Here is a 279,773-nt window from a genome sequence, read left to right as displayed (position 1 = left end):
TGGTTAGCAGGGGGTGGAAGCAGGGGACGTAGGGGAATTAGATGAAGGTGGGGGTTAAAAGGTACAAACTAAGATAGATACGTACAGGGGATGTACAACATTACTATAGTTGATACTGCTGCATAGTATATTTGAAAGTTGCTAAGACAATAGACTCCAAGAGCTCTCATCACAAGGAAAAAATATTTTTTCTTTTCTTTTTTTTGCATCTATACAAGATGATGGATTTTAACTAAACTTTTTGGAGTAATAATTTCACAATATATAGAAGTCATTATGCTGCACACCTTAGTGCTGTATGTCAATTACATCTCAATAAAACTTAAAGAAAAAAGAATTGATAAGAAAAGGAAATAATTAAGTGTTAATTATATGAAAACTCTTCTCAAAACTGAAGGGTGAATAAATCAGTGAATGTTTGCCCAAGTTAAACAGTAACAGAGCATCTTAGTGAAAACATCTTGCTCTCAATAATGGGTTTAAGAGAGAAGACAATCCAAAGATGAGATACAGGCAATCATATGATGAATAATATTTGAATTTAATAGTATAATGGCAAGTCAGATATTTTAAATAGGCTAAAGATATTCAGCAGATAAAGAATGCCATAATCTATATGACTTTTATCAATACAGCAAAAACAATCCCATTTTTATTAGGTGACATACTCTATGAATATAAATCAGCCTGAAGGGCTCCCTCTCACTGGTCAAACCTGGGATAATTTGAGCATCAAATAACTAATGATGGCAATGGATTTTAACCACAGAATGAAAGAATCCATGAGTCCCTAACAATAGAAATAAATTAAAAAGAAGGGAAAGTTCTTCTTAAAATAGAATTCCAATTAGTAACTGTGATAGATTTGATAGAATTAGAAAAAAAAAATCATAATTTGTCATGAAATAAAGAGAAAGACTAAGGAATTACCTCAGAGTGGAGGAGACTAACAAAGACATGATAACTAAATGCAATAAGGGATCCTGGACCAAAGTAAGAGCAATAGGATATTTAGCAAAATTTGGAACAACTCTTTTTCTTTTGCTTTAGGCATCAGTGGAACAACTGGCACGATTAGAATCTCTAGACCATTACTGTCTAATAAAACTTTATGTGATGATTAAAATGGTCTATATCCATGCTTTCCAATACAACAGCCACTGAACTGCTAAATGCTTGAAATATTAAGTAGGTGACTGAGGAACTAAATTTCTAATTAATTTAAGTAGCCACATGTGGCTAGTGGTTATCATATTGGACAGCACAGGTATATAGATTAGACAATGATACTATATCAATATTAATTTACTGATTTTGATAATTGTATTGAGTCTGTCATACTGTCCTTCATTTTAGGAAATACATAGAGAAATTTTTAGAGGTTAAGGGACATTATGTGTGCAGCTTAAATACTTCAAGAAGTTTCAGAGAAACGTGAGAGAGAACTAAATCAAATGTGGTAAAATGTTAATATTTGGAGTATTTGGGTAAAGGGTATAGAATTCATTGTATTATTTTTGCAACTTTTTTGTAAGTCTAACATTACTTCAAATTAAAAGTTAAAAAGAGAAAAGAATAAAATAACCGTATAAAACCAATGTTATTCTCAGAACTTATCATACATATAAAATTATTGAGTTCCTATTCATCTCTGTATTTTTCACTTATTTTTGAAATTTAAGTATTCAGCTAATTTGATTTTCATTAAAAAAAAAAAACCAAACTCCTCCGACACTCTAAAACTAAATATTCACTCTTGGCCCCCAGTGTGTGTGTTTAGTTATTCTAAACTTTTATAGTTAGCAGAGAAGGAAAGAGAAGAAAGCTCAGGTTTTGGGCTGAGTATTGAATGTTAAAAGCAGCAAAGGCATTTAAAAGTTAAGGTCATTCAGAAGAGCACAAATTACATTTTGAGCATCTGAGGATGTGGAACATATATAGTCATCCCTACAGAATAAAATGGAGAGGCCTGCAAAGAGTAAGATTTAGTGGGTTGATTCTTGGGAAGATAATCAAGAAAAAATGGCTATATGTCTCACCTATATGTGATCAATCATATGTCAATGACAAATAATGCAAAAGTTGCTAATGGAAAAATCTGGAAAATAAGCAAGAAAATTATCTAATTTTAAATAAGATTTCTTTTTTTCCTACATACTACTTAATCCAGTATAATCAAGTTTTCACCATTACTTCATTAAAACTATTCTCAGCAAGATCATTTATGTACTTTTCACTAAATCCATGGTTCTTAATATCTGGATAATGTTTGATAATACAGACTATGTCTTTTTTCTTGAAACATTCTTTTCTCCTGACTTTAACGATACATATTTTCCTGATTTTCTTATCTCTCTACATCCTGCTTCCAATATCCTTTGCATGCTCCTCTTCCTTTACTGTTTTCTTAACTATTGATATTTCTCCAGATTCTGTTCTAGACCATCATCTTTTCTCATTATACACACTGTCCCTGGGTAATTTCATCCCATATTCCTGGCTTAGAAAACTATATACTGCACATTTAGGAATGAATTCAAAGAGCATCCTGTCCTAAACCATTCCAAAGGTCCATGCCCATAGATGGACTCATGAGCATATCCAGTTGAATGTCCTTCAGGAACCTATAACTCAACATATCAAAAACTAAACGTATTACCTCGGACTCCTACGGCTACTGCCTCCCCATAAACTGTTCTTTCTTCACTCCTGCTCTTTAAAAATGGCACCATCATTTATTTGCTCATGATAGACCTGGGAGTTATTTTTTATTTTTCCCTCTCCATTACTTCTACTTAAAGGATCATCAAGTTTTGTACATTCCACCATTTAGAGCAGATTCTCATTATCTGCAGTCGTTATGCTCTACTCAAAGTATAAAGTAAATGCTATTTAGGATCTTTCTTTTTTATAATGTAGCATTTATAGCTCCCAGTAGTTTCTAATACTTAAGAAAATGAAAGCCAAAGCAGCAGCAAGGCCTGAACTAAACAGAGTTTTTACGTATAAAACCTATGTCTAGTTGCGATTTTTGGCTATGATTACTTATACATGAGACAAACTGGAATCAGCTAAACTAGGAGCCTAAGATCTAATTTTTTTTTTTAAAGTCACATACAGCACTTACAAAAGTGTCTATTTAACCCCTAAAGAAAATAATGGGCTCCCAAAAATGCAACAGCAGGAAGTGGTTCTTAAGTTTCACATTCCACAAGAGAGCATATTCTTTAATGTACACTTTAAATATAGCTATAAACAAGAACCTTCTAACAGAAAAGCCAGGGATCACAGAAGACAATGGAAAAAAAGATTCCTACCAACAAACAGAACTGGGGAGAGACGAGGAGATAGGTGATGTTATACTGCATGTGGGAAGTAGTTATGGCTATTTAGGTGATCTTTTAGTTATCTATTTAAGTGTAATAAATTACCACAAATTTAGCAACTTAAAACAATGTACATTTATTATCTCACAGTTTCTGAGGACAAGGAGTCCAAACATTGCTTAGGTGTGTCCCTTGCAAGGCTACAATCCACATGTTGGCTAGGCCTGGGTTTCATCTGAAGGCAGCAATTCCTTAAGATTATAGTCCTGAGCATTATATACCACAGAAAACATCACAGAAAAGCTGTGGGCATACCCCCACCCCAAAGCCTGATAGATTTCCACTATGACCAGGTTATAACAAAGCAACCCTCAAACTCTGCAGAGCTGGAGTGAAAGAAGACCAATAGAGAACCAGGACTTTCCTCCCCACTGGCTAATGAAAGGCCCTACTCCTGGGATGTCAGTGGAGGCCTTGTGAGGAGATGGAAATTGCACACCTACCCAGCTGTCATGAGAAGCTCCTCTCCACAATCCCCCTTGGGAACCAGGAGAGGACAATTGGGAAACCTAACATTTCTATCTCCACATGGCAGTAATGAGGCTCCTTCTCCTGCTGGACAGGAGTCAGAGAAAACCAGCTAAAGTAATAGGTTTAAATAATATTTGGAGTCTCATACTGTAATTCTGGACAAAATAAAAATGAGGTTTTAACTGAAAGTTACTCATCACACAAAGAACCAGGAAGATCTTAAACTGAATGAAGAAGACATTCAACAGATGTCAAAGCCCAGATAACAGAGATGTTAGAATTCTCTGACAAAGATTTTGAAGTGGCCATCCCTTCTTCAGGGAGCAACTAAGAACGCACTTTAAACAAATAAAAATTAGAAAACTCAGCAAAGAAATAAAAGATATAAATAACTAAATGGAAATTTTAGAAATAAAAAATAAATAACCTGACTAAAAAACTCAATGGATAGGATCAACAGCAGAATGAAGGAATCAGAGGAAATAATTAGTATACCAGAAGCTACAACAACAGAAATTTCACAGTAATAGACAATGGAAAATAGGCTTAAAAAATGAACAGAACATAGTGAACCTGTGTACCTATAACAAAATATTTAACACTCATGTCATCAGAGTCCTGAAAGAAGAGGAGAAAGAGCGTGGGGCTGAAAAAGTACTCAAACAAATAAAGGCTAAAAACTCCCCAAATCTGGAAAAGACATAAATTTACAGATTCAAGAAAGTAAGCCCCCCAAGCAGAAACCCAAATAAGTTTGTACCAATACGTATTATAGTCAGACTTCTGAAACTAATGACAAAGAAAAAAATTTGAAAGCAGCAAGAAACAATCTGGATGACAGATTTTTCATCAGAAACCACAGAAGCTAAAAGGAAGAGGGATAACATTTTCAAGAGCTAAAAGAAAAGAGCTGTTAACCCAGAATCCTATATCCATTAAAATTCCATCAGGAATGACAGATTAATCAAGACATTCCTTGATGAAGAAAAACTAACAGAACTTGTTACCAGCAGACACAGTGTATAAAAAAGCTATAGGAAATCCTCTAAACAGAAAAGGAATAATAAAAGAAGAAAAAAATATGGGTAAATACAGTACACTTTACTTGAGTTTTCTAAATTATATTTGAAAATATAATTTAAAATTATATTTAAAGTAAAAATTATAACGTTAACTACTATGTCCCTAAATGTATGTAGAGCAATACTTAACGCAATTATATTATAAATGGGAAAAGATAAAAGAACATCAAGGGAAGCAAGGTTTCTACACTTGGACTGGTAAAATGACAACAGCAATAGACAATAAGGGGTGTGTGTGTGTGTATTTATATATAGTAATACCTGGAGCAACCTCTAAAAAAGCTATACAGAGATATTCAGAAACACTAAAGATAAATCAAAATTCTAAAAAATGTTCAACTGACCCATAGAAAAGTGGAAAAAATAAAACAAAAATGAAAAAATACATTAAACAGAAAAAAAGAGGCAGACTTAAGTCCAATATAGCCACAATTACATTAAATGTAAATGGTCTTGCTACACTAATTAAAAGACAGAGACTGGCAGAGTGGATGAAAAACATGACCCAAGTATATGCTGTCTACAAGAAATTCAACTACAAAAATAATAATATAATCAGGTTGAAAATAAAGGGATAGAAAAAGATGTATCATGCAAACACAGATCAAGAGAAAGCAGGTGTGGCTGTATTTAGTAGACTTGAGAAAATTACTAAATACAGACAGTAACATTATATGATGATAAAAAGTCAGTCCATTAAGAGAATATAGCAATCTGAAATGTGTACACACCAAAGAGCAGAGCTGCAATATTTGAGATAAAAACTGGTAGAACTAAAAGAGGAAATAGACAATCCACAATTACAGCTGGAGACTTCAATACCACTCTCTCAACAACTGACAGAACTAGACAGAAAATCAGGAAGGATGCAATATCTGAACAACACAGCAACAAACAGGATCTAATAAACATTTATAGAATACTCCATTCCTAACAACACAATCCACACTCTATTCAAATGCCCACAGAACATATACCAAGATAGACCATATCTTGCGCTGTAAAACAAACCTCAAAAAATTTAAAAGAATTGAAATATAATAGAGTATGTTCTCTGACCACTATGGAGTCTAACTAGAAATCAAATTTCAGAAGGATAATGGGAATATTTTCAAACACCTAGAAATTTTGTCAAAGACGAAGTCTCAACAAAAATTTTAAAAAATATACTGAATTGAATGAAGTAAGAATGAAACATATCAAAATATGCATGACTCAAATAAAACAGAACAAAAAATTATACCCATTAAGTGTATTCATATGAAAAGTCTCTTATCAATAATCTGTTCTCACCTCAAGATCCCAGAAAAAGATCAAAATAAATCCAAAGCAAGTAGAAGGAAGGATATAATAAACATAAGAGAAAAAAAAATCAAAGATATTAAAAGCTGAAAAACCTATAGAGAAAAATAAAAGAAATTACAAGTTGGCTCTTCAGAAAGATCAAGAAAACTGACCTCTCACAAAAGTGACAAAGTAAAAAACAGGCAAGACACATATTACCAATATCAAAAATGAAATACTGATACCATAATAGACTTGCAGGCATCAAAAGGATAATAAGAAAATATTTCAAAGAACCCTGCACACATAATATGATATCTTGGATAAAATGGTGCAATGTCTCAAAAAACACAAACTACCATAACTCATCCATTATGAAACAGATAATATCCAACATAATTATAATTACCTTAGATTGAATAACCCATCATCTAAAAAAACTCCCAATGTACTAAATCTTCAGGCCCAGGAGTCTACCAAATGTTTAAAGAAGAACTGACAGAAATTCTGCAATCTTTTCCAGAAAACAGAAGAGGAGGGAACACTTTGCAATTCATTTTATGAAGTTAGTAATACCCTGACTCCAAAACAAAAAACAGTATATAAAAAGAAAACTACAGACCAATACCCCTCAAAGTATAGATGCAAACATCCTTAACAAAATATTAACAAATAGAATTCATCAGTATACAAAAAGGTTTTTTCACTATGATCAATGGGGTTTATTCCAGGGATACAAGGCTGGTTCAATATTTGAAAATCAATGTATGCCTTCACTATTAACAAGATAAAGAAAAATCACATGATCATAATGATCAATGCATAAAAACATTTGAGAGAATTCAACACCTCTTTCATAATTTTAAAAAATAACTCAGAAACTGAGAATAGAGGGAGCTTCTTTAACTTGACAGCGTATCTACAAAAACCTACAGCCAACATTATAGTTAATGGTAAAACTGAAGGGAGAAACTTAGAAAGAAATCCCAAGATAGGGAACCAGTAAATGGAAGTCCTCTCTAAACTACTTCTATTTAACATGATGCTGGAAGTTATAGCCAGGAGAATGGTAGAAAAAAGAAATGCACAGAAACTGAAAAGAAAGAAAACTATTCCTATTTGCAGATAACATGATTGTCTACATAGAAAATTCCAAGGAGGGATGCCTGGGTGGCTCATTTAGTTAAGCATCTGCCTTTGGCTCAGGTCATGGTCCCAGGGTCCTGGGATGGAGTCCCATGTTGGGCTCCTTGCTCAGCGGCGAACCTGCTTCTCCCTCTGCCTGCCGCTCCCCCTGCTTGTTCTCTCTCACTCTGACAAATAAATAAATAAAATCTTTAAAAAAAGAGAAAATCCCAAGGAATCCATAAAACACTCCTAGAACTAATGAGTTCAGCAAGGTTGCAGGATACAAGATAAACATATACTAGCAATGACCACATAGACACAAAATGTGAAAATACAATACCGTTTATAACCACTCAAAAAAATGAATTACTTAGGTATAAATCTAACAAGACCTATAGTACTTGGATGCTGGAAAGTACTAAATAGTGATAAAAGAGATAAAAATCCTAAATAAATGGAGAAATATACTGTATTCATGGATTAGAAACTCAATATAGTTAAGATTTCAACAGTCTCCACATTGATATTCGAACTTCATTCAATTCCTATCAAAATCACAGCAAGAATTTTTGTAGATATAGGTGAGAATATTCTAAAATTTATATGAAGGATAAAGAAGCTAGAAAATCTAAAACAATTTTGAAAAAAAAACAAAGTGACAGGAATAGAGCCCATTTTTAAGGCATGGCATAGATGTAGCAATCAAGACTTCATGATGTTAGTATAGGGATACACACATAGATCAATGGAACACAAATAAGAATCAAGAAACACACTTATAGAAATGTGGCTAACTGATTTTTGACTAAAGTACAAAAACAATTCAATGAAGCAAAGATAGCTCTTTCAACAATGGTACTGGACGAATTTGGTGTCCATTATCTCCCCCTGACTCCCACCAAAAAAGAATTACCAAAGACTTAAGTGTAAAATATAAAACTTCAGTACCAATGAAAAAAACAGATTTTGCATTGTTTTGGAAACAACCCAGATGTCCTTCAATGGGTGAATGGTTAAACACAGTGGCACATCCATACTATGGAATAAAACTAGTCAGCCATAAAAAATAAAAAACTACTGATACATTCAACAACTCTCTGGATGAATCTCTAGAGAGTTATGCTGAGTGGGAAAAAAAAAAGCCATTCCCAAATGTTTACATACTGTATGATTCCATTTATATAACATTCTTAAATTACAAAACTATAGAAATGGAGAACACATTAGTTGTTGTCAGGGTTAAGGGAAAGCAGTGGGAAAGGAAGCAGATGTGGCTTTGTAAGGTTAACACAAGGGATCCCTGTAGTGCTGGAAATGTTCTGTATCTTGACTGTTTCAACATCAATGTCCTAGCTGGGATACTGCACTATATAGTTTTGCAATATGCCATCATTAAGGGGAACTGGGTAAAGGGTACATCGTCTGTAGTAGTATTACTACTTAAAATTGCATGTAAATCTTCAATTATCTTCAAAAAAGTCTTCAAAAAGTATGGAAAAAAAGACTACAAAATACTTCTGCCTAAGAAATCTCTATATTATATAAAATGATAATATTATTGTTTATCTTATATTCTTTGTGTTGGGTAATTAATTTTGATGGAGACACAAATAAATAATTTGAATAAAATAGCAATGTTGAATATAGCACAGTGGATTAAATTTAGCAAAATATGTAATATCTTTATTCATTTAAAATGGATAACATGAAATATGACATTTCATACTCTTGTATGCAAAAAGATATGTCTATTTTTCTTCCGATATTTCAGACAACTTTCATGCAAGAACATTTTGCCCCTAAAAAACCACCTTATAATGGGCTTCTACTATATTAAGTTTCTTCTAGCAATACCTCATAACGTTGTTGATCCTAGTTAATCTTATAAGCATTCTCATCAGTGTCAGGGGAAACTACATTGAAGTAACCATCTGTTAGAGATGGAAATCTTAAAGCTCTCTACAAAAATAATTAGCTGGACACTTTTAGACTTCTAGAGCTTTTTTTTAAAATAAAATGCATACAAACATCATTTGCTAGCTGTGATCTTGACCAATTTAATACCTCTGAGACTCCATTTCTTCGTATATAAAATTGCATACTTCCTACAGCAAATGACAAAATAAACTACAAGTATGGAAGTAGTAATGATATCTGGCAGTGAACAGTCATTTAATAAATTTCAATAATAACTGATACTTCTAGGTTAAGGCATAAATAATATAACATAGGTATAAATTATATCATGCTGCTCTTTAAAATCTCTTGAACCAAAGAAAGTTTCCTCTTTGGGAAGGGGAACAGATTGCTGGAGTGGTCTCCATAAAGCAGCACAAATAGAGTAAAATCATAAGGGGGGATTTCAAAATCTTTTCTAGTGTAGACTATGTCACAATACCTGTGACACCTCTGATGATGCTGAAGAACACTGACACAGTTATGTGGTGAGATAACAAGAACTGAAACTCGTCATCTTTCTCTGCATGTTTTAGTTGTGTTCTTTATTTAGGCAAAAAGACTAAATGAGGTAATTGTCACTTGGGATGCACACAGTGGCTTCAAAAGAAGGACACAAAGTTCACTTTGCACATAATTTCTCTTCTATATAATGTTAGTATTAGATGCTAAAGGAAGGCAAAATGCAAAGTTGTTAAGAACAGGTGGCTTGGGGTGCGCGTGGGTGGCTCAGTCAGTTAAGAATCTGCCTTGGGTTCAGGTCATGATCTCAGAGTCCTGGGATCGAGGCCCTGGACTCTCTTCTCATCGAGGAGTCTGCTTCTCCCTCTCCCTCTGCCCCTCCCCCTGCTCATACTCTCTCTCTCCCTCAAATAAATAAATAAATAAAATCTTAAAAAAAAAAAAGAACTTGAGGGTGAAAATGCCTGGGTTTAAATTCACACTTCCCAGCTGTAGACCTTGGTCCATTTACATTCCATCTCTAAAGCTGAACTTCCTCATCTACAAAAAGGGGCAAGAACATTATAATACATGTAAAGTTCTTTGCATAAATCCTTTCAGATATTAAGAGCACAATAAATGCTAGCTATTAATACCAATAATCTTACCTAATACAGTTGCTCAAGTATAAAAGTGATAATTATTGACATAGCATATAAAATATCTTTTCTGACAAGGTGAGATGTAAGGATTAAAACATAATTAAACTGCAAAAGGGCCACTAGAACTGAAATAATTCACAGGGTGATTTTGCCTGAATGTGTTCATTATTCTAAGAAAATATTATGCACTCTGCTCCATAAATATTTGATGAAAGAACCATAATTTCCTTTTTAGCTCATTGATGGCACTTTTCAAGCATAAAATTAAACAAAATTGTTACATTTAATAATCATCTTCATATTCATGAACAAATATATTTTTTAAAATACTTTTAAAAATTATTTATGCCAATTAGAATATGTTTAATAAATTAGTCAATTCAGAGAAACGATAGTTTTATAAACATATGAATCTGTCTCCTTAACAGTCAAATAAATTATCTTTAGAAATCAAATTGTAATATACAAACTACATTAATGAACACTTTAAGATTAGAAATTAGATCTCATTTGGGCCTGGGAAGGGGAAATTAACTAAGAAATTCTATAATTGTAAGTAACAGCTGCACAGTCAATATTTAATCACTATATTGTGAGACAGTTCAGTAGTGGAAGACAGGATTAACATATTGCTTTAAAACATTCCATTACTTTCTGCATCTGTTTACTGATAATAAAAGACACAGCTGTTCTAAACGAAACACACTGACAGGTGTAAAGTGCCAATTTGGCATTTTACATAAAAGTTACTCCTCATTTCCTTTTGGAATACTCTAAAATTATACTCTAAGCACAGCTACCAATAACTTAAAGAATTTTTTATACTAACTTGGATTATTCTAGTCATTGAGGAAAAGATATGCTTCTTTCTCCATGAATTCAGGATTATTTTTAAACAGTATACATCCTGAACTAATTATAATTACCCCAGATGTTTTCCATAAAAATGGTCACACATTTGAACAGGGTTTCTTTAGCAACTGTTCTATATCAAATTTACTGCAAAGAGCATCAAAATTATGAAGTAACACTGTATCAGATTTGTTATGTTTAAACTACAAATGATGATGAAGCTTGAGCTTATAATTTATTTTGACAAGTATCCCAGCTAATCTGTAGCTGTATGTATTTAATCCAAGGCCGCCACAAGGAAATTCAATATTTTTATAATAAATTCTCAATAATCATTCACCTAAAGCAAGTCAAAGTAACCAAAATTTGTGAATTCCATAAATATAACTATATAATTTTGGCTTTTTATGTTTGCTTGTTTTTAAAACATAATATACCACAATCAACTTAAAATATCCCAGGTAAAAGAACTCCATTCTAGTAATTTAATAAATGTGGATAACTACTTTTTAAATTTTATAAAATACATTATGAGACAATTACAAAATCAATGTCAATGAAAATATTAATGTATTGGTGATAAGAAAGAACACTGAAATATTTTAATTTGGCCATTATATTTACTTTAATATATAAAACTTGGAGAGGAAACGTTAAGGTAGAATATCAAAGGAGTCCAAAGCGTTCCAGTCTCTTTCTTTTCCTAAAATAAAGACAATTTGTCAAATTAGCTTTAGAAAAAGAGGTTCACTAACATTTAAAAATACTTAGAGTCCTTGAGAATATGTCTATATTTTGAGATATACCACCTGAGGAAAAACACATAAAATATACACATTTTAATTATTTAAGATTATATAAAGCATTTAGATCTTCCCCTCAGTAGTTCCTTTTCCTTGTTAGCTCAGGTACAAATTCAAATAAAATACAGCTTTACAGTAAAGTGTCCTCAGCCAGGTCATTTAGTTACAACAGTTTTTCTGGTCCTTCTGGAAACATGTTATTATCAATGAAAACTCTATTAGTTTGCTGCTTAAGCTTTGAAAAGAAACACAGGAAGCAAATTTTTACAACAAAAGAATAAAGAAAAACACCAATTTTACTGTGGAATCCTAATCAAGCTTAACTCAGCCTATAATGTGGTAAAATTATGTTACCTAGAAACAACCCATGGGATTTATTGATTTGTAAAATAAGTCTAAGTATATAGTCAGTAATCTAAATATGATAATGAAATCTGTGAGTTGTTTATGTAGATTTCATGAGGCTTTCAGTCTTTCTAAATTTAATTACTACATGCAATGATTTATCCAAGCTATCTTAATCTTTATCATATTTATCAAGAAAGGGGCTTTTTACTTGGAATTGCATGGAAGTACATGCTGTGGTGTATCAACTAAAAAAGTTCAATGCATTTTAAATTCCTTTTCCATACAAGATTATACTTAATTGTTTAATTTTTACTGTAACTGGATATACATACCTTCTAGTAATTACATATTTATTTTACATTCTTTTGTGTTCATAAGGAAAGGTGGACCACCAATTTGTATTATTAAAAGAAACAGTTGAGGTAGATATAAAAGAAAAACTAGGAGTAGAAAGAAAAATAGAGCCTCCCTTAGAAAACTGAGATTTTGGGCGCCTGGGTGGCTCAGTTGGTTAAGCGACTGCCTTCGGCTCAGGTCATGATCCCAGGGTCCTGGGATCGAGTCCCGCATCGGGCTCTCTGCTCTGCGGGGAGCCTGCTTCTCCCTCTCCCACTCCCCCTGCTTGTGTTCCCTCTCTCGCTGTGTCTCTCTCTGTCAAATAAATAAATAAAATCTTTAAAAAAAAAAAAAAGAAAAGAAAACTGAGATTTTAAAACCCTTGCTAGAGAAGTTAATTCCATTAATTCAGGGAAAAATAAGGCAAAATGGCAACCTAGAGACAAAATGACTTGTCAATTCATTAAAGATGGTAGGAATGACAGTTTAATGTCTTAAAAAGAATTAGTCTTCAAAGGAATTACAGGATGAGTGTTTCTAACAATGAAAAACTACTGAATTTTAAAAACGCACATTGTATAAATGTAGTCAAATTTCTATATTAAACTCTTGACTCTTCTTCTAGTATATATAAGTACGGTTAGAATCATGAGATACTGGCATAGGGTTTTACATTACACAGCACTTGAGTAGCCACTGTGCTTCATCTAACAGTCAAGTAATGAGTTACAGCTGTGGTTTGAAGTATTTTAGGATGGTAAGAAATCAATAAATTCTCTAAATCTCTTTCATAATTCAGTAATCTTACTGCATGTATCTCCTAGATCAATCTTAAAAACCAATATATTTCCTCCAAAACTAGTAACAAATACATAATTGAACCCTATGTTCAAATGGGTTTTAATAAGATGGTATGTTAAGACTAGCAAAGCTCAGCTTCTTTGTTCTATAAAATTTCATTTAAAAATCTTTGAATATTGATTCTAATTCCTACAACCATAATGTAGCTATCCATCTGGTAAATTCTGAGGGCATTAATTATTAAGTCTAACTAGTGTGCTTTCCTTCCACCTTCTACTATGCAATTTTTCTTCAGATGAAGTAAAATTCTTCTTCCCACTCAGTTTTTCAAAAATTCAAATAAAAGTTTGCATCAGTATGTAAATCCATGTAGAGTAAATACATAGGAGACTTCATTTAGAAAGGTTATATTAGAAGCTTAACTTAAATCCATGGAATAAATTCTGCCTTTCCTTTGCTTGAGATGTGAACAGTGCTTAAAAAGGAAAGAGATTGAAACATGTATAGTTTATATCAGATTACCTCCAATCTCTAGTGAAAAAAGTAAGTTATAAAATTGTGTTTATAAATACCTTTTATAAATACCTTTTAAAAAGTTACATGTTACATATCACCATTTTGTAAGCCCAAAACAAAAGCTGTGTCTTTGTTTTCACTGAAAACTTAGTTTTATTGCTACCATATTAGCAATTTAGTTTCTGATTTCAATACTGATTAACTTAAATACTGGTTAACAGTAAAGGAAATTTGATTATGCTTCAATTGTTACAACTGAATAAAACAAGACACTCATAAATATAATAGACTACAAATGCATATTAATCCATACTACTAATGCATATTAATTAAGCATAGAAAACTATTTTAAGAGGTAAATAAATAAGAGGTGAATTTTAAAGAACTGGAATTTCATTGTTAAGTGTATAGTATCAGAACAGGTCAAACTACTACTACTACCTGTTAAAAATCAAAACGGATTTTCAAATTGTTCTATGATTGTGTGTGGTTTGAATATTTCCAGGTTTTAAAAAATCAATTAAAAATACAAACTCAGATCTTATATATGACATGTTTACACAAACTGGAAGATCATCAATGTATTAGTTTGGGTGTCAATGGAGAAAGATCAGGAGAGAGATTGAGAGAGATTGGGAGAGAGAACAGACATAGACCTTGGAGTAAACTTTTTTGTTTGGTCATTTCTGCATACATTCCAAATTCGTATGATAGTACAATTTAGGAAAGTATAGTTTGGTATGTAGCTGCTGGCTTAAATTCAGATTGGCCAGCCCAGGTCCACTTTCAGGAGAGTATTCAGATGAGTATAACAATACTGTGAATCAAGGCTTTTGTGATATGATGAAGCCAAAACAAAAAACAATAAAAAATACACTGCAACCAGTGCTGATATAAGGCTGCAACTGTTACCTTTAACCTTGTTAAATTAGTTCCTAAAAACACTCTCTTGTTCTCAGACATTTTTATATAAAAAGTAGATATTATAAATTAACATGACTTTTATGCAAACAGTGCTTTTAATATTTGTTCTAAAGTCATTAAAATATCTTTCATTTGTATATTAATTTACTTAGCAAAATTTCATAATTCAGAGGTAAATGTCCTATCCATTACAAATGATAAATTCTTAAACAAATAGAATTTGGATCATAGAGCTAAATTCAGAATATGTCCATTTTCAGAATAATATATTCATAGGGGGCTGATTCAAGCATAGAGCTAAAGCAAAACATATTTATTCTATACACTGAACCTGTGTTATAGAGACCATTTTTATACTTGAAAAAACACCTTTAACACAATTCTAAAAGCAAAATTTTTGTAACTATCACTACTGAACTCAGTAGTTATTCATAAAGCATTTGAGGTACATAGAAAACAGTAATAACCATTAATATTAATAATTTTTTTGTTCATAAATATTATAGCTTACCATGTCGGTATTGACTTCTTTGCCTAAGAATAAAAGATAATTCAGATATCAAATGATATTAAGTATTGTCAGATAATAGGTTCAATTTTAAAAACTGAAAGAAAAACATCAATATTTACATAAGCAATCTAAGCTGTTCCTATGGTAGCTACCATTACTGAACACCTACTACATGTGCTAAGTACTGTGAATATAACTCTACATGGATTATTTGTAACCTTTAAATCATCTCTACAAGACTGGCATTTTCCAAATTTTATAAATAAGATGACCATGTGATTTACTGATAAAATTGGTACATTTCTGAGAATAAAGGCAGAAGACATTATTAATAATTATGCTAGGAGGACAGGTACAAATCATAACTATTCTAGGAAAACGACAATACATGGCCACCTTACCAATGAGGAAATTGCCTCAGACAGACTAATTCAAAATGTATTCAATTAACATTTATTGAACAAATTTTGCACTATATATTAGTTAATGGGGATGGCACTCTGATTTTGCAGAATAGGTAACTGTCATATTTGCTTTCAAAGCTTTATCTCTTACTACTATGTATACTACCTACGACTCATAAATAATCTAAATCTCTAAAGCTTTATGTTTTTAAAAACATTTTCACATTCATATACCCTTTGATTTTAAAGGTATACTTATATATTACCTATCCATTTCAACCATTAACTCCTATACTTAAAAAAATGCTTGTAGAAGTTTGATATGCATTTTTATTTTCTACTAGTTTTGTTCTAGTTTGACATTATATATACAAAATTTAATACACCTCTAACTTACTTTGAAACATATTATGAGATAGGATTCTAAGTTTTTTTGGTCCAAATTAATAATGTAATGCGTGAATATGGTTCTGAATAATCCATTACCTGACCAATGATTTATAGCACTTGCTTTTTCACTCTCACAGGTTAAATCTGAGTCTCTAATTTCATTCCACTGATCTCTGCTTAATCCCTTGTTATTAATATACTATCTTATTTACTGAAACTATATAATTATTACTTGGCCCCACCACTCCTTCTCTACTTGCTATTGTTGCCTGTTTATTTTTGCAGATTCAAGTTTGAATCAAGATAATTAAATTCCAAGAAAAAAACAAAAATTGAGAAAAAAGAATTCAGAGAGAAAAAGACAGTATGAGAACCAATGGTAAACACAGAAACTGCTAAGATTTTGCTTAACAACTGACATAACAATTCTATGTTTTGTGTTAAAATACTGAAACAAATTCTAGGTAATTTTAACAAGAAATTGCCTTGGGAGCTCTATGGGTAAAGTTAAATTTGTCTTATTCAGGGGTAGAGAGATGCTAACTAATTTTGTTAAAAAATATTAACAGTCAAGGATATATTTTAGGAGGACTTTCCAAGATGGTGGAGTAGGAGACCGTAGTTCTGTCTGGTCCAAGGAATTCAGCTAGATAGCTATCAGATCAGTCTGAACACATATGAACTCAACTGGATATCTAAGAAAAGAATTGCTGCAATTCTACAAATAGAAAAGCAATCACTTTCTGCAAGGTAGGATGTGCAGAGAAGTGAATCCGAGGTGATATATTGGAAGATAACTGCAGGGGCAGGGAATAAGCCAGCTACTGGAAAGTGATATAGCAGTGGAGTGCAAAATCAAAACTTTTAGAAGTCTGCTCCAGTGAGGGACATCCCTGCCTGAAAGGCACTCATGTGGCAAAGGAGGGTGGAATACTAAGTGGGACAGTGTGGTCTCAGGATTCCGGGGGTCACAGAAAGAATGGGGGTGGCTAAGTGTGGCAGAGTTCCCAGGCATCAGAGTGGGGAAGCCAGCTGCAATCATTGAGCCCAGGAGTGGGCTTTCAGCTTGGTGTTCCCATAAAGTGCAAACCATAGAACAGCTGGGCAACTACTCTCCAAGCAGGGGCAAGAAGCCCTTAACCTACAAAATTATATATATATATATATATATAAGTTTTTCTATCTTTACACTTTTGGGTTGTAGTTTCCTCTAACAAACAGACCAAAATACACCCAGAATCTAGTGTATTGCTCTGTTCTCTTCACCTATCTGATTATATTCTCTCTTTTTAAAGTCTTTTTTGATTTTCATCTTTACAGTTACATTCTATCTTTTTATTGTATTTAATTTTATTTTTGTACACATATAAGTTTTTCTTTCTTTACAATCTTGGGATATAGTTTTCTAGCGAAATGACCAAAATACACACAGTATCCAGTATATTACTCTGTTCACCTAATTATATCTGCCCCCCTCTTTTTTTTTTCAGTTTTGGGTCTCTTCTGATTTGTTTAGTGTATATTTCTCTAGGTCGTTGTTGCTATTTTAGTATTTTGTTCTCACGTTCATCTATTCCACTCTGGAAGAATGACAAGACAGAAAATCTCACCTCAAAAAAGAGGACAAAAGGCAGTACTGACTGCCAGGGACCTAATCAGTATGGATATAAGTAAGATGTCAGAACTAGAGATCAAAATACCAGTTATAAAGATACTAGCTGGGCTTGAAAAAAAGCATACAGGACACTAGAGAATCCCATTCTGAAGAAATAAAAGAACTAAAATCTAATCAAATCGAAATAAAAAGGCTAATAATGAGATGCAATAAAAAACAGAGGCTCTGCTAAGATAAATAAGGCAGAAGAGAGAAATAGTGATATAGAAGACAAAATGATGGAGAATAAAGAAGCTGAGAAAAAGAGAGATAAAAACTACTGGATCACAAGGGCAGAATTTGAGAGATAAGTGATACCATAAAATGTAACAATATTAGAATAATTGGGATCCCAGAAGAAGAGGAGAGGAGCAGAAGGTATATTGGAACAAATTATAATGGAAAACTTCCCTAATCTGGGGAAGGAAACAGGCATTATAGTCCAGGAGTCACAGAGAACCTCCCTCAAAATCAATAAAAATAGGTCAACAGCTCAACATATAATGGTGAAACTTGCAAATCTCAGAGACAAAGAGAAAATCCTGAAAGCAGCTTGGGGCAAGAAGCCCTTAACCTACAAGGGTAGAAACATTAGACTGGCAGCAGATCTATCGACAGAGACCTGGCAGGCCAGGAAAGAATGACATAATACATTCAGGGTGTTAAATGAGAAAAATATGCAGCCAAGAATACTTTATTCAGCAAGGGCATCATTCAAAATAGGACAAATGGAAAACTTCCAGGACAAACAGAAACTAAAAGAATTTGTGATCATTAAACCAGCCCTTCAAAAAATATTAAAAGGGATCCTTTAAGTGAAGAGCCCAAAAGTGGCAAAGACCAGAAAGGAACAGAGACAATACACAGAAACATTGACTTTACAGGTAATACAATGGCACTAAATTTGTATCTTTCAATAGTTACTCTGAATGTAATTGGGCTAAATGACCCAATCAAAAGACAAAGGGTACCAGATTGGATAAAAAAGCGAGACCCATCAATATGCTGTCTGCAAGAGACTCATTTTAGGTCCCAAGACACCTCCAGATTTAACGTGAGGGGCTGGAAAACCATTTATCATGCTAAGGGACATCAAAAGAAATCTGGGGTAGCAATCCTTACACCAGACAAAGTAGATTTTAAACCAAAGACTGTAGTAAGGGAATAAAAGGAACACTGTATCATACTGAAAGGGTCTATCCAAAAAGAAGATCTAACAATTATAAATATTTATGCTCCTAACTTGGGAGCAGCCAATTATATAAACCAATTAACAAAATTACAGAAACACATTGATTATAATACATTACTAGTAGGTGACGTTAACATCCCACTCACAGCAATGGGCAGATCATCTAAGCAAAAGATTAACAAGGAAACAAGGGCTTTGAATGACACATTGGACCAAATGGACTTCACAGATATATACAGAGAATTCCATCCTAAAGCAACAGAATACACATTCTTCTAGAGTGCACATGGAACATTCTCTAGAATAGATCACATACTGGGTCACAAATCAGGTCTTAACCAGACTGGGATTATTCCCTGCATATTTTCAGACCACAGTGCTTTGAAACATTAACTCAATCATAAGAGGAAATTCGGAAGGAACTCAAATACATGGAGGCTAAAGAGCATCCTAATAAAGAATGAATGGGTCAGTCAGGAAATTAAAGCATTTTAAAAATTCATGGAAACAAATGAAAATGAAAACACAACTGTTCAAAACCTTTGGGATGCAGCAAAGGTGGTCCTAAAAGGGAAGTACTTAGCAATACAAGCCTTTTTCAAGAAATAGAAAACTCTCAAATACAGAAGCTCACCTTATACCTAAAAGAGCTGGCGAAAGAACAGCAAATGAAGTCTAACCCAGCAGGAGAAGAGAAATAATAAATATTAGAGCAGAGATCAATGAAATAGAAACCAAAAGAACAGTAGAACAGAACAATGAAACTAGGAGCTGGTTCTTTGAAAGAATTAATAAGATTGATAAACCCCTAGTCTGACTTATCAAAAAGAAAAGAGAAAGGACCCAAATAAATAAAATCATGAAAAAGGAGAGATCACAACCAACACCAAAGAAATACAAACAATTATAAGAACATATTATGAGCAACTATATGCCAACAAATTAGGCAATCTGGAAGAAATGGATGCATTCCCAGAGAATTATAAACTACCAAAACTGAACCAGGAAGAAATAGAAAACCTGAACAGACCCATGACTAGCAAGGAAATTGAAGCAGTAATCAAATATCTCCCAAAAAACAAGAGTTCAGGGCTGGATGGCTTCCCAGGGGGAATTTAAAGAATTAATACCTATTCTTCTGAAGCTTTTTCAAAAAATAGAAATGGAAGGAAATTCTCCAAACTCTTTCTGTGAGGCCAGCATTACCTTGATCCCAAAACCAGACCAAGACCCCACCAAAAAGGAGAATTACAAACCAATATTCCTGATGAACATGGATGGAAAAATTGTCAACAAGATACTAGCCAAAAGGATCCAAACAGTACATTAAAAGAATTACTGAGCATGAACAAGTGGGATTTATTCCTGGGCTGCAAGGGTGGTTCCATATCTGCAAATCAAATACAAAATACACTACATTAATAAAAGAAAGGACAAGAACCATATGATCCTCTCAATAGATGCAGAAAAAGCATTTGACAAAGTACAGCATCCTTTCTTGATTAAAACTCTTCACAGTTTAGGGATAGAGGAAACATACCTCAATAACATAACAGCCATCTCTGAAACGCCCACAGCGAATATCATCCTCAAAGGGGAAAAACTGAGAGCTTTTCCCCTAAGGTCAGGAACATGGCAGGGATGTCCACTATCATCACTGCTATTCCACATAGTACTAGAAGTCCTAGCCTCAGCAATCAGACAACAAAAAGAAATAAAAAGCATCCAAATCAGCAAAGAAGAAGTCAAACTCTCACTCTCTGCAGATGATGATACTCTATGTGGAAAACCCAAAAGACTCTACCCCCAAATTGTTAGAACTCACACAGGAATTTAGCAATGTGGCAGGATATAAAATCAATGCACAGAAATCAGTTGCATTTCTATACACTTAACGAGACAGAAGAAAACGAAATTAAGGAGTTGATCCCATTTACAATTGTGCCCCAAACCATAAGATACCTAGGAATAAACCTAACCAAAGAAGCAAAGGATCTGTACTGAGAAAATTATAGAACACTCATGAAAGAAACTGAGGAAGACACAAAGAAATGGAAAAATGTTCCATGCTCATAGATTAGAAGAACAAATATTGTTAAAATGTCCATGCTACCTAGAGCAATCTATACATTCAATACAATCCCTTTGAAAATACCATCAACTTTTTTCACAGAGCTGGAACAAATAATCCTAAAATTTGTATAGAAACAGAAAATACCCCAAATAGCCACAGGAATGTTGCAAAAGAAAACCAAAGCTGGTGGCATCACAATTCTGGACGTCAAGCTGTATTACCCATTAGCTAACAATATCATATTGTCAAGGAGATGAACAAAACTATATCCCCAATTCTGTTAAAGGACTGGAGGTAGAGAGAAGACATGCTGCCATATGGTTTCAATCTTCTATACAAAACAGGCTGACAATTTAAATCTAGGGTGGTACAGACTCTCTTCTAAAATATTATTTTCCCTTCTCTCCCCATCAAAACACTGATCACCCATATTTAATACAAAGATCTCCCAGCCTCACTGGGTTTCCAAAATCCTGGTAGCCAGGATTACCCTTTAAGAAGGAAATTGAAATATTTTTCCCTTGGGAATAGGACCAGCCCAAAGAAAATATCTGAAATCTGGCCTGGTTCCCCAAAGAAGCAGTCCTCAGATAACCATTTAAGGAAGCCTTCAATAAACAAGCCCTACCCAACTATCTATTTAACGTCTCTTATTCTTAGTGTAAACAGGCAGTCAAGGATCAGAAGACATCTGAGGAAAGCAACTAACATAAAAGACTGAACTGAAAAATTGAAAGAGCAACTTGGAAGGAACAAAGGGATATGAAACCTTCAAAAGAACTCACATTGCCTACTGAGAAAGAAGCACACTCATATATTATTAATGGAAGTGCAAAATGGTACAACCCCTATTGATAAGAGTTTGGCTATATCTAACAAAATTTTAAATGTATTTATCCTTTGACCCAGAGTTCCTATTTCAAGGATCCATCCTGAATATACATCTCTACCAGTAAGAAACAACATATTCACAGTTATTCATTGAGGCATTATTTATAATAACAAAGACCAGAACAACACACATAACCATATTAGGGTACTAGTTGAATAAACTGTAAAATATCCATATAATATTATGCAGCCATAAAAAAGAGTGAGGAAGCTCTCTATGTACTGATTTGGAATGATCTCCAAGATATACTGTTAAATGAAAAAAAAAACAAGATGCAACAACACAAGCTATCTCAAGAAACAAGAAAAAGCTCAAATAAACAACCTAATCTTATACCTAACAGAGCTAGAAAAACAAACAAAAAACAAACAAACAAAGCCCAGAGCTAGTAGAAGGAAGGAAATAATATTAGAACAGAAATAAATAAAACTGGGGTGCCTGGGTGGTTCAGTTGGTTAAGTGTTGACTTGTGATTTTGGTTCAGGTCATGATCTCATGGGTTGTGAGATCAAGCTCCATGGTGGCAGGCTCCACGCCCAGTGGGGAGTCTGCTTGAGAGTCTCTCCCTTTGCCCCCTGCCTTGCATGTGCATGCTTTCTCTCTAAAATAAATAAATAAATACTTTTCAAAAAAAGAAATAAATGAAACAAGACTAAAAAAATAGAAAAGATCAATGAAACCAGAAGTTGGTTCTTTCAAAAGACAAAATTGATAAACCTTTAGCCTGACTCATCAAGAAAAAAGAAAGAGAACTCAAATAAAGAAAATCAGAAATGAAGAAGTAACAACAGACACCACAGAAATAAAGGATTGTAAGAGAATACTACAGAAAATTGCCAACAAATTGGACAATCTGAAATAAATGGATGAATTCCTAGAAACAGAGAATCTTCCAAAACTGAAACAGGAAGAAATAGGAAATTTGAACAGATTTAATACAAGAAATGAAATTGAATTGGTAAAAAACAAAAACAAAAACAAAACCTCTACACAAACAAAAATCCAGGACCAGATGGCTTCACAGGTGAATTCCACTAAAGAGTTAATACCTACTCTTCTCAAACTATTCCAAAAATAGAGGAGGAAGAAAAACTTCCAAATTCATTCTACAAGGCCAGCATTACCTTAATACCAAGACCAGATAAAGTGAATATGAAAAACGAACACTACAGGCTGATATCTCTGATGAACATAGATGCAAAAATCCCCAACAAAATACTAGCAAACTAAATTCAACAATACATTAAAAAAATCATTCACCATAATCAAATTAGATTTATTCCAGGGATGCAAAGGTGGTTCAATATTCACAAATCAATAAATGTGATATGTCACATTAAAGGAAAGGATAAAAACCATATGATCATCTAAATAGAGGCAGAAAAAACATCTGACAAAATACAATATCCATTCATGATAAAAACCCTCAATAAAGTGGGTTTAGAGGGAAACATACCTCAACATAATAAAGGTCATATATGAAAAACCCACAGCTAACATCATACTCAATGGGGAAAAACTGAAAGCATTTCCTCTAAGATCAAAAACAAAATATGAATGTCCACTCTCACAACTTTTATTCAACTTAGTACTGGAAGTTGTAGCTGCAGCAATCAGACAAGAAAAAGAAATGAAAAGAATCCATATTGATAGTGAATAAATAAAACAGTTATTATTTGCAGATGACATGATATTATACATAGAAAATCCTAACGACCATCAAGAAACTATTAGAACTAATCAATGAATTCAATAAATTCATAGGATACAAAATTAATATACAGAATTTTGTTGCATTTCTATACACTAATAATGAAGTAGCAGAAAGAGAAATTAAGAAAACAATCCCATCTGCAACTGCACCAAAAAGAAAAAAATATCTAGGAGTAACTTAACCAAGCCAGGACTTTGAAAACTATAACACATTAATGAAAGAAATTAGAGATGACACAAATTGAACAATAATCGACACTCATAGATTGGAAGAATATTGTTAAAATGTTCACACTACCCAAAGCAATCTATAGTCAATGCAATGCCCATCAAAATACCAACATTTTTCATGGAATTAGTACAAATAACACTAATATTTGTATGGAACCACAAAAGACCGTGAATACCCAAAGCAATCTTGAGAAAGAGCAAAACTGAAGGTATCACAATCCCAGATTTCAAGATATACTACAAAGCTGTAGTAATCAAAACAATATAGTACTGTAATAAAAACAGACACATAGATCAAAGGAACAGAATAGAGAGCCCAGAAATAAATACATAAATATATGGTCAATTAGTCTATGACAAAGGAGGCAAGACTACACAATGGAGAAAAGGCAATCTCTTCAATAAATGGTGTTGGGAAAACTGGACAGCTACATACAAAAGAATGAAACCGGACCATTTTCTTAAACCACACAGGGAAATAAACTCAAAATGGATCTAAATGTGAGACTTGAAGCCATAAAACTCCTAGAAGAAAACACAAGCATTAGTAGTCTCTTCGACATAGGCCTTTGCAACATTTTCTAGATATATCTCCTCAGGCAAGGGAAACAAGAGCAAGAATAAACCATTGGGACTACACCAAAATGAAAAGCTTTTGCATAGCAAAAGAAACTATCAACAAATGAAAAGGCAATTTACTAAATGGGAGAAGATACTTACAAATGATATATCTGATAAAAGGTTAATATCAAAAAATACAAAGAACTTTTATAACTTAATATCAAAAATACAAATAATCCAATTGAAATGGGCAGAGGACCTAAATAGATATTTTTCCAAAGAAGACATACAGATGGCCAATAGACACATGAAAAGATGCTCAATATCACTAATCATCAGGGAAATGCAAATCAGGACCACAATGACATTATTACCTTATACCTGTCAGAATGACTCGAATCAAAAAGACAAGCAGTAAGTGTTGGTGAGGAACCCTTGTATGCCATCAGTGGGAATGTAAATTGGTGGAGCCACTGTAGAAAACAGTATGGAGGTTCCTCAAAAAATTAAAAATTGAAGTACCATATAATCTAGTAATTCCACTATTAAGTATTTACCCAAAGAAAACAAAAAGACTAATTCAAAAAGATATATACATCCCTATGTTTACTGCAGCATTATTTACAATAGCCAAGGACGCAAGCAACCCAAGTATCCACTGATAGATGAATGGATAATGAAGATGTGGTATACACACACACACACACACACACACACACACACTGGAATATTACTCAGCCATAAAAAAATGAGATCTTACTATTTATGACAATGTGGATGAACCTAGAGAGTATTATACTAGGTGAAATAAGTAAAATAAAGACAGACAAATACCATATGATTTTACTTATATGAGGAATCTAAAAAACAAAACAAATGGACAAAAAAACAAACAAATAACAACAAAAACACTCTTTTAAAGACAGAGAACAAACTAGTGGTTGCCAGAGGGGAGCTGGGTAGGGGAATGGGTGAAATGGATAAAGGGGATTAAGAGGTATGAACTTCCAGTTATAAGTCATGGAGACGAAAAATACAGCATGCAAAATATAGTCAAAATTATTATAATAACATCGTATTGGTAACAGCTGATGACTACCCTTACCATGGTAAGCAATGAATTATTGAGTCAATAAGTTGTACAATGGGGTATCTGGGTGGTTCCAGTCAGTTAAGTGTCTCACTCTTGATCTCAGTTCAGGTCTTTAGATCAGGGTCATGAGTTCAAGCCCCACATTTGGCTCCACACTGGGCATATATTTTATGTTAATTATACTTCAATAAAAAAAAGCAAGGTACAGAACAGTGAATAAAACATGCTACCTTTTATCTCAGAGAATAGAGATAAATTACATATATGTATCTATACTGAATGTATAGATGCCTTCGGCTCAGGTCATGATCCTAGGGTCCTGGGATCGAGTCCCTCATCGGGCTCCCTGCTTGGTAGGAGGCCTGCTTCTCCCTCTCCCACTCCCCCCGCTTGTGTTTCTGCTCTTGCTATCTCTCTCTCTGTCAAATAAATAAATAAAATCTTAAAAAAAATTAAATACAAGTAAATCCTGAAAATGAAAACAAACTGAAGCAAAAAAAACAAATCAAAACAAACAAAAAAAACATAACCTATATTACAAAACCATTAGTAAGAGGCTTATCAAACATTCTTAGAATACGGACTTCGAGATATAGCTAAAACATGTGAAAAAAAATCTTAAATTTCCATCAGTACTTTCACAGTTAGCAATTAACTTTGCTATCGAATTTTAAAAGCTGTTTTACATATATTGTAAAATAAAATAAAATAACATTTTAATGTCATAAGAACCCAGATTGTTAGGATAAGAAAAACAATTTTAAGTATAAAAACAAAGCAGGAAAGGAAAAAACCTGAAATATTTTAGTTGAGTTAGAAATATATATTTGAATTCAGTTTTTTAAAAAATGGCATGTGTGGTGCATGTATATGTGTGTGTGTATCTCCATCCATCCTAGCTGCAGGCACTGAGAAAGCCCAGGATTATTAATACCATCCCAAGAAAGAGTGAGTACACCTAAAATACCTGCCATTGATTTCTATATGCTATTCTGACAAAAAGGAGCCAGGAAAAATGGCTGATTTTCAGGGACGAGGAAAGTACAAGATGAGCCTGGGGCATCATATAAGTGAAAAGACAGTGATATGCTCAAAGACTATAAAAGGATAAGTCAAAAGGACACAAAATCAGCTTGAAAGAACTCTTAATGGACAGATTTGGAACAATTTTAGTGTTAAAAGAGTATATGTAGTTGACTGTAAGATACTGAATTAATAAACATTCAAGAATCCATAGTAACAGTCAAAAGGAAAGGAAAAAAAATCTTTTGCCACCATATCACATCACTTACACAGTGAAAATTGGTAAATGTTCAAGAATTAGACATTCAACCTTTTTTTTTACTCTAGTTGATGAGGGAGAGCTCTACTTCATAGAAGAAACAAGTGAGCTCATAAATATAAAAAGAACAATCCAATTAGAAATTGCCATTCTGTAACCGCCAGTGTAATAACTGACTTAGGAATATTTGCACAATTAGCAGGGCACCTGGGTGGCTCAGTTGGTTGAGCGTCAGGCTCCTGATGTTGGATCAGGCCGTGATCTCAAGGTCGTGGGATCGAGCCCCAGGTTGGACTCTGAACTCAGTCCAAGTCTTACTTGAAATTCTCTCTCACACTCCCTCTGCCCCTCCCCCACTCATGGGCTCTCTCTAAAAATAAATAAGTAAGTAAGTAAGTAAGTAAGTAAGTAAATTCTTAAAAAAAAAAGGGAATATTTGCACAATACCAAAGTATGTTCCCACAGATTACTTGCTAATTGCAAAGGGAAAGCACATCTTTACAATGAAGAGGTCAAGTAGTCACCACCTTCACCAAATGATCAAACTTAGCATCATGGATAGTGGAACAACCTGATATTACACCCTTCCATTATTATGTAAGATGAAATACCCAGTTATCACCTATGAAGTATTCTTGCCAAAATGATTTAACCTGAATCTAATACAAATTGAGTTTAGAAATACAAAGCATAGCACAAGTAAAAAAACCAAGAGAAAACAATCAGACAAATCCTTCTTCAAGACAACTTTCTTGGTCTCTTCAAAAGGACAGAGCTATTTAAAAAAATGAGAGAAGTGTTCAATATGAAATGAGACTAATAGATACAATAGCCAAATGCAATGATTAAATCTGGTTGTATCTGAATTTTATTTATTTTTAAAAGATATATTCATCTATTTGAGAGAGAGCATGTATGATCAGAGACAGGGGCAGAGGGAGAGAATCTTCAAGCAGACTCCCTGCTGAGCATGGAGCCGGATGTAGGGCTTGTTCCTATGACCCATGAGATCATGACCTGAGCCGAAATAAAAAACCAGATGCTCAACCGACTGAGCCACCCAGGTACCCCTGTATTTGAATTAAAAACAAAAAACAAAAAACAAAAAAACCAAAAAAACAGCTCTAGAAGACATTTTTGGACTGGGAAAATCTGAGTATGGATAGATATTGGGTGATTTAAGGGATTAAAAATTTCTTACATATGATACTTGTTGGGGTTAATTAGAGCAATAAGTCATCCATAATACCTGGCTTGTTAAAATGTAACACAGAGGCCATTGGGGGCAATGGAAGGTTTCAGAGAAGGGTGTGGGTCCCTGGAATGCCAAGGCCTGCTGATCACTCTGCTGTAGGAATGCCGCAGGGAGTTGCCTTCCCTGAAGCTTTCTTAGCCCAAACAGCCGCCCTGTGATCTAAGAGATGTATGCACTGTCCCTTAGGCTATGTTTAGCAGATTAGCATATCATGTCTTTCCCATAAACAGACCATCCTAGTTCCAGTAAGACCTCTTGTCACACATCACGTGCTTGAGAAACAGTGATGATAAGGCTTTGTAGTTATCCTGAAGGACCAATAAAAGCAGAGAGCAGGGGCGCCTGGGTGGCTCAGTTGGTTAAGCGACTGCCTTCGGCTCAGGTCATGATCCTGGAGTCCCGGGATCGAGTCCCGCATCGGGCTCCCTGCTCAGAGGGGAGTCTGCTTCTCCCTCTGACCCTCCCCCCTCTCATGTGCTCTCTCTCATTCTCTCTCTTTCAAATAAATAAATAAATCTTTAAAAAAAAAAAAGCAGAGAGCAAAGAAGGGCTAAGGATCTTTGTCTCTGAGCTATGACTCCCTTGCCTTCTCCTCTCTTTCACAGAAAAGTCTGCAGTAATCTTTCATCCGGCAGTACAGGATTGGTGGCCATTCCCGGCAGACACTAGTTTTATTTTTGAAGAAGAGTATTTCTATGAAATGCATTCTTTCAGGAGATATATCCTGAAGTACTTAGAGGTCAAATATCATGATGATTACATCTTTCAAATAGTTAAGAAAAAAATACAAATGTGAATAAATATGGCAAATGTTAACTGTAAATCTAGAAGGTGAGTATAGGTAATCACAGTACTGTTCTTTCAGCTTTTCTGTATGTTTAAAAATGTTCATAATAAATTATTTGAAAAAATACAGAATATGAGCAGTTGATATTAATGGATTAGCACAAATGTTTTTAAAAGTTGGAAAATGAAGTTGAGGAAATTTAGAAAATAGAGCATAAAGGCAAAAAGATAGAAATTATTCATATATATGTATATATATATACATGTATATGTAGGTGTGTGCATATCTATCTATATATACATAAATCTAAGAAGAGTTTCATAAAACAAATTTAAGAGAACACACACAGGAAGAAACCAACTAAAAAATAACACAAGAAAATATCTCAGAACTAAAGAACATAAATTTAAAATTAAAAAGGCTCATGGAGTGCTCAGCACAGTGATAAAATCAAATCCTCACCAAGACACATTATCATGAAATTCCAGAATAGTTAGGATAAAAAGGTCCTACAAGTTTCAAGAGAGAATGAACTAGTCAGATTAAAACAAAAAAAAATCAAATGGCTTTATACAGCACTACCAGAAGCTAAGACAAAAAAAGAGTAGTGCCTTTAAAGTTCTCTAAGAAATTTCTTCCACACTAGAATTTTATATCCTGCTGAGTATAAGCAATCAGATATAAGTGATTTCAGGCACTCGAGGTCTCCAAAACTCTAATTCTCATGTACCATTTCTTTTTTTTAAAAAAAGATTTTATTTATTTATTTGAGAGAAAGAGTGAAAGAGCATGAGAGGGGAGAGGGTCAGAGGGAGAAGCAGACTCCCCGCTGAGCAGGAAGCCCGATGTGGGGACTCGATCCCGGACTCCAGGATCATAACCTGAGCCGAAGGCAGTCGCTTAACCAACTGAGCCACCCAGGTGCCCCTTCATGTACCATTTCTCAAGAAAGTACTGGAGCATGTGCCTCACTAAAATAAGGTAAAAAACAGAAAAGAGAGACACTGGTATTCAGGAGACTGGATTCAACTCAAGAGAGATGTAAAATGAATCCCCAGATGATGGTAGATCCCTGTATGGCTGTGTATGAGGCAGGAGAATGACCAATTCAGAGTAGAGCAGGTCAGAAGCCTCCAGTGAAGTCACTTTAAGAAAACAAAAATGATAGACTACATAATGTGTGTAAATGTACGCAGATGCAATTTAGACAACTGGGCAGGTTTCGTGGATAAACGAATGACAGATGTAAAACCCCCAAAGGAAAAAACCACATAGAGAATATATTCATATTTGATCTTGGAATACGAAAAGGTTCTTTACAAAAACCTGTTATTCATTAAAGTTAAATTCTACAAGTAATAATATTTGCTCTATATAGAAAAAAAAAAAAAAAAACTATAGAAAAGTATACGGGAGAAAATTAAACCCACCTAAAATTCTATTACTTAGAGAAAATACTCATTCATTAAACAAATAATTATTCAACGCTTACTCTATGTCCTGCCCTATTTTAGTATCTGGGATTCAGCAATGACTAAAATAAATTCTTGTTTTCATAAAGTTTACATTTTAGTGAGTAGAGACAAACCATTAAACATAGATTAGGTCAGTGGTAAAAAGGAAAAAAAGTAGGATAAGTAGGACAGAGTAATAAATAAAAAGGGAGGGATGGGCTACGTTTTATAGAGTGACTAGGGAAGTCATTGCTGATAAAAGAATATTCCGGAAGAAAGTTTAGTGGAGTCAATAAACAATGTAAATACCTGGAGAAAGCATTCTAGGGAAAAAAAAAAAAAAGCAACTGGAAAGACCCTGAGAAGAAGATCATGACTGACACTTTAAAGGAACATCCAAGGAGCCAGTGTGGCTAGAGGAATGAAACATGGAATCAGATATAGAATGTTAAAGCCAGAGAGAAATGGAAGTTGGGGGATGGGAGGCATTCATAATGTAAAACTTTGTAGGGCATAGTAAGGACTCTGGATTTTACTCTGACAAAGCTGTTGGAAATTATACATAGAGAAATGAATTAATTGGTGTAGTTAAAGGATTGCTCTGGCTCCTATGTGGAGAAGAGATTATAAGCAAGCAAAACTGGAATTAAGAGATCAGTTAATCAGTTTTGTTTTTTTTAAAAAATAATTCCAGTTAGCTAACATACAGTGTTACATTAGTTTCAGGTATACAAGTAATTCAACAATTCCATATATCACCCAGGGCTCATCACAACAAGAGCACTCCTTAATCCCCATCAACTATTTAAACCCATCCTCATGGCCTCCTGCCCTCTGGTAACCATCAGAGGTTACCATAATTAAGAGTCTGTTTCTTGTCTTTTTTTCCCTTTGCTTGTTTTGTTTCTTAAATTCCACATGAGTGAAATCATATGGTATTTGTCTTTCTTTGACTGACTTATTTTGCCTAGCATTATACTCTCTAGCTCCATCCATGTCTTTGCAAATGGAAAGATTTCATTCTTTTTTAAGGCTGAGTAATATTCCATTGTATATACACACCACTTCTTTAGCCGTTCATCAACTGATGGATACCTGGGCTGCTTCCTTATCTTGGCTATTGTAAATAATAATGCTATAAACATAGGGGTGCATTGTATCCCTTTGAATTAGTGTTTTTGTATTCTTTGGGTAAATACCTAGTAGTGGAATTATTGGATTATATGGTATTTCTATTTTTAATTTTTTGAGGAACCACCATACTATTTTCCACAGTGGCTGTACCAGTTTGCATTCCCAAACAGTGTGGGAATGTTCCTTTTTCTCCATATCCTTACCAACACCTGTTGTTTCTTGTGTTGATTTCAGCCATTCTGACAAGTGTCAGGTGAAATCTGATGGTTGTTTTTACATTTCCCTGATGGTAAGTGATGATGAATATCTTTTCATTTGTCAGTTGGCCATCTGTATGTCTTCTTTGGAGAAGTGTCTATTAATGTATTCTGCCCATTTTTTATGGGATTATTGGGGGTTTTTTGGTGTTGGGTCATATAAGTTCTTTATATATTTTGGATACTAACTTCTTATAGGATATGTCTTCTCCCATACAGTAGGTTCTCTTTTAGGTTTGTTGTTTCCTTTGCTGTGCAGAAAGATTTTTACTGTGTTGTAGTCTAAATAGTTTATTTTTGCTTTTGTTTCCCTTGCCTCAGGAGACATACCTAGAAAGATGTTGTTATAGCTGATGTCAGACAAATTACAGCCTGTTTCTAGGACTTTTACGGTTTCAGGTCTCACATTTAGGTCCTTAATCCATTGTAAGTTTATTTTTGTGTGTGGTGTAACAAAATGGTCCAGTTTCATTCTTTTGCATGTAGCTGTCCAGTTTTCCCGACACCATTTGTTGGAGACTGTCTTTTTCCCATTGGATAGTCTTGCCTCCTTGTCAAAGATTAATTGACCATGTAATCATGGGTTTCTTTCTGGGCTTCATATTCTGTTCCATTAACGTATGTGACTATTTTTGTGCAATTACCATTTTGATTACTACAGCTTTGTAATATAACCTGAAGTCCAGAATTGTGATTGCCTCCAGCTTTGCTTTTCTTTTTCAAGATTGTTTTGGCTATTCGGGGAGTTCTGTGGTTCCATACAAATTTTAGAATTGTTTGTTCTAGTTCTGTGAAAAATGCCGTTGGTATTTTGATAGGGATTGTATTAAATGTGTGCATTGCTTTGGGTATAGAATAGACATTTTAACAATATTTGTTCTTCCAATCCATGAGCATGGAATGTCTTTCCATTTCTTTGTGCCATCTTCAGTTTTTTTCATCAATGCTTTATAGTCTTCAGTTGGTTAGGTTTATTCCTAGGTATCTTATTATTTTTGGTGCAACTATAAATGTGATTGTTTTCTTAATTTCTCTTTCTGCTGCTTCATTATTGGTGCATAGAAATGTAACAGATGGGGCACCTGGGTGGCTCAGTCAACTGAGTGTCTGACTCTTGGTTTTGGCTCAGGTCATGATCTCAGGGTTGTGAGACTGAGCCCAGTGTTGAGTCTGCTTGAGATTCTTTCCCCCTCTGCTCCTGCCCTTGCCCATGCTCTAAAAATAAATAAATAGAAATCTTAAAAGAAAATGCAACAGATTTCTATACATTGATTTTGTATCCTGTGACTTTACTGAATTTGTTTTTCAGCTCTAGTAGTTTTTTTTGGTGGTCTTTTGGTTAAAGACCAAAAGTTAAAATTTTACTTCTTTAACAACCTGGATGGCTTTTATTTCTTTTTGTTGTCTGATTGCTGTGGCTAGGACTTCTAGTACTATGTTGAATAAAAGTGGTGAGAATGGACATCCTTATCTTGTTCCTGACATTAGGGGAAAAGCTGTTTTTCCCCATTAAGGATGTTAGCAGTAAGTTTTTCATATATGGCCTTATATTGAGGTATATTTCCTCTAAACCTACTTTATTGAGGGTTTTTATCATGAATTGATGTTGTACTTTGTCAAATGCATCTACTGAAATGATCATATGGTTCTCATCCTTTCTCTTATTGATGTGATGTATCACACGGATTGATTTGAGAATACTGAACCACCCTTACTACCCCGGAATAAATCCCATTTGATCCTGGTGAATGATTTTTTTAATGTATCATTGGATCTGGTTTGCTAGCATTTTGTTGAGGATTTTTACATCAATATTCATCAGGGATACTGGCCTGTAATTTTTTTGTGTGTGTGTAGTGTCTTTATCTGGTTTGGTATCAGGTAATGCTGGCCTCATAGAATGAATTTGGAAATTATCTTTCCTTTTCTATTTTTTTTCCAATAGCTTGAGAAGAATAAATATTAACTCTTCCTTAAATGTTTCGTAGAATTTGCCCATGAAGTCATCTGGTGCTGGACTTTACGTGTGTTGGGAGTTTTTCAGTACTGATTCATTTTCTTTGCTGGTTATGTCTGTTCAAATTTTCTATTTTTGCCTGTTTCAGTTTTTCATAGTTTATATGTTTCTAGAAATTTATCCATTTCTTCTAGGTTGTCCAGTTTGTTGGCATATAGTTTTTCATAATATTCTCTTATAATTGTATTTGTTATTTAGGCATTATTTCCCCTCTCTCATTTGTGATTTTATTTATTTGGGTCCTTTCTCTTCTTTTCTTGATAAGTCTGGGTAGAACTGACCAATTTTATTGAATTTTTCAAAGAATCAGCCAGTGGTTTCATTGATCTGTTCTATTGTTTTTGTAGTTTCTATGTCATTTATTTCTGCTCTAATCTTTATTATTTCCTTCCTCCTGCTGGTTTGGGTTCTGTTTTTTTCTTTTCCTGGCTCCTTTAGGTGGAAGGTTAGGTTGTTTGAGATTTTTCTTGCTTTTAGGTTTGTATTGATATAAACTTCCCTCTTAGAACCACTTTTGCTGCATCCCAATGGTTTTGGCCCATTGTGTTTTCATTTTCATTTGTTTCCATGTACTTTTTTTTCCTGGTTGACCCATTCACTGTTTACTAGAATATTATTTAACCTCCATGTATTTGAGGTCTTCCCATATTTTGGTTGTAGTTGACTTCTAGTTTCAGTGTTGTGGTCAGAAAAGATGTGTGATATGACTTCGAACTTCTTGAATTTGTTGAGGCTTGTTTTGTGGGCTAATATGAGATCTATTCTGGAGACTATTCCATGTACACTTGGAAAATAATGTAAATTCTGCTGTTTTAGGATGGAATGTTCTGAATCTATTTGTTAAATCCATCTGTTCCTGTATGTCATTCAAAGCCATTCTTTCCTTGTTGATTTTCTGTTTAGACGATCTCTCCATTGATGTAAGTGGGGTGTTAAAATCCCCTACAATTATTGCATTATTATCGATTAGTTCCTTTATATTTGTTATTATTTTTTGTATTTGGGTGCTCTTATAGGAAGCTTTTTTAATAACCTTGGTGAAAGATCACAGCAGCTATTAAGACTTTAGTGTAATTCCTTCTAGTCTTTTCCTGTGCATTTTTAGTGTATGTATAATTAATGTAATTGGGATTAAAATATGTGTACAGTTCAGTACCATGCTTATATGTAAAGTTAAAATCTTTCATGTAATTTAAAATTCTCATAAAAGGTAACAATTCTGTATCTAACAAATATTTTTCTTGGTTTCTTATATCCTTAAATTTAAGTGTTAAATGATATATAGAAACTTTGAATAAAAAATTTGAGAAAATTATAATTGAAATAATCAAAAATAAAGAAATGTTTAAACAAATCATCTTTATATGCTGAAATACTGTGCAGCTATTAAAAACAATACCTAAAAATTATTTTTAACATATGAAATAATGCTTATATAATGGAAAGTACAAAAAACGGTAAGATTATATATACCAAATATTCTCATCTATATAAAATATATATCTAAAGCACTGGAAGGAAATATATACAAATATTATTTCTGGATGGTGAGATTATGGGTATTTTTCTGTTGTATTTTGCATTCTTCAAATTTTCTATAGTGAATTGGAATTAATTTCATAATTTAAAAAAGTTTTATGTTGTCAAAAATTAAGAAACACATAGAATTGACAGATATAAATTCAAACGTCTTATATGATACTAATCAGCTGTTTCTCAGATTAAATTCTCTCTTAAATATCCATTTTCTCACTTTGAAAATGAGGATAATAGTTTCATCCTCAAAGAATGACTCTGAAGAATATATATGTGAGTGCTCTCAACTCAGCATAATTCCTAACATATTCAATGCTTGATAAATGTTTAAACAAATAGGAAAATCTGATGGTCTGAGAATTCATATTTCAAGTAAAATGCAAACTCTCTCATGAAGACCTGATTTAAAACAAGTGAAAAATGTCATTTTTTCTTTCACTCTGTTAACTCTTACCTGCAATCCAATTCAAACTGAAGAAAAATAGATCACTCTAAAATTAATATAAAAGGCAAACCAAATTTCTACCTTCCCTCTTTGGGGCATCTGTCTGCCTAAAGTCCTCCCTAATATTGGAAAGAAATTTTCAAATTTTGCTGCAAAAAACTCTCTTCCTAAAGTTGAATGTAAATGCTGGAGAGGAATTATTTAAGCACTCATTTGTTCAAGCAGATGCTGACTGAAAAGAGATTAAAGCTCAATTTCCCACAGCTGATGAGAGCTTGGAAATTCATATATGGTACTGACTCAATTTAACAGATAATTATCAACTGATCATAGATTGGGATGGAAACATTTTTAACATAATAAATATGTAAAATTTTTTAAAATTATTTTTTAATTTTTTAAAAAAGATTTTATTTATTTATTTGACAGAGAGAGACACAGCGAGAGAGGGAACACAAGCAGGGGGAGTGGGAGAGGGAGAAGCAGGCTTCCCGTGGAGCAGGGAGCCCAATGTGGGGCTCGATCCCAGGACCCTGGGATCATGACCTGAGCCGAAGGTAGACACTTAACGACTGAGCCACCCAGGTGCCCCAATATATAAAATTTTAATAGTGGCCAAGGATTCAAGGTAACTGTAGACATTGAAGACAAAAGATAAGAATTTCCTTTCACTAGAGGAATCTAAAATTACCTTATCTGCTACAGATTTTTTCCCATAATGATGAGTTTCAGATTTTATTATGAGTGGGCAGGCAGGGGAGTTATGAATGTCACTCTTGTGCCAACTCCGTAATCATTGCTATATACTTTAATCATTCAGCCCCTGACTGAGGTAAATGTCATTTTCACGCTTTTAAAATAAAATAATAAAGTTCAAAATATTTCTCTAAGCAGCTTCATACAAATGGAAACCTGAGACACCATGTACTTGCAACTAAACCATTGGCTTTTTAGGAAATACAACTGCAGGTGTCCCTAGCTTCAAAAGACTAAAACTCCAGATTTAGAGGCCAAATAAATTATGAAATTACTGTATTACACAGTGTATCTTACTCTTATCAAACACTATCAAATTTTCTTTTAGGTGGAAACTTCACTCCTGAGTTTAAGTTATTATCTCTTAAGAGATAATTAACAAAGAATCCTTTTTATTTAAGGTATTTGAACAAGGAAAAGGAAAGAAAATACATGTTGCCAAGATGTGCAGGAAAACTGAATCTTCCCTTCCCTATTGACTAAATTCAAACAAAAATTGGGGGTCATGAAAAAAAGATAGCAAAAGTTGAACACTGAAGTAGGAGTTTTTCATGGTTGACCAAAAAAGGATAATTCTGATACCTATTACTCATAGATAGTGTTTATGTCCTATACATGTTTACCTTAATAGCATATTTATAAGCACTCATGCAATACTTTTAATAGTGACAGTACATACCAGTTGACATATTGAATCCAAAGCTTTAAGGAAAAAATAAAAAAGAAAAGCTCTATGAGAAATTTCTAACTATGCAACTATCATATAGAAAATATTTCAGATTTTGCATTTTTTAAAAAAGACTTTTTAGAAGAGAAAAGCAGGAATTACCAAGAATTTCCTGGTGATTTTCTGAATTCTTCATTTGTAATTATACCAAACTTCTTAATTCTCATATTAAGCCTCTGAAAATGAATAAAATATTTTATAAGCTTAAGAAACTGTAGTAACATTGGAAATAAAACATAACTAAAGATTACAACATACCTAGTAATAATTCTCAGGAAAAAACAACAGATAAAGTAATTAAGAACAATTTTTAGAACCTCAGATATCTATATAATCTGTGGAGAATAAATAGTAAAGAAAGATAAGATTTTGGGCGCCTGGGTGGCTCAGTCATTAAGCGTCTGCCTTCGGCTCAGGTCATGATCCCAGAGTCCTGGGATCCAGCTGCGCATCGGGCTCCCTGCTCCGTGGGAAGCCTGCTTCTCCCTCCCCCACTCCCCCTGCTTGTGTTCCCTCTCTCGCTGTGTCTCTGTCAAATAAATAAAAATCTTTAAAAAAAAATTAAAAAAAAAAGAAAAAGATTTTAAGAGACGAAGATAAATATAATCTCCTAGGCTTCAAAGAAACATGAAAGATGGAAATTTGCCTTACCAGATATTAAAATTTCTTACATATCAATAATTATAAAAAGTTTGGTTCTGATCACAAAATAGAATCAACAATGCTAATAACAAAACTTAACAATAATAATTCATTTATTGGGCATATACTATGAATCAATGTGTTAAGTGGTATATATGTTTTACTTATGTTTATATTTGATTTAATGACTCCTATTTAGCTCTTGCAAAAAATTTATCATCTCCATTTTAGAGAAAAAGAAAAGTGCAGAGGTTAAGGGCACAGAGCTAATATACTTGAATGCATAATAGTTTAGCATATGATCAAGGCACCATTTCAAGGTAAACATGAATTATTTATTAAGTTCGAGAGACAACTGGCTAACATTTTAGAAAGAAAAGATAGATATTCATGTCACTTCTCATACCAAATGAATTTCCATAGTTAAAGATTTTCATTAAAAATTTAAAAGGACCAATTTGAGAAACAAGACAGATGATCATAGGGGAAGGGAGGGAAAAATGAAACAAGATGAAACCAGAGAGGGAGACAAACAATAAGAGACTCTTAATCTCAGGAAACAAACTGAGGGTTGCTGAAGTGGAGGGGGTTGGGAGGGATAGGGTGGCTGGGTGATGGGACATTGGGGAGGGTATGTGCTATGGTGAGTGCTGTGAATTGTGTAAGACTGATGAACCACAGACCTGTACCCCTGAAACAAATAATACATTATATGTTAATTAAAAAAAACAAACAAACTTAAAAGGACCAAGGGGCGCTTGGGTGGCTCAGTTGGTTAAGTGTCTAACTTCGGCTCAGGTGATGATCTCAAAAGTCCTAGGATCTAGCCCCACATCCATCAGGCTCCCTGCTCAGCGGGGAATCTGCTTGTCCCTCTCCCTCTGCCCTCCCCCTGCTCATGTTCTCTCTCTCAAGTAACTAAAATCTTAAAAAAATTTTTTTAAAGTACCAGAAGAAAACAATAACATACATTTATATAATTTTGAATTGTGATTATTTGCATTAGGATACCAAGAAAAAAACCACTAAAAAGGCCTCTAATATATTTGATTACATAAAACCCAAAACATCCATGTGGTAAAATACACTACCACCAAGGTAAATACACATAATAAAAACTGATAATATTTTTTTCAACATACAGAACAAAGTTTTACTCTCTCCAACATAGGAATTGTACAAATAATAAAACTACTGATACTCTAAATAGAAAAAGAAACTGGTAAAAAAACACAACAGGGCATTCACAAGAGAAGAAACAGAATGCTCAATTAACATATGAAAATATTTTAATCTTCACTAGTAATCAATAAAATGTACACTAAAATAATATCAAAGTATATTGCTTGCCTGATGAGCAAAAATAACTGGTATTGGCAAAAGTGTGGTAAAATCTCCACTGACAATTATTGCTGATGTGAGAGTTAACTACCACCATCTTTTCTGCGGGTAAATGTGGTGACGTGTAAAACATCTTTATTTTAAAAAAGTTATATTCTTAGATGTAAAAATTTCACATCTTATGAATTTATCCTAAGCAAATAAACAGGCATATATTTTTGTAAAAATGTTTGTGGGCTGCATTGTTTATAATGGAGCGAAATAACTAGAAGCAAACAAAAATCCAACAATTCAATACTGTTTAAGTAAGTTCAAGCAAATCTATATGATATACTAGGCTATGATTAAAATGGTGACACAAATCTATAGATACTGATATGAAAAGATGTTCATGATTACTGATAAGGAAAGCAAGGTGTAGACCACCATGTTTAGTACTATCCTAATTTCATGAATACTGTATATGTAGACTAAAAGACTAAAAGACCAGAAATTAGGTCTGGATAGGAATTTAGATAACCTTTTTCCTTGTTTTGAATTTTCCACTTTTTCTAAAATAAATAGCAACCCTTACACAAATAAATTAATTGAAAAAACAAATAGGAGGTAAAAAGTAGAGAAGCAAATATAGATAATGCGTTTATGATAACAAGTTATAAAGGAGAGAGAATGAAGGTGATAGCCAAGGGGCTAATATATGAATAAAAAAGAGAGATAGTAGACTCACAGATACCAGGGATGAGAAGGGCAATAGCCAAAGGAAAAAACATACAGCTTGGAAAATAGAAAAAATATTTCAAAATTATTATAGAAACAGGTTTGAATCCATGGTCAAAGACCCCTGAACAAATTATGGATCAAAAAAAAGTGGAAGCAAAAAAACATGTATTATCCCATATTTGACAATACAGTCACCAGTGATCTCAATGAAAATAAGAATGTGGTAGCTTAGGAAACATATGAGTTAATATTTTCCAAGAATCTATATGAAGGACAGCAGTGAACTATAAAACAGAATGATTAAGCTAATACATGTGAAAGTACTTTGTAAACTGCTCAGATTTACAGCAATGATATTACTAATCTTAAAAACTGAGTCAATGAATTTAGCTCAGAATGAAAACTGGCTTACGAAAACTGTTGAGGCAATGTAAGAAGCTTTTTAGCTATTTTTAGAACAAGAAGATGAACCAAAAAGGTGTTTGTTTCAAATGATATGTAACTCTGAGGAAAATGACATAGACAAAATAACACAGATCAGCTTCTACTCTGCTTCCTTTTCCTTGCCATATTAAAAAAAAAATTAACTTGGAAAAGGTGTAACAAATATGCAAAACTGACATGGCAGATATGATGTAGATACATTATAGATTCCTACAAATTCTTTGAATTAAAGGTCTCTAAGTAAAACTCAGATCATTCTGACATGAAATATATGTGATAATAAAACACTGGCAGCTCAGCCAGATCTTTAAACCTTCAGAAGCAGGGTTTTATATATACATAAGCACCAGTTCTCGACAAAGAAAAATCAATAAATGCGATCATCTAGAACTAATGTAGCTTTCATGTTCATGGGTACATGGGCACACTGAATCATGACCTAACTGAGAAGAATATCCAAATTTCTTGGAACACTACATGACTTAGGTCTAAAGGGAAGTCTCCATTCCTTGCAGCTAGAAATAAAGTACTCTAAAGAAGCTAGATAGACATGAAGAAAATGAGGAAAAGCAGCTGAAATCTGTTCTTCCTCTACCAGCAGTTAAAATGTTTCCCAAAAGTAAAAGTACTATATGATGCACATCACTCTGCAGTTAAACAAAGCTAAGGTACGTACCTGACCTCAGTTAGAAAGTGGTCCTCAATACTCCATTCCCATCAGCTCCTATTTTTATTTCCTCCTATCCTGTTTAATCCCATGTCTATCTCATTCTATTAATGATTCTCTTCTGCACCTTTACCCATTCCTCTCTATGCCTCTTTCCTAATATATAAACATATTTATTTAATTTTTTTTTACAACTTTAAAACAAAAATTCTCACTTGGCTTCATATCCCACTTTGGCTAACACTCTCTCATTATATTATGCTTTATGTTTACACTCTTCTTTCTTTCTCATGAACTTCTCAACCCACTATAAGATAGCTATTCTTTTTGCTCTACTTAAAGTGCTCTTGCTAAGTTCCCCAATGATCTCTAAACTACTAAAACTAAAGGATATTTTGCAATCCTTGTCTTATTTGACCTCTCTTAAGCATTTAATACTGACTTTCTCCCCTCCTTCCTGAAATTAATCATTTCCCTTGGCTTCTAAGACCACTGCTGCTTATCTCCCCTGCCTCTGCAACATCTCTTTGGCTGCCTCTTCTCAATCTTTTGGGCTGATCCTGTTCCTTAAAATATTAGTACTGGTCAGGATTCCATTCTTATTTTCCAAGTAAATATATAAATATATGCAATTCTAAATTTTCTTCCTCTTTGAATAACTTATCTACACTAGAGACTTCATTTCTATAACTATTACTTCTAGTCTGCATTTTCAGCTCTATCCTCTGTTCCAAGCCCTAAATATTTCAGTGCAGATGTCTCTAGGTGCTTCAGGGGGATAAAACCAAAACAAAAACAGAGGATAACTTTCAAATTAGTAAAAAACAAACAAAAACCTTCCACTGGAACCAGAAGTAAAAACATCCATAATCACAGTGAAAGATTTTAACATCCTCTTTCAGTATTCAATAACAAAGAAACAAAAAAAAGTTCATGCATGTTTGTGTTAACAACACAATTAATGAGCTTGATCTGATCTAATAAAAGGGTGTGTTTATGTGTGTGTAAATCTGCACTCAACAAATGGATACTCTTCAAGCACATTTACAACAGATTTATTTTATAAAGCTGTAATAATTAAAAACAGTGTATTAACTCTGAGACAAAGAAACCAATGAAACAGAATAGGGAAATAAAAAATCAGTGGAGGAAGGATGCACTTCAATAACAATAAATATCATTAGGATAACTGAAAACTGATAATTTATATGATAAAAAATGTGAATATATGCAAAATAAATTCTAGATGAATTAAGTTCTTGAGTGTAACAATGTTGAACTTTATCTGAGCCCTGTGTTCCCTGAAAGGAGTGGTAGTTGAAAAATCCCACCACTTTTTGTGTTCCCAGAACTGAGTAACTACAAAAGACTACTCTGCTCTAATGAGCTCTATCTATTCCTAGATATGACCCACTTCTACCCTTCCCCAGTGATTATTACTTCCTTGTTTACCTGCCTTTATAAAATTCAAGTCCCCTTCTTTTGAGATGTTCCTAATGATTGCTGTCACTATTGCAATACCCTCAATAAAATCATCTTAATTGTGGGTGCCTCTGACAAGTATGAAAAGCAAAGTGAAAACACTGTTAAAAGAAAATGTGAGAGAAAATCTTGGTAACACTGGGGCAGGTAAGAATTTCTTGACAAAGATGGATAAACTTCAATAACACTGTTCAAGTGAAAAAAAGCTGCAGAAAAAACCTTCATTTATATATTGATATAAAACTTAAAAAATGTATGTGCATGTGTGTGTAATTAAGGATCCAAACCTATGTGATAAAAATTTAAACTATGGACAAAAAGGATACATATCAACTTTAGTTGTTATCTATTGTGAGAGAGGGAGGTGAATAGCATGGGAGAGGGCGAAAGTTTTGTTGGATATACATCTTCTTTTTAAAAATGATTTACAACAAAGTTTCAGATAACTTGGGAATTTTGTTAAAATACAGATTGCGATTCAATAGGATTGGGACTGGCGATGGTGCTGAGATTCTGCATTTCTAATAAACTCCCAGATGCTGTTAATGCTGCTGGGCCATGGACCACACTTTAGATCCTTGAATTTAAAGAAAATATGGCTAAATTTATTAAACCTAGATGGTGAGTATAAAAGAGTCTATTATTTTCTGGTATGTTTGAATTAGTTCATAAATAAATATAAAGTTGAAGAGAATTCCTACCAGCCTCATTGAGGTGCCACCACGCAATAGTAAATAAACCCTCTCTCAACTGTATATACATATAGCTTAAGGCTGTTCTCATTTTGTGATACATACAATATTATTTACAAATATACAAACACATATGAAAATAAGGAAATCACTTGGGATTCTAAAAAAATGTCAGGACAGTAGCATAAATTCTTATTAAATAATTTTACTAATCTAATCAAATTATTAATAAAATCAATAAATTATTAATAATTAATTAGTGGTAAGGTTTTACTTTTTTGTCATTTAGTCCCTAAAAGTTGACAAATTTCTTAGTTAATTTAATCCTAACCTCTTCATCTGTCATTGATGAAATACTCCTGAGGGACACTTTTTGAGGTGTTCTTACACTATAAAAAAATGGAATATAATAGCATTAATTCAGATTAACATTTAGAATATAATAATTCAGATTAATATGTAAAGTAACATAAGTAAAGTAATTCACAAAAAAGAGAAAAAACTCTGCTTCATGAATGGGTATTTTCTGTATTTGAAGAAACGGATTTAGGAAGTTTACATCAATTGATTAAGACAATCATTAAGCATAGAATAAAAGGTCTCTAAAGGCCAGAGCTTTGGTGTGGCTAGTTCTCTGCTATTTCGTCAGCATCTAAAACACTCCTGGTATATAAAAGCCCTTGACAAATAACTGTCAAATAAATAAATAAATTTCATTTAGTGTTCCAATGTATCAGGATATTGTAAAGGCTATGAAGATAAAAACAAAAGACAGCCTTGCCCTTTAGGTGTCAAAATCTAGTGGGGATGACAGACAGAATTAATTTATATCTTATATATTATAAAATCATATATGTAATAAATAATATTGACATATTTAGAAATCTATATATTTTTATACAGTAGAAAAAAGTATGGTCATGTAGAAAAGGAGGAAAGATATGTATTCAGAGAGAGGAACTATATATAAAGATGTGTATAATGTGAAATAGGTGAGGTGGCAAGGATGGTAAAATATGTACAAGATGCTATGAAAAAACATTAAGAAGAAAATGCTCAATTTGCTCAGGGAGATCAAGAGTTAATTCTCAAGAATTAAATTATTTTTGAATCTTGCAGGATAAATCAAAGTCTGATGGGTGGTCATGGACTGACTTGGGGTAGAGCAGGAGGGATTAGGTTATTGGGAGACAGATATTTGAGAAAGAGGAATGTATAGAAAAGCAGGAAAATCAAGGTTTATTTTAGAAAACTTCAAGCAATTTAGCATGTCAGGATTTGGGGTAGAAGAGAAAAAATGATTGGAAATGATGCTGAAAAAGTATATTGAGGTCAGACTATGAAGTGCTTGATACATCATGCTAAGAAATTTGATTTATAAGAATGATTATAAGCAAGAAGAGTGATTTGGTTAGATTTGTATTTGAGAAAGATTCTTTGGTAGCAACACGAAATATGAAGTGGGTAGGACTAGAGAAAAAGAAAGGTTTTTCAATATGGTTGAGGCCAAAAGTGATTAGAGTTCGTGCTAAGGAAATAGTTTTGATGAGTGAGAAGAGATTCAAGAGCTTTCAGGAAGTGAACTGACAAGATGATCAGGGAGATGTTGAAATGGCTCCCATATTCCTGCCTTGGGAGACTGGGTGCAGTGTGCAACAGTGATTATAAGTATACAGATGCATGTGTGCTAAAAGCATATGCATAAGACAGAAAGATGGGAACAGAGAAGCACATCAGCACACAGGAAAGATGGGGAAGGCAACATATAAAATGTAATATATATAATGTGTATGTGAGAGAAAAGATGGAAGCAGATGGAAAAATATGTTTGTGGGGAATGCTTTTTTTTTTTAAAGCAGTCCTCATTTTCATTTCAAGTCACCTAAAACCTATACTTAAAATTCAGTCAATGTCTAGTTCTTTAAATGAGTTAACATATATAAAGGGCTTAGAATAGTGTCTAGTAAATAGTAAGTTTTGAATGAATTTTAACTATTTTATTATTACCCTGAACCACTGGAGACCTTTAGTCCCTACTCTCGCTTTTCTACTCCATTCTGAGTTCCAAAGAAGATCTGGTAAAATCTCTGGGATAAATATAACTTTCAAATTCTTCAAAACTGTCACCCAATTAAAGCATTTTGTTGAAATAAAGATGGTCTGTTTATTCAAAACAAGGAGAAGCTGGAATAAGAGCTTTCATTAATTGTCCAGATTTGCCCCAGGAAATATATAAAACTTACCCACCCCAAGTAGATATTACAGTGACAGCGGTTTCAGATCTGCCTTAGAAAGATACTTTATGTCTTTGAGAGTTGATGCAATCTGTTTCTAAAATGGAGTTACGAGTAAGAGAAGAATTTGAGAAGAGGATAAAGAAATTCAATAAATTTCCAGAATTACTTGAGTTGGACCTTCAAAATGTTCTTATTCTTTTCCTTGAAGAATTAGAAATAATCAGACCAAAATGTACATATACTACAGCAAATTTCAAAGAAAATATAAATTATTTTAACTACATAGGAGCTTTCATTAGCTTAGTAGGAAATTAACTGTAAATTCATAGTATCAAATTATTGTCAGCATCGAATTACTCTAAGATACTGTCATGATGAGTAACTTACCAAAAATGATATACATTTGTTATACTTAGATGTACAGTAACAAACTAAGCATTTTTAAAATACTTTGTTTAAAAAAAAAAAAACAGAGAAAGGAAGGAAGGAAGGAAGCAAAGCAAGCAAGCAGGTAGGGGCAGGGCACGTGGGCAAAAAAATAAAATGCTTTGTTTTTTAACTGTAATATCTCTTAAGAAATAGGTGAAAAAAGATAAGAGATGTGAACTAATATTCACTGAGTATCTACTATGTCCTAGGTATTGTACTAGTTGCTTTAAATTTTCCCTCATTTTGTCTTTACAAAACTTGGCAAAGTAAATATTATCCCCATACAGCATAGAGGTGGCACATAGAAGTTAACAGTCTATCATAACAGAGCTAGTAATGGATAAAGCTGGAATTTAATCCTGAAGCTTTCCAACTCCAACGCCTATAGTCTTACAGCATACTGTACTACTGACTCTTAAATATAGGACATATATGTCTTATATTTGAATAAAAGTTATAAATTTTAAAGAAATTTGTGTCTTTCACTGACATATCATGTGCTTCTTTTGAACTACCATCTTCACTTATTGTTTCTGTTTCTTCCTCCTTTGGGGAAAAGAAAAATGTAATATTAGGACCAGTCTTAACATGTATATGAGAGTAGGTTGTTTCCCCCAAAATGTATATCCCTAAATTGCCTGAAATTCAATAATTAAGATATGAATTTCAGAGCAACTAAATTCAAATATCCTAGTCATTCACAACACAGTTTTCCCCCCTTTATGATAGAATGTATCTTTTTATCATTCACATTGATATAAAATCCTTTCAATCTAATTCCTTTTAACACTTGGCCAAGATCAACCAAATTAAGAAAAAAGGAGTATAATCTGTGGTTGGGAAAGAAAGAACAACCAAGAGGTTATCTGGAAATATTTAGGCCCCTATGGAATGCAGGAGAAAGTATAGAGACAGCAGTAAGGACATGGAACCCACAAAGTCTATAGAGAAGGATAACAAAATACACATTTTCTCCCAAGGCTAAACGTCAAAATATTTGCTGTTATGAAAATTAAGACAAATTAAATACATTTAAAGCATCTTTTTGTCCATGTGCACCATAAAGTCAACATTCTTGTTAAGCATGGTTTGATCATCATCCAAAGTCACTAATGAACACATTTTACTGGCAAATATTAGAATGGAAAAATGGAAAATAGAAATATATGCTTTAAAATTTACTTCGACTGAATTTAAGTTTAGAATATATTTTTTTATACCTCAAGAATGTCAAATTCTTCTTCAAGCTCTTCTAAAGAAACTTCTTCTTCTTCTATGTTGAATGAACACAATGAAAATGAGATGACTAAAACACTTAGCCATAACATAAATGGAATTTTAACAGTGTGATTTTTTTCAACTAACCTTCCTTACTCCTTCCAATTCATTTTCAACATGTTTTAAACTAATATTCTTAACGCACAGTTCTGATTATGTTACTTTCCTGCTTAAAAACTTTTAGCTGCTCTTACTAAAGTTGAAAATCTTTAGCCTGATATTCAGGGCCCTTCAAAATTTGTTTCCAAAAGAATTTCTAATCTTATTTCCTGTGACTCTCCTTTGGATGAGGAGTAAGAGTACTGGTTAGTCAATATTTGCAGATTTGGAATTAAAGGGAAAGAGTGCTAAATAAAATGCTATCATTCAAATATACAGATAATTATAGATTGCCTTCTGGGTTAGGCACCATGATAGGTGATAAAGATAAGCAGAGGTAAAACTATATATAAGAAAGATTACAATACTTAGTGACTTTAATACTAAGTATACTAAGCACTGAATGAATGACAAACATAAGAACTAGACTTTACGGCTTACTTAACTGTTTTGAAAAAAAAAAAAAAAAAATAGAAAGATGCCAGGCAGAGGTAAGAGTCCTATGAGCTATGAGTGAGAAGGAGAAAATGAGGGAAGAACTTTTGTGGTGACCAAACACAGGTTCCCTCCAAACCTAGGGCTTCTACCTTTCTTCCTATTGACTCTGGCTGTTGCTCTCCACCCAGAGAGCATTTTCATCTTGTCTTTTCTGTATTCTTTCACATTCTTTTACTATTTAATTTGAATGTCTTCTATGTTAATGGTTTTGATCTCATTTCATTTGTTTTTTAATTGTAATCCACTGCAAATCCTTTTTGGAAATAAACAGTGATCAAGTCACATTTTCTTTACTGTTTCAATTTTTTTTCCTTCAAAAAGCAAATAAACCAATTAAAAATGTATCTGAACAGACATTTTTCCAAAGAAGACATACATATGCTCACATGTACATGAAAAGATGCTCAACATCATTAATCATCAGGGAAATGCATATAAAAACCACAATGAGATATCACCTCACACCTGTTAGAATGGCTGTTGTCAAAAGGACAAGAAATAACAAGCATAGGCAAGGATGTGGAGAAAAGGGAATCCTTGTGCACTGTTCATGGGAATGTAAATTGGTAAAACCACTATGTAAAACAGTACAGAAGTTCCTCAAGAAATTAAAAATAGAACTACCATATGACTACCATATGGCCCAGCAATCCCTATTCTGGGTATTTATAAAAAAAAAACAACACAACAAAACAGTAATTTGAAAAGATATATGCACCCCCATGTTCACTGTAGCATTATTTACAATAGCCAAAATACGGAAACAATCTAAGTGTCTATTGATGAATGGATAAAAAAAATTTGTGGTATATGCACACACACACACATATACACACATATACACATACATATATACACATACATATACACACACACACAATGGAATATTATTTAACCATAAAAAACATTTGTGACATTTGCCATTTGTGACATGGGTGGATGGCGCGAGCCAAGCTACTCATGCTGTTTGACAAAGTCCAAGTATGGGGGACGATCCTGAAAACAGGAGACTCCACAGCTGGCTCCTGCTATTCTCTTTCATTTTGTTTATGGCAATCTTTATAATTGTGGGAGTATTTCTGGGGTTTCATGATAAAGTGACTACTCATCTTAGTTACACCTATCTAAGCAATCATAATGAAACTAATTCCACGGAGAATTAGTTTCTATAGAACAAAATAACAAAACGGTCACGCTCTGTCTAGCACCTTTCTCTTCGTGTACTGTTTTTTAGTTTTAGCGAAAGCCAATAAGCAGAAATCAATAAAGGTCATGTTAATCATTACAAAGGAAAAATGAAAGAAGGCTATGGCTGTAATCCAGAAAATGATCTAAGATTTGGAAAAACAAAAATATCCTAACATATAAATAAAGTTCCTCCGAGGCTGTCAAGAGGAGATGCTTGCAACCTGATCCTATGTCTGTGTCTCCTCATTCGCCAACGCCGTCCTTTCCTACGAGAGACCCACCCCGGCTGGAGCTGGGCTCCGGCAGGTGGACCAGAGGGTATGATGTGAAATAAGTCATTCTCTGATCTCTTAAATGTGGAATCTAAAACACAAACTGATAGATACGAATTGCAAACTGGTGGTTGTAGAGGCTGGAGGTGGGAGGAGGGGGAATGGGTGTACTGTGCTTTTTAAGTTTAAATAAGTTGAATAAAAATTATTTTTAAAAGTACACTCAACATTATATAACCTATGATGAAAGAATGTGAAAATATTTTGTTAAAACTGGTGTGAAAAAAAGCGAACAAAAACATGCAAGAAACTTTAGAAACAAAACAACGAAAGAAAAATTCCCAGCCCCCACAGCCCAGCTGTGCAATATTCCTCATGAAGCTGATCACCCTTGCTGATGTGATTTGCATTTATTCTGAACCTCCCTGCATTTTTCTTCCTCTCATTCAACATTGACTCTAACAGGGTTATTTGTAGACTATTCTCTTTTAATAGACAAAATCTTCCTGAAGGCAGAAATTATGTTTTATTAAATTTTGAATCCCTCTGTGTCTTGAATTCCCCAAGGTTTTGATAGATGTCTGGTAAAAACAGAGTGAATGAATAAATTTGAGTAAGTTTTAAAATGTCACTAATATCATTCTTTATGAAAGAGGTCACTAAAATCATTCTTTATGAAATGGTAAATCATTCCCAGAGGAGAATGCTCTTAAGAAACTATTATGGACAGGGCGCCTGGGTGGCTCAGTTGGTTAAGCGACTGCCTTCGGCTCAGGTCATGATCCTGGAGTCCCTGGATCAAGTCTGCTTCTCCCTCTGACCCTCCCCCTTCTCATGTGCTCTCTCTCATTCTCTCTCTCTCAAATAAATAAATAAAATCTTTAAAAAAAAAAGAAAAAAGAAACTATTATGGACAACAATATCTAGACAAATCATAGCATGAATCAAAGATAAAAGAAAAGTTAATATTCAGTAAAAATTATTAATGGGCAGGTAAGAATGGAAAATTCTAGTGATTATGTGGAGGAGCTGAAAATCAGATCTTCAAATAATCCTCAAAAGTAATATTATCTCCAACCTCAAAGGCATAATCATAAAACAACTTAAATATAAATTATTTTTAAAAATATAAATTATTTAATGCTAGAACATTTTCATGAGAAGAAAATAAAATGTGGGGCGCCTGGGTGGCTTAGTGGTTAGGTGTCCAACTCTTGATTTTGGCTCAGGTCATCATCTCAGCTCGGGTCATGATCTCAGGATCATGGGTTTGAGCCCCAGATTGGGCTCCTCACTCAGTGGAGAGTCTGCTTCTCTCCCTCTTCTTTTGCCCCCTCCCTGCTCATGCACACTCTCTCTAAAATAAATAAATCTTTAAAAAATGGAAAAAAGAGAGAAAGAAAAGGAAAATGCTTGACATTTCATAAATAAATTTATATTCAAAAAAGACTACAACATTTTTGTATGAAAATTTCAGATGAATTTGCAACTCCTATACTGATCATTTTCTCAACGATCAACATGACATTTTAGTAATAAACCTTCTCAAATTGGCATAATGTAAGTGTTCTGTTTGTCTATCTCTCTATAATAAACCACATCAAAACTTAGTGGTTTAACAATTTATCTTTCATGGTCCTGGGGGTTGATGAGCTCAGCTGGGCGGTTCTCACTGGAAGTATTTCATCTAATTGTAACAGATGGCAACTGAGGCTAGAGTCATCTGAAGGCATCTTCCCTTATTACCTGGCACCTGAGCTTAGGATGGCTGAACAACTAGAAATAGGTAGTCAAGCATCTCTCTCCACCTGGCTAGCTTGTGCTTTCTTACAACAGACTCAAGGTAGAATGACTTCTTATGAGGTGACGACTTCCTCAGAGAAACTGTTTGAAGACAGCCAGGAGGAAAGCTTCAAAGCTTCTAGGATTTCATCTTGGAAGGCATGTAGTGTCACTTCTGTTATAATCTAATGGTCGAAGTAATCCTAAACTAGCCCAGATTTAAGGAAGTAGAGGAATAGTCTCCACCTCTTAATGGGGGAATGGCTTGTGGGTACAAGAAGGTAAGAATTGATGGTGGCCAGTTCAGAGCCAGTTACCTCAGTAACATTCTTGAGAATATATAAATTCAACTTTTTTTTTTTTTTTTTTAAGATTTACTTATTTATTTTTAGAGAGAGAGAGAGAGAGTGCATGTAGGGGGAGGGGCCTGAGGAGAGGGAGAAAAACCGACTTCCTGATGAGCAGAGCCTAAGGCAGGGCTTCAGGGCTCCATCTCAGGACCCTGAGATCATGACCTGAGCAGAAATCAAGAGCCAGAGGTTCAACTGACTGAGCCACACAGGCACCTCTAAATCCAACTTCTTAAATAAAGAATGGTTGTCCCATAAGAAAACCTAAATCTAACTTCCCAACGAAAATTGAGAATAGAGAACCATAAACAGATTCATAGTTCTGATTATTTGATTTTCAGTATACGTTTTTATTAAAAATGTATCTGTATTCTGTTTCAAGAACCTAGCATTTGGCCAAAGGATTGTGCGTACTCTTCCTGAACCAGTAGAAATGTTGGAAATGCAGAATATCAGATCTTGCCCCAGAACTATTGAATCAGACATGTATTTTAGCAAGATGCCCAACAGATTCATATGCACATTAAAGTTTTGGGAAGTGCTGACTTGGACCATATTCATACACTAGTATACACAGGGTATCCTTACATTTCTCATCTGAAGAAACCTAGAAAACATGAAGTATCCTTCTTCCAACTTTGGAGAAGTATTGTACATTTAACTCTGGTTTTAAGTGGAAAAAATAGCTAAAACTTGACTGCCCCTATAAAACCTTTGACAAGTTAGAAACTACATGTGTGGAGTGGAAATCTTGTTTTTATCTGGGACATCAAGGATTATCACTATGTATGTGGGAAAATGTTTGACCTATGACAGTTTTTTTTTTATGTAAGTAGGGAAGTTAAGGAGACAGACCCAAAAAGGTGCAAAGAACTTCAAAATAGATAGTAAGTACCTTATGTACATTTAACTAGTTATATATAAAGTCACATGGAAATGTTTTTTGCTATTATTAGTGAATTACTTAAAATATATTTTTGGGCAGGACAACATCACTGTCTTGCAAGTTAACTTGCTGTTATTTACCAATGTCTTTAGATTAAATGAAAGCAAATTTAAAACCAAAAATGTCCTTTTTAAATAAATAAAATTAACTTCTGAGAACATACCATTTTCTTCCAAAAATATGTTCAATCCATTCACAATGTTTTGCTTGTTTCTTCTTAACTCATCACTCACTTCTATGATCTAAATTATAAAACATAAAACACCTACAAGAAAGTTCTTAAAAAATCAGTTCAACATTAAAGATAATTTTTAATTTGCCAGCCATTATTTTGTCTTGCTAGGAAATATATTTGAATACTGAAGTCCTTTATAAATAAAACTATTTCATTTAAGGAACAGCTAGAAACTTTAGGTTGGTTTCCAAAAGGCCCCAGATACAAGCCTAGATTATAATTTAAACACCTGATTTAATAATTTTCTAAAAAGAGATTGAATGATTTTCCTAGTCTGTGAGAAACTCAAAAGAATTAGCTGCAATTACATTGACTTCTTAGTAAAGAAAGGAAAGGCAAATGAGCCTCCATTCTTCTAGTAATCTGGTATCACCATAAATTAGCCAAATGAGGAGACACTTCTTTTCCACTTTAATTCTATTATGGCATCATCTCAGAGATGAGGGCCTCAATACCTGTCAAATAGACTCTTCCTTACTACAGAGCTTTCATCTCTTTCCATTTGGATCACTTACACTGTCTTAATTCTTAAGTAGCCTGCTAACTTGTTCTGCTTTTAACTTGGCTACAGTCTTCTGAACCTTACTGTGAACTTCCCTGCTTAAAAATTTAATGAAGGGGGCGGAAATCTGAGGGGGAGACGAACCATGAGAGACTATGGACTCTGAGAAACAAACTGAGGGTTCTAGAGGGGAGAGGGGTGGGGGGATGGGTTAGCCTGGTGATGGGTATTAAAGAGGGCACGTTCTGCATGGAGCACTGGGTGTTATACACAAACAATGAATCATGGAACACTACATCAAAAACTAATGATGTAATGTATGGTGATTAACATAATTTTAAAAAAAAGAAAAAAAAATTTAATGCCTTCCCACAGTCCTTATGATAAAATTTTCCAAATCCTTTGAGCGCCTAGATGGCTCAGTTGGTTAAGCATCTGCCTTCAGCTCGGGGCATGATCCCAGGGTCCTGGGACTGAGCCCCGCGTCCTCAGGTTCCCTGCTCAGCAGGGAATCTGCTTCTCCCTCTCCTTCTGCCCCTCCCCCTGCTTGTGGTCTCTCTCACTCTCTCAAATAAATAAAATCTTTAAAAAAATTTTTCCAAATCCTTAGAGGCCCGAGACCCTTTATGAACAATGTACTGCCTATTATTCTAATCCAATCTCCATTTACTCCTCAAGATCCAATGATGTAGAATTCCCTGCATTCATCCATGTACTGACACATGCTATTCCGTCTGCCTGAAATACCCTTCTTTTCTTTCTTCTCCCAGATAATTCCTTATCGAGGTTCAGCTTACTAGTTTCTTCCATAGGTTTCTCCAAGTTGGAGTGGGTACTCCTTTATGCTTCCATAGTACATACTACATATCCTAATATTCATATTGTACTGCAATAGTTTTCTCCTCTAGAGGGCAAAGAATGTCTTTGTAGTCTGTTTTCAGCACTGAGTGTGACACTCAGTAAACGTTACTGAATAAACGAAGAAATGAATATACAACTAAAGTTGTATAACAAACCTCTCAGGTTTGTTTTAGTGATTTCTAGTCCAGTTTGAGTAGGGTGGAAGAAATCTATCCCCACCCTCACCCCCCCCGATTAGTTTAAAAGAATTTATGGAAAAAGTGGCCTAGTTCAGAGGCAGTTAAATATGGTCAACAGTAATGTAGTAACAATTAACTGAAAAGAGGTTATTCCAGGTCCTGCTAATGAATGTTCAAGACAAAACAGGAAGAAACAAAATTATGGAATGTTAGAAATGATTGTGCACTTGGGGGTCAAGTTCAGCATCTTCATTGCAGAGATGAAAAATGAGCTAAAAGAAATGGATTTGAGATTGTTGGGGGAACTTTGATATAGGATAGGGCAATGGTTCAAATTTGTGTGGCTCAAATTTGATAACCACTGGGACAGCATTTTAAAAACTAGAGAAAGGATTGTTACATTAATTTGTAGTGGTTTAAGGAGGAATAAAAAGTGTAATAAAAAATAAGCAGAGAAAACAATCTCAAGGCAGCAGTGGTGAGAATTAAGTGGTGTGTTGCTACTATTACTGGAAACAATAAAGGATTTGAAGATTAAAAATTCTTTAAGTTTAGGTGAGACTAACCAAAAGATCTAGACTAAGGTAACAGATAGCTCTTAATTATTCATGCTTATAAAGTAATTGACAAATCAAGTCATTTTTTAAATTTGGCTTTGCAGTAAAATTTATTCTTTCAGTACTTTGTTTTGTTTATGGTAATAACATTTGAAGTAGAACTAGTAGAGTAACTAGATCATCTGTGGGTACTGAGGCAAATCATTTAATTATTCATCGGTAAAACTGTTTCGATTAGACCACCTCAAAGACTCTTTTTATTAACTATGAATCCACCAACACTGGTTTGCCATAATCAATCTACAATGCTCCAAGAACAAGTCTAATTCATTTAAATACCTTAATATCATTATTGGTATTTTAGTTTGCTTGGCAACTTTGGTTTTTAGGTTAGTGGGTCAACATTTGGGTGCCCGATAAATCGGTCATATTTATATTTTTAGTTAAGAAACGCAGGCTGCTGGTGAGATAGACTGCAATTCCTACAATCCCAGCCCCCAAATCTGGGTAAGATCACAGAGAATCAAATAGCCAGTGTAAATAACGACAAAAACCTGTCCATCGGAATTAAGGCCTAACATTACCAGTCGGTTAAATAAACGTAACTTTGTAGGCACTGCTGGGCCATGCATGGCTATCTTCGAGGCAAAAGGTCCAACATCGGGAGGCCTCCAGGCCTCGCCTCTGCATGGCTTTGGCACCGCTTCTGTGCTATAGCTATGGCTGGGATGCTAAGTTAGGCCCTTGGGTCTCAAGAGCTCTTTGGAAAATCCACACCCTGAGAGTTCTCCCCCTCCCCAGGCAAACCCCAGCCTCGTGAGAACAAGGGGAGTTTAGGGTAGGCTTTTCTTTCTCTCCAGATGTCCTCCCCTCGCCAGCCTCCCAAACTGCAGCGGCCGTTACCTCCATCCTGGGAGACAGGGCTTCGCCGTCGCAGCCGCCCGCTCCAGCCATTTTGTCCTGCGGGGCCACGGCTGCTGCAAGGGCTTGTGGGGGAATGGGGAGGGCAGTCAGGGCCGCGCGCGGGGGCGGGGCTTCCGTGGCCACCTAGGGAGCCAGGAGGCGGGGCCCCAGCTGACGGAGCCCGGATCCCACCCACCAAACTCCCTTAGAGAAAATGCTGCAGCCCGAGGTTGAGCTAGCATTCCTTACGGTGGTGCCAGGGAGTGCTTTGTGCGCTTTCCCCCCAAATACTTTGTTGACTTAACAACTCTATAGGGCCTATTTCTCAGGGCAGGCAGTGTAACAGTGGTAAAGAACATGAGTTCTAGGGATAGAGTCTCAATAGTACCTACAATCCTAAATTTGTTGTGAAGATTAAACGGAGATCATACAAGCTAAGTAAGTGCATCGTGTATCCAGCAGATAGGTAGTAAATACCTGCCGTTATTACTAGCCTGAAGGCTGCAAAGAAAAAGCAAAGTAAGTTTATTCATCTTAGAGGCTGTCATTGGATCTCTTCCAACAATTGGCTGTTACCAGCTAGAAAATGAGTCCTAAATTTTGCTTAGCGCTGGTACAAATGTGTGATGCAAATTTCGTCATCTTCTGTATCTCTGTGGGCTTCTCCTTCCTCAGTTTACCCAGTAATTTAAAAAGGATTACTCTCAGAAATGTCTCCCAGAGGACGACCCTAAGCTTTCAAAGGGGATAATGGAAAAAATATAGTATTTAGGTTATGGGTAAGAGGATCATGTTGGCAGGGAAAAAAGGCTTGGCTACAGGTAGAATTCCACGTATCACAATTTGTACCTCTTAACACAAGGTTCTTGGGAATTGAAAACTTCTTGAGAATTATGGGAGATGACACTGAGTATGGAGATAGTGTAACCAGTATAACACATCTTACTTTATAAAACAAATATATCCATTAAAAAATGTTTCAACTTTTTGTAAATCAAGTGTTTTGGTACACTATGTGTGGGACCTAGTTTTTTAAAGGACATAATGAATAATCTTAACCTAAATTTTCTATTAAATCTCTGGATCTTCCCATTCCTGACAAATGTTGACCCCAAAGCCCAATAATTTCCATATAAGAGAGAGCAATTTCTAAACTGTTACCCCAAAAGAGAAATGGCAGGATTTTGAAAGCTAAACTTTCTTCCTCTAAACTTCATTTTCTCACTTTCTCCCACTCCATCTCTCCCTCCTACTTTAAACAACATGGACAACTTCTGTCAGATATGCCAGCTCAGTCTTTGATTTCTCTCTGCACAGGACTGACCAAGTGTATTAGTCCACTCAGGATGCCATCATATAATATCACATACTGGGTGGCTTAAAAGAACAACATTTATTTTCTCACGGTTCTGGAGACTAGAAGTCCAAGATTAAGGTGCCAGCATGCTTGGTTTCTGGTGAGAGCTCTATTCCTGGATTATAAAGGGCCACCTTCTCTCTGTATCCTCACATGGGAGTTGGTGGGGAAAAAAGGAGAGAGCGTGAGCAAAAGCTCTGACGTCTTACAAGGGCACTAATCGCACCATGAGGGCCCTTACCCTCATGACTTCATCTAAACCTAATTACCTCTGAAAAGGCCCCATCTCCAAATTCCATCACAATGGGGTTAGGACTTCAACCTACGAATTTTGGTGACACAATTCAACCCACAGCCCTTAGTAAATCAACCACCCAAGAATACTAGGTATTTTCAGTTTGGAGTTTACAACCAATTAATTATTATGAAGGCTGGTTCTTGAGAATAAATTGAATAGTTGTTAGTTTAAGTTTTTGAAATTTTTTTATATATAGAAATCAGTGAAGCTTCACTTATAAAATAACACATGATAGTACAAAGATGGTTTAAAAACTGACTCATATTATTTTATTACCAAATCAATTTCAATAGTAACAAATTTTCTTAAACATATTTAATCAGGTAGTTTCTGGAAGATAGGTTAAATGATGAAAAAATGGGCGACCATGAACACACCCTTTAATTTCATTTCCAAATTGGTCCTTCATTCTGTAGATAATGTCTTGGACGTCCTCTTTGGATAAGTACATGGGCAACTGTCTAGATAGACGCACTGCTTCTCCCTGTGAAGAGAAAGCCTTATGTTTTACCATGATACACCCTGAAGCAGAAAACATTTTATTCCTGGCAAGAAAGAAGACAGAAAATAGATTATATTCTTATTATTCATTCACTCACATATTAAACACAAATTATGTGTTAGTCACTATTGTAGGTTTTACACACAGTAGAGAGTAAGACAAACATCCTTGCTCATGTGAAATTTATATTCTAGTGTAGAGAAACAAAACAGATAAAAAGACAAAGAAAATTTTGGGGCATCTGGGTGGCTCAGCCAGTTAGGCGTCCAACTTTTGATTTCAACGCAGGTCATGATCTCAAGGTCATGGGATCGAGCCCCTTGATGGGCTCCACAATGGGCATCGAGCCTGCTTGGGATTTTCTCTCTCCTTCTTCCTCTCCTCACACCCCCCTCTCCCTCTCTTAAGAAAAAAAAAAAAAAAAAAAAAGTCCTGACATGAATGGGAGGTAGAGTCAAAACCTGTTGATGAACTGGTTATGAAGGATACAGAATCAAGGATAATGTCCACATTTTTGGTATGGTGATGCTGTTTTCTGATAGGAAAAACTGAGCATTTAGGGGTAAATGGTATTAGCAAACTGGTTTCTTTGAAGATTTATTTTAAAAAAATTGTACTTCAAAGAGCTTGAGCCTAATATTATTCTAACTACATACCCTCTCCCATTATCTTTCCAACCATCCTCCTCCTTTCCAACTAAACCTATTCTTGTCTTCACTTTGACCTTTGATCTCCTCAGCCCCCTTCTTGTCATCTTTCCCTATTTAAGGCACAGACAGTTAGACATTAAGGATACTATTTCTAGCTTCCTGTATTCCTTTTTGATTCCTACTAGAACATAATTCAACTTTATATTCCTCTAGGACCTAACAGTTTCTCATATACATTACAGGTTCAAATGTTCTTGTTCTACCATATTCATCTTGTAATCCTTATACTTGGATAAACTGTACCATGTACTGTTGGAAAATCACCAAACTATCCTGGCTGGATCCAATATCAATGTCAGCTCTTATGAGTGCTCAATGCCATTTGAACATCTTAGTCTTCTCTAATCAATCTTCTCTTACAGTACCTACAGCTCTTATTTTCAGATCTTTTCTACTATACTCAAAAATCCCCAATGCCTCCCCAGCCTCCTCACTCGCAGTAGATAACTTCTACACCTTCATCACATGTATCATACATGACTTCTCTCAAGTTTACCTCCAAATAGTTTTACTTCCACTTTCCCTCTCTTCTGCTCTTGACTGAGAGAAGTTTCTCCTTTCTAAAACTTCTATCGTTGTTCCATCTTCCTTCTTGCCTCTTTTGGAACATCTGCTCTCCAATCTTTTATGTCAGTCTTTTCCACCAACAACATAGACAAGCTAATCTCTCTTCTTCTTTTTACCACCATATGACTTGCTGCCTACACTTTTTCACTAACTTCCCCACTCTTTAGCCATTGGTAAGTCTTCCATCTGGACTACTTTTCTATTACCATTGCCATCTAGCAGCCATACCAGATGGTCTTCAAGCAACTATTACTCTATAAAAGAATCTGATACTACTTTCTCATTTTTAAATTTCTTTCCTCCCTTGACCTTTATATCTACCCCTCTACTGGTTTTTCTTTTACTCTCCTATCTTTATTTCTGATTCATCTTATTCAGCTTGACCTTAAATGCAAGTATTCCTGTAGATCTTACAGAGGTTCTTTTTTCCCTAAACTCTCTTCCATAACAATCAATCCACAACTGACTTAATGTAATGAGAGATATAATATTAGTAAAAATATTTATATGTAATCCCAACCACTCTTTTTATTTTTGAAATCATATTTTTTCCTACATGGCTTTTCAATACACAAAACACTACCTCAACTCCTTCAACCTTCATTTAAGTTTATAATACCTCTTCCACAAGAAGATTCCTTTTGAAGTCATTAGAAACTATCAGTGTTAAATCAGAGGGGGAGATGAACCATGAGAGATGATGGACTCTGAAAAACAAACTGAGGGTTCTAGAGGGGAGGGGGTGGGAGGATGGGTTAGCCTGGTGATGGGTATTAAAGAGGGCACATTCTGCATGGAGCACTGGGTGTTATACACAAACAATGAATCATGGAACACTACATCAAAAACAAATGATGTAATGTATGGTGATTAACATTACAATAAAATATTAAAAAAGAAAAAAAGAACTATCAGTGCTAAACTGCTCACACAATAGGCTAGGAAGTTCCACAAGTCAAAGCTCTTGAAGGACTTACAGAATGCTACTGAATACAATCTTCGGAAAGGGTAAAAAGTGGACTTTCCTGAAGCCTGACCCTCAGAATACAGTGGGTACATCATTATTATAGTCTAAACAAAAGTGGCCCATTTTTTTTAAAGGGAGAAAAATATTATTTACGTTTGGTTTGTTTTTGAAATAATACCAAACTTGAGGGATAGAACTTCAAACATAGAGACATTCACTATTGTTTTCCAACCACTATCCTATACTTGGGACATCTAAAACCTTATAATCTTCCTCCATCCCCTATTACTTCAGAACTTATTTTTTAACCCACTGTTACATTTCTCATTTGTGGTAGATATTCCTAGGTAACTGAAATTTCCTTTTTTTCAATAATACATCTTTCACTTTCCTTCCCTTTTTGCTCTTGAAGACATCAGGGATTGAAATCCCATCGTAGTTCTTTATAGACAGGTATTTGGTATAACAAGAGAAATTTTGAACCCCTTCTTAAAAATCAGAAAGAACTTCACTATAAAGGGTCTCATGCATTAAGGCTCTTCCTCAATATGCACTCAAGAAATAATGTTAGAGTAAGGATCCATTATAGAGTTTACTACAACCAATCTATGATATGAAATTTTTAATGGAATTTTCTTTTTTTTAGTAGTATTTCTTCTTTGAAACAGATAATAAACCTTATAGAAACTTTAATATTTTAAAAATTTACTTTTTTATTAAGAAATAGTTAAGTATGTTAAAACCTAACCAACCTACATAATCTAATGCATACCTCTAAATAACTTATCACTTTGCGAGGTCTACACTCATAAACTTCCTTTGCATTTTTGTTTAATATAGAATTAAGAATTTCTTTTAAGTCCATCACTCCATAGAATGGGAGACAATTAGCCATTTCTTCTATTTCCAAGTAGTCTTCGGCAATGGAAACACCTAAAAGAAAAATAAAACCACATGGAGATAGTTTTGTTTAAATTATATTCCAGAAAATGTCTATTAAAAACAAAATCACTGTTAAAACATTTAGTGAACCTTCCTTAGAATTTAATATAGTCAGGATAAAGTTTTGTTCCTTATTTGGAAAACAAATAATAATTTCCCATAGGATTTCACATTAAGTCATAAGTGCTCATAGACACCACATGTGCTTTATATCACTTAATTTAATCTTAGTTATTGCACTTCTGTTCCCTACATTTGTTTAGAACATTTCTTACTTTGGAGAGAAAATGGAGTCCCATGATATTTATTAAAATAAAACTGGTTTAAGTGTTTTAACAACTGCTGCTGTTCAAATTCTATTCTACTAGTTTAGTACTAACTTAAAGGCCTGAATTATTTCTATGATTATTTTAACTTACAAATTATAAAAATACTCACATAGTAATTTATTTTTTCCAGTTTTATTGAGATATAATTGATAAACACTAAGTTTATGGTGTACATCGTATTGATTTGACACACTTATATACTGCAAAATGATTACCACTATAGTAACTTAATATATTACTAATTTGAGAATGAAATACTGTTTACTCAGTAATGTTGACTCAAAATATTTTAGTAAAACAATATTTAAAACTGACATTTATTAAACTACTTTAAATAATTTAGTGACTAAAATAAAACTAAAAACCACCTACATGATTAGATATATAATGGGGTAAAATACCCGTAACAGCATAAATTCCAAAGGATCAAATTTGGCTTTGGAATGCATTTTAAGATGTTGCAAAATAGCAGATATTTGACTTCTTTGGCTCTGTGTAACAGTGTTCTTAATATTTAAGTCCACCATGTTACCCAGAATTAAGAAAATGAGACAGTTCAATGTTGGGTAAGTGGTAGTTATCAACAGATGAATAAAAAAAAAAGGAGTGATTTGGCCTGAAGAGTTTCAGATCCTGAGATGTCAGTGATCCTATCCCTAATCTGTTTCCAGTTACAGATCACTTCCTTGATCTGGATAAGATGCAATGGTGGTACACTAAACAGACCAGGCATCCCTGGAAACAACTGGAGAGTAAGAGAAGATCTATAATCAGGCATTAAGGAATAAAACACAGAGTTTGGTCAAGGGAGACAAAATGAGAATTTGAGCAACCAGGGGAACTTAAATGGGACTTGAAACAGGATTTACATAGGCAAAGAGGAAGAAGTAGAATATTATAGTTCACATCTTTTTACATATATAGATAAGGAAATTACAAAAATATTAGCCCAGAGACTTTTCACTATTGCTAGTTCTTTACCTTTTATAGAACAATTAGATGGAAAAGTCTAATAGTGACTACATTTGCCTTGGAAAATCATAAACATTTCACAGAACTACTTATGGATATGGGTAAAGTATTTGGCAACAGATGAAGAAATTGAGGAATACTTTAATCATCGTGTTTGCAAAATTCTGATATGGGAAACTTACAGACATTTGGAACCATGTAACAATAAACTTTCAAGAATTCTCCTAAGATTCTATGAAATGCTTCCCAATTTTCAGGGAAAATACTTCAAATGAGTAAGTGGTTTGACAAGTTTTCACTTCTTAAAATACAGAATTCTTATTGATGTAGAACAAAAAACTATTCCCATGAACAAGCAAAATTCTCAGGATCACATTCAGAAACTTTTCCCTCAAAGTCAGATGTGTTCCTCCTCTCTTTTAAATGTCCTTATCATTCAAAGATGTTTTGTGACAACTGGAAAACTGCTCATCCAAAGTTAGTCCAAGACAACAAACTCACGAAGAGGAGACATGGTCTTTAAGAAAACATAATATAAAAATTAATGCAGGAAAAAAAGGCTTAAAAAAGAAGAAAACATGAGAGTTTTTAATTTGATCTGTTATTGCTAAGATAAATAATGCTGATCACAATCTAAGAAAAATTAATTCCAATCAAAATCAAGTCAGTTTGCAGATGACTCTTACTCATTTTTATATTGTTGGTGCCTTGCAAAGAACCTGGCATTCAACAGGACTTAAAAAACACTATCCACAAACTAAGAGCTAAAAGCGTTTGTCAGACAGAAACTTATTGATAAGGTAACTAAAAAATAAACATGTTCTTGGAAAAGACAGGGAAGTAGTTACCTTAACCTTAAAAAAAATTGCTGTGATAATAACATTTTTCATGAAAAAAATGGCACCTGCCAGCAATACCACATAGTTAATTAGAAAAACAGATTAAGAAAAAAATACCTTATTACATACCTATACACACCCCTTGCTTCACATTTCAAATAAATTAAGAAGATGCTAGGGGTCTCAAGGAAGATTTCTAGGAGGACTAAATGGCTAAAAGAAATGACTGAAAAGGGTACTGAAGATGGGAAGAAAAGAGAATATTCGAACACCTACCATTGGCAAGTACTATGCTAACTGATTTCCCTAAGTAACTCTCTAGTGCTCACAACTACTTTATGAAGTAAATATCTCAAGTTTTGTAGGAAGCAATGTAACAAGTTAGTTAAAAGCTAGACTGTAAAAGTGCTTGGGTTCAAATCCTGGTTCTACTACTAACTGGCACCCTTAAGCAAACTTCCCTGTGCCTTGACTTTTCCATCTATAAAATGGAGACAGTAACAGAACCTACTTCATAGGGCTATTAGGAAGATTAAATAAATTAATACATTTACTATTTAGAATAGTGTCCTGTACATTATAATTATTCGATATTAGTTGTTATAATGAGAAAACATTGAGGCTACTCCAAATCTAAATATCCAAGACTGAGGTAGAAGGTATGAATGACCTTTTTGAAATATGATTGTTTTTACATAGCTGACATGGTACTTTTGGTGAGGCAAAAATATACCCTGATATATACATTATGAAACCCAAATGAAACTTCTGGAACAAGACTTATTTTTTCTAAGTCAGAAAATAGTAAACCATATAATCATACCTGGTATCCATTTTATCTTGAAACCATTTGCTGTGAGACGAGGATCAGACAGGTAAGTTGATCCACTATATCTCTGATCATCTGTGGTCATTTTACATAAAATCTCTAAATAATGAGATCCATTAAAAAGACTGAAAAAGAAATTATGGTCCTTTAACTTATTAAATATGTAAAATGAAATAAAAGGATTTATGGAAAAAAGTTAATGCAAGGGCCCCTTAAAATGATCCGTAACCAAAATACAAAGATGTAAGTAGCCCTGTGAGAAACTTTACTTTTTTTACATCTCTGTTAATATCTTTTAGAAGACCTACTATATATAGTATACAGAAATAAGAATGGACATAAAAGAAAGTTTCTTTTAGAACATTACAAACTAAATGTGCAATCAAAAACTGTGCTCTCTCTATATAATACAAATGAAAACTTTATTTATAAATAATGCCATTGTTATATTATTATTATTTTATCATAAGGTTGTTGTGAAGATCAAAGGGCTTAGTAAAGTTCCTATCATATGGTAAGTCCTCAACAAACATTAGCCATTTTTGTTATTACTGAGCTCTTACTTTGTATTTTATAGAGATCTAAATTACTCCATTGAGAGATAAACTACATTAGAACCATAGTGAGAAAACTGAGCCCAACCAATAATTACGCTCTTTCAGAAAAACTTATATTAATTGTGATGGGCATGTCACATTTCAAAAGAAGGGTGAAAACAATTTTGAATTCAGCTTTGTTGTTGTCCATGTTCAAATAAGAAAGATTTATTTTCAAGCTAATATGGGCCCCAAATAATAGTTTTTAATGTATTTGTTTCTGAATAACAGAATATCACAAAGGAAAACATCTTTTAAAATGTTTAATTTGTAAAAGTACAAAATGATTTTTAAGATATAAATGAAAGTTCACAAATACCATTTAGAAAAGTAATCATATTTAAAATTTCAGATACACCCTAGCTCTTTTTAAGGGAAGAAAGAAAAAGTACTATCAGATTTTTGAACTATTTAATACAGCAAAAATCTGTATTAATTCTTTTTCTAATTCTTTGATAGTTTGCTAAACCAATCTTAAGAGAATACTATGAAAGATGCTGGATTTAGGTGAATGTGATTACTGTTGCCTTAATTAAAAAGACAGCTCTGACAAATGTTTTCCTGTGTCCTGGCATTTTTTTCCCTTCTGGTAGCAGGGCTTTTTTTTCTTTTTAAATATAGAATTATATTGTATTTTTATATGTATCAAGAGCAGATAATTAGAAGATGAAATTCAAAAAATAACCCCATTTATATTAGCATCAAAAAACAAAACACTTAGGAACAATTTTTCAAAAAAAAATACCTTTATACTGAAAACTACAAAATGCTGCTGAGAGAAACTTCTTAAAGAAGACTTAAATCAATGGAGACCATTGTTCATGGACTGGAAGATGCAGTATTGTTAAGATGGCAATTCTCCCCAATATGATCTACAGATTGAAAGCAATCCTAATCATAATTTGGTAGCAGGGCTTTAGCACAATTGTATTAAAGATTTTTTATTTATTCTTGGGAGTTCTGAAACAGAGTTATCTAGTGAAGTGTCCTAGAGAACAAACCCTCAATTATCTTTCTAATTTCAGGTTTTTATCTCCTTTTCAGACATATGATTCTCTCCTGTCAGACCAAGAAAAGAAATATCAAATATAAAAAAGGGAAATGTTAATAGGCTAGCTGTTAGCTATTCATTTTTACACAAAACAATTTGCTCATGTAGGATATTAAAGGGAAACAGCCCATTTTGCAATCTATAATAAAATCAGTTCAGGCAACAATCATCAATGGATGAAACCATTAGACGGAAAGGTTGACAGGGAATTTTAAGGTATGAGAGCAGGCTGTCCGCGGCTGAAGCCAGTAGTAATAAGTACCTTTTGATGTGATGAAATATGAAGCACATATCACAACCTATTAAATAGTCATACCAGAAAGTAGAATCTAAATCTATTCAATCCTCCTGAGCTAACTTCCATTTAAACATGGGAGAGGAAAAAACAAGTTGAACACTACCATGAGGAAGCAAAGGGACAATCTGAGACAACAAGATATTCCAACAAGTGACTTAGTATCAACAAGTTAATGTTGTGATATTTAGAAGAGATTTAAGAGACAGACAAAATGTAATAGCTGGATCTTGTTTAGATACAAGTTAAACTTAATAATTTAAAAACTATAAAAAAGTTATTTTGAGAAAATGAGGAATACTTCCAAGGAATTAATATTGTGAAAGATAGGAAAAAGTCGTTGTGCTTAGGTAAGTCATTTTTAAGAGAGACAAATCGAAATATGTTTGGGTGGGAATTGTCTAAAAATTGTCTAAAAAAACAGGCGATGGGTATTAAAGAGGACATGTTCTGCATGGAGCACTGGGTGTTATACACAAACAACGAATCATGGAACACTACATCAAAAACTAATGATGTAATGTATGGTAATTAACATAATAAAAAAATTTAAAAAAACTTTAGGAAATAAAAAGAAAATATGTGTGTGTGTATATATATGCATAATATACATATATATATTTGAAAGGAAAAATAAATGTGGCAAAATCTTGATAATTGTTGATAAAGGCATTCATTATATAATTCTATTTGGTGTATGTTTGAAATGTTAAAGAGTGTAAAATGACAGAGAGTCATGACAACCTAACTTCAAAATTATCCTAGGCAAGTCACTAGTGTACAGGAGAATTGAAGTTGATATTTACTAACTTTAGAAGTAAACTATCTAGAATACTCTAAATACTTCTTTAAAAACAATTCCATTAAAGATTAGAAAATCAAGTTTTAAAAAAGATTTCTTTAAATAAACTTTTCCCTACCAGAAAACACTTCTAACTTTTTACTTTCAGTTTCTAATCTAGTATGGATTGATAAATGTTTTGAGAGTTAAAAAAAGAATTATATTATTTCACCATACTTCTCTGTTAATATAATGGGCTTTTCCAGTGGCTCTGCAGGAAGTTTATGATTCTCAATAAGTCTTTTAAATAGCAGGGCTTCTTCCACTCTGTAAGGATTTAATAACATTATCTCTGTTTTGGATGTAATTAGCCATGCATCAGGAAACTTGAGATTGTGAAGCAAGCAAAGTTCCTCCTTCTCTTCTAAGTCAATTTTATGTTTCTCAAAATTTTTTTTTAAGTTTTCCATAGAAAAGGGGATCTGAACTATTTTAATGTTTTGGTTCTTTTTTTCAATTTGGGATTGAAAGAGCTCATCAACTTTTGGCTGATTAGATAATGAAGTTTTCAATTTGTGCTTCTGTGCCAAATTCCATGCACTGGTGGGCTTTATCTTTTTTCTGCCATCCTTAAATGATATTTGTGGCTCCTTTTCAATGGCTCTCTTGATTTGCCTATTGTATCGTTCCAAATCTTTAGTAGCCTTCTCTTCATATCTGGGAATAAAGATAAAATAGAACTAATGAGGTCATAATCAGAAATGTATTAGCCATCTAAAGTAAATTTTATAAAAACCAAAGAGCTGGTGTTCTAAGTCTGATAATGATGAAGGAGCTTGTATTGGACTAACCCTCCCATATATAACTATAACTCTAAAGAAAATACAGAAATAAACTATTTAAAATGGACATGGAAGAGCAACCAAAAACAGGCAGATATTGGAATGATTCAACATTCGAAAAAGAGATCCATATTTATATAGCTTTTACCCAAAGGGCAGTTACCAGCATTAAAGGGAGTGGCAAAAAATCAAGCAATAAGCTACACTCTTTTTAAAAATTTTTTAAAATAATTTTTATTATTTTTATTTCACATAATATTACATTATATAAGTTGCACTCTTACTAGCTTGAATAACCAGAACAGAGTTCCTTGCTTCCACAACTGGAAATTGAAGGAGAAAATCCCAGAAAATTCCATATGTGGAAGCCTAGAGGAAAACAACTGCTAGAATGTTAAATGAGCTAAACAGAGATTTTAGTGACTACCTACTTCAGAGTAAATGGAATTTGGAGTTTGAATTCTATATAATTAGATGGCTTAATAAACACTTTGGGCTTTAAATTAAAACTGGATGAGGGCTACATCCTAAGGTAAGGGAAAAACTATGTCCTAGAACTAAGGAAGCTGCCCTAGGATTAAGAGCAAAATTTAAACAGTCTCTAAGGAAGTATAAAACAGGCTTCCAAGCTCAGTGTGAACTGTCAGTAACTTAAATAGTTGCAGAACAAACACCAACACTTTTCAGAAGAAGACAATAGAATCTAGAGTTTCTTTAACATATCACCCACATTGTCCACTAAATAATCAAAAGTTATCATTCAAACAATAAAATGGGAAAATATGAGTCATGATCAAGAGAAAAAGTGGCCAGTAAAAACCAACCTCAACATGACTCAGATGTTGGAATTTGGAGGGAAAAAAAAGTTATTTTTTAAATAGGTTTCCATGAATATTTAAGGACTTAAAGGAAAAGATGATCCTAATGAGAGAATAGAAGAGGAATCTAAACAGAGAAGGGAAATTATAAAAAAGAACCAAAGGGAAATTCTAGAGCTAAAATGTATACAGTATCTGAAATGAAAAATTCCCTGGGTAGGCTTAACAGCAGATCAGAGATGGCAAAAGAAAGGGTCAACAAACTTGAAGACAGAGCAGTAATTATCCAATCTGAACAAAAGAGAGAAAAATGAAGATTAAAAAAAATCCCTGTGGCCTATGGCACAACAAGCCACCCAACATATATGTAATTGGAGTCCCAGATAAAAAATATGAAAGTGAAGAGAGAAAAAAAAGAACATTTGAAAAAAATTATGGATGACAATTAGGCAATTTGGATAAATGAAACATTTTATAGATCCAAGAAGGTCAGTGAACCCCAAGCAGGAGAAATACAAAGAAATCCACGGCTAGGTATATTAGAATCAAACTGCTGAGAAACAAAGACAAACAAAATCCTTGAAAACAGTGAGAGGGAAAAAAAAAAGACATTACAAAAAAAGAATACCACAAATGATGGATATAACTTCTCATCAGAAGCAATGTAGAGCCAGATGACAGTAAGTAACATCTTTTAAGGGCCAACAGAATCCAGAATTCAATGATACAAAGCAAAAATGTCCTTCAAAAATGAAGATGATATAGACATTCTTGGATAAAAGAAATCCTAGAATCTTGTTGCCAGCATAACTGCACTATTAAGAGTTGACACCAGATAGAACTGTGATCTCTAGGAAAAAAATGATGAGCACCAAAAATGCTAACTATGTAGGTAAATAGCAAAAAAGGATCTTAAAAAAAAAAAAACCTCTCATTTCTTTGAAAGATAACTTTAAATTTTTAAAAAATAGCATTTTGACCATATGATTTCACTCATGTGGAATTTAAGAAACAAAACAAATGAACATAGGAGAAAAAAAAAAGAAGGCAAATCATAAGAGCTTCTTCTTTTTTTTTTTTTTAAAGATTTTATTTATTTATTCATGAAAGACAGAGAAAGAGAGAGAGGCAGAGGGACAAGCAGGCTCCCCAAAGTGCACAGAGCCCGATGAGGGACTTGATCCCAGGACCCCAGGCTCATGACCTGAGCCGAAGGCAGATGCTTAACCATCTGAGCTACCCAGGCGCCCCTTATAAGAGCTTCGTTAATAGAACTGAGGGTTGCTGGAAGGGAGGTGGGTGGGGGGATGGGCTAAGTGGGTGATGGGTATTAAGGAGGGCACTTGCTGTGATAAGCACTGGGTGTTGTATGTAAGTGATGAATCACTAAATTCTACTCCTGTAACTAATATTACACTATAGGTTAACTAACTGGAATTTAAATAAAAACTCCAAACAAAAATAAATAAAGCATTTTAAAGTGAGTTTTATATTGTATGTAGATATAAAATATATGACACCAACTGCACAAAGGACAAGGGTAGTAAGTGAAATTATACTTGCAAAGTTCTTATATTGTGTGTCTGGAACCCTATTAACTATAAACAGATTATGATAAATTAAGGATGTATATGTTCCCCAAAGCAAAAAATAATGCAAAGCCAATAGAATTAAAATTAAACATTAAATTATATTCTTTTAATGCTAAAGAAGGCTGCCTGTCTCCCACAAAAAGGAGGAACTGAGGAACAAAACAAAAGATGAAACAAGAAAATGGTAGACCTAAACCTAACTGTATCAGTTATTACATTACATGGACTAAATATTCCAACTAAAAGGCAGAAATTGTCAGAGTGACTTTAAAAAAAGCAAAATCTAGGGCGCCTGGGTGACTCAGTCAGTTAAGCGTCTGCCTTCCCCTCAGGTCATGGTCCCAGAGTCCTGGGATCAAGTCCTGCATCGGGTTCCCTGCTCAGCGGGGAACCTGCTTCTCCCTCTGCCTGCTGCTCCCCCTGCTTGTGCGCTTGCTCTTTGACAAATAAATAAATAAAATCTTAAAAAATAAAAAAAATAAAAAGCAAAATCCAACTATATATGTCTACAAGAGTTATACTTTAGACACAAATAGTAGTTTGAAAGTAAAAGAAAAGACACAATATGCAAATGGATAAGCATAAAAAAGAATAGCTATTGTAATAGAAGATGAAATAATTATCAGTTTCAAAACAAGAAATTACACAACAGATAATGAGGGAAAAATCATAATGACAAAAGGGGCTAACATCAGGAAGGCATACCATTCACAAATGTGTATGTATCTAATAACGAAGGTACAAATTACATGAATCAAAACTTACAGATCTAAAGTAGAAATAAATCCAGAATCATAGCTGGGAGACTTTAATACCCGTCTCTCAGTAACTGGAAGAACTAGATCAAAACATAAAGAACAGTAAAGCTATAGAAGATTTTAGGAATCTACCTCGATTAAATTGACATTTAGAATACTCCATCTAACAGCTGCAGAATTCAGATTCCTTCTAGGTGTTATATACTTGGAACATTCATGAAGATAGATCATATGTTGGGCTTAATTCTCAGTAAATTTCAAAAGCATGAAATCTGACATAGTATTTTCCCTCTCCATGACAGAATAAATTAGAAGTCGATAAGATATTTAGAAATACCCCCAAATATTTAGAAACTAAACAACTCATCTTTATTCATAATAGCTCCAAACTGGAAACAATCCAACTGGAGACTGAATAAACAAATTGCAGTATATTTATACAATTGAGTATTACTTATCAATTTCAAAGAATGAACTATGCAAAGATATTCAACAAACATGGATGTAAATCACAACATATTTTGTTGAGAAGAAGTTAGACATAAAAGGGCACATGTTGAGGGCACCTGGGTGGCTCAGTCGGTTAAGCGTCTGCCTTTGACTCAGGTCATAATCCTGGAGTCCTGCGATGGAGTCCCATATCAGTCTCCCCACTCAGTGGGGAGTCTGCTTCTCCCTCTGCCCTTCACTCTGCTTGTGCTCTCTCTCACTTGCTCTCTTTCTCTCTCAAATAAATAAATAAAATAAAATAAAATATAATAAAATAAGAGTACATGTTGGGTCACCTGGGTGGCTCAGTCAGTTAGGCATCTACCTTTGGCTCAGATCATGATCTCAGAGTCCTGGGATCAAGTCTCGCATCAGGCTCCCTGCTCAAGGGGCAGTCTGCTTGTTCCTCTCCCCCTGCCCCTCCCCCCGCTTATGTGCTCTCTCTCTCTCTCACTCTCTCAAATAAGTAGATAAAATCTTAAAAAAAAAGAGTACATGTTGTATGATTTTATATAAATGAAGTTTAAGTACCAGCAAAACCAAAGTAGTGTGATGGAAGTCAAAACAGTGGCTGTGTATGGAAATTGGCTGATAAGTAGCATAAGTGAACCTTCTGGTGTGATTAAAGTATTCTGTATTTTGTCTGAGGCAGTGGTTACATGGGTGTACACATATAGAAATGCACTGAACTATATATACAGTTAAGATCTGTGTATTTCACAATGCTACATTTTACCCAATTTTAAAAACCATTTATGGAAGCACTGAAGACACAAACACTAAAAAAAGAAAAAAGAAAAAAACCTTATAAATAACTAAATAAAACAGTTAATTCTACATCTGAAGAACTCCTTACACATCTACTGTAACATCAACATGGAATAAACAATTTCCTGAGCACTACAAAAGAAAATCTGTACACAATACTCCATTTACTATTTAGATACTAGTAAACTTAAAGTCACTCTAATGATAGCAGGCAAAATAAAAATTTTATGATTAAATTTGTAATGGATTCATAGCTAAATATTAATTTTTTCAGTTGTTATTTATTTCTCACTAAACAGTCATCAGTGAAAAAATAAATTCAAATAAACTCAATACATCCAAACCATTTAATTTAATTCAGTTTCAAAGGTACAAGATAATGGACACTTTAAAATTATACTGGGTAAAAACTCAAGACATCTTTTCTTTTGGGTTAATGAAACTTCTACAGCCAATCAAAGACAGTCTAGCATAGTGGTTATAGCAACCTTTTCTACAAAATTGAGATGCCTGAATCCCACCCTCAGATTTTCAAATTCTCCACACCGAGATTGAGGTTGAACAACAGTTTCTGAAAGGCTCCATGGATGATTCTAAAGCATACCCCAAACTGAAAACCACTCTCAGGTGTTCAGTAAAGTGTAGTGGTTAAGAGCACAGACCCTGGCGACTGACTGGTCTGGTGCTGCCACTTAGTAATTCTGCAAATCTACACAAATTATTTAATTTTTCTGAGCCTCAGGATAATCATTTGTAATATACAGATAATCTACATTTACTTCATAGTTTTGAAAAATAAAATGAGTTAAAATGTTTCAAGTACTTAGAATAATGCTTGGCACCACAGTAAATAATTATAAATGTTTGCTATCATTTTATATCAAGAAACACATCTTACAATGAATGGGGCACATGACTGACTAAAGGCCGGTAATTATTTAAGCAACTTTACTAAAAAAATTTTTAAATGCAGTTTTAAATTTGAGACTGGAGAATTAACACTATTTCTAATCTTAAGTAACTCTTAAGAAACTGGTTAAATTCTATTGTAGGTAATATACATGAAACAATTTTAAGGAGAAATTTATACAGATAGGTGTTAGGAATGACATTCTTGGGCGAACTGTATTAAATTTTAAAATTGAGAGTAAGAGACAAGAGACCATAGTATGTTGTGTAGTTTGTACTCAGTACATGTTTGTTAAATACAGAAATGTTAGCTGGGTAAGAATGTAAAAAAGACCTTGTTTCACTGTAAACTAGATGAAAAATGCCTCTCTGGTTACTTACCAGACTATATTCATAATCTTGTACACATGATTTTCTCCCATTTCTATTTAGAATCTGAAGTTCTGGATTAGCTACATAAAACAGTTAATTTTCAAAAGTTTACTTTTAATACATACTATAAGTAAATATTTTTAGCTCTGGGACATTCCAATTCAAGATTTTTCCCTTATGGTGAAAAATGAGTTCAAGATGAAGGTCACATTTGTAATTAATTATAATGTGCAAATTATCACATATGGTACTAATCTTGTGATTTACTCAATAAGTCAATTTAATTAGTTCCTTGGGAAATATAAAAAGCTATGTCCAAAGGAATATTAAGCAAATGTTAAGTAAAAACAGCTGCTACCTTTGACTTAATGTCATTAAGGGATTCAGTAACCTGAATGGAAAATATTAATTTTGATTTGACCAGTAATCAATTCAAATGTTTTTGTGACCAAAGATTACATGTAATTATAAAATTTATTTACCATTTTCAATACCCCAATTACAATATTATTCTAATTTTAAGTAGAAGTGTATGTTTACAGTACTGCAAATGAAAAGTTCAAGTTAACATCAATTGACTGAAATCCCAGTGGGCAGGCACAGACCTAAATCTGGCTTCTAATCCACCAGAGGAAAGGAGAAGAAAAGCAAAGGAAAAAATATCCAGAAAAGAAGAACTAAAAAATGAAGTACCCCCCACTCCAAAGTCTGCCCTAAGCTCTCAGCAGAAAAACCCTGATCCTAGGGCTTATTCAAATTCTTTATGGTTTACAAACCTTACATAATCTGGCCTGCCTTCCCTCAATTTACTTTACTATACTCTCTCATATTCTATTCCTGTCACAGAAAGCATCTTTAATTCCCTCAATAACACTATTTTACTTCTAGCTGTTTTATTTAGAAAATTCCCTATGCTCTTCCGATGATTTCTACTTAGGGAATCATTTCCTGTCTCACAGATGAGATTAAACCCACTGCTAAGTATTTTCATAACCCCTTATATTTATTTTAACACCAACTCATTGTATTCTATGATTACTATTTGTTTGTATCTTCTTCACTATACTGCATCATTTATGAGTAGAGAAAGTATATTTTACTTACCACTATATCTGAAATGATTAGCTAGAGTACGTAGGGCCTTGTATACAGAATGTCCTTAATAAATATTTCCTAACTGAAGACAGGTAGAAAGGGAGGAAAGGAGGGGAAGAAAGAAGGAGGGCAGGAAGGAAGGAAAAGAAAAGGAGAGGGCGCCTGGGTGGTTTAGTCGTTAAGCATCTGCCTTCGGCTCAGGTCATGATCCCAGCGTCCTGGGATTGAGCCCTGCATCGGGCTCCCTGCTCTGCAGGAAGCCTGCTTCTCCCTCTCCCACTCCCTCTGCTTGTGTTCCCTCTCTCACTGTGCCTCTCTCTGTCAAATAAATAAATAAAATCTTTAAAAAAAAAAGAGAGAAAGAGAAGGGCAAGAAGGAAGAGAAGGAAGAAGGGAAAGAAACAGGAAGAATAAGAAAATAGTGAAGGGAGGGTAGGTGGAAAGACCCATTATCCACAGAAGAGGAGTCTACTCTGATATCCCTTAGCATTTCCTGCAGAATTTAGGATCATGGAAAGAATTCCAAGATAAATATTACAGAAAAGTGGTAGTTACTGTGATTGTTGAGTGTGATACCATTTTTGCCGCACTTTCTCACTGATCATAATTTTGGACATAGCCATCATGGTCCCCAAACCCCTGGCTCTGGAAGATTCTAACACAACATTTTGTGACATACAGTAAGCTCTCTGATCCCAAAATACTTATATTTTCTTCTATTTCTGGCCTCCATATTAAATTTAATCTTGACTAAGCAAGTGAAAAATATGTCAATCACAAGAGAGGAATTTTCTTTTCACAGGTTAAAAACTCTGAGTAAGATCATGAACAACGTGCCAGTCATTTTTCTTACATCATAACACACAATATTTTATTTAATCCTCAAAACAATCTAGGAGATACTGTTCACACATTTTTACAAAAAAGCTAGCAGAGAAAGAAACTGGAGTTAAAACCCTGTGTAGTTTCAGAGGTCTGGTCTTGACCAACACTGCCTCTTCTGTCTACCTTATGGCAATAAGATAGAGAAAATTTTGGATTCTAGAATACTGCCTGATGATAAACAAATTTTTAGACAAGGCCTATTAACCATAATCCTGTACCCTGATACCTTGGGGCCCACAAGAAGAAACAATGCTGACACTCCCCAAAAGTCAACTGGATCAATACCTGCTATTGTGAGGCTGTAAGGGAACAGCTATCTTAAGCTGTTACACTGTCCCTACCTTCCAGGAAAAGGAAACATCTATGCTTTTTCCCCTCCTTCTCAGATAATACATCACCTCCCTGGTCAATGCAATTCCACTACTGTGGGCTTGCTGTACTAAAAGTTAAATGCACTGATCTTTAAAATGACTATGTCATTTGGATAAAACTAAAGACAATCACAAGGTGTGAACCTTATTTGCATCCTGATTCAAATAAACAAACTTTAAAAAAACTGGTATTTATTAAGTAATTAGAAATTCAAAGACTGAATATCTGATGATATTAAGGAAATCTTGTTTTAAAAATTATAATGATTTTAAGAGCTTAGCACCGTGCCAGCACTAAACATGCACTTTGTAAGTGTTAGTTTCTGTGCTTGTAAGTTGTTATTATTATGAATAAATCATAAGTAATAAAAAAATTATAATGATTATATTACAGCTATATTTTAAAAAGGAGCATTTTTAATTTTTACAGATACATAATAAAATATTTATGAAATAAAGGATATTATCCTAGGATATGCTTCAGAATAATAATAGTAAAAGGGGAAGTGAAGTGCATGGAGGTATGGATAAAATGAGACTGACCATTAGATGACGGTTCGTGAAACAGGGTTATGGGCTCACAGTACTGTTTTGTCTACTTCTGTGTATGCCTGAAAATAGAAAAAACACAACCGTCCCCACCAAAAAAAAGAAAAAAAAGGTAAAGAGAGAAGCTAATTTATGGAGGTTTGCCTGTCAGTGTTTATAGTGGCACATGATGTGATGAGCACTGGGTGTTATATGCAACTAATGAATCACTGAATGTTACACCAAAACTAATGATGTACTATATGGTGGCTAAATGAATTTAAATTTTAAAAAAAGGAAAGTTGCATTCTACACACACACAAAAAATAGTGGTCATTATTATTTTAAATTGATAGTGTCTTTATAAGATAATAAGCGAATGAAAAAGTAAAAAAAAAAAAAAAAAAAAATCGGTCAAGTGTCCATATTTGTCACCAAATAAAAACTCTGAGTGGTAAGTTATGTTTAAATTTTCTTCAAGATGTTTAACATAATATTGAGATACCCTACATAATAATATATGATTGGAAGTATAATTCCACTCTTTTGTTTTCTGGTGGGCTAGATCACTCAAGACAGTACTTTGTATTTGTAATAAGTGCCCTAAGTCAACTATAAACACTCATCATATTGCCTTATAATATTTATTTAGTTCATCTAATCTAAAAATGGCAATAAGTACTTATATTCATCAAAGATAGATCAAACCACCTATTGACCTACCAAAACACCCCGCCACAGTTTATAAGTTGCCAACAAATAAAAGATTTTAGAAGGAAGCCTTCAGTTTGTACTGAATAGGGACAGTACTGACTCCACTAAATTGAATCTGTAAAAATATTGTAATTTTCATATTGTGTTACATATTTTGGAGACCAATTTAAAAAAGGGAATAGTCAAGATCTTTTTTAAAACCACCACTGTTATAATTGTTCTAATGCATAAGCTTAAAAAAGAGAAAGTCCTGTCATAGATTCTTTAACATAAAAGAAAAAGGAAATAGAAGAAAATATAGTTTTAAATTAAAAAGAATGGAAAGCCTTTAACTTCAAATTTTAATAATAAAGTAGTTAAGACTTGTACCAAAAACAAAACAAAACAAAAAATAAAACAAAAAACTTCTCTAAATTTAAAAAAGTGATGCCAAAAAAGGTACTCTAGCCAAACCAAAAGGCATTTTCCATTCTACTTTTCCATAAATAAGAAGTTTAAATTTTTTTTTAACCCAGTGAGTCATATAGAATGGAAATATCTCAGCATCAGGTCACATGCAAGCTCTGGAAACTTACTTCAGTTTTTCCTCTTCACTCAATGTCTTCCACAGTTCTTCAATTTGTACTGTTGTATCCTCCAAATTGGTCTTAGGATTTTCTGTGAGAAACTGAGCACGATGATCTTGAACAAAAAGGGCGCTTGCTGACATGGGTTTCTTGATTACCCGATTGCTAATTAAATCATACGCTGTAAGCTGTCCAGATTTGTTATCTACTACATTTGATTTTTTGTTACAGGAACCTTCACTGAGATTCTTTTGTTCAGGGCTTGGATAAGCATTATTATTGAGTTTACATACTGAACTTTCTTGAGGCACTAAAATTTTCACAGGTTCAATGTTTTCTCCCATTGAATTTTTAAGTGTATTTCCCTTGCTCCAGTCATCTGCACAGATTTCCAAAGACTTCTCAGGAACTGCTGCTTCCTCATTTTTCTTACTCTCATCTCTACTGTTTTTATTGCCATTTTCTGATTGGGTCTGCTTAACAGAACTTACAAAACAAGTTTCACTACATTCCTTCTGGGCATCCTCACATGATAAATTATTCACTGGGATCTGTTGAAATGTATTTCTAGTGTTTTTATCAACGTTAGAATTTTCACTATTAAAATTATCATAATGGTCATCAACATGTACCTGATGATTTAAACAATAATTAGTGTTTTTCCCAGATTTATCATTATGCACATCATTTTGGAAAGGAATGGCTGAAGAATCAACATTTGGATAATTATTTCCAGATGATTCCATCTTATTAAAAAGCACATCTGTTTCTGTTGTATTACTAACAACCATGTCAGCTGAGGAAACATCTGTTTTATTATTTTCGTAAGAATCTGTACTAGGTAGTGATCCATAACAAGTCGTCATCAGATTTTCAAGAGCAATTAAAACAGATTCCTAAAAATATAAATTAACAAATGTTAGGGAAAATTATGAAAATAATAAATAGGCAAGATTTAAAATAATATTTAAAAATATGTATAAACAAGCAACTCTCCCATGTGAAAATGGTTAGGACTGCATAAGTTTGTAAAAAAACATAAAAAAAATTATGCAAAAATTTACCTTATTCTGTAATAACACTTGACTTTTATCTGGTGTTAAATTTATGTCCACATCAGCTGTAGGAACATCAATTTTCAGAAAGAAAATGGGATACAAGCGAGTAGATTCCTTTAGGCACTTCAGATTGTAATAATGTCGGATTAGCTAGAAATATATGTAATAAAGAAAAGATAAAAATACCATGTAAAGATAGTACTGCCATCCTTAAATATAGCCAAAAAAGTATAGTCAGCTGAGAAACTGAGTGGATGTAATTATTTATGAGGAAAAGCAGTATCTAAATGGTAAATACTCATTTGGAGGCCTTGAACTTACATGAAGCACAAGCATTCATTAAGAAGTACAACTACCCAGTGCAACTGGCTTCACAGTTAAAAGATCATAGTGTCATGGATGTTTTCAAAGTCCAGGGTTCAAATCCAAACTCTGCTGCTTCCTGGCTATAATGGGCTTCTTAGTCACTAACTTCTTAGTTACTAACATTTCAGTTTCTTCACTATAAATAAGGATAATAATTCATCACAGAATTGTTGTGAAGTCCTATGTAAGACATCTAGTACAATGCTTAATAAATATTACAGTATCTGTTTATCTCCTTCTTATTTTAAAGCAAATCCTTGGAAGTAGTCCTTATAACAAGCTGACAAATGACAGAGCTAGTTTTTATTTCTGATCCAAGTAATACTTTTTTTTCTAAAATAGATTACCTTTAATATGTCTTTTTGATGTATTGGTCGACTGTTTATAAAGATAAAACTCCTTTCTGGGGTTGAAAGACTTGTTAAAGAGTGGTCTGCATCATGCTTTGGAAGAAATCCACTTAGATAAATCTGCAATTATAATAAATAGTTACAGAATTAGTAAACACTGTCAACAATGAATGTGAGACCAAGGGTCTGGCTATATACAGTACAAAAGGTATAAAAAAATAAAATGGATTTTCATTTTATGGTCTCAAGAGTCCTATACTTGCTGATAACCATGTCTTGAACATTAACCTTAAATAAAACACAGAAGCATATTACACTGGTGTTCTTGGCCTGAAACTCTCTCTTCCTACAACTTTTTTTTTTTTTTAAAGATTTTATTTATTTTTTTAATTGACAGAGAGAGAGAGACAGTGAGAGAGGGAACACAAGCAGGGGGAGTGGGAGAGGGAGAAGCAGGCCTCCCGCCGTGCAGGGAGCCCGATGCAGGGCTCGATCCCAGAACCCTGGGATCATGACCCGAGCCGAGGGCAGTCGCTTAACCAACTGAGCCACCCAGGCACCCCTCTTCCTACAACTCTTAAGGAAAAATTGGCATTCATAAAAGCTTCATGAATGGGCATATGTCTTACTGTCATAGGACATACAGCATAAATACTGCTGCTTGTTCAACCCTATCTTCTTTCTTCTTAAAATTTCTTTTACCATTTAAAAATTCTTCATATTGTGACTTTCTTTTAGATATTTATCCTTTTCTTTTTAGCCATCTTTTCCTGTAAAGAAGTGGCTGTTTCTATCTTGTGGAGTCAATCTGATGGAGCTTTCATTTCTCATTTAAAAATCCTTTTACTCTTTGACACCAATTACAGTACTTTATTTCCATTTTTCTTTAGAGAACTTTTCTACAATCAAACCAGTTATTTTTATGCTCTTTCTCTATTTTGTAAATGTATGAAAAGGAGGGAGAAAATGATGAAGGATCCTAGAAAAAAATACCAGAGAGGAGAGAGAGATTGAGGAGATAGAAGCCAAAAAAAAAAAAAAAAAAAAAAAAGGCTCCTATTTTTTACCTCTAAAGATAATACAGAGATTTGTAAAGAATACAGGACAGAGTCAGATTGACATGATTAAATCCCAGCTCCACTACTAGCTGTGTGATCTTGGTCAAATTATTTAAAATATAAGCCTGTACTCTATCTGAAACAACTAGAAACAGATGTATTTATATTAACCTGTTAAGAAACACTAATAGTAAAATTTCAGGTCTTAGGTCTCAGGTCTTCAGCTCTTAGGTCTAGAAAAGTGAGAGTGTCAGTGGAGATGCTATTTTTAGGTAAGCAGAAACCATGAGGCTCTTTACCAACACAGTGGGTAGGCTGCCATCTATGTCTATGGCTATCCCTACCCTACCCTTGGAAATAAATGTTTAAGGAGATGCATTACCAATTTTAGAACACTAAGTGCATTATTGTCACAGTGCCAAACTGTGCCAATTTAAAAAATAAATTAATAAAGCTGGATAATCCATTACAAAATGCTACTTAATTAACTGTAAAACTTCACAGCATTTATAAATGGTTGTATAATTTACCAGGTAACATGAAACCCTTTTTAAAGCACTGCTGAGCATCAGGAAGCACCTGTTTAGTCTCTGAAAGACTTACTGGGTTTGTGGACTTAAAACAAAACTGCCCCAAATAGGTAGGAATGAAAAATAAAATGAGGAAAAATTGGTAATATTGCTGGTGTTTTCCTTTTACACCACCTTAGTTGTCCACTGAATAATTTCCAAATACTGAGTTAAAAATGCCTTAGGATAACCTTAAGAACAAAGTACATTTAAGTTACATGGAAAAGTAAAATAAAAAAGCAAAGTCTTATAAAATGCTCTAAAAATAAAAATCAGGGTAGTCTATGGAAAAAGAACGTCTGTTAGAGACCGAATCAGTGCAAACAAAAAAAAAAAGGGAAAGAAAGAGACTAAATCAGTGCAACCAAATAAAAAATTTGACCATACAAGATTCTGTAAGTATTCCTCAACCTAGAAAGCAAAACAAAAATGAAAGGCAAAAATATAAACAAATTCTTCTCCCTGATTGCTCTGCAACTATGGACCTCTCCCTCCTTCTCTTCATCTCCAACCCCCTATAATCTGGTTTCTACTACCTCCAATAACCGACTCCAATGGACACTCAGTCCTTCTCTTATTTGATTCTCTGCAGACCCTTGAGAGTCCAAGATGGTGGAGAAGTAGGAGACCTAAATTTCGTCTGGTCCCAGGAATCCAGCTAGATAGCTATCAAACCATTCTGAACACCTACGAACTCAACTGGAGGACAAAGAAAAGAATAGCAGCAACTCTATGAACAGAAAAACGACCACTTTCTGCAAGGCAGGACGTGCAGAGAAGTGAATCTGCGGTGATACATGGGAAGATTCTCTGCAGACCCTGACACCGATGACAACTCTCTCATTTGGGAAGCATCACCCTGTTTCAGCCTTCTCTTTTGGTCTTTCTGCTTCCTTCCTGATACTTTCTCTTTAGTCTGGTTTGCTGATTTCTCTCCCTTTGCTTACCACCTATAAATGATGATGGTTCCCATGAGTTCCATCATCAAAGCCTTTTTTCTTCGTCTCTACTCTCTGAGTAATTTCATTCACATCTTATACACATACATCAGTGATACTAAGATACAAATATATAGCCTTCATTTTTTTCACCCCCAAATGCTTACTATTTTTAACTAGCTATCACAAAAATCTTCTCAATCTCATCACATTCAAAACTTGATAAAGTATTTCACCCCACCGCTGCCCTGCTATACAACTGGCTCCTCCTGTATTCCTTTAGCATAATAATGAGCCCTGCCAGCGACCCAATCTGTCAAACGCATCTCCTCTCCTCTCGGATTCTGCTCAGGTAACCCTGACTGGTCTCCTAACAGTAGTTTCCTCTTTCAGTAAACCTCAAGAACACCAGGGAGGGGCACCTGGGTGGCTCAGTCGTTAAGCGGCTGCCTTCGGCTCAGGTCATGATCCAAGGGTCCTGGGATCTAGCCCTGCATTGGGCTCTCTGCTCGGCGGGAAGCCTGCTTCTCCCTCTCCCCCTCCCTCTGCTTGTGTTCCCTCTCTCGCTGTGTCTCTGTCAAATAAATAAAATCTTAAAAAAAAAAAAAGAACACCAGGGAGTTACGTTTCTAAAGTAATAATTTAAGTACTTCTGCTCAGGACAGTGGGACAAGTTCATGCAGAAACTCCCTTCTCCCTGATTCCAACTGCAAATACATTAACAGTGATAGATAAAAATCAATTTTTACAAAAATCTCAAAAGACTGAATCATTTAAAAGTAAGACAACATAAAGATGTTAAGGATGCAAAACATAAGGGAGAGTGATGGCTGAAATCAAAAGCCCTATGTGTTCCTGTATTACAAACCAGCGGTGTCAGAAAAAAATGTTTTTGTAACTATGTGTGGTGATGGATGTAACTAGACTTATTGTGGTGATCATTTTGCAATATATATATATAACAAGTCATTTTGTTGTACGCCTGAAACTAATATAATGTTATATATCAACTGTATCTCAATTAAAAGAAGAAACCATCTGTGTCAGTTGGAAATTATATTCTGATGTGGAAATAGGGACAGAAAACACATACAAGGCAAGAGATTAAAATCAGTCTTTCCATGTGAAATGGGCTGCTGAGACAGCCCTCTTCCTCCCCCTCAAAAATGCTTAAAAATATTGTGACCACTGTTTATGGAGCTGCTTGCAAGGGTCACAGGAAGGAACATGGATAACTCCAAAATCAAAAATAAAGCTAAGCCAAGTCAGCTAGGAAAAGGGGTCTATAAAATCCTGGCAGGACGAAAGGCATGAACTACTAATATTAGCACCTGGTTTTGAACTGGGGCCAGGAGGGGGTTGGTATCTGCCAAACCACGAGGAGGAAGAAGGTGGAGTGGGTAAAAACAAAATAACAAAAACAATAAACCTGCACGCACGATGACTGTGCAAATTAAAATTTCAAAGCATATAAAATAGCAGAGAATAAGAGAATATTCTCCCAGGAAAGTAGAAATGATAAAGCAATATGAAAAGAACTTTGAAAATAGTACACGTACCATGCTTTCAAAAAAGAAAAGTTACATCCATTATTAAAAAAACCAGATGATAAAAAATTCAAGACTCATAAGCTATAAACAAGTTTAGAAGAGAATAGGAAAATGAATAAATTCTGAATCCTGGAAATGTACAGTTTTGGGAATAAAAATCAGGCAGCATTGAAGAATTTACCCAGAACCTGGCATGGAAAAATGCAGAGATAAAAATATCAAGAGAAGATAGATGTCAAAAAACAAAACAAAACAAAAAACAAACATGAAACAAAATAAAATTTGAGGAGTTCCCTTAAGCTAACAAAGGCACATTGGGAAATTCCTAATAAATGCCATCACAGCAGTGATTCAGCTGGGATCACCATCCATAATTAAGAGATTCTCCAACATGAAGTGGCTGTAGTTAAAGAAAGGGACCCTCAACATTATGGGAAAAGATATATAAAGATTCTCTGTATCCAAGGTTCCCAATGATGAATGCATCTGCCATCCCAGTACAGTGAAGGGGTCTTGGTGGCCAAGTTTCACAGCCTGAATAGAGAGAGTGAGGTGAGATCGGGCAACTATTAGCAGTTGGCAAACAACTTAAGATTGCTTTTGGCCAGGAATGAGAAGGGGTCAAAGAAACTCTGATATAGGACAACCCTCCTTACAAGCCCAGAAAGCATGGAGTGGTGATGGGGAGCTCCTGGCAACATTAAGTACAACACCCATTTAGATACACAGTACATAAACAGAAGAGGGATTTGGTTTTATGATCACTCTCACTAGAGACACACTCAAAAGTTTATCATTCTGACAACCCATGGAACTGGAACTATTCAGCAACACATGGTTTCCAAATTCCTAAATTACTCTGTGCAAGGATAACCACATTAAGGTATAGCAAAATCTATGATAGATTACCAGCAGCCCTCACACAATTCTATTTCAAGAGAAAATTTAAAAATCAGTGGGCAAAAAAGAAGAAGAAGAAGAAGGTAGCAAGAGGGGAAGAATGAAGCGGGGGAAATCGGAGGGGTAGACGAACCATGAGAGATGATGGACTCTGAAAAACAAACTGAGGGTTCTAGAGGGGAGGGGGGGTAGGGAGGATGGGTTAGCCTGGTAATGGGTATTGAGGAGGGCACATTCTGCATGGAGCACTGGGTGTTATGCACAAACAATGAATCATGGAACACATCTAAAACTAATGATCTAATGTATGGGGATTAACATAAGAATAAAAAAAAAGAAAAAAAATCAGTGGGCAAACATAGATCTGGCAACACATCTCAATACAGATCACAGAAAAAAATTCCCATTGGGAAAAGGATTTAACAGGATAATTCCAGTCACACATAAAATTGTAATTGACCAAGGTCTAAATCGGTGTTTTTCATACTTGAATGGGCACCTGGGGGCCTTGTTAAAATACAGATCCTGATTCCCTATGTCTGGGATGAGGCCTGAGACCCTTCATTTCTAACAAGCATACAGGTAATGCCAATGCTGCTGGTCTTCAAACCAAACTATGACAGCTAGAATACCTAGAGCACAATACAATACCGAGATATCAGTCTGGATCTCCTGTCATAAGTTTCCTGGGTTACCAGTGTAGGTACCACAAGGGACCTGGGAGAATTTACTGTCCCAAGACAGTACCTTATTATCCCAAGTCAGTCACCATAACCAGTCTAAGGTGGCACCAGGGTATATTGAAACTACTGAACAATTACTAAGGGAACTCTGAAAAACAGGACCTATGTCACTCTAGTGCCACTATACGGCACTACAGGTGGCCCCTAAGGCTGGCCTGAATTGTTCCTCAGGCAGAGAGAACATCAACTGAGCACAAGCTCCCATCCAAGACTAATAAAATGATAATAATTAAGAACTTAATACTGTAAGCAGAATAGAAGAACTAGTAGCAGAAAAGAGATTTCAACAAATTATTTAAAAAAAAAGAAGAGAAGAACAGGGGCCCCTGGGTGACTCAGATGGTTAAGCGTCTGCTTAGGTCATGATCCCAGGGTCCTGGGATCGAGCCCCACATTGGGCTCCTGGCTCAGCCGGGAGCCTGCTTCTCCCTCTTCCTCTCCCCCTATTCATGCTCTCTCTATCTCTATCTCTGTGTCTCAAATGAATAAATAAAAATCTTTAAGAAAAAAAAAAAAAGAGAGAGAGAAGAGGAGAGAAACCAACTGTCCAGCAGAACAGAGAGCCTTCAGGCTTAAAATGTGCAGACAAGCAAAAACTACAGACTCTTCTATTAAGAAACTGAATAAGGGGGGCGCCTGGGTGGCTCACTCGTTAAGCATCTGCCTTCAGCTCAGGTCATGATCCCAGGGTCCTGGGATCGAGTCCCACATCGGGCTCTCTGCTCGGCAGGAAGCCTGCTTCTCCCTCTCCCACTCCCCCTGCTTGTGTTCCTGCTCTCGCTATCTCTCTCTCTGTCACATAAATAAATAAAATCTTAAAAAAAAAAAAAAAAAACTGAATAAGGATAATCTGTCATGAACCAATTACAATTATCTAATTTTGTGCGAGGAAGAAGAAAAGAAAAGAAGAAGGGAAGGAACGGGGTTGGGGGGGGGAGGAAAGAGATGAAATGAATTTCCTGAGAACTAGAGCAGTGAGTATGGGTGCAGTGTGCTAAACCCCCACCCCATGATGGCACCTGTGATTCCCCCAGACTGTGGGAACAGGACCAGGATTTTGATTAATTAATACTCAAGTGAAGCCTGACACTCAGTAAGTCCAGGCACAAACACTGAGTTCCCAATTAGACTTCTATTCACAGAAAAAGATGGCATGGAGGAAAAAGACCTGAAAAGCAAAACAAAACTGACCTCCTAAAAAAGAGATAATTTAAGGAACAAATAATTTAAAAATAGAAATAAAACTTAGTATCTCTAGAGAGATTCAAGATTTTGTATCCACAAGACAACAATATGAAGTTGTAAAAAAGCAGTAAAATTTGAAAACTCTCTTGGAGGAGTGCCTGAGTAGCTCAGTCAGTTGGTTGAGAGTCTGACTCTTGATTTTTGGTCGGGCCATGATCTAAGGGTCATGGGATCAAGCCCCACATCAGCCTCCGTGCTGGGCATAGAGCCTGCTTGGGATTCTTTCTCTCTCTCTCCCTCCGCCCTCCCCACCACCCTTGTTCTCTCTCTCTAAAAAAATAAAATTAAGCTCTTGGAAATTAAACATAAAACGTTCAAAAAAATCCGGAAGGGATAAAAGAGAGTCAGCCCTCTCTAAAAACGTAGAGAAAAAGGAAAAGATACAAAACTTGAGAAAAACAGTAAGAGAGAAATAACATAAGGTCCTAAACCAACAATAATGAGTTTCATTGAAAGAGGAAAATGATCAAAGTTATGACAGATGGAAGTACATAACCCAGAGCTGAAAAAGAAACGAATTTTCAGATTCAAAAGGTCTCACAAGTGCTCAGCATAATAAGCAAATGAGTAATAAAAGACACACATCTAGAGACATTCTTGAAAAACTGAAGAATAGAGACCAAGGAAAGATCCTAAGAACATTCAGAAAGAAAAATATTTATCAGCTAGAAAGAAAGAGCTAGAATGAATTCATCTTCCCATCAGCAACAATGGGCAGCCAAAGGTACTCAATGTCTTCAAAGTTCTGAAAAATTATTTTCAATCTAGAATTGTAGATCTACCAGACTAGAGAGAAAGTCAACAAGTGAAAGCGCAAAACAAAGTCATTCTCGTACATAAAAGTCTACCTCTCATGTCCCCTTTCTGTGGCAGTTAACTAAAGATGTACATGAAAAAAATGAGAATTAATACTAAGAAAGAGGAAGGCATGGGATATGTGAAATAATGGAAACAACTAGTATTCCTATGAAAAAAATTCCAGGATGGGAGCTGTGTAGAACGCCTGACAGGCAATCAGTCCAAATAAGAAATTAGGTTCTAAATCTAATGCTTTAAAAAAAATGGAATAGAATAAATTACCAGCTATAGCTAGAATAAGTAAAAGAGCTGGATTTAATTGCTGACATGATGAAGAAAATTTCTTCACTTGAAAAAAGGAAAAAAAAAAAAAACACCAAAACCCAAACCTTGGAAAACCCAGAAAAAAGCAAAAACTATGTAAGTCCATATATAAGCAAATTTTGAGCCGGTGATAGGAGAACAAGAAAGGAGATTCCATTTAATTGGGACAATAGAAATATTCTCATTTGTTATACAAATGACACATAACATGGATTTTTAGGAAATGTAATCCTAGCACAATACTTGGCTTTGCATTGAAAATTATTTTTAGTCACACAGTATACTCCAGATAAGTTTTCAACTTTTAGAGTCAATTTTCAAACAAAAGATGGAGACTTAAAAATGGTTGCAAAAGACGACAAGTTATTAAGCTCGATAACATAAAAGTAGAGCTGACATGATTGAGAGAGGGAAGAGCAAGTAAAAGAGTGGGAGTGTTCATAATTCATAACCTCATCTAGCATTATAGGAACTCAAGAAGCACTGAAGCTGAGAGATCAAGAAAAGGAAGCTGGAGTACATATTTAGAATGGTAAAGGGAAAACAAAGGTAAGAAAGCTCAACTCTTCTTTATCTTTTTAACATTTTTTAAAAAAGATTTATTTATTTGAGAGAGAGCGAGTGAGACTGGGTGGAGGAGCAGAGGGAGAGGGAGAGAATCTCTAGACTCCCTGCTAAGTGCAGAGCCCAAGGTGGGGCTCAATCTCACAACCCTGAGATCATGAGCTGAGCTGAAATAAAGAGCAGGATGCTTAACCGACTGAGCCACCCAGGTGCCCCAACTCTTCTTCTTTCATAGAGAAAAGTAAATAGATAAGATCCTTTATTGAAAATCATTATAAAAAATAATGAAACCACAATGTTTAAAATTAAAAACAAATAGAAAAAACAGGAAGTAGGGCTGGGGAGAGAGGGTTAATATAATCTGTAAATGTATTTTCTTTTTTTACCCTACACATATAATTAAAATGTTACAAGAAAAAATTCTCGCCACCCCAAACCCCAAGAGAAAAGTACTTTGACAGTTTCACTGGTAAGCCAGAATTAATTAAGAACATTTTGTTGTATACCTGAGACTCTTCAGAGTGATACTGAAAGGATTCCATATTGCCCATAACGCCAGTCCCCAGAACAGACATGAGAGCCATCTTATGATCAGATACTCTAGTTTTCTGCCAAATAACTGCCTAGGAACAAAAAGACACAGACAACTTTTAACACAATTTAGATTTACTAAACTCAAATACTTACCCCATTTATTTCTGTATTTAGCATTCATCCCCAGCTTATAATTTCAGTATCATTTAGAAGAGATGCATGGGCCGTAAAGTCAGAACTCTGGTTCTGAATTTTATCAACTGTATATGTTATGGTATAAAATCTATTTAACTTACCCTAACCTCAGTTTTCTCCTCTCTACAAGATGACTAAGAATATTTATCTCTCAGAGTTGATGAAAGATGAAAATATACAATGTAGGCAAACACACAGGACAGTGTCTAATCCTAAACTTTATATATACCTCAGAGTATATTTAAATTAAATTGTTACTCCCAGTAAGGTATTACTATTTTATTGAGGATGGACAACTAAAGGCTATAAGATTTCTATAAATAGTCAAACTGGTGTAAAAATTTGGGATAATGCATGCTCTTTAAAATTATCTTTGCAATTACCGTGTATGTACAGACCACTTAAAAAAGCTAACTGAACCTCATAGACATAAAAAAGCTGAATGATGTGCTTGGATTTTTTTCACCGGAAATATGCAGTAGGGTAGTTTAAGAGAATCATGGTCCAGAAAGACTGGACCAAAGTTTGTGAAGTGCACCATCAGGTATGATATATTGCAATTTGTTCAGTTAACAAGGTCCAATTATAGTGAATCTCTTAAGAAACACAGACATAATTTGTTCATTAACAAATATTCACCTGGCACCTCCTAAATCCTGAGAAAAATCTGTAAAGGACATAGGAGAAAACATCAACATTCAAGGGACTTGAAAGAGGAAGAAGAGGCTGAAAAGAAGCAGTGGACACAGAGGCAGGTAAAGCTACAGGATAGTATGGTACACAGAACAGGAAAATTTTTTAAGAGGAAAGTAGTCATACAAGACCAATGTCAAGAGACCAAGGTAGGAACAGAGATAATGCCACAGGATTTAGCAATCAGAAGAGTGTGAGCAGTTCTAGGGAAGGAGAGTAAACAAAACCAAATTTCAATTACTGAATAGTGATTATACAGAGAACATAAAAAAAAAGAACATAGATAGCATTTCAGAAAGTTTCACTGTAAAGTAAAAGCAGATCGAGCAATAACTAGAGGCAGGTGTGGATCAAGGGTGGGTCTTAATATGACACACTTGAACTGGAAGCAGTGAAGAAAGATAAGTAGGTTTGTAGATTCAATGACTAAAGGTTAAGGAAGTTCCTTTCTATTTTTCCCCTGTAATGTACAAAAGTTGTATTTGTTGTGAGTGAAAAGACAGTGATTTAAATATCTGATTGTAGAGAAGGTGAGAGAGAGAGAGAGACTCTAACTAGACCAGACTAGACCAAAGGATTCTGGCCAAATGAGCTCCTAAATACAACCAGGAACCTCTACAGGCAGTTTGAAGTACTAAGAGTACTATATATAATAAAATGAAAAGTGAAGTAAATGGATTCATGTTGTCCTCTAAATGGCATGTTGGGGGAGAGCAGTGAAGGGAAGTGCCCTTCTGGACATGGTAATTAGCACTGACTCTGCATGTTGATGTGTATCCTTTGTAAACCACTCTGTTTTTAGAATCTTAAAGACAAACCTGCTTAGGAAAACAGAGGTACTATAACAACTACTCAATTAAGACAAATTACCTGAAATTTAGTGTAACAGAAAAACCTTTTACCTATTCCTAGGGTTTTATTAATACTAATCAAATAGGAGTTATGATTTATGAAGAACTTACCTGGCACTACTATTTTAGAAACCACTGTTAATTTTCACAACTTTTTCACATAGGTATTATTATCTCATTATACAGAGGAGGAAACTGAAGCTCAGACTGACTGATTTACCCAAAGAAACTTAGATAGTAGGTCATGGAACCATGATTTATATCCCATCTTTTTGGCTCCAAACTTACTATTTTTACTCTGCTAACATCTAGTCAAAGACAGTAATAAGTTAGAGCCAACACCAGACCCTAACTGAGAATTCTCAAAGACAAACGCATGTTCATGTATGATTACCCTCCACGGCCATGTGATACACTCTACTCTCTAATCAACTTGAGGGTATTAATGCATTCTCAAACCAAAATTATTTTTAATCTATTCATTTAAAATAAATAAATAATTGGGTTCCCCAAATCAAAGAAGCCACACCAGAATAATAGAAGTCCAAAAAGATTGGGAGCTACTATCCTAGCATCCTAAAATCAGAGTATTTTTGAGTTCAGTTGTCAGTACCAACCTTAATCTTATTATACAGATCCTTATACCTAAGGGTTTCTAAATTTCCATTAATTTTCATTCATTTATATTCATATAAATACAGTTGTGCAGTAATTAGGACCAAAGTGCACAGCAAAATGACACAATTAGAAAAACAATTCAGGTATTGTTCCATCCTAAATTTCACCTTTCCACTATTATCTATTGCTTTGAAAATGATCTGAATTAGAAAAAATAAAGTACATGAAGAAATCAAAGTATAAAAATAAATTGTAAACAATTAAAAAGCTGACGTATATGTTCAATGTGTATATTTCCTCTCTTTTTTAAAGTTTATTTATTTGAGAGAGAGAGACACCACAGAGAATGAGCAGGAGGAAAGGCAGAGGGAGGGAGAATCCCAAGCAGACTCCACACTGAACATGGAGCCCAACGTGGGCCTCCATCTCATGACCCTGAGGATCGTGACCTGAGCCAAAACCAAGAGTTGAATGCTTAATCGACACACCACCCAGGTGCTCCTCAATGTTATATTTCTAAACAAAAAATTGTACCTTGGTAACTACATTTATTCTTAAAGGACAATACATTAGACTGTTTAAAATTGGAACTGCTCCAGGAAATATGGGATCAGAGTCACAAATATATTTTTAATCTTTAATTTTATCACATATAATATATAAATACTTGGGCTAAATTAAAATTTTTGGAGGAACTCATTTTGAATTTTTTTAAAGCTCTATTTATTTTTAGAGAGAGAGAAAGAGAGCATGGGGGGGTGAGGCAAGGAGAGAGACTCTTAAGTAGACTCTGTGCTGAGGCTGGGGCCAGACACAGCACTCAATCCCACCACCCTGAGATTACAACCCGAGCAGAAACCAAGAGTTGGAGGCTTAACTGACTGCACCACTCAGGTGTCCCACTCTTTTGAACTTATTCAGCAAATATTTATTGAGCATCTACTTCATACCACATTCCATGCTAAAAGCTGGGAAATCAAAGATAAAAGGATAAGGAACTGGCTCTTAGGAGCTAAAAATATAAAAGGAAAACAAGATACGAAAATAATTATAATGCATTATAAAAACTGCTATTATAAAACATAGTAGAGGCATTGTAGTAGAAACCTAAGTCTACTTCACAGAGCGACTGCATGTGCAGTGAGACCTGAAAGGAGGCTGCCACCCATGACTCATGGGACAGGCACTGCTGGCAGATAGAAGGGCACATGCAAAGGCATGGAAGCATAGAGAATATGGGTTGCTGGAGATGAAGCTGGACAGAAAGGAGCAAGATCATGAATGACCAATCATATCACACAAAGAAGTTTACAGTTTATCTTATTTGCAATGCAGTTACTAGAGAAAGAAATCTAACTGGGAAAATGCTTGATCAGATATGGATGTTAGAAAGAGATCTGTGGACTTTAAGGACATTATGCTAAGTGAGAGAATCAGATAGAGAAAGACAAATACTGTATGATATTCATATGTGGAATCTAAAACCAAACTCGTAGAAACCAGAGAATAAAATGATAGTTATTAGGGAATAGGAGGTGGGAAGATAGGACAGATGTTGTTTAAAGGTACAAATTTGCAACAAGTAGTAAATAAGTCCTAGAGATCTAATGCACAATATAGCAACTAATTAACAATAGTATTGTATAATAATCATCAAACTTGCAGAGACTAGAACCTAATTATCCCAATCACTAAAAAGAAATGATAATTATGTAATATGATAGAGATGCTAATTATTGCTACAATGGCAATCACATTACAATATATAAATGTATCAAATTAACATGTTATATATCTTAAATTTACATAATGTTGTATGTCAACTATATTTCTATAAAAAAGATCTTTTATAAGAATGATTTAGTGAGGGCGCCTGGGTGGCTCAGTTGGTTAAGCGACTGCCTTCGGCTCAGGTCGTGATCCTGGAGTCCCTGGATCAAGTCCCGCATCGGGCTCCCTGCTCGGCGGGGAGCCTGCTTCTCCCTCTGACCCTCCCCCCTCTCATGTGCTCTCTTTCTCATTCTGTCTCAAATAAATAAATAAAATCTTAAAAAAAAAAAAAAAGAATGATTTAGTGAGAACTGAAACTAAAGCAATATGGATTTTTATTTTTTTAAGATTTTTTTTTTTTTTTTTTTCACGAGAGAAAGAATGAGAGACAGAGAGCATGAGAGGGAGGAGGGTCAGAGGGAGAAGCAGACTCCCTGCTTCTGAGCAGGGAGCCTGATGTGGGACTCAATCCCGGGACTCCAGGATCATGACCTGAGCCGAAGGCAGTCGCTTAACCAACTGAGCCACCGAGGCGCCCAGAAAGCAATATGGATTTTTAAAAATGTGATTAAATTAATCCAGCTCAAAGATTCTCACTTTTACTGAGGACATGCAAAATGGATGAAGGTCACATTCACAAAATATTTCAATATTTTCAAGAGGCACTGAGGATTGTGTAGTTTTCCTGGCACACTAGCTAAAATGCTACCACTTTTTGACTTCCAAGTCACTTCCACTGACTTGGAATGCAAGTCAATGAAAGTGACAATTACAGGATTATTCCTCTAATTATTTTAAGGTAAAACATTTGCATACTTTGGTATTTACTAATATTAATACTGTGGCTGAGGGGTGCCTGGGTGGCACAGTCGGTTAAATGTCTGACTCTTGGTTTCGGCTCAGGTCATGATCTCAGGGTCATGAGACTGAGTGCTAGGTTGGGCTCTGTGCTCAGCATGGAGGCTGCTTAACACTCTCCCCCCCTCTGCCCCTCCCCCCATCAAATAAATAAATAAATCTAAAAAAAAATACTGTGGCTGAGATTCACTGGACTAGGTAATAGAACCAAGCATATTGCTAAGAGGGAAAAGAGCACAGTGATAAACTAAAGGATATAAAATAGACTTGATGTGACTTGGTGATGGCATATGGAGAGGAAGAAAAGAACAATCGGGAATGTGACTGAGTCCCTGGTATCAAGAACAGTGTCAGGTACCCAATAGGGCCCAATAAACAATTTGTTGAAGGAGTGAACATTTGTAGAATACATTTTTCTAGAGAAAAGTAACCCCAGTGGAGTTGAAAACTACCTCTTTATTTTTAAAAATTAAGACTGCTGATTATCACACCACTATACGGGTTAGAAATTATAGTCTTTGTCTACTCATTTACTTTAGGAAATCCAAAGTAGCCTTTGTTTTTCTTTCGTTTTTTAAATATTAGTCTTATTGAGATATGATTCATAAACCATACAATTCACCCATTTTAAGTAAACAAGTCAATGGTTTTTAGTATATTCACAGGGTTATGCAACCATCACAACTAATTATAGAACAATTTTATCATTTCAAAGAAACACCCTGTACCCATTAGCAGTCACTCTCCATTCCCTGCCACCTTCACCCAAGGTAATCACTAATTTACTTTCTGTCTTTATAAATTTGCCTACTTTAGGTTTTTCATATAAATGGAATTATATAATACATAGTCTTTTATGAGTGGCTTCTTTTACCTAATGGAACATTTTCAAGGCTTATCCATGTTGTATCAGTACCTCTTCCTTTTTTAAAATGGCTAAGTAATATTCCATTGTATGGATATACTTTTGAATTATCCTTTCATTAGATGATGTATATTTGGGTTATTTCCACTTTTTGGCTATTATGAATGATGCTGCTATGAACATTCATGTACAAGTTTTTATGTGAAATATGTTTCCATTTCTCTTGCTTAATATTCCTAGAAGTGAAATTGCTGGGTAATATGGTAACTCTTTCTTTACTGAGGAACTGCCAGACTGTAATCTTTGCATTTCCTATGTGTGTGTTTGTATGTATGTATGTATGTATGTATGTGTGTGTGTGTTTGTGTATGAGTGTAAAAAGACAAAGAAGTGCTGGCTTCTGTTATTACAGCTGTTATTTTAAGCCAGCTAGTAGCTGGTGTTTTAAGGAACGATATTCAAAATAACAGAAAGTAGGTAAGGTTCTGAATAATCTGCTGTATTGGGAATGAAGTGCCCTTGTTTCGTACTTACCATACCACAAGTTACTTTGAACAAGGAACAGCTGAGTAACAACAATTTATTCATGAAAAGTTTCTCTCTCTAAAGCTATGCTACATCTCTGATACAAACATGTAAATATATTTAAAGTAAGTAGTCAAGAAAACTAATGTTTTAAAATTCCAAAATTTCCTGCACTGATAACAGATATAAAGCTTGGGTTAGTTCTAATGTAAACCTCATATTATCTTAGTTTACATTAGAGCGTTGCCTCAGGTGATGCCTAAAGATATAAATCTTAGCTGCTGATTAATGCAAAGATGTTATTTCACTAACCTGCTGAGTAGCTAGCTAGTGCACAGAACTGTAAAAAGATCACTTGAAGAAATGGGTTCTAAAAATGCTGTCAAACATGAGAATCATTAAATGAGGAATTTCATTTTTAAGTAAATACTGGTAATAGTTCTAGAACATTATTTTACAGTAGGCAATTACTGCATCAGATCAAGGGGGTAATTTAGGAGGGTTTTCTAAATTAGTTACAGTTGGGACAGCAATAAATGATTACAGAGATCTGCCAACAAGTTAAATCTTCACTATTGCTCAGGCAACTAAAATTCATTTTCAAAACAGCACCCATTATCAAAATAATGGATTAAAAAATTTTAAAATGTGGTAATTAAAAATTAAAGATCTTTATTTTTTAAAAAACATAATTTTTAAATACTGTATTTACTACAGCAAATAGTTGTTCATTTGCTTTTTCTACCATTTCATCAATTCTATATTATTTTCTAAAACAGAGATTTTCTTTTCACTTCCTGAAGTTCTGCATATATTTTACCCTAAGGCAGAACTCTTAACGTGCTAAAAATACATGCACATACCCCCATATGTTTTCTAGCTAGGTCACACAAAGTTGGAGCATCTGGATGTGCCAAGTAAGAATTGACTCTAGTCAGTATGATGACAGTGCAAAAACACCTCAATAAAAAATATATTATTACATGCACACCAAGTAATTGATTGACAATAGCCAAATATATCTTGCCACTCTCCCTACTTCATTGACATATACTATATGAAGGAAATGATCAGATGAGAATGCATTCAGTATTAAATTAGTAAATCTCAATTGTAGAAGGCAATTTGTGATAGCAGGAAAGAGGAGGTTGCACACAGATGATACAGAATTAACTAAAAAGTGCAGTGCTACTAAGACTGCCTGAACAAAGGTGACTCCTTCTAGAAGATGTAATAAAAATATATATATATTGGCCTAGAATGCAATCAAACCGTTCATACAAATTATATGCACAAATATACTAATAAGTTCACATCGTAATTTCTTTTAAAAAAACTTTAACTACTTCCATTATAATATCATTATATGATTTGATTCTTGCTAAGCAGACTCAGACTTTTAAAAAGGATTCTATCTTGGTAAAAGTTATTCAGCACAATTCTGAATTTAATATCTCTTATCCCTACTTTTACTCAGCTTAAATATCTCTTATTTTATATTCATTTTTTGAAATAGAGTATACATAATTACTTTTCCTGAAGATTGCAAAGAAATTAGTAATAGTAACTTCACCTATGGGAGAGGAAACTTACAGGGACTAGGTAGGTAAGAGACAAAAATGAGAGTAATTTTTTTCACTCTACCTTTTCATACTTTTTGGTTTTTGACCCCTATAAAGATATGATTTATATAAAAATTTAAAAACATAAAGTTAATTTTTACATAACTTTCAAAGGGAGATTGTAGATACTCTTTGTGGTCTTTAAAACAAGAAAGATTATTTCCAAGATTGGATTAACCTTGTCTTATCAGAAATGTTTTTCTTGTCTAGACCCTCTTCTCCATGCTCTGTGCAACTGCCTTGATTACTGAACCAGCTACTTGTATTACACAACCACTAAACATAATTTGGCCCACCCTCCAACTGCAATGAAAATTATCTTATTTTGTTAGTCTCCTAATTAAATGTTCGTTCACAACCTCCTTAGGGGCTTCCTTGGTTAATCTGAAACTGGCCCCTGTAGGTAGAAGGCAGAAGAGACCAAAGAAAAGAGGCCAACCACTCCAGATTGGTAGGTGGTGGTTTTAATAAGCAAGGGAACTTATGAGGCTTATGAGGTCTTGGGTGGCTGCAAGATAAGTAGATCTCTGCACCCACCCTCCTGAATTTTAAATGTCTATATAAGGCCTTAACTGGGTTGTCTCGCACAATGTCCAGATGGGCTCAACAACACTTTACTCTCTCAGGGCTATGTCCTTGGAACAGCTCCCACTGTGGGAATGGTAGACAGAGCAGGCACAGGGGCAGAGGCGGAGGAATGGGAGGGGTGCTCTAAGGAGCTACAAATTGCCCAGGGTCCAGCTCAAGGGTCAACGGGTGGTCACATCCTCTTAATTACCTCCTCCAACATGAAACTACTTATTTTAGGGGCACCTGGGTGGCTCAGTCATTAAGCGTCTGCCTTCAGCTCAGGTCATGATCCCAGGGTCCTGGGATCGAGCCCCGCATCGGGCTCCCTGCTCCGCGGGAAGCCTGCTTCTCCCTCTCCCACTCCCCCTGCTTGTGTTCCCTCTCTCGCTGTGTCTCTCTCTGTCAAATAAATAAATAAAATCTTTAAAAAAAAAAAAACTACTTATTTTATTTCCTTTGGCCACACGGCAAGAAGTCTACACTCCCATATAAGGTATACAAGGTCCTTTAGAATCTAGACCCAAGCACCTTTCCAGCCTCATTTTCTATTTTCCTACACCAGCTTTCCCTGACCTCTGAGGACTCTTTGGCTTTGCATGTGCTTTTGAATGCCTCTGCTCAACGTCCTTCTCAAAAACCAGTCCTAAGGCTACCTCCTCTGAAAATACCTTTTGAACCCGAGAAGCATTTAATAACTGCCTCCAGATTACTGTCTCAATACTATTTACAGAAAACCCTTCAGATCAGCCTTTCTGATAAGCTCTTTCATCTTGGAACTCCGAGGCAACCATTACTTTCACCCATATTTAACTTTACAGAAAAGGTTAAGTGCAAATCAAGCTGCTATTGCTTTATAACAACATCTCATTTCAGCTTTTCCTCTTTATTCTCACTGAATAGAACACCTTACCTATTAATTTTTTCATGAGATTTTTATTTTCCAAACTTGCTCATACTTCTAAATGAAGCTACCTCAACTATCTCTTCTGAAATACAAATCCATCCCCCACATGGTTCTCTAGTTGTTCTCTTTCAGATCAAGACCAGTAATGGATAGAAAATCCAGACAGAAGATTAATAAGGAAATAGAGGACTTGAACAATACTACAGACCAAACAGACCTAACAGACATATACAGAACGATCCACCCAACAGCAGCAGAATACATATTCTTCTCAAACTCACACAGATCTTTCTCCAGGATAGACCAAGTGTTAAGACAAAACAAGTCTTAACAAATTTAAGCAGACTGAAACATACCAAGGAATTTTTTCTGACCACAATGGAATGAATCTAGAAATCAACAGGAAGTGGAAAATTCACAGTATGTAGAAATTAAATAACACACTCTTGGAACAACCACTGAATCAAAGAAACAAAAAGAATATTAGAAAATACCTTGAGATAAATGAAAACACAACATACCAAAACTTATGCGCTGTAGTACAAAAAGTACAGTTTATCCATAGCAATAATGCCTACATTAAAAAAGAAAGATGTCAAGCAAACAACCTAACTATACACCTCAAGAAGCTAGAAAAACAACAAACTAAGGTTAAAGTTAGTAGAAGGAAGGAAATAAAGTTTAGAGCAGAGCAGAAATAAATGAAACAGAAAATAGAAAAAGAGCAGGAAAAAAACAAAACTAAGACTTGGTTTTTTTGAAAAGAAACAAAATTGACAAACCTTTAGCTAGAATAAGAAAAAAAAAAGACCCAAATAAAATTAAAAATGAAGTGATATTACAACTAATGCCACAGAAATAAAAAGAATCATGTGAGACTATATGAACAATTATATGCCAACAAACAGGATAACCGAGAGGGCTCAATTCCTAGAAATATACAACCTACCAAAACTCAATCATGAAGAAAGAAAAAGTCTGAACAGAATTACAACTAGTATAGAGACTAAATCAAAAATCAAAAACCTTTCAACAAAGAAAGCCTAGGACCAGATGGCTCACTGAGGAATTCTACCAAACATTTATTTAAGAATTAACACCAATCCTTCACAAACTCTTCCAAAAAACTGAAAGAAGAAAGACTTCAAAACTCATTTTATGAGGCCAGCATTACCCTGATACCAAAGCCAGACAAGAACACTGTGAGGAAAGAATACAGGCCAAATCCCTGATGCATATAGATACAAAAATCCTCAACAGAACACTAGAAACTGAATCCAACAACATATTAAACAGATCATACACCAACGGGATTTATCTCTAGGGTGAAGGAATGGCTCAACATACGCATTTCAATTAATGTGATACACTATATTAACAAAATAAAGGATAAAAGTCACATGATTGTCTTAATGGGTGCAGAAAAAGCATTTGACAAAACTTAATACCCTTTCATGATTAAAAACTCAATAAAATATGAATAGAAGGAAAATAACTCAACACGATAAAAAGCCATCTTTTTGGCTTTTATCCCATTGCAACCATCAAAACAAAACAAAACTGAAAAGCTTTTTTTAAAGAAAAAAGATCAAGAACAAGACATGGATGCCTATTCTTGCCACTTCTATTCATCATAAAATTGAAAGTCCTAGCTAAAGCAATTAGGCAAGAGAAAGAAATAAAAGGCATCCAAATCAGAAAGGAAGAAGTAAAATTGTCCCTGTTTGTAGATGACATGATCATCTATATAGAAAACCCTGAAGACTCCATCAAAAAACAGTTAGAAATTCAGTAAAGTTGCAGGATACAAAATCAAGATACAAAAATCAGCTATGTTTCTATACACTAACAATGAGCTATCTGAAAAAAAAATTAGAAAAACAATCCCATTTACAATAGCACCAAAAAAGAATAAAATACTTAGCAATAAATTTAAAGAGGTGAAAGACTTGTACACTAAAAACTACAAAAAACTGATGAAAGAAATCAAAGATGACAAATGAGAAGGCATCCTGTGTTCATAGATCAGAAGATTTAATATTGTTAAGATGTCCATATTAGCCAAAGCGATCTACAAATTCAATGCAATTCCTACCAAACATCCTAATGACATTCTTTGCAGAAATAGAAAAACACAATTCTAAAACTCATGGAAGGAGTTTTAGACCACAAATAGCCAAATCAATCCAGAGATAAAGAACAAAACTGGAGGCATCATACTTCCTAGTTTCAAAATACATTACAAAGTTACAGTAAGCAAAAACAGTATGGTACTGGCAAAAAGATAGATATAAAGGCCAATGGAAAAGAACAGAGAGCCCAGAAATAAATCCATGCATATATGGTCAACTGATGTCTGACAAGGGTGTCAAGAATACACAATGGGGAAAGAAGAGTCTCTGCAACCAACGTGCTGGGAAAATGATATAAATATAAAAGAATGAAATTGGACCCTTATCTTACATCATACACAGAAATCAACTTAAAATGGATTAAAGACTTAAATACAAGACCTAAAATTGTAAAACTCCTAAAAGAGAAAAGCTTCATGACACTGATCTTGGCAATGATTTCTTTGATATTACACCAAAAGCAAAAGCAATAAAAGAAAAAGAGACAAAGGGACTACATCAAACTAAAATGCTTCCGCACAGCTAAGGAAGCTATCAACAGAATGAAAAGCCAACCCATAGGATGGCAGAAAACATGTGCAAAGCATATACCTGATGGTTAATTCCAAAGTATATAACGCTTTCCTAAAACTATTAAAAACACTAGTAATACAGGGGCGCCTGGGTGGCTCAGATGGTTAAGCGTCTGCCTTCGGCTCAGGTCGTGATCCCGGGGTCCTGGGATCGAGCCCCACATCGGGCTCCTGGCTCGGCTGGGAGTCTGCTTCTCCCTCTCCCTCTGCCTCTCCCACTGCTCATGCTCTCTCTCTCTCTCTCTGTATCTCTGTGTCTCAAATGAATAAATAAAAAAAAAAAATCTTTAAAAAAACAAAACAAAACAAAAACACTAGTAACACAAATAAAAAATGGGCTAAGAACTTGAAAGACATTTCTCCAAAGAAGAAAATATAAATGGCTAACAGATATGTGAAAAAATGTTCAATTTTACTAATCATCAGGTTAAACGCATATCAAAACCACACTAAAAATCACCTCACACCTGTCAGGATGGCTATTAGCAAAAAAAGACAAGATAAATATTGGGGAAAATGTGGAGAAATTGGAGCCCTTGTATAGTATTTATGGGAATGCAAATACTATGAAAATAGTATGGAGGTACCTCAAAATATTAAAAATAGAGCTACCATATGATCTAGCAATCCAGCCTCATGCCAGAATATTTATTCAAAGGAACTGAAAGCAGGCTCTGAAAGAGATATTAATATTAGCACTCCCATGTTCATTGCAGCACTATTACAATAGCCAAGATGTGTGAACAACTTAAATGTCCACTGATGGATCAATTGTTAAAGAAATTGTAGTATATACATTTGACAGAATATGATTCAGCCTTAAAAAATAAATTCTACGATATAGGACAACATGGATGACTCTTAAGGACATTATGCCAAGTAAAATAAGCCAGTCACGGAAAGACAAATATTACATGATTCCATTTATAGGAGGTATTTAAAATAATTAAATTCATAGAATCAAAAACTGGAATGGTAGTTATCCAGGGGATGGGGGAGGGGGAAATAGGGAGTTACTAATGAATGGGCATTAAATTTCAGTTAAGCACAATGAAGAAGTTCGAGAGATCTGTTGTATAACATTGTACCTCTAGTCAACAATACTGCACGGTACACTCAAAATTTTAAGAAGGTAGCTCTCATGTTAAGTGTTCTCAACAAAATGTAGAAAGAAAGGAAAGAAAAGAAAGGAAAGGAAAGGAAAGGAAAGGAAAGGAAAGGAAAGGAAAGGAAAGGAAAGGAAGGAAGGAAGGAAGGAAGAAAGAAAGAAAGAAAGAAAAAGAAAGAAAGAAAGAAAGAAAGAAAGAAAGAAAGAAAGAAAGAGAAAGAGCAAATCCACAGATTCTGAGCTTCCAACACTCCCATCAGCTGGCTCCCTGGTACTTTCCTGATGGCATCTCTCTTCCCATGCATCCTATATTATTCAGATAAGCGTCCCAATAATAACATCATTTTTCAAATTTTGTGCCTGCTTTTAAAAAACAAGCACTAAGTTTTAAGGCTAACAAGTAATATCCAGCCTAGAAATGATTAGCTTTTCTTTCTTTCTTAACTGACTAGTTAACAAAACCTCTACTGATGAGGAAACGATAATTTCACTTTAAAACTTCACTTTTTGTTTGATTGTATTAGCTTTTTAGAGTGAAATCAAAATTATGTCAGAATAATACACATGAAGGTAACTGCATTTTATTAAAAGTGAAAGTCACCAGGGGGCGCCTGGGTGGCTCAGTCGTTAAGCGTCTGCCTTTGGCTCAGGTCATGATCCCAGGGTCCTCGGATCGAGCCCTACATCGGGCTCCCTGCTCCGCGGGAAGCCTGTTTCTCCCTCTCCCATTCCCCCTGCTTGTGTTCCCTCTCTCACTGTGTCTCTGTCAAATAAATAAATAAAATTAAAAAAAAAAAAAAAGTGAAAGTCACAGGGCACCTGGGTGGCTCAGCTGGTTAAGTGTCTGCTCAGGTCATGATCCCAGGCTCCCTGCTCCCTACATCAGGCTCCCTACATCAGGCTCCCTGCTCAGTGGGGAGTCTGCTTCTCCCTCTCCCTCTGCCTCCCTTCCGCTCCCCCTGCTTGTGCGCTCTTTTCTCTCTGTCAAATAAATAAATAAAATCTTTAAAAAAATAAATAAATAAAAGTGAAAGTCAGATGCACCCATCCAGGGATAAAAAAGGGATGGTGCCTTACATTTTCCCAGGCATGTAAATTAAATAAATCAGGCATCCTCAAATCTTTTCTATTCATTTTCCACATGCAGTCAGCCAACTAGTCTCATTGATTCTTCCTCATAATAGCTAACACAGACACCCTTTACTTTCTATGCCCAATGTATTTATCCTAATTCAGGCCCATAGTGCCTGGACTTTTGTTACAGCTTAAAGTTTTAACACTCACTGCTTAAAGCCTCCTATAATTCTTCCCTGCACACTACTGCCAAACTATTAGAGTTAACACCTTGACCAAGTCACTTCCCTACTCCCACTATTCTATTAAAAAAAAAAAAAAGAAAGCAAAAAGGATTCAGCTTAGCATTCAAGACCCTTTATAATCTAGCCTCAAATTATCTTTCACTATCTTCCTCTACTCCTTTATACAAAATATCTGACTCACCTAAATTGACTTAATTGCCTCTAAATGTGCTCTGCACTTATCTACCTATACCTTTTATGTTCACACTATTTCTCTACCAAAATGACCTTGATTCTTTTATCCACATTAACAAATTCTATAATATATTAGCAAATACCGTAATAGAATACCCCTATGACTCACCCACCCTGGGGTGGGGGTGTCCTAGGTGAGATCACTTTTACAGGTTGTGTGTCTACTCCACTGAATCAATAACACTTACCTTTGCCTAGTGACCAAAGTCAGCTCTCCCTCTTCTGAGACTTTCTAGAAGTACCCAGAAGGAAAGTGTCTCAGGTCTAAGAGCTGATATTTGCTATTTTGCCACTTCTCTGTTCCAGCTGCTGTCTTTAACCCCTAGTGACCATATCTGCCAATATCTTAAGTGCTTAAATACCTATGTTCACGATCTAGAATGCACTAGGGCTACCCATGTGATGGAGCACTCCTGTCCTCCATGCTCCAAACCCCTGACTGCATTCATATACCACATATTTTTTGAGCACCTATATGAAAGACTACTATAGGCTCTAGGAATACAGCAGTGAAACAAGAGTAAAACACCTTTACCCTCATGGAAATTATATTCTAGAGAAGACAAAGACAGTAAATCAAGATAAGTATAGAATATAGCATATTAGATGGTGATGAGTTTTAAGAAGAAAAATACAGCAGGAAAATGGCTTGGGGTAAGGGAAATAGTTGCAATTTTAGGGGGGCTAAAGAAAGCCTGAGAAGTTTTAAAAGACAGATATACAGAAAAGTGTTCTAGGCAAAGAAACTATAAATACAAAGGTCCTGAGTTGAAAGTATGAATGGCAAGGTCAAGGAAAAACAAGGAGGCTAGCTCAGCTGAAGCTAAGTGAGTCAGAGGAAAGAAAGAAATGAGATAAAACATAATGATGGATCAGATCATCTACAACAGGGATAAGCAAACTACAGCCCAAGGACTGAACTGCCTTTAAATTTTTTTTTGAAGTTTTACTGTCTGTGGTTGCTTTCTTGCTACAACAGCAGAGCTGAATAGTTGTAAAAGACTGTATCGCCCATAAACCCCAAAATATTTATTATATGGCTCTTTATAAAAAAAAGTTTACTGACCCTGATGCAGAATTCATAGGTCATTTATAAAGGCTTTGATGTTACTGAGATGGAAACTCATTAAAGAGGAGTTGCATGATCTGACTTACATTTTTACAGGGTCACTCTTGCTGTTGGGATGGAAATAGACTGAAGACAGCAAGGACGGAAATGGGGAGATCCAATTAGGATGCTATTACAAAAACCCAGGTGAGAGATGATGGTAGCTTGGACCACAGTGATAATCACAGACATAGTGCAATCTAGTTAGATTTTACATATATTTTGAAGGTAGACCTAGTATTTTGAAGGTAGACCTACAGAATTTACTCTGTGGCAAATGCTAATAAGTAAGATAAGGAGTGAGACGTGACCACTGATTTAGCAATCCGGAGGTCAACGGCGACCCTGACAAGAACAGTTTTGGGAGAGTGGTAGAGGAAGCCTGAGAGAAAGTGGGTTCAAGACAGAATGGAAGGACAATAATTGGAGACAATGAATAAAGACAACTATTTTCAGGAAGTTTTGCCCAAGTGAAGGAGTCGGCTTTTCCTAGGAACATGGGGAGTACATCCATAGTGACAAAGGGAAGGCTGAATATATGAGCACAACTGCAGATAGGTGGGTGGTTTGTGGAAGTTCTTTTTATTGCCTCAATTTTCTCACTCAGATAGGATGCAAGCTCAGATGACAGTGAAGACAGAGAAGAAGGTGTTGCCTGTCTGAGGAGAGAAAAGATGAAATAGCCATTTGGGACCTTGCCATTCAATGTGTGGTGCACAAACCAGCAGCAACCACATTACTTGGAGACTTGTTGGAAATGTAGAATCTCAGGTTCTCCCTAACCTACTGAGTAAGAATCTGCATTTTAATAAGATCCCAAGTTATCTGCATGCACATTAGTCTGTTTAAAGCACTGATGTAAGAGACCAGGAGAGAAAATGCACTAGAGAAACACAGTATAACTACCAGGCAGCACTAAGATTAGTGATCATGAATTTAAAGTGGTACTACTTAGGATGGGTGTGTTTTCTTCCAGTACATCCAGCTTGGTTCAGGCACCAAGAAGACAAGATGGCTTTAACCAGGATTTGGTTAGTCAAACAAGTACAGTTCAGTGACAGAAAAGCAATGATAATTAGAGACCTTGTAATTTAAGAAGAGAACCAATCACAGATAAGAAACAGTTAAAAGACAATAGGATCAATGGATCACAGGTCCAGTAGAGTCTGAAGACTGTTGGCAGGAGTACGCTGGAGAAACAGAGGGTGATGATCAGAGAATGAAATACTTAACACAAATCATGGAGGAGGTGAAGTTTTTGGCCATGACAAGGTCTATGGTATAGTCACTGCAATTAATGGTTGACGCAGGGTGGAGGGGAAAAAAAAAAATCACTGGAGAAAAGGTAAAAGATTTGAGAAGCTAGAGATTTTGGGTTGGAGAGGAAAAGGAATGGTCTGGAAGTTGCAATGAGGCATAATGAGGTGAGGAACAGATGAGAGAAATCAGTCACCATTTGAAAGGACTGCAGAAGATATAGTGTTCTCAGGGAAAGCCAGATTTCAGAGCAAGAAGATCAAAGAAAAGGCTAAGGACACAGGGATTTTACTCATGACTAATCATGAAATGGGGCATTTCAGGACATGGGGATGTGTGAGAGACAGAGTTAGAGAAAGCAATGATTTGTATGAGAAAAAGAGTCCAGGCACCTGGGTGGCTCAGCTGGTTAAGCATTTTCCTTCAGCTCACTTAGGTCCTCATCCCAGAGTTCTGGGATCGAGCCCTACGTCAGGCTCCCTGCTCAGGGGGAGTCTGCTTCTGTCTATGCCTCTGCGCCCCCACCCCCACTCATGCTCTCTCTCTCTTTCAAATACATAAATAAAATCTTTTTTTTTTTTTTTTAAAGATTTTATTCATTTATTTGACAGAGAGAGAGAGAACAAGTAGGCAGAAAGGCAGGCAGAGGGAGAGGGAGAAGCAGGCTTCCCGCTGAGCAGGGAGCCCGATGCGGGGCTCAATCCCAGGACCCCGGGATCATGACCCGAGCCGAAGGCAGCGGCTTAACCGACTGAGCCACCCAGGCGCTCCCATAAATAAAATCTTAAAAAGGGTCCAGGTAATAAGGGATGAGTTGAGAGACTCAGGCTTCTTGGGTTGATTGACATAAATGAGAATAAAAACATGATGAGATTATAGAGCTGGTAGTCCCAAAGCACTTTGTAGTTTCCAGACTCTGACTTTTAAGGGAAAGGGCAGAGAGGTCTTGCCAGGATTGAGAGTTCTGGGAATCCCATCTGATACCTGCAGACAAAAGCATGGAGGAGAGAGGGTGATTCTGTTCTCAGAAGTGAAGATTCCCTAATGGTAACAACCAATGGACATCTACACCCCATTGCTCTGGGCTCTCACCTGGCTCCTATCAATAAAAACCTAAGGAGAAGTTCTCATTTTTGCATATTAGATATCTTCCCTCACTCATAGGAATTTTTTTCAGAGATTTTGCTGAGCTTCTCTTCCCTTACCACCTATATTTAGTACAGAATTGAATCCCAACTATAAAGAGCATTTAAGCTTACTTCCGTGAAGCTCTCAGGCCTTAGGCAAGTTCTCTAAACATTTTGTGACAGGTAAAGTGATGTTTTATCTGTTCCGAGCAAGAGAGAACTTTTGTTTATGGGGGTCAAACGTATCTCCACACACACATCTACCCCAGCCAAGACCTTTGTTAAACATCCACACAAAGATACAGATCAAAACACATCCACCATGAAGTCTTCCTTGACAATTCTAGCCTGAAGTAATCTTTCCCTTCTCTTACTTTTCATAGTATTTATCAATATCATTCAATAATCAACAAGTTTTCATTATTCTTTTCATCTGTTTAAATGTTCATACACTTTCACATTTTCCTCACTTATACTGTAAGCTCCTATCACATAATTATTCCACAGGCCATCACATAATTATTCCATAGCACCTACTCAAAGCTCTGTATTTGGTAGTTGTGGAAAAGCTACAGCAAAGGAGAATGAACGTCACAATAAAGTCTAAGAGATCTGAACTTCAGCTCATCTTACGCTACATTAAACATTTAAGTTATTGGGTAATGAACTAAAACTCCGGATCACATGAAGATATAATGGCAAGGGATTAGAATAAAAAATACTCTACTTGCTGAAAGGTTTGGGACAGAACAAAAAAAGATTTTCAGTTGTCTTTTCTAGATGTAAAGATCTAGGAATCCAGGAGGTATAAATTCTTATTATTTTGTAATTTGATATATGAGTCACCTCTTTAGATCTTCTAGTGGTGGAAATGTGAAACTCCAATTTTGTCAGAAAGAAATGGAAGTGCTCAAGATACATGCCGACCTCCTTAAAAATCAAAGAGTTTTAGGGGCACCTGGGTGGCTCAGTTGGTAGAGCGTGCAACTCTTCATCTGGGGTTGTAAGTTTAAGCCCTATGTTGCTTGTACAGATTACTTAAAAAATAAAATCTTAAAAAAAATCAAAGAGTTTTAGAGTTGAAAAGGGCCTCAGAAATCAACTTTTACAGGCCTAGGCTCAAAAAAGCTAGATTTGTGCAGAATTCTCTGGATATTACTGATTCGAAATCTACTGTGTTAAAGTAGAGAAATATATGACGATAAATAGTAAATATATAAAATACCTTTGGTTAGAGGATCTGTAAAGGAATAATTATATACATAGTTCCATTTAACTAAGTTAATGGAAACAAAATATATTAAATTGATGGCTCTTAAAGACTATGTTCCTGTCAACTGTTTCCCCCACTGTCCCATCCATGCAGTCTTTATATATTTCCTGACTAGAAACAGACTAGGATAGTATATATCAATACAAGGGGGAACATACTCTGTAAAAATGTAAGAGGTCATTGGAGAATCCAAAAGGATGAATCCTCAAAAAAAGGATTAATTTTATATAATATGAGGAAGGTCTGAAAGAAGCCAGAGTGTTCAAAACCTGGAGCTTTATAAATGTATGTGATTTTGAGTTTAGCACCATCTATTTCATTTAGTATTTTACTCTGCACTATGCTGTGAGTATTAAGGGGAGTATGAGTAAGATGCAGCTCTTCCCCCCACAAGAGTCTACTGAGAAGGGGAGACAGGATGCAAATCACTGCCAACAAAGCAAAAATGACATAACAGAAATATGCAAATAATGTTACAGAAGAAGATGAAGAATAACTATGTCTTCTTACTGGGGATGGATGGGGAAGAATTCAGAGATTCCTTCAACAGTATGGATAAACATCAAAATCAAAATAAACTACAGTAAAATGTGACTTATATAGGTCTCTCATCTTTTCTATAAAATAGTTCACAGAAATTAGATGAAAAGTTAAATAAATATAAGAAGAAAACATGAGAACCATTTAAAAAATTTATTATTATTAATCTGCAAGTAGCAAAAAAAAAAAAAAAAAAAACCCCAAATCCCAACCAACCAGTCAAGATTGATAATCAGCCTCAAGCTAACCTTAAAACTATATTTGAATGGACCTCCACCTTTGTTAATTAAAAAAACAGAACAAAACAAAACAAAACCCAAACAAAACTTTCAAGGTTGGAACTGGAAGAATAATTTCTTCATAGAAAAGGGCTTTGAACCACAGTCCTGAACTGGAATTTCTTGTTGACTATACTGCTTCCATAACCTTGCTTGGGATGTGGGAGGGGGTTAACCCTTTAACACTGGTCCAACTGTGGACTTTTTCTTGATTCCTCATATGGCACAGCTGAGACAAAACTGAGACGTTTAACAATATTTGAGTAAAAGGCTAAAAGATGCAGAAAAGAATAAAATAAAGAATAAAATAAAATAAAATAAAAAGAATAAAAGATGCAAAAATAAAATAAAATAAAATACTACTTTTTTATTTTCAGTTTATAATCAAATAACATGTCCCTTTTTTATCATTCTTGGTCACTTGCTTCCTCCCAAATCTTCAGCCACCACCTCAAAAGAGTCTCTCTCTCTCCTAGAGACCCAGAGAACTATGTGTCAAAAGAGAGAGCCACTACACTCACTACCAAATCTCCAAGGCCACTTTCCTGGGTCTCTGTTCCCTGCTAAAGTCCTGCCTCTTCCCAGAGTGACTGATGCCAGAGATATTAAACTTTTCGAAGCTGTGTCATCATTCTTCCAGACCTCAAAAATAAATAAACTGATCCCAATAAGACTTAACACTCATGTGACATGGAGGTGGGGTAGGTAGGTGGGAAATCACTCCTTAAATTACTTCTCTCTTATAACAGTAAAAACCCTGTATCAGTGATAATCCAATTCAGCTTTTGTAATACAGTGGGCTTCTAATTATCAAGACAAAATTCAATTCAAAACAATTTTTAAAACCACGAATAGTATTTTAGGCAGAAGAAAATATTCACAAAAATCAGCAAGTATGAAGTATGAAAGTATCCCCTATTTGAAATCACAATTTAACATAATGCTCTGAACTAGTTGTCTACAAAACTATTCATGCACATATGAAAAAGCTAGAATACTAAATTAGTTTCAGACATTATCACATTGAGAAAAACTTTTAATCCTAGGAAATAACTATACATGAAATGTATAAATGAAAATATACACAGGAGGACCCCACAGGAATTCAGTTATTACAACAAAAGCCGAATACTACAGTGCTTTTTAAGGAATGGCTCTAGCAATTTCTCCAAATAATATTTACTTTAAATAAAGTCACTGAATCCACTTGTAAATTATTTCCCTTTGGCTGTCTCATTATTCAATATGCTTTCAAGGAACATGATGATGAAAGAAGAAAAATACCTCTTTCTAACATAACCATACTGGCAAGAACATCAATATTATCAGTATTCAAAGAATGTTTTGGCAGGTTAAACCTTCATAAAAAGAAGGAACAGTATCTAATCCAAGATGTCAAAATAGCAATAGTACTTCTCATATTATGTGCAATATGATTGTTTGTTTCTAAAGAAGAAAAAAACTTCAAAAAAAGATGTCAATATCGTCATGTGTAAATTTTAGGCAAAGGCAAAAAATTCTTCAGAAAAGCACATAAAGAATGATAAACATGTTTAAAAGAAAAAGGCTAAGAGCACAGCAGGTCTCAATGTTCAAAGAGATTTATGACATGTGCCACTGCTCTTCTGGGAGGTTAACAATATATTTCAACATTTGAGGCAGAACAGTATTAAGAAACAGAAGTGGATCAATAATTAGTACTAAGAGAAGAAAGCTTGAAAACAGTTTGCTTATTCTAATTCAGTCCTTGATTTCCTTGTGTAATAATAGCTAATACTTAATTTTACTTTAAGATTTTTGATAATCTTACATTATTTTCACGGTATAATACTCTCAGCATACTCTTTAGGATTTGAATTGCATCTGAAATTACTGAAGGACATCAAGGGACTAATGTTTGTTCAGTATCAGTTCAGATGTGCTGTCCTCCAAAAATAATAAAATGCAGCATTTCATAAAATACTACTTTCCATTCTCAGAAGATAATGCATGCATTGATGATCTTATAGTGGATGGGAAAATTTATATAAACTTATCCAAAACTTAGAAAATATGTATTTGACTTTAAATACTCATTTCCATTACATGAAGCAGAAATCTTGGTTTAATCTCGTATTACTTTCTCATGCTTAAAACTTTTCTAATTGCTTTTCTTTTAAAAATATGTAGTTCCTATCATATTTTACCTTTTTCCATATGTCTTCCCTTCCTGATCACTGATTCTTCTGTCCTTGATCTTTTTTTAACCTGGGTACATTTAACTTTTAATTGCTAAATGTCCTTTGGATCAAGAGGTCATGGGGTTATTTATACTAGCAGGATGAGCTCCATCTATCAATATCCTGAGGAATCATAGCATGGTAGAGCTGGAAGAGATCTCAAGGTATCATGTGGTTGAGCTCTACGGCAGTAGGAACAAGTGGCTGACTAATCTTAATGTTCTTCTTTTTTGATTTTTTAAGATGATCAGAGATTTTGATCATAAATATTCTATCACAGCTGGCTTAATAGAGAATCTTCTTAATAACAAGTAAACAGACATAGAGTAGAAAGAAAACTGGATGAAAGAAGGGTTCTGACCTCAGTACTATTAATTACTGTAAAATATAAAACAATTTATTTGATTACTCTGAGCATCAGGTTCCTCATACAAATAGAGATAATGCTACCTAACTTACAAAGTTATTATAAGTGTTCTGAAACCTGGAACAGAACTATAAATATAATATAGTATTAAAATGGGAACACAAGACAGTTGGGTGTAAAGAGCCTGCACTCTGTAGGCACATTAAGTTTCCAATCCCATCTCAACAATTCAGTAGCTGTGCGATACAAAGTTTTAAACCTCTCTGAGTTCAGTTTAGAGGACAATGGTAAATTAATATGTCTACCTCATTTAGTTGTTGCTGTGGATTATAGGAGTTTAATGGACTGGATATGATGTAGCATTGCACAGACCCTCAATAAATGTTAACTATCAACTCCCCATGAGGTTTCCAGACTTCTGCTGTGTGGTCCTACTCTCATAAATATTTCAAGTGCACATGTAGAACTTTATGAAAAACAGAATAATCACAAAATACATAAACTTTTCTTTCCAACCAAGATTCATTAAGAAACAAGAATTTCTTAATCAGCCTCGCTTTGAAAAATGGAAAGAAATGAGGTAGAGCTTCCTTAAAAAAACAAAAAAAACTCTTCCAAAGAAAAAAGTTTGTAATAGAAAGTGAAAAACATCACTAAATTGTGAACTCCTTAAAGGAGAACATGTCTTGCTCATCTTCATATTTAGGAAGCCCTCAAACATTTCTTGGATGTCTACTTGAAGAATCACTGATCTCAGAAATTAAGAAATGAAAGGTTCAATCAGATTTCATTTAGATATCAGATTAAGAAAGTAAAGATGATCTTTATATAATAAAGATAAAACTAAAGAAATGTGGACAAATTTTTGCAAGAAGACTGTACATATCTGATTTAGATAAAATACATTTATAATAATATTACATACCAAAAAATCTTACGGAAGCATAATAATGGGAACACCTGGGTGGCTCAGTCAGTTAAGCACCTGCCTTCGGCTCGGGTCATGATCCCAGAGTCCTGGGATCAAGTCTCACATCGGGCTCCTTGCTCAGCGGGGAGCCTGCTTCTCCCTCTGCCTGCCACTCCCCCTGCTTGCTCAGTCTCTGACAAATAAATAAAATCTTAAAAAAAAAAAAAAAAAAGCATAATAACGCTTACCTTGTTATGTATAAAAACAATCCTTAAGTCAGGCTTAAGTATACCATAGCTTATGAGGAGATCCTGGACCTTTTTTATTTCATCTTTACATTTTTTAGCAGTTGAGTAGAACTGCTTTCTTACAGGTAGATTCTTAAACAATCTTAAAGCAGTTACAGTTGTACCTGTTGGCAGATTAAGAGGAAAGCACATTTAGATGTGAAAAGAACTTCACAGATCTTCAAATCTATATACACCAGTATTTAACCCCTTCTATCACCTGTGTCTATTTTCTCTTTTTTAGGTCTCATAAAGCATTTGTTTTGCAAGAAAATATTTCTGAAACTATTGTTTATTCCTGTAATCAACACATGAATTACCAATTAATACACAAAATTTCCTGTCCAAAAAGGATCTGGGGAAGCCATTAATTATAAGCCACAACCTGTTTTCAGAGATGTCAAAATGTGACAAAACATGCATCTCAGAATTGACTAAGATATATTATCTGAGACCTACAGTATTCAAGTTACATATAAATGCTTATTCAATATCATCATGTGGATGTCCCAAAGCCACTTCAAACCAACTACACCCAGACCTGAACTCATTATTTTCCTCCTTGAGTCTGATACTTATACCTATTCTCTTTCTCATATAACACTGACATCAACAGTTTCCAAAGGCATATATTCTAGCTTTAACTGATTCTTCCCTCTACCTCTTACTGTATAAGCCTTCTAGGCCTATCTATTCTATTCTAAAAATCTCAAATTTATGTCAAGTCCCTTTCCTTCCTTCAAAACTCAGTTCAAGATGACACTTCTTATAATAAGATATAATTCATGGTATTATAATGTTCTGCTGGTTAATTTTGTAAATAACATGATATTTGCCCTCTACCTAATAGGTTTCAGTGGCTCACTGTTGGCTATAAGGTATAAACTTCTACTTTCAGTTCTAGAACTTTCATTTGGTTCTTTTTTAGAGTTCCATTTCTCTGCTGAAATTCTCAACCTTTTTACCAATTTTGACCATCTTTTCCTCTGAATTCTTTAACATAGTTGTTTTAAGTTCTTGTCTGCTAATTCATACATCTAGGTCATGTTTGTGTTTGCTTATACTATTTTTTTCTCTTGATTATAGATTCCATTTTCTTTGTTTCTCAATATTTTTGTTTTTGCCAGACCTTGTGTACAAAAGAAATAAATACTGAAGTAGATAATATTTTCCCCCAGAGAAGGCACTTCATTTCTTCTGTCAAGCAGCTAGAGTGACGAGAGGATCTCTTCAATATAATTAGGAATGTATCTGGGTTGGAGCTGAGCTGTCCCTTTATTTAGCTCCAGTTCACGTCCAGTTTCAAATGTCTTAAGGATGGAATCAGGTCTTTTCCTCTAGCAAGGCTTTGGGATCCAAGCACTGCAAGAGTTTAAGATCTTTGTCTCTCTATCTCAGTCCCAATTTTCTTTATCACTGCTTACTCAGCAAAGATCCTGATGAGATTTGGCATCTGGGAGGAAACCAGCTCTGTGTTTGACGATCCCATCCTCCAATCTGTCATGTCAGCTCACATGTGGCTGTTAAAAGTTCAGCTGGTTTCTTCAAGGTCCATAAAAGATCCCTTATCCACAACAGAGACCACCTATGCCTCCAGACTCAGTTAATGCTCCCAGGGATGCAAGTAGCCACCAGTCTCTTCTTGTCTAGGAAGGGGTTGTCTTTCTCTTGAACTTAGTTCATTTAACTTCCTTCCCAACTCACCCAAGTTTTCATTTAAATTCCAGTTAGTTAACACACAGTGTAATATTAGTTTCAGGTATAAGATTTAGTGATTCATCACAACACATGCCCTCTTTAATAGCCATCATGCATTTAACCCAACCACCTACCCACCTCCCCTCCAGCAACCCTCAGTTTGTTTTGTACCAGCAACCCTCAGTTTGTTTTGTATAGCCAAGAATCTGTTTTATGGTTTGCCTCTCTTTTTTCCCATGTTCATCTGTTTTGTTTCTTAAATTCCACATATGAATGAAATCATATGGTATTTGTCTACTTTGTGACGTAGTTCTTCAATGGGTTTAAAAAAAAAATTGAAGTTTTTAAAAGTATGTGCTCTTTCCCTTCACCATTCCTCTCTTGCTGCAAGGTTAAACGCCCACCCATTCTTACCTACCATCTTCAAACTCAAATGAAAACTTTTCTGAAGAACTCCCTAACCTTCCTCTAGGCAACTGATGGCTTCTATTTGCTGTCATTACTTAGTTAGTCATCTGTATTCCCCACTATTCTGTGAGTTCCTTTAACTCATTTGTGTTCTCCACTAGCTGTGACAAATATAATGGCATAAATAGTGGCTGTGGACAGATGGTGAGAAGGAAGGCAGGCAAAAATCAATAAAGCTAAATATAAATGTATTTATGAAAAGAAAAGATACCTCTTGGTTTTTAAATGAAAGATCACACTATAATCTATATATTGATAAACTATTGCTTCAGCAGCTAAAAATGTTCTCTTAGAGCAATTGAGAATTACCAATAAGCCAAGATTATATATGTTTGAATAAAACTTAATGATGGAAAACTTTGCTGATTCTAAATGAAATGTGTATCCTTAAAAAAAGTACCAAGTAATACTGGCCAATAGGGAGGAGGCCCTAGTATACTATCATATTTTACAAGAGAACTGCTCACCTCTCTAACTTTAGCACATTCTACAAACACCAGAATTAAATTGCAGTCCTATAGTATGGCTGTTATATTTTTACATGACCCTATGTTATGCCATTTATAAAGGCAGCTATTTATATTCCTAATGTAAAGATGTATGGTTGCTTGAATATATCAAACTTTTCTTAAACTATTTAAGGAGAAAAACTGCATATTCTCCAGATGAAAAAAATCTTTCAATACATGCACAATCATACCCAACAGGGATTTTTACAAAGAACACGATGCTCTACTCCAATAACAGGGTAAGGAAAGGAACTACACTGATTACTTTAAATATACTACTTTTGGTATCGGAGAAATTCCTAAGGCAGAAGTACTAGGAGGTGTTAAAAGAACTTGTCCAGGAGGGTAAATCAGTTTAGAAAGCTTATACTGATTAGGGTAAAGGAAATAGAAGTGATGACAGAAAAAAGACAGGATTAAAACAAATAATTTAGTAACTTATTGGTAAAATAATTTAAAAGCTGAGGACTTTTTACATTTGTTAATTTTTAAAATGTCTTAAAATAGAAGTGAACAGAAGGGTAATTTAAAATGACATATTATTAAGCACATATATCATTTTAAATAGCTACATTAACCCATAAAACAAATACCTACACCCAGAAAAACCAGAACTGGAATCTCCAGTCAACTATTTTTAAACACTTTAAATATGTTTTTTTAAAGGGGTAACAAATTTTCCAATGCCTAAAAAAGATTTTGTTGTAAGCTGTCCCTGCATCTACAGTTAGGCTGTCTACAGGTGTCATCATCCGATCTATCGGATGACATGAGGAGTAACTGCTAAGCAAGGATGTTCACACCACTGCAGAAATTAATCTATAAGAACCCTAAATGAAGAACCCTTACATAGAAAATATTTAAATGGAAGTTGAATGACAGCTGTTGGTGAAATGTGAGTCTGTGATTCAATCACTCAAAAACTATCAGCCCTGGGCAATATAAATGTAAAAGGCTTTTGAAAGTATTTCCAGATTTCTATAAAATGTCCATCTATAGCAATTTGAAACTAAGAGCTTTATTCTTTGTTGCTTTCCTAGCCAATCAACTATAATTAGGAGATAAAAATGAATCATGAAAGGCAATTACTAGTTTCACAACTACTGACCTTCCAAGTGTATTGTTTCTTAAGAGGAATGTGCAAAATAAGGCTCATTTGACTGCAGAAATTCTTTAATATGCACACCTAGTCTCAGTGAAAGTAGAAGACTTAGTCACCAAAAAAAAAATCAATCAGCAAATGGGCAAAGATCAGAGGGATTCCATATTTAAGTATTGCTATTTCATAGTTCCCACAGAGATGAACATAGGAAAGTATGAGAAGAATGAGTGATGCAGAGCAACAGGCCATCCAGATTAGACTGGCTACTTCTAAGATAAAAATAAATACATTTAAGTTTTAAAAGGTGATTAGATTACTTCAAAGTACCCTACAGATAGCCACCCAAATAGCTCCTAATGGTTTCTTAATTTGAACTCCTAAAAATTGGGAGTCAGAGCATTTCTAGAAAGGGACCATACTAAAAAAAATGCCTTCTCTTTCCTAACCTTCAATACATAAAAAGAATCACAGTCTATTATCTTAATTAAAATATGTACAATATTATTATACATCAAATTAAACAGCTAGTAGACTTAAGCTCATTTTAATTAACTGAATAAATGAGAAAGAGTGTATTTTCTTAAGAGTTCTTACTAACTCTTTTGTGTGGATATAAAAATATTACTCTAAATAAGCAGGAATAATCAGTAACTAATTTGAAGATTTATAAAATAATAGAAAAAGTGAATTTGGTATCAGTATTAAGATAAAATAATAGAAAAAGTGAATTTGGTATCAGTATTAAGATAAAATAATAGAAAAAGTGAATTTGGTATCAGTATTAAGATATAAGAAAATATATATATTTTAAAGATTTTGTTTATCTGAGAGAGAGAGAAATCATGTGGGGGTTGGGGCAGAGGGAGAGGGAGAAGCAGGCTCCCTGCTGAGCAGGGATCCCCGATGCGGGCTCCATCCCAGGACCCCGAGATCATGACCTGAGCTGAAGGCAGATGCTTAACCAACTGAGCAACCCAGGAGCCCCACAAGAAAATATATTTCAATGAAAAAAGATGGTAATCATTAAAAAAATAAATCCAATAATTTAATATTAAAATTGAAAGAAAAAAACTACAGAAAAAATATAGTACTTTAATAAATTACAAGGGACACAAAATTTAAAAAATGAATTTATGATACAAATTTTATTGCAAACAGCAATAAAAAAACACGGGGACTTTCAGATCAAATAATTCTTTTGAATATGACTCTAAAGAGTTCATATCTTCAACATTTTCTCAACTTTAAACATTCTATTACCAGAAGTTAGCAATATGAAAAAAATTAAGGGAGATACATGAAACTCAAGCCTGAAGAGATTTTCTTTTTCCTTATAAGTAAATAGTAAAGGAACTTAAAAACATAAGATGTCAATTAAAATGTAATAAAATTACAGAAGTGTATAAAACACTAAGAAATGTATTACAAATAGCAACAATAACTAATACATTTAATTGCTTCCAATAATACAGAAAGAGGAAGTAGGTAAGGATATTAGATGAAACAACATTAACAATGGGTGGACAACTGATAAAACTGAATAATGGGAAAAAAAAAACTGAACAATGGGTACACTATTCTATTTACTTGCACATACATTTGAAGTTTTCCATAAATAAATATATTTTAATTATTTATATAATCATAGTATCTTGATGGTATTGTTTATTACCATGATTACCAAATCAATAATGTTTTAGGCATTTCAATAAAATATCATCCTTCACAGATAAAGAAAACACTAGTGATCCAACAATAGTAATACTGTTCTTACAGTTTTACAGAAGGGTGACTAATCCATATTTTTGTCCTAAGGCTTTTACACAGTTCCTCTTGAGAACCATTCCAAGTATTTAAGAGATTGGTGACTAAAGTAAGGGGTGAATATATTCACTTGGAAGTAAACTAGCCTTTATCAAGACCAAACCTGAAGCAGCACGTTTGAATTTAAGGAGTAACAATGTTTTAAAAAAAAGACAGGAAAGGCAAAGATACAAAGCTACTCTCTTACCTTGACCAAGATGTGAAGGTTTTTGAGAAATTATGTGGCCGCTGCCATCTAAAACATACTGGGTGCTAAAATGATCAGAAGCTGTCCTTGTAGTAATTAAAACCTGGAATATATAAAAAAAACAAATACTAATAAAATTATTATTTTAGATACTGCAGTGGACTCATTATCAAATTAGATTTAAAATAATTATACATTTACTTAAAACTGAAAAAAAAGTTTTACTTGTTAAGCTCTTATGATCACTTCTCTTGTAATATTCCCTTAGAGTTATAATAATAATAGGCCACTGTATATTTTTTTAGGGGGCAAATTACTGATCTTTATTTTGAGTATTTAACTTCAATTAAAATGCTCATACACAAATCAGTGTATCTGAAATGGCTATTTGTGTTGTGTAACTTACATCTGTAAAATCAAATATTTTAATTGCATTAGGGAAACTTGCTTTTTAAAAGACAGTTCCCATAAATTTGTTGGTAACATGAAAAATCCTTTTGTAAAATGATCATTCCCTCCTTTTTTATATTCTGTATAAAACTACACTTCTGTCTTTCAAGCTAATGGTTCAAAGGAATAAAAAATATAAATCATACACATATATATTTATGGACAATTTTTTTCTTAAAACAAACGTTTGAATTATTTAAATGTAAATTTTCTATTAATTGAAAAACACTTTAGCATTAAGGCATGTATGTATAAGAAAGGATTTCACTGACCATGAAAATATTTCCTAAGATGTTAGGGACAGAAGTAAAAGTTTAAGAATGTCTGCATTCAGGGTGCCTGGGTGGCTCAGTTGGTTAAGTGTCTGCCTTCAGCTCAGGTCTGATCCTGGGGTCCAGATTTCTAGCCCAGCGGCAGGCTTCCTGCTCAGCGGGGAGTCTGATTGTCCCTCTTCCTCAGACCCTCCCCCTGGCTAGTGCTCTTTCTTGGTATCTCTCTCTCTCAAATAAATAAATCTTTTTTAAAAAATAAGAATGTCCGAATTCTTGGGGCACCTGGGTGGCTCAAGTGTCTGCCTTCGGCTCAGGTCATGATCCCAGGGTCCTGGGATGGAGCCCCACATCGGGCTCCCTGCTCCGCAGGAAGCCTGCTTCTCCCTCTCCCACTCCCCCTGCTTGTGTTCCCTCTCTCGCTGTGTCTCTCTCTGTCAAATAAATAAATAAATAAAATCTTTAAAAAAAAAAAAAAGAATGTCTGCATTCTTCTGAGCTACCCTCACCATCAGCTTTTTGTTTACCTATTTTTTGAGATGTGTGGCAGAGTCTAACAATAGTAAACCATTCCACTGTCAGAAAATACCATAGGTGGGAGTGGGGATGTTCTAGGAAAGCACAGTGGATTCAGAAAAGGGTAGCCTCCTCACACATTTTGTGAGCAATGATGATGCAAAATTGGAGCAATCTTTCTTGGCCATTCTTGGACTCAGTGGAGCTGACTGTAATTTAGGAAGAAGCCACAAAGACCCAGCTCCACTGCTGGAACTCATCTAGATCCAGTTGGATCTACACTGGATTTGATGGTTCTGCCACCCAGTTCTAACCACGCACTGATTTACAATAGGCCATGTGGCTATAGAACATGTGGCTACCATGCAGGAAATAGCAAAGTTACCCCAAAAATGGCTTCTCTAGCTCACAATACTAGTAGAATCTATTAGATTCCCTCTGAGGTTAATGTCCATCAAATCCTTACCAGGGGCATTGCCTCAAGCTGCCATTTCTATAATAACTGTTCTTCAAAAAAGCTGCACCTAACACAGAGTTGTGAGTTTCTCTATAATCTTAAATGATTTTTCTACTTCTTTCAAAAATACATTCCGTGGTTCAAAAGCTGTATAATTTTAAAAGTTTTCCTGGTAACTAATCTTAATCTTCCCTGCTACATCCCAACTCTATTCTATCCAGTAAAGATTTTTTCTAATAAAGCTTAAAGAGTAAAAAAATTTCTTTCCTGTCTCTAATTTAATTACTCTGTGACTGTCCCTTTAAAAATAATTCTACATTTAACCAACCACTTCTCAAAAATGCCAAGGTCAACTGAATTCTATTTCTATTCTCCAAAGAGCTAGCCACCTACCCTAAAGTTGGAGTCATTGAGCAAAAGTAGCCTGGCTCTGAGTTCTTGTTAGATGGCCCTGAATAAATGATTCCTCTATCATCTTTAAGGGGAAGGCAATGATAAGATGAAGATGATGCTACTTTACAAGGTTACGCGGGTATTTGTTTTAACTACTTTCAAAGCATTTTATAGTTATTAACATGTTCATCCTTTAAACATATTAGTTAATAGTAAATATACTCCAACCTAGATGAATAAACCGATGTGCCAAAAAGCAAAATAGGATCTTAGTGGTCACACTGTAGTAATTGTATTAAAGTAAAAAATTGAATATTATTTTCCAATATTAAATTAGAATGTGTAGGTTACTATGAAAATTTATTTCGATAGGAAATGCTTTGCAACTCACTGTGAAAGACAGTGAAGGATAACATATAAGCATGTTTCACAAATTCATGAAATACAATGTGCTCTTCAGAGGAAGGAATTGTATTTCAAGAGTTCATTTCATCATATGACTCTGTGTCCTGGGCAGGAAAACTTTTTTTGGACTAGGCACAAGCTTAGAATGTGTTAGCGCTGCAGCAACTAACACATGTGTACCTATAGTAACTCCACCAACAGATTCATCTCTAACATTACAAATTATTACTTGTGCTTCTTACTAGAGACATTAATGAACTGTGGCAGAATGAATCTGGTGGTGTCAAGAGAAGAACTAAAGAAATTTATTTTAAGAATTTTAAAAAGAGTTTATTTTAAAAGGTAAAGTTTTAGAAGTTCTCAGAGAACCTTATAGGTTATATTAGCTATCAGTTATTAAAAACTGATTTTTTGGGGGCGCCTGGGTGGCTCAGTCGTTAAGCGTCTGCCTTCGGCTCAGGTCATGATTCCAGGTCCTGGGATCGAGCCCCGCATCGGGCTCCCTGCTCCGCGGGAAGCCTGCTTCTACCTCTCCCACTCCCCTGCTTGTGTTCCCTCTCTCGCTGTGTCTCTCTCTGTCAAATAAATAAATAAAATCTTTAAAAAACAAACAAACAAACAAAAAAAATTGATTTTTTGGTCCAATTATTGAGTTTCAAGGGAATAATACTACTAATACAAAGTTAAATTACATAAAAGCATTTAAACTTTAAATAAGCATAATTTTTCTCAATGTTTTAGATAAAACAAAAATGTAAAACTTAGCATATATGCTGTTAATTCATGCCAAAAAAAAACCTTTCTTGGCAAAAATTCATTTAAGATAATTGTGTTAAAGTTTTGTTTTTATTTTTTTGCTGACTTTTGGATGAATACTTTGGCACAGAAACAGGATCCTGAAAACTAAGGTCAATGGTCTTCATGATTCAGGTGAAGTATCAGTTTTGCCTGGATCACTGAAATGTCTTTTTCTTTCTGTGAGGATGTCTGCCTGTGCATAGTTGTACACTAATATAAGAGCTCTGATGTCAGAACCTTCTCCCGGATAATTCACTGTGGGAGACTAACAACAGGGAAATCTTAGCTCTGGCTTTTTCCTTCCAACAGAGTTCTATTACCTGTGAGGAGGCTGCAATTAGAAAGCAGGATACCCTACTGCTTCAAAAATTCCTACGCCCATTCTAATTAAAGCTCTACCACCATGGCTTTAAGTAACATAGGATGTACCCTACAGTATGGAACAGGAGGGAGAAACCATCAAAATGATGGTAGGGGCTTCCTCCTATCTTTTTACAGCTATGGGGGCCCACAATTAAGGAAGTCCCAACTTTCATATTCAAAACAGAATGGCATAGCTTCTCATTCTGCCCCCTTTAAGCCATGCAGGTTTAATGAAATGTAAAAAAACGAACCTACAAGAAGTAGTGCAGAGGACCATAGGGGAAGGGAGAGAAAACTGAATGTTAGAAATCAGAGAGGGAGGGGCACCTGGGTGGCTCAGTTGTTAGGCATCTGCCTTCGGCTCAGGTCATGATCCCAGGGTCCTGGGATCGAGCCCCCTGCTCGGCGGAGAGCCTGCTTCTCCCTCTCCCACTCCCCCTGCCTGTGTTCCCTCTCTTGCTGTCTCTTTGTCATATAAATAAATAAAATCTTTAAAATCAGAGAGGGAGACAAACCATGAGAGACTCTTGACTCTGGGAAACAAACTGAGGATTGCGGAAAGGGAGGTCAGTCAGCAGGGGGATGGGATAACTGGGGGATGGGCATAAGGAGGGCACGTGATATGATGAGCACTGGGAATTATACGCAACTGATAAATCACTGAACACTACATATGAAACTAATGATGTTGGCTAACTGAATTTAAATTAAAAAAACGAACCTACATATCATGTTATCCCATCAAAAAATTATGTATAATGAACTTGATGGATCAGAATAATACCCAGCACAATGTAAGCACTTAAAAAAAAAAAAAGGATAAATGAATCAATAAACATGAGTGTTATGCAGAGGATGGCTGGCACCTCTGTTAATTCTTCAGAGGGACAAACAAGAAAAATAATGAACTTATGCTATAAAATAAAGACTTTTTGTGAGAAATAGAAGGAATTTACCTAGAAATGTGTTATTAGGAAGGATTTCCCAAAAATGTTGAGTGGTCTGCATAAACTTTGAAAAGTAAGGTACAATACTGCTTGCCAACAAGGAAATGAACAAGTCTGATGATATTATCAACTTTACGATAGAGGTACATACTACTTTTCACATTCAAGTCCAGAGTGAAAATAACTTTCATCTGTATGGCACATGACTGTATTCAAGATACCTCATATGTATTATTTCATTTGCCCCTCAAATCATGATTATCCTCACTAAATGATTGTCAGAAAAGTTGACCTGCTTTATGCCTTTGGCCAAGTCTCTTATTCAAACACTTGGTACTGAGAGGGACGCCTGGGTGGCTCAGTTGGTTAAGCGACTGCCTTCGGCTCAGGTCATGATCCTGGAGTCCCGGGATCGAGTCCCGCGTCGGGTTCCCTGCTCAGCAGGGAGTCTGCTTCTCCCTCTGACCCTCCTCCCTCTCATGCTCTATCTCATTCTCTCTCTCAAATAAATAAATAAAAAGAAAAAAAAATCTTAAAAAAAAAAAAAAAAAAACAAACACTTGGTACTGAGAATTAGGGTTCTCTTTTTCAGAGTTTGTTCTGATTTTAAGAAAACAAAACTGTTCAGTACTTCTCCTAAAACTGAGGTGTAACTTAGCCTCCATTTAAAATCCAGGTCAAAAAACTTACGAGTTTCTTAAACATCTATTTGGAAGGGAAAAAGGTCATTTTTAATACAATGTATATAAAAATCAACCTAAAAAGAAATAAAATCTTTTATTACATGTTTTATTATGTGGTAAAAACAATATATACAAAGTCTTCACAAAAAAATTTTATAAACAGGTCAAAACAGAATTTTCACCATCTCTAGCTCATTCCAGTCAATATGCTTAGTAATCTGTACCAGGAATTAAACAATGGAGAAAACAAATACTTCCAAATTATTGCTGTACAAACAACAATGAATTTCAAGAGAAGTTATACTTGACATGACTTTAAAGAAAACCATATCAATCAATTTGTGATACATTCATCATAAATTAGGGAAGCAGTAATTCCACTTTTAAATACCAACAGGATACTCTGTGGGTATAAAAACAATGTTTTACTCCTTTGTACTGGTTAATTCTAAGACTGGAAGCCATTTTAAAATTGACAAATTAGAAAAACTGCCCATTCTTTTCAAGTATATCAATAAAGAATATAGAATTAGATAGGTTTTAAATTTCTCCAGTGAATTTTGCTAAAAGGCTACGTAATTTTTCTAACTAAAATTGACATCTTTAAAGTAATCTAATAAAAATAATTTCAACAATCAGAATTTTGGGTGACAGCCCCTTAACAGTGAGACAAAACTATATTCCAATTACCTATCATCAATCTACTGAGCCTGAGATGATTTACATCTGTATGACTTTAGAATTACCTGCATCAGTTAGTCTGGCAGATCAAACCAAATCACTAATTTTTATTATGTAACTGTAATCTCTGCCCAAAGATTTTCAAAATAAATTGGAGCCTTTAAAATAAATATGCAGCTTCTATATATGAAATTTCAGTTCTTTCTGAATGAAGAATATTCATTAAATTTAAAAAGTGAACTTTTCTCCCCAAAAAGCACTCATTAATAACAAAAACAATAATTCCTCAATAATAATTTTTTTAAATCTAATTGACCTTAACAAGCATATATTACTTTCTGTATTTCTGAAATATTATTCAGAATCCTCCCACATAAGTCTCAACTTGACTACTCCTTGATATCATCTATTGAGCTTATGGCTGCATGTCTGAGTATATTCATTATTTTAATATGAGGTATTTTTAAACTAATAAATACCTCTCTAACCATACTAGTAAGAAGGCAGCATGACCTACTGTGGAAAACTCAGTACTGGGAGACATGATATTGGAACTGAATTCTTGGCTTTGCCATGGACATATTATATGTCCTTAAATAGGTCACAATTTTCATATTCCATTTACTGCCCTGTGCACAGTTCTTCTAAAGTAAACTACTGAGCACAGCGCCCTGCATACAACAGATAAATAAACAGTAGCTGACTGATTATTAGACTATGTTTCAAAGTTGGAGTAAGAAAACCTGGCATTTGGCCTCACAAGACCTAAGTTTCTTCATCAGTAATATGAGGAGACAGAACCATAGAAGACCTACATTTTAGGGTGGTTTACCCATAACACAGATTGAGAGGAAGACTAGTGAGCAGGAAGTTCATTGTGGGTGCTCCCGAGATGATCACTTGTGAGGGCAGGGCAGAAAGAGAAATGGGGCTCTGTAGTCACAAACAAGGACTTGGCTGACCCTGGGGGGGTCACTTTGGACCAGAGATAGCATGGCAGAGTTGTTCTGAATTGGAATAGAACATTTATAATCCCTCATTAGTCAGTCATTGGGTGCAGGTTGCCCTGTTCAGCTGAGGTAAGGGCAATCTCCAGGGAGAGACTCAGCTTTGAGCATTCAGTTGCCAATACTTGGCAGCTAGGGGAATGAGTACTCAGTCCTGACGAGGGGCATCTGGCAATGAACCAGGGTCCACTACTACTACCAGGATCCCTTCCAGTACTAGATTTTTTGATGATGCTTTAGCTTTCAGAAACAATCCAACCCAAATCATCATAATAAAATCTATGACAAAATAATACATACTGTAAGATTTCATTTACATCAAGTTTAAGAACAGGTAGAACTAATCTGTATTGATAGAGGTCAGAATAGCTGTTACCTATTGGGAGGGAGCATGAGAGAAACTTCACGGGTGCTGATCATGGTATATATCTTGACCTTGAGTCCATATATGTAAAATATACACACATGTATCTATGTGTGGTTTTCCCAAAGATTTACAAGAAAAAGAGATTACATAAAATGCTGTTAATATTTTGTAAGAGAAACACGTGACATTATAATGTGTAAACTGAATATAATTTTTAAAAAGTTTACAGCCATATATTATTCTGGTAGTTTGACAATTCCTTTATTCCTCCTGTAATTTTGATAAATTATTTTAAGTATATATACTCAAGGCATTCAAATGCCTCAAAAATGAAACAAAAGACAAAATGATAAACTTGGATATCAACTGGGCTTAAGTAATCAAATAAACAAAATAGAGTACCACTGTACAGAGACTTGCAAAACTGCCGTTTAAAATCAGAACTACAGTAAAGATTTGGATAAATCATACGGCTTATTACCATGTATGTTAAAAGACTAAGTATAGTGCTGCCACCTAGGAGACAAAGCTGATAATAACCAATTTCAGTTCTGAAAGGTTATATACATCTTATAGAAAATACAGAAATGCCTTTTTGTTTGTTTATTCATTTGTGGGTTTTTTCTTCCCCCCCTTAGATTCCACCTCTGAATGAAAGGAGATAATGGCTTCCAATTATATGGACTGAATAAGTCATGGGACATAAGAGGCACAGCATAAGGAATATAATCAGTGATACTGTAATAGCAATATATCAAGACATGTTAGCTACAGTTATAGTGAACACAGCATAATGTATAAACTTGTCAATCACTATATTGTGTATCTGAAACTAGTGTGTCAACTACATTAAAATAAAAAAATTAATTTTTGAAAACCTAGAAATGCTAAATTATATATTATTCAACAATACTCTGCCAAAATATACCTTAAAGACTACCAAGTTTGGACAACAGCTAAAGAAATCGAATAATTATGTTCTCAAATAAATTACATGATTTCTGGGGTGCCTGGCTGGCTCAGTTGGTTAAGCCTTCGGGCCTTTGGCTCAGGTCATGATCCCAGGGTCCTGGGATGGAGCCCCATGTCAGGCTCTCTGCTCAGCTGGAAGCCTGCTTCTGCCTGCCACTCTGCCTGCTTGTGCTTTCTCCCTTTCTGTCAAATAAATAAATAAAATCTTAAAAAAAAAAAAATTACATGATTTCTAAAATAGCAACCAAGAGCTCACACAATAGTATGTGCTAGTACTGGGAGTTTCAGAGGTTCCCTGGTACAAATCTGAACCCATTTAAAAAGCAAACACTTTCTACAAGATCCCAGGGCTGTAGGTTCCCAGATACATAGTCTCTAGGGAGAAAGATGGGCAATGCCCAGTTAGCTGTACCCTCTACTTGCTCTTCCCTAAAATATATTTGGAGACTCAGTGAACTCTAAAATAAAGTAAGTGCTGAGACAGAAAGGGAAGCACAGAAAGCACAGAGTATGCAAGATTTTGGATAGAGGTTTTAAGCAGAATGCACTTAAGGAGAAGTCCTTTCCTCCTTTAGCAATGTCTGAACATCTGGATTCTTCTTTTTATTTATTTATCTGAGAGAGAGAAAGAGCGTGCATGCACAAGTGCGTTTGTACACACATGCACATTGGGGGGGGGGGGGCAGAGGTGAGGAGACGGAGAGAAAATCTGAAGCAGACTCCTGGCTCAGCACCAAGCCCGACAAACACTGGGTTCCATCTCACAACAGCGAGATTACAATCTGAGCCGAAACTAAGAGTCTGACGTTTAACCAGCTGAGCCACCCATGGGCCCCTGAACATCTGGATTCTAACACATAAGGGCCCCTAGTCTACCTCTGTACTAGAACATCAAACTCTCCCACTTTAAACTCCACCCCCTGCCCCACCCACAATTTTTCTTTGTTACTTAGGCATCACCTTACAGAGCTCCAAAAGAGAAAAGTGAATACTGAGCAGGGACTCTTTTCACAAAAATGGAGAAGACCTACACTATGCCAGCACTCTAAGGGCAGAAGGAAAGAGAGAAGACCACAATAAGCATGGAGATTATATGACTGCTGTTATATCTGTTACTAAACAGACGTCCAAAGAATGAATGAAAAGAAAGCAAAAATATCTCGTGTACATGGCACTTTCTGAAATGGTAGGTAAAGTTCTATCATTTCATTGTATCAGAGCATTCTCACCCAAATAGTTGGCCAGAAAAGCACAAATGCAGGGATACATAGCCAGTGGGCACATACAGTACACAGATACTATCACTATAAAACACAGCCTAATACACAGAATAATATAGTACAGCACAAAGAAACTAGTGCGATCAAACCTAAGTGTAGTGTGATCAAACATAAATAAGACACATGGAAATGAACAGATCAAGGTTCTAGACGGGCTTTGCCACAAGCTAGTTATGAAATCTAGTGCGGAGGCAGTGAAGTATAATTGGTACTATGCAAACAAGTTAGTCAGGCACTGAACTGAGGGGTTTATAAACACTGAAGGCACCTAACCAGGGTCAGGAGAACAAAGTTCTGGGATCCAATCTGCCTCTGACTAGGTAGGATTAAGAACAAGTCAACTTATATCTCTAGAGCCCAATCTATCTGTATTGACTAGAATGGTATTTCCAAAGTGGGTTCCACAGCACAGTAACAAAACAACAGTGATATGCTTATCAATAAAAGGGTTTCACAGTCAAGTACATGCAGGGAAATGTAACTACTATAAACCACCAACCTTAGAGATTCACAATGCACTTTAGTATAGTAAAATCTCTGAGAAGAGCTTATAATTAAGATAATCTGTTTAATTTTACTTAATACGTTTTTTTTCCCCAAGCCAGTGGGTCACTAAAGTATTTTTTCCTTCTATAAATATTAACATTGTAAAACACACTTTGCCATTCCTTAAAAAATCAGAATTACCATATGATCCAGCAATTCCACTTCTAAGTATATACACAAAAGAAGCAAAAGCAGGGACTTCAATAGACATTTGCACACCCACATTCACAGCAGCATTATTCATGATAGCAAAAAGGTAGAAACATCCCAAATGTCCATCAACACATAAAAGGATAAACAAAATATGACTTATACATACTAGAAGATCACTCAGTCTTAAGAAGGAATAAAATTCTGATACATGTTACCTTGAAGACATTTTGCTAAATGAAATAAGCCTGACACAAAAGGACAAATATTATATGACTCCATTAGTCAAATTCAGAGACAGAAAGTAGAATACAGATTGGAGGTGGGGAAGGATAATGGGGACTTATCGTTTAATGAGCACAAAGTTTCAGTTTGCAATGGTGAATAACTTCTGGAGATGGATGGCAGTGATGGCTACATGCACTTAAAGCCACTGAACTGTACACTTAAAAATGGTTTAAATGATAAATTTTATGTATACTCTACCACAATAAAAAAAAAATCCACACTCTTTGCCAAAAACTGGGTTCATTTTCTCTTAATGCTACCATTCTGTGATTATGAAATCACTAAAGAAGTCAATATAAATTACCTTACCTCAGCTACACAACAAATTGATCCCAAGGCTTCTCCACGAAAACCGTAAGTTGTCAAATTTTCAAGATCTTCATGACTACTTATTTTTGAAGTATAGTATTTTATTGCCATTACAGGTGCATCAATGGCCTTGATACCCTCACCATTGTCTCGCACCTCAATTTTATCAAATCCATAGTTCTCCTATAAAAAGAGAATACTTTTAGTATATAAAGACAGTAAACTGTTGTGCATTAGAAACAGAAAGAAACACAAGAGAAACAATTATGTCATTTATTTTTTATGGAATCTTAAGAAAGAGTTCAAATTCCTAACTCTATTAATTATTCCTAATTAATTAATTCCTAACTATGATACAATGGGCAAGTCCCTTGTTTTCCCTGGACTCAGATTCAACTCTTAAAAAAGGAAGTCAGTCTAATCTTTAAGGTTTCCTTCAATTGTTTCAGTATCATGGATACTTGTGTTTAAATTCATTTAAACTTGACTAAGAAAATTCTACTAAATTATATATACTTTTGCATATATAATCTCTCAAAAAAACCAAAACAGAATACTATCACCATCAGCACCTGGTTCTACCCACTAAGAGTCTAGCAATTAACATTATTCATCCTGATTTTTAATACTTTCTTCCTTTAACAACGTATTGCTTTCCTAAGAACTTTAAATATTTACTACATTATGACTTTCTAAAGTTCTTGCAAATAGAGAACAGAAAAATGCTAATATACTAATTTGGCAATCTCTGTGAGGTCTTTATTTGAAAAATGAGGGCAAAAAAAACCCCAAACTCAATTCACAGCTTAGTATTTGTAGTTTAATTCTAGTATGCTTATATAAAAAAACAAAATCTAAATTCCCATCGAGATCGTCCTACAATTACAATGACTCTAGTATTTAAAAATAATATATTTATAATAACCTAAATTCATATAATTCTGTATGTGTCAGTACTTTTTAGGTCAGTTAGATATGCAAGGTATTGAAGGGAAACCTTACTTAAGATTTAGTTCCTCATCTCTCAGTCAAAAATTAACATCCTGGAAACAGTTTGGCTACTTCATTTTATAGAAAAATCATCAACTACAGAAACACAAATCTTGCAATACAAAAAAGAACACGAGGCATCTGAGTAATATAACACAAAGATCTGTTTAAATTTTTAAATTATATCAATTTTAATTAACTAATTATGAAAACATTCCTAGTCAGGACAGTTATTATTATATGTAATCATAATAAAACAGGTCTTACTATATAAGCAAAATAATTGTTTATTTTAAAACTCTGCAAAGCAGAAACTGGTAAATATCAAGACACTAAAATACAAAGCCAGATAAAAATGTATACTTTACTTTTATAAGAGGGCTTCCATTGGCTTTCTAACAATATTTTTGTGTTTTTTTAATATTTTATTTATTTATTTGACAGAGAGCGAGCGAGCACAGCCAGGTGGAATAGCAGGCAGAGGGAGAGGGAGAAGCAGGCTCCCCACCGAGAAAGGAGTCCGATGCGGGGCTTGATCCCAGGACCCTTGGATCATGACCTGAGCCGAAGGCAGTCACTTAACCAACTAAGCCACCCAGGCACCCCTCTAACAATATTTTTAAAAACATGTTTTTCTTCCAGAGAGCTTTAAGAACAAGATATATGTCTGCCTACCTAAGTAAGATTCATAAGTGAAATCTACCAAATTATCTAATCCTATTTATTATCTATTGTATTCTAATCAGACTGTACTATATGAAATGCCTAAAAAAAATAAGTTGCTTTCTTTGGGTTTAATAAATTTCCATGTTTATAGAGCTTACAATACAGTTGACCCTTGAACATAGGGGATTTGGGGTGTTGACTCCCACATCACCAAAAATCCATGTATAACTTTGAATCCTCAAAAATTTAATAGCTTACTATTTTTCAAAAATTTTAATTCTGGTGTAGTTAACATAGTGTTATATTAGTTTCAGGTGTATAATATAGTGATTCAAAAGTTCCATATATTACTCAATGCTCAATGAGGTAAGTGTACTCTTAATCCCATTCACCTATTTCACCATCCCCACAGCCACCTCCCCTCTAGTACTCATCTGTCTGTTTACTGTAGTTGACAGTCCATTTCTTGGTTTGTCTTTTTTTTTTCCCCTTTGCTCCTTTGTCTCCGAAATTCCACATATGAATAAAATCATATGGAATTTTCTTTCCCTTATTTCGCTTAGCATTATACTCTCTAGCTCCACCCACATTGTTGCAAATGGCAAGATTTCATTCCTTTTTTATGGTTGAATAATATTCCATTGTATTTATACACCACTTCTTTATCCATTCATCCATAAATGCACAGTTGGGCTGCTTCCATAATTTGGCTATTATAAATAATGCTGCTATAAACATAAGGGTGAATGTATCCCTTTGAATTAGTGTTTTCGTATTCTTTGGGTAAATACCCAGTAGTACAGCAAGTGAATCATAGGGTAGTTCTATTTTTAACTTTTTGATAACCTTCATACTGTTTTCCATGGTGGCTGTACCAGTTTGCATTCCCACCAACACTGTAAGAGGGTTCCTTTTTTCCACATCCTTGCCAATATCTTTTGCCTCTTGTTTTTTAGATTTTGGCCATTCTGACAGGTGTGAGGTGCTATCTCATTGCAGTCTGATTCTCATTTTTCTGATGATGAGTGATGTGAACAGCTTTTTAGGTCTCTGTTAGCCATCTGGATGTCTTCTTTGAAAAAATGTCTGTTCATGCCTTCTGCCCATTTTTTAACTGGATTATTTGGGTCTTGCGGTATTGAGTTGTATCAGTTCTTTATGTATTTTGACTACTAACCGTTTACCGGAAATGTCATTTGCAAAGATCTTCTCCCATTCTGTAGGTTGTCTTTTATTGTTTCCTTTGCTTTTTTTTTAATTGTGATGTAATCCAAATACTTTATTCTTACTTTTATTTCCCTTGTATCAAGAGATATATCTAGAAAAATGTTGTTATGGCCAAAGTCAAATTACTCCTGTGTGCTCTTCTAGGATTTTATGGTTTTAGGTCTCACATTTAGGTCCTTAATCTATACTGAGTTTATTTTTGTGTATGGTGTAAGAAAGTGGTCTAGTTTCATTCTTTTCCATGTTGCTGTCCAGTTTTCCCAACACCCATTGTTGAAGAGACTGTCTTTTTCCCATTGCATGTTCTTGACTCCTTTGTGGAAGATTAACTGACCATGTAACTGTGGATTTACTGCTGGGTTTTCTATTCTGTTCCACTGATCCATATGTCTATTTTTGTGCCAGTATCATACTGGTGGTTTTTTTTTTAAATTTTTATTTTTTTTAATTACTAACATATAATGTATTATTTGTTTCAGGGGTACAGGTCTGTGATTCATCAGTCTTACACAATACACAGCACTCACCACAACACATATCCTCCCCAATACTGTTTTGATTACTACAGCTTTGTAATATAACTTGAAGTCTGGAATTGTGATACCTCTAGTTTTTTCAAGATTGCTTTGGCTATTTGGGGTCTTTAGTGGTTCCATACAAATGTTAGGATTCTTTGTTGTAGTTCTGTGAAAAATGCTGTTGGTATTTTGATAGGGATTGCATTAAATGTGTAGATTGCTTTGGGTACAATTTTAACAATATTTGTTCTCCCAACCCATGAGCATGGAACGTCTTTCCATTTCTTTGTATTGTCTTCAATTTCTCTCATCAATGTTGTTAAGTTTTCTTGTACAGGCCTTTCACCTCTTTGGTTAAGTTTATTCCTAGGTACTTTATTATTTTTGGTGCAGTTGTAAAAGGGATTGTTTTCTTAATTTCTTTCTGTTGCTTCACTATTAGTATACAGAAATGCAACAGATTTCTGTATGTTGTGTATTATGTGACTTGACCAAATTCATTTACTAGCCCTAGTAGTTTTTTGGTGAAGTCTTTAGGGTTTTCTATATACATTATCATGTTATCTGCAATCCAAAGCAATTTGGATGCCTTTTATTCTTTTTTGTTGTCTGACTGCTATGGCTAGGACTTCCTGGAAATAGGCTGAATAAAAGTGGTGGGAGTAGACACCCTTGTCTTTTTCCTAACCTTAAGGGAAAAGCTGTTTTTCACCACTGAGTATGATGGCAGCTGTAGGTTTTTCATATATGACCTTTATTATGTTGAGATATGCTCCCTCTAAACCTACGTTGTTGAGGGTTCTTATTATGAATGGATGTTGTTCTTTGTTCAATGCTTTTCTGCATCTATTAAAATGATTTTTGTCCTTTCTCTTATTGATGTATCACATTGATTGATTTGCAAGTATTGAAAAACCCTTGCAACCCAGGAATAAATCCCACTCGATTGTGGTGAATGATTTTCTTAATGTATTATTGTATTTAGTTTACTAAGATTCTGTTGAGGATTTTTGTATCTATGTTCATCAGAGATGGTGGTCTGTAGTTCTCTTTAATTGTGATCTCTTTATCTGGTTTTGGTATCAGGGTAATGGTGGCCTCATAGAATGAATTTGGAAGTTTTCCTTCCTCTTCTATTTTGTCAAATAGTTTGAGAAGAATAAGTCCAACTCTTCTTCAAATGTTTGATAGAATTCTGCTGTGAAGCCAGCTCATTCTTAATTTTTGTTTGTTGGGAGTTTTTTTATTACTGTTTCAATTTCATTGCTGGTCATCAGTCTATTCAAATTTTCTCTATTTTCCTGTTTCACTTTCTGGTAGTTTATATTTTTCTAGGAATGTATCCATTTCTTTTAGGTTGTCCAATCTGTTGGCATGTAATTTTTCATAATATTCTCTGACAATCCTTTGTTTTTCTGTGGTGTTAGTTCTCCTCTTTCATTTATGATTTTATTTGACTTTTTTTTTTTGACGAGTCTGACTAGAGGTTTAACAATTTTGTTGATCTTTTCTAAAAACCACCTCCTACTTTCATTGTTCCATTACTTTTTTAGTTTCTGTATCATTTATCTCTGCTCTAGTCTTTATTATTTCCTTCTTTCTGCTGGTTTTGGGTTTGTGTGTTCCTTTTCTAGGTCCTTTAGTGTAAGGTTAGTTTACTTGAGATTTTTCTTGCTTCTTGAGGTAGGCCTGTATTGCTATAAACTTCCCTCTTAGACTGATTTTTGCTTCATCCCAAAGATTTTGAAGCATTACATTTTCTTTTGTCTCTATATACTTTTTTAATTTCTTCTTTGATTTCGTGGTTGACCCATTCATTGTTTGGTAGCATATTATTTAACCTCCATGTATCTGTGCTCTCTCCAGATTGTTTCTTGTGGCTGATATCTAGTTTCAGTGCATTATGGTCAGAAAAGATGCATAGTATATGACTGATCTTTTTGAATTTGTTGAGACTTGTTCTGTGGCCTAATATGTGATCTATTCTGGAGAATGTTTCATGCACACTTACAAAGAATGTGTATTGTTTTAGGATGGAACGTACTGCATATATCTGTTAAATCCAATGTATCATTCAAAGCCACTATTTCCTAGTAGATTACCTGTCCATTGATATAAGTGGGGTGTTTAAGTCCCCTACTATTATTGTATAAATGTTGATTAGTTCCTTTCTGCTTGTTATTAAACTGTTTTATGCATTTGGGTGCTCCCATATTGGGTGCATAAATATTTACAATTGTTATCTCTTCTTATTGGATTGTTCCTTTATGATTATATAGTGTCCTTTGCCTCTTGTTACCATCTTTGTTTCAAAGTCTATTTTGTCTGGGGTGCCTGGGTGGATTAATCGGTTAAGCATCTGCCTTCAGCTCAGGTCATGGTCCCGGGGTCCTGGGATCAAGCCCCACATCAGGCTCCCTGATGAGCAGGGAGCTGCTTCTCCCTCTCCCTCTGCCTGCTGTTCCCCCTGCTTGTTTTCTCTAATAAAGAAATAAAATCTTAAAAAAAACCAACAACTCTATTTTGTCCAATATAAGTATTGCAACCCCAGCTTTCTCTTGACATACATTTGTATGAAAAATACTTCTCCATCCCCCACTTTCATTTGACAAGTGTTTTTAGGTCTGAAATGAGTCTCTTATGCAGCATATAGATGGGTCTTGGTTTATTGTCTATTCCATCACCCTGTGTCTTTTGATTGGAACATTTAATCCATTTACATTCAAAATAATTATTGATATATATTTATTGCCATTTCAGTACTTGTTTTGTAGCTTTTTTCTGATGCTTTCTTCTCTTGCTCTCTTTCAAGGTATGCTGGCTTTCTTTAATGATATACTGGGGTTCCTTTCTCTTTGTTTTTTGCATATCTATTACTGGTTTTTGATTTGTGGTTACCATTGGTCCGTACATAACATTTTCTGCATACAGCAATCTATATTAAGTGGATGGTCATTAAGTTTGAACCCATTCTTTACTTCTTCCCCCCCCAATGTTATAGATATATTGTATCATATTTTACATCCTTTTGTGAATCCCTTGACTGATTTTTACAGACATACTTATTTTTACTGCTTTAGTGCTTCCTACTTTTTTTTTACTCCTACTTAGGGTCTTTCCTTCCCACTCAGAGTCCCCTTTAACATTTCTTGAAGGGCTGGTTTAGTGGTCATGAATTCCTTTAACTTTTGTTTGGGAAACTCCTTATTTCTCCTATTCTGAATGATTGCTTCAATGGATAGAATACTCTTAGCTACAGGTCTTTTCCTTTCAGCACTTTGAATATATCATGCCACTCCCTTCTGGCCTGCAAAGTTTCTGCTGAAAAATTCACTGATAGGCTTATGGGGTTTCTCTTGTATGTAACTATCTTCTCTTGCTGCTTTTAAGATTCTCTCTTTATCACTACTTTTTGCCATTTTAATTATTATGTGTCTTGGTGTGTGCGTCCTTGGGTTGATTTTGTTGGGGGCTTTCTGTGCCTCCCGGATCTGGATCTCTGTTTCCTTCCTCAGATTAGGGACATTTTCAGCTTTATTTCTTCAAATAAATTTTCTTCCCCCTTTTCTCTCTCTTCTTCTTCTGGGATCCCTATAATGCAAACATTATTATTCTTGATGGAGTAACTGAGTTCCCTAAATCTATTCTTATTCTGCATATTTTTCTCTCTCACCTGTTCAGTTTGATCACCTTCCATTATTCTGTGTTCCAGTTTGCTAATTTGCTCCTCTGCATCCTCTAGCTTATTATTCCATCTAGTTATTTTTAATTCCATTTATTGTGTTCTTCATCCATGGTTCTTTTTTATCTCTTTGTTAAGGATCTCACTGATGGGGGCACCTGGGTGGCTCAGTTGTTAAGCGTCTGCCTTCGGCTCAGGCTGTGGTCCCAGGGTCCTGGGATCAAGCCCTGCATTGGGCTCCCTGCTCAGCGGGAAGCCTGCTTCTCCCTCTCCCACTCCCCCTGCTTGTGTTCTCTCTCTTGCTGTGTCTCTCTCTGTCAAATAAATAAATAAAATCTTAAAAAAAAAGGGGGGGGCACCTGGGTGGCTCAGATGGTTAAGCGTCTGCCTTCAGCTCAGGTCATGATCCCAGGGTCCTGGGATCGAGCCCCACATAGGGCTCCTGCCTCAGCGAGGAGCCTGCTTCTTCCTCTCCCTCTGCCTCTCTCCCTGCTCATGCTTTCTCTCTCTCTCTCTCTCTCTGTATCTCTGTGTCTCAAATGAATAAGTAAAAAAAAAAAAAAAAAAATTTAAAAAAAAAAAAAGGACCTCACTGATGTCCTCCACGATTTTCTCAAGTCCAGTGAGTACATTTATGATCATTACTTTAAATTCTCTATCAGGCATATTACTTATATCTGTTTCTCTTAGGTTTTGTACTGCGGTTGGTCCTATTCTTTCATTTGGGACATATATCCTCTGTCTCCTCATTGTATCTAATTCTCTGTGTCTGTTTCTGTGTGTTAGGCATGTCATCTCTGTCTACTGCTGTTGAAAGTAATGGCCTTATGAAGAAGTCCTATAGTGTCCTGTAGTGCAGTGTCCCCTGTTCACCAGAACCTGGCACTTTGGGGGTGCCCTGCTGTTGTGTCCTGGCCACTTTTTCCTTCACTGCGGTGTTCTGCAGAGACTCTCTTTGTCTAGTGTGGGCACTGTTTGGTCCCCGGCTGGGGTTGGGTGTGCAGTTTTAACAAAATGAGTGCTGGTCTGCTGCAAAATGAGACCTGCTGCCTCTGCCGGACTGGGTACCGCAAAGTGCATAGGTTGGGAGATGTGGTGTTAGGAAGATCTGCACTAGTCTTCTAGGGGAGGGGACTCAAAATTCAGGGACTGAGGCATATGTAACCGGGAAGGGTGGATCTGTTCAAGCATGGCATTGGGGAGGTGGGGAGGACTTGTGCAAGCAGTTAGGTAGTGTCAGTGCTACGGTGGTTCTCATAGGTGGCCGTGTGTTTATGCTGGGGGGGGGGGGATGGGAGAGAAATGGTGTCTGCCCACTCCTTTGTTCCTGAAGAGTCCCTCAGTGATCCATGACCTCCGGGACATGCTCTGAAATGAGTAAACTACTGTCCCTCCCATTTTCAAACTCCTGCTTCTAAGCTATAAATCTGAGGGCTATTTGTTGTGCTCTCTTTAAGGGCAGGGATTCGGCTTCCTATTACCCTCCAGGCTCTCCCAGAATGGAGCCTGCTGATTTTAAAAATTCCAGGCTTGAACACCTGCTGGTTTTAAGAATTCATGAAATTGAGCCCCTCTGGCTTTGAAAGCTAAATATGGGGATTCATCTTCCCCATGCAGGTTCCCTAGTGTGACATAGTTTGTTTCTCTCCCCTCTCCATGGAACTGCTGCTTTCTCCCCTCCATGTAACACCATGCTCTGTTTCACTTCCCACTGCATTTCTGCCCTTCTTACTCTCTTCGGCATGGCTTCTTCTCTACCTTTGGTTGTGGAGTTTGTTCTGCCAGACTTCAGGTCTCTTCTGGGTTATTTACACTGATGTGAGTGTTATCTAGTTGTATCTGTGGAACAAGGTGAGCTTAGGGTCCTCTTAGTCCACCATCTTCCCAGCCTCTTTTTTTTTTCCCCCCAACAAATGAAAGTTTTTATTTGCATGGCCAATTATCATCTGTACTCTTTGCAACTTTAATATCCCTTTAACAGGTTCCAAGCTTTTGTTGCACAGGGAATAAAAGCTGCAACACTGAAAACTTCCTTCAACAGCCACTCCCACAACACCTAAACATGAAACATGGAACAAATGACAACAGCACAAACAGAAGTACTAAGTTCCACCATTCAACAGTTCATCGGAAAAGGAGATAGCTCATCTGTACTCATTCTGTGATGCTTCCCAGCCTCTTCTTAATAGGCTACTATTGACTAGAAGCCTTACCAATAACACAGAAAGTCTGCTAACACATATTTTGTATACGTATTATATACTATATTCTTACAATAAAGTAAACTTTAAAAAAAGAAAATGTTATTAAAAAACCATAAGGAATAGAAAATACATTTACATTACTGTACTGACCAAAAAAAAATCCACGTCAAAGTAGATTCATGCAGTTCAAACCTGTGCTGTTCAAGGGCCAAATGTATATTATTTAAAACAAATATAGGTTTGATATGGTATAGAACAGATGTTCTCAGCATCAACTAGAAACCTGCTGCAAATATAAATTCTTGGGCCCCACCTAAAATCTGAAATTCTAGGCCCAGTAACTGTTTTAATAAACTCCCTGAAGTATTCTGATGCACCCAAATGTTATTAGAACTACTAGCATAAAGCAAAGATCTTGAATGGGTTTTAGAAACAGAAAGATCTGAACTACAATCTCAGATTCACTACTTACTAATTATAGGACTTTGGGCAGGTTCTCAGAACCTTCATTATTGTAAAAAAAAAAAAAAAAAAGGTATAGTAGTATAAATCACAGAGTTTTTGTAAGGAGTAACTGCAACTACATATATATGCATATACATGCATTCTATATATAAGCTATCTCTGTGTATATATATTGAAAAGGTAAGTCTCTTTCCTACAAAGATTTTTTTTTTTTTTTAAAGATTTTATTTATTTATTTGACAGAAAGAGATACAGCGAGAGAGGGAACACAAGCAGAGGAGTAGTGGGAGAGGGAGAAGCAGGCTTCCCACAGAGCAGGGAGCCTGATGCGGGGCTCAATCCCAGGACCCTGGGATCATGACCCAAGCTGAAGGAAGACGCTTAATGACTGAGCTACCCAGGCGCCCCCCCTACAAAGATTTTCATCGGTATTATTTCTAACTTTGTAATACTGAATGTAAATATCTGATAATTAGAAGATTACCAAAAAATGTATTCTTATATTCACTCAAACAATTTATTCACCGTTTATGTACCAGGCACTGGCCAGGTATGGAGGACACAAAAATGAAAAAATACAGACCTTACCTCTACAAGCTAGTAGTTTATAATAAGGGAGGTAGACATGCCAACTAATTGTAACAAACCACAAGAAGTGTCATAAGTCATATTAACTCAAATGATTTTATAACATTTAAGATTTTTTAATGTGAAAATTATGACACAACAAGGGATTTAGTTTTGAAATCAGATTAGGTGGAAAAGATAAAATGCAAATGAGTATAAAACAAATAAGTATGAATAACCAAGAATAATTAGTAGAAAATATGGACAAATTAGATCCATGTTTTAGGTGATGGGGTCCTAAAGAATAAGTTTTAGTGCTACTGTAGTATCGATTTAAATTAAAATTTATTTTTAAGATTTTACTCTTAAACAAGACAGAAAATGCAATGTCCTAAAAATAACTGATTAGTACAAAGAAAGAAGAGAAAGGTAATAGATGTAAGGAGAAATCATCTGCCCAGCCCCTTTTTTCTTTAAAGGTATTTGGCTTCTCAGGGACACTCACCAGTTTAACATCTATGCTTGTGGCACCTGCATCCAAGGAGTTTTCAATGAGCTCTTTAACCACACTGACCACTGAAGTGATTATTTGAGAACTTGAAAGGAGGCGCACTGTTGCTGCAGGCAACTGTTTCATTCTAGCTTTTAGTAGAGTAGCTAAAGATAAAATGTAAGTTGTAAAAATAAAAACTGTTAAATATTTCTAACAGATCTGATAGCAACAACAATAATTAATCGCAGCTCACATTTACTCAACTTCCCACTATGTCAGGCTCTACTGTAAGCATACACAGTATTAAATCATTTATTTAGTACAATATTTTTTAAAATAAGTGGCATTATCACTTCCATTTTATAAGACTGAGGCACAGAGAAGTTAGCTGGTAAATCCATGCTACGGTAATAACTAAAGAGCAGTAAGAAAAATTGTGCTATAATGATATGATATATGATCTACCAGGGTAGGTAGGAATGACCAGGTGATGCTGATCCCCCTGGGATGTGGATAATGTCAGTCAGTCATGAGTCTTAATGGCAATCTCAAAAATCATTAGTCATCTATATGTTTTGGCAAATTACAATGTCTTTTTGAATTATTACTTTACTGGAGTTAGGGCACCTAGACCCTAGCATTACTGTTAATCTAAACTAGTCAGACATCAGACACATCACACAGCTCTATCTTCTATACTACTGTGCCTAAAATATCATTCTAATCATGTGGCTCCCCAAGATAAAGCTCAAACCTCTGTGCTGGCATTCAAAGTCTTTTACATGCAATCCAACCTTACATCCAAAATCTCTCTGCCACTAATTGTTTTACCGAAAAAAAAAAAAAATCCTTTGTCTAAAACGCTTTCAAACAAAAAAACAAACAAAAAAATCTCATATGGAAATCCCACGTGTAAAACATGCAGGGAGCGTGTTTACTTTTGCCTTAATGCTTAATTTCAGAAAAGATTTCAGGATAATAAAAACACTAGGTTGACAACATGAAATTCCTCTACAGATTCAAGACAAAAAAATGGGGAGGAGGGGAACCCTAGGTACTTCTTTAATTTACCATGACTCACATGCTCACATGATTTGATCCTATGGAATTTAAATCAAAACAAAACAGCAATGCCAAAGACAAAGAAAGTAAAAAGATATCCATTTAGGATTCTTTCTCAGGCAAATTAAGACATAAAACAGCAGAGTCATATAAAAAAATAGGTAAGAAATGGGAGTATAGCCAATTAATAATTACAGAGGAATTTAAGGGATGCATTTCTGGGACGAGATCAACACACTGAGTTCGGAGTGATATTAACTGGTGACAGTTAATAAATATAACTATGTTTTGCTTTGTACAAGGCAAACCTGATCAGCACAGTAGAAAAACATACCAGACTGGAGTCTAAAAAACAGGTTTAGAGATTCACCTTTAATACATGTAAAATGAAGCAAATCACTTAAATCCCTCTATAAAATCAATTCATCACCTCTATAATTGGAGACAGTGCTTCCTAGGTTTGTTGTGAGGATCAAATAAGCAAGCACATATAAAATGTTCTGTAGGGGTGCCTGGGTGGCTCAGTCGGTTAAGCATCTGCCTTTCACTCATGTCATAATCCCAGGGTTCTGGGATCAAGCCCCGCATAGGGCTCTCCGCTCAGTGGGGAGCCTGCTCCTCCTCCTCCTTGCCGCTCCCTGTGCTTGTGCTCTCTCTGTTAAATAAATGGAATCTTAAGGAAAAAAAAGATTAAAAAATAATTTAAAAATAAAATAAAATGTTCTGTAAATGATAAGGCTATATAAAACATTCAGTATTGTGATGTGAGATCATTATGAAAAGAAATGCTGGCAATTTTTAATACTAGCAATTAACTTCTATTTTTTTAAAATAATTTATTCATTTATTTGACAGAGAGAGAGACAGCGAGAGCAGGAACACAAGCAGGGGGAGTGGGAGAGGGAGAAGCAGGCTTCCCGCCGAGCAGGGAGCCTGATGTGGGGCTTGATCCCAGGACCCTGGGCACGACCCAAGCCGAAGGCAGACGCCCAACAAATGAGCCACCCAGGTGCCCCAGCAATTAACTTCTAATTAAGCTATATATTTGATTTAGTTTTGCGGTACAGTTTTAGGAAGAGTAGCTGTAAACAACTACCTCTCAATAGTTTTTGTGGCTCTCAAAGGCTGGGAGGCTTTTCCAGTCAGGAAAAAGTGTGGACAGGTAGGTTGCTCCACTATTCTACCATTCACACAAATTAGTACTGTCACAAGCAAAAGGCACCCTCTGCATGCTACCCAAGGTTTAGACTGCACACTGGTCTAAGGATATAGAGCTGCATTGTCCAATATCGTAGCCACTAGACAAATGTGACTACTGAGCACTTGAAATGTGGCTACTCCAAATTGAGATGTTCTAATACACTCTGGGTTTCAAACTTAATATGAAAAAAAAAACTTTTATTAATTTCCTACATTGACTACAAGATGAAATGATATTCTGAATATATCCACTTACCTCAATATATTATTAAAATTAACTTCACTTTTTTTTACTTGTTTTAATGTGACTACGAGAAAATCTAAAATTATATAAATGTGGCATACATTATAGTTCTATTCGACAGTGCTGTATAGAGTAGTGGTTAACAAAGCAGGCTCTGAAATCATATCACTTTCATTATATCCTAGCTCTTAATGCTAACAGTTATATAATGCGAACAAAGTCTAAAACTCAATCATCTAACCTACAAAAACGGAAATAATAATATATGATTGTGGTGGGCAGTAAATAAGATAACAAATATAACTTATTACAGTGTTTGGCATACACATGTTAAAGATTCTGGGATACGTGGACTACACTGAGTTTCTCTAAACTCTCAAAGAATAGGTTCCCCACCCCCAACTTCTAATCCCTACTCCCACAGGGGTTAACCCATGGCCTGCAATCAGATTAGGCTTGGGTTCAAGAGGTCTTCTACCTTAGTTTGAGAATGCCAAGGATCTAAGAAAACACTGATCAAACTTTGGGTATAAACCTAGCATCGCGTTATCTTTTACTCTTTCTGAACAATCTCCTTATTAACCTCAGCATTTTTGCCTCATTCTCTACAGTCTCTCTTTCAAAATCTATTTTTACCCCAAGTCCCTAATTTCGTCCCAATATGGATATCAAGGCAGACCATATCATGAACTCTATCTTCACACACATCTTACCTCCTCCACCCCACTGTGTCCTCTGGTTTCTTAAAATGTTGACACCTCTGCCCACATTCTTCTTCCCTAACTCCCAGGTCAATGTCTCTTCTCCTAAGAACTTTCACCTAATTTCTGCCCTTAGGCATCTTGACCTTCAAAGCAAAAACAAACAAAAAATTGTTCCTTCAACCCTATTACCCCAATGATTATCTTCTTTCTTTATGAAGCCAAACTAATCTCTAAAACTATATCCCCAACAGAGATCTCTCTCTTTCCACATTAAAACAGGCATTTCTAACAATCAGTATCAAGGCTACCTCAAGATAATCACCTGCAAAACAGAATTTATCTTCCTGCTCCCCTACCCATACCCTCTACTTCACTTTGCAATTTCCCTTAATAAACACTATTCTTAGTGACGAAGATCAAAAACCTCAATCTTCCTTTGCCAGCAATCCCATACTCTATTCTCCTCCTATCGATCATTCTAGACTCAGTTCCACAGCCACTTGTAACATGGTCCTTTCTGATCACCCAACCAGGAATGATCCTTTCCTCCCCCTACATTCCTAAAGAACTTGGTTTGCATTACTCGTGGAATACCTGTACAATTTCTGAAAGCAGGCAATTACATATTATTTATTTCTGGATGCAACACAGAATAATCAGAGTACTTCACTCATGACAAGCACTTGGAAGAATACCAATCAAGGGCCACAAAAAAAATTTTTGTCAGCACTCCAATGTAAACATTAGGAAGTGTCCTCCTTCCTAGCAAGTCACCACTGCCTTAACTCCTTCCCTTTATAAACTCTATTTTAACTGGCTTCCATATCAGCTCCTATCTCACCTATATCTCCTAACCAGACTTTTTTCTGGACTGCAGGACCTCATTTCCAAGAACCTTCTAAATATCATCATTTAGATAACTTGGAGGAACCTTACACTTAAACATGTCCCAAACTGATCTCAGATCTTTCTCTATTTAACTCTTTTTGTTCCTACATTTGTTTGATAATAAAAATAACAGCTACCATAAGTAACTTTACATATATATATAAAATCCCATTTTAATCCTCACAACAACCCTATCATTCCTCTACCACAAATGAAATTTGAAAGCTGTAAGATCAAGATCACGATTCAAGATCACAAAACTAGTCAGTGACAGATGCACACCTGCATATCTTGGCATGTTTGACTCCAAAGGCCATGCTCATCCAGTCTTACATGGCAAAATTAGAAATCCTGAAGTCATCCTAGAAATTCTCTTCACTTTCTACATCCTGCCACTCAGTCCTATCTATCCTACTACCTAAATATTTCTCAAACTAGTCCTCTCTTCTCTATACCTATAACCTCTGTTCAGCCCCTGAACATTTCTGCCCTGAAGTACTACAATAACCACCTAATTGATATTTTGCCTCAAATCTCAACCAATGATAGGGTTCTTTCTATATTTAAATCTCATCATGTTGCTGTCCTACTTAAGATTTTATAAAGAGTTCCAACTGCTAATCAGGTGAAGTCCAAAATCCTTAACAACTGGATCTCTACCTTTCTGATCTCATCCCACTATTCCCCAAATACACAGTAAACTTGTCATACTACACTTTTAATGTGGCGGCACTCACTCGTTCCTTAGCTCACAAGGTTCTCTTTCTCTACCAAAGTCTTCTAACCATCCTTCCGGATTTAGTACAAGTATCACCTCCTCAAGGAAGCCTTTCTTAACTGCTCCAATTTTGACCCCTCCCCACCCCAACAGATTAGGCATTCCTTCCTGGGTATCCCCATAGCACGTTTTCCTTTTTTTCCAACCCAAAACTCATCATAGGCTATTCTAACTACTGTTTTTGTCTCTTCTTCCTGGCTCAGAGTCGTCTGAGGACAGAGATTTTATATTAATCTCATAGCGCTAGCATAACCTGTAGAACATAGCAAGCATTCTACCATATGTGCCAAACGACACCTTTTGAAAAGTGAAAGAGTTATCAGGCTTACATCACGGCACAGAATGTGTGAGAATATCAGGAATCAGTCTTCCTCCATATTTGCTGGGAGGGAAAGCAAACACTCCTGAAAGAGTACCGCCCAGGAAAGTCAGTTAAGGACAACAAGGTACCTAAAAAAGAAGCAGAGAAGTAGAGCTATAGGAAAACACAATGAAATAATTTACTTTAAAAACAATAAACGTAACCCAATTGTTTTCAGAGCGCCAACAGAAATGCAAGATACATAGATATAATCAAACTTAACCTACACCAATTTTGAAATATTATTGCAAGTTACTTCAGCAATACAAATCATAAACTTTGTGAACTGCCAAGGTAATGAAATTCGATTTCAAAGATAATTCCAAATAATCTGACCTTTTCTCTCCATTCTCAAATAAGATCAATTTTTGGAATTCACACTTCCTCAGCATGTCATACAGATGCCTGTCTTCAACGTGTGGGTAAACCCAAAATGACACCAGTAAAAATCATGGTTAAGTGAGAGTTTGCTTGCATCACTTGTATGTCGCCACAACATACAATATATACTACATTCACGAGTTATGGCTGTCCGGAGTTAAAATGTCTGCCCGGCAAACAACTTCAAATCCTGCACTCAGAAGGTTCTGGGAAATGGGCTGTAACAAAGGCCCAAGCACGATTTAGTCAGGAATGGCCAAACCAGAGAGAAACCGACCGAGCCCTGCTTAAACACCGCTCTCCACGCGTGCGCGCCCACGAGCCCGGCTTCGTCCGCTTCCCGCCCCTTCTTTGCGAGGGGGCGGGGGGGAGCGGGCAGGGGGCAAGGCTGCCAGTGGCGCTTTCACGGCAAACGGGACAAGTGGGAGGTAAGGGACTCTCGAGACTACGAGAAGATAAGAATGAATGCCCGTTAGACACACAACACTACCTTCTTGCTCGCGCGAAGCATCCACTAGCGGACCGGCCAGCGTCCCGCCGAGCTCACAGGCCCAACCTCGCGGATCCCGGACTCGCCCCCAGCGCGCGACTGGGCGGGCACTAGGCGCGCAGCACTTAGTCCCGCCCTGCCCGGGGAACGTGGGATTGGCGCTGCCCGCAGCCAATGCCCTGGCGGCGCGTTCGGCTCTGAACGCTTCCGCAAGCTGCGCTGCGCTGTTCTGAGGCTGATGTTAGGCATTCGGCCTTGAAGAGACGCCGTCGCCGCGGAGTCGGTTGTGTTCCGAGCTGGCCGCCGGGAGTGGGGCGGCGGGTGAGTGGGCAGGAACGTCTGTAGGGGATGTGCTGCTGTCTGCGGTGGGAAGGCTCTGCTGGCGGGCCAGGGTAGGCTTGAGGGGAAAAGTGGACTACGGCTGCGTCCGCGCCTCCCGCTCTACTGGTGCGGACCAAGTGGCCCCCGAGGCTTGCCCCCACATCCTCGTCGTCTTGCCCTGGTACTGGTGGGATGTGCAGCTCCGAGAGGGAAGGGGCGAGTGGGGGGGCGCTGCCCGTGATTTTCTGGCTCGCGAGGAAGTCCCCAAGAGGACCGGTCGCCGTCCTCGAGACTCGCCTAGGCAGAGCCGAGAGGCTCTTCACAGTCGGAAGTCATTGTTTGCCAGTCCTGAAGTGGCGCGGCAGACGCCTTGGGAAGGTTTTCTGGGAAACCTTCTTGGGAAGGTTTCAGCTTTGCCTTCCAGCTCAGATAGAAATTTTGAGCCTCTTTCGAGCTTTATTTTTTTCTTTCCATTCTGTGGGAAATGGGAAAAGTATCTTGAGTTTTGGCATCTTCTAAGTATAACCTATAGCTTAATGAAAAGAATGTCTGATGTAAAATAGATACTTAAATTAGAAGAAATATTTGCACACGTTAACTGGAGACATTTGTGTCTTGTTAGTGTAACCAGCTTTCATCATCATAAGCCTTGATGCGTGTTCCGTAGATTTTTGGAGAGAGAATGCGACATTTTACCCCGGAGACACTTGTTGGATGGGTTTATGAGAAATTACTCTTTTAATGCCAACTCCATAATAGGGAGGGTTCATGTACTAATAAATCAGACCTGTTCCAAATATACTCTAACCATGCCACCCCCCTTTCAGTCTTACTGGTTGGTTTTTACTGGGGATGATAGGTATTCTTCAGGACAGCTGTACTTTGTTCGAGGGATTCTTAGAACCAAGGAAACGTCAGGCTTAAAATAACTGGGAACTAATATCCTTTCTTCCTTTGGTGTTCATTTTGAATGCAATAAAGGGAAAAAACTTAGAAAAAGAAAAAAAAAAAAAACCCGAAAATTTTAGGGGAGTTGAAGAGTTAAAGGAGGAAAGACTCATTGTTTTAACCTTATTGTATCATGAGATTGAGAAACAAACCTTATCCCTGGACCATGTAAATTTTTCGCCACATTATGTTCCTCCCAGGTTCAGTATTTAAAAAGAAGTGATTTGAACCTGACCACTCTTTGGAAACATTACATTAGATACAAGAATCTGGCTACTCAGAATAGACTGGGTGGATCCACGTTGCCTTTTTTTGTCTTTAATTCAAGTATAATTAAACTTATATTAGTGTCAGGTGTACAATATAATTTAACAATTCTATACATTTCTCAGTGCTCATCAAGATAAGTGTACTCTTAATCCCCTTTATTTCACCCATCCCCCCCACCAGCCCCCCCCTCTGGCAACAACCACCAGTTTGTGCTCTGTATTTAAGAGTGTTTTTTGGTCTCTTTTTTGCTTTGTTTTGATTCTTAAATTCCATATATAAGTGCAATCATATGGTATTTGTCTTTCTCTGACTTATTTCACTTAGCATTATATTCTCTAGGTCCATCCATGTTGTTGCAAATGACAAGATTGCATTCTTTTTTATGGCTAAGTAATACTCTAGTATACATACATATGCATACACACACACACATCTTTATTCATTCACATGTGGGTGAACACTTGGGTTGCTTCCATATCTTGGCTATTATAAATAATGCTGTAGCTTTGCTTTTTTTATATTAGTTTTATTTTGTACATTTAGCTCCTGAGCTTTCACTTTGGTTTCATGATATAAGAGAGTGTAGGTTTTCTCTTTCCGTTTGAGTTTTCCTGTCCATTATTTCATTTAGTAAAACCAACATGATAGAAGACAAGCTTTAGGAAAGGGATTTTAATTTTTTCAATAAGAGCCATAAAAATTAAGTCTTGTTTGTCTTACCAGGAAGTCAGATGTTAAGAATTATTTACTGCCTTCATTGGCATCTGCAAATAGCATATTTTGGTGGATGTGTTTGTTCTATTTCAGAACAACTAGAGAAAAATGATCCTAGTAACACTTATTTTGTCATGTCAGAGTAAAGAGTGTTTAGGTTTCCAGTTATATCATTGTTGATTCATTTCATTGCTTTCCTACAGAGCAAACATGAATGTTGGAGTTGCCCACAGTGAGGTGAATCCAAATACCCGTGTAATGAATAGCCGGGGTATGTGGCTGACATATGCATTAGGAGTTGGCTTGCTTCATATTGTCCTACTCAGTATTCCCTTCTTCAGTGTTCCTGTTGCTTGGACCTTAACAAATGTTATACATAATCTGGTAAGAATTTTACTTTATACTAAGCACTTATAAGCCTAAGGTTTAGTGCTTGTCAGGGACTGAGGGAGGAAGAAATAGGGAGTTGCTGTTTAATGAGTACAGTTTGAGTTTTGTAAGATGAAAAGAGTTGTAGAGATGGTTGGTGGTGATGGTTGCATAACAATGTGAATGTACTTAATGAACCCAAGTGTTCATCCACATGTGAATATACTTAATACCACTGAATTGTACACTTAAAAGTGGTTAAAATGGTACGTTTTATGTTATGTGTATTTAAATAATTTTTTTTAAAAAGCTTAAAGCTTTATGCTATAAAGAAGAAAAACATGACTTAGTTTAACAGTTTGAGATATAATTCATAATTATATAAAATTCGCTGACTTAAAAGTGTACAGTTTAGTGATTTTTAATATATGTGACAATTTTGAAGAATTCTAATCTGGGATAAGATTATATTTTTTCTATTAATACTTTATATTTAAACATTGGGCCCTTTTTCTAAGTAAGATCTTTTTTTTCCTCTATGGTTTTATGGAATCTAGAAAATAGGAGGTCATTTTAGCAAAAATTACAAGACACTGTAATTCAAGCTACTAATATATTGATTAACCAGAATGCTTCAGAAGTAATGGTTTTTGATTAACTGGAGATTAATAACCATCATTGATTTCAATCCTTGTTAAACTTCAATCCTTTCTAAATTGTATACATATACTCTCCTTCAGTATAGAAATTTTGAGCTTAATCATATCTTACGTGATTGAGGGTCTTATGGTGCCTTAGCTTTTTCATGTTGACTGTGGTTCTTCTGTATTATAGGATAGTTCTGCAAAGTATCCCACAGAGGTTCAGTTGATTGTACTGATCATATTATGCAGCCCTGGAAAATGTTTAAAAAAAAAAAACCAATAGTGACCTTTCTTATCTTTAACAGTCTATGAAAGCAGAATGAAAGGGGAGAAATCCATTAGTTGAGACTTTTAATTGAATCCACATTAATTATGTATTTGTTTAAAGGTATCCAGAAAATGAAGAACTTGGACCATTAAGGCAGGAAAATGTAGGAGAAATAGATTTTTTTAATTAATATTATTTATTTCCTATTTTCTGAAGAGTATTTGAATTTGATTGGAGGAGGACAAGGATAATGTGGTGGTAAAAATAAATGAATGTCCACTTAGTCCATTTTATGCGATGGACTTTGGTAGGGCTATTTTTTTTTTTTTTTAAGATTTTATTTATTTATTTGAGAGAGAGAGAATGAGAGAGAGCACATGAGAGGGGGGAGGGTCAGAGGGAGAAGCAGACTCCCTGCCGAGCAGGGAGCCCAATGCGGGACTCGATCCAGGGACTCCAGGATCATGACCTGAGCCGAAGGCAGTCGCTTAACCAACTGAGCCACCCAGGCGCCCGGTAGGGCTATTTTTAAGTAGTGACTTCTCTGAAATATTTGACAAGAGTTATATCCCTCTTACCAGAATTCCTTTTCTTTGGCTTCCATGAGGTCACTTTTTCCTAGATATATTTCTAATTTTTCCTTTTCTCTTTCTTGCACATTCTTCCTTCTGTTTTCCTCTCCTAAATATTGCTGTCCCCAAGGTTCTTTTCTTCATCTCTTTTTATTCTGTGTATTCTATCAAGATTACTTCATCTATCTGTACTTTCAGTTTCTACCTGTAGAATGATGCTCATATTAAAATTGGCAGATCACCTTGTACCTTAAGCCAAACAATTATAATTATAAATTAAACTCATTCCTGATCTGTCCCTTACCACTCACCCTGTTCCTCTGGCTTTGTTCCTGATCTAATCTAAAGGCACCACTGTCTGCCCAGTAAGGCAAGCCAATGTCAAAGGTGAAGTGATTCATGTAATGAATTATCCAAACTGAGACTGTTCTGAGAGTAAAAGGGAGCTCTAGTAATAACTACTCCAAGAAAATAGGTGTAAATCAGGACCAGTCATACTAGCTAGTATATATGGTCACTCTAGTCTTAGATTAACTCCTTTTCCTCTGTATTCCATATCCATTTAGTTAAAGCCCTGTTTTACTGCTTTACTGTCTCTCAACTTAATCCCCACTGGCATTGCTATAATTGGTGCCCTTATTTTTTTCCTCAGGTGGGTGTCCTTGATGTTCCTCTACCGTCCTCCATTCCAACTTGGCAGAGAGTTATTTTCAAAATGCATATATGCTCAAGTCATGCTCTAAGTCCTTCTGTGATTCCTTATTGTATGCATAGTAAAATAACAAGTTCCTTATGTGGCATATAAGACCAGTTGATAACAGTACAGAAGCAAGAAAAGGACTCAATCTTATCTCATCCCATCTCCAAACATGAGTATTGCTTTAACAATAATGAAAATTATCTTGTTCTCACCTTTTTGCTTTGGCTTAGGCTCTTTTTCCACTGTTTTAATACCCTCCCCCCCCTCCTCCTCTGCTGGGCTGATTCCGACTTGTCCAGGAAAACTACTCAAATATCTCCTTCTCCAGGAAGCTACAAAACTCCCATGCTGCATTCTTTTAAGTGTATTTATCATAGTTTTATAATTAGGAATTTGTCTCTTTATTTCCCATATCTCTAAAGACCTATGTAAATGTTTGCTAAATTAGTCTGTATTGTCATATAATTTTCCCTTCTCCAATGGCACATGTATTAAATGTACTTAGAAGTAACCCCCTCCCCTTGCCTAGATGTTTTCAAGTTAGTTGACTGAGATTTTGAAGTACAGTATATGGGTGTGGACAAAGCATAAGGAAAGCGAACTTCTGACTTACTAGTTCACCACACTAAAACCCTAACTACCAGCCATTGATGTAGCAATTAACATGACTCCAAATTTAGTTTCTTTTGAAGACAGACTACATTAAACCAATAAAATGTGAAATACGTACTGAACGCTTTTAAATGGGAAACTAGACCTAGTTGTTATCCATGGTTAGAAAAAATACTGTCTTTGCCTTTCTGAACCATATAGTAGAAACCTACAGTGATTGTTTTTATTCATTTTTACAGTGGCTATAATTCACTTTTAGAGGTATTAATATTTCACAAAATTCTTAGCCTAGCTTTTAAAATGAATGAGGACTTTCTGCATTTTGCGCCAGTAAATATTAACGGCTAACCATGAGCTACATATTTTTTCCCCAATTTTTTTGATTTGGGTATAAATCCTCCATCACTAAATTTTATAGAATAATTATTAAAAATAATGGGATAGAAGATATATGGTCAGTCAGATTTTATTCTGTTTGTGAAAAGGATATATAAGATATTATGTTTGAATATTCTAAACACTGGTGATGCATGTAGTTTGAAGGAAATAATGAGAGGATTGTATTTCTCTTTGATGATTCTAATACATGCATGGGTTAGAGATTCTTAATTTTTTTGGATCCTATACTCCTCAGAATTTAAAAGCATACAATTTCTGTTTTAATTGCCTCCTGTAAAGTCCATGTGAAATTGGTTTCCTTGTGCTTACAGAATAAACATTCCTTAGCTTAGTGTCATCTTGGTTTAATATCTAATACTTGCTGTGTACCAGCCCTTGTTCCTGAAGTATTCAGGCTAATGGGAGAACAAACATGTCAAAAAGTCTAACAAAATATATTGTGCTATAAATAAAAGTATTTTCAATAAAATTCTATACAAGCACATAGGCTACTACTAATGAGGGAGCCTTCACTAAGGAGTTGTCATTTGAGCTGAACCTTCAAGAATGAGATAGTTGACAAGATAGCATCACAGCTTTTGCCTCAGCGACAAAGAACCTTTCCCTCTTCTGCATTGGCTGTATGCTCTGTACCTTTGATAGCAGTTTCTGCCCTACATTCTAGTTGCTTATGCATATCTTTTTTTTTTTTTCTTACCATCTCTTAGAAGATTGAGTTTTTTTCAAGGCTGTGAACATTTCTTACTCGATTTCATGTGGGCATACATGTCCTGTGTCCTGTACATATAAGCCACTTATTAAATGCTTTTTGAGTTAAATCCAATTGAACATGAGTCTATTGCTATATAGCTTTGGTGTTATTGTGGCTAAACAACTTTTGAATTGCCTAATGGAATAACTAGAAAGTAGACTCAGCTTTGAAAAGAATGGCTCTCTTAACCTAGTTAGTAATATAAAATTTCAAATCACTAATTTTTCTTCTTTTTTCCATATATTGATTAAAAGTTGGAGAAGCAAAAATGACACCTCCTTGTGATTTCTAGGAGGAAAGACTGATGATAATGTTTAGGCAAGAATATTCTGTTACTGGTGCCTCAGACAGTGATCCTGCAATGAAGTACTACCAGTGATCTAAATAGAATAATAATCTCAAAGAAACAAAATCTAATATATATTGGGTTTTTTTCCTAATCACAAAATTAGATGTTCAAACATATCCCTAGACAGAATGGATTTAATAATGTTTTTTTACTTTCAAAAAAAATAACTTCAGGGCCACCTGGATGGCTTAGTCAATTAAGCATCTGACTCTTGATTTTGGCTCAGGTCATGATTTCGGGGTCCAGGGATTGAGCCCTGCATCTGGCTTTTCTCCCTCTCCTTCTGCCCCTCCCCCCAAATAAATAAGTAAATCTTCTTAAAAACTAACTTCTAAAGAAACACTGTTGGGGCACAGTGGTGATTTTAAAAGCAAATTGAGTTGAACATTAGATCTACTGTGTAACCATCTTTGTTGTGTTAGAACTGTTGAGACAGAGATAGTCTTAATACAGATTTTCAAAACCATTTTCCCCTGATGCAGAAATTTTATTATTATTTATGAATGTATGTTTTTATCATTTTGTAAGTATCATCGGATTTAGTAATATGACACTAAATATTCCTACACATCAGGGATAAGATACTCCTGTTTCCTGGGGGCCTGGGTGGCCCATTTGGTTAAGCTATTGCCTTTAGCTCAGGTCATGATCCCAGGGTCCTGGGATTGAGCCCCACGGTGGGCCCCCTGCTTAGTGGGGAGCCTGCTTCTCCTCCCTCTACCACTTCCCCTGCTTGTGCTCTTTGGCTCTATCTCTCTGTCAAATAAATAAATAAAGTAAAATTAAAAAAAAGACAATCCTGTTTCCTAATAGGAAAGGTAGTAGAAAATCTAAATGTAATGATATAAAGCAATCCTGATGTTATTTTTTTGTGTATTTTCAATTTAGTAGGAGATGAAAACAGGTTACTTTCAGTTGATCTTTTACTGGTTTTCACCAAATAATATTCATATGCCTCTGGAAGTTTTATTTTACTCTGAAGAAACTGGCCACAGCCTTTCACAAATAATATGAAAGCTTAAAATTTGAGCTGTTAAGTTGAATCACCCATACTGTCATAAGCAGTCTGGAACTATCTTAATGCTTGCTGACAAGTACGAATTTTATATTTGATATTGATTATATATCTCCTTGCTTGTTTTCCAGGGGATGTATGTATTTTTGCATGCAGTAAAAGGAACGCCGTTTGAAACTCCTGACCAGGGTAAAGCAAGGCTCCTAACTCATTGGGAACAACTGGACTATGGAGTACAGTTTACATCTTCACGGAAGTTTTTTACAATTTCTCCAATAATTCTGTAAGTGGTGGAAATTTTTTAGGTATGAAGAAGATTGGATAAGAGGCAGCTGTCCTTTTATGAGGTTGAATTTCAGTTAGAAACAGCATATTTGTTGAAACCTCTACCAATGAATAGCTACCACAGAGCATGAAATACAGGCAGAGTCTTTAACAGGCTGGTAATAAACCGTTTCTTATCTCAGTCAGTAATATATAGAGACAACATAGTGTGCCCATCAGTATGTTTAGACATTCTAGGATATACAGGTCAAATATATTCTAGTTCATATCCTTAAGTTGCTTACAAGAAAGATAAATGCATAATCTTATTCTGTATTCCACCATCAGATTAATCTCCCTAAACAAGGATTTGGATGATTTCAGATGAATTTCATTGACCATTTCCCCCCCCACACACACCAATTTAGATGTTCAAACTCCTTGGGAGAGACTGCTGTATAGTTTATAGACAAGAGAAGTTAGGCTTTCATCGTAGAACAGACCTGGGTTGAATCCTGTGTTTATCACTCAGCCTGCTTGGTTTGCTCATAATGAAATTCTAGCCAGTAGTACATAGCTCAGTATGATGGTGTAAGAAATAAATGAGATAATATCTATTTGTAAAGCATTTAACCTTAAATTACCTCCTATTACCTGATATTCAGGACCCTTCACAAAATGGTTCCTACCTCATTTTTCCTTTATGTGAATATTTTACCCCATCCAACTTCCATGTGGTCAAGCTCTTCTAAGCAGCATTTCTTGAAAACTTCATGTGTAGTCCTAGTTCTATGCCTTTGTTCAAATCATGTCTCCTACCCAAAATACCTTCTTTCTTAATTTATCCTTCTTTCAAGATTTAAATCCTACCTCCTCAATAAGGTCTTTTCCTTAGCACCCAACCTTAAGTAATAATGACCTGTTTTGAACTCCTTTAGTAGTTGTTACATATCCCTTATTTATGTCATTTTGTATTATCTGTTATTATAAATGATTTGTTTGTGCAAAGAATTTCTAAGTGTATAGATTGCTTTGAATTCCACACTCAGTATAGTTGTATGCATATAATGGATGTTTTATGTATATCTTGATCAAACACTGTATACCACATAGCTTGGATATAGTAATGCATCCGTGATAAAATCAGTGCAGTCTGGAGTAATTGGAAAGACTTCTTGGAGGCATTAGGATTCCTTAAACTGGGACTTAGGGGAAGGTAGATTTTAGATAGATGTGCAGAGAAAGGAAGGCATTTTAAAATGAAAAGAATAAATTGATCATAAAGTGATAGGTTTCTTTTTTCTTATATTGATAGCACTTTGAGGAAATTTTTTAAATTTTTATTCCAGCCCCATATAAAATTAACATCAAGAGATAAATGATTTGTATGATATAGCAAAAGTAAGTGCAATAACAGGAACAATAGTTATACAAACAGCCTTAAATTTGGATTTTAGCTCTACTGCTTTCTAGCTGGGTGACTTTTGGCCATTTCTTTGAAAGCCTCAGTTTCCTCATCTATAAAATGTTGAGGATTGCATTATAATTAATGTAAAAAGCTGAAATTTATACTGAATTATCAATAAGAGCTGTCACAAAATTGTCAACTAAGATGTACCTGTGTACAACATCCATATTTCTAAAAATATATTTTTGACCCACAGGTATGATTTCAAATATTCTGTGATTAAATTCCTTATATAACTGAAGAAACAACATTAAAGTCATCTATATAATATTGATACTTTTCAGAGTGCTTTCACATTTTCTTATTTGATCATCATTTGTCAGGTAGGTGGGGCATGCAATGTTATCCCAGATTTTTAGATAAAGAATTAGGCTCAAATGCATTACCTTATTTCAGATCTTGCATCTAGCTAGAGTCCAGAGCCCAGAAGAAATCCTAAACTTCAATACAGGTCTCTTTCCAGTATACCCTTTGACAACTGGAAATTGGCAAATGGAAATTTGGCAACTGGCAATTACACAATTCCCACCTTGGTTTTGCATCCCCTTGGAGGGTTGTCAAGGTTTTGTAAGAACCAAGTAATTTTCGTATAATTTACACATAAAGTTAGTTTTTATTAAAAGACATAAAGGGGGACATATGTTACAGTATGACGAGAAGCAATTCCAAGAAGATCTATTTCCAACATATCAGGTTATACATTAAGCCCATAATGATTATGGAAAATCAAGTGAGCTTACTAAATGCAAGTGGTATCCTATTTTGTTCAGTGAAGGAAGTATAAAAACAGTCTTCAGGTATATGAAAGTTGGAAGAAAGGATTTAGATAAAAGATTGAAGAATATGATTTATTCTTCAGAAGTATTTTCTGATTATAGATTGTGAAATAGGTGGAAAATTACAGAATTCCTCCGTTTAGATGATTCTGAAAATGATATATATAGCTCTCTGTGATGTTTTTAGTCATACCTGAAAATAGCTGTTCTTTTCTAACCATATTACACAAGACGCTTTTCTCCCCTTATTAGAAATGAATGACAGTACTTAGATGAAAGGCTATTAGGATACTTTCCTGACTTTTTTTTTTTTTTTTTAAGATTTTATTTATTTATTTGAGAGAGAGAATGAGATAGAGCGAGCATGAGAGGGGGGAGGGTCAGAGGGAGAAGCAGGCTCCCCACTGATCAGGGAGCCCGATGCGGGACTCGATCCTGGGACTCCAGGATCATGACCTGAGCCGAAGGCAGTCGCTTAACCAACTGAGCCACCCAGGCGCCCACTTTCCTGACTCTTAACAGTACTAATTAGACAAACACTCATATGCAGACTAATCTCTTAGTTATGATCAAGTAAAGTATGATGTTTTAGTCTTTACATCCTGTCTATATTAGGATACTCTCAGTGGCCAGATGATGTGTCTGCACTCTGATGTACCCTTGGGTAAAAACTAGACAATTCTCACTTGATGATTTATGGTCCTAAAGGTAGCTTAGGCTTGTCAAAACAAATTATCAGATGTTGAATGTCTTTGAATGTGTACATATGTTCAATTACAGCAAAGTAGTTGGAAATTTACAACAGTGTCTTTCAGTTTTCCAGTTAAACTGGTTGTCCACCTTTTCAGCTACAATATGGAAATGAGAACATCAAAAGGGCAATCAAGTATTTGTTTTCTTTCAAAGATACAGAATTGCACTAATACCCCATTTTCACAACTTTATAGCAGTAGTTGTTTTTTTTTTAATTTTATTTTGTCATGTTAGTCACCATTCATTACATCATTAGTTTTTGATGTAGTGTTCCATGACTCATTGCGTATAACACCCAGTGCTCCATTCAATACGTGCCTTCCTTAATACCCATCACCAGGCTAACCCATCCCCCACCACCCTCCCCTCTAAAACCCTCAGTTTGTTTCTCAAAGTCCATAGTCTCATGGTTCGTCTCCCCCTCCGATTTGCCCCCCTTCATTTTTCCCTTCCTACTATCTTCTTTTTTTTTCTTTTTTTAACTATAATGTATTATTTGCTTCAGAGGTACAGGTCTGTGATTCATCAGTCTTACACAATTCATAGCACTCACCATAGCACATACCCTCCCCAATGTCCATCACCCAGACACCCCATCCCTCCCACCCCCCACCACTCCAGCAACCTTCAGTTTGTTTCCTAAGATTAAGAATTCCTCATTTCAGTGAGATCATGTGATACTTGTCTCTCTCTGATTGACTTATTTCGTATAGCAGTAGTTTTTAACCTTTTGGTGGGTCACAAAACCCTTTGAGAATATGATAGATGCTTTGGATCTGGATCTTCTCTTCAGAAACATACACATAAATACAAAACTATACCTGAAATTTCAGAGAATATACGAACCCTAGTTTGAAAGACTTATGTTTTAAAGGATACTAAGTAGCAAACACATTTTTTTTTAAAGATTTATTTATTTATTTTGGAGAGGGAGAGAGAAAGATCGTGAGCAGGAGGGGCAGAGAGAGAGGGAGAGAGAATCCCAAGCAGACTCCATGCTGAGCGCTGAGCCCGATGCAGGGCTTGATCTCACAACACTTGAGATCATGACCTGAGCCAAAACTGAGAGCTGGATGCTCAGCCAACTGTGCCACCCAGTGCCCTGCAAGCACATTCTTTTAAATGCATTTAACATAATTGCAGAAATGCAAAATGTGCATATATGCTTCCGTTAAATAAATTTTTAAATCCCAAATTAATTTAGGCCCCAAACTGTAAAACTCTTATTTTAGTGCTCAAAAGTGAATCTGCTTTTAGGTATTTATGTTTCAGTGGCCTTTTTTACCTTTAAATTTTTTACAAATTTTACATGTTATATATGTTTTTAATTTTTATTTCTGCAGATATTTTCTGGCAAGTTTCTATACGAAGTATGATCCAACTCACTTCATCCTAAACACAGCTTCTCTCCTGAGTGTGCTAATTCCTAAAATGCCACAGCTACATGGTGTTCGGATCTTTGGAATTAATAAGTATTGAAGTGTTTTGGAATGGAACAAAATTTTTACAGCTACTGAGTTTTCTGTAAGAAAGGAGTGGTTAGTGAACTGCACTGTTTCCATGATAATGTGAAATGAGAAGTATTTACATTGGAGGGCCAGTTGCTGGTTCTTCATATGCTGTTTTGAAGTGCAGATACTTACTAGAAGATGCCTCTGTGTAATGCATGTGGTATCTTTCTGAAGAGAGGCTTTATAGGCAGGCTGGGCAGGCCCAGCTTATAAGTTAAATGGCTGTAAAGTGAGGGTATAGTAGTAGATAAATCCAAGGAAATAAGAGATTTACAAGACACCAAGACCAGCTTGGCTTATAATAAGTGGGCATTATGTTAGGAGAAGAAAATTTCCAGTCAGTCCGTTTAAGCAGACATACATGTAAACCAGAATCATCTCTTTACAAGTTTATTATAGATCATTTTTATTACCATATGTGTTCCTTTTATGGTATATAAGAGGATATTTCCCTCTTGTTTTATACAAAGCAATCCCTACTTTATGATTGTGCATTTTTGGTTTTGCTGGCTCAACATTGTATTGAAGGATGAAGTCATTTTTACATTTATTAAGTTACTGAGTTCATGAAAGTCCACCTTCATGACTGGTGATAAGACAGCCAGGCATCTTATAAACAGCCTCTGAGTCAGCCTTCTAATTTTGGAGCAGAGTGGGTTTTGCTGCCTTTCCAGACACAAGGCTGCTAATCCAATTAAGAAAATAATTTATTTCACACAGTTAAAATATATGGTAATTTAAAGCTGTCTGCTTATTTGGTTGATAACCTAATTGTTAAAGTCTGCTATTGTTTAGAAAAGGAAACATAAAATGGACAACTATTTTAGCCAACCTGTGGTCTGGCAGAAACTGCTTCTGTAGCAGTAGTACCAAAGTAAATAATGGAGTCTTCTTTAGCGGGATTGCAGTAAAAGACAACACTGCCTTTTCTTACACCCCCTGCTCTCAATCCCCATATTTTGCCCATTAATGTTTTGCCTTTCAATACATGGATGTTACTGTAGATTAAGCCAAAGTGGTAACTGTTTCCAAAACAGCAACCATATTGAAATCTTGTGACATTAATTGCAAGAAATAACTACTTTGAGAAGGAAACATGTCAAAAACAAAGTTCTGATACGGGATGAAACTGAAAAATCCAGTAATATTTGTAAACAAAACCGAGTGAAAAGTTATAGACCAACTGAAAAATCAATTTGTTTCATTCAAAAAACTGACTTTCGGGGGGTAATGATCATTGTTTTGTATTTCAGAAGTACTGAGTTTAGAAATCAGTTGTATGATAATGCTTTTGTATGTTTGTCTTTTCCCATGTATTTTTAAACCAGTAATCTATACTTGAATAAAACTTTTCTTTCACGTAAGATTATTACAAATAATCTCCAAATTCAGTCAGCAATGTCACATTTACTTTTCAAGGTTTTTTTAAGCAACTGAATTTGTAAAATTACGATAGTTAAAAATGTTCCTTTGCTTTTCTTCATTTTAAAGGCTTATATTTTTGCACAGACTTCAGGGATAGAAATCTGCTTCTGTTAATACAGGCCTTCTGCTTTTTTCCCCACTTGTCACCCTTCAATGTTTTAAAAATATTTATTCAATAGATATTTGAGGGCCCAGTCTAGTGTAGGTATTGTGGCTATAGTTTGTAAGTAAGACAGACAAAATCTTTTCCCTTACAAGCTTACATTCAAATTGGAGAACAGATAATAAATGAGTTAAAACATATTATTTCATGTAGTGATAAATGCCATGGAAAAAAAAATTAAGCAGGTGAAAGGAGAAGCTACCTCAGAAAGCCTTCCCTTATGTTCCTAAGGTGATTTTTAGACTAGAAAGGAGTAATAAAGGAGGATGAGAATGGTAAAAAATGAGGTCAGAGAAATAGAAAGGGTTAGATCATTTAGGGTTCTATTGGCCAAGGTAATAAGCAAATTTTCTTCTAAGCTTGACAAAGCCATTGGATAGTTTTACATAGGAGATTAAAGGCTAATGTTGAGAATAAAGTGTAAAGGAATAGGAAGCAGGAAGAATAGTTGGGAAACTACTACAGGCAAGAGGTAGTTCAGACTAGGAAAATGGCTGTGATGAAGTGGTTAAGAAGTGGTCAAATTTGGTGTATGCTTTTTTGGTCTTAACACCTGGGTGAATGGTTGTATTAAATATGGAAACTTCCCAGTTTCACAAGTTTGTATCGTTTAATGTGAAAAAAACTTTTTTTTTTTTTAACAAAATCTATAATGACTATTATTTGGGTTAAAACTAATTGCTGTGCTGTAATTGCTCCTAATTTCAAATCAGGAAACAGTGGCGGTCTCTAAATATGCCATAAGTTCATAAGTGCCACTAATTTTAGCATTCATTGGTGAATTTTCCCTGCAACAATTAGTACTGTGGAGTTCCATGGTGGTTTTCTAGTTCCCTATTCCTTCCACATTTATTTATTGGAATTCTGTAAGGAAGATTTTTTTTCTTCTCCATTTATTCATTCAATCATTATTTTGGACGTACAGATATTCTTTGGTTTATAGTTCATTATTATCATTACTAATTTGTTCAAATTGTTCTCCAAATTTGGCCATTGGAAGTCAAAGTTCCCAGTCATAATTTCCAAGTTGGCTTCTGTGTCTTTTTGACCTACCCCCCCCCACCTTTTTTTCCTTAAGCATAGAACCATATTTTTAGGTTTAATGCACTATGGTCTTTACTAAAGTACTACTTTACTAAAGTACTACTAAACTATAAAGATCCTAAGGGGCATAACAATATCTCCTTAACTAATATCTGTATGAATTAGCCTTATGGAGTTATGATGCTAAGAGTTGGAAAAGACCTTAGAGGCTATATAATTTCAACTCCTTACCTTACCTTGAATTTTCATTAACCATCATGCCTCCATTCAGTTCTGTGTTAGTGCTAATAAAGGAGGACTTATAAGGCTGCATTTTTGTAATGGAATTTATAACTTATTTTACATTAAGCCGAAATCTAATCCTTATTCTACACAACTCTTCAACTGTTTAACTTTTAAACTGTTACCAATAGCACTGAGTAAACATTACCAGGGTCTTCACCATTTTCCATGTGATATGGTTTCAAATTTCTCCTACTATCCTGGTAATTCTGCTCTGAGTTGCAGTTTATTATTATATAGTATTAGAGCTAACTACAAGAGGTGAAAAGATGTGATGTCATTACAGTGGTACCAATTCTCTTGTTCCGGATCCTTTTTTTTTTTTCTTAATGTAGTCTGATTTTAGCTCTTTTAACAGCCACATATCACTGATTCACCTTACAGTCACTAAAACCTCAACTGTTCAACATGTAGTGCCTTTAAATGATGGCTTTCCCTTCATATACTTAATGGATTTATTAAACCAAGTCTAAGATTTCTTTTTCCTGTGGAACCCTATCTTGTTAGATTGAAACTTAATTGTCATGCAATATATTTCACCTATATTATATCTCCTTTATTAATATGTCATCAGTAAATAAGCCCCAAAATGCTCTCATGCTAATCCTGAAGAAGACAAATGTAGCAACCCAGCATAGACCAATGCAGTTTTGTAACGCTTCTAACAAGACAGAGTAATTTTCAAAACAATTACATGCATATTACATGTGGCTGTAGGAAATGTAAACAGGTTCAGTACTGGGAAGACAGGTCTAAGTAAAATAATCTAAAAGGAAGTTTGTAGTAGCACTGGGAAGGGAAGGAAGGTAGGTAAGAGAATAGCAAAGATAAACTCTCCCTTATTTTGCCTAATGTCAAAAAGAAGAGTTATGAAATATCTTAGGTTTTTATTTTACTCCCTAATTTCAGTTCCAGTTAAAAAAATGATTCAGCAGGTAGTTTATTATATGGGGTTTAAAATTTTTCATTTCACTTTAAATGAACACATGAGAATTATAAACTCAAATTTAGAATACTGAATATCTTAGTTATGTAGTACACGGTAGGCTTCAACTGTATTGGGTAATAATATTACTCTTAAATTAGTGTTGCGTTCACAGAAGTTGATTATAGTATTCTTGACACTTTCACAATCTGAAATATTTCATAATTAAAAGTTTAGTAGAAATATATTTGGAGTCTATGTTCAGCATTGTAATTTATTTCTTGACTCATTCAAGCCTTTGATAATCAACTAATGATGATGGAAGTGACAACCTGTAGCACTAAATTTCTATATAATTCTAAGTTTAGCAGATAGGCCAAGTTTATCACTATGTTCACTCTAACTGTATAATTATTTTGATAAAAATAAATTCTCAATTATAAGAACTATAGTAAAGAAACTGCATCATTAACACTGTAGTGAACTCTTTAAAAAATGTGACAGGAATTTTATAGTATATAAAATTTCTGACTTGCCAATTATGTAGTTATAAATTTCTATCGACAGCATTTTTTTAAATGTCCAGATTTTGCAAAAAACTGTTGAGTGTATTATCAAGAAGATAAGGGACGCCTGGGTGGCTCAGTCAGTTAAGTGTCTGCCTCCAGCTCAGGTCATGATCCCAAGGTCCTGGAATCGAGTCCTGCATCGGGCTCCCTGCTGAGCAGGGAGCCTGCTTCTCCTTCTCCCGCTCCCCCTGCTTGTGCTTCTCCCTCTGTCAAATAAATAAAGTCTTTTTTAAAAAAAAGAAGATAGGTATGCATCATCATGTTGTAATTTTTTATTTTTTAAAGATTTTATTTATTCATTTGAGAGAGTGAGAATGAGAGAGAGAGAGAGCATATGAGGGGGGGAGGGTCAGAGGGAGAAGCAGACTCCCTGCCGAGCAGGGAGCCCGATGTGGGACTCAATCCCGGGACTCCAGGATCATGACCTGAGCTGAAGGCAGTCACTTAACCAACTGAGCCACCCAGGTGGTCCCATGTTGTAATTTTTTAAATAGGAACAGAGAAGCCAGATGACATAACTGGCATTGCTGAGAAAATACCAGTATGCCACCTACTACAGAAAACCTGATACAGTGATTCTGCTTTGAGAAATTTGTCCCTCCTATGAATTATCAAGTCCTATGTTTCTATTATGGTACTTAACAGTCCTGGGGATTATATGGGAGCAACAAAAAGATTCACCCTCTCCCTCCTCTGCCAAAAATACACAGACCCCACACACTTGAAAAATAAGATCATATGGGTATGGCGATTCCTCAAAAATTAAATAATTACCATATGATCCAGCAATATACCTAGTTGTGGGCATATACCCAAAAGAAGTGAAAGCAGGGATTTGAAAAGGTATTTGTGCAACCCATGTTTATAGAAGCATTATTCACAATAGAAGGTGGAAACAACTCAAGTGTCTATGGATAAACAAAATGTGGCATATACAAACAATAGGATGTTATTCCACTTAAAAAAAAATTGACATGCTACCACATTGGATGAACCTTGACATTATTGCTGTGTGAAACAAGCCAGTCACAAAAGGACAAATATTGTATGATCCCACTTATATGAGGTACCTAGACTAGTAAGAGACATAATGGTGGTTTCCAGGGGCTGGCAGGAAGGGGAAATAAATTAGTGTTTAATGGGTACAGTTTCAGTGGGGGAAAGTGAAAAAGGTTTGTAGATGGATGGTAAAGATGTTTGCACAACAGTGTGAGTAAACTTAATGCCAAACTGTACACCTAAAAATGGTTAAAATGATAAATACTGTTGCATATATTTTACCACAATAAAATAAATCCTCTGAAATTTGTAAAATAAGCATAATGGCTCATCAAATGAAAAAAAAGCAAATATTTTCCAAGGATGAGACCCAATTGACAGTATTACCATTAATGAAACAATTTCTACATCAAAGAGATAGTTGTAAGTGTATTTTTAACACAATCCAACCCATGAAGAATGTAAAACAGGTGACTCAGGTGAAAAGAGATGCATCAGGCCTTAAACATTAGCCATTTAAAGCACCAAACTCATTTCTTTTGCCTCCGTTCCATATTTATCAAACAATCTTCTCGTTTTGGATCTGGCTTTCACCGTAATTTGCTCAATACAGAGAAAGGATCAGCAAGCTTAAGTATCCTACCTCTTTCATCATTACATTTTTCATAAATTAACACCTTAGTATATGGTTTTTACTAAGCAGTTTCTTAGCAGATTGTATGCCTCAGCACCCCAGAGTCCAGTCACCTCCAAATCTGATAAACCAGTTTCAAGCCTAGAAAATCAGATGTTGAAACCCAGTAATCACACCAAGGTCCTGCTAAGCTGTGGATACCTCTGTGGCAAGCTATACCACCTTCCCCAAGCAACTCCCCACTCTCAATGTACACTTTCAATAATGCTGTATTGTAATTAGACCCCATTCCTTGAAGATAGGGAGTGGATCTTATCTTTTATCCCTAACAACTGATGAAGTTTGTAGCCCAAAGGAAAGAACCCAATAAATAAGTAACAAATGAAAATAAAATCCAATTTAGTAAGACGTAATTAGAAAATTATTGTAAAGACTCTTCTATATATTACTTTCCTCTAAAACTTACAAATGGCAAGTTAGGCAGGCAATAGCAAAGACAAAATGAGCATATTTTGATTCTAAATTCAAGTGGAAGTTACATTAGTTAAGCCATATTTCTTTGAGAATGTCCACCAGTGGCAATCAAATCATATAATGTGATCTGTATGAAAGCCCAGGCAGGCCTCAGAGAGCATAAGTGCCTTTCCACCAATAATTTCTCCTCTAGTACAATAAAGAACATGGAAAATGTATACCTTCACTTGCCAAATATGTGGTACTGGTATAAGTGCCTTTTCTTTCTGCTACTTACATGCCATCAATCTAAGGAAGAATAAAATTCCTTCCTAATGTGTCCTAGAGTTTTGCTGTTTCACATAATGCAGCATTAAGACTCAACACCAGCCAAACGTGCCTGGATGAGGAATCTACCAATAATACCAGCACATAAAAAAGGGATAACTCTTGACACATTCTTGCACAGAAGGGTATTGAGACACACCTGCTGAACATAATCCAAATTGCAAGAAAATGCCAGATGTGAAAGATTTTATGGTCAGGCTAGATTTCAGCATATAATAGAAAATAATCTCTAACCAATCATATGCAGTTAGGAGAACTAATTTTTCTCCCCCCCCCCTTTTTTTTTTTTAGCTCAGACACACTTCCTAGGGAAATAAGTGTTACTTTATCTTCTAGAAGTTAAGGAAACAGTTTCCAGAACCAGATGGCCTAACTTACAGCTTTGCGTTTACTAGCTATGTGACCAGCAAATCATCAAACTCTGTGGTCCATTTGCCTCATCTGTAAAATGAGGACAGTAACTAATTACCTCACAGGATTATAGTGAGGATTAAATTAATCTAAGACACTACCTGGCACAACGTAAGTGAATTGCTAATTATGGTTACTAGTGTCACACATAAATTTTAAAAGCATGTTTCACCTAAAAAATTATCAACATTTTGGTAATTATGAATGTATATATTTCTATCTACCACTAGACTGTAACTGTGACTTCCGACCGAGATTTCTTTATCTTCTATACCAAGAACTTCATGCCGTTCGAGAGATTTATGTGATAGCCTTAACCAATCTTGCATATATTAAGTCCTTGCTTAGTAAGCTTAGTAAAACCTTAAAGTCTAGCAGGACTTTAGCAGAAGAAAGACTTGGGATAAATCTATTCATACAAATGACAAGTTCACATACAATAAAAGAAAGGGGAAAAAAAAGACTGAAGGAGGTCCAAGAATGAGTACATATTTTCCTGAAGGTTGTGTACATAGTAAGCAGAAACCATGAAATGCATTGCGAAAATAGGATGTAATTTTTTCATGGTAAATGAATATACCATAGCTCCTTCCCCCTTTTAATCACAAAAACGAGCCAGCCCCACACCTTTACTCCAAAAAGTGGGAGGGACGGTTTAGACAGTCCGATCGGAAGCACTTCCGTTCCCTCGGAACCGTGTACAAGTAGGTCCGTGGCGTCGTCCCTCCTTTCCACTCCGTTTCTGTAACTATTAGCTATTTCGGGCAACAACCTTTAGATTTGGTCATAGTTCCTCTAAAATGGAATGACGAATAATCTGCACCACCCTTTCCTCACAGTGGCGTCCAAATTCCAGCCAAAGGCAAATAAAATTTTCACGTAGCCAAGTGTTTAGAACTTAACGCTGTGTAGTCAGGCAAATCTACGTTCGGCCTCCGCTAGATCGATCATTAGCCGTGTGACCTTGCAAAAGTCTCGCTACCTGTAAGTCTAAAGTAACGCGTGAGTGCACGCACTGCATCTCGGACACAAACAACATTTACGCTTTGTTTGTACTGAGTTAAGAGGGACGCCCTCCAGGGCCATAGGAGCAGGCGCTGGCGACGAGACGCTGGCACCGTGTTGATGACATCACTTCCGGAGCGACAGGTTCGGCCTCTCTTGCTCTTTTAAAAACGCAGTCGACCGTCTTTGCTAGGGGAACGAAACCAGTACTAGCCACTGTCGTTCGCGAGGAAGGTGGGTAAAATTGCTCACCCCCTCTCTCACTGGTTCCTTCGCCTGCCTGGAAGGGCGATTCCAGTACAAACCTTTCGCTTCCTAGAACAGACGAGCACTGGCCAAGTACCCTGGTTCACTTAGGAGCCTTCGTAGCCCTAAAGACAAGTGCTTCGCACAAGATTCCCTGCCTGGATTTTAGTGACTGCAAATCTAATTTCTCCGAGTATGTGTGTCTGGGCTGCACTCCCCGCAGCTGTCCTCTGCGCAAGTAGGTTGCTTATAACTCTAATCCCCGGATGCCCTCTGCCAGAGGGGAACAATAAAAATTCCAGTATTCTCTCATTTTTTTCCATTTTGTCCATTACTGTGTAGGGGAAGGGTCTACGTAAGCATCCAGAAAGGTCTAGAACAGGTGATTTGGGGGCATGAAATTAGATACTTGGAATTGTGAAGATACCAGGGTGCTTCAGTGATGTACTGCTATTATTTTGAGGAGAAAGGATTTGGGGAGATGCTTACTACAATAAACCTGTGGTAAAATGGAGACTGAATTAGAAAAATTGTAATTAATGGATAAAATGGGTATTAGGTTGCAGTCGTTTTAGTCCACATGTGGTTCTTTTAAGATGAGCTTTATAAGAACACTTGTTTTCAAAGTAGATGACTAAATTGTGTGTGTCTTTTCTGTGAATTGTTTTCAAACCAAATTATTAAATTTTATTTTGAAAGAGATTTCCAAGAAATGGAATGCATTTATTTGTATCTGTTCTGTTTTGCCTTTATCATTTAATTTTCTTAAACCAATTTTGTTTTAACTTAGCTATCAAAAATAAATAGCACTTTCCAGAAGACTATCCATGCAACTATTAGCTATTTTATAAATAATGAATAGTTTGCTAAGAACAGCATGATAATACTAAAAAATTTTGTATCTGACTTCCTTGTTTTCCCCCTTGAAGAGCATTGTAGTCATTCATACTGTTATTTATGTTCACAGGTTGCTATAGCCTTTAGAAATTTTTGCTTTTACAAAACTTTCCTGTAATTTTGTAAAACTATTATATTGCAAAATAAATCAAGTTTTTGGAATTTTGCTCATCTGAATGGGTTAGTGGTTAATGTCAGTTCCAAATAATTAGTTTGTTTCTTCATTTCTTTTCTAGGAGTTATCTGTAGAGTTAAGTATGCTAATACTGAATAAGACAACAGGAGTTTTTTCTAAACCATCAAGAAGGAAACCTTATGAATTTTTAAGAAGTTTTAATTTTCATCCTGGAAAACTGTTTCTTCATAAACTAGTATTAGGAATTGAAACCAGTTGTGATGATACAGCAGCTGCCGTGGTGGATGAAACTGGAAATGTTTTGGGAGAAGCAATACACTCCCAAACTGAAGTTCATTTAAAGTAAGTAAACATTATCTTGGTAGTTCCCACTTTTGGGAAAAGTAAAATGAAATAATTCTATTTATCATATATAAAAGTTCAATTTTAGGAGTTCTTTTGTGCAAAAGCTTCTAATAACTACTGTAGAGAACCTTAAACCCTACATCCTGGCCTTTAAGGCTCTCCATAATAAGGTCTCAACTTTAACTGAGCCTCTTGCCAAAAAGAACTAAGCTCATTCCCAACTCTAAGATTTATCCATGATTTCCCCTTAGTAATGCCTTTTCCTCTTTTGTCCACCCGTATGTTTCATGGTCTCGACTGAAGTCCTAGGAGAGCATGACCCTATCTCTAGACTGTGTTAATCACTGGGGAAAAAAAAAAATCCTATTCACATTTATAGATATAACTCATGTTGGTACTTAAATAATAATACACTGTTGTATTAAAGCATAGAATGGTGCAAGGTTTATAAACTCATGTCTTTGTAGAGGACCACTAGTCAGGCTACATAGATAAGTGGGCTGGATATAAAGTGGAAGATATCTGGAGGAGGTCACTAGTCAGCTCCAGCCAATTGTTGCCATGCAGAAATGTAGGCCCTATGTTATTTGATCATCAGAATTTTCAAGAGAAAATGGGAATCCAGAATGTAACTGTAATATCTCCAGATTTTAAAATTAGTTGGTAATTCAAAATAGATTAAAATGCTATACAGATCAAATACACCTTCAAGCCATCAATTTATAACACCTGAATAGTGAAAAAGGTTGGTATTTTGAGATCACAGACCTGTATTTGAATTATGAATTAGGCAAATGGTGTTGACTCTGAATTTAGGCAAGTTCCTTATCCTCTCTGATTGTGTTTTCACATCTGTAAAATGGGAAAGATAATACCTGCCTTACAGGATTGTGGGGAGTATAACAGAAATAATATATGTGAAGAGACAGAATAGACCTCTAACAGTTACATACTATATGAAAGGGCTGTGGTAAGTGTTAATAGGGCATAGTGAAATACCAGAAAAGTCCTTGCCTTCAAGGAGCTTAACCCAATCTCTGATATACAGACCTAAAGGAAACATACAGTACAAGTCAGCATAAAGTATCAAACAAATGGTGCAAACAATAACTATTACTACCATGCCTCAGTTCCACTCAGTATTTCTGAGTGTCCTGGACATTTGCACATGTAAATGTTGACTGTGTAGAAAGGCCTTCCCTGACCACTTTATCTAAATTCAATATCCCTGCCATGTTTATTCTGTATCACCACACCCTGCTTATTTTCTTCATCATCCTTTTGATAATTTTTACATTTGTTTACTTATGTATAGTCTTTCCCCCAATAGACTCTAAGCTCCATGGTGACGGGCTCTGTCTTAATTATCAGTATTAATCACTACACTATGCCTGATAGCCAGCATAGCATCTGATACACTGCAGGTGTCAGTGGCCTTGAAAATAGGTAGGCCTTCAATGAATGGAGATGGAAAAAATACTGTAGCATGAGTAAACATTATAGCAAAGGCAAAGAGGTGATAAAATACAGGACAAACGTTCAGTTTAGTTAGTGCATAGGTCACTTGAGAGAAATACACAGGAAGTAAAGTGGTACCATCTACACAGCTCATCTCAGCATTTATTGAATTCCTACAGTTGCCAGGCAACTTTGAAGCACCGTGGTACAAATAAGACCGAGATATATAATCCTCGTCTCTGAGCAGTAGGTTTACATTCTGGACCTTGCACGGTTTTCTGTGCCTCAGTTTCCTTATGTGTGAAATAGGGATAGTAATGGTAGCTAGCTCCTAATACTGTTGTGAGGATTAAATGTGAATTCTTCCAAGGCGTGTAGTGCAATTCTTGACAGGTAGCAAGAACTCAATAAAAGCTACCTATTAGTAGTAACAATCGTACTTCTAGTCCATTATAAATGAGTGAAGAAGACCGACAGGTAAGCAAGTCATTGTAAAACAGCATGGGAAATGCATTAATAGAGGACTGTTTGGGTTGGGGGAGGGGGGTCCTACCTTGAGGCCAGATGGTTTCCCTGACTTTTTATTAGCTTTAGCCCCTCAGTCACCTACTCTCCGTACTGTGTACAAATCAGTTCTTTTGAGAATAAAGCCATGGTCTTACTCATCTCTTTTGTCTCGAGTCCTTAGCTAGCATAATCCTTTTAAGATAAAATACATAAAATCCTTAAAAGGATTATGCTAGCTAAGCAGCCCTAAGCAGGTCCAAGGTAGGACCCCCCTCCCCCAACCCAAGCAAGAAAGGGAGGTAGACAAGTGGGAGAAGGAAATGGGAGGGAGAGGATTTAGACTTAAAGTTACCCAAATTTCAAGAAAGTAAATGCTTTTGAGTAGGAGAGTTATGGGGTCAGCATTTTGCTTTACTTTCTGGCAACACAATGTAGAATGGACTCCAAGGATCAGAAAATCTCTCTAGGAAGTTGCAGTTAGAAGGCTTTGAATAGACTGAGATAAAGAGAGCTTTTTGAACTTGATGGTGGCAGTTGGAATGGTGATACACCTAGTTGTGGAAAGTGAGATAAAGAAAGGAGATAAAGATGAAGCTAGAAACGCAAGTCATTAGAAGGCTGAAGGCCATTAACAGTTGAAGAATGTAAGAGAAAAAGTGGCTTTGAAGAATTAAGGAAAATAGTATTACTATATGAATGTGTTGAAATAAGGTTGTTTCTTTTATTGTTTCCCTCATTGCCTGATTCAATACATATTATAACTATTTTTTTTAAGATTTTATTGTTTGAGAGAGAGAGAGAGAGCAGAGGGACAGAGAGCATGAGCAGGGGGAGGGGCAAAGGGAGAGGAAGAAGGCAACTCCCCCCTGAGCAAGGAGCCTGCCTCGGGGCTCCATCCCAGGACCCTGGGATCAGGGTCTGAGCCAAAGGCAGACACTTAACTGACTGAGCCCCCCAGGCGCCCCTGCATATTATAACTATTAAGTAAATATTAATTGAATGCCCCTATTGAGGGTTTTCATTTCTGTGTATAGAAGTCACAGCGTCAAATATTTGAAGATTTTTTTGAGATTAGAGAGGTGTATCTTGCAGACCCTATATTTTATTGCTCTGCTTCTCTGATTGTAAGTCAGTCACATGCTGGCAAATTTTTTGCTAGCAACTTTGCCTCCTACTTCTTTACTCTTGACATTTGGAGTGGGTCCTACATAGAACCAAAATCAAAATTATCAACTCTTATTTCAGGATTGCAAGCTGTCTGCTGTCCTGCCATGACCTCAAGTGCAGTGTGTTTAAAAATAAACTCATCTTCTTCACAAAACTGTCTTCATGTTTCTCTGTTAGTATTGCTTTTCTCCTAGTCATTCCAGCTCAATATGTGAATCATCTTGGATGCCTTGGTCCCCCTTCCCCTTATATCCAGTTATAACAGTTTTTCAAGGCTCTCTGTCCCTTTCTTTCATGTCCCATGATCATGTAGTTTAAGATGTAAACAAATACTTTTACAGTAACCTCTTTGAAAATTCTCCCTTAGGGGCATGTGGGTGGCTCAGTTAAGCGTCTGCCTTTGGCTCAGGTCATGATCCCAGGGTGCTGGGATTGAGTCCCACATCAGGCTCCTTGCTCAGCAGGGAGCCTGCTTCTCCCTCTGCCTGCCGCTCCCCCTGCTTGTGCTCTCTCTCTCTGTGTCTGACAAATAAAATCTTAGAAAAAAATTTTTTTAATTGAAAAAATAAATAAAAATTCTGTCTCCAGAGAGATTAGTTTTTCTAAAATCCAGTTTTATCCTGTCCTTTCCTTGTTCAAGACGTCTTCCATAGAATGCTTCTTAAGATTATTTTGGTGATTCCATTCATCAACAAATCCATAGGAATTTGTTGTGTACAATTTTGAAAAGTCAGACATTACACCCTTAATCACTGCATACTAAGTTCTTATACTGTGCTGCATTATAAGGTACACATACTTAAATACACTTGACTAACATATTTGGCTATAAAATAATTAATTTGAAAACATGCCTTCAGCCCTAATGTAAAACTTTTCTTACTCTATTTTGACAGTCTTGAAATTCTAAAAAGCTGGTTTTTTATTTCTTCCAGAACAGGTGGGATTGTTCCTCCAGTAGCTCAGCAACTTCACAGAGAAAATATTCAACGAATAGTGCAAGAAGCGCTCTCTGCCAGTAAAGTCTCTCCAAGTGAACTCTCAGCAATTGCAACTACTGTAAAACCAGGACTTGCTTTAAGCTTGGGAGTAGGCTTATCATTTAGCTTACAACTAGTAGACCAGTTAAAAAAACCTTTCATTCCCATTCATCATATGGAGGCTCATGCACTTACTATTAGGTTGTTAAATAAAGTAGAATTTCCCTTTTTAGTTCTTTTGATTTCTGGAGGTCATTGTCTGTTGGCATTAGTTAGAGGAGTTTCAGATTTTCTGCTTCTGGGAAAGTCTTTGGACATAGCACCAGGTGACATGCTTGACAAGGTAATTATTTAAGAATTAATTTCTCCATTCTTTTCTATTAAGGTGTCTATTTCAGTCAAATAATAATAGATACACTACTGCCATTTATCTAAATATTTCTGATTAATAGACTGAAAAAAATTTATATGCAGTAAGAAAAAAAGAAAAGTAGTACATAGTTTTATAAAAGATTTCTTACCCATTATGAGTGAAATGGTAAGAGGTTTAGATCAGTACATAAAGGCTCATATAGTTTGCAGATGCTGTTATGTTTTTAATCAAAAAATATATCTGAAAGAAATTGCCATGTAAAGTACTATAAAAATGTGAAATAAGAGGGTATATAAAGATAATAAAGGACATTAAAGATGTATAAAGTTTTGTGTGTTTTTTTTAAAGATTTTATTTACGTGAGAGAGAGAAGAGTGAGAGCATGAGAGGGGAGAGGGTCAGAGGGAGAAACAGACTCCCCGCTGAGCAGGGAGCCCAATGTGGGACTTGATCTTGGGACGCCAAGATCATGACCTGAGCCGAAGGCAGTTGCTTAACCAACTGAGCCACCCAGGCGCCCAAAGATGTACAAAGTTTTGTGACTGAACGTCATAGTTGCTGACACCACCACCAAGCAGGTTTCTTTTTCCCTTGTTTATGAATCCTGAGCCTACTGCTATCTGCAGAAAGCCTACTGCCAACAGCTGCAATGATTAGAGGAAATGGACAAGTTCTAATGTGAAGCTAATCATTAAGCAGTCATTGTGAACTTCAAACTTATTTTTCATCTCCAAAAGAGCAGAAGTAGATAGGGAAGCAGTGATTGACCCCTATTTTTTTTTTTTTTATTCATGAGAGTCAGAGAGAGAGAGAGAGAGAGGCAGAGGCAGAGGGAGAAGCAGGCTCCCCGCCTAGCAGGGAGCCTGATGCGGGACTCGATCCCAGGACCCTAGGATCATGACCTGAGCTGAAGGCAGACGCTCAACCATCTGAGCCACCCAGGCGCCCCTATTGACCCCTATTGATCAGGCTGTGAGAAGGAGCAAGAGTCTGTCCTTACTGACTACTAACTATATTCCATATATGTAAAAGCACAGCACGTCTTATTCACCCAGGCTTGTTGTTCTATTTTGGTTTTTGGTTGGATTTTTTTTTTTTTTTTTTAGTAAATTTCATTTCCTTTGCTTGTTTTCAAAATGTGCAGCTTTATGACTCATTACAAACATTTTTGTTTTTGATAGGTGGCAAGAAGACTGTCTTTGATAAAACATCCAGAGTGCTCCACCATGAGTGGTGGGAAGGCTATAGAACATTTGGCCAAACAAGGAAATAAACTGCATTTTGCTATCAAACCTCCCATGCAACGAGCTAAAAATTGTGATTTTTCTTTCTCTGGACTTCAGCATGTTATTGATAAGATAATAATGCAAAAGGAAAAAGAGGAAGGTATATTTCTAATTGGGAGAGTTGAAAAAATAAGTAATCCTGGATTGTGCCTAAAAATACCTGCTGCTTTCTGCAGGGTTGCAGAGGGGGCAAGTCCTGTCTTCAGCCGCACACGTTGCCGCTGCGGTACAGCACACCACGGCGTGCCACGTGGCAGAGAGAACTCACCGTGCCATTCTGTTCTGCCAGCAGAGACGCTTGTTACCTCCAAGTAATGCAGTACTGGTAAGTTCTGTCGTCTCCTCTAACAATAGTGTTCACACTTTACAGTGTGTTACTTTTCTTCTGGGAGCTTAACTGATCCCGTGCATAGGATCAAAAGGCCTTTATGTCATACGCTAGCCCAGAAGTATGAAATTTTGCAGAATAAAGACTAACAGCCATTTCTTATACAGGTACGGCAGCTTTATGGGACATCTGCACAGCCTGTGTGGCAAAAAATCTCCAAGACTGCATCTCGTCATTGAATTTAAAAGTGGATTTACATTAAGAAATGAGATGCAGTAACTGCTATCATTATTTTTAGAAAAATAAGCTAGTTTCCTTCAAATTTATGTTCCTTTGATGAAATCCCTTTAAATCTGCATAAAAGCCTTGATAAACTTCCTGTTTAACTATATCTTAAACTTCATCTTTTTGAAAATTATAAAATGAGACAAATATTAAAAGATGGTAGAGTCACAAAATAGAATATTATGTGACTATCAAAGGCAATAGCTTTTTAAGAATAATGTAAAATGAGAAAAATGCTTATAAGTAAAAATGGCAGGGTCTAAAATATTGTTGTACTTTGATTATAATTAGAAAAAAGTTAGAAGAAAATGTACAAAAATGATAGTGGTCCGGGGCTCCTCATGGTGGTGCAGTGGGTTAAGTGTCTGACTTTTGGTTTTAGCTCAGGTCATGATCTCAGGATTCTGAGATCCAGCCCTTGGTCAGGCTCCATGCTCAGTGTGGAGTCCACTTAAGTTTCTCTCTCCCTCTCTCTCTGCCCCTCCCACCCCCTGCCAAAATAAATAAATAAATCAAAAAAAATTATAGTGGTCCTTGTATATTGATATTGAAATTGTTGATTTTCTTTTCCTCCAAATTTTTATTATACAGATTGATCATTTGCCCATCTCCACCTATCAAAATGTGATATTTTCTTATTGTATAATGCTGGAATCTTCCCCAGGTTTAGCTAACAGTTTGGCTCATAGCCATATGTAATTATTTGTTAATTTTGGTCTTTTCAATTCCTTCAGGTTGTGTCTGGGGGCGTTGCAAGTAACTTACACATCCGAAAAGCTCTGGAAATTGTAACAAATGCAACACAGTGCACTTTGCTGTGTCCTCCTCCCAGACTGTGCACTGACAATGGCATTATGATTGCATGGTAAGCACGGGATGTATGTGCTTCACTCATAATTTGCCATTTCATCGTGCTACATCTTCTTCCTTTAAATCTTGGTCTGTTTATTTTATTTAAATGATTCTTATTTAGGAACGGTATTGAAAGACTGCGTGCTGGCGTGGGCGTTTTACACAACACAGAAGGCATCCGCTATGAACCCAAGTACGTGGTACCTTTTATAATCTCCATGCAAGTTGCAGTATAAAATTCAAAGCCTAAAACAGAGTTTAGTTAGTAGTGGGAGAAGGAATCTCCTATATTGATGGCCTAGCCTCACGTAGAACATACTGTCTGATCCAGTGTTGCCTTCTTGTGACAGTGTGGAGGCAGAAGTTGATGGCTTTTTCCAGATTAGGGTCCAGTTGAAGCTGTATATTGGGCAACGTTGTAAAAAAGCAGAAATCTGAGGCCAAAATTATTTACTGAGGAAGAACAGAGAAAGAGAGTAGGATCTCAGACATCTCCTGCCAGTAGTGACAAGAAGGTAGAAAAGGAGCAAGCCAGCTTTTGAAACCTCAGAGAAGAATCAATAAAAACCTGGGGAATTTCTAAAGTAGAAATGGATGCAGATTTGACTTCAGCTGTATGGTAAACTGTTTGTACCCTTTCAGCTTTGTAGAGAATTATAAGGCATTTTTATCATTTTTCTATTTCCTTTTAAGTTTTTATTTATAGTATGAGAGCAGAACTGTTTCTTTCAAAAACTTCTCAATCCTCAAATTCATTGAGTTGTATACATTAAAGATGTCAATTATACCTCTAAGTAGTTAAATACCAAAATTTAGATTTATTAATGGGACTGGCCTTCTCTTCACCCATTATCCCTGCTGTGTTTGTATTCAAGAACCATCATCACAGATGATTGTACACAAGATAGGAGCGAACTAGTGACAGATCAGGAAGCAAGTATTTGAGATAATGTGATTTATCTGATTGTGATGCAGATGTCCTCTTGGAGTAGATATATCAGAAGAAGTTGGAGAAGCTGCCATAAAAGTACCACAGTTAAAGATGGAGATTTGATTTTTGCTTTTCAAAAAAATCCCTAAAGGTAGTATTTCAACATTAAGTTGTGATTTTTTTATATTTCAAATTGTGGAAGAAACATAGTATTAATTGTTCATCAAGACTTTATTTTGTTTTTATGTTTGATGTTTCCCCTGCTCTTCTGAGAGACTAATAATATGTTACAGTTTTATAAGGGAGTGTAGATTTGTTTATTATCAAAATTAAAGTAAAATAGCTTGTGGGGGTAAAGAAGGTACTGATATTGGCAGGTAGAAAGAAAACCTTGGAAGATATACAGTGAATCTGCTAAATCCTGGCCCCATTTTAAAAAGGCCTAGACCTTTTTCTCTTTTTCTTATATCAGGATTGTAAGAGCTATTTTTTTAGATTATATTATATTTATTTTATTAAATTTATTTATTTTTAATTGAATTATAGTTGACATACAATATTAATTTGAGGTGTACAACATAGTGATCCAACATTTATATGTATTATGATACCATGATATATAGTTTTACCATCTGTACGATACAAAGTTATTAGAGTGTTATTGACTATATTCCCTGTGCTGTATTTTTCATCCCCTGACTTATTTTATAACTGCAAGTTTGTACTTCTTAATCCCCTTCACTTATTTCACCTACACCCCCCCCACCTACCTCCCCCTGGGAAATTGGTGGTTATCAGTAGAAGCTATTTTTTTTAGCTCCTTTTGAAACATTAGCCTAACTTTTATAATGAGAGAGCAATTTTAGAAAGGTAGCCAGGTCAAAGTCATGTCAAATCAGAGAACTCTAAATGAAGACAAAGAGTGACTGTCTCTAACAGAATGCATGTTATTAATTATAAAAATATATGTTATTAGGTATCATCTTCCCTGGAGCAATTGGGATGTCTTTACATATCTTAAAATCCATCTGAGATTTTAAGAAATAGGACAGGCAAGTAATCCTTCAAGTGTGTATTGTACTTTCTAGTTGACCATGTATGTTTACATGCATTATTTTAGAAACTGTATTTAATCAATGAAAATATATGAGATGTGAAGGTTTTTGGTTTGTGTTTGGATAATTTCCTTTGAATCTGAAGCTTTATCACTTTTTTTCTGCCTAAAGTAACTAAATGTACTGTCCTTTGAATATAAAAACAATGCTACTGACTTTAATGTCCTTTGAGAGATTTTACCAGTAAAGAGTTACATTATATCATCCATACTGGACCAAGTTGTTAATTTTCTAGTCAATGACTTGCTTTATTGAGAAAATAGAAGGTAAGGATAAAAATCTAGACCGAAAGGATTTCTTATTTTAATCCTGCCTTAAGGTGACCTCCTTTTGGGGAAATTCCATAAGTAATTTTTTTTTAAGAATTGTGATCATAGAGTATTGCTTTATGATCATCCATTTGGAAATAGAAAATATAATTTATATGAGGGAACATATAGAAACAGCCAATATTTATTTAAAAAACAAACTTTATATTCTTTGCTGTTGAGGTATAGCTCTGATAGAATTGGTTTGTAAATATTATTTAGAAGAAACTTAGTTTGTGAATTCACACTTTTCATTTAAATTTGTGTTCTGTATCATGTGAACTTAAATTCACAGAGAAGTAATATAAGTATTTCCTGTGGCTCTCACAATCAGAGTGCATACAAACTATGGAAGGAAATTGACCAAAATCTCTTCCCCCTATCACAAATATTATAAAATGGGGGTATCTACAATCTATGTTCTTAAAATTTTTAAGTATCAAAATTGCTACAGGTGTTACAAGCACACATGTCAAAATTGAGTTCATGATATAAATAAGAGAAAATACAGATAAAGAAAATGAGCATTTTGGGGAAGCATTCCATATCTGTAGGCCTTTAGTATTTGGCCATAAGGAAGGAGGGAAGGGAAAGAAGAGAGAAAGAGGGAAAGGAAAAGGGAGGGAGAAACACTGAATTCTATATGGGCAAGTGTATGTACCAGAGTTAGCTAATTGTACAGGTAAAAGGCAATTTGCTGAAATCCTCTGTATCTTCAGGCCTTTCTCATATGTAATTTTAAAAAAGAAAAAATGCAGGGTGATAAAAATCATCTTTACTGGAGGAGCTGTACTTCAGGAAAAATACTGTGAGTTTTAGGACTAGTAGGATGGCCTTGGTAGGCCAAGAAACTCAGGAAGTGTCTTATATTATTGAATACGAAGAACCCCTGAACGTATTCTTAAAATATAGTCTTGAGCCCACCAGAAGCCAGTTCCAAAGCTCAAAGTTTGTTGTCTAGAGGGTTTTGTTTTGTTTTGTTTTACATCTGCAGAGGCTTAATACTTCCATTAATATGAATTCTTATCCTTAATGGTGCTGAATAAATGACTCAGTTTCTTATCATTTGAATTATTTTTCCCTTTGTAGTATAGAATAGGCCATTTCCCCCCATAGTTCCTATATTAGGGCATCCACCAGAATTAGAATTAAATTTGAAGATTGGAGAGGTCGCTTATTGTTCAATGGCAAAAAGCCTAGGATTTAGACTCTGGTGCATGGAAAGCCCTAAGTACCTGTAGCTGCCATCACCACCATCATTACTGTTTGTGTTAAGGCATGTTGGAGAAAATAACTGCTAGTTAATACATATGTTCAGTGTAGCCCAGAGCAAAGTGGTCAGAGAAAAATGAGGGCTTTAAAGGATACAGTGAAGCCCAGCTTGACTTTGTATCAAATCTACCTGCTGCTGTAAAATAGAGGCCAACCTACATCAAAACTTGTACCTACTGGAAACAGTACTCCTTGGGCAAAGACATCATGTGATTCTAAGCCACAGAGTATCACACTTTCCAGTTGTAAACCAAAAATACTTGTAAGTATGGAAAATGGTCAACACTGGTAGCCACAGTTTTTAGCCATACTTTTGTACTTGGTGGGCAGTGATTTCAGATTTTTTTTTTTAAGTCTTTTAAAAGTATACATTTCTACATTTTGGGTTTTAAAACCCTCGTGCATTTGTAGTATTTATCGTTAAATATCTCAAGGTACTACAGTGAGTGTTAACATGTGGGCTATTTTGAATCAGGCCTCTTTAGCCCAGCATACCAATTTAAAAGTGTTTCTAACACTTGATATAGATATACTAATTATGCCACTTTTTTCAGTTGCTATATTTTAATAGTGTTAAATGCAAGAAAATTCTATTTACTTTTTGTAACTATGACTCTGACCTGATGTTAAACTTTGGTAGACAGGCTAGAGAAAATCTGTTAAGTATCAATATCAAGAACTTCCATTCAAATGTTTATACTCAGTTATATGTATTTTACTAGAATTAGATTAAAATTAAAATAAAAAATTTGGGGGTGTCTGGCTCGCTCAGTCCGTAGAGCATGTGACTCTTGATCTTGGGGTTGTGAGTTGGAGGCCCACATTGAATAGAGAGATTACTTAAAAATAAATTCTTTTAAAAAAAGTAAAGAATTTAAAAAGAGTGCTCAGGAATTCTTTTATACTTTCATATTAATGCTTTTATTAGCCTTCTGCAGGCTCTGGGTTAGCTTTCTGTACATGTTTCCCAAGTTGGCTCAAAAACACTATTCTTGGTCTTGATACTTCTATGATATCTGATGAAATTGCAGATGAAAAGGAAAAAATATTGTGAGAAACAGGGGTTTGTTTTGTTGTTTTGAAGAGTCCCATGAAGTTAGTTACAGGAGGTATTAAAGTCAAAGAATCTCTTGGTTGAATTTTAGGTTTTAATTTTCTTCGGTGCTCTTTCCCTGAAAATTAGAGAGCCACAATTAAATGTCTCTTTCTTAAGCCCAAGAGCCCTAGATATAGTCTCATTGCTTTTGGTTCTGTATAGTGCTATTTTCTTCAAATCACTAAAACATACTAAGAGAATGGATCCATACCTTCCAGACTTTTAGATGTCAAGGGCAAAAATTTGTGGGGCCAATATATGGTTGCCAACTTTTTATTATGCCAAGTTGAGACTAATAAAAGAATAAATGCCAATGTCATTTTGTAAAAGTAGGGATATCTTAACACCCAAGAGAAAGTATAAAAGGTACTATCTCAAAATGACACATTTTATATATGGAATGAAAATAACTTTATCAGAAACTTACTATAGTGTCCTTATTTTTTCTTATGTTACCATAAACCTGTGAAAACATTATCAGACCATTAGTGGTACACAGATTGCTATGTAGAAACCAATATTGAAAAACAAAACAAAACAAGAAAACAATTTTAAAGTGAAGAAAAAAATGGGACTGACTTTATTCCTTTGTGTAAATTAACTTACACTAAAGAAGCTATACAAAAAATATTCTTCTATTCATAATATTCATATATACAGCCTCCCACACAAACCTAGCTTTCCTCAGAGACTCCCTGAATAAGTGAAGTTCTCTCTTCTCCTTTTATTCTCTCCTTTTCCATTTGTGACTCTTACAAATGGATCTTGGCTTTTGAATGGTTCTGTCCTTGCTTTTGACTATAGGATAATATACCAAGTAAGACTCATATTGGTCCTACACATGAATAAGCACTAAGCATATAAATTAAGTCAAAAAATAATATATTTTCCCTATTACATGTCTAATAGGAACTAATGAGTAACTTTATAAGCTCTGGACTCTGACCTTGCAGACCTAAATCACTCAGCCAACATCTACCAAATATATATAAAACTGTAGTGTACCAGTGGAGAAAATGTGGTCTCTACCCTAAGAACTGACAGACAAGTTGTACATGAAACAAAATAATAGCAAGATCGTAATTTAGGCCATACCTATATGTTGTTTCAATAATGACCTATTTCTATGCATAGCTTATAAGAAAAACAAAGTAAGAGAGGGATTTCTGTTAAGTGATATGGTAGGAAAGGTCTTAAAAGAAATGATTAACGTAGTCTTGTAAATAGGAAGATATTTTAAGTATACAGAATGACAAAAGCAGAGTTTACAGGTAAACTTTTTTGGGGGTAACCTCTACATTTTGAATTTTTAGAAATGGAACACAGAATTGTAAGGTGTCAGGGCTAGAAGTTACCTTAGAGATCAAAGAAAAATTAATTACCTTTTTTAAAGACAGGAATTATGGATGGTCCTCCATTTTTCTCTAGACTAAAAGGAAAACATATTGATCACAAAACTTCATTTTCAAAGCAAAGGTTTACCAATGAAGTGTTTAAAGGCAAAGAATAACAAGGTGTAGCTAGTTAATGGGTGTGTGTGTTTTACCCCCAACACACACACCATATGGATGGGTGGGTGGGTGGCTTTTAAAAGCAGTATTATTTTAAATCTTCATCCTGTACATGTAACATAATATAGTTACAAAATTTCCCTGGTAATAAAATTTAAGTCTCGCTTAAAGTTAATATATTAAAGGTGGTTATCACAAATGTATAGCTGGTTAATTTGGTGAGGAACATTTGCTGTTGTCCACTTTAATGAGGCATAGACTTCAATCTGTCCATATGCCAACTTCATGGCCAAAGGGTAACATGAAACTAGCTAGCATTTAGGCTGAGTGCTTTCATACAGGGTCAGTTAACACCAGTAAAATTATGTCTTTCTCCATACTTCAAAATTTGCATATCCAAGGACTCTTCTAATCTGCTACTCTTGGAGCTGGATGGGGGAATGGGAATAGAGAAGTGGTATATGCACCAAGAAAATGCTATCATGATGCCAGCCACAATCAGTGTACTTGGGAGTAGTGGTATCCAGGAACATTTCGTGGAAGGGTATTGTTATCCATGCCAAAGTTTCCAGACAGGTCTTAATAATCTTCTAGCACATTTCCCATAGTTTCATTTAATCAAACTCCTTCACTGAATGGTTATGAAAATTAAAGGGAATGGTCCATGTAAATACTCTAAGAAGAGTTCATAACACTATTAGTTATGGGAGTAATTATTATTTGATTACCAGTTCCACCTCACCTGGTAACCATTCTTACAAGTTTACTGAGCGCTGGTCACTGCTTACAGTCCTAAAAGTTGAGTGTTCACAATTCCAGGGGGTGCCATTCACCCTCAGTCATTGTAGATTTGTATAGTTATTACACCTATTTTTCAGCAGTTGACAGTGAAGTGTCCTGAGGTAAGGGCATCTTTCGCTAATTCCTGAAAAGTTGCCACATGGGCTAGTTGTCAGAGTAATTGTGTAAAATAATACTTTTCATTATTTATCCTAAGTTAATTTTTTTAACCAGTAAATATTATTTAACACTGTCAATTACAGGAATTTAATTTAGATTTCCCTGTTTCATTATATAAAATGAGGTAATCAGTTTTGCGGTTTTGGTTTTTCCAAGAATTAAAATGAAGATGTACTAATTTTTCTCTATACTGAAATTGATTTACGGAACCATAATACAGTATTGGATCCTAGTTTCTTCAATTATCATAGAGTTAATATTGTATCTTTTTTTTTTTAAGATTTTATTTATTTGACAGAGAGACAGCGAGAGAGGGAACAGAAGCAGGGGGAGTAGGAGAGGGAGAAGCAGGCTTCCTGCTGAGCAGGGAGCCCGATGTGGGACTCCATCCCAGGACCCTGGGACCATGACCTGAGCCAAAGGCAGACGCTTAACGACTGAGCCACCCAAGGGCCCTGAGTTAATATTGTATCTTGAGTAGTTCTGTTTCCTACATAAGAGTGCTAGTTGCAGAGAAGACTTATAATTCATCTACATTGACTAAAGAAAATATGCCCATTCTAAGGAGATTCTCCTCTCCGTTTACAGAAACTTAAGCTCTGATGAAACTCCAGCACTGAAGCAAAATCCTCTGGATAAATAAATGCCTGTCATACTTTGCCATAACTGAAGCCACTGGGTCTGATTTAGCCCTCTTTCTACCCTGGGAGTCTGGCCTAGCTTTGAATGAAGTTCAAAGGTCTTTTGAACCTTCTGAACATTTTTTGATGATGCCAAGGTCATGGTGGTATTCCTAGTTGGCTTGGGACTGTCAAGTATATCCCAAAAATGGTTTCCTGGATCAGACTTGGAAGCATCCAGAATCCCAAAAAGCTTTTCTGAAACGTGAATAATCTTGACCAAACGGGATCCCCAAGATCTGGTTGTATTCTTGCCTCCACAAGCAGTTTTGTTGCTAAATCAGAATTAAAACAGGCTTTGGCAGTGGACATTTAGGAGGAATTTTCTCTCTTCGAATCCAAGGCATATATTCATTCATATCAGGAATAGCTCCCCTTGTTTGGTCTTCCTTAAACTTTCTTTTTATTTTTTAAAAGATTTTATTTTATTTTGACAGAGAGACACAGCGAGAGAGGGAGCACAAGCAGGGGGAGTGGGAATGGGAGAAGCAGGCTCGCCACTGAGCAAGGAGCCTGATGTGGGGCTTGATCCCAGGACCCTGGGATCATGACCTGAGCCGAAGGCAGACACTTAACGACTGAGCCACCCATGCGCCCCAATCTTCCTTAAACTTTCTTACAAGTTCCTCTATTAATAATTTCACTACTGCAACTTCACAAATATAGGCACAATACCTTAAAGAAGGAAGTCCCACTCGTTGCTGCATTTGAAATTCCTTTAAAAATGCTGGGTTAATACTTGCATCTCTGTTGATATTATTTGTTATACGAAGGAACTGGTTAGGCTTATTTCTGCATTCCTTTAATAGGATGCGGAAAGCATTTGCATTGTAAGTTAAGTAGCCAAGAGCACAGGAGCAAGCTGTGCGAACCTAAATGAAGAAACAATTCCTCCGTTGAGCTTTAGTCTTAAAATATCTAACAAAGTGTTCTCACTAAACATTTCATAAGACAGTCTCTGTAGCTCTGCAGAGCAAACGTGTAGGTCAACCAGTGGCAATCTACAGATGGAAGCAGAACTGCCGTATTTTTAGAGAAAGCTGTCAACTGCCATTGGTTTCTAGTAGTTGTTCTCAGTCCTGACTGCGTTTTAGAATCACCAGCAGTTAAAAAAAAAAAAAAAAAAAGCCCATCAACTTTCTTGGGGGTAGAATCTGGGCATTCATACTGTTTTTAAAAGTGCCACAGGTGACTTCAATCTGCAGCTAGAGTAAGAACCATTGAGTTTGAGCTAGGACAGTGGGTCTCAGTCTTGATTGTGCATTGGAATCCCCTTGATAGTTATGAAAATTACTTAGTGCCAGGGTTCCACCCCTAGAAACTCTTAATTCTTTTGGGGTGCAGCCTGGACACTGGAATTTTTCAAAACTGCTCAGTTGATTGTAACAGGAAACCAGGTAAGAGGCTACAGGATAAAAATAAGTTAAAAAGACACTCAGGAAAGCAACTCAGTTTTCCACTGGCAAAAACAAAGTATCAGCCACAGGACTCCAGAAAAAAATACCCTCTGCCTGTGACCCTGAAGTAATTAGGTTGTTCATGTGATTAAAGTATATTCCTGGGCAGTTCTTAGAAAATCTGTTAGTGGTGGCCTAAGAAATGTCACAGAATGAATATAAGTCAGGCCCATGCAGGGTACTAGAGGGCTGATATGCTAGTCTCAACACTGGCATCTGACTGCTGCATATGCCCATCTATCTACCATACCTTGAACAGTGGCTCTCAATGTATAGCACTGATACCAGCAGCTTCAGCTTATAGGAACTGGTTAGAAACGCCCATTTTAGGGCCTAAACCAGATGTATTCAATAAGAAATGCTGGGAATGGAGCCCAGCAATCTGTGGTGTAACAAGTCCTCCAGGTGGTTCCTGCGTCCCCTGCAGTTGGAGAAACACTGCCTTACACCTGGGGGAGGGGGGAAGGGAGAGGGGAATATTCAGAGGCAAACCACTACCCTGGCCTTCTTCATACTGTCACCTCTGATCCTGCTTGGCAGATAAAGAAAACTGTCCAATGGATTCCACTTTCATTCATTCCAAATAATCCTAGAAATGACTTAGATCATAAGAACTGGTTAGTTACTAAGTAACCAGTTTTTGTGAGATATTTTATAAATATTTTAATTATAAATTTCTGTATCATCAATGTACTTATTTGTATATTGAATCTTAAGTACTGAAGTTAAAACAAATGTGCACATTTTGTGGGAACCAAAATTATGGATGGCAGATGTAATACTAGAAAAATCATCTAATTTTGAGTCAGTAACATGAACTATTATATAACATAGTTAACCTGTAGAGAAAGTAGCCCACAAAGTGAGAGGCAATTATATTTTTAGAATATTCAATTATAGAATTACTTTTGTTTTTACCTCTTCTTTTCCGGAATACAAATGATAGCAGAGCTGTTGGATTGTCCCTAATGTGGTAAATGCTTCTGGGATACCAGCTCTAGAATGAGCCAGGCTAGCTATTAAATTCCCTGTAAATTAAACAAGAAAAAAAGTTTGTGTTATTTAACTGATATAAACTGATATACTATACTTTTGTTCATTTGCACATATTATTAAAAAGGGTTGAGTCACAAGACATCTCTGTTAATGAAGAAAAGCTGAGAAAAAGCATGTATATATTAAATGTAGAATTCTTTCCCCAAAATTATGATTTGGTTTTCTGTCACAAACAGTAAAAGTTATTTAAGAGTAGGGAATTTTGAAAATCAGTTTTTCTTCCCTATGACTTCAGAATATATTTTGTTTTGAGCTTTAGTGTTTTTTTAATGACTGTGAACATAATGATTGAACTACCATAAAAAAAATTTAGTATGTGCTTTTTGCAGTTCAGATCGCTTTGAGTTAAGAGCTTAATGGTATTTTAAACCCAAACAATGTATTACTTAAATTTAAAGTCATTGATGTTTGTGCCATAAAAAGAATAATAAAGTAATTCAGTAAATAAATATGCAACTACCAATTTAAAACAATTTCATTCGAATATGTGTTTTATTTTTAGAGCTTTCATATGATATTCTTTCACAATATTGTTGCTGTGTTGGAATAAGTGCAACACATTTTAAAATATAAATGTATCCACCCATATAAATGTGGATGGATACTTTATTGAGGTATTCATTGGGGTTTTGTTCTTGTATTTTTTTTCTGGCCTTCTTTATAAACCAAGGCCTTTGTATTTTATTGTTTCAGGATGGGGAGGGATGGATTGTATGGCTTAAAGCAAAAAATGTCTAAAAATAACCTTTTTTTTCAGGCATATATTTTTAAAAGCTTATGTTTATAGAAGGCATTATTTTAGGTGAAAGGGAGAGAGACGTCTTTAAAGAGGAGGAGTAAGAGATGGGAAACAATGGAGGCAGGCAGAGGATCTAAGATTAAGAAGGAGATAGTAGGAACAGGAGCTGTGTGTAGAGAATGGTTATGTGGTGCACATAGGAAAACTGGACACTTGGCAACAGAAATCCTAGTCTTTGTAAAACTTCTGTGCCTTTGGAGCCTCTTCTGGGAACCTTGTCAAGTTAGACATTTGGCACAACACTTACTTTACATTATATCTGAGGCCCAAATATCCTGCTTTGCTTGGGATACCCCAGACATGCACATGACTCTGGAGATGCATAGGACTATGAATGCATATGGATGAAGAAAGCCCAGTAATTTTTGAGATTCAGTTCCAACCAACCTGAGAAAATTAATATTTGAAAGCTAGTATAATATAGTATTTCTTGCACACAGGAGTTTGTGGAGTAAAATTTAAACCCACTACGACTGTTTTTCAGAGTCACAGAATTACTATGACTTGAATTAAGAATGCTATTTAAATAAGAATGTATTTAATAATTTAAACATGTTTCTTTCCTAGCTAGTTTCCATCAGAAAGTTTTCATTTGCATGAATTTTCCTTCCATGCCAAGTAAAAATATAATTCTGTAGCAGCAAGTGTAATTTCCTTTCCTACCTTCAGTGATCCATTTCATTTAAAAAACAAAGACCTTATTTATTTTTTGGTAGTAGTCACTTCATATGGTTGTCATTCTGATACTGTTTCATGTTGTGTTGAGAGTGATATATCAAGTCAATTACCTAATTATTCATCTTGAAAATTAGCTCTAGAGTAGATACAGTTACACAATTAGCATTAAGGTGCCAAGAACTGTATTGGACTATTATGCTTTGCTATATTTTATAGCAACATAAGGAACTCTTAAATGTTAGCAAAATGTGAAGTTGATCAAAAGAAAACCAGACAGAGGTATAGCAGTACAAGTCTGCCATTACTATTATAAATCAGTGTGTAGATTTTCTGGTTAGTAGCTCAGAGTTGGAGTCTCATTTCATATTCTCAAAAAAATAATTAGGGGGTTGAAAAAGTAACTAGGAAATCAAAAAGGCCATGTTCAGAGTTACCCGGCTTCTATTTGGGGTACAGAGTAGACTCACACTGTCCCATGTAGACTTTGTGTGGAATTCCATGTAGACTTAAACCAGTTCATTCTTCAAACCATGTGACATAGAATCAAGCTTATTTTATTATTGTTCAGATTACAAAACTTTTTTGAAAATAGTTTTATGCAGATGTAGTTTTATGTAACCACCTTCCAGTTATTTCTTACCTGTCAAGACAATAGTAGTGGAATGAACTGAATACAGACTATCCACTAAAATAGTAACACCTCTTGCAGACAAAGTAATATGGTCCACATCTATAATGACTTTAGCTAAGATAATAATCTGAAAACAAAAAAGAAGCATAGAATCATTGAATGTTTTCTACTCTGCTTCTCTAATTAAGCTTTTGTTTTTTGGTATTTCTCAGGAAGGCAAGGGGAGTAATTTGGTATGAACCAGTAGAAGAAAACCAAGTGGCAGGGGTTTATTCAGAGTAGTTGTCACTATCTGATCATGGTGGTGAACATGGCAGGCCACTGTATTCTTCCTACAATATTTGTAGCTTTTGCATCCTTGAAGTATGGGTTCGTAGAAAATAGTTCTTCTAAAGGTCATTGGATAGAGAAAGAAGCACCCAGATAGAATCAGTGTGATCAGCTAAAGATGTGCAGTTAGAAAACTTGTCTGTATACTGCCTTGTTTCTCTGCGTGTAATACGGGCATGATGAAAATGATACTATCTGCCCATCAACCTGGCAGGGTTGTTATAAGCATCAAATCAAGTACAGAGGCAAAAAGTGCCTTGTAACTTGTAAAATTATGTATAAATGAAGATATCCTAATAAATAATGGAGGTTTTTTGAGGTAGAAAGGGCTGGTGTGAAAAATACTGAATTTTACAAATTCGTAAATGCTTTTCCAGATCAAAATTTTTTCTCGTTTTTAAGTTTTGTCTAAAAAGACATACTTATTGATTTGAAGTTTTAACTTCCAGTTTTATACCTGAAATGCTGCCATTGCCTTCTCAGTTTCAATTGCTGATTCAAGAAAAGGCTCAAAGATTGATATGGTCATTATTCCACTTTCCAAAATTAAGTATTGTTGAAGGCGATTATTGAAGGCAAAAAGGGTTAATGCATAGCCTGCCCTTAAACAAATATCCTAGAAATAGGAGAAACATGCATTATCTTTAACTTAGTTCATCTGTTATGTTACTCAAGGTAATAGATTTTGAATTCTTGCCCATCTAAATATATTGCATTCTTATCTCTGGGAGTAAAATTTGACATTATTGGGGAAAATAGGTAATAGAGTTAACCCAGAATGTTATTGAACAGATAAAATAGAGAAGTAGGTTGTGATATCAGGGAGAAGAAAAGAGAAGTAATTTGAATTTTCAGAGGGAATGTTAGGTTAATGATTATGCAAATAAATATCTAAATAGTAACAGGAAATTCCATAATTTCTTTTTTTTTAATAAAGATTTTATTTATTTATTTGACAGAGAGAGACACAGTGAGGGAGGGAACACAAGCAGGGGGAGCGGGAGAGGGAGAAGCAGGCCTCCCGCCGAGCAGGGAGCCCGATGCGGGGCTCGATCCCAGGACCCCGGGACCACGACCCGAAGGCAGGCGCCCAACGACTGAGCTACCCAAGCGCCCCCGGAAATTCCATAATTTCATTAACCTTCAGGTTTTTTGTTTTAACATATTTTTATTTTTATTTTCATTTTAACATTTCAAAGTAGACTTGATAAATCAAAACTTCCCTTGTATAGCATGCTATATATTGTTTTATGCATTGTGGGATGATCTCTATCATCTCTCAAAATAAGTTCATTTGTAAAATTCTGTACTATATCCTAAGAGGAAATAAAAAGATGATTTAAAAATCACATTTTAACATTCTGGGATTTGGCAAACAGAGCAAAAGCCAATTCTTCCTTAGAGTCAGTTCATTTGCCAAAGATGAACAAATATGGTAGATCTTCCAGAAAGACCAAAAAGAATTTTATCACTAAATCTTATTTTTAATATTTTGTTTGAACAGTATAGTACAGAAAGAACCATTAATCTCATGAGTTTTCTTCTGCCACTATTAATTATTATATTAAAAGTGCTATATGTACATACTAAAATATTTACCAAGAAAATTATATGATGCCTGAGATTTGCTTCAAAAGTAATATAGGACAAGGGGCTCCTGGGTGGCTCAGTCGGTTGGGCCTCTGACTCTTGGTTTTGGCTTAGTCATGATCTCTGTTGTGAGATCTAGCCCTACAGGAACTCCATGCTCAGCGGGGAGTCTGCTTGAGCTTTTCTCCCTATGCCCCTCCCCTTCTCGTGCATGTGCCCGCTTTCTCTCTCTCTGTCTGTCTCTCAAATAAATAAATCTTTAAAAAATAATAATAATATAGGAAGAGCAAGTGGGTATATAGATGAAATAAGACTGGCCATGAGTTGATAATTGTGGAAGCTGGGTCATCGAAATATTTAAGTTCATTATGCTACTCCTTTATTCTATATATGTTTGAAATGTTCCATAATTAAAATTATGTACACACAAGTAGTCACCTGATCATAAAGCAAGAAGAAAGGTATTAGGATACACAAAGAAATAGGGTCCAGTAAGTGAAGCAGGTGGAAATAGGCTGGGAAGAAAAGGATAATTATTAGGAGAAGAATTAGTAGAAGAAAAAGAAGAGTGTCCCTGAGGAATAGGGTAATGAGAATAAAATGTGGCGTGAACTGAGAGAGAAGAAAGGTGGCTTAGGGAGTTAGACCCAAATTCAGTCTCCTCACCCTATATTCCTCATATTATTACAGCAGCACATCTCCATTTTTTCATATACTACAGTAGAGTACAATTCTAAATTTAAAAAAAAAAAATTATGCAGTGAGTTCATTTCTCCCCTTTTAGCCCTCCTTTCTTCCTCTCAAATCCCCCAGAACAGAACTGACGGAGATAGTTGGCAGTTTTCTTCCCTGATTGCTAAACGCACTGCAGACAACAAAAGTTCTCAAATTTCTCTGGGATTAGTGCTATTCAAAGTGTGGCCCATGGACCAGTCCACAAAATGGTTGGCAACAGGATTACAGAAACTGGGAATTAGCATTTAAAAGGAACAGCTTTGGGACTCCTGGGGGGCTCAGTTGGTTAAGCCTCAGCCTTCAACTCAGGTCATGATCCCAGGGTCCTGGGATCGAGCCCTGCATTGGGCTCCTAGCTCGGCAGGGAGCCTGCTTCTCCCTCTGCCAGCCGCTCCCCCTGCTTGTACACTCTCTCTCTCTGACAAATAAATAAATAAAATCTTAAAAAATAAATAAAAGGAACTTTTATTTATAACTCTTCCTTATAGTTAAATATAGTTAAATACCAATTAATATACAAAGAAGAATATGTTTATAGCAGCATTATCAACAATAGCCAAATTATGGAAAGAGCCCAGTTGTCCATTGGCTGATGAATGGATAAAGAAGATACGGTACATATTTACAATGGAACATTACTCAGCCATAAAAAAAGAATGAAATCTTGCCATTTGTAATGATGTGGATGGAGCTAGAGTGTGTTATGCTAAGTGAAATAAGTCAGAGAAAGATAAATATCATATGATTTCACTCATATGTGGAATTTAAGAAACAAAACAAACAAATGGGGTGGGGGAAGAGAAGAAAAGCAAGACACAGACTCTTAATTATAGGGAACAAACTGGTGGTTACCAGAGGGCAGGGAATGGGAGGATGGGTTCAATGGGTGATGGGGATTAAGGAAGGCATGTGTGATGAGCACCAGGTGTCATATGTAAGTGTTGAATCACTAAATTGTACACGTGAAACTAATATTACACTGTATGAACTAAGTGGAATTTAAATAAAAACTTGATTTTAAAAAAAGAAAGAAAGAATTTTTTAAAAAATTGCCATTAGGCAAATACCATGTAATCATTGTTGCATCCGTGGATGCTAAAATTGGTGAGAAAAAATGCATGCCAAACAGAATCATTTGCATGGGCTCAAAGTGTCTCACCTCAAGAAACTTGTTAATTAAAAAAGGAAAGTACAGTGACTTTACAGTGGAGAAATATGACAGTACGTTAACCAAGTACCCAAAGTTAGCACTGCCAGTTATAAGACATAACAGCAGTATGTACCTCCTGAAAGAATGCACTGAGCAGGTGAGTGAAGAAGACACATCATTTCTGTGGTATTCTTGCCAAAATGTACCACCTCAATTTAATCATGAGAAAACATCAGATAATTCAATTGATGGACATTCTACAAAGTAACTGGCATGGACTCATCAAAAATGTCAAAATCATGGAAGATATGTAAAATCATGAAAGACAAAGGACGGTGTTTCACATATTGAAGGAGACCAAAGGGACATAACAACTAGATCTAATAGGAGATCCTGGATTGGATTCCGGTAGAGAAAAAGGACATTGGTGAGAAAACTGGCAAAACTTAGATAAAACTTGCAGATTAGTTAATTGTACGGTATTGATGTTAATTTCCTTCTTGATATCCAGGAAAGCTGGATAAAGGATATGCTAGAACACTCCCTACTATTTTTGCAAAATTTTGGAAAATCTAAAATTATTTCAAAATTTAAAGTTTTTGTTTTTGTTTTTATGTTAATTTTTTATTGTTATGGTCAGTTAGCCAACATATAGTACATCATTAGTTTTTGATGTAGTTTGTTTTTAATTTAATTTATTTTTATTATGTTATGTTAGTCACCGTAACCTCCCCATAAAAGATTGCTGGGGAAAAGCTTTCCTTCATCACACATAATTTGAGAAGCACCACTCTGGAATACTGGGTAAGAAATGGATGACTGAGAGTTGAAAGGTCATAAAATTAGGAAAATTTTCAACACATCCAGGACAGAACAGATTTATTGGTTCTTCGAGCATTAAAACTGCTACGTTTCAAAGAATATGACAGCTATGAAAAATATGGAACAGTATTATTTCATCATTACAAACTAATGACCTACCAAAGAGATTTTACATTTCTTATGTAATATATTTAAGTATTGCTGTGAAACACTTATAATTTGGCAATGTGGTCTAAAAACCTTTCTGCATGAGCTCTAACATTTTATAAAGATATACCTTATCTGGTGAGTGAAGAAGATAAAGGACATCGGCATACTTAAATCCTTCATTTTCTTGTAATTCATTCTGTAACAGATCATTCCTTAGGACGATGCATGCCAAGGAAAATGCCACTTCAACCTAAATATGTGATTTTCAGAAATTATTTTTTACTCATGGTTTATCATGACATATTTCATTATACAAACATTCATATGGGATACACTAATTCAAAGATAATATATAATTCATTGATTCCAGTTCTCTAATATTTAGAGTGGCATTTATAATGCCTGGAGGAATGTCCCTTATAATTTTTAACAGCTGGGAAAATCCTCTGTGTGCCATCAGCACAACCACACAGCTCCATTGGAGGGCATCAGGGGAAGCGGCCAGGGCCAGCCAGAAATGTGAGGAGGTATTATCTTAAGTGCATAGTTGTATCCCTTCTGCATCTAAAAAGATTTTAATTTCTTGGCATGGGATAAAAGCTGTTTTGAACTGCTTATTAGCTACTGACCATTGAGTTGTAAGGCTTCAATGGAATGCTTATGAATTAAGCAGAGCACTGGGGAGTAGTCCTGAGAAATACTCTATTTCGGGAGTCATTTGATGCGCACTCTGAAAGCCTTTTAGGAGGATGTAAATGACTCTTAAACAACTCCTAAGTTATTGGTATTGAGAAAACTATTGTTGCTGGCCAACACAGACTGCTTGGTAGAAGGTAAAGCTGTTCTGATGGTGTAATACTGATAGGAATCACATATTTGAGAAATTTTGCTACATAAATCACACATCCTCATTATCCCCGCCCAGTTTTAGCAACCAATATCTGAAGAAGGGAAGAAATTCTGTGAATAATCACAGAGGAATAAAACTTATTTGATGAGTAAAGACACAAGACTTAATTATTTGAAAATTTAACATTTTAATAAAATTTACTATATTTACAGCAATTATTAAATTTAAAACTTCTAAGATTTTGTTTAAAATGTTAAATTTTTTTATTATACTTGTGAATTTACATGAAGATACAAATTATTCTCAAAAAGTCATATTTCTGTTAATTTTTACTATATCAGAAAAAAAACAAAACCTTAAAAGCTTTTATATACCTTGATGTTAGGAGAAGGGTGATTTCTGAGTAGGTGAATAAGTACTGGAAAGGCATTTTCCTCTACAACGAATTGTTGACTGATAGGATTACTTGTATGGGCGACACCTATAAGAATATATACATATCAATAAGAATATTTCTTTCCATCTTGGAAATGGTAAAGTCAAACACAGTTTGATATGTTGGGTTGATTAAGTGTCCTAGCATAATATGGTTAATAAATTACAAAAGGAAATGCTATATTACTAAGTATTTACCCCAAAGATACAAACATAGTGATCCGAAGGGGCACCTGCACCCCAATGTTTATAGCAGCAATGTCCACAATAGCCAAACAAAAAAAATGTGGGCCATATACAAAAATTAACTCAAAATGGATCATACATCTAAATACAGAGGAAACAGAAAACCTTTATGATCTTGAGTTTGGCAGGTTTCTTAAAGAGGACACAAAACCTACAAACTAAAATACTTAAAATATCAATAAATTGGACTTCATCAAAATTAAAAACTTTTGCTCTTCAAAAGGCCCTGTTACATAAATGGACGAACGCACCATAGACTGGGAATATGCAAAACATACATCTAACAAATGATTTGTATCTAGAATATATAAAAAATGTTTACAATTCAATAAGACAACACAATTTAAAAAATGGGCAAAATATCTGAACAGACACTTTATCAAAGAGGATATACAAATGGCAAATAAGCACATAGAAAAGATGTTCTGCATTATTAATCATTAGGGAAATGCAAGTTAAAACCACAATGAGATTTACTACATACCCACTATAACGGCTAAAGTCATCATACTAAGTGTTGGCAAGGATGTAAGCTGCTGGGACTCTCATACATTGCTAGTAGGAATGCAAAGTAATAACACAACTTGGAAAAACAGTCTGGCAGTTTCTCTAAAAGTTAAACATATACTACTATATGATCCAGCAATCCTACTTTTAGGTATTTACCCTAAATAACTTTCAGGGTAACTAAATGAAAACGTTTGTGTCTGTACAAAGACTTATACACAAATGTTCATAGCAGTTTTAGATATAATAGTAAGAAACTGGAAACAATCTAAATGTCCATCAGTGGGTGCATGGATAAACAAATAGGATATCCGTATGTATTAGTCAGGGTTTTGCAGAAAACCAACCAACAGGATATGTATGTATTTAGGTAGGTAGGTAGGTAATAACTATATATATCATAAGACATAAAATTATCCATCATACCATACAATGGAATACTACTCAGCATTAAAAAAGTGAACTATTGATACAATAATATGCATAAAAATCAAAATAGCTATGTCGAGTGAAAGGAGCAAGAAAAAAAGTACATCTGTATAATCCACTTACATAAAATTCTAGAAAATACAAACTAATCTATAATGATAGAAACCATCAGTGGTTCTCTGGAGATGGAAGTGCAAAGAGGGAGGGATTACAAAGCCACACAATGAAATCATTCAGGGTGATGGTTATATTCATTTATTTGACTGTTGTGATGGTGTCACAGCTGAATGCATATGTTAAAACTCATCAAATTGTATGGTTTAATGTATTTTTGTATTTTATTCTATTGTATATTTTATTTAAATATTTTATTGTGGGGGGACCGAGGGAAAAAATAAATAAATAAAAATTAAAAAAAATAAATAAATATTTTATTGTGGGGCGCCTGGGTGGCTCAGCCGGCTAAGTGTCTGCCTTCAGCTCAGGTCATGATCTCTGGATCCTGGGATTAAGTTCCACGTGGGGTTCCCTGCTCAGCAGGGAGTCTGCTTCTCCCTCTGCATCTCCCCCCATGCCCTCATGCTTGCGCACGCACGTGCTCTCTCTCAGAAATAAATAAAATCTTGGGGCGCCTGGGTGGCTCGGTCATTAAGCGTCTGTCTTCGGCTCAGGTCATGATCCCAGGGTCCTGGGATGGAGTCCCACATCGGGCTCCCTGCTCCGCGGGAAGCCTGCTTCTCCCTCTCCCACTCCCCCTGCTTGTGTTCCCTCTCTAGCTGTGTCTCTCTCTGTCAAATGAATAAATAAAATCTTTAAAAAAAAAAAAAGAAAGAAAGAAAATCTATAAAAACAAATAAATATTTTATTGTATGTAAACTATTTCAATAGGTCTTTAAAAACCCACATTTAAAATTTGTAGGCATGCAAAGAAGTAGGAAAATATGATTCATAATCAGGAAAAAAAAATCTGCCAATAGAAAGAGACCCAGAAATGGTATAGATGTTGGAAATCATTACAGAGATGTTAAAACAGCTATTTTAAATGTGTTATGTATGTTCAAGAACATAGAAGAAAATATGAACATGATGAGGAAGAAAAAGGGAGGTGTGTGTGTATGTATAACCAGTCTAAACTAGTAAATTTGAAATCAAGAGTTTTCTTCTGTAGTTCTGCTGGAGATCCCCTTGTCTATGGCAAATGGAGACAGGTTTGTAGACAGCTTTGAAGTGAAGTAATGAGAAGAAATTACATTCGTGTGTGCTCACGCACACACACACACACATACAGTATTTTTGTATATATGTTATCATCTATTAGAATTTTAGAAATCTCTATAATCTATACCATAGGCTCTGACTAAAAAAAGAAACTATTTTGTCTGACTGACTGCCTTGGAGCTTTAATGAACTTCTGCAAAGTAGCTTTTTCAAGCAAGGAAAAAAAAATCTTTTTGGAACCAATTCCTACATTCTTCATTCAGCTAGACTATTTTTTGAGGAAATACAATCAACTACAAATAAAGATTTTTTTTTTCTTATCTACAAGAAACAGTCTACAATCAGCTTCATACATTCATGAAGTTCAGCGAAGAACTCAAATTTTTATTTTTGGTAGATGAATCACTGACAATCCTACAACACTTTTACAGACATCCCAAAATGTTAGTTCCTTTGCAGTGAAAGGAACAACTAGACCTACTGGCCACTTTTATTTATTTTTATTTATTTATTTATTTATTTTTAAAAGATTTTATTTATTTTTTAGAGAGCGAGCGAGAGAGAAACAGCATGAAAGGGGAGAGGGTCAGAGGGAGAAGCAGGCTCCCCGCTGAGCCGGGAGTGCGATGTGGGACTCGATCCCAGGACCCTGGGATCATGACCTGAGCCGAAGGCAGTCGCTTAACCGACTGAGCCACCCAGGCGCCCAGGCCACCTTTATTTTTTTAAAAAGGGTTTCATTTATTTATTTGAGAGAGAGTGAGCGAGAGAGAGCAGGAGGGGCGGAGGAAGAGGGAGAAGGGGACTCCCTGCTGAACAAGGAGCCTGATGTGGGGCTCCCTCCCAGGACTCCAGGACCATGACTTGAGCCAAAGGCAGACGCTTAACCAACTAAGCCATGCCCCCGCCCCCAGCCACTTTATAAAGAAATAATCATTATGGAAAAAAACTGGAATTGAAAAATGTGCCCCAGCATTAGAAATTCTATATAAAACATATAGCTCTTAAGATTGGAAAGAAGAAATATTTTTCTCTTAAACTTAAAACAATGAGATTCCTTTAACTCAAAACAGCCTAAGCTCATTGTCCTCATTATCCTTTTTTAACCAGAGTTGAAGGGCAAAGCTGATAAAAAAAAAATTCCTAATTACACCACTTTTACTCATTAAGGTCTTAGAGAAATTTAAAAAATGGTAAGCCTTTTATAGATTAAGTATGATTTAGGGCTTTATCAATGAGGACAGAGAGGAAGGGAAGTGTCTTACTGATATTTTAAGAATGGAGAAAAAATTTACAAACCAATACAAATGGACCCCACTGCTCTGATGACACTCAGAAGTGTGCCTTCAGCTATTTTACTAATCCTCAGTAAGCGGACCAACGGTGCAATTCCATTCCCTTCACATATTTGATTTTGATGCATCCTGCTGTCCTTACTTAGAGCTATGACTGCTTCACCTCCTGGTCAAGAAAAGCAAGAAATATGTCTGATACTTCAATGTGCTGCTCTGCATTGTGCAAATTTATGCAGAGGAAATAACTTACCAACATACTGCATTTTAGCTGATGGTGACAAAAGCATGTTTATTATAAAGTTGTATCCAATCTGTTCTGCCATATACTTCTGTTGTTTCAGGGTTTGTCCTGCCAAGGCCCAGAGGGCTACAGCTCCTTGTTCCTTAACATCTGTTTGAAACGCCTATTAAAAAAAAATACTCCATTCTTTCAATGAGCATTTACTGAACACTGTAGGGATGTTTTATAAAAAGTCTATTCTAGGGGCACCCGGGCGGCTCAGTCGGTTAAGCGTCTGACTCTGGGTTTTGGCTCAGATCATGATCTCAGGGTCGTGAGATCGAGGCCCGTGTTGGGCTCCACGCCAGGCATGGTCTGCTTGAGATTCCCCCACCCCCCACCAACATGCTCGTGCTCTCTCTCTAAAATAAATAAATAAATAAATAAATAATAAATAAATAAATAAAATCTTAAAAAAAAGTTTATTCAAGAATTGGTTTTAGTTTTCTTTTCACTTTACTGAATTCAGTATTGAATACTTTGTCTAAGAAAAATGACAAGTTACCATAAAGTTCCTACCTTGAGGAGTTTTAAAAGGTATTTACTTAAGGATTTTTCCAGAAATGCTCTCTGTATACACGGGTTGTAGCTAGCCAGTGATTCCACAGCCATTGCACCCTTCACTTGGACACTCAGTTGTTTCCCCTTAAAAAGAGCCACCAGAGGAGGAATGGCTCCCTCCATGGCAACAGCATCCTGAACATCCTTATTGGCACGCGCCACCTCAGCGATTGTAGCAGAAGATACGGCCTTCAACACGTCTTCAAATGAATTCAAGACACAGTTAAATAAACCTTTTAAAAATATAAAAGTGCAACTTATCACTAGATTCCCATATTACAAAATCAAACTTATAGAATGTATAGAAAATTGAGAAAATAAGAAAAATAGAAATAAAACTGTCCAGATTCTCACCACCCAAACAACAAATATTTCATTTACTCTCATTCGCTTTTTAAAGGAAAAGATATATTTAAGTAGTGTTATAGACATATTTAATATAGTTGTACTAAAAGCACAACATCCTGCATTTTAATTTACCAGTAAAACATTTTCCCATTCTTTGTGAGCATCAGTGTCTCCTAAATGTTCCACTGATGAGTGTATCACATTTCCTTATCCATTCACCTTTTTAAAAAATACATGTCATTTCCAACTTTTCACGGTTTTAAACAATAGATAGGAGAAATCTTGGCACTAAAGGTATTTTTCCTTCCTGTTTTTTCCCTTAGTGTAGAGTCCCGGGAATTACTGGAATAATTTAATATATCACAGTAAATTACTTTCCAAAAATGATAATTGCATCTTACCCTTCCATAATCAGAATATGAGAGTTTCAATGTGGCCTTACCTTTTTAAGTATAGATATCATCATTAAGAATAAATACGTACATTTAGCTAATTTGATAGGCAAAAAACTGTGTCTCCTTTTATTTCATATTTTTGGTTACTGGTGAATCTAAATAGTTTCATATATGCTTATTAACCAGTTGTATTTGTTCTCTTTAAAAATTATAGAAAAGTTGCAAGGGTAAGTCTGAGAACTCCCTCAAGATTTAGCAACAATTGATATACTTCCATATATATATATTTTTTTTTTAGCATTTTCTTGCTTTCTGTCATTCAGATTAGTTATCTCTATTAAGGCCTTCTTGTTCATACCCATTTATAAATATATATATATGTGTGTGTACATGTATATATGTGTACATGTATGTATGTATATATATCACTTACATCAAATATATTAAAACTTTTTGTTATGAATATTTTCATCATTCAATCATTTGCTTTTTCAGCAAATACTTTATTGAGGAGCTACTACATGCCAGGCACTGTCCTAGGCATTAGGAAACAGTGATGAACCGACAAGACAAAGTCCCTGACCTTGCGGAACAAGCCAAAGGCCAGAAGTATGAAATAGCAATATGTTCCATACTACTTCAGAGTAAAATAAGAGAGGGAGGGAGTGATAGGAAGTGATGGGAAGGTCATTTTCATTTGGAATGAGAAGGTTAGAAGGGCATATAGGCTATGACAGAAATTTGGGCTTTATCCTGGGTGACAAAGAGACAGTGAATGATTTAAAAGAGGGTAAAAATATGATCAACTTTGCATTTTACATACATCACTTTAGTAATACTTGAAATGTTGTTAAACCCAATAGGTTGGGGTGCCTGGGTGGCTCAGTCGTTAAGCATCTGCCTTCGGCTCAGGTCCTGATCTCAGAGTTCTAGGATCAAGCCCTGCATCAGGCTCCCTACTCAGCGGGAAGCCTGCTTCTCCCTCTCCCTCTGCCCCTGCCCATCCCTTTCTCTCTCTCTCTCTCTGTCTCAAACGAATAAATAAAATCTTAAAAAAAAAACAAAACCCAATAGGTTACTAAAATTAAGAGAGTGTGGGTGGATCATTCTTTTACCCCATACTGCTGCGTCAGTCCAAGATGTGGAAATTCCCACACTCAAGCATGTTGCTCATTTCTCCCATAAAAGGAATAGTGAATTACATAATTTCTTTCTTTTTTTTTTAAAGATTTTATTTATTTATTTGATAGAGAGACAGTGAGAGAGGGAACACAAGCAGGGGGAGTGGGAGAGGGAGAAGCAGGCTTCCTGCGGAGCAGGGAGCCCAACGTGGGGCTCGATCCCAGGACCCTGGGATCATGACCTGAGCCAAAGGCAGACGCTTAACGACTGAGCCACCCAGGCACCCTGAATTACATAATTTCTTAATTGGAGAATCAGTCATCACAAATGCATTTTGTGCATTTGTAAATATGGCTGATATGGCTGAAGTTCTGATCTCTATTTGATTCCTGTGTCTACTTATCAATTGGATCCAAATTCTAAAGGGAGAGGGGCTATCTTAGTGCCTCAATAATCCAAACTAGCTCTAAAGCTCAGAGGAGAGGTCAGGGATTTGGATAGAGAACTGGGAAGAATAGATTATAACCATAACAAAGTTCTGAAGAGTAAATACAATTGCTTAAGAGAGTGTGCTGTATTAAAAAAAAAAAAAAAAAAAAAAGCAGACCAAGAACAGAGCCTGAGGAACTGCCAACTTCAAGAGTTGGATACAAGAAGTTTCATAATGGAGATGGTCTTTATCCAAAACTCTTATGAACAGAATTCCAAAGTTTTCAGATTTCAGAAGGTAACGACTGCATATACTGTCTATTACCTAACATCCCAGGGAGTGTGGAGAAAACACATCTGCAGTGAAATGTGTCAATAATCATTCTAAGAAGGATGAAGTGCTCCTTAAGTTTTGCTGATAGTTTCCAGTTGAAAAGCATTTTGTATACTTTCTGTTACATATTTCAATTTCATACAGACCTTTGTCAATAACACAGAACAGGACAATTGTGTGCCGTGAGAAAGATGAAATGTGAAGCATTACAGGAATGAGAGTATGCATGCAGTCACAAACATAAGTGGAAGAGTGTGAAATAAGCAGCTAAAGATAGGTGAAGCGAAGGCTTAAACCAAACCAAACTCAACAAAGGTTGAGGAACTCCTGGAGACAGGGGTCAAAACTAAGAAGATGTTAAAAAATCCCTTATCTCAAGAAACTGCTGTAACTCTGCTTTGGGGCCATTTTACCTTAATGCATGAAATCTTAGAGTGGTTGAGAATGGTTAAGAAGATACTGGAATTAATAAAATTCCTTTGTGAACACCTACAACTTAACAACCCAGCTAACAGCCAAGAGAATTATTTGTTAAAGCATTAAAATTATAAATGAAGCATTTATAATTTATAAACGAAGAGAAAAATAATTAATAATTTTTTTCCCAAAATTATCTTCCTTGGAATGAGGAGATAATATAGATTATAGTATAGGATAAGTTACTTTCATTTAGATAAGGCAAGAACCCAAAAGAAACAATTTCAACAATTTATTTCTATAGCTTTCTTTCATGAATTTATTTACTGTTTATTTGTTCAAATGGCCTCTATAATTTGTGCTTTATTCTAGCATCTAGGATTTGGAGGATGAAAAAGGATAGGGAAAAACTAGTCCCTGTCTTTACATTTTTTAGGGTGGGGGAGGGCAGAGGGAGAGGGAGAGAATCTTAAGGCAGCTCCACACCCGGCATGGAGCCAGACTCAGGGCTCAATCTCACAACCCTAAGATTAGGGCCTGAACTGAAATCAAGAGTTGGACACTTAACCAACTAAGCCACCCAGGCATGCCCCGCCCCATCTTTAAATTTTAATTAAGGAGATAAAACACAAATAATAAAGAACAATTATAACAAGTAAAAATTCTATGGCTAAAATAAGCATAAAAGCTGGCTCTAATGCTATTTTTTTAAACTTCTTTTTTCTTAAAAGATTTTTATTTATTTATTTATTTGACAGAGAGAGAGCATAAGCAGGGGGAGCTGCAGGTAGAGGGAGAGGAAGAAGCAGGCTCCCCACTCAACAGGGAGCCCAATGCAGGGCTAGATAGATCCCAGAACCCTGGGATCATGACCTGAGCCGAAGGCAGATGCTTAACTGGCTGAGCCACCCAGGTGCCCCTCTAATGCTTTTTTTTTTTTAAATTGAAGCATAGTGGACAATGTTATATTATTTCAGCTGCATAACATAGGGCATAGTGATTGGATGATTCTATGCATTATCGCTAATGCTATTCTTAAAAATGATAAAGTAGGGGCACCTGGGTGGCTCAGGTGTTAAGTGTCTGACTCTTGATCTCAGCTCAGGTCTTGATCTCAGGGCTGTGAATTCAGGCCCTGCACTGGACTACACAGTGGGCGTGGAGCCTACTTAAAAAAAAAAAAAAAAGTAGAGCATAGTTATTGATGGAGGGCCAGTTAGAGCAGATGACCTTAGGAATTTGTAATGAAGGGAAAGGACTTTCAAATGATTTCCCCATACAGAGAGGTTCTTAGAAGATGATAATTTTTAAAAAGATTTTATTTATTTGTCAGAGAGAAAGATTGAGAGCACGAGCAGGGGGAGAGGCACGCAGAGGGAGAAGCAGGCTTCCCGCTGAGCAGGGAGCCTGATACGGGGCTCTATCCTAGGACCCTGGGATCATGACCTGAGCCGAAGGCAGATGCTTAACGACTGAGCCACCCGGGCGTCCCTAGAAGATGATAATTACTTTGAAGGTCTAAAGTAAGAGAAAGCTCTCTTCAACAACCCCCTTATCCATAACCCTATCTTACATGTTAACCAACATATTTTTTCTGTATTTATTCCTGAAAACCTAGAACAGAAAGATGATAAACTGCGGAGGAAGAACAATGGGCAAGCTTTTCCCCAATTTTTTATCCCCTCAAATTTGGGGAAAACCATGGATTTGAAGCTTACCCTGTTATGTGTATGCTCACTGAAATGAGATAATTCTTATAGAACCTAAGAGACCATTTGCAGCACAGACAAGAGCTACCTCATAGCTTGTGATGTTCTTGGTGCTGATATGTACTTCAGAGTGTGATAATTGGCCTAACGACCTGATGACCTAGAATTTTGCTATCCAATATCTAACAGCAAATCTGAAGTTTTTGTGGTAACTTATAAAAGAGTTCCCAAAGATCAATATATGTGTTATTCACACAAGGAGTTATCTACTCAAGTCCCTGGGTATATTAACTGCATTATTTTCATGATTTGTGCCAGTATTTCCATTTATAAAAAAGTCCAATTAAACTTTTATGTTAAACTATGGCTTTGAGAGTCAATTCCTTTTATAAACCAGCATTTGAACTTGAGTGTTCCAGATATTTAGTTTATATTATATATGTGTAGATCCATTCTAAGATAAATCCCGACATGTATTCATATAGCACAAGTCCAACCTGTATTGCTTCACTTAATATATCTGATCACTTAGGAATAATACAGAAGTTGAGGCTCACCTGAATCAGAACTCAGAAATGTGATAAGATGTTGGATGCCTTTATGGTCTCTCACTGCTCGTTGATTTTGTTCATTTCCCATACATAACACCCGTATACAGTTCATTACATTTATGAGCACATTTTCTATGTCTAACTTCAAAAGACTTATCAGAGCTGGGATTCCATTCTACAAATAAATAAACAAAAAATTGATTGATGGGCACGTGATGTCATGAGCACTGGGTGGTATTCGCAACTGACGAATTGTTGAACACTACATCTGAAATTAATGATGTACTATATGTTGGCTAATTGAATTTAAATGAAAAAACAACTGATGAATTGTATAACACTACATCTGAAATTAATGAGGTACTATATGTTGGCTAATTGAATTTAAATGAAAAAACAACTGATGAATTGTATAACACTACATCTGAAATTAATGATGTACTATATGTTGGCTAATTGAATTTAAATGAAAAAACAACTGAATTATATAAGATTTATGCAATCTTTATTTAAAAATATAAGTCTATAATCTTTCTCGCTATAAATATCTGCTTATGTAGGAGAGGATGATTGCCCACAAATGTGTCTACTGGTATGTCACATTAAATGACAGTTAATATAAGTTTGAGCATAAAGTGACCTCCTCTACACCAAAATAAATCAAGGCTACAAGTTCACTGTAACATTTAATAAATCTCTAAAAAGTAAAGCAACTGAGTAAGATTATTGAATACACTGCCAATTTGGAAATACTTGCCATTGCAGGCATTGTGCTGGTAATTGGTAATTATATTTGTGCAACACAAAATATTTTTAAATGTGAATATAATTTCCTAATTCTAAATGGACTAAAGATGGCATTTCCCTCTGTTACCAGAAATAATGCAAAAGTATTAAGAAAGATAAACAGAAACGCAATCTCATTTTCCATAAAGGCAGGAGGCATCTATACTGTTGAGTCACAGTAAGTCTGTGTGAGTTACCAGCAGAGATGAAAGAGATACCCCACGGCTGCTGTCCACAGGAAATGCTAGCAGAGCACAGTTTCCCTAAATGAGTTGCGTCTACTTTGAGGGGCAGAAAAAAGAAATACACAATTCTCTGTCTGAAACAACAGGAATGGGTATGCAGGCTCTCTCCTGGGTCTATTTAGCATAAAGTTGCAAAACTTAAGGAAGGCAAGGATTAGCAATGAATCATACTGACAAGGTGTGTTTGGAAGAAGTAATCTCTTGGTGAGGTAAAAAGGAAGAGATGGACTCTGCACTGTGGAGGAAACAGAAGCTACATTGTGAGGTACTATGTACCAGTCTCTGTTGGCTTAGGGAAAAGTAAAGCTGAAAGGATCCATGCATACAAATCCGTGGCATAAGTCATATCCTTGCTAGCCCAGAACTGGGCCCCTTCCCACATATACTTCCTGCAAATAGCCAGGCCAGAAAGAATGTATCTAATTCAAAGATGAGTAATGATCATAAAGGAACTAGAACAGCATCTGTCCAAATATATTTAAGAAAAAAATAGAAAACCTTATGGCAGATGAAAACGGCTCATCAAAAAAATATTGCCACAAAATAGATGAAATTGTAACCAAAAGTGGTATATTATTATCAATGAAAAAATTAACGAGGCAATCACTTCTATAAAACAAGAATGCACAGGAGAGACATCAGAGCTCAGGGAAGATTTTTTTTTTTTTTTGAGACAGGGGAGATGAAACGAGAGCTGAAAAAGTTCAGGAAAGATGTGGAGAAATGTAAAAGCCAAACTGTAATCAACACAAAAATAAATCAATGCTGAAAAACATAGCAAGTGACAGGATAGGATTGAGAAAAAAAGAAAAATGAAATAAAATGAAACAATGAGTGGAAAAGGGCTAGAGAAAAAATGATAGCTATGTAAGACAGGAAAAGGTGATACAATACACAAATAATTAGTGTTTCCACAGATAGGTGGTCATTTAATTCAGACCAATAAATTCAGTGGTCAGTATTTGACTTTCACCTTACAAGAGCTTTGACACTATTGATCATTTTTTCCTCTTTGAAACACTTTCTTCACTTGGCTGATAGGACAACAGATTCTTCAGGTTTCCTCCTACCTTGCTGGCCATTCGTTCTTAGTCTCTTTTGAGGTCCCTCCAGATCTTTCAACTTTCCCACAGAACCTGGTGACTCAACATTCAAAATATAATATAGAATGTGATCACGTCTCACCGTTTCCACTATTATCATCCTGGTCCAAGACATCATCTGTCATCTGGATTACCATAATAGTTTTTTAATCAGTCTCGCAACATCCACCCTTGCCCACCTATTTCAAAACAGAAGGTAAAGTGATATACATCTCTCCACGAACTTCCCAGAACAAAATCATTCAGTGGCTTAACACACTCAGCATATAAAGCCAAGGTGTCTAACAGTTGCCCACATGGCCCTACATGATGTGTTCCACCACTACCCAGCTAAGCATCTCCTATTTCTCTCCCCTCAGCTACTTTTGCTTTCCTGCTGTTCCTTGAACATGCCAGGCACATCCCAACTTCCATTAACTTTGCACTTGTCTCCTCTGCCTGGAGTGCTCTTCCCAACAGAAAAACATGACATACTCTCTAACCTACTTGAGGTCTGTACTCAAATGCCAACTTCAAATGCCAACTCCCCCCTTCCCTTTCCCTGCTTTACTTTCCTCCTTATCACTTCTTGTCACCTAACATACTATATATTTGGTTTATTTGCTTTGTTTATTGTCTTGCTACTCCCAACTACAAATTCCATGACACTGGGGTTTTGTCTGTTTTATTCACTGCTATCACCCCAGCATCTAGAATAAAATCTGCCATCTAAGAAACTCACAAAAAGTACTTGTGTGAATGGACTAAAAGAATACTACAGGAAAAAAAAAAAATACTTAAACATACAAATTCAGGAAAACATTCCAAAAATAAAAGATGAATATACATGTTGAAAAGTTATACCAAAGGAAAAATAGGTAACTAATGTTGATCTGTCAGTCCTGGACTTTAAAGATAAAAAGAGAAAGAAGACACTAACCATACAGAAGATTAAAAAATAATAATAACAAACTATGACAGAACTAAGATTAAATGTCATGCCAATAAATGTAAATGGGCCATACTCAATAAAAAGTGAAAGGCAAAGCAAAACCTAAACACACTGTATACAAGGGACACACTTATCCTAACTCCAGTTAATTGTTAGGTTAACTGGAGATTTATAAGTTCTAAATAAATAAAGACTAACTCTAGCGGTGGGCCTGGGGTGTCTATATTTCTAATATATTTTCCAAATGATAACCAACCAACCAATAGGAAATGACTCAAAAAAAAGTTAAAAAGGATAGGCAAAGCCATATTAAACATGAGAACACAAAGGAAACAGAGATCATAAACATAATTCTGGACAAGACAGAATTCAGGGCAAAAGTATTACACTGGACAAAAAGAGTACATTTTATGATGTTAAATGACTCAGTCCCTGGTGAAGAAGCATCACCTGAAGAAAAGTATAAAAATAATCTTTTAACTATCTACTAAAAGATCTTAAATAAAACATTAGCAGACACAATAAGGTGGGTGTTAACTGAGGAACTACAGCATGGCAAAGACTGCTTGGTATTCACAAAAAGTAACTTTCTGGTATATAGTTAGACTACATTTTCCAGCCAGAACAGAAATAGCAAAAGTGGGAGTGTTTCGTATAATATCTTCTCATAAACAAGAAGCAACCACATCGTAGAGCTAAGTAGGTACTTGGCCCGCCTTCCACGTTATCCCAGGTGATAGTTTCACCAGATATTTTTGTTGAGAAACAGTCCTCCCTGGGCCTCTTGCACTCCTACATGTACTGGAGTCGCCAAGATCATCACAGCTCTTTCACCTGAGCCATTCCTCAGGATTTTTATGCAGCCAGTAATCTTGAAAGGTGCAGGAACATCTCCCTTCAAAGAATAGGCTGGCTTGCTGACTGCTACCAAAGTGACAGGGGTCTTAAGCTCGAGATTCTTCTGGGGCAACACAAACCCAATGCATGGGCAGCCTCCCTTGGGGCCCACTGTGTTGCCTTGGGAGAAAGGGACACGGGAATCAGACAACTCTGCCGGAGCTCATGCCCTTTGCTGTGCTTGCTCTGGTACTATCTTGCTCTTGTTTACTTTTGGCACTCATGGGATTGTGGCAGGTTTGTTCTTTGCCATCTTCTCTGAGACTGGAGTTCTTCCCCGGGAGTTTCGCCGCTGCATGATAATATGGGTGTGTACCTTTCTAGCTTCTATATAAGGGAATTATTGTCAGTCAAAATGATATTCTATGAAAAAAAAACTTACGTATTTGGCAATAACATCCTTGTTTTCAAGTTGAGCAATGTCATATAAAATGACAGCACAGCGAGAATGTAGTTCAGGCTCATCAGAAGCCAGCAGGCTGACGAGAGCTGGAATGCCTCCCGCGTCTACTACAGCATGCACTATGCTCGCGTGGGTTGAGATATTACTCAATAACCCAACTGTTTTGCACTGTACTTTTATTTTGGAACCTTTTAATAGATTAATTAAGGCAGGAATGGTACCTGTAGTGAAGAAATCAAGAAAAAAACACGAATTATTTGTAACCATTTATAGTTAACATATTATGATAAAATCTAAATAATGGTTATGGTCATGGCCATATAAACAATTAGCAAATAATTCTATGAAATATTTATAAAATTATTTGAAACTATATGAATATACTTTTTTCTGTCTTCTCTACAGCTCAGGCAACCCTCATTGTTCGCATATTTGATGTTCACACAGCACACAAGCCTGTATCTCATATTGGCAACTTAAAGCCACCTTGGAACCATGGACTTTTGGCTTAAGATGATGCACGAATAAATTCTTTGAGCTACCATATGACAGAGTTCAGTTTTGATATTTCATCCAATTTTTGGGGTGGTATTTGCACAATTAGTTGAACATTTTATTATATTTTACCCATTTTTTTTTTTTTGCAAGCAACTGAAAACAAAAAGTGCTGAATCTAGTAAAAAGCAACTTTAGCTTCATTAATAACAATTGATTCAAGGATGGGGATCACTGGACAAGGTGAAAAATAGAAAATCTGGCTTCAGCTAGATGCTTATATAGCAGTTCAATGTGAGAGAAATAAAAGAACATCCTCTAGAGCACACAAGAGATGCTGGGGGGCGCCTGGGTGGCTCAGTTGGTTAAGCGACTGCCTTCGGCTCAGGTCATGATCCTGGAGTCCCTGGATCGAGTCCCGCATCGGGCTCCCTGCTCGGCAGAGCGCCTGCTTCTGCCTCTGACCCTCCCCCCTCTCATGTGCTCTCTCTCTCTCATTCTCTCTGTCTCAAATAAATAAATAAAATCTTAAAAAAAAAAAAAAAGAAATGCTGGGGAATATAACAGGTAAAATTAGGGCTTTATTTATTTATCCACTTGAAATGAAACCTCCTTCATGACTTATCTATGGTTCGCTTTTTGGACACAGAGCTTTTTGTACATGTTTTTAGGAACACTAAATAGTTTTAGGATACTACCTATATTTTTTATTCAGTCAACAAATATTTATGGAGCATTTCACGTGTGCCCAAAATCTACATTAGAGCTGTGCATACCATACTGGACAGTGCAGATAGAACATTTCCATCATTTCAGAAAGTTATATTGGATAATGGTGTTCTCAAAACAACCCAATGAGGTAGGAATTATTTGATTAACAAGGAAATTAGGGTTAGAGAGGGCAAGCAATTAGCCTAAGTTCTAAATGCAGAGCTAGTTACAAACCCAGGGCTGACACAAAAACAGCTATTTTTAAAAGTTTTTATTTGAACGCCAGTTAGTTAACATACAGTGTAATATTAGTTTCAGGTATAAAATATAGTGAGTGATTCAATACTTCCATACAATACGCAGTGCTCATCACAAAAAAACCTGCTGTTTTTAATTTAAAAAATAAATTGTGTAAATACAGAATAGGGATAATTTCCAAGTGAAAGTAAATATAAAAGGTAGTACAGTAAGTAATTTAATATCATTTTTGATATTGCAAAATTTTTAGAGAAGTGCTTATAAAGTTTTTTGATCATGTGCAATTTCCATGTGAAAAATAAAATATAAAGTTGTCAGAGAAAGACAAATACTATATGATTTCACTTATATGTGAAATCTAAAAAACAAAATAAATGAATAAACAAACAAAAAGTAGAATCAGACCTCTAAATACAAAGAACAAACTGATGGTTGCCAGACAGGAGGGATGTGGGGGGGAATGGGTAAAAAAAAAAAATGGGTGAAGGGGAATGGGAGATACAGGCTTCCAGTTATGGAATGAATAAATCATAGGAATAAAAGGTACGGCATAGGGAATATAGTCAATGGTATGGTAATAACTTTGCATGGAGAAGACATAAATAGACATTTTTCCAAAGAAGACATCCAGGTGGCTAACAGACACATGAAAAGATGCTCAACATCACTCATCATCAGGGAAATGCAAACCAAAACTACAATGAGATATCACCTCACACCTGTGAGAATGGCTAAAATTAACAACACAAGAAACAACGGGTGTTGGCGAGGATGCAGAGAAAGGGGCACCCTCTTGCACTGTTGGTGGGAATGCAAAATGGTGCAGCCACTCTGGAAAACAGTATGGAGGTGCCTCAAAAAGTTAAAAATGGAACTATCTTACGGTCCAGGAATTGCACTACTGGGTATTTATCCAAAGGATACAAAAATGCAGATTCAAAGGGGTACATACATGTTAAATACCAATTAATAAATACACACAGAAGAAGATGTTTATAGCAGCATTATCAACAATAGCCAAATAATGGAAAGAGTCCAAATGTCCAATGACTGATGAATGGATAAAGAAGATGTGGTGTGTATCTCTCTCTCTCTCTCTCACACACACACACACACACACACACACACACACACACACACACACACACACAGTGGAATATTATTCAGCCATCAAAAAGAATGAAATCTTGTCATATGCAATGACATGGATGGAGCTAGAATGTATTTTGCTAAGTGAAATAGTCAGAGAAAGACAAATACCATATGATTTCACTCATATGCGGAATTTAAGAAAGAAAACAGATGAACATATGGGAAGGGGAAAGAAAAAAAGGGGAAAGGGCAACAAGCCATAAGAGACTCTTAATGATAACAAACTGAGGGTTGACGGAGGGAGGTGGGTCGGGGATGGGCTAGATGGGTGATGGGTATTAAGGAGAGAACTTGTTATGATGATCACTGGGTGTTGAATGTAAGTGATGAATCACTGAATTCTACTCCTGAAACCAATACTGCACTGTATGTTAACTAACTAGAATTTAAATAAAAATTTGAAAAAAAAAAAAAAAAAAAAAACATTGCGTGGGGACAGGTGGTAGCTACACTTATGGTGAGTATAGCATAATATATACAGTTGTTGAATCACTATGTTGTACGCCTGAAACTAATATAACATTGTGTGTCAATGATACTCAAAAAATATGTATAAATATATATTTATAAATCAATAAAAATAAATATTTATATCTATATATATTTGTCAGGTAAAGGAAGTGATCTTAGAAAAAAGAAAAATGGAAACTTAAAATCAACTAAAATGTTTCCTCTACAATTAAAAATAGATTTTGAGGGGTGCCTGGGTGGCTCAGTCAGTTAAGTATCTGCCTTCAGCTCAGGTCACAATCCCTGGAATCAAGCCCCACATTGGGCTTCCTCGGTGGGGAGCTTGCTTCTCCCTCTCCCTCTGCAGCTCCCCCCGCTTGTGCTCTCTCACTTTCTCTCTCGCTCTCTCTCTCTCTCAAATAAATAAAAACTTAAAAAAAATAGATTTTAAAGTGATTGAACATAATTAAAGCCCTACAAAAAATAGTGTAAGCAAAAGACAGTTAATAGATTTTACATCACCTGCATCCAAAATATATTTCCAGTATCCATCATTTGCTAAGCAAATTACTTCCAAAGACATCACGGCCATCATCCTTCGTTTATAGCTTTCACACTGCAACATTTCTGGTAAGTGTTCCACAGAAAAACACATGTTATAATTTTACAAGTAGGAATGGAATGACTGATCTGCTTCTGTACAGGCCAAGTGAAGCTGTGAGTTGAGATCACCACTATCACCACCAAATGCTATTCATTAATTCCCTCTGTGCATGGCCTTCTGTGAGGTGCTGAACAGATTGCAAATGCCCATCATCTTTGAGGTTTTATAATCTATAGAGTTGATAAAAAAAAAATCTGAAATTTTTTATCTTTGGTCTGAATGACTTAGATTGACTGGTCATATGGTTCAAGTACACTGGGAAAACAGTATACCTTTCTCTTGCCTGAAATCAGCTGCTGAATAGAATTTGAATGTGGGGGCAACTGGGTGGCTCAGGCACTTAAGTGTCTGTCTCTTGGTTTCGCCCCAGGTCATGATCTCATGGGTTGTGAGAGTAAGCCCTGCATTGCTCCACGCTCAGTGGGGGGTCTGCTTCAGATTCTCTCCCTCTGCCCCTCCCCCCACTTGTGTGCATGCTCTAAAATAAATAAATCTTTAGAAAAAAATTTGAGTGTGAGTTTTAAAGATGGCAAAGTAAACTACATTATTGTCAATAAAAATTTAATATCCATTAAATCATATATGAAGCTTTATACATTTCCTGAGGATGAAGAAGACACTTCAAAAAATCTTAAACGAACTTATACTCCAGACAAGATAATGTAAATAAATATATATGCTTCTTAACAATGTCTATAGTACAAGAAAAAAAAAACACATAGAAGTATCCTTTCCTGGTCTCTCTTTACCCAACCCCTTGTCATAGCAAATCTGGTCCTAATCCTACCTTGGCTAGATTCCTCCATGGAGCTCTCTTTTAAAATTCAGCTACTACTCAAGAGCTAAAACTGGAGGTGTCTAATAAACTTTGACTAATGCTTCCTTTCCTCATAGTGGAAATGGGCGCTATGAGGAAGGAGGGCTATTCCAGGGCTCAAAGAAGCAATGGCCAGATGCTCACTGGTTATTGTTGTGTTCAAGTCATTATCAGCACTTGCCAACAATGGCTGCAGGAAGGAGTGGCTGTCGGGACTTTTTTGTGCCATTAGGCTATTCCTGTCGGGCTGGTTCTTCCAACTATTGAGGTATTTCAAATGCGTTATTCTCTTAAAAGTAACAGGATGGTCTTCTGAGTTCCTCCTAAAAATGCTGGGATATAATGATATATATGCATGCAAATAAACACTGGAAACACTCTCTAGTATCTCTTGGGGCTGATACAATTAGAATGTGTTCCCAGTACCCAGTAAATTCCAAAATCAGGTATTGAGCCACTTTTGAAACTAATGACTCAGACTTCTTGAGACAGTAGAATGGAGTTGAAAACCTTAAATATATCTTATCCCATCCTAAAATGAGTTGTTGGGAAAGCCATCAGTTTTCATTCCCCAATTGGTTTTATTTTTGCTTTAGTTTTATTTTAGTAATGTAATACAAGCTCATGATTCAGAGTTAAATGTTACTAAAAGGCCTATAAAAAAATAATAGTGGTTCCTTGCTTCACCCTCTCCACTTTTCTGAGTTCATCTCTCCAGATATAACCACTTTGGACTCTCTCCCTATACCTCCTGTGATTTATATATCTCCATATTTCCAAATACTTACACCCACTTTCACTATATCGATTTGAGACATCATCGATTGACTTCATGTTATGGTAAAGGAGAAGCTAGCTCTTTCAACACTGTGCTGCCATTTCCTCTCTCCCCTTCCCCATGTTTATAGTATTCAGTTAAATTAGTATTCCATACTTACATTATAATGCCTATACAGATATTATTCACAAGTAAGCATTGTAGTGTACTACAGTTTTGTCTCCTTTCTTACTTTTGTTTTTCCTGGAGGTAAAATTATTTCATCTGCTCCGTGTTCATTGTACCTATTGGGAATGCCTCCCACATTTTCCCTTTGGCGTGGGTACACAGTTTCCATTCTAGGACTTCCCTTTGCTGTCATCTTTGAAATCCCCTTTGCTTTTCTTTTGGGTCAGACTCCCAATTTCCTGTTTGTTGAGAATTCCTGCCTAAGTCTCTCTAGGTCTTTTCTGGCTAGCCTCAGCAGAGAGTATTCCTGACTGGCACTTTGGGTCCTAGAGCCTCCTAAAAGGATTCATGGTCGAAGTCTGAGAAGTCCTCAGCTTCCCCACTGTTGGCTTGGAATGATTTCTCCAGCCTGCTAAGTCCTAGACTTGCCTGCTTCCAGTATTTTGTTGCTATGGTATCCTTTTCTGTTTTCTCTTGAATGTTTGTTTCCTGCTGTTGCTGATGTTCTTCTTTAAGCTCCATGTAATTTTGGTGGGGTCTTGGGAGAGAGTAAAATTAGATGTGTGCATTCAATTAATTGTCCTAGTAGCCCTTACCCTTATAATATTTCTGGCTAGACTGAATCCAAATTTGGAAAAAAATCTCCAGCAAAATTTTTCACAAAACATTTATCAATATATGAGGAAAAACGTTGCTGAATCTTTTAAATTGGAAAGGAATAAATTGGAGGGAATCTTTGTCACTTGAACTTTAATTTCCTTCCTCTTTCCGTGTTTGTTTTTGTTTGTTTTTGATTTGCTTTTTTGATGGAGAAGACGATATATGGGCTTTTGGAGAAAGTTGGAAAATAAAAATATAATTGTATAAAATATAGTCTGGGTTATTCTTTGATTTTAATTTGGAAATAAAACTACTTTTGTACACACAAAATATAGTTCAGTTTTATTTGTATTTCTGGTTTTAGCTAAAAAATGTTTATTTTATGATCTTTATTTAAAATATGATGCATGTATTATTTGATTTGCTTTATTTCAGAGTAAGCATCAATGATTAAGCTGAATAATAATCAGAACATTCATTTATAAAGAGATTATGTGTTGTATACTCACCTACTAAAGTTTTCCAAACCGGGAGTTCAGGAATATTTAACTCTATTATATGCTTGAGAACCTCTGTGTGAAAGGTTAGCACTGATAAATGAATTATATTATTTCCTTTAATATCTGTTTTTCTCCAGTTAGCACCAAGAGAAAATAGGTACTGAACAGTGTCCAGTGCTCCTGAGGTGGCAGCCAGCAGCAGGGGGGTACATTGAGTCCTAAAAATCAAGGGCATATTACAGTAATTAAGCACAAGTGTTATCAGCACATTTTACACACGAGGAAACTGAGGCTCGGGTAGTGTTCCAACCCATTTATTCTTCGTGTCCAGTTCTCAAATCCCAGCTTCCTTATCGTGGCAGAAACTGAGTTTCTCAAAATCCCACTATCTGCTTTTTAGATAGTGCAGATCTTTCGGTTAGGCACGTGGCTGCCCTCCAAATAGTACGTTTCCCAGCTTCCTTTATGGATAGCTATGACCACATAGGCCTAAGTTTGGCCAACGAGACGTTAGTAGAAGTTACATGGGCAACTCCCTAAAGAGAAAAGGAATGTGCCATTACCTTTCATTTCTTTTTCTCTTCATGGCTAAAATACAGGCATCACAATGAAAGCAGGAGGTGCCGTTTTGTACTAGGATATGGAAACCACATGTGAAGAAGCAACGAGAGGAAGACTACGTGTTCACCTTGTCCGAACTACAATATTGTGGCATACATTTGTCACAGCAGCTTCAACTGTATCTTAACAGATCTACTGACTAGCAGTGTGACCTGAGGCAAATAGGGTTACTTCTTTTTTGTCTGTCAAAGAATGAGGGTAACAACACTCAGCTCACAGTGTTAGTGTCAGTGATGAACAAGGTGCTTAGTGCAGTCTTGATACATATTCCCCTCATTCTCTTTTCACCATGTCACACGCCTCAAAGTTATTTTTTATCCTTATACCCATGCTTTCCTCTCTTCATGAAACCTCCCTTCTCTTGCTGCCTGTCCTTGAATTTTCACCTCTGTTCAGCTAGCCCCAGACCTCTTTCTCGCCTCTATTCCCTTTTTCCTGGGTCTGTGGAAACTCTTGTTTTTTATGAATAAACATCTCTTCACTTTCTCCCTTTTGTACTTCAAAAAGACTGTTCTCTTGTTTTCTTTATCCTACTCCATGGTAGGAATAATGATTACTTCTACTTTAACACCATCACTCTGATTTTCCTCATATGAAAAATATACTATCACATAAATTATGTTTCTCTTTTCAGTTGCATATTGCCATTCCCCCTGCCCTGTGGGGTCCTCTTCCAGGATCTTAGCTCATGAATTGCCTCACCAACATGACTTCAACATCCATGCTAATGACCGTCTGTGTGCTGATCTCTCGGCTCCTTGTCCTACCTTCATTTGTGCTCCACAGTCATACACACCTGCATTGTCACACTCTTCATTAGCTCCACATAGATCCCAACCTCAGTAACTGTCCTCTCTATGAATCCTTTTTCCTTACGTTCATAGATAGCTTCTTACTTCCACCTCTGATATCCAACTGTTTGACCTTTTGCAATCTACCAGTCTTTATCCCCACGCCCCTCTTCTGCTCAAAGACACATCATCACAATATGACAGAACCAGAGCTGACTTGGGTCTCCACATTCCTTGGCTCTTTCCAGAATCTATTAGTTAGAGAATCTATTAGCAAGAGACCCTGGTGTCCTGAAAGCTTTCTCTATATACATCTCTGCCCCCACCTAGAGGGAGGGTTAATTTCTTCACTGAATAATAATGGCCAGGTTATGAGAAGACCCAGAAATATCTGAATGAAACTATGCCTAAATCATGTTCAGAGATTCAAAACGATAACCTGTATTTCAATTGCTATCAAGACTGTACCTTCAGGAGAAGTTATACCTCCATCCTAAAGGTTGGTCCTCTGCTAAATTATGAAATAGAATTGTGAAATAGAAGCTAAATTGTGAAATTGTGTTTCCCTATTTCAAAGTTACTTTCTTCTTCTTTTTAAAAACTTGTTTTTAAAAGATTTTATTTTTGAGTAATCTCTACACCCAACCTGCGGCTTTAACTTACAACCCTGAGATCAAGAGTCACATGTTCTATCCAACTGAGCCAGCCAGGTGCCCCAAGGTTCTTTTCTTCTTTTTAATGTGTCTCTCTTCTGGATACCATTAGATGTTTCTCCTGTTATCTGAGGCCTATCCACACTAGTCTGGAGCACTTGAGCTGCCTCCTGGTTGGTTAGGTTCCAATTTAGAGCACATTTCTCCTCCCTAGTCTCAGGCTTCTTCCAGAGCACTTGGTAGTTAACTTGATAAACTAGTCTGTAGAGCCACACCATTGAGATAGCATGGATAGGCTGGTAGAAGTTCTGTCTTTATACATTCTAAAGGTAAGTGGTAGACGAAGAAGATAGTGACCAGGACAGAGTAAGCCTTACTATAGTCTTTCACATCAATGATACCAACCATTCCTTTTAGTGTCAGTGTTTGGGGCAAGCCACGAAAACAGAAATTTATATTTTTACAAATGCTTAATAACTTACTCAGCTGTTGCCTCTGCTTCCAGCAAACTAGGATCCTTTCTATAGAGAGCAATGATGATACCAATATTGTCATAGAAAGCAGCAAAGTGAATTGGCATCCAACCTCTTTTTTCAGAAAGCGTGTAATCAGCTTTGAAACAGAGTAGACAGATGGTTGTTTCCAATGAGCAAGCCTGTGCAGCCAGATGTAGAGGTGTTGGACCTAAAATGGATGGACAATTACTTAAGTGATCAATATCTAACATGTCTATCTAAAACATATGTCTTTTGGGGGCACCTGGGTGGCTCAGTGAGTTAAGTGTCTGCCTTCGGCTCAGGTCACGATCCCAGCATCCTGGGATCGAAGTCTGCCTCTCCCTTCCCCCTGCTCTTGTTCTCTCTCTCTCTCCCCCTCTCAAGAAAATAAAATCTTTAATAAATAAATAAATAAATAAAATAAAATGTCTTTTGATATCCATCCACAGAGCTTTTTTTTTTTTTTTTAAAGATTTACTTATTCATTTGAGAAAGCGAGAATGAGAGAGAGTACATGAGAGGGGGGAGGGTCAGAGGGAGAAGCAGGCTCCCCGCTGAGCAGGGAGCCCGATGCGGGACTTGATCCCGGGACTCCAGGATCATGACCTGAGCCGAAGGCAGTCGCTCAACCAACTGAGCCACCCAGGCGCCCCATCCACAGAGCTTTAATACTATGATATAAAAGCTCCAAGATAAGCACTAAAAGGATTAATTTAGGCAATTCTATATGTCTTTAACTCAGGATGTCTGACCATTAAAAATCAATCCTTCTTTATAAGTTAAGAATAACATTGAAAATATTAAATATTTGAAAAATTAAGTCAATGTATAAAATAGTCTTGTGATCAAATAAGCTGTTTCTTGTTTAAATTATTTTCCATTTTATTTAAATGTTTCGTAGTAGGAAGTAATATCCTTTGAAATTGAAGGAAAAATACGCTCACAAAAGCCCTCCATGTTACAAAATCCAGTGGGTGTTTTTCAATTCTTACCTTAACCTCTCAACAGTAAGGTTCTTCCTCTTTAAAATATTTTTTTCCCTTGACTTTTGTGATATCATAACCTCCTGTTTCTCTCCTATCCCTCTGGCTACTCCTTCATAATCTCCTTTAGAACGTTCTCACTGTCCTGATGCCTGCATGAGCCTTAAGGCTCTGTCTTGGGCCTTTTTATCTTTGCAGTGACTTCATTTACCACCTAAAAGTTGGTAACTCCCAGGATTATGTCTCAGATCTGTTTTTATCCTCCAAGCTCCACATGTTTTTCTCTAACATCTCACTAGGTGTCTCCACACACCACTTCAAACTTAACATGTTCCAACTGAATTATCTTTCCCTCCAAACCTGGTCCTCTTTCTCTGCTGCCTAAATCAGTGAAGAATATCACCATCCAGCCAGTTCTACAAACCAGTAACCTGAAAGACTTCTTAGTATCTCCTTCTCATCTCATCTCCATAACCAGTCCATCACCAAGTCTAAGTATCTGTACAACCTATCTTTACTGCCACCACCTCCCCACTCTAAGCCTCCCACCTTGTTCTTGCCCTTCACCAACCCATTATTTCAAAATATAAATCTGATCTTCTTATCTGCTGGCTTAAAACTTTTCAGTGGCTTCTCAAGGCCATCTGATCATGAATATAGGAAAAGGATCCACTGGCTCCAATTTAACCTGAACTGCAAGCTATCCCCCTCCCACCAAAAAACCCACAACATACACAACTTCTCTTCATCTGGGCCTTCTTGCAGCTCCTCAAATGCAGGGTAGCCAGCCACATGACCCAGCTTGCCCAGGAAAGGACTCATCTATGCCTGTTGCCCGAGGAGGATGATTAATAGTGCCTCTTCCATTTTCAAGTCTCCCTGATTTGGATGGTGAATTATCCGGTCACCTTGGGCTATTCCTGCTGTCTGAGAGCTTCCTTCTCCCAAACAATGCTTTTCTGACCAGCGTCCAGCTAACTCATATTTCTCAGCCTAAATGGTAATTCCTCAAACAATGCTTTTCTGACCAGCGTCCAGCTAACTCATATTTCTCAGCCTGAATGGTAATTCCTCAGTGAAGCACTGGTTTTCTCCCAACTCAGACACTTTCAATGGCCTCCGGCCTGCCTTCCTTGTCTAAGCTTTGTATCATAGCTTTTGATCATCTGTAATATCTGACCTGATTTATCTATCTAAAATCACTGCTTAGCCTTCTAGTTTCTGGTCAGGCATGGAAGGCGCTTAAGTCACCATTCTGTCCTAACAGCAAGTAGAAAACTAAACAGACTGAGAAATCAACAACTCTTCCTGGATATGATTGAGAAGTGAGGTCTCAGGGCAAAAATGCTGCCCCCCAAAGTTGGAGATATAGACAGACTGATAGAGAGGAGCATAAGTGACTGAAAAGAAACCTCCACAGGACCTAGTGCTAGCGTAGTAAAGCTGCCTCAGCCCCTCCAGCCAACCTAGTAGTCTTTAAGTTTTAGCAATCACCCTTGGCCCAAGTGATTGATTAACCTTTCATTGTTTAACTATAGATTATGCATTCTTTCCCAGAAAGAACAGAAGGCTTCTGCACAACACAAAACAGAAACTGGAACCTCTTGCACGGCCCCTTGGCACTAAGGAATCAGACCGCTCTGCACAACCCCCTCTCACAACCTCCAGGCACGAAGATAATGAAGATAACGTCTATAACGGACACCACTGAGTCTGCCTGTAATTAAAGAAATGTAATTAAAGAAATGTAGCTGATTTACAGTTAACTGCCCTAAACTCCTTCAAAAATCCTTCTTGGGCCAGGCAGAAACCTTGGAGTTGGCCTTTGGACAAGTCTGCCTTCTCCCCAGGTGGCCAGCCTCCTGAATAAAGTATTCCTTTCCAATCAAAACCCGTCTCTCTAGGGGCACCTAGGTGGCTCAGTCATTGGGCGTCTGCCTTCGGCTCAGGTCATGATCCCAAGGTCCTGGAATCGAGCCCCGCATCGGGCTCCCTGCTCTGCGGGAAGCCTGCTTCTCCCTCTCCCACTCCCCCTGCTTGCGTTCCCTCTCTTGCTGTGTCTCTCTCTGTCAAATGAATAAATAAAATCTTTAAAAGAAAAAAAAAACCTCGTCTCTCAAGAATTGGCTTTTTGAGTAGCAGGCAGCTGAACCTGGGTTTTGGTAACAGTAGGAAAATCTGAACTATAATTGACAAATTGCTGGTGGCTCATTGTGGATAAGTTGAGGAGTTAAAACTCGAGGGGGACCCAGTCCCAGGGGGTCCCCATGCTTTAGTGAGTTTTAACTCCAGAAGTTTGACCAGGTCCTCATGGTAGATATCAGAGAAAGATCCCGTCATGCTTGTGGGGTGGGGGTGGGGGAGGTGGGGGGGGGGGGCGGAGAGGCAGGGGTAAAGGAACCATTTTGAGATATACCAAAGCATTCCATTTCTCTTAACAAGGCTTGCCCTCAGGAGAAACTATTTTACCAGAGCCTAACCTGCTGGGTTTTTATCAGAGCCTAACCTACCTGGGGGGAAGGGAAATACCCAACTCTGGCCCCCCTCCAGCCACCCTGCCACACCTAAGGTGGGGGCCAGGACTGACGAGTACATGTGAAGTTCACAGTCCAGGAGCACAGGCTCCCCAAAAGACTGAGACCTAATCATACTATGGAACCTGGTGGTTCATTTCAATCAACAAAAGGCTGTTAGCTGCTCTCAGCAGTAGAAACATATCAAAATGACCTGACGGGTTTTTTTAAACCCACACAAGCGTCCCTACCTGCTCTCTCCTTCTCTTCTCCCCCTTCTTCTTCTTCTTCTTCAAAAAAATTTCAGCACAACCTGAGGGCAGGAGTACTATTCTTATATCCCGCTCTTACTACTTTAAAGTGTGCTTAATTGGGCACCTGAGTGGCTCAGTCAGTTAAGCGTCTGCCTTCGGTTCAGGTCATGATCCCAAGGTCCTGGGATTGAGCCCTGCATAGGGCTCCCTGCTCAGTGGGAAGCCTGCTTTTCCCTCTGCCTGCCACTCCCCCTGCTTGTGCTCTCTCATCTGACAAATAAATAAATAAAATCTTAAAATAATTTAAAAAATAAAAAATAAAAAAACAACAGAGGTAAAAAAAAATACTACACATTCTATAGTGCACAGGAAAGTGCCCCACAATAAAGAATTATCCAGCCCACAATGTCAACAGTGCTACAAGGATGAGAAACACTGGCCTAAGACATGTTAGAATTAGGGAAGTTCTGGAGGGGTTTAGGTAGTCTGAAGAAACTATTCTCTGAGAACCCTGGTCGAGGGAATAGATGCTCTATTGGGACCTGAAAGCCATATTTATTCCTTTTTTCCTAATATCTGTATTACATGACTCTATTAATTCCGCCAGTGATTGTCATATGCTACCCTGCATCCATCCATTCATATATTCATTTAACAACTATTTCCTAATCACTTACTAATGCCAGGCTTTCTTCTGGGCACTAGAATATCATGGCAAAGTGAACCAAATCCTTGCCCTTTATTGGAGCTTATTCAAGTGAGGGAGACACAATAGAGAGATAGTATCATATAAGGTAGGGATAAGTGATACTTAGAAAATGAAAAAAGAAAGCAATAATGCAGGAAGCATACTATTGTTACTCAACTGCAAATTCCTACAGGGTGGGTGGGCCAGATAAACTCCATGCCCCCCCCACCCTTTACTCCCCACCCTGCAGAATTTGCAATCCCTGTCCTTTGGCTTTCTGTCGGTGTCTGCCAATGGGGATCGCTGGCAGGAGATTGGAGAAGGGAGGAGAATGAGGTCAGCACGCTTATCATCTCTAAGATCATCTCAGGTTAGTTGCATTCCTCCACCAATGGAAGATGTCTGGTTTGAATAACTGCTGCCCTCCCCCACTAGACTCAGGTCTTTGCAAATGGTTTCTTTAAAAATAAACTCTCCTTGGCAAGAAGATGCAATGTGACAGTCTCTTCAATAAATGGTGTCGGGAAAACTGGACATCTACATGCAGAAGAATGAAACTGGGCCACTTTTTTTCACCACACACAAAAATAAACTCAAAATGTATCATAGACCTAAATGTGAGACCTGAAACAATAAAAATCCTAGAAGAGAGCATGGGCAGTAATTTCTCTGACATCAGCCATAACAACACCTTTCTAGGTATGTCTCCTGAGGCAAGGGTGACAAAAGCAAAAAATAAGTTATTGGGACTACATCAAAATAAAGAGCTTCTGCACAGTGAAGGAAACAATAAACAAAACTAAAAGGCAGCCTACTGAATGGGAGAAGATATTTGCAAGTGATATATCTGATAAGGGGTTAATATCCAAAATATATAAAGAATTTATAAAACTCTACACTCAAAAAACAAATAAGCTAATTTAAAAATGGGCAGAAGACACGAACAGACATTTCTCTAAAGAAGACATCCAGATGGCCAACAGACACATGAAAAGATGTTCAACATAATTAATTATCATGGAAATACAAATCAAAACCACAATGAGATATCACTCACACCTATCAGAATGGCTAAAATAAAAAACACAAGAAACAATGAGTGTTGGTAAGGAGGTGGAGAAAAAGGAATCCTCATGCGCTGTTGGTGGGAATCCAAACTGGTGCAGCCATTGTGAAAAACAGTATGGAAACATTCCTCAAAAAATTAAAAATAGAATTACCATATGATACAGTTATTACACTACTGGGTATTTGCCCAAAGAATTAAAAAACACTAATTCAAAAGGATACATGTACCTCTATGTTTATTGCAGCATTATTTACAATAGCCAAAATATGGAAGCAGCCCAAGTGTCCATCGATAGGTGAATGGGTAAAGAATATGTGGTATGTATATATATAATGGAATATTACTCAGCCATAAAATGGAATGAAATCTTGCCATTTGCAACAACATGGGTGGATCCAGAGGATATAATACTAAGTGTAATAAGTCGCTCAGAAAAACACAAATACCATATAATTTCACTCACACGTGGAATTTAAGAAACTAAACAAACAAAGAAAAAACGAGACCAAAAAACAGACAAACATTCAGAACAAACCAGGGAGGAGGTGGTTACCAGAGGGGAGGTAGGTGGGGGATGGGTGAAGCAGGCAAAGGGGATTAAAGAGCACACTTGTCATGATGAGCACTGAGTAATGTACAGAATTGTTGAATCACTATATTATACACCTGAAACTAATATAAAACTGTACATTAATTATACTGGAATTAAAAAAAGATGTTAAATTCCTGAGTTGGAAGAATGGCTAAATCATGCTATGATTCACCACTTTCACATCAGGTCCACTGTATTGCTGCCTGTATATTCTGGGGATAAACAAACCAAACTGAAGTTGGTGGTCACTGATCAACTAAATATGACTAAAACCTGAAAAAAAATAACCCTCCTTGAATTATCCCATATAGAGTATGAAGGCATAGTCTCTTAGATATAGAAGATACAGCCTTCAAAATTTTTCATGATTCTCTGTATTCAATACTTAGGTCAAATCTCTCACCTCAGTCAAGAATGCCTCATTCCTCAGACCTCACAGATTGTTAATGTCACTAGATGGCAGCATATCTAAATAATATTAGCTGCATTTATTTATTTATTTCTTATGACATAAAAATGACTTTGGGGCCTGATTTTATAAAAATAAGTACAGGTAACTGCAAATTCCACAGTAAAAAGAAGAAAAAAGAAAAAAACCCCAAGACGTAAGAGGAATATAAATAAATGACCATGGGTAGAAAAAAATGTATACCTCAAAATATAGACAAAACATCACTATATGACATTCTCATGTGACAACATTTTGGAGATTATATGCTATAAGGAGAGTTTTAATATATACAATAACCTTTTCAAATGCACCAAATATTTACTTATGTCTTACCATTTCTTTCTTTTCTCGTGTCCATTTTTGATGACTCTGTTTTAAAGGGGAATACACAGGGAAGTATGATTATTAATGTACAGCAGTTTCCTGAGTTAGTCAAAATAAACTCATATGAATAAGAACAAAATGGCTATGTTTGGATACCAAACGCAGGATTACATCAAACAGGACTGAGTTTAAGCTTTGGTCAAGCCATCTGGGCATGGTGCATGCCCCGATATCATGGCAGAGCAGCCTGGGGCGCTGCCTCTCAACTGTCTGATCAAAACTGACAGTTGGGGCAGTTCTGTGTTGTAAAGTCATAATGCATAGACATTGCAGGTAGAGTTATACATTTCCCATACTTCAAAATCTATCCAATTCTTAGCAAATGGAAATCAAGTAGTCACAAGATGAACGAGAGACTTCAATTTACCAAAGATTTTTTTCACACCAAAAAAGGTTTAAAACAGAACACATCTTTAAATAACAGAGTACTCATTACATTTAAATTTAACTGAGTTTGTGCTCCATGTTAATCAAATAATAGAAGCATCTTAATATCAAAACATTTTAATCACACTGGTAAGAGTACAGAATTTATTAGTAGTCAATAGGATTAAAGCAGAACATTTTGTTTTGGTGTGTGAAAATTTAACACAACTTTTTAAGATAGCTAGCTAAAATACAAAATCATCGTTTCTTATTGCCAATATTGTTGTATCAGCTATTCCTGATATTTTATCTCTATTTCCCTCTTCAGTTATGGAGGACTTCTGCTTTCATTTTCAACGCTATCATTTTTATACTGGTTAAATTTATTCCAATGAATACATATATAGGTATGCATACCTAATAATCAGGAAAAATGGCTTTTTAAAGTCAAAACTAAATTAGCCTTGGGCGCCTGGGTGGCTCAGTTGGTTGAGCGACTGCCTTCAGCTCGGGTCATGGTCCTGGAGTCCCGGGATCGAGTCCCGCGTCGGGCTCCCTGCTCAGTGGGGAGTCTGTTTCTCCCTCTGACCCTCCTCCCTCTCATGCTCTCTGTCTCTCATTCTCTCTCTCACAAATAAATAAAAAATTAAAAAAAAAAAAAACCTAAATTAGCCTTAAAGGGGCCATTAACCTAAAAAAATTATGGATGAATTTTTTGTTATGAATTATAATTTATGTTTATGTATTGTGAATATACTATTTCCTGGTTGAGAACTCTGGGATAAGAAATGGATGTCCGGCTGGGTTCTCCATTTATCTACCTTTTCTCTGAATTTCTATAGTACATCACTGTATATTAATTATCCCAGTAATTACCAAATGCTACCCTGCATTCATCCGACAACTATTTCCTAAGGCTTTCTTCTAGGCACTCGAATATCATGGCAAACAAAGTAAACCAAATCACTGCCTTTAAGGAGCTTATATTCAAGTGAAGGAGACACAATAAACAAATAAGTAATACTATATAGGAGATCAATAAGTGATATACTTAGAAAACTAAAAGGAGCCCCTCTGAAATAAGGGAAAAAAAAAACTCAACTTTGCTCTAGGTCCCAACACCAAATTTTAATCTTGCTCTAAAATCAACATGCATTCTTGGGGCACCTGGGTGGCTCAGTTGGTTAAGCAACTGCCTTCAGCTCAGGTCATGATCCTGGAGTCCTGGGATCAAGTCCCGCGTCGGGCTCCCTGCTCAGCAGGGAGTCTGCTTCTCCCTCTGACCCTCCTCCCTCTCATGCTCTCTCTCTCTATCTCATTCTCTCTCTCAAATAAATAAATAAAATCTTAAAAAAAAAATCAACATGCATTCTTAATTCTGAATAGGGGTAATAAGTAAAAGAAAAACAGTTTAAATTTTAAAAACTTTACGGTACCTTGGCTAAACATAATAAAGCGTCTCTGGTTGACATTGAAGTTAGCATTGCACAGTTGACATATAATAGCAACTCTGTTGTGTAAAGCAGCGTGATGGAAAATAGCATAACCTGCTTCATCTGAAACATTGATCGTCGAGCTTGAGGTTTTACGGCTAAATGTATGGAAAACAGCAGATAATCCTCTTTCAACAGCAGACTTCATACCAAATGGGATGCTCTAAAATTATTAAGAGGGCCAGAATAAATTTTTCAAAATATACTTAAAGTTTAGCTTAAGGAAAAAAAGGACAATAAATATATATTAATATGTTTATAATAAATGTAATGTTAATATATAACATCATTAATAAATATATATTAATATAATCACAGGATTGGTGCTCAGTTACAGTAGAATTTTCACAAGATCCATGTGGATAGTGTCTCACTGGACAAGGATTAAAGTTATTAGAACTATAAAGAAACATTGAGAACTTTAAAAAATATTTTTGGGAAGTTTTTTTCTCCCTCTTTTTTTAAGGAGAAGTTGCAGATTCTTCTTTGGAGACAATTGAAACAGGATAGATGATTTTCTTTCTGAACTACTTAAACAAACGGAGATCACTGGGTTCCTTTTCTGATTCAAGAACAATCTAATTCAGAAATCTAGGAAATATATATAGTTACAGAGATACAATTTGTCCTCTTTGCTCTAGGTCTCAAAACAGAGAGGTAAAAACAGTACACTCTTCTTTGAGACATTCTGACTCCTTAATATTTTAAAATTAAATGAACAGGTTATTAAAATGTTAAATGTACGGACACTGAGATGAATACATGGTAAATAAAGGCCAGTGTATCCATTGAAACGGGTGAGCTCACCACTTATCAGTTCCAGAAGCTGTACATGAAGGCTTGTTGAAACAGATAGAGCGATTTGATTCAGGATGACAGGTTTGTTCCTCAGGTTTGGTCCCCAGGACTGAAGCCTGACTGCCATTTACCAGCTGTGTGATTTAGGGAAGAGCCTTAACTCGCTGCACCTCAAATTTCTCATTTGTAACGTAGGAATGATAACAAAGTACTAGTACCTTGAACAAGTTTCTTAAAAGGATTTATAAAGTGCCTGGCACACAAAATAAGCACTCAATAAATATTAGCCATTATGAAGGTTGGTCACAATCCAGTTCATTAACAGATGATTCTGTAACCCTACCAGAAATTTATAATCCAGAATTATACAGCATCTAAGCTGCTAAAATGTGGAATTTTTATTTCATATGGAAAGCTTTATTTAACCTAATGTTTATCCCTAAGATAAAAATCTGAGACATAGACTTATCTATAATAGCATATTATCTATAATAGTTTCCTACACTAAATTATGTGATAATTACTGAAATACCTTGCATTTCATAGCTTTTTTGAAACCAAATTTTTTCTTAAATTGTTCATGTAATTGGGCATCTGTTAGTGGAAGTCTTTTCGGTTTCAGATTGTTCACGACTTCATTTATGGCTCCCCACCACTTTGTCTTATATAGTTGATGATAGTAAGTTTCAAGTTCAAAACAGATCACATAGTAGCTATTAAAATATAAAGAAAAAAGATATATCTTTCTGACTTGGAAGTAATTTGGTACTTTTTTCTATACTGACTAAGCTGTATTTTTCTATAATAATTAAATATAAAACTGTAGTTTAAATTGTACTTGACTGAAAAATAAGGTCTTAGGGAAATACTATGTTATGAACTGGTCGGAAGCTAATATCCTCTCCTCCTTAACCTTGACTTCCATCCCAGTTTTCTGAATATAATAGACTTCTGCAGGGATGGAGGCATATTTGAGGACCTGTTCGCATTTATTTGAGGTTGTCATTCTTCCCATCCACCATCCTCTCCTCCCCAAAGGAAACTAGACCACAAAAATATAAACTAAAGGGTGTCGGGGCGCCTGGGTGGCTCAGTCGTTAAGCGTCTGCCTTCGGCTCAGGTCGTGATCCCAGGGTCCTGGGATCGAGCCCCGCATCGGGCTCCCTGCTCCACAGGAAGCCTGCTTCTCCCTCTCCCACTCCCCCTGCTTGTGTTCCTTCTCTCGCTATGTCTCTCTCTGTCAAATAAATAAATAAAATCTTAAAAAACAAAACAAAACTAAACTAAACTAAAGGCTGTCTTCACCCACACCTTGCAGATACAGTGCCAGTCCAAGTGGCGGGACTTACCACATTTCCTGTGGGCCCCGACTTGTGGAGGTGCCACCTTCAAGGATGGGGCCTTGCCTAACTTACTAGAAGCGAGGAATAGATATTCTGAATCTTACTCAGATTTGAAGGCTTTCAAATCACGGCAGTGATAGGTTCCAGGGCCTTAAGGAGCTGTATGAATCATACCTAGATGCCTGATTTACAGTGGACGACTAAACTAAATTTCTAGAAGAAGACAGCTCACCTTTCTTTGGTGTCATACACACTGCTAAGAGTAGACACCACAGGCAGATACCCCAAGTCCCATAATTCTGCCTCCACAGATGTGGGCATAGGGGATCACACTGATGATATCCTTTGGTCTCTGAGTGGCCCAGCACCACATCGTAGAGTCCCAGTGCCTACAACCTCTTTTTTTTATGGACTTCTCCAGGGAGCTGGCTCTCGCTGTGGTAAATTGTTATGGGGTCAGAAGCTGCTGACTACACCTGGGGCCCTGGTACTCAGTGATGTACTGTTAGATCACTGCTGAGGCAATGAAACAGACTTATAAATTTAACAAACACCAGGGGAATGTGGGTTGATTTCTTCTAGAAATTCAATTTACTTAATCCAGTGCAAATCAAGCAGCTGGAATCAGCAGGGGGCTATCCTACCTAGAAACTGAAGAAGCAAGAGGTGGTAAAGGTGGCTATACCCTGAGAACGTCTCTGCCACAGAATTCTGCGGACGCCCCCACCCAAGGTTGGATACACAACCTGCACTGGCCCACAGAGAGATGATCTTGGGAGCACAGGAAGCCCAGATGGCCAGGGCCATGAAGGAGTGCTCATCCAAGTACTGCATAATGACATACCACTGTTCTTACTCAAAACCTTAGGTGTAGTCATCAGCAGGGACTATAAGGGAGCCTCACTTTTAAAATAACTCCCTTCAGGGCGCCTGGGTGGCTCAGTTGGTTGGGCGACTGCCTTTGGCTCGGGTCATGATCCTGGAGTCCCGGGATCGAGTCCCGCATAGGGCTCCCTGCTCGGCGGGGAGTCTGCTTCTCCCTCTGACCCTCCCCCCTCTCATGCTCTCTCTCTCTCATTCTCTCTCTCAAATACATAAATAAAATCTTAAAAAAAAAAACTTGTAGCATAAAATGATTATATTATAAGAAAGATCTCAAATTCTAAATTCAAAATTTTAATCTACTTTAAGAAAAAAGAGCAAAATGAACACTGAGGAATTTTGCAGTAAGATAGTAGTATAGGTATTATTTCCTGATTTTTAAAAAAGTTTTCGTGTGGGGCACCTGGGTGGCTCAGTTGGTTGGGCGACTGCCTTCGGCTCGGGTCATGATCCCGGAGTCCTGGGATCAAGTCCCGCATCGGGCTCCCTGCTTGGCGGGGAGTCTGCTTCTCCCTCTGACTCTCCCCCCTCTCATGTACTCTCTCTCTCTCTCATTCTCGCTCTCTCAAATAAATAAAATCTTTAAAAAAAAAAAAAAGGGGGCGCCTGGGTGGCTCAGTTGGTTGGGCGACTGCCTTCGGCTCAGGTCATGATCCCGGAGTCCTGGGATAGAGTCCCGCATCGGGCTCCCTGCTCGGCGGAGAGCCTGCTTCTCCCTCTGACCCTCCCCCCTCTCATGTACTCTCTCTCTCTCTCATTCTCGCTCTCTCAAATAAATAAATCTTTAAAATAAAAAAAAATAATAACTCCCTTCATATTATTCTGCCTGGGAATCGGCACCCAGCTTCTGAGGAGCTTCCAGCACCACATTTCCCTGATATACCACTGGCATATTAAGTTGATTTCTGACCTGCCCCCTAATATCCACAACAGTATCACAATGCTGGTATGCTCTCCCCTAAATAGGACATTTTAGTACTGGAATAAATTAATCTTTTTGCTCCAGTCATTGTCACCTTAATAAATAATTCATGAGTTCTTGTAGTTTTATGGGTGGTCAAATCCTGAGTACCTGACTGTGGTCCCTACTTTTTGATTCTGGTATGGTAGAAGAACCCAACCTGAAACCAAAATCAATCTAGGACTCCGATGTTTCCAAGCATGCCTGGAGGGCCAGTGGAACTTATCCTATTTTCGTAAGGGACCAGGGTTGTCTCTGGAGATAAACCATTCTGAGGAAAGAGAATATCAAGATACATATGCTCAGTCCAATAACAATGCCCTTAAAATCAAAGAGGGGAGATTTTAAGATGGCATGTTTTCAATCATTCAGATTATTCTCTGGTCCCGCACCAACACAGAAATGATCCCTACATCACAGAAAAGAACAACTGTTAGGAAAATGACTAAAAACGTTGTTTTTGCACCAAATTGTTAGGGGTTCAAGGCAGCACTTCCTTGAAACCAGTAAAATTAGGAAAGAAATTCTCCTTGCTTCATTGGATTGGCTTCAACATGTCTCACAGTTGATGTATGCTGTTGAGCAGGCATGAGGAGGAGCCAGCCCCAGAGGTGACACCAGATCCCCAACCAGGAGCAAAAGCATCACTAATGCAATGGCGTTAGTGCTGAGCTGCCTTCATGGGGCCTGTGGAGTGCCTGGAGCCCAGCAGTGGATCATCACAGAGAGCTCAGGCAGGAAAGAAGGAGACTGAAGAAATCTTAGAGGACCTGAGAGCTGATCCAGGAGCATATGAGAGTCCTAGGAATAACTATGTGGGGGTGGCTACTCTGAAACTGAAAGTTCTCTAGTAACTGGTATAGGAACCAGGAAAATACTGATTAGTATTCCACTTGTGGTTTTTACTTTTACTCCATGCTGGCTGGGTCTGGGAAACAACTCCTGCTGATTTTGAAAGCCTGTAAATTCAAATCCAACTAACTACAGTTCACCAACACTGATGACCAGATGTTGTGCATTAGTCAGAAACTAGAGAACTAATTCCACTGTGGCATCCCATTGCAACAATATGACTGGATCCCTTATAGTTCAGTGGCAGTGTGCTTATGCCAGCCATGCTTCTTCATCCACAACCACCTCTCACCAAGCACAGCCTTCATCTCACCTGATTCCCTCATTCCAGAGTCATTAGTGTCCAGCCAGACACTACAACCTGGGAAAATAAAGCATTATTCGGAGGTGCTTCCAGGATACTATTTAGCTTGGCAAGGGTTGTACCTTAGTATGTCAAGAGGTGCTGGATCCCTGAGCGAGAGATTTCCTCCTCCAGGAAGATGCACACTAACTGTCCATTCTAGAGGCATGAGATCTATTACTTAATTCCCTCTCAAATCATGGAGGTCATTAGCCACATGGTCTTTGACTTCATCTCTAGTACCACATGAGCATCCAGGCAGTCTTAATGGAAAGAGCCACATTTCATTGTGTATCCTGCTCCCTCTGCCTTGTTTCTGGTATTTTCCTCATTGCCATGCATCTTGAGAAAAATTTACAACCTTTGTCTTTACTTCTTCATATCCTATGAACTCTGCCCAACTTTACCCAGCTCATTACACATAGCCTATAACCAGAACTAATTCTCTTACCAAGTCATTGTGAAACTGAGTGCTCTCTTTAGTCTTAAGTTTACTTGCCCTTTTTCTCTGTTGAATTTGATGGTTTAACTATTTCCATATTTTAAAAATTCTCCCCATCTGGCTTCCATGCTATCATACTTTCTTGGTCCTCCTCCCTGTATCATTTCTTCTCAGTCTCCTTTGCTCTCTCTCTGCTTCTCCCCACCCCATTTAAAAGCTGCTATTCTCCAGAGTTCTAGACTTGGTCCTGTTCTCTAAACCACTTCCCTGCCTTAAAAAAACAAAAAACAAAACCAAAAAACCTCTCCTATATACTTTTAAATCTCAAGTCTCTACCATCTAATAATAATGCCCCTAGCTCTACTTTCCATATTTCCAAACTTCAGTGTCCAAGATATGAAGATCCAAGAACATAATTCATAAAAGACCCTAGCAAAACTTAGAGAAACATCCAGCTTCAAAAGATGACAGGCATAACAAGACCCAGCAGAGAAAGAGGATTTTAAATCATATTCTTTATGGAACTACAGGGCTTTGTGCTGAGTCCACTGCTTTTCAGTAGGTCCACAGGATTTGATCTTCACCTCCATCCCCGTGTAATCACAGTGATAGTTATAAGAACTAATCACCATCTATAAGGATTATTATACAGAATGTACCAAAGAGCATGAAGAAATAAATACACTATTTAATATTTTGTTGAGTCTGTATTTTATTCATGGGGGTTATTGTTCTAGGATCTCTCTGCTGAGGTATTAAGTTAACCTTTGCATTTTGACACTTTCCTTGTTTTCTCCTAACTTTCAACAAGTTGTGGCTACTGTGAATAATTACTGAAAGTTCCTTACCTTTTTCCATTAAGTTCCATGACTGGTATTGAGTAATGTTCTTTGTATCCTGAATCTTCTACAAATGCATCAGCAGCACAATCCCGTATTTTTTCTAAATTGTTCTAAAATATGAGTTATGTTACTAAAAACATATCTTTAAACAAGTCTAAACAATTATGGCTTCTTTTAGATGAAATTTTATACTTGCAAATGATATATTTTTAATATAATATCCCACCAGACCCTAATGATAACCACATGTATCCAATTCCTACTTCAGGAGTGAGGAAAAAATACAAAAGAAAAACAGTGTAAAGAAGGTAGGAAAGCAATGATAATTCAAACGTTATGTTTATATTAAATTCTAGATTAAATTATTGTTCTTAAACTCTAGAGGATCTCTTTTCTAATACTAATCTTCAAGAAAAATGGAAGACTAAGCAGTGAATGTTGAAGGATTTCTACTACACTCTTTGATTAACTATTTTAGGGCACATATGGTCCATTAGAGGTCTATAAATTCTGTAAGGATAGTTGTACCTAGCTTATTTGTCATTTCATCTCTGACACCTAACATACCTCTGATATAGTTGCACTTAATTCATGTATGTTACATAATGTACGAAAAGATTAGTGAGTTAGGAAGATAATCACTTGGAGACTGGCCTAGTGCCCATACCAACAGAGACTCTTTCTGGATGGAGAATAAGATAAAAGAGTTGTGAAATGACAAACCATTTCAGAAACAATAATAATTTAAACCTTAAAATCTTCCAAAGCATTCTCAATTGAAGGTGTGCTGATATCAAATTCAATTCCTCCATGAACATGAAAATATTGATCCTCTTTGTAGTGAAAATGCTGGCATTTAAAATCTCGTCCATAAATAAATGGAGGCAATTCTCGCTCTGTCTTGACCTTGTCATCTCCAAAAATGAAAACAAACTTTAATTTAAAAGTGAAAACAACACACACACAATCATACTTTGAAGATCTAGATTCTTATTTACGTAAACCCAGCGAAAAAAAATCCACATTAAAGAAAATCTTGGCAATTACAGTCTCTAAAATCATGGCCTTAGTATATATTTTAAACATGAAAATATATTTATAGCATACATTTTAGTTTCATTGTATAGACATTTCAAGGGAATAGTCAAACCATTATTCTACTTATTGATTTCTATGTGTGAGTTCAAGACTAATATCTTACCCCCCTTGTTAGAAAATATTTGAAACTATGCCTCAGAGAATCTTGGGCTAAATAAACAAAAACTTAAACTGAGCTGGTTCAGGCAAAAAAAAGACATTAAAAAGAAATAGGTGGGTATCTCTCACTGACAAAAATAACCAGCTCACTTTTTTGGAAAGTAATAAAACCATACATATAACATTTATTTTAGAAAAATAATTTTCTAAAACTCCAGTAATGATTAGGTTTGTCCAATATTTTGACTTCTTAGCAGAATATGGTTTCATCAATGTAAAGCATATAACGTATTTTGAGAAATGTAAAAGGTACAGAAAAGTACAAGGAATAATATAACACCCTAATATCACCACCTGGAACCATTAACATTTAGTCATATTTGCTTCCAATAATCTAAGTAATAAAACATTACAGATATAGCTAACATTCTCTTTAATGAAGGGCCTCTTAGTTCCATACACCTGCCCTCTTACCTCCACCCGAGGATAAGAATGGTCATGAGCCCATTTTTAAGTAGTTCACAGATAAGTGTAATAATTTTCACCGTTTGAATGCTTATGATACAAATTTTCATTAAATGATTTGAAAATTTCTACTGAAAATTTGCCACCTAAATAGAAAGCCCATCATAATAAGCCTACACGTTTGGGCACCAATGAAAATATATAAGTTGTGTGCTAATCTGGGTGCAGGGAATAGTTTGCACTACATGCCTGTCAAATTCCATGTAAGTATGGTCCTATTTCAGCTCTCTATTCTTTTACATTGGTTTATTTGTGTAAACAGTGCTAACACACTAGTAAAGTTTTGAAATATATTTTCATTTCTTTTTCAGAAATTTAACACCATTCATGATCCTTTACTGCTCCATATTAATTTCAGAATCAATTTATAAACTTCATTAAAAACACGATAGGGATTTTGTGTAGAAGTTCACTGAATTTATAGGTTTATAGGTCAGATATGATACATTCATAGTGTATCATATGTCCCATCATGAGCATGGCATATTTCCTTATTTTTCTCAAAATTTGTTTTAAGTCTTCTAATAGCCCTTATAATTGGTATAAACATATACCAAGTACTATGTACATATAGGAAATATTTTTAACTACCTTGGAGACATTAAATTTTGTTTTGTTTTGTTTTGTTTCATAACAGGCTACAACAAGGTTATATTCCTGGACTCACCTACTACAAGCAAAATTGAATTTAAATATAAATTTAGATTTATCCAAAGATGGCAGAGAAGTAGGAGACCTAAATTTCGTCTGGCCCCAGGAATGCAGCTAGATAGTTATCAAACCATTCTGAACACCTACAAACTCAACAGGAGATTGAAGAAAAGAATAGCAATTCTATGAACAGAAAACTGACCACTTTCTGAAAAGTAGGACGTGCGGAGAAGTGAATCTGAAGCGATATTCAGGAAGATAGACCTTGGCGGGGAGGGAGCCTCCATCAGCTGCTTCTGGCAAGTGATAGAGCAGTGGAGCACAAAATCGGAACTTTTAGAAGTCGGGTCCACTGAGGGACATTGCTCCAGTGGCTAAGCGGGGGGTGGAACCCTTGCTGGGACAGTGTGGTCTTGGGACCCTTGGGTCACAGAAAGACCAGGGGTGCCTGAGTGCAGCAGAGCTCCCAGGTATCAGAGTGGGGAAGCTGGCTGCAGAGACGGAGCTGAGGCGCGGGCTCTCAGCTTGGGGTTGCCATAAATTGTGATCCGCGGCACAGTCAGGCCACTGCTCTTCCAGCAGGGACCCAACAAGCGGCAGATCCGGGGAGACTCCCCTTCCTCCCCCGGGAGGGGTGGCACAGGAGTGCACCACAGGGCTCTGCTGGGTTTGGAGACTCCACACGGGGTCATGCACCAGAGATAGAAATGCTTGGTCATAGGCCAGGTGAGCACGGAGTGCAGCCAGAGAATGGGGAGACAGGACTGCTTTTCTCTGGGGGCTCACTGAGGAGTGGGGTCCCGAGTTCTTGGCTCCTCTGGGTGGAAATTGGGAGGCCACCATTTTCATTCTTGTCCTCCAAATCTGTGCAGAAAGCTTGCAGGGGACAAAAGCTCCCAAGAAAAAACCCGAGCAGATGACTTAGCCTGGCCCTGGCAAGGGCGGGGCAATTCTGCCTCCGGCAAAGACATTTGGGAACCACAGCAAGAGGCCCCTCCCACAGAAAATCAGCAAGAACATCCAGCCAAGACCAAGTTTACCAATCAATGAGAACGGCAGAACTCCAGTGCTAGGGGAATATAGCACATAGAATTCATGGCTTTCCCCCCATGATTCTTTAGTCTTTCAAAGTTAATTTTTAAAATTTTCTTTATTTTTACTTTTTCTATTTTTTAAAAATTTTTCTTCTTTTCTTTTTCAACCAACATCTTATCAATTCCTTTTTTAAAATCTTTTTTTTTTTAAAGACTTTATTTATTTATTTGATAGAGAGAGACAGCGAGAGAGGGAACACAAGCAGGGTGAATGGGAGAGGGAGAAACAGGCTTCCCACTGAGCAGGGAGACCAATATGGGACTCGATCCCAGGACCCTGGGATCATGACCTGAGCCAAAGGCAGACGCTTAACAACTGAGCCACCCAGGCTCCCTAAAATCTTTTTTAATTTTCATTTTTACAGTCATATTCTATCCCTTCATTGTATTTAACCTTATTTTTTTGTATATATGTGAGTTTTTCTTTCTTTAAAATCTTGGGATACAGTTTCTTCTAACAGATCAAAATATACCTTAATCTAGTGTATGGCTTTGTTCTAGTCTCCAAAAGTTTGGGCTCATTCCCTGCATATTTCGGACCACAGTGCTTTGAAACTAGAACTCAATCACAAGAGGAAAGTTGTAAAGAACTCAAATACATGGAGGCTAAAGAGCATCCTACTAAAGAATGAATGGGTCAATCAGGAAATTAAAGAAGAATTAAAAAAATTCATGGAAACAAATGAAAATAAAAACACAACTGTTCAAAATCTTTGGGACACAGCAAAGGTGGTCCTAAGAGGAAAGTGTATAGCACTATAAGCCTTTCTCAAGAAACAAGAAAGGTCTCAAATACATAACCTAACCCTACACCTAAAGGAGCTGGAGAACGAAAAGCAAATAAAGCCTAAACCCAGCAGGAGAAGAGAAATAATAAAGATCAGAGCAGAAATCAATGAAATAGAAACCAAAAGAACAGTAGAGCAGATCAACGAAACTAGGAGCTGGTTCTCTGAAAGAATTAATAAGATTGATAGATCCCTGGCCAGATTTATCAAAAAGAAAAGAGAAAGGACCCAAATAAATAAAATCATGAATGAAAGAGGAGAGATCCCAACCAACACCAAAGACGTACAAACAATTATAAGAACATATGATGAGCAACTATATGCCAGCAAATTAGACAATCTGGAAGAAATGGATGCATTCCTAGAGACGTATAAACTACCAAAACTGAACCAGGAAGAAATAGAAAACCTGAACAGATCCATAACCAGTAAGGAAACTGAAGCAGTAACCAAAAATCTCCCAACATACAAGAGCCCAGGGCCAGATGGCTTCCCAGGGGAATTCTATCAAACATTTATTTATTTATTTTTAAAGATTTTGTTTATTTATTTGACAGAGAGAGACACAGCAAGAGAGGGAACACAAGGAGGGGGAGTAGGAGAGGGTGAAGCAGGCTTCCCGTGAGCAGGGAACCTGATGTGGGGCTCAATCCCAGGACCCCGGGATCATGACCTGAGCCAAAGGCAGATGCTTAACGACTGAGCCACCCAGGGGCCCCCTACCAAACATTTAAAGAAGAATTAATACCTATCCTTCTGAAACTGCTCCATAAAGTAGAAATGGAAGGAAAACTTCCAAACTCATTTTAAGAGGTCAGCATTACCTTGATCCCAAAACCAGACAAAGACTCTATCAAAAAGGAGAATTACAGACCAATGTCCCTGATGAACATGGATGCAAAATATCTCACCAAAATACTAGCCAATAGGATCCAACAGTACATTAAAAGGATTATTCACCACAACCAAGTGGGATTTATTCCTGGGCTGCAAGGTTGGTTCAACATCCACAGATCAATCAATGTGATACAATACATTAATAAAAGAAAGAACAAGAACCATATGCAGAAAAAGCATTTGACAAAGTACAGCATCCTTTCTTGATTAAAACTATTCACAGTGTAGGCTGTTGGTGGGAATGCAAGCTGGTGCAGCCATTCTAGAAAACAGTATGGAGGTTCCTCAAAAAGTTGAAAATAGACCTACCACACGATCCAGCAATTGCATTCCTGGGTATTTACCCCAAAGATACAAACGTAGGGATCCAAAGGGGTACATGCACCCCAATGTTTATAGCAGCAATGTCCACAATAGCCAAACTATGGAAAGAGCCACGATGTCCATCAACAGATGAATGGATAAAGAAGATGTGGTATATATATATACAATGGAATATTATGCAGCCATCAAAACGAATGAAATCTTGCCATTTGCAGCGACGTGGATGGAACTGGAGGGTGTTATGCTGAGCGAAATGTCAATCAGAGAAAGACATGTATCATATGACCTTACTGATATGAGGAATTCTTAATCTCAGGAAACAAACTGAGGGTTGCTGGAGTGGTGGGGGCTGGGAGGGATGGGGTGGCTGGGTGATAGACATTGGGGAGGGTATGTGCTATGGTGAGCGCTGTGAATTGTGCAAGACTGTCGAATCACAGATCTGTACCTCTGAAACAAATAATACATTATATGTTAAAAAAAAAAAGAAGAAGAAGAAGATAGCAGGAGGGGAAGAATGAAGGTGGGGAAATCGGAGGGGGAGACGAACCATGAGAGACGATGGACTCTGAAAAACAAACTGAGGGTTCTAGAGGGGAGGGCGTTGGAGAATGGGTTAGCCCGGTGATGGGTATTAAAGAGGGCACATTCTGCATGGAGCACTGGGTGTTATACACAAACAATGAATCATGGAACATTACATCAAAAACTAATGATGCAATGTATGGTGATTAACATAATAATAATAATAAAAACTATTCACAATGTAGGGATAGAGGGTACAAACCTCAATATTATAAAAGCCACTTATGAAAAACCCACAGCAAATATCATTCTCAATGGGGAAAAACTGAGAGCTTTTCCCATAAGGTCAGGAACACGGCAGGGATGTCCACTATCACCACTGCTATTCAACATAGTACTAGAAGTCCTAGCCACAGTAATCAGACAACAAAAAGAAATAAAAGACATCTGAATCAGCAAAGAACAAGTCAAACTCTCACTCTTTGCAAATGATATGATACTTTATATGGAAAACCCAAAAGACTCCACCCCAAAACTGCTAGAACTCATACAGGAATTCAGTAAAGTGGCAGGATATAAAATCAATGCACAGAAATCAGTTGCATTTCTATACACCAACAACAAGACAGAAGAAAGAGAAATTAAGGAGTCAATCTCATTTACAATTGCACCCAAAACCATAAGATACTTAGGAATAAATCTAACCAATTGGCAAAGAATCTGTACTCAGAAAACTATAAAATACTCATGAAAGAAACTGAGGAAGACACAAAGAAATGGAAAAACGTTCCATGCTCATGGATTGGAAGAACAAATATTGTGAAAATGTCTATGCTACCTAGAGCAATCTACACATTTAATGCAATCCCTATCAAAATACCATCAACTTTTTTCAAAGAAATGGAACAAATAATCCATAAAATTTGTGTGGAACCAGAAAAAAACCCGAATAGGCACAGGAATGTTGAAAAAGCAAAGCAAAACTGGCGGCATCACAATTCCGGACTTCAAGCTCTATTACAAAGCTGTAATCATCAAGACAGTATGGTACTGGCACAAAAACAGACACATAGATCAATGGAACAGAAGAGAGAGCCTAGAAATGGACCCTCAACTCTATGGTCAAATAATCTTCGACAAAGCAGGAAAGAATGTCCAATGGAAAAAAGACAGTCTCTTCAACAAATGGTGTTGGGAAAATTGGACAGCCACATGCAGAAGAATGAAACTGGACCCTTTCCTTACACCACATACAAAAACAGACTCAAAATGGTTGAAAAACCTAAATGTGAGACAGGAATCCATCAAAATCCTAGAGAACACAGGCAGCAACCTCTTCGACCTCAGCTGCAGCAACTTCTTCCTAGAAACATCGCCAAAGGCAAGGGACACAAGGGCAAAGATGAATTATTGGGACTTCACCAAGATAAAAAGCTTTTTTTTTTTTTTTTAAAGATTTTATTTATTTATTCATGAGAGATAGAGAGAGAGAGAGGCAGAGGCAGAGGGAGAAACAGGCTCCCCGCGGAGCAGGGAGCCCGATGCGGGACTCGATCCCAGGACCCTGGGATCATGACCTGAGCTGAAGGCAGACGCTTAACCGACTGAGCCACCCAGGCATCCCAAGATAAAAAGCTTTTGCACAGCAAAGGAAACAGTCAACAAACCAAAAGACAACTGACAGAATGGGAGAAGAGATTTGCAAATGACAGATCAGATAAAGGGCCAGTATCCAAATCTATAAAGAACTTATCCAACTCAACACCCAAAGAACAAAGAATCCAATCAACAAATGGGCAGAAGACATGAACAGACATTTTTCCAAAGAAGACATCCAAATGGCCAACAGACACATGTAAAAGTGCTCAACATCACTCAGCATCAGGGAAATCCAAATCAAAACCTCAATGAGATACCACCTCACACCAGTCAGAATGGCTAAAATTAACAAGTCAGGAAGCAACAGATGTTGGCGAGGATGCAGAGAAATGGGAACCCTCCTACGCTGTTGGTGGGAATGCAAGCTGGTGCAGCCACTCTGGAAAAACAGTATGGAGGTTCCTCAGAAAATTGAAAATATAGCTACCCTACAACCCAGCAATTGCACTACTGGATATTTACCCCAAAGATTTAAATGTAGTGATCCGAAGGGGCACGTGCACCCCGATGTTTATAGCAGCAATGTCCACAATAGCCAAACTATGGAAAGAGCCACGATGTCCATCAACAGATGAATGGATAAAGAAGAAGTGGTATATATATATATAGAATGGAATATTATGCATCCATCAAAAAATGAAACCTTGCCATTTGCAACAATGTGGTTGGAACTAGAGGGTGTTATGCTAAGCGAAATAAGTCAATCAGAGAAAAACAATTAGCATACGATCTCACCGATATGAGGAATTTGAGAAACAAGACAGTGGATCATATGGGAAGGGAGGGAAAAATGAAACAAGATGAAACCAGAGAGGGAGACAAACCATAAGAGAATCTTCATCTCAGGAAACAAACTGAGGGTTGCTGGAGTGGAGGGGGGTGGGAGGGATAGGGTGGCTGGGTGATGGGCACTGGGGAGGGTATGTGCTATGGTGAGCGCTGTGAATTGTGTAAGACTGATGAATCACAGACCTGTACCCCTGAAAGAAATCATACATTATATGTTAATAAAAAATAAAATAAATAAATACAAATTACATATATATAATTATTTTATATTTGATTTTTGTTGAAACACTTACCTGAAAAAGGTGGAAGCAGACTACTTAAATATGGAACTTTCATCTTCTTTTTTAAACTCAGTAGAAAGGGAGTCAGAAAACATATTAACTTTAGGTATCCTATCCCTCTTCTGATTTCTTTTTTCTTCTCAAAGTGTTTTTGAATAATCTTTTTCTGGAGATATAATCTTTGCTGTAGTCTCTGGTAGGTACAAATATCAAGATGATCTTGATTACATTTTATAGCATTCGTGAGCCAATAGGCTGTTTCAAATATAAAAACATTTTCATGCTGTTGAACTTGTGTGGTACTGAATGTTAATTTTAGCATGATGTTTTCAGCATATTTCATAAAAACAGCTTTTTCTTCAGGGCCATTGGGGTTATATGTTGGATCTTCATTCATGTCTTCATCATAGATTCCATTAAAGTCTGGATCCTTCGTAATATCAATCAGACCTTAACAGTAAAAGAAAAAAAAATGTAGATAGTGAAAACATCATACTTGGCTTCTGTATAAATAGAGGAGATTGAACACCGGGTTTCATCTTGAAATCCTACTAAAGTGACAATAAAGGGATAATGAGATGCCAAAAAATTTGTTAAAGATGAAAAGCACGCGGATGAGTGGTAACCATGCAGAGTAAAGGAAGATGAAAGCTTGTAGAATTAGAATAGATTTCCATTCTCTTTGGAGGCAAGAAACACATGTAAGTCCCATATTTAATCAGGGTAACTATGGAAGAACAAGAAAATGTGATCTCCCTTTAAGCAGGGATTCAGTTTTTCACTTGGCTAAAAGTATAATTTGCTTTTTCAAGCCTTCTGTTACACATTTCTTGTTTTTGCTGATATCAGAAGCTAAACATATACAATAGAGAACTTTCCTGCTAACTAATCGTGATGAAATAAATAAGAATTAAAACTTGATTTTACTCTAAGTGACAGATTTCCTGTTACATTTTCTTCCTATTTATGATGAAATTAAGGACTTCCTTGTTGTCAAATTGTCTTTTTAAGGACAGTTACACTTATGTTACCCTTAATCTAAGCTTGAGAAAACTGCATAGAATCATAAAATATGTATTGATAGAAAATGTGGAGTCTGTAACATATGTGCCTTAAAAGTGCGAATGATAGATCAATGTGCCTCCCTTTCTTTTTCCTTTTTGTCCTTCCTCAAATCTATCTAAAAAAAAAAAACAATAAAAGCCAGAATACACTTGGATTTTTAAATGGTCACTATGATTCACTTCCCTTTTGCACAAGTTAAATTAAGAAATTAAAGTATTTCTGAAAAGTATTAAAGTATTTCTAAAAGAATCTGAACATAAGCCATAGTATTTGCTGACATCTCTAAAACTTTGGAGCCTGAGGTGGCTGGAGCCAATAGGCAGCAAGTCAATTCTTCTCACCATAGAAAGGCAGGAAATTGGAAGGACGTGGAACCTCTCTGACCGACAGGTCCTAGTGTTAGAATTAACCCCCCTCCCCCACTCCAACAGGGGGAGGAGGGGGAGGGGGAGGAGGCTTAGAAATTGGAAGCACGTGGAACCTCGGAGGACAGGTCCTAGCGTTAGAATTACAAAAAAAAAAAAAAAAAAGGAGGGGGAGGAGCAGAAAAGATTGGTTCAAAGTCTGATTAAGGTGCAGTGAAACCCCCAGATCGCCTTCCCCAGATAGCACAACACCTCCTTCTTCTCTAAAAGGTTTGAGCAGCTGAGCTGAAAACCGGGAACAGTGAGAGTCTGCGCGCTGAAGAGAGCTCCAAAGTCCCTTCCCCTCCTCTCGCCCAGGACTTGCCCTCCACCAGGCAGGAGACTGCAGGAAACAGATCGATCAAAGAGTTAAGACTTACAGATAGAGCATTTAGGGAGAGGCTCCCCAGCGAAAGGACAAGGTTTCTTTCTGATCCCACTACAGTGCAGTGTACCAGTGAGCAAGCCCTGTTCCTGCCGCACTCCTAAATGAGAACAAACTGCGAGCATCTCCACATAGGTGAGGAGAACCTCTCAGGTGAAACAACAGGGACTTGAATTTGGGCGGAGACGAGAAGGGGAAGAAGAGGAGGGGGAGGAGGAAAGGCGGGAAGGGAGGGGAGGGAAGGGGAAGCGAGGGGTGGAGGAGGCAGCGGGGCGGGGCAGAGTGGCGGAGGGCTGAGAATGGGGGAAAGGATTTTGGAAAGCCATAACCGAAAGTGCCTAGAAAAGAATCAGCCAGTTTAGATAGAAAGAGGAGACTGAAGGTGTGGAGAGAGACATCTCTAAGGGAAAAAATGGAATTGCTGCACCACCTGATATTTGACTTTACTGAGAGGAGTTGGAAATGGAATTGGAAAACTTAGCTAATTTTTTTAAATGACACAGTTCATGTCTCCCAAAATAAAGTTATTAAAGAAAGGAAATGTGATCCCAACACGTAATGCAAATCATATGTACAAAGTCATAATAAAGTAAAAAAACGAGAAAGGATTTAATAAAAAAAAAACTGGATATAACTAAATTTGGAGGATGAAGAAGAGGAAACACAAGACTCCATTGTTTTAACCTCTATGTTAATTTCTTTTAGTCTTATCTCCTGCCCTGCTTTTGCTCCTGAACTCGATTCTTTCTCAATGCCTAATACATGTCTTTATCTGAAGGTCACAGAAACACTCCTAAACTAAATTCATCCTTCCTCTCCCCCAAATCTTTCTTTCTTTCATGGTTAATGCTATTTTTCTATCAGTTCCTCAAACTAGAAACTCTAGAGTCTCCTTCAATTCCTTTTCTCTCACACTTTGTTATTAATTGCTTAATTTCCACATGTATTGAAAGTTTACATTGTGCCAAGCACAGTATGAGGTGCTGAGGAATTTAAAGAAGAAAAAGACCTACTTTTCTGTGCTCTTGAGGAAGAGCTTAAGGGCTAATAAAGGAGACAGATGAAATCAGTAATTTCAATACAAAAATGATACAGTGTGCATAGAAGAGAGGAGGCTGTATCTGAATCAAGTCTTGAGAAATGAGTAGTAATAACCTGGGGAAGAATGTGGAAGAGTGAGGTGAAGTGACAGGGAGAAGCCAATTACAGATAAAGGACAGGGAATGAACAGAGGCATGAAGAAAAACAACAAAAACCATTTCACTTTACCAGTTGTGAATTTTATAGATAGAGAGATGATAGATAGATATAGATATATATGTATGTATTTTAACTAAAAATCATCCCCTCCACATTTTTCTATCACTAGAATATGTTTTCCTTCTTTCCCCTCATCCCACAAACCTAATGTAATAAATCAAAGAATCCAAGAATTACTCAGATCAAGAAACCCTCCATAATTAAAATCCCCTACATGGGGCACCTGGGTGGCTCAGTCGTTAAGCATCTGCCTTCGGCTCAGGTTATGATCCCAGGGTCCTGGGATCGAGCCCCGCATCGAGCTCCCTGCTCCCCAGGAAGCCTGCTTCTCCCTCTCCCACTCCCCCTGCTGTGTTCCTTCTCTCGCTGTGTCTCTCTTGGTCAAATAAATAAAATCTTAAAATAAATAAATAAATAAATAAAATAAAATCCCCTACAGAAAACTGTATAATATGACTAGATTTTGGTGTGCTCTGTTCTTTACAGCTGTTGCTACTGTTTTTTAAAAAAGTGGTGTTCGTTGGTCGTTTTATAAATTGCAAATCGGAGAGGTAAAGAAAGTTTAACATGGCCAGACTGATTCTTAGCTGTCTGCCCTCCTAGAAAAAGAGTTGGCTTCCTGCAAAGTTCCTTGGACATCCACATTAGCACAATGTTTAAGGCAATGACATAGTCAGTTGCAAGGCTTGAACCCAGTCTCCCAGTCATGGCAGTGCCATTTCTCCAAATATGAGTGATGATCTAGAAATTATTGCTGTTAGCTTGTCATCATATAGCTACAAGGCTTGGATCCCAGTTCTCTGATCAAGTCAGTGGAGGAGTGGTATTCCTTCTCTACCTCAAACACTGAGGAGGATAGGGCTGGAGCCAAGTTTCCATGAGTCACACTGTATATCAGACACCTTTTGTTCTTTACCTCACTTCCTCCTAGACTGTATTTTTCACTCCAGCTGTTGTTGCATTGACCAGCTTCACAAAGACATAACCTGAATGTGCTTTGCTTCTGATGCACCACATGGTTCTTATTTTTGCCCTGGGACTTCCCTACCACTGCTGTGTTAGACTTTTGATGGAACCCATCCAGTCATTCTGATGCATGAACAAATCTAGAGTGTGAGGGCACTGACCAATAGAGAAGAGGAGCCAGGGAATACATACTGCCCTCTTCTATCCCTTGGGCTGACAACTCTGAAATGTATTCTATGGGACTCCTCAGAGAGTCCCTACAAAATGGACCTCCATGGCCCAAGGGGTGAAAACTCAGCAGCGCATCCTTGGATTGATGTTCCCTCCTTTTCTATTCACTTTTCCTGTCCCTCACTTCTGTTCCTTGGAGTCATTTCCCATAAACTATCCTGACTTTAGCCCTCATTTCAGGCTCTAATTTGGGGGTAACCTAGGCTAATACACATTGCTCTTGTATCTGGCCTCTGACCTGGTGTTTCCTTGATCATGCAGCATAAAAGCCTCACAGCCTGAGTCTGGGTTCCTGTCCCCAAGTCTGACACTTGGCCCTGCAAGATTTCACAGTGATGCTTCGAATGTGGTACATGATGGGGAACCAATACCTGTTCCTGCTTCTATGAGTTTCGCCAATACATGTCTTGTGTGTGTTCTGCTTGGCCATTCACTATTGTTTGCACTATACCATTGAAGCATATTTAGTGGTAAATCAGGTGGAAATGAACCACTTTTATCTGAATTGTACATGTAACTGGGGAAAAATTATCTGAATCTAAAAAGGGCATGTTGTTTCCTTACCAGTCAAATCTCTCAACTCTGGCCTTTGCCTGGCTTGACAAATACCAAGTGGGAATGATGGTTCCAAGTAATCTTTGTAAAAAGGGAAGAAAAGCAAACCCAATTTTTGTCAGGATTTTCAAGTCTCAAACATCATTGGAAACCACTATCAATTCCTGCTGATCCTTAATCTCCATGGAGCATCATCTCGGTCAGGAAGGGCAAACCATGCAGCTTAGTTTTCCAGATACATTTTGGCCAATTTGATTAAAGAGAGACATCATCTGGCTTGTGCAATGTTTCCTGCTGTCTTCCAATGATCAGCCAATGGATCACTTGACAACTTCTAGTCATCATCTACCAAAAGGACATCTTAATTTAGCTATATTTTATTTATATTACCTGAGCTAGCCTTGGAGGTCCTAAACTACCAGTAATGATAGTACTTCTGGGCAAACACTAACATGTTTTTAAGACTTTGGCTGTGCCATATTCTCTTCAATAATGCATCTACATAATGCCAAAATGTTAGTGTCCTTTAAGAGGGAACTGTCAAGGGAACACAGAAATGAATGGAATTCACTAGATATTACTGGCAATACTTTGCATTTCTTCAACCTTATCACCTCAAAGACCTGAACCACAAGAAGGGATTTGTTAGTTCCAGTTCCAGCTATAATCTTTTAGAAGCTACTGACCCTCCAATCCTATGGTACTCTGCACTTAGCCAGGTAGCATTAGCTTTTACTCCATTGACATCACAGATTGAGTAATTCTCTCCCAGAGGAGAATTTCTGCCTTATACTCACCACACTCGGGGCCTGTTCTCAACAGAAGTTGATTACCCTGCATGGAAATGAGAGCTATTAGCTATCTAAACTACCCTTGAGACACAGAAGTACTGTCTTCAAGAGACTGTACTGCTTGCTGGTACACTAAGGCAACATATCTGAAAACCCAACCCAAAGCAAGTGCATCAGGCTGCTGACTGTCATCAAGCAAATCTTATTCTCAGGTACTTGAACGTCACAGCAGTCCAGCCGCAGATACAGTAAATAGTATAGGTAGCAAACACTCACTTCTGTGGTTCAGGTCCTAACCAAGATTCAGGAGTGTTCGGTGATGTGTATTACTGAAGGTGGTGGTCGGGAATAACTGCCCAATTGTAGCCATTGTACCTAAACATCACCCTGACTGGACATGTTTGCTGAGGAGCTGCTCCCTCAGTTCACAATTATTAAATCCCTTTGGAACAACCCTGGTAGACTTAATTTCCAACCTGAGCAACTGGTAATGGTAGAAATCCCCTCAAGGGGTGTCATTCGGGGGCGCCTGAGTGGCTCAGTTGGATAAGCAGCCGCCTCTTGATTTCAGCTCAAGTCATGACCTCAGGGTCGTGGGATGGAGCTGGCACATCAGGCTCCACGTTCAGTGGGGAGTCTGCTTCTCCCTCTGCCTCGCCCCCCACCCCAGGCTCATGCTTCTTCTCTCTCAAATAAATACATAAATCTTTAAAAAAGAGAGGGGTGTAATTCAATTCAATTAATTTAACTCAATTTAACAAATATTAGTTGGTGCCTACTTCGTGTCAGGGACTGTCTTAGGCACAAAACATACACAGATAAACAAGGCAGGTAAGGGGCTTTTTTTCATGGAGCTTTTATGTAAGCTTACTGCTAACTTTTTTTTTTTTTTGCTAACTTGTTCTTAACATCAGGCTTATTTTTGTGTCTTAGCTAAAAAAAAAACTCAGTGAAAATTTGTAAAATGAATAAATCAAACTAGAGCCCTTTATGAACACATATATGTGCATTTTGTATGTGTGTGTATAATTTTTGACTTAGCTATCAATGACAGAGAAGGAAAAAAATAAGAAAACAATGAAACAACTCCATGAAACTACCTTACCATATTAACTGTATTAAATATTCAAAAGATCACAATTCTTCCACATCTTATTGAGAAGCTAAGAAACTACTGATTTTGTTTTCAAGGTATTTGCTTTAGTAACCAGACTTACATTGACAAACTAAAGTTGTTTTCAGGTAATTTTCTCTCCAGTTACATGTACAATTCAGATAAAAAGTGGTTCATTTCCACCTGATCTACCATTAAGAGGTTCTGTTATTAGTTCTATTTAGCCAAGGGAAATCTGGCTAATTAGGGGAGAATATTAATCCTTTTCATCTTTAGTGAGGTTATGCAGAAACTTATTAAGATTATGTATAAAAAACTGAATAAAAATTGAAAATACTATATATTGAATATCAACCCCCTTAAAGTGCAGCCAATTTACATGCAATACACAAATCAACAGATCTGTTCTCAGAATAGCCAAGAAAGGAAACGTCTGAGTGACATTTCATTCCCGAAGGACAAACGGTCATCCTTTTTTAGTTTCAGGCGAGATTAAAATCTATGTAAAATCTATTGCTGTGCTCCCTCAAGTGAAATTCTAACACATTTTTTTACCAGAATTGAGACTTATTTTCAAGCCTGTGCCCACAAACTGTGAAATCTATTTAGAAAATGATTAGATATATTTAATCAATGAAAGCAGTTGGGAACACTGAACCACTCATTTCCCAATTCACTCCCCATTCCACTTGGCTTACTACAAAGGAACTTAGGGGATTTTTTTTTTTTAATAGCTCAATAAAACATTTACATATATTGGGGAGATTCACCAGGATTTAGTGGTATCTGTTGTGAATATACAGGCTTTAGAGAAATATGGCCCTAAGAAGGAAGGAACTTAAAAGTTAGGTGAACCAAGAACAAATACTTATTAAACCAAATGCTACTAAAATACCAAAGCTTAGATTGCTGATGCACATCTATTCTTAACTTCAATTCTCCTATCATTCATTTTTGAGGTTTATAAAAATGGCAGTGTAGATGACTAGCCAACCTGGCAGTCATTTCGTTTCCAAGTTTGGAGATTTTTCTCAGTGCACTCGAATTCTACTCTTGGCTCTATTACTGATTTTCCTACTTAGGCTCTGTAAGACAAGGAGTATAAACTGAAAACTCCAACTGAGACAAAGATAAATTACTTTTAAATAAAAAGATGGCTTCCAATAAAAATAAAGCATGTTAGATTCTCTTACCTGCAGAACTAAACTCTGCAAAAATATCTTTATATGTTTGAGGCTTTCCATCTGGATCAATGTCCATGATAGTACGCCACAATTCAGAGAATCTGGCGCGTTTCTCTTTGGGCATGTATATTCCATGCCACAGTGCTTTCAGCATGTAGTCAATATTGATCAGAATTTGCCCAATTCTGGTATCATAATAAGCTGGTGGTAACTGACAAGAAGAACTCTGATCATAGTTAGCTTCTAAACTGATTGAGGGAATTTGATTTAAGCAATAAATTCCAACAGCCAACTCCCTTATGATTTGATGGACTTCTCTATAGTCTAAGAGGGCAGTAGGGTCCACAGGAGTCAGCAGGATGGCAGTGGAGAAACCTACATTATTCATTTGAGTCATAATTCCACATGGGAGGTCCAGTTGAGAGCGGACGTCATCTTTGGCAGACAACCAGCTGACTAGGGCAGTAGTTAGCAACTCTTGTACTTCACTCCGGTCATATTTTTCAAAAAAAGCGGAAGCATTTCTCTGTACTGCTAAGTTTTCCAGGTAGGTTTCTTCATCTTGAACTTGATCAAGTCTAGGTAATCCTTTTTTGGGTAATCTTAACATTTCTTACTATTGTAGGTGGCCTTTCTGAAGTTTCTGCAATAAACCATAAAGGAAAAGACAGGCAATGAAATTTGTCATGGTAATGAAGCTGGATTTCTCAAATAAATCTGTAGCTTTATCTGTATTAGGTTGTTTCATGGTCAACCATGACAGTTTTCAATCTTTTTTTAATAACATTTTTAACAATTGAGGTGTAATTGTCATAAACATTAGTTTGAGGTCTACAACACAATGATTAAATATTTGTATATATTTTGAAATGATCACAATAAGTCTAGCTAACATCATCACCATACATAGTTATGAAATTGTTTTTTTGTGATACCTACTTTTAAGATTTGCTCTCTCAGAAACTTTTCAAAATGCAGTGCAGTATTACTAACTATAGTTGCCATGCCATACATTACATCCCCATGACTTACTTATTTTATACCTGGAGGTTTGTACTTTTGACTCCCTTCCAGCTTCTCCAACCCCCCAACCCCCTCCTCTGGCCACCACCAATCTGTTCCCTGTATTTATGAGCTTGTGTGTGTGTGTGTGTGTGTTTTAACTCTACATATAAGTGAGATCATACAGTATTTGTCTGTCTTATTTCATGTAGCATAATGCCCTAAAGTTCCATCCGTGTAGTTGCAAATAGCAAGATTTCATTCTTGTTTATGGCTGAATATTCCATTGTATACATTTAACCACATTTTCTTTGTCCATTCATCTGTTGATGGATGCTTAGGTTGTTTCCATATCTAAACTATTGTAAATAATGCTGCAATGAAGATGGAGGTGCATATCTTTTTGAGTTAATGTTTTCATTTTCTTCAGGTAAAATCCCAGACGTGGAATTGCTGGATTGTATGGCAGTTCTATTACGATTTTCAGTCTTAAACTAATTACACCATAAGAAAGTTGAGATTTGAATTAAAACAATTTAAAAAGTGAAATCTTTAAACATTAATCATGTTCTGCTTTTCAAAAGTCAAAAGATACTAAGAAGTATGTCAAAAAGAAATGTTTATAGAGAAGGTACTGTTGCATACCTATTCTTTTTTGTTGGAGAAGCCTTTTTGTATATGTTTATTTTGTTTTTAGTTTTTTTAAAGCAAGAAAATAAAGACCTGCTTAAAAGAAAAGGAACAAGAAGAGCCTATTTAACTTTCTGTTTCTATGTAACTAAATACCTTGCTGTTCTTGGAATAAAAATGATCATAACCACTATTTTTTGGGCGTCTACTATTTGCCCAGCTCTTTATACATAATATTTTACTTATTTCATTTAATTGGCGCCTCTCATACAGTGATTCTTAACATTTGCCCTGCATCGAAACCGCCTAGAGCTTGTTAAAACATTGATGGACCCTGCTTAAGAGTTTCTGATTCAGTCCGTTGGGGTGAGCTGGGTAATTTGCATTTCAGAAAAGTTAGAGGTGATGCTGATGCTGCTAGTTCGGACAGGACGCTTGAAGAAGCCAACTCTTCGAGGTAGGACTTGGTATCCCCGCTGTGTAGACGCAGAGATGGAGACTAGGAAGGTTACAGAACGTGCCTATGGTTTCACACCTAAAGAATCGGAACCAACCCGGGTCTGGTCCAAGACCTACGCCCACATGGACACGAAAGAGGGGAAAGGACAGGGAAGGGAAGAAACCTACTTTGGAATGATTGTTTTCTTGTCCAGGAGAAGGAAGCTGCGTCCACTCTGGTCCCCAGAATATTCGTGGCAGCCGGGGACAGCCGTCGCCCTGAATGGCTTCTCACCTTCAGGAGGCCCTGGTGGGCAAGGTCAAGGGGGAGCCTCTGCAGGTAGGATCTGAGAGGGACTCTCCTGCAGCGACCGCCGGGAAGGCCCGCTCGCCCCGCGCGATGGCGCGGCCCTCCTGGGAGCCCTCCGCCTCTGGCCGGAACCCGCGCGCGCGGAAGCCCTTGGTCCTCGGGCGAGGACAGCTCGGCCGCGCCGCAAGGGGGCGCCCCTGTGCGTCCGCGGGCAGTGCTTCGGCCGGCGTGGCGCTCGCTTGGCCCTGCTGAATTTTCCGACACGTGTCCCAGCCCCTCCCCTCCCCTCCCCTCAATCCCGCCTCATGCTCTGAGCGCTGTGCTTCCCCATCACTTTTCACTTTCACGATTTTCCTCTAGGAAAACGCAAATCCAGAGTGGCAGAGGTGAAGGCGCCATGTTCCTGACTTGGAATCCCACCTGCATCATTATTCTTCCACTCAGCAAATATTTATCGAACGCTTATTATGAGCCAAGCACCATGTCCCGGAACGTGGAGACCCTGGAGAACAGGACAGACACATTAGCTCAAGGGGCTTATAGTTACACAGATAGTCATACAATTATATTTAAACAGGGTGATAAATATGAGATGTAATGACAGCACACGAAAGAAATCAAACGGAGACCAGGGGCTGGGAAAGGCTGCCCGGAGGAAGTGATATTTTAAACTGAGCCTGGAAGATGACAAAGGGCTATCCAAGCAGAGCTGGAGAAATAGCTTTCCAGGGATGGGCAACAACAGGTGATGAAGAATCCAGTTGAGAAGAAAGTTGAATTTTTTGAGAAACCAAACAAAACCTTGCCTAAAGAACTAGAAAGACGGTGGGCACAAAATTAGGCCATAGAGGCAGGTGAGGGCCTAATCACCCAGGTTGCTGAGTTAATGATTTTGAGTTTTATTCTAAAGGTTTGGGCTAGGTTGGTGGCCGTAGATGCTAGGTACAGGCTAGAGTGTGTGGCAGTGGAGATGCAGGGCTGTGGATGGATCTGAGAAATAATGAGGTGGCAACATTGAATGTGGGTGGTGTTTAAAAAAGAAAGTGGTTAGGGTCCCTGCTCGGCGGGGAGTCTGCTTCTCCCTCTGACCCTCTTCCCTCTCATACTCTCTCTCATTCTCTCTCTCAAATAAATAAATAAAATCTTAAAAAAAAAAAAATTATGATTGCTGTTCCAGGGCAGGGATGTAAAAACGTCACTGCTTCTTTAACAGATTTGCATGTTTGCACTTATGAACAATCTATATAGATTCTTCTACTGACATGTTTTTTGCTCAGTACCAGATGATTTAAGTGTCTCAAATCTTGGGAAAATTATTTTAAGGACTAACACAGAACTTCATCCCAGGGTTTATGGAATTAAGTAGTAAGAAGGTTCTAAAGAATTAGGCTCTCTGGGGACAAAACAAAATGCTGGAGCAGATGACCTGGAAATTCCCTACAGAAGTTCAGTTGGATTAATACATGCAAAGCTCATAAAGTAGCACCTGCCACATAATCATCACTATATAAATGATGGATGTTTTTAGTATTGAACTATATTGTCACTATAAAAGTTATTATATTCAAATCTAGGCTGCTAGGCAAACCTCTTAGTTTATTCCTGATAGGAGGAATGTCAATTTGGTGTTTGGGACCACATAGATACTTGAAGTTGTCTGCCCTCAGGTAAAAGGATGAAAGCTATTAAAGTTAGTATCTAAATATGGTTTGAACATTACATTTCCCAGAGGATAAATTCAGAGCATGTGAAAGTCTCTGACAGATTTCTGTTTGTCAGTATCCTAAAACTGCTTTCCCATCAAGATTAAAAGAATCAAAGTATGGGGCGCCTGGGTGGCTCAGGCGTTAATCGTCTGCCTTCGGCTCAGGTCATGATCCCGGGTCCTGGGATGGAGCACTGCATCCGACTCCCTGCTCAGCGGGAAGCCTGCTTCTCCCTCTCCCACTACCCCCTGCTTGTGTTCCCTCTCACTGTATCTCTGTCAAATAAATAAATCTTTAAAAAAAATAAAAAATAAAAATAAATAAATAAAAGAATCAAAGTATGTCCATGTCCAGAAAGGGTGTCAGTCCTAATTGGGGATAGACCCCAGTGACCTTGGTATGGTTGTCACAGCTGACTAATGTGGGTGGATGTCAGGCCAGAGTGGAGTTGAGACATAAAGGTGCAGAGGGTGAGTGTGGATGGGAGGCAAGAGATGATAAGCAGAGGAAGATAAAGAACCAGGTATGTGCATTCTAAATTGGTTAGACCAGAATACTAAATGATGATAGGAAGGATCCTACAAAGAGGCTGAAGATACAGGAGAGAGGAATGTAAGATTCCTATAAGGCAAGAAGGGTTGGGATACAGAGAACAGGTGGAGACACAGCCTTTTGACAGTTGTTGGAGGGTGCCTGGGTGGCTCAAGTCATTACGTCTGCCTTTGGCTCAGGGCATGATCCCAGGGTCCTGGGATAGAGGCCCACGTAGGGCTCCCAGCTCGGCGGGAAGCCTGCTTTTCCCTCTCCCACTCCCCCTGCTTGTGTTCCCCCTTTCGCTGTGTCTGTCAAATAAATAAATAAAATCTTAAAAAAACAAACAAAAAAAAAGAAGTTCTGGTGTTGGAAAGTGTAGGCATTTCTTGTCCTGATGACTGATTCTCTGTGAAAAGCCCAGGTCATGAGCTGAGAATGAGGCAAGGAGAGAGGCTAGAGATTTTGGGGACAGGAGGACGCTTAAAATCATCAGAAGCTCTGAGTGGGAAAATTAGCTGCCTAAAGAGATGTAACAGAAGTAACAAGTGTTGCTCAGGAGTGTGAACCTCAAGCAAACTGTTTAGCTTCTCTAAACTGTAGTTCTCTCATCTGTCAAACAGCCCTGTTTCAGCCAGGCTCCTAACAACAAGAAACTGAGTTATTTCTGCGTGTAGCTACCAAGAGAAGGGTCGGTAAAACCTGCTTTCTTCTTTTAGTGTTGGTGGTGGGACATTACCATGTAAGAGCTCAAAGTAATGTTAGTATCACAGCTTCAAACATCCAAATTGTTCTTTCAAGTATTATCTCTTTTTCTCCAGGGTTAATTTGACTAAATTGGTTATATTAAGTTATATAGCTAAGTAAAAATTCATGTAATGAACCTTAATACCACATTATATAATAATAGAGCAGCAGAGTGTTTTATTTTTACATAATCATTATTCAGTAAATATTGTTACATTGTGAAGAATTACGTTTTAATCTCCTTTTCAATAGAAAGCTTTTCTAAGGAAATGACTTGGAGCCTTTCACATTTATCAGATGCCTTTTCATTACTCTTTTCCATTTTTGCAATTCTGGATCCAAACTGCATGGCCCGTTTTGGCAGAAGAGCAGAGGTTGTTAAGCCAAGTTCCAATGCTGCAAGACGCAAAATTAGTTTTTCACCAATTCCACGGGGGAAAGTCAGGTTTGCCTTTTCCCAAACTGGTAGGGAATTTAGAAAGGAGACGACATTTTCATCCAGGAAAGGAAATCTAAAATAAATAGATAAATATAACCACTATAAAAAAAAATAAAACCAATGTGTTATGATTATTTTTTACACTTTATTCAATGTTAAAATTTATAGCATCAAATTAATTTTTGATGGCACTGTTTTTCTCAATTAAAAATATTCTGGTTATTTATACAATTTTACAGCTAAAATTTAATCACATAGGCAAATATTTCATATGACTAATTTTAATAATATGCTACAAAATAAATTTTGCCTCAAAAAATAAATAAATTAGGCCTACGGTTAGAAATAATCTCAAATTGTTTCACAAGGTTTCTTTGGGGATGCCTTGGAAAACGAGTACAGTTTTTTTTTTTTTTTTTAAGGTTCTATTTATTTCTTTGAGAGAGAGCCCGAATGGGGGGCAGAGTGGGGGAGTGGGGACGGAGAAAGACAAGCTGACTCCCCGCTGAGCAGGGAGCCCGATGTGGGATGCGATCCCAGGACCCTGGGATCATGACCTGAGCTACAGGCAAATGCTTAACTGACTGAGCCACCCAGTGCCCCACAAGTACAGTCTTGACTCAATTATTCAATCTGTGTCTCTTTATCATGTCAAAAGTAAATGAACTTTAGAGGTATGAAATCAATACAGAAGGGCTCTATAATCCTGAACTTGTGAAACATTTACTTATGGTAAAATTTTATGGTTATCAAAATTGTTTAGAGCGCCTGGGTGGCTTAGTCAGTTGAGTGTCTGACTCTTGGTTTCAGCTCAGGTCATGCTCTCCCAGTCAGGAGACAGAGCCCCAGTGGGGCTCTGTGCTCAGCAGGGAGTCTGCTTCCCCTCTCCCTCTGTCCTTCCCCCTGTTCGCACTCCTGCATACTCTCTCTCTCTCTCTCTCTCTGAAATAAATAAATCTTTAAAAAAAAAAATTGGGGTGCCTGGGTGGCACAGTCCGTTAAGTGTCTGATCCTTGGTTTCGGCTCAGGTCATGATTTCATGGTCAGTTGTGGGATTGAGCCCCGCATCAGGCTCTGTGCTCAGCGGGGAGTCTGCTTGAGGCTTCTCTCCCCTCCCCCCGTGTGTGCCTGTGTGGGTGCGTGCACACTCTCTCTGAAATAAATAAATCTTTAAAAAAAAATTGTTTGATTACCTTTAAGCCATTTAAATGGAGGCAAATGGTATTAACAGAACAAAGTACTGTTTTATTTAAAAAAAATAATTTTCTGCCCTTTGGCTTCCCTAATTTCCTACAAAATTCTGGGTTTTGTTTAAAATACTTTAAAACTCTCCCTCCAATTCTTTAAATGCAGTACTGTTACAGTAGTGTTTCTGTTTTATTACATTTTATTCTAGCTCATGTAGAGAGACTGGAAAGGGTAAAGGCATTCATTATGCGGAATATTTTGTTTTTTTGTTGTTGTTGTTTTTGTTTTTTTAGATTTTATTTGACAGAGAGATAGCGAGAGAAGGAACACAAGCAGGGGGAGTGGGAGAGGGAGAAGCGGGCTTCCTGCCGAGCAGGGAACCCGATGTGGGACTCGATCCCAGGACCCTGGGATCATGACCTGAGCCGAAGGCAGACGCCTAACGACTGAGCCACCCAGGCGCCCGTTATGTGGAATATTTTGTAAAAATGAATTAATTACAAAAACAAATTTATATATAAGATAATCTAATCAACTGAGCACTGCTAATATGTATGCCAAAATACATAATAAATTGATATTGGATCTAGCCACTATCGTGGTATTTGTTAAATCACAATTCTGTATCTGCTGTTTGAAACATTCTTCATATGCACTTTTACATAAGGGTATCACATGGGGCCTTTAGAATCAACGGCTTTTACTAAATAAAATAAATTCCCTTTTCTCTGACCTACCTGAAATAAGACTGAATTTCTCTCTCTCTCTCTCAAATACATACACCCTTCAAAAGGAAAACATTTTACAGTTTTTACATGGTGGTATGTAATATATGTAAATTATGTATATTCTATATTTAGTAGATATAGAACTTCGATATTTTCTTTTTTTTTTTTTAAGATTTTATTTATTTATTTGAGAGAGAGAATGAGATAGAGAGAGCATGAGACGGGGGAGGGTCAGAGGGAGAAGGAGACTCCCTGCTGAGCAGGGAGCCCGATGCGGGACTCGATCCCAGGACTCCAGGATCATGACCTGAGCTGAAGGCAGTCGCTTAACCAACTGAGCCACCCAGGCGTCCCAAAACCCAACCCTTTAAATACCTTCTCTCAGCATTCCATTACCTCAGTTTTACAGTCTTTTCCACTGTACTATGGAAAACAATCACGCCATTGTTATTATCTTTGAAAATTACCAAAAAGACATCGCTTAGAATATGAGTTCTGGAAAACAAGTGCTCCCCTGACCCCTCCCCAGCTTCCCCTCTGATGGACGGTGTTTGTAATATAAGGCCAAGATAGTATTGTTGCTACGGTTATTCATTTCAACAGTCTCCAGAGAAAAAGAACCGAAAAATCTCCTTTTACAGTCTAGTGTCTCTACAAAATTACCCACAGCACTTACGTAAGTAGAATTACCTTGCTTCTTTTCCGTGATCACCGATAACTCTGTCATCACGACCAAGGTTTCTAGAAGATATTCGTCCCAGTTCCATCTCAATTTCCTTATTTAATCCTTCCATTCCATGTGTCTGAAAGCGGACACGATGGCGAGAATAACCTGCAAGTTGCTCATCAGCACCAATTCCAGTAAGAACTACCTGTAACAGTTTAAAGAAATCCGTATTTCCAACATAAGATAAAGAAAATGACTAAAATAAAAGCAAAGCTTAAAAAGTTACCATCTCAAAAATAACATTTTCTGACAAAAACACAAGGATAGTCATAAAATAGTAAAAATATGCCCAATTTTTGTCTTATACATCGCACTGTAGGTTAAATGCAATTAAAATATGCTCTATTCTTGCAATATAAATGCTAATAGCTTTAAAGGGTGAAAATGAGGGCTCAGAAATTCTGAGTACAGTGTGTCTGCCGTGCCTTACCTTTGCACTGCTCTGATAGGATTTCACTTCATCCTGGGTCACTAACCAACCAATTCCTCTAGAAGCAAACCAGACTGCACAGCCAATGCTATCATCCAACACTGTATCCAAGGGCTGAACCAAGTGGCATATTCGAGTTCTTCTTAATTCTTGCAGTTCCTCCAGAGAAACATTAATTTCAACGAAATTCCAAATCCGGGAAGGGTTAGCAGCTTGTAGTTCCTTTAGTCCCATTCTGCCTGTGATACGATCCGGTACACTGAATTGTTTATCAGGACCATCATCATCACCACCAGCAGCATTATTTTTAGAGAATTCTTCAGAAGATATTTCACAATGACTTTTCTGTTTTTTCCTCTTTGTGTCAAAACCAGTTAATAGGGTCTTTTCTTTAGTCATGAAAGCCACATTAAGAAGATCGATTGGTTCATCTAAAGGTATATGGCGGTCAGCAAGGGCTGCAATAACCATGGAATCGATACCCCCAGAAAACAGGATTGCAACGTTTGCTTTCCTATCACAAATTTTCAAAGCCTCACTTGGTGTCAGGTTTTCATCCCTAGGTAAACACAAGACACGTCTCCTCACTGCAATACTCAGGACATCAATGAATTGCTGAACTACTTCCTTTGTGTGTCCATCAGTAAGAAAGACCTGAAGTGTTTCCCTTGTAGGAGGGACACTAGCGGTGTTACTGCAAGGAATCTCAAGGGGAGCTTGTGGTAACGTCATATTTAAAGGAACAACAGGTTCTTTCAGATACAGTTTGGCTTCATTTGCTACCACTGATGCAAATGCAGGCAAGTTTGCTGAAATCTGAATCAGGCTATTAACACATTCTTTGATAACATTCTCCCCAGAAACAGATTTCCAAGGGTACAATTTTAAAACCACAGATTTGGAAATGGAAGCAGACTTGAGATCAATTCTGAAAATTCCAGATGCTGGAACTTCTTGCCACTGACTGCCCACTCCGGAGGTCTGAACGCCAACTGAAGAGAGGCAGAAACTCTTGCCCAAATTACTAAAATGCCAAAGCAGGCTACGGCGACCAAAAAAATCTCTACCAAACCATAGATGATGACTGGACGCTTGGTAATATATAAAAGACCAAGGACCTCGGACTTCTGAGAAGAGCGACAAAATATCAGCTTCATTCTTACAATAGGAAAGGTAATTAAACATTATTTGAGTATCATTCTCTTCAGCTTCGACCTTTATGCCACTAAAGACTTCTCCATTCCACAGGAACACATCACCCCTTTCATCTTCCACAGGCTGGGCAGTCAAAACACCTCTTAAGTGAAGGACATGACCAGAAAATAAACACTGGTAGCTAACACTAGACTTTAACAACTGTTTACTACTATTGGGTCCCCGTCGGTTAAGATTATACAGTAAATCCTCTTTCAAATCTTTGCTGAAATGCTCAACAGAAAAGCTTACAGAACAACAAATGCCACACATTGTTGTGTGAGATCAAGTTGATTATTTCTTGATTTTGGTCTTCTCTGAGTTTTCTATTTCTTGGTATTCTTTTTTCAGTTCATCCAGTATATCTGTGGGGGAGGGGAGAAGAAATATTAAGTAAAATGAAAATTCTTAGACCTTTCCCTGGTAATTCATACAGCAACATAGGCTATTTACCAAGATCAAACCACCTGAGTATATGCACTGTGTTACAACAGGCTTCTAATGACAAATGTTTATCTTTTAGGAAAATAATCTGTTTATCAAATGCTTATTTTGGCCCAGGCACTGGGCTATGGGCTAACCCCTCTTGTTTAAATCCCAAAAAACTTTGGAGGCTCAAAGTTATTCATTCAAAGTCACAAAGGGAGAAAGTGGTAGAGCAGTTCTCATACCTAGACCTGCCAAAAATTCTAAAGCACACATTAATAATTATGGCTTTCTAACACAACTTATATATTTTTATTTTATTTTATTTTTACTGTGGACTCATCTTTGGAAGGCTACCTTGAAGAAAACCCAAACCACAGCATTGATTTTACTTGATATACCACCATCCAAGCTTCAGATATATATTTAAACATTCAGATATAGACAGTATAATTTAGGCACTACCATGAGTTTCTACAGAAAGCCTAGAAAAGACTTTTCATGCATTTCTATATAATATACCAAAAAAAAAAAAAACCACCCAAAAAACTTACTTTTGCTTTCAGAAAGCATTTCTGTTCGGTCTGCAAGAAAGAATATGTTGCTGTTCTGTTGCTGCCTATATACTTTCTGCAAAACATAATTTAGGCTAATATCAGGATTTGATCTAAAAAGTACATGTCAAAACTCTGAACTCTTTTATTGTATATTCTTGAACTTCAATAACATATATTCAGAACAATACCTTAGCAAATACAGGTAAACAAAAGTCACCCATTATCTTACCATCTAGAAACTGCTACCATTAACACTGAGGTGAAATGTATTTTCTCTGCATATATTAACTATCAGTTTCCTTGAACATTACAGGTTATTTGATAAGTCCTCAAGTTTTAGACATTTAAGGTATTACCAACTTTATAAATCAATGTTGCAATGAAGTTCTTTATAACTAAATCTTTGTTCACTCTCATGACTCATAAATATCAATTCCTATAAATGGAACTGGGTCAAAGTGCTACATAGTTTTAAGGCTTTGATACATTCTGCCAACTTGCCCTCTAGAAAGTTTGTGTCAGTTGTGCCTTAAATTCTAAAAGGGACAATATCAGAAATGTTTAACCAACCTGTTACTTATCAAATGCTTTAAAGGGCTCAAAATCATTTCTTCCTGAACTTTAAAATGTAATTTTTGACAGTATAAGTACACATAAAGCAGTAGCTTGTTTATGAATACATGAATGCACATGGCATTAAATTTGGATGATTTGTGTAAAAAAATTTGGGGGGGGGAAGCAATTTATCCTTTTTGTTTTTTCAACAATTATCCACATTCATTTTAAGGCAGAGTTTCCTTTCTTAATATATTTAATGGTTATTTATTTCAAAAGAAAACACCAAATTCAAGTATAAGTCAATACCATTAGTGATTACAGACCCAAGATACCATTGTATAATTAGTATCATTTGGTTCAAAGGTAGTGGGATTGCAGATGATGAGAAAAAAAAAAATTATCAACTATAATTAACATATAGATATCCACTATGTGTATAAAATCTTGGACACTTTTCACTTTTGCAATGGAACTAAAAAAGATGCTGAAGTTTTGCAAATTTTAATGTAAATATAAATCTTATATATAATTCTTTTAACTTTAGTATATAGTTAATAAGATATAATCAAACCTTCCCACATACAATTCAGAATTATCCTAATAACTCACCCTGTTCTTCTTCAGGTTAGATAGTTCATCCACAACAATTTTTTGTTCTTTAATCTAATGAAATAAAGAAAAACTTCTTAAATCAGAGGCTAGCAAAGTATGCTCGATTGAGGGCCTTTTAAAATTAGAGAGATGGGATAAGGTGCTATAATCTACTGGTTGCCCAAACGGGCAGTCTGTGAATACAAAGATTCTTTTTGAACAGCAGTGTGGGGGGGTGCAGCTGGGGGAAAGTTGGAAAAGGAAACAGTGATTACACTTGACAGGTGTTAAAAAGCCCACTGAACCCAGATAAGGGTTTGGGGTTGGTAACCAGCATTCATGCAAAGGCCACAGTTACTAAACAAAGTCTGTGCCTTTTATTTAACATAGACAATATGCACCAAAAGTAGTATCAGTTTTCAATGATTTAAGTTATGTTTTTGTTTTTTAATAGCACGTCATGAAGTATCAATGCTTTTCATGATTTATGTACTGAATGGTGTAGCCACACGTTCAGAACAAGTAAGCAGTATAAATGCCCTACCTGGGGCAGTAAGGCGTATTACTTTCCATCTTGGCTTTATTCCTCTTTACGTTTCAAAGAGTAGAATGGTGCTGGCACTGTTGAACTATACCTCACTTTTTATTAGTAGGATAGGGCACAAGGCACAACTAAGTGGAAGTGAAATTTCTAACTCTTTTCAGTAAAGGCAGTTACGGTGTGAACATGATATTGTGTCATCAGTACCTCTAAAAGCAGGATTTATAATCTCTGTCCTACCTCACACACCTCAGAGATCTGTCATACATCAGTATAAATGGCTTGCTATGGTAGTAATTGGAGTGGGCTATACGTGATTAGAAAATGCACTACCCATGGGTGTGTACACTTCTGTCTCTCCAGTCAATGCAGTAATTGGCTAGATTTGAATTGAATTCCAAGACCAAATTTGTATAACCTCCTTCAGATCTGTGTTTGAACAGTGCATCCCCATTCATTTTAGAAATAGCAGGTATACATTTCACTTTACTTTAAACAAGGAAACTGATACAGAGGGATCAGAGACTTGCTTGAGATGTCACTGTTAGTTTGGGACAGAACTAAAGTAAAATCTAAGACATCTAATACTTGAAAGGCTATAACCATTCCCATCTCCAGTATATTTTGAAAGGTTTTGTCTGTTTATGGCAGTTAAGATGTACATTGCTCCCTCCCCGCCCCCCCGCCCCCCGCCTTTTTGGATAGAACAGTGACAATCAGATACATATTTTAGGATCACTGCTCTGCCTAAAGTGGAGAACAGATTGGAAGAAGGTAAGGATGGATGAAGGAGTGACCGGTTAGGAAACTTATGCAGGGTTCCGGATGGTAGATGAAGATGGCTGGTTTAGGATGGTGTGTATACACTGTGACAACGGGATTTATCGAAATGAGCTTCAGAAGCAGAACTGGTAGGTCTTCGTGATGGACGTCAAGGATAGCTCCCAAGTTATTGGCATGGACAAGTGAATGGATGGTGGTGGCATTTTCTGAGTTGGGAAACACCACAATAGATCTGGAGTAGGAGGTACTTCTAACAGTTTAAAAAGAGTAGGGAGAAAAGATCCCAACCAAACTTCTGTCCCACTACCTGCTGGGTCTAATCTTGGGGTAAATTTCATGGTCTCCCTTTAACTCTAGCTGCCAAATGCTAAGACTAAAAGGAGCAAAGCAGCAGGGCAAAGCCTAGGCTGGGCCATGTGGCGCGGGGGACCTTCTTCGGTGAAGAGCGGAGCCAAGTCCGGACTTTCGCGCCTCGTCCCACACTCACCTTGCTGCTAAGATCCTCCTTGTGTAGCGTCGAGTGGTCTGCAGAGAACAGCCCGGCGCCGTCCTCGAGCCGCGACCCCCTGCTGGGCATCTCCACGGAGCGCGTTGAACTCAAATTGCACCAACCCTCACTTGCGCCCAGTACCTTCCAGTCCTCAGCCACAGCGCGTGCGCGCTCCCCGTGGCCCCACCCTCTCCCTTTCTCTTTCCCGTCAATCTTACCAATAGCGGCTGCGCATTCACTGGAACGCCTGCGCAATCGGATGTATCTTGGGAGGAGTTGTGCGCGTGCGCACAGATGCCTAGTGAGCGCGTGATCCTGGTTGTGAAATCAGAGAGGTTTCCGAATGGTCCCCTAGCGGATCCAACGTGGAAACGCTTTTGTGGTCTCCTTACTGCCTGGAATCCAGTGGATTGTGCGTTATATGCGCCCTCCAGTGGTAAATATAAAGAATAGAAGCGGGGTAAAAAATACCACTTAATTATCTAGGCAAGGAAGGATATGAAACTAGCCATTGATTTAAGAGATACATTGTTGGTAACGGAATTGTACAGACTTGTTAAAATTTTTGTTAACTTCTTATTAGGGCTAAAAGATAAAATACAGGATGTCCAGTTAAATATAAATTTCAGATAAAAGAATAAATTTTTAATGTAAGTATGTTCCATGCAATATTTACAATATCTCACTCCTATGAGAAAAACTATCCAAACCTTGTAAACAAAGAGATTACTGGGTGTTGTTTTATTCCTTTTCTGGACCTAACTTTCTATTGACTGGGCTATTTTACAATTCTGTAGGAGCAGAGGTTAACTTGTAGATTTTTGTGTGGTAGAGATGCAAATAATTTCTATCTGGTGGGCCAGATAATGCCACAGGTTGTGATTTATTGTTCAGTTTTGTATCTAACTCTGCAATTCTAATGATTTCTTTATTAGTATATACTTAGTTTCTCATAAACTGTTCGGTGTTGACATCTGTTCCTTCATTAATTAATGGATTGAATAAAACTTTGACATAGGTTCATCTTACACTTGTGTGTGAGAGATGTGATTTTGTGTATGCAATCCTGCCCTGTACTTCAGCATAGGAACTCTTAAGTTTCCATGGAGATGCCAACTGATGTGTACTCAACCGATGGTGCCAAATTGTATGGCTAAGGAAGTGCACCTCAGGGTTGTTTAAGCCCAGGCATATATTTTATTGGCTCTTGGAGTAAATACAAAAATGGTTATAGAAGTACGTTTACTGTCTGTTTTTCCTTTTTTACTCATTTTTAAAAATTTTATTTTTGTTTCTAATTTTGCATGCCTGATAAATTATTATACATTACTAGCAGCAATGATTGGAATTTGGTTTTATGGTATATCCATTTGATGATACCTATTGGATGATGGAGATCTAGTCTCTATTAGAAGAGAGATGAAAGAGAATCCAGTTTTTTTGGTCTTTTTGTTTGTCCTTTGTGAGCTCAAATTAATTAAGAACTTTGTGTCCACTGGGGGGAGAACTGATTTTTGAGTTCTGGGTCAGTGAATTTTTGTATTTCTGTTGTACTTTCAACCAGTGATTGAGATGTACAACTGAAGCTATGAGCTCTCTATGCATCCATGTGACTATAATTTAAAATAGCCTTTATATGTTGCTGTCTGAGTGTAAAAGGTTTTCATACTTCTGGAGGGTATTAATAAATTCCATTATAATGTCTCTTAAATTAAAGAACTTCTGTTCTGATCGGTCTATAGACATAAATGGGCCCTTGCATAAATCCCCCAAATTAAAAAAAGCCCCAAATCTCTAATACTTAATATGTGCTGGACTTTTAAGGAAAAAATTTCTTCTTACAAAAACTGCTAGCTTACATACAATTGAAGAATATAAATTTATATAATTAAGATGAGCCTTTGGAGAAATCAGGTTAGATTAATAATTTTGGTTTAAGAAAGAAAAAAACAGTTATTAAGTCTTTGCAATGATTTGTCAATGTTAAGTAAAATACAGATGTGTGGTTTTTTTAATGACATTTAGATTTGCCTTCTCATGAAGAGATTAGGTAATCCGAATTTCTTAAGCTTCTTATATTGGTTTACTGATTAAATAAGCTAGCATTACTGCTATAAAATAATGCAAGTTTATGAAAAATGTAAATTTCCGTCCACTAAAATGAAAAAATTATTCAGACAGACTTTTTATATCAACGGTAATTATGTTCTGTATCATGTAAGTTTATGCATAACTCCAAAATCCTTAGGTAACTTTAAATCCTGAGATAATAAATTGGGTTAATTAATGATTAGTCATTAGATCAGTAGATAATTTATTTTTAAAAGTTGAATACAGAAACACTGATTAATAGAAGCATAATTTTAATATTATATACTTTTGCTTCTTGTTTTTATATACTGCAGAATGGCTGTCCTTTGGGTCATTTTTTTTTAATGTTTTATTATTTTTATTTTTTTTAAGATTTTGTTTATATGACAGAGAGAGAGCGCACGCACAAGCACGGGGAGCAGCAGAGGGAGAAGCAGGCTCCCTGCTGAGCAGGAAGTCCGATGTGGGGTTCAATCCCAGGATCCTGAGATCATGACCTGAGCTGAAGGCAGACACTTAACCTACTCAGCCACCCAGGTGTCCCAACATTTAGGGTTTAATACAGTTGAGCTGATGGGAACCTAGGAACACACCTCTCCTGACACATGGGATATTATTTTAATTCTGGTAGGAACTTAGGAACTCACCTCTCCCGACACATGAGATGTTATTTTAATTCATGCTTGGAGGCAAAGTTGAGGCTTTTCTATTAAGCTGGAGACTGAGCTTCCCAGTATATTCCACCTTCTATGGCAGTGGCTGGCAGAGTGGGAGTTCTGGTTCAAGTTTGAGCTGACTCTTTGACCTACAATTGTTTCCATACTGAGTGGTCAGAGATACTGCTGGCCAGTCTACAGCTGCTTACCCCCTTTGGGTGGTGGGTTGTTGCTTATGGCTGTGCTTGGCTTGGATATTTTTTGTTTGTTTTTTTTTTTTAAATTCCTGGGGGCCTCTTAAGATGACACACTACTAAAGAAAGTAGTGATAGTCATATTTGTTTTCAAAGTTCTTTCACATTTTATCTTATTTTTCATATATATCCAATTGCTTCTATTTCCTCCCTCAACTGCTGTAAGTCCTACACTGCTTAAAGTCACATTTTGGGGTTACCTGGTATCATTTGTCTTGCCTGACTGGTTCAGGACTGACCATCTGCAGCTCACCATAAACTAGATAGGCTCTTCTTCCTTCTTTCAATTAAGTCCATTGCTGTCATGTATCCTACTTAGTAAGATAGTTTCATGTTTATTAATGCTATTATACTCTTCCTCTGATGCTACATTCTTAATATATTTCATTCTGTTTAACAATACATAATTTACTGTTGACCATTTTATAAAAGCATAAGGTATTATTACCCTGCCTTCCAAGGTTTTGAATGAGTAGTTCCACAACCACTGTCTTCCCTTGCTTTCTTGGTATATTGCAACACACAATTGTTTCTAACCACATAAGTCTCCTTTCTATCTGTCCCAAGTGAGGTGTGGAATAGTGCTGTGGTTCCTACATACCAGTTAGTAGGTGGGTGCCCTTCCAACTACGTAAAATCATCTGAAAATTTTGTTCATAGACATACAGAATTCTCAGTCCTTTCCCCAGATTTACTGGATCAAATCTTTGGGACTGGGATATGGCTATCTGCTGCATAACAGTGTTTACCATTTACCCTATAACCAAAATGCTGGGCTTGAATTTAGGCTTGTATTTATTAGATGTGTGACTTTGGATAAGTCATTAACCTCTCAAGCCCCAGTTTCCTAATGTGTAGAATGGGAGTAATAATAGTGCCTAACTCAAAGGGTTGTTATGAAGATTGAATGAGTTAGTGTTTGTCAGGGTTTATAATAGTTTCAGGCACATATTAAGCACTATCTAAGTGTGTGTTACAAAGATAAGGTAGAAGTTCCCCCAGATGAATTTGACACAAGCAGTATTTATGAACCAATGGAACCAAAAGAGCAGGCTCCCAAATGCTTGGCCTGTTTCTCATTGAAGGTAATGTCCTCTCTTCTACTTCCAGTGATTCTCAACAGGGCTAAGGCTGAAGGCATTTATGGTTATCTTGGTGGTCACAATAAATGGATGGTTCTGTTAACTCTGATGAGGTAGGACTAATTGGAAGCCAATTAAAAGGAGACAGATTGAGCCACAGACTTTTAAGAAACCTAGACAGCAGGCTAAAGGGTGGTCTTAGCAAGGAGACAATATTGGAAATTGCATGGGGTGGGATTTTGGCCAGACTCTAAATAACAAAGAGGTAAAATCAAGGGAGAGGTAGTATTGTAACCTAAGTAGGTGATTTGCATCAGGAATTCTGTCAGAATGTGACAAGGCCTGAAATAGTGGACTGATGTTTATAAGCAGGGCTCTAGTATCTGGAAGGGGGACTACTGGGTCTTATCATACAGGCATTGGGGGGAGGAGACAGTGTCTTAGTAGAGAAGTACACCAGCCTAATCTTGGTCACTTAAGAGAAATGGCTGAGTCACCAAGCATTGGGCTGGAGATGAGTAAACCCTTTCAACTAGAGAGAAGATTGGTTCTGCAACTTAATTTCAGCTATGGAATGTGGAGATTGGGCACTCTTGGCTCCTACAGCCAGCATCACTTTGGGGCTCTTGTGCAGGACAGGGACTAGAGTAAGACAAGTGAGACACCTAGGGTCAAAATTTAAGGATGCATGCACTCTCAGGGTACTGCAGTGAGCGCCTCTTTAGATTTTCCACCCTAGGTATCTCATACACCTCATTCTAGGTGGGCCTGGCTCTTGTACCAACTGGATTGAACATTTCATTATTGGTGGTACCGTCTTACAATGTAGGGCTCAGTGTGGCTTGTGAATGACAGCAGTGGAAGATGCTTTTTATGGTACCCATGCATCTTTCCATCTCTGACAGTTAAGAAAAAGGTTGATTAAAATTATCTTAGCTTCTTCCATAACTTCTTTGATATGTTCACCTGATTCTCAAGACTAAGGATATGCTTAAAAAGTTTTGTTCTACATTATTGAAGAAGCAAGGTTAAACATAATCATCTCTGTGAGGTAGATTACAGTGAATGGCTAAGTCAGTTGAATAAAGTTATGAAATGTTTAGTATCTGGAGAATTTTAAAGTGATTAGGCATTTATTGTTACCAAACTTGCATTTAGGTGCTTTTAAAAGAAATGCATCCATCTGAGTGAATCAATAGGAACAAATAAAGTCTAAATGATGTATTAGTAATATATATTTATATATTTGGTAATGTTTCTTTATAGAATGCCCTCCTTATAATGCAGAGCTGGGTATTTTTACCCTACTTCTGATTGTTAGCTATAATAAAGTTTTACAAAGCTGTTACTCAAAATCTGTTTATGGTAACAGTGTAACTCTACCTTGGTGTCTTAAGTTTTTTTTTTCTTTCTTTGTGAAGCAACTACCAGGAAAATTCTGTTTGTGTTATCACAGTGTAAGCAAGCAAACAAGTTAGTTCAAGTTAGTTCAATTTATAAGTTAGTTTGCTTGTAGGTGCTGTTGTTTTAGTATTAAAAGCATTGCTGTGCTGTGGTTATTGGCTTGCCCTAGTAAAACAAAATAAAACAATACATGGATATGTGTCCATAGCTTCCAATGGTTTTATAGTGGAAGTTGAGTACGCAAGGCTGAGATTAACTTCTGGATGACTAAAGCCGTACTTACTGCTGATTTACTGTTGTCATACGTGTGGCTGCCTCTGCAACTGAGCCTGTGTAGTTGAGGCTTCTTGAAAGAAGGGGCAGAAGGTGGCTTTTGCAGAAGAAAGAATTTATATAAGGGACAGGGGAAGAGGGAGTTGGTGAGAGAATATGGAGGAAGTTGGGCAGTTAGAACTTAGGAGACTGGTGTTCAGAGAACAGAAATTATGATCATACCACTGCTACTAATATTTGAATTAACTGTAATTTTACTTAAGAGTTAAGTAAATGAAGACAAAATATAACTAGGTAGAGTTACCTATGAATATAAACCTATAATAGAGCTTTAGCTTTTTTTCTACAAGTTACATGGTTTAATTAAAGTGTTTAGTTCAACTAAAGAAAATTTTTATCAAGGCATGATAATTTCTTTTTTTGTTGTTGTTTACTTTTTTTTGTAGTTTCAAGTTTTTATTTAAATTCCAGTTAGTGGGGTGCCTAGTGGCTCAGTCAGTTAAGCGTCTGACTTTGGCTCAGATCATTATCTCGGAGTCCTGGGATTGAGCCCCTCTTGGGGCTCTGTGCTCAGCAGGGAGTATGTTTGTCCCTCTCCCTCTCCTTCTGCCCATCCCCCTACTCATGCTCCCTCTCTCTCTCAAATAAGTTAAATCTTTAAAAAAGATAAATTCCAGTTAGTTAACATACAATGTAATATTAGTTTCAGGAGTATAATTTAATGATTTATCACTTACATATAACACCCAGTGCTCATCTCAAGTGCCCTCCTTAATACCCATCACCCATTTAACCCATCCCCCACTCACCTCCCCTCTAGCAACCCTCAGTTTGTTCTATGTAGTTAAGAAGCTTCTGTTATGGTTTACTTCTCCCCCCACCAATATTCATCTGTTTTGTTTCTTAAATTCCACATATGGATGAAATCATATGGTATTTGTCTTTCTCTGACTGACTTATTTTGCTTAGCATAATAGACTCTAGCTCCATCCATGTTGTTGCAAACAGCAAGATTTAATTCTTTTTTATGGCTCAGTAATATTCCAACACACACACACACACATGCACACACGCGCACACACACACCACCTCCTCTTTATCCATTCATCAGTCCTTAGAGATTTGGGCTCTTTCCGTAATTTGGCTATTGTTGATAATGCTGCTATAAACATCGGGGTGCGTGTATCTCTTCAAATCAGTATTTTTGTATCTGGGTAAATACCTAATAATGCAACTGCTGGATCACAGGGTAGTTCTGTTTTTAACTTTTTGAAGAACCTACATACTGTTTTCCACAATGGCTGCACCAGTTTGCATTCCTACCAACAGTGTAAGAGGGTTCCCCTTTCTCCATATCCTTGCCAACATCTGTTGTTTCCTGTTGTCAATTTTGGCCATCCTGACAGGTGTGAGGTGATATCTCATTGTAGTTTTGATTTGTGTTTCCCTGATGATGAGTGATGTTGAGCATCTTTTCATGTGCCTGTTAGCCATCTGGATGTCTTCCTTGGAAAAATGGCTATTCATATCTTCTGCCCATTTCTTAACTGAATTGTTTATTTTTCAGTGTTGAGTTTGGGAAGTTCTTTATAGATTTTGGATAGTAACCCTTTATCACATATGTCATTTGTAAATATCTTCTCCCATCCCATTGGTTGCCTTTTAGTTTTGTTAATTGTTTCCTTCACTGTGTGGAAACTTTTTATCTTGATGAAGTCCCAATAGTTCACTTTTTCTTTTGTTCCCTTGCCTCTGCAGATGTATCTAGTAAGAAGTTGCTACTGAGATCAGAGAGGTTGTTGCCTGTGTTCTTCTCTAGGATTTTGACGGTTTCCTGTCTCACATTTAGGTCTTTCAACCATTTTGAATTTATTTTTGTATATGGTGAAAGAAAGCGGTCCAGTTTCATTCTTTTGTATGTTGCTGTCCAATTTTTCCAATACCATTTGTTGAAGAGACTGTCTTTTTTTCCATCGGATATTCTTTCCTGCTTTGTTAAAGATTAGTTGACCATAAAGTTATGGGTCCATTTCTGGGTTCTCTATTCTGTTCCATTGATCTATGTGTCTGTTTTTGTGCCAGTACCATACTGTCTTGATCATTACACCTTTATAATATAGCTTGAAGTCCGGAATCATGATGCCTTCAGCTTTGCTTTTCTTATTCAAAGTTGCTTTGGTACTCAGGGCCTTTTGTAGTTCCATACAAATTTTAGGATTGTTCTAGCTCTGTGAAAAATGCTATTGGTATTTTGATAGGGATTGTATTAAATTTGTAGATTGCTTTGGGTAGTATAGTCATTTTAACACTATTTTTTCTTCTAATCCATGAACATGGAATGTTTTTCCATTTCTTTGTGTTATCTTCAATTTCTGTTGTAAGTGTTCTAGTTTTCAGAGTACAGATCTTTTACCTCTAGTTAGGTTTATTCCTAGGTATCTTATGGTTTTTAGTACAATTGTAAGTGGAATTGATTCATTGATTTCTCTTTCTGAAGCTTCATTATTACTGTACAGAAATGCAACAGATTTTGTATGTTGATTTTGCTAAATTCAGGTATCAGTTCTAGCAATTTTTTGATGGATTCTTTTGGGTTTTCTATATATGGTAGCATGTCATCTGTAAATAGTGAAAGTTTGACTTCTTCCTTGCTGATTTGGATGCCTTTTATTTCTTTTTGTTTGACTGCTGAGGCTTGGCCTTCCAGTACTATGTTAAATAACAGTGGTGAGAGTGCACACCCCTGTCTTGTTCTTGACTGTAGAGCAAAAGCTCTCAGTTTTTCCCCATTGAGGATGATATTAGCTGTGGGTCTTTTGTATTTGGCTTTTATGATATTGAGGTATGTTCCCTTTATCCCTACTTTGTTGAGAGTTTTTATCAAGAGGATGCTTTTCTTTGCCAAATGCTTTTCCTGCATCTATTGAGAGGATTATATAGTTCTTTTTTTTTATTATTATGTTATGTTAATCACCATACATCATTAGTTTTTGATGTAGTGTTCCATGATTCATTGCGCATAATACCCAGTGCTCCATGCAGAACGTGCCCTCCTTAATACCCACCACCAGGCCAACCCATCTCCCCCCCCTCTAGAACCCTCAGTTTGTTTTTCAGAGTCCACAGTCTCTCATGGTTCGTCTCCCCCTCTGATTCCCCCCCTTTATTCTTCCCCTCCTGCTATCTTCTTCTTCTTTTTTTTTAAACATATAATGTATTATTTAGTTCTTATCTTTTCTTTTGTTAATGTGGTATATCACATTGATTGATTTGTGAGTATTGAACCACCCTTGCAAGCCAGGAATAATTCCCACTTGGTCATGGGGAATGATTGTTTTAATGTATTGTTGGATTCAATTTACTGGTATTTTGTTGAGAATTTTTACATCCATGTTCATCAGGGATATTGGCCTGTAGTTGTCTTTTTTTAGTGGGGTCTTTGTCTGGTTTTGGAATCAAGGTAATGCTGGCCTCATAGAGTGAGTTTAGAAATTTTCCTTTGATTTCTATTTTTCTGGAACAGTTTGAGAAGAATAGGTATGAACTCTTCTTTACATGTCTGGTAGAATTCCCCTGTGAAGCCATCTGGCCCTGGACTTTTCTTGGGAGATTATTGATTACATATTCAATTTCTTTGCTGGTTATCAGTCTGTTCAAGTTTTCTATTTCTTCTGTTTCACTTTTGGTAGTTTGTATGTTTCTAGGAATTTATCCATTCATTCCAAGTTGCCCAGTTTGTTGGCATGTGCCCATATGGTGTTTGTTGTGATCTCTCTTCTCTCATTCATGATTTTATTTATTTGGGTCCTTTCTCTTTTCTTTTTGATAAGTCTAAGAAATTTTATTAATTTTTTCAAAGAACCAGCTCCTGGTTTCATTGATATGTTCTACTGTTTTTTGTTTGTTTGTTTCTATATCATTTATGTCTGTTCTAATCTTCATTATTTCCATTTTTCTGCTGGTTTTAGGCTTTATTTGCTATTCTTTTTCTAGCTCCTTTAGGTGTAAGGTTAGGTTGCATATCTGAGATTTTTCTTGCTTTTTGAGGTAGTCCTGTATTGCTATGTACTTCCCTCTTATGAGTGCTTTTGTTGCATCCCAAAGGTTTTGGACCACTGTGTTTTCATTTTCATTTCTTTCCATGTATTTTTTATTTCTGCTTTAATTTCCTGGTTGCCCTTTCATTCTTTACTAGGATGTTCTTTAACCTCCATGTATTTGAGGTCTTTCCAAATTTTTTCTTTTGGTTGACTTCAAGTTTCATGGCATTGTGATCAGAAAATATGCATGCTATGATCTCAATCTTTTTGTACTTGTTGAGGCCTGATTTGTGACCTATTATGTGATCTATTCAGGAGAATGTCCCATGTGCATTTGAAAAGACTATGTATTCTGCTTTAAGAGGAAATGTTCTGAATATATATCTAAAGTCCATTTGGTCCAGTGTGTCATTCAAAGCTATTGTTTCCTTGTTGATTTCTGCTTAGATGATCTGTCCATTGATGTAAGTGGGGTGTTAAAGTCCCCTACTATTATTGTATTATTATCAATGAGTTTCTTTATGTTTGTTATTTTTTAATATATTTGGGTGCTCCCAGGTTGGGGGCACAAATATTTATAATCACTAGAGCTTCTGGTTGGATAGATCCCTTTATTTATAATATAATCATCTCTTCTTCATCTCTTGTTACAGTCTTTGGTTTAAAATCTAGTTTGTCTGATATAAGTATTGCTACTCTGGCGTTCTTTTTACATCCATTTGCATAATAAATGGTTCTCCATCCCCTCAGTTTCAATCTCAGGTGTCTTTAGATGTCTTTAGGTCTAAAACGAGTCTCTTGTAGGTAGCATATAGATGGGTCTTGTTTTTATCCATTCTGATGCCCTATGTCTTTTGATTAGAGCATTTAGTCCATTTACGTCCAGAGTAATTATTGATAGATATGAATTTAGTGTCATTTTATTACTTGTTTTGTTGTTGTTTCTGGAGATTTTCTCTGTTCCATTCTAGTCTTTGTCACTTTTGTTCTTTCTTTCCCACTCAAAGAGTCTCCTTTAATATTTCTTGCAGGACTGGTTTAGTGGTCACAAACTCCTTTAGTTTTTGTTTGTCTGGGAAACTCTTTATCTCTCCTTCTATTCTGAATGATAGCCTTGCTGGATAGAGTATTCCTGGCTGCATGTTTTCCCCATTCAACGCATTGAATTTATCATGCCACTGTCTTTGGCTTGCCAAGTTTCTGTGGAGAGATCTGCTGCAAACTTCATTTGTCCTCCCTTGTAAGTTAGGGACTTCTTTTGTCTTGCTGCTTTTAGGATTTTTTGTTTATCTCTATATTTTGCAAATTTAACTATGATATATCTTGGTGTTGGTCTTCTTTTGTTGACTTTGATGGGACTTCTCTGTTCCTCCTGAATTTGGATGTCTGTTTCCTTCCCTAGATTAGGGAAGTTTTCAGCTATCATTTCCTCAAATAAACCTTCTGCCCCCCTTTCCCCTCCCTTCTTCTTCTGGGATTCCTATGATATGAATGTTATTATGCTACAGAGTCACTGATTTCCCTAAGTCCATGTTCGTGATCTAGTATTTTCTTTCCCTCTTCAGCTTCATTATTTTCCATAATTTTATCTTCTATATCACTTATTCATTCCTCTGCTTCTTCCATCTTTGTGGCTATTACATCCAGTTGGTTTCAAATCTTGATTATTGCATTTTTCATTTTGGTCTGACTAGTTTTTAGGTCTCTTATCTCTGTGGTAAGGGACTCCCTGGTGTCTTCTGTGCTTTTCTCAAGCCCAGCTAGTATCCTTATGATTGTTCCTTTAAATTCTGGATCAGGAATATTACTTATATCTGTTTCAATTAGATCCCTGGCCATGACCTTTTGTTCTGTCTTTTGGGACGAATTCCTCCATCTTGGCATTTTGTCTAGGTCTCTGTCTTCTTCTGTGTGCTAGGAAAGCCTGTTATGTTTCCTGCTCCTGAGAATAATGACTTTATTAAGAAGAGGTCATATACTGTCCAGGGTCTGCTGCTTCAGGAAGTGTCCTTCATGTATGATCTGTGCACTCTGCTGATGTGTTTTGGCTGCTCTTTCCCTCAAGTCAGTCCTCTGTGGAGTTTCCCCTTGCCTGCAGTGGGGAGTGTTTGGACCTTGGCCAGAGTGTGGCAAGTTTTAACTAGGTGTGTTCTGATCTTCTTGTTAAAAGAGACCTGATGCTATTTCCACTAGAGCTGAAGTTTTGCGGAACTCTATGGTCAGTAAATATGGTGTGTGCAGGGTGGGGAGGGGTTGGGCAGTTGAGGTGTGTGTGGGGGTGTGTGTGTGGGGTGGGGGTTGTTGTGCTGCTCTTCTTGGGGAGGGCCTCACTGCTCCAGTTCTCAGGCACACCTGCCCTAATAAAGAAATACTAACAGAGTGCAGGAGCTGCTGCTATTAGCACTGTGCTGCTTATTGAAGTTAGTTTATGCTGAGGGGCAGGGGAGAGAAATGGCACCAGCCTCCTCCCTCACCCCGGAGAGGAGAATTTGTGCCCACCGCTGTCCAAGAAACCCTCCCAGAAGAGCCAACAGTCTCCCCTTGTGTGTCCCAAGTGTTCCTCAGGTCCCTGCCTTTGCCCTGTCTGTGTCTAAGGCTGTCTGCCTGCCTGCCAGCACAGTGAACCTTGGGCTCTATCCCAGAGAGGCTGGCTGAGTTTTAAAACTCCAAACTTCCAGGACCTGGTGTGGGGGGAACCTGCACTAGTCCCCTGGGGAGGGTCTCAGCCATACTGGGGCTGGTGTAGGTTTGTCCCAGAAGGGCAGTTGCACCAAACTGTAAGTGGGTGGATTTTGTAGTAAAGCACAACAAAGAACCAGTATACAGGTTAGCCGCTCTCGGTAGGTGCCTCTGTCCCTATGCTGAGGGGTGGGGGAGGAAATGGCAGCTGTCAGCTCTTTTGTCCCTGGAGAGGCAATGCCACCTCTCCCAGGCGCACTCCAAGAAGGGGGAATTGTCTCTCCCAGTGCTGCCCAGGGGATCCTCAAATTGCGCAGTCTGCCCTCCCCACCACCATCTGCCCTCCTTCTCCACAGGAACACTGCTATGCCTGCCAGCCTCCACACCTGCCACAATGTGGACTTCTCAAACTCCAGTCTTTGGGCCCTGCTGGTTGTAAAAACTCACGAAAATCAGTCCCTCTCATTTTCCCAGTCAATGGCTTTGGGGAAATGTTTTCCTTGTGCAATCCCCTGTATGCTCCTTTCTCTCTTCCTCTCTCTCTCTCTCTCCCCCTCCACTCCTGACCAGGGCCACCTCCCCTCCACAGCACCCCACCATCCATTTCTCCCCCAAACCATGTCTCTTTACCTCCTACCTTACATGATATGGCCTCTTCTCTCCCTCTAGTTGTGCAGTTCATTCTGTCAGTTCTCAGATCGATTTCTTTGATATTCAGAATAATTTGATATTTATCTAGCCATGTTTGAGGGACAAGGCAAGCCTAGGGTTCTCCTATTACTCTGCCATCTTAGCTTGGCATGAAAATTTCTATCATAAAAAAAAAAAAGAAAATTTCATTCATGAAACTCACAGGACCCTGAACCATTTTTCATTTTTTCAATTTAGGAATTTTTTTATTAATAAGTTTTATTTTTTAAAAAAATATAAAATATTTCATAAATTTCCTAAATGTAGTAATTTAAATATTATATCCCTTGTGATATATGAGGAAGGTTGGATATTAAGGAAAGAATGAGAAAGGAACTGGTGGGAAAGGAGTATCCTTACTGATAACTAAATGTTCCTGAAACCAACTATCTGAAACTGGTGCAATATTTTATAGCCCTTTATTAGAGTGATAAGCTCTGTTTCTGAGCTATTCTATAGTATCTCACTTTTTTCTTTACTTTTTATGGTTATGATCCTAAAATTATAAATTCTGATTAAAGGGCCTCATCATAAAAGTTTATCTGATCCCTATTGATAAACTAAACAAAATGCAACAGCATTAACAAATTCTATGGTATTTCATTGTTTCCTCTTCCATGTAGTTAGGAAATACTCAACACCCCAGGATAAGTAAGTTCTAGTCTAAAATGTGGAATCCTACCTTCTAAATCTGAGATAGTTCTGATTTGCTAATTCACTAGATAGTTCTAACTCACTGAACAAGTTTCAAGAGCTTGTGCCTCAGTTTCCTCATCCACAAAATTAGATAATAATAAGCACCTGCATTATAAGAGTGTTATGAAGCTCCCTAAAGGACAACTTGAACATAACTTGGATAAAAAGAAGAAACATAAACTACATTGAGACTTTCTTGGATATAGAATACTCAAAGAGAAGTCATTTATAAGGTTTCCTGGAATTAAAGTTTTAAAAGCTCTCCTGTAATTGAGGACCCAGTTCATCTCTAAGGACACAATCTTACATGCCATCTGGAAAGACAAGTTTTATAATATAGATATCTGAAGCATCAAGCATCATGGAATAAAAAACCCCAACAGTTAACACATAGAGCTCACAATTTAATTCATGACTGTAGATTTTTAAGTTAGCCTCATTAATCTTACAGTCTTAGAATAAAAATACCAACACTACTACCAATAATATGAGTTGTTTTTGCCTTTGGGGAATATCTCACTAAATATGTATAGTTAAATTACTATGCTTTAAAGTAATTTCAAATAGTTTCTCTCTCTCTCTCTTTTTTTTTTTTGTTTAAAGATTTTATTTATTTATTTAACAGAGAGAGACAGCAAGAGAGGGAACACAAGCAGGGGGAGTGTGAGAGGGAGAAGCAGGCTTCCTGCGGAGCCTGATGCGGGGCTCAATCCCAGGACTCTGAGATCATGACCTGAGCCGAAGGCAGATGCTCAATGGCTGAGCCACCCAGGCACCCCCAGATAGTTTCTCTTGATAGATCTTTAGATAATGCTTTATGAAACTTAAAATTTTGTTTTATAATTTTATAAGAATTTACATGCTTCCAAAGTAAGTATACAAAACAGGGTATTCAGAGAAGTTTGACTACTTCTATTCCTGTTCCTTCCATTGTATTTCCCACCCTCCCTCTATAGACAATTATTTTCATTAAAAAAATTAACATATAATTTCATACTTTTTAGTGTCCTGTCCTATGAATTTTTTAAAAAAGATTTTATTTATTTATTTGGCAGAGAGAGACACAGCGAGAGAGGGAACACAAACGGGGAGTGGGAGAGAGAGAAGCAGGCTTCCTACTGAGCTGGGAGCCTGATGCGGGGCTCGATCCCACGACTCTGGGATCATGACCTGAGCCGAAGGCAGACACTTAACAACTGAGCCACCCAGGCGCCCCCTGTCTTTGAATTTTAACAAATTCATATAGTCGTACAACCACTTCAATCAAAATGCACAAAAGTTGCTCTATTCTAGTGAATTCCCTGTGCTCCACCCCCAGCTTGTGGCAGCCACTTGTCTGTTTTTTGTTCCTATAGTTTTGTCTTTCCAGAATGTCATGTAAATGGACTTGTACATACAGTCTTTCAAATCTGCCTTCTTTCACTTAGAAAAATATATTCAACATTTTCTCATGATGTGTGTATCAATAAAGTGTTTTTTTATTGCTGAGTCATATTCCATTGTATGAATGTAATATGGCTTGTTTATATATTCCAAGTTGAGTGATATTTGGATTATTTCCAGTTTTGGGTGATGGCAAATAAAGCCTCTGTGAACATTAACGAAATGTATGTGTGAATATAGGTTTCATTTCACTTGGGTAAATATCTTGTTGTGGGGTTTGTTAGATTATATGGTCATTTTATGTTTGTAGCCATTTATTATTTATAGTAGCCATTCTGATAAGTGTGTGGAGGTACTACATTGTGGTTTAATGTCCATTTCTCTAATGGCTAGTGATGTCAAACATTTTTGTTCCATGTGTTTATTTGTCATCTGTTATCTTTTTTGGTGATGTGCCTATTCTAATCTTCTCCTTATTTTAAATTTTATGTTATTATATTATGTTAATCACCATACCTTACATCATTAGTTTTTGATGTAGTGTTCCATGATTCATTGTTTGTGTATAACACCCAGTGCTCCATTCAATACGTTCCCTCTTTAATACCCATCAACAGGCTAACCCATCCCCCCACCCCCT

General features: G+C 36.4%; 6 protein-coding genes across 21 annotated transcripts; 2 read left to right on the top strand and 4 right to left on the bottom strand.

Moving 5' to 3' along the window:
* Positions 1–57,557: 57,557 nt before the first annotated feature.
* On the bottom strand, positions 57,558–146,323 carry PMS1 (PMS1 homolog 1, mismatch repair system component). Of its 7 annotated transcripts, XM_045868354.2 has the most exons (15): positions 146,190–146,322; positions 145,287–145,407; positions 143,301–143,434; positions 140,094–140,245; positions 129,270–129,452; positions 118,389–118,491; positions 112,562–112,725; positions 88,371–88,487; positions 79,173–79,295; positions 78,466–78,609; positions 77,411–78,297; positions 66,932–67,411; positions 63,966–64,096; positions 60,833–60,993; positions 57,558–57,798 (listed from the first exon to the last, which is right to left on the bottom strand). In XM_045868354.2, the coding sequence occupies exons 4-15, from the start codon at positions 140,223–140,225 to the stop codon at positions 57,634–57,636; spliced, it is 2,790 nt and encodes a 929-aa protein (XP_045724310.1). In that variant the 5' UTR covers positions 140,226–140,245; positions 143,301–143,434; positions 145,287–145,407; positions 146,190–146,322; the 3' UTR covers positions 57,558–57,633. The 7 variants fall into 7 exon arrangements, with proteins under 7 accessions (XP_045724310.1, XP_045724308.1, XP_045724309.1 ...); XM_045868352.2 differs by lacking the exon at positions 143,301–143,434; XM_045868353.2 differs by lacking the exons at positions 143,301–143,434; positions 146,190–146,322 and adding an exon at positions 145,655–145,999.
* A 49-nt stretch (positions 146,324–146,372) lies between these two features.
* ORMDL1 (ORMDL sphingolipid biosynthesis regulator 1) lies at positions 146,373–168,669 on the top strand. 5 transcript variants are annotated; one of them, XR_010410248.1, is made up of 5 exons: positions 146,444–146,581; positions 148,646–148,826; positions 154,253–154,404; positions 156,050–156,176; positions 158,726–158,862. XR_010410248.1 is itself a non-coding variant. In XM_045868360.3 (4 exons), the coding sequence occupies exons 2-4, from the start codon at positions 148,653–148,655 to the stop codon at positions 158,859–158,861; spliced, it is 462 nt and encodes a 153-aa protein (XP_045724316.1). In that variant the 5' UTR covers positions 146,373–146,510; positions 148,646–148,652; the 3' UTR covers positions 158,862–163,146. The 5 variants fall into 5 exon arrangements, 4 of the variants coding, with proteins under 4 accessions (XP_045724316.1, XP_064442896.1, XP_064442895.1 ...); XM_045868360.3 differs by lacking the exon at positions 156,050–156,176 and having other exon boundaries at positions 146,373–146,510; positions 158,726–163,146; XM_064586826.1 differs by lacking the exons at positions 156,050–156,176; positions 158,726–158,862 and adding an exon at positions 168,531–168,669.
* OSGEPL1 (O-sialoglycoprotein endopeptidase like 1) lies at positions 168,552–220,990 on the top strand. Of its 6 annotated transcripts, none has more exons than XM_064586818.1 (7): positions 168,552–168,772; positions 172,843–173,230; positions 174,442–174,646; positions 174,723–174,871; positions 175,894–176,024; positions 176,133–176,204; positions 220,469–220,990. In XM_064586818.1, exons 1-7 carry the CDS (start codon positions 168,552–168,554, stop codon positions 220,620–220,622), a joined length of 1,320 nt encoding a protein of 439 aa, XP_064442888.1. In that variant the 3' UTR covers positions 220,623–220,990. The 6 variants fall into 6 exon arrangements, with proteins under 6 accessions (XP_064442888.1, XP_064442890.1, XP_064442893.1 ...); XM_064586820.1 differs by having other exon boundaries at positions 220,450–220,990; XM_064586823.1 differs by lacking the exon at positions 220,469–220,990 and adding an exon at positions 209,179–211,812.
* On the bottom strand, positions 180,442–255,286 carry ANKAR (ankyrin and armadillo repeat containing). The gene is made up of 24 exons (XM_045868364.3): positions 252,129–255,286; positions 249,879–250,512; positions 241,927–242,364; positions 233,935–234,098; positions 233,191–233,294; positions 228,052–228,232; positions 226,665–226,884; positions 224,812–224,847; positions 217,914–218,115; positions 215,376–215,584; positions 212,362–212,466; positions 208,753–208,994; positions 204,415–204,583; positions 199,062–199,303; positions 198,513–198,666; positions 198,267–198,428; positions 194,507–194,613; positions 193,410–193,532; positions 189,293–189,451; positions 188,515–188,632; positions 186,260–186,369; positions 184,560–184,756; positions 182,116–182,162; positions 180,442–180,809 (listed from the first exon to the last, which is right to left on the bottom strand). Exons 2-24 carry the CDS (start codon positions 250,477–250,479, stop codon positions 180,562–180,564), a joined length of 4,338 nt encoding a protein of 1,445 aa, XP_045724320.1. The 5' UTR covers positions 250,480–250,512; positions 252,129–255,286; the 3' UTR covers positions 180,442–180,561.
* Positions 255,287–255,382: 96 nt separating this feature from the next.
* Positions 255,383–260,212, bottom strand: ASNSD1 (asparagine synthetase domain containing 1). The gene is made up of 3 exons (XM_045868357.2): positions 258,746–260,212; positions 258,279–258,460; positions 255,383–255,745 (listed from the first exon to the last, which is right to left on the bottom strand). The coding sequence occupies exons 1-3, from the start codon at positions 260,210–260,212 to the stop codon at positions 255,460–255,462; spliced, it is 1,935 nt and encodes a 644-aa protein (XP_045724313.2). The 3' UTR covers positions 255,383–255,459.
* On the bottom strand, positions 260,022–264,065 carry ASDURF (ASNSD1 upstream open reading frame). The gene is made up of 4 exons (XM_045868363.3): positions 263,883–264,065; positions 262,090–262,143; positions 260,920–260,995; positions 260,022–260,304 (listed from the first exon to the last, which is right to left on the bottom strand). Exons 1-4 carry the CDS (start codon positions 263,970–263,972, stop codon positions 260,234–260,236), a joined length of 291 nt encoding a protein of 96 aa, XP_045724319.1. The 5' UTR covers positions 263,973–264,065; the 3' UTR covers positions 260,022–260,233.
* Between the last annotated feature and the right edge of the window lie 15,708 nt (positions 264,066–279,773).

The sequence above is a fragment of the Mirounga angustirostris genome, unplaced genomic scaffold (genome assembly GCF_029215605.1).
Source record: "Mirounga angustirostris isolate CCGP_5_RB_7025 unplaced genomic scaffold, mMirAng1.0.hap1 SCAF_3, whole genome shotgun sequence".
NCBI classification, from domain to species: Eukaryota; Metazoa; Chordata; class Mammalia; order Carnivora; family Phocidae; genus Mirounga; species Mirounga angustirostris.
The sequence above is the reverse complement of the archived record's forward strand: the minus strand, read 5'-3'. Positions and strand labels throughout refer to the sequence as shown.

What these genes read in the sequence shown, in the direction of transcription:
- PMS1 (XM_045868354.2), bottom strand. Translation starts at nt 140,225, where the DNA reads ATGAAACAGTTGCCTGCAGCAACAGTGCGCCTCCTTTCAAGTTCTCAA. An exon ending in TTGTTTTTATACATAACAAG is followed by an intron (nt 88,488 to 112,561) that starts GTAAGCGTTATT and finishes TTTTGTTCCTAG; the next exon opens with GCAGTTATTTGGCAGAAAAC. An exon ending in ATCAAAAAGACATATTAAAG is followed by an intron (nt 78,610 to 79,172) that starts GTAATCTATTTT and finishes ATATATTTCTAG; the next exon opens with CTAATCCGACATTATTACAA.
- ORMDL1 (XM_064586825.1), top strand. Translation starts at nt 146,538, where the DNA reads ATGTGCTGCTGTCTGCGGTGGGAAGGCTCTGCTGGCGGGCCAGG. An exon ending in GGCTCTGCTGGCGGGCCAGG is followed by an intron (nt 146,582 to 148,645) that starts GTAGGCTTGAGG and finishes GCTTTCCTACAG; the next exon opens with AGCAAACATGAATGTTGGAG. An exon ending in ACAATTTCTCCAATAATTCT is followed by an intron (nt 154,405 to 158,725) that starts GTAAGTGGTGGA and finishes TTATTTCTGCAG; the next exon opens with ATATTTTCTGGCAAGTTTCT.
- OSGEPL1 (XM_064586818.1), top strand. Translation starts at nt 168,552, where the DNA reads ATGCTAATACTGAATAAGACAACAGGAGTTTTTTCTAAACCATCAAGA. An exon ending in GCAAAAGGAAAAAGAGGAAG is followed by an intron (nt 174,647 to 174,722) that starts GTATATTTCTAA and finishes TGCTTTCTGCAG; the next exon opens with GGTTGCAGAGGGGGCAAGTC. An exon ending in AATGGCATTATGATTGCATG is followed by an intron (nt 176,025 to 176,132) that starts GTAAGCACGGGA and finishes ATTCTTATTTAG; the next exon opens with GAACGGTATTGAAAGACTGC.
- ANKAR (XM_045868364.3), bottom strand. Translation starts at nt 250,479, where the DNA reads ATGTTAAGATTACCCAAAAAAGGATTACCTAGACTTGATCAAGTTCAA. An exon ending in TCTGCTTCCACCTTTTTCAG is followed by an intron (nt 234,099 to 241,926) that starts GTAAGTGTTTCA and finishes TCATTTTTGGAG; the next exon opens with ATGACAAGGTCAAGACAGAG. An exon ending in GAAATATATTTTGGATGCAG is followed by an intron (nt 208,995 to 212,361) that starts GTGATGTAAAAT and finishes TCTTCACTACAG; the next exon opens with GTACCATTCCTGCCTTAATT.
- ASNSD1 (XM_045868357.2), bottom strand. Translation starts at nt 260,212, where the DNA reads ATGTGTGGCATTTGTTGTTCTGTAAGCTTTTCTGTTGAGCATTTCAGC. An exon ending in CCTATCAGAGCAGTGCAAAG is followed by an intron (nt 258,461 to 258,745) that starts GTAAGGCACGGC and finishes AAACTGTTACAG; the next exon opens with GTAGTTCTTACTGGAATTGG. An exon ending in GATCACGGAAAAGAAGCAAG is followed by an intron (nt 255,746 to 258,278) that starts GTAATTCTACTT and finishes TATTTATTTTAG; the next exon opens with ATTTCCTTTCCTGGATGAAA.
- ASDURF (XM_045868363.3), bottom strand. Translation starts at nt 263,972, where the DNA reads ATGCCCAGCAGGGGGTCGCGGCTCGAGGACGGCGCCGGGCTGTTCTCT. An exon ending in AGGAGGATCTTAGCAGCAAG is followed by an intron (nt 262,144 to 263,882) that starts GTGAGTGTGGGA and finishes TTATTTCATTAG; the next exon opens with ATTAAAGAACAAAAAATTGT. An exon ending in AATGCTTTCTGAAAGCAAAA is followed by an intron (nt 260,305 to 260,919) that starts GTAAGTTTTTTG and finishes CCTCCCCCACAG; the next exon opens with ATATACTGGATGAACTGAAA.